Source organism: Hyperolius riggenbachi, chromosome 8 (assembly GCF_040937935.1).
Source record: "Hyperolius riggenbachi isolate aHypRig1 chromosome 8, aHypRig1.pri, whole genome shotgun sequence".
Classification (NCBI taxonomy): Eukaryota; Metazoa; Chordata; class Amphibia; order Anura; family Hyperoliidae; genus Hyperolius; species Hyperolius riggenbachi.
Genome location: NC_090653.1, coordinates 34676912 through 34879411, shown reverse-complemented (window position 1 = coordinate 34879411; position 202500 = coordinate 34676912). Strand labels below are relative to the sequence as shown.

The 202500-nt window shown below is 46.2% G+C and overlaps 3 protein-coding genes across 4 annotated transcripts in view; all 3 read right to left on the bottom strand.

Moving 5' to 3' along the window:
• Positions 1-24865, bottom strand: part of LOC137528714 (class I histocompatibility antigen, F10 alpha chain-like) — a 157411-nt gene extending 132546 nt beyond the window's left edge. Inside the window, exon 1 of the mRNA XM_068250224.1 lies at positions 24750-24865. Within this exon, the coding sequence (XP_068106325.1) occupies positions 24750-24819 (70 nt within the window). The 5' untranslated portion in view covers positions 24820-24865. The remainder of the gene's footprint in view (positions 1-24749) is intronic.
• A 22234-nt stretch (positions 24866-47099) lies between these two features.
• Positions 47100-155596, bottom strand: LOC137528715 (class I histocompatibility antigen, F10 alpha chain-like). 2 transcript variants are annotated; one of them, XM_068250225.1, is made up of 8 exons: positions 155492-155596; positions 124530-124790; positions 99424-99702; positions 85530-85805; positions 67292-67402; positions 65572-65619; positions 57414-57474; positions 47100-49666 (listed from the first exon to the last, which is right to left on the bottom strand). In XM_068250225.1, exons 1-7 carry the CDS (start codon positions 155574-155576, stop codon positions 57422-57424), a joined length of 1113 nt encoding a protein of 370 aa, XP_068106326.1. In that variant the 5' UTR covers positions 155577-155596; the 3' UTR covers positions 47100-49666; positions 57414-57421. The 2 variants fall into 2 exon arrangements, with proteins under 2 accessions (XP_068106326.1, XP_068106327.1); XM_068250226.1 differs by lacking the exon at positions 155492-155596 and adding an exon at positions 150408-150519.
• A 32535-nt stretch (positions 155597-188131) lies between these two features.
• The window catches only part of LOC137528717 (class II histocompatibility antigen, M beta 1 chain), a 59584-nt gene continuing 45215 nt past the window's right edge, over positions 188132-202500 (bottom strand). The window contains exons 5-6 of the mRNA XM_068250229.1: positions 193186-193234; positions 188132-189096 (exon numbers count right to left, since the gene is read on the bottom strand). Coding sequence (XP_068106330.1) covers positions 193197-193234 — 38 coding nt within the window. The 3' untranslated portion in view covers positions 188132-189096; positions 193186-193196. The remainder of the gene's footprint in view (positions 189097-193185; positions 193235-202500) is intronic.

Genomic DNA, 202500 nt, shown 5'->3' with positions numbered 1-202500 from the left:
AAGTCACGCTCAAGATCCAGGAGAAGATCTAGAGATCGCTCTGTTTCTTACTACAGTTATCGGTCATACTCACCTAGGACCTCAAGACGTGACCGTCAGCCATCTCATGAGCCAAGAACGTCCCAGCAGGAGAATCAAGTGCAGAAGCAGTGTTGGGCCTGTGATAGGCCAGCGTTGCCAGATAAGAAACTATGTCATCAATGTTTCAAAGATTCATCGAAAGAAAGGGAACAGGAGTCATCGGAGGCTCTAGATTTAATCAGACAGGCAGTCAGAGAGGAAATCGAAAAGGAGCGTCAGAGTAATTCTATGGAAGTATTGCAAACCCAGTCTGCAGGACAGATGCTAGAGGAGGAAGAAATAGCAGCTGGTTTCGATTTTGCACTAATTCCAAAGTTTATCACGGCAATAAAAGAGGCTATCGAGTGGGAAGATGAAACTGTGGAGACTCCAGCAGATGATAAACCTGGTAAATATTAACCACACTTGCAGAAGAAGGGGCCAACTTTTCCTTTCATGTCGGAAATTAGAAAGCTCATAAAGGAAGAATGGGAATCTCCTGAGAAGAAGCCGTCATTACTGAATAAGTGGGGGAAGATGTATCCGCTAGGCGGGAAAGATGCAGACTCTGAGATGTCAACACCGGCGGTGGACACATCAATTTCTGATTTAGCCAAGCACGTAACATTACCGATGGATGACTCGGTCTCTTTTAAAGATCCCCTAGGAAGACGAGTGGATGCAGATCTGAAGAAAATCTATATGAATTCAGGAGGTACCTGTCGATCTGGAGTCGCTTTAACGTCTTTAGCAAAGGCGATTAAAACATGGACTCAGAATATAGAAGAGGCTGTTAAAACTGATGTCGACAAGGATCAAATCCTCGCAGCTTTACAAGATTTCAAGGTCACAGCAGATTTCGTAGGGGAAGTTGGAATTGACTCAGTCAGAGCATCAGCAAGGTCAATGTTGTTCTCGACTACAGCTAAACGAGCGATGTGGCTGAGGCCCTGGTCGGCAGATCTGACATCGAAGCAGAACTGGGTTAAGAACCCCTATGATGGTAAGCTGTTGTTTGGGCCGAAGATGGATGCAGCTATCTCCAGGAAAACGGGCGGCCGGTCAGGCATGATTCAACAGGACAGGAAGTATAGAGCTAACAGGTTTAATCAAAAGTTTCAACAGCAAAATCGATTTAAAGATTCGAAATCTTACAGACCAGGAAGGCAATATAGCCGCAACTGGAAGAGTACCCAATCGTCTCTAGCGAAGACTGTGAAATCGACAACCAACAACCGACAACCACAGGAAAAATCTTTTTGAGGGTACGTCCATCCACGCTCAGCGTCCGATTAAAATTATTCAGGCGGGTGTGGATGGAAAATGTGCAAGATTCTTGGACTCTGAACACAATAGGCAAAGGGCATCGTTGGATATTCAAACGGGCACCAAAAACAAGATTTGTGAAGACACAGATGCCAAAAGTCCAAGGGAAAAGAGACTGCATGTTTCATTGTCTAACGTCCCTGATATCTCAGAATGCAGTGGAAGAAGTGCCGAAACACCAAAGATACAAAGGCCTGTATTCAAGAATTTTTCTAGTCCTCAAGAAGACAAAGGAGTGGAGACCAGTTATAGACCTCAGGGGTCTCAATCAGTATATAAAAGTCCAAAAATTCAAAATGGAATCGTTACAATCAATAATATCATTGGTACAGCCACAAGATTACATGATCGCCATAGATTTAAAGGACGCATATCTTTATATACCAGTCCACAATCACTTCAGAAATTCTTAAGGTTCCATTTCGCAAATCTCCACCTCCAATTCAGGGTGTTACCCTTTCGGACTGTCAACTTCCCCCAGGACATTCACAAAAGTTCTACAGGAGTCAATATCAATAATCAGATTAAGGGGAATAAGAATTTTCCACTACTTGGACGACATACTGCTGTTGGCCGCATCCGAAAATCAGTTGATAGAACACAGAGATACAACGTTGTCCATACTACAAGAGATGGGTTGGCTAATAAATTGGCAAAAGAGCCAACTTTTTCCAACAAGGAAAATGGTGTTCTTGGGAGCAGAGTTCAACACAGTAAAGAACAAAGTAAGTCTTACTATGGAAAAAGCAAACATACTGAGCCAGATGGCTATACAGCTGATGTCAGTGACTTCCCTAGAAGCGAGGGATTGCCTAAGAATTCTAGGACTCATGGCCTCAACTATCTCGACCGTGCAATGGAGTCATTGGCACATGAGATGTCTGCAATGTCATTTCCTTAACAACTGCGACAAGAAGCATCTGAATCAGAAAATCATTTTGACAGTACGAGTAAGGAACAGTCTGCTTTGGTGGTCCAAGTTGTAGAACCTTTTACAAGGCAGGACATTGCTCCGTCAGCATTGGATAACCATAACTACGGATGCAAGTGCGTGGGGTTGGGGAGCCCACTGCATGGATCATTCAATTCAATGGGCTCGATTCACAAAGCGGTGCTAACCCAGTTTGAGACTTTAGGCTTGATAACCATTTTTATCATGCCTAAACTCAGTTTAGGCATGATAAGTTTAGGCATGATAAGTTTAGATAAGTTTAGATCGCATGCAAAGTCCCGCACGCAAAGCAGCGCCATTAAACTCTATGCAAAGTGCGCCAGACTTTGCTAGCGCAAAACTTTTGATCAGCTGTGCACTGCGGTGCTAACCCAGTTGGTGCTTAAACTTATCATGCCTAAAAACTTATCACACCTAAACTTATCATGCCTAAACTTATCACACCTAAACTTATCATGCCTAAACAGAGTTTAGGAGTGATAAAGGGCTTTTCACCAGGGTGCTAACTGTTAGCACCGCTTTGTGAATCAGGCCCAATGTCAGTGGCCATCAACTAAGCACAAGTTGTCATCCAACTTGATGGAGTTGAGAGCGGTGAGGTTGGCTCTGCAACAGATGACTTCAGTACTGAGAGGCCAGTCAGTGATGGTCCGGTCAGACAACAAAACGACAGTTTCATATATAAAAAGACAGGGCGGAACTCGCAGTATTGACTCTTCTGCAGGAAGTGGAACCCATAATGCTGTGGGCGGAAGCAAATATACAGGATTTGACAGCCACTTACATTCCGGGAGTGGACAATGTGAAGGCGGACAAGCTATCCAGAGGTGCAGTGGACAACAACGAGTGGTCTCTCTATCAGGAAGAGTTCAGGAGAGTAGTGAGAAAATGGGGAGAGCCTCAATGGGACTTATTCACCTCGGAACACAATGCGAAAGCGAAGAGATTCTTCAGCAGAACATCATGCAGAGGAACAGCGGGAGTGGATGCCCTAACACAACCATGGAAACCAATCCTACTCTATGCGTTTCCCCCGGTTCCATTGATTCTGAAGTTCCTATTGAAGGTGAAGTCAGAGAAATCTATAGTGATTGCGATATTACCGAACTGGCCGAGAAGGATCTGGTATCCCTTACTTCTACAGTTGAACACTAGGCCTCCACTGAAATTGAAAGTCTCGAAGCTCCTGTTGTCGCAGCAGGGAACAGAGCATCCAAATCCGAGCAGGCTTCAACTCTCAGCATGGAGGCTGAGAGGATAAGGCTGAAGAACATGGAATATTCTGATGAGGTAATTGAAACCCTCTTGAAAGCTCGCAAAAAAACAACAAATACAACCTACTCTAGGGTTTGGGAGAAATTCCAAGATTTTGCAAAGAAAAATCAGTTTAACCCGGCAGAACCACAAGTACAACAAGTAATATCTTTTCTGCAGTCAGGCTTGGACCTGAATCTAGGATATAATACACTGAGGTCTCAAGTGTCGGCAATTTCAGCTGTTACAGGGGTGAAGTGGCCAATAATACAGCAATTTCTCAGGGCAGCATTAAAAATAAGACCCCCCAGAAGAAATTATTTTCCAAAATGGGATTTGTCTCTGGTACTGGACTTTCTTGCTAGGGATCCTTTTATACCGCTGGAGCAATGCTCGTTGGTAGACCTTACGCAGAAAGCAGTCTTCCTTACGGCAATGGCCTCTGCTTCTAGAGTATCAGAGATACAAGCTATGGGGTGTAAAGAACCTTTTCTAACTTTGTATCCAGATCGAATAGTATTGAGACCCATACAGCGGTTCTTACTGAAAGTAGTTTCTCCTTTTCACATGAATGCCGAATGGGTTTTTCCAAACTTGATGCACCAAGACCAAGATCTTACTGCCCATCCCCTGTGTATTCCTACGATACTAAGATCATATCTTGAGGCTACGGAGAGTTTCAGAGAATCAGAACAACTTTTTGTTGAGCCTACAGGACATAGAAAAGGAAAGCCTGCATCATCCAGGACAATTTCTTCCTGGCTGTCCAGATTAATTAAAAGAGCCTACAAATCTTCTAATAGAACACCGCTTTCTGAGATGTCAGCTCATTCAACCAGAGGTATTTCCTCTTCATGGGCTTGTTTAGCAGGAGTCTCGGCACAGGCAATCTGCAGATCGGCAAACTGGGCTTCTAAAAATACTTTTGTAAAAAATTACAAAATTGACTTGACGGCAGCTGCGTCTGCTCAGTATGGTAATGCAGTATTAAATATGGCTTTTGTTGGGAAATAAAATATGATTTTAGCATTAATTCTTGTCTCACCCTTATGTTGGTTGATAGTTAATACCCAACTGTCTGTGCTGACATGGAGGCTACAAGAATTAGGAAAATTGAATACTCAACGAATGGTAATTTTCCTTTCCTGTTGCCTCCATGGCAGCACAACAGACCCTCCCAGGTCCTTCGGGAGGAGTAGAGTTATAAGAATGGCTGCCGCAGTCAGCAGGGAATCTATTATAGAAAATCTGTCCTATTGGGGTTGAGGGGGCGGGATCAACCCAACTGTCTGTGCTGCCATGGAGGCAACAGGAATGGAAAATTACCGTTAGGTGAGTATTCAATTTTCCTAAATACTGCTGCCATTCTTACACTTTTATTGGCAGAGGCTTCAAACTTGCTAGGCGGTCATTGGGTGACTAGGGTTCAAATCCACGAAAGGGGCGGGGCCACAAACAGCCAATCAGATTTCCTTGCTGGATAAACTGCTTCCATTCACACATTTTTGATGCCAGGAACCCGAAAGCGCACAATTTTGATCATTGAGTGACTGTGTGTCCAGGTTACAAAAAGTGGGTGGAGCCAAAAATGTCCCTGGGGAAATATAAACTGCAGCCCTTCTTACACTGTTAATGGCAGGGTTCTCAAGAGTTGGTCACTGGGTGACTGGGATTAATATTCAAAAAAATAGGTGGAGCCTACAGCAGTCAATCAAAATTCACTTGTTGATTTTCAAGGGGAATATTTAAATTGCTGCTATTCTTACACTGTCAATAGCAGAAGCCACAAGCCACAAACCTGGTACAGTTGGTGATTGGGTCACTGGGGTTCAAATTCAGAAAAGGGGCGGAGCCACAAACAGCCAATCAGATTTGTTTCATTTCACTGGGAAAATACAAATGATTGATGCCAAGGACCACAAAGCTCACAATCTTGGTTACTGAGTGACCCTGTTAGAAAAAATGAGCCAACAACAACCAAATGCATACCTGGGCAATGCCGGGTCATCAGCTAGCATTGCAATATAAATAAAGAGATACATACTTGCTTTAGTGGCTGTATTCACATTTAAAAAACCCTTTTTCCTATAATAGTTTTATAATAGATTTTCTTAACTACAAGGTTTAAAAAAAAAATAAAAAAAAAATTGTTCCTACTATTCTCCCCAACAAACTGGTAACTAGAAAATTTACTTGAGGCTTTGCAATTAACCACAGATGTTGGCATGTAGCCGATACTATTACTCGGTTTAATGTGCAGCGCCACCAATGTACATAATAGCTGAACTCCAGCACCAATTGTCATCCCAGCTGCATGATAGCTGAAATTTGACAATATAATAGCCAAAATCCAGTGCAAAATTTAATTACTTGATATACAATAGCTGCAAATTTAAAGAGAAACCATAACCAAGAAATGAACTTCATCCCAATCAGTAGCTGATATCCCCTTTCCCATGAGAAATCTATTCCTTTTCACAAACTGATCATCAGGGGGCTCTGTATGGCTGATATTGTAGTGAAACCCCTCCCACAGAAAACTGTGAGGACCATGGTCCTGGCAGTTTCCTGTCTGTGAACCTCGTTGCATTGTGGGAGCTGTTTCCAACTGCCAAAAAGGCAAGCAGCAGCTACAGTACTTCCACTAACATCACCTGCAAGAAGTAAAAATGTCACCATGTGATAAATGTCAGAATGTAAATCAGGGAGAGGAAAGATTGTACAATGGGCAAACACTGACTAAATCATTTATACATAATTATTGTAAAAATGAAGTACTTTTTTATTACATTATTTTCACTGGAGTTCCTCTTTAACCACTTGCTGATCGCCCACAGCCGATGGGCGGTGGCAAGTACTGGGCCTACACGACCCCAATACGCCCATCGGCGGTGGCGTGCGTGGTTATGCGGCGATCGCGTCATTTGTGAAACGCCGGCGGGTTACTAGCACCCGGATTGCCGCATGTACTTAGTATAATAGGCCTTGTAATGTATACAAAGCCTATTATACAGGCTGCCTCCTGCCCTAGTGGTCCCAGTGTCCGAGGGACCACCAGGGCAGGCTGCAGCCACCCTAGTCTGCACCAAGCACACTGATCCTGCCCCCCCCTTCCCTCTGATCGCCCACAGCACCCCTCAGACCCCCCCTTCCCACCCCCCAGACCCCTGTTTGCACCCAATCACCCCCCTAATCACCCATCAATCACTCCCTGTCACTATCTGTCAACACTATTTTTTTTATTCCCTAAACTGCCCCCTGCTCCCTCCTGATCACTCCCCCACCCCTCAGATTCTCCCCAGACCCCCCCCCCCCCTGTGTACTGTATGCATCTATCCCCCCTGATCACCTGTCAATCACCCATCAATCACCCATCAATCAGCCCCTAACCTGCCCCTTGCGGGCAATCTGATCACCCACCCACACCATCAGATCGCACGCAGACCCGCTGTCAGATCACCTACCAAGTGCATTGTTTACATCTGTTCTCTCCTCTAAACACCCAGTAATTACCCATCAATCACCCATCAATCACCCCCTATCACCACCTGTCACTGTTACCCATCAGATTAGACCCTAATCTGCCCCTTGCGGGCACCCAATCACCCGCCCACACGCTCAGATTGCCCTCAGAACCCCCCTTATCAATTCGCCAGTGCATTATTTACATCACCTATCAATCACCCATCAATCACCCCCTGTCACTGCCATCCATCAATCACCCCCTGTCACTGCCACCCATCAATCAGCCCCTAACCTGCCCCTTGCGGGCAATCTGATCACCCACCCACACCATCAGATCGCCTAAAGACCCGCCGTCAGATCACCTCCCAAGTGCATTGTTTACATCTGTTCTCTCCTCTAAACACCCAGTAATTACCCATCAATCACCCCCTGTCACTGCTACCCATCAGATTAGACTCCTATCTGCCCCTAGGGCACCCAATCACCCGCCCACACCCTCAGACCCCAGCCCTGATCACCTCACCAGTGCATTGCTTGCATCTATTCCCCCCTCTAATCACACCTTGAGACACCCATCAATCACCTCCTGTCACCACCTGTCACCCCCTAGCACACCTACCCATCAGATCAGGCCCTAATTTCCCCCGTGTGGGCTCCTGATCACTCGGCCAAACCCTCAGATCCCCCTCAGACCCCCTTCCGATCACCTCCCCATTGCATTGATTGCATCTATTTTCCCCTCTAACCACCCCCTGAGACACCCATCAATCACCTCCTGTCACCCCCCCTAGCACTCCTATCCATCAGATCAGGCCCAATACAACCTGTCATCTAAGAGGCCACCCTGCTTATGACCGGTTCCACAAAATTCACCCCCTCATAGACCACCTGTCATCAAAATTTGCAGATGCTTATACCCCTGAACAGTCATTTTGAGACATCTGGTTTCCAGACTACTCACGGTTTTGGGCCCGTAAAATGCCAGGCAGTATAGGAACCCCACAAGTGACCCCATTTTAGAAAAAAGACACCCCAAGGTATTCTGTTAGGTGTATGACGAGTTCATAGAAGATTTTTTTTGTCAAGAGTTAGCGTAAATTGATTTTTATAGTTTTTTTTTCACAAAGTGTCATTTTTCACTAACTTGTGACAAAAAATAAAATCTTCTATGAACTCACCATACACCTAACGGAATACCTTGGGGTGTCTCCTTTCTAAAATGGGGTCACTTGTGGGGTTCCTATACTGCCCTGGCATTTTAGGGGCCCTAAACCGTAGGAGAAATATCTCTGTAAATGGACAATTGTGTGTAAAAAAAAAATAAAAAAATTGTCATTTACAGAGATATTTCTCCCCCCCAGCATGGGTATGTGTAAAAATACACCCCAAAACACATTATACTACTTCTCCTGAGTACGGCAATACCCCAATGCACTTTTTTGCAGCCTAACTGCGCTAAGGGGCCCAAAGTCCAATGAGCACCTTTAGGCTTTACGGGGTGTTTATAATTAGGTACCCCCCAAAATGCCAGGACAGTAAACACCCCACAAATGACCCCATTTTGGAAAGTAGACACTTCAAGGTATTCAGAGAGGAGCATAGTGAGTCCGTGGCAGATTTCATTTTTTTTGTCGCAAGTTAGAAGAAATGGAAACTTTTTTTTTTTTTTTTGTCACAAAGTGTCATTTTCCGCTAACTTGTGACAAAAAAAAAAATCTTCTATGAACTCACCATGCCTCTCAGTGAATACTTTGGGATGTCTTCTTTCCAAAATGGGGTCATTTGGGGGGTATTTATACTATCCTGGAATTTTAGCACCTCATGAAACCTGACAGGTGGTCAGAAAAGTCAGAGATGCTTCAAAATGGGAAAATTCACTTTTGGCACCATAGTTTGTAAATGCTATAACTTTTACCCAAACCAATAAATATACACTGAATGGATTTTTTTATCAAAGACATGTAGCAGAATAAATTTGGACAAAAATGTATACAGAGATTTTACTTTATTTGAAAAATGTCAGCACAGAAAGTAAAAAAAAACATTTTTTTTTGACAAAATTCATGTCTTTTTTGATGAATATAATAAAAACTAAAACTCGCAGCAGCAATCAAATAGCACCAAAAGAAAGCTGTATTAGTGACAAGAAAAGGAGGTAAAATTCATTTAGGTGGTAGGTTGTATGACCGAGCAATAAACCGTGAAAGCTGCAGTGGTCTGAATGGAGAAAAAGGCTCTGGTCCTTAAGGGACGAAAAGACTGTGGTCCTCAAGTGGTTAATTGGGGTCTATGGTGCCGCCTAATTTCCCAATTTGTGCTGGCGCCCAAATTACCTGTCTCACTCTGACTACAGGTTTTGTGCCATGGACAGTGATAGTGCATCTGCTGTCATACACGGCAAGAACACCTTGTAGTGGAAACTGAGCCTTATATTTAGAAGGAATGCATGAAGTAGTCCTGGACGGATATTGTTTTGCAAGGTTGAACTTGTACTATAACTGCGTGATTGTGATGTATTGGGGGGGGGGGGGGGGGGGGGGGAGGCAGTGGTTCGGTGATATAATTATGTAAATTATAACATACCTCCCAACCTTTGGAGCTAGCAAAACAGGACACCAAGACACACTCCTGCCACACCTTTACCCATTTCCTAATTTTGTATGTGGCACACACCCCTACACAGTTTCCTTGTGGCTAGTGGTCCTCCCTCCCACCCCTATTCAGTTCCCTGATGTCTAGTGGTCCCCCTCCCTACCCAATATAGCTTCCCTGGTGCCTAGTGCTTCCCCCATCTCCCCAATATACTTCCCTGGTGGTATTAAGTGGCCTCTCCAATATAGCTTCCCTGGTAGTGTTTAGTGACCTCTCTCCCTCCGCAAAATAGCTTCCCTGGTGCCTAGTGCTTACACCTTCTCCCCTATATACCTTCCCTGTAGAGGTTTAGTGTCTTCCCTCCCTCCCCAATATACCTACCCTGGTGATATTTAGTGCCCCCCCCCCCCCCCACCACCTCCTCTGGGCTCGATGTACGTCCATCCTCTCACTGCTCACTCTAGTGCCTGGTATCTTGATGCAGGAGATGCCAGGCACAGCAACAGGTGAGCGGTAAGAGGATGGATGTACATCACTGGAGCCCACAAGAGGTGCGAGAAGCACTGCTACCACTACACCTATACTCTGCTGCATATACTGGGCTGGGGGGAGCACAGAATGGGGGTTACACAGGGTGGCTGACATGGGAAATACCTTCCAATCTGAGACAGTTCTGGGAAAATCACGGAGGTTAAATAAGGATATGTATGATACTCCCTGCAAATCTATGTCATTTTTCTTTCCTTTGAGAATCTGACTTTGTCTTGGCATACAGTTTAGTGTTTCACTCGGGGAATAGTTGGCAATACAACGGTTTGAATGTTATTGACAATATTGGAATTGGAACACCTAATAAATGTTGGGCGGAGCCAAAGTAGGGAGGGTTAGAAAACATAAGGTTGTGTTTGTGGTTGGTTGGTTGCTGTATGGGGTGTGGAAATGTATGGGAGGGTGGCGAGTGTCGGGGTTGGTTATTGTCTAGGCATGTAAACAATGCTGGTAAGTAAACAGCACTCTGGGATTGTATCATGTGCATGGCTTTTTACTGTCTCAGGGTGTGTACAGTGTGGGTGTTGTAAGTCACTAGGGGTGTGGACAGTGGGGTGTTGTAAGTCACTACGTGGGAAGACAAGTGTGGGTGGTGTAAATCACTAGGGGTGTGGACAGTGGGGTGTTGTAAGTCCCTAGGTGGGATGACAAGTGTGGGTGGTGTAAGTCTCTAGGGGTGTGGACAGTGGGGTGGTGTAAGTCACTAGGTGGGAAGACAAGTGTGGGTGTTGTAAGGCTCTAAGGGTGTGGACAGTGGGGTGGTGTAAGTCACTAGGTGGGAAGACAAGTGTGGGTGGTGTAAGGCTCTAGGGGTGTGGACAGTGGGGTGGTGTAAGTCACTAGGTGGGAAGACAAGTGTGGGTGGTGTAAGGCTCTAGGGTTGTGGACAGTGGGGCAGGGGCGTAACTAGAAATCACTGGGCCCCCCTGCGAATATTTGGATGGGGCCCCCCCATAGGTGCCAAATAATCGTAATGGGGCAACGTTTCACTGTAAATTAATTGTAAAGTGGGCAGCATTTTACCAGACAATCGTAATGTGGGCCAGAAAATCGTAATGTGGGCAGAGTTCACCAGAAAATCGTAATGTGGGCCTTTAGAAAATCATAATGTGGGCAGAGTTCACCAGAAAATGGTAATGTGGGCAGAGTTCACCAAAAAAACGTAATGTGGGCACCAGTCACCAGAAAATCGTAACGTGAGCAGCAGTCACCAGAAAATTGTAACGTGGACAGCATTCACCAGACAAACGTAATGTGGGCAGCGTTCACCAGAATACCGTAATGTGGGACAGAAAATCATAATGTGGGCAGAGTTCACCAGAAAATCGTAATGTGGGCAGCGTTCACCAGAAAATTGTAACATGGACAGCATTCACCAGACAATCGTAACGTGGGCAGTGTTCACCAGACAATCGTAATGTGGGCCAGAAAATTGTAATGTGGGCAGAGTTCACCAGAAAATCGCAATGTGGGCAGCAGACACCAGAAAATCGTAATGTGGGCAGCAGACACCTGAAAATCGCAATGTGGGCAGCAGTGACCAGAAAATCGCAATGTGGGCAGCAGTGACCAGAAAATCTAATGTGGGCAGCAGACACCTGAAAATCGCAATGTGGGCAGCAGACACCAGAAAATCGCAATGTGGGCAGCAGACACCAGAAAATCCTAATGTGGGCAGCAGTCACCAGAAAATCTCAATGTGGGCAGCAGACACCTGAAAATCACAATGTGGGCAGCAGTGACCAGAAAATCGCAATGTGGGCAGCAGTCACCTGAAAATCATAATGTGGGCAGCAGTCACCTGAAAATCATAATGTGGGCAGCAGTCACCTGAAAATCATAATGTGGGCAGCAGACACCTGAAAATCATAATGTAGGCAGCAGACACTAGAAAAAAAATGCACCTGTGAAAAAAAAACAATTCACTTACCTGATAGAAGTCTTCTCCTCTCCCGGCATCTGGCTCGCAGCTCCCCGAGTCCTCCTGCAGCACATCTCCCGCGCTGACAGGCAGAGTGCAGGGCTACGGCAAGATGGCTGCCGAAGCCCTGTACTGGAGACACAAATAGAAGCCCTGTACTGGAGACACAAATAGTCTCCAGTGCAGGGCTTCTTCGGCGGCCATCTTGCCGTAGCCCTGCTCTGCCTGCCGGAGACTATGCAGGCTGCTGGAGCGGGGCTGCGGGGAATGAACTGGCGCAGCGTCTATTAGACGCTGCGGCCAGTTGAGCACCTTGCTGGGGGGTCCAGAGCAGCGCTCCCCCCACGCACAGTGAGCGGGCCCCAGAGCAGCCCCGGGCCCCCCTGCGGCTGAGGGGGTCGCATCCCCGGTAGGTACGCCGGTGCCAGGGGCGTAACTAGAAATCACTGGGCCCCCCTGCAAATATTTGGATGGGGCCACCCCCATAGGTGCCAAATAATCGTAATGGGGCAGCGTTTCACTGTAAATTAATTGTAAAGTGGGCAGCATTTTACCAGACAATCGTAATGTGGGCCAGAAAATCGTAATGTGGGCAGAGTTCACCAGAAAATCGTAATGTGGGCAGAGTTCACCAGAAAATCGTAATGTGGGCACCAGTCACCAGAAAATCGTAACGTGAGCAGCAGTCACCAGAAAATTGTAACGTGGACAGCATTCACCAGACAATCGTAATGTGGGCAGCGTTCACCAGAATATCGTAATGTGGGACAGAAAATCGTAATGTGGGCAGAGTTCACCAGAAAATCGTAATGTGGGCAGCGTTCACCAGAAAATTGTAACATGGACAGCATTCACCAGACAATCGTAACGTGGGCAGTGTTCACCAGAAAATCGTAATGTGGGCAGCAGTCACCAGAAAATCCTAATGTGGGCAGCAGTCAGTCACCAGAATATCGTAATGTGGGCAGCAGTCACCAGAAAATCGCAATGTGGGCAGCAGTCACCAGAAAATCGCAATGTGGGCAGCATACACCAGAAAATCCTAATGTGGGCAGCAGACACCAGAAAATCGCAATGTGGGCAGCAGACACCAGAAAATCGCAATGTGGGCAGCAGACACCTGAAAATCGCAATGTGGGCAGCAGACACCTGAAAATCGCAATGTGGGCAGCAGACACCAGAAAATCGCAATGTGGGCAGCAGACACCTGAAAATCGTAATGTGGGCAGCAGACACCAGAAAATCATAATATGGGCAGCAGACACCTGAAAATCGTAATGTGGGCAGCAGACACCAGAAAATCGCAATGTGGGCAGCAGTGACCAGAAAATCGCAATGTGGGCAGCAGTGACCAGAAAATCGTAATGTGGGCAGCAGACACCTGAAAATCGTAATGTGGGCAGCAGACACCAGAAAATCGCAATGTGGGCAGCAGACACCAGAAAATCGCAATGTGGGCAGCAGTGACCAGAAAATCGTAATGTGGGCAGCAGACACCAGAAAATCACAATGTGGGCAGCAGACACCAGAAAATCGCAATGTGGGCAGCAGTGACCAGAAAATCGTAATGTGGGCAGCAGTGACCAGAAAATCGTAATGTGGGCAGCAGACACCAGAAAATCGTAATGTGGGCAGCAGACACTAGAAAAAAAATGCACCTGTGAACAAAAAACAATTCACTTACCTGACAGAAGTCTTCTCCTCTCCCGGCATCTGGCTCGCAGCTCCCCGAGTCCTCCTGCAGCACATCTCCCGCGTTGACAGGCAGAGTGCAGGGCTACGGCAAGATGGCTGCCGAAGCCCTGTACTAGAGACACAAATAGTCTCCAGTGTAGGGCTTCTTCGGCGGCCATCTTGCCGTAGCCTCCTCTGCCTGCCGGAGACTATACAGGCTGCTGGAGCGGGGCTGCGGGGAATGAACTGGCGCAGCGTCTATTAGACGCTGCGGCCAGTTGAGCACCTTGCTGGGGGGTCCAGAGCAGCGCTCCCCCCACGCACAGTGAGCGGGCCCCAGAGCAGCCCCGGGCCCCCCTGCGGCTGAGGGGGTCGCATCCCCGGTAGGTACGCCGGTGCCTACAGCATTCACCATAAAGTACTCCAAAACGAACTTAACCCTTTCTGGGCCAGCACCCTCTGCCCCCTTACGGACCAGAGTACAATCCACAAGAGAAGTCGGCACACCATCTATCCATGTATGGGTGCTTGATGAAGTGACATGGGCAGTGTCACATTGACAGCCCAAGTAGTAGAAATCATTAGTGCACCAATTTCAAACGCACATACTATTTATTGTGCCAGTTTCCACACGATACACCAACAATTGGTGTGCTAATGATTTCTACTACTTAAGGACCAGATGGTGCTGGTCCAGAAAACCGCCGCTTCCCAACGAATCGCCGCAAGTTACCATCGCTCCCGCCGGACACGCCGCTCTGTCTCCGCCGCAGGCTGCTCTCTCTGCCGTCGGTATGACGGCAGAGCGCTGTACGCCGGTCAGGAGCCGCTTTCATTGGCTCCTGACTCTGTCATTCCATGTAAGCCAATGGGAACGGCTTACATGAATGACAGGGCCAGGAGCCAATGAAAACGGCTCCTGCCCGGCTCACAGTGCTCTGCCGTCATAGAGATAGCAGGGCAGCTAATTGCGGCGGGGGCAGAGCGGACCGAGCGACGGGGACGGGCGGGGGTGCCCGGTCAATGGGACGTAAAGTTTAGGTCCGGTCAGGACCGCAGCGCCCATTGCCTGCCGTAGATTCATACTCGCTCGGTCCGCAGGTAGTTAAAGTAAATCTGAAATAAAAATAAGCTGATGAGATGATTAGTTCTATGTGTAGTTCCAATGAAAAATAAAATAAAATAACAGAGAAATAACTCTCCTATTTTTATTTGCTGTTTAATGGCTCACTTTTTAAGATTGCATTAGACTGTCACAGTTGCTGTTTAGAATAAACACTCTGCCTTTTTAAGCTAAAAGAGAAAGAGAAGTGAGGTCTCTTTGAACTTTCCAGCATTTCAATTTTATTAGAAGTCTTGCTTCACTGTTTCTCAGCTGTTTTATCTTCTAACTACTTTTCAGAAAACCTACTGAATTCACAAGCTGTTTACAAGCTCTTTTGCATAATTAACAATTTAAGTGTTTTTTTTAACTCTTGCTGTATCATGGCCCGTACTCACGGGCTGCAGAAGTGGCCTGTCGCCAGCACACGTGAGCGTGTGGGCGACAGGCCGGCGACAGCTCCTCGCCAGGTCCCTCCGCGTACACACGCGGAAGAGGGACCAGCGGCGAGACGGAAGCTGTCGCCGACGTTGCTCCTCCCCCCGCCGGAAGCTCCATTTACCACAATGGAGGTTGCTGTCGCTAGTCCGCGTACTCACGCGGACTAGCGACAGTTGCGGGGGAGGTGCGGCGGCGACTGTCGCCATGCGATTGAAACTTTCAATCGCATGGCGACATGAGCGGCGGGCGACAGTTCGGGGTGTGCGCGCGTGCGGCGGCCCATACTCACGGGCGACCTGTCGCCGCTACACGCGCGCGCCGCGTGTTGAGGCGACAAAAGTCCCTCGTGAGTATGGGCCATTAGACAGGGGAGTTTCTAGGCTAAACTGCACCCAGGGCGAGGGTGTAAAAATGTTGCCCCCCCCCCCCCCCCCATGGGCTTGAGAACGGTATTTACAATGTGATATTTAGCCCCCCAGTATAGGCAGCCAGCCATAGGTGCCCCGATGTAAGTTAGCCAGCCATAGGTGCCCCGATGTAAGTTAGCCAGCCATAGGTGCCCCGATGTAAGTTAGCCAGCCATAGGTGCCCCGGTATAAGTTAGCCAGCCATAGGTGCCCCAATACAGGTTAGCCAGCCATAGGCTCTCCAGTATAGGTTATTCAGCAATAGGTGCCCCAGTATAGGTTATCCAGCCATAGGTGCCCCAGTATAGATTATCCAGCCATAGGTGCCCCAGTATAGATTATCCAGCCATAGGTGCCCCAGTATAGATTATCCAGCCATAGGTGCCCCAGCACAGGTGACCAAGATATATGTGCCCCAGTATAGTTTAGCCAGGTATAGGTGCAGACTGAAGATTACAGAGGAGGGGGAGCAGCAGCACAATGGGACTCAGCTGCAGGGAGGGTGGCCTGAGAGGGAGGGAGGAGTTGAACCCCCTCCCCGTGGCTGAGTCCCGGTGTGCTGCTGCTCCCCTCCTTCACTGCACCCCGGGTGGACACCCGCCTCACCCGCCACTAGAAATGGGGCTGGTAATGGAAAAAAGAAAGGAACTTCAGACAATGTCTTACTATGGCAAGTATTATATGTACCCAAGTTTATCTCAGCATGTCACTTTATGTATGCTCTATTAACAGTGGCACATTTTGGAAGCAGACCCATTCTTTATAGATGCCACCAATAATGGACTACAGCACAAGTATAAGTGAGCCAAATTCATTAAAAGTGAAGAGGCACCAAGAAAATCACCTACAGAACAGAGCTGACCAACAACCCAAGAAACTGACTTAAGCTGGCCATACACTTACAGATTTCCACTCAATGTTCCAAAACGATCGATTCCTTTCTGAAAATAATTAATTTAAAAGTAGGAATTCAAAATTCCTACCATGCACTGCACAATATATTTCAGCAGGGAATCTATGGAAAATCGATCGAGGTGCAGAGTTGTACTATCTGATGCAGTGGGAAACTAGAGATAGGGGTGTAGCAATAGGGGGTGCAGAGGTTGCGACCGCATCGGGGTCCTTGGGCCAAAGGGGCCCCGAAGGGCCCTCCCTCAACTATAGTAATAGCTCTCTATTGGTCCTGTGCTCATAATAATCACTTCTATAGATACTTTGAATAGTGGTAATCATTAACAAGCTGTTCCCCATTCCCTTCTTGCACCTCTGACACTGTAGTTGCCATTGGCAGGTTTTGGTGCGTCGTATCAATTGTTATGTGTAGAGTGATTGGAGGGCCCCAATGTAAAACTTGCATCGAGGCCCATAGCTCCTAAGCTACACCACTGGCTACAGGCCATCAATCTGCCAGTGTTCCTGACCTGCCCCCGTTTGGTTTAAATTTTCTCTCCTGTCAGGTCGATTCTTTCAATCGATTTATGGTTAAAATGTATCAAAAGTCTGTGGAGCTGACATTTTTGGGACTAGATTTCCAACAGATGAATCGAATCTGCAAGAAAATCGATGAGTGTATGGTCACTTTATAGCAATGCAGTAACAATTGTGCTGCAACTGCAAGCAAGAAAAAAAAATTGTTTTCAACAAACACCAAAGTAAAGGACTAAAGGTAGCCATACATCTATCAACTTGGTGGCCAATCAACCATCCGATTCAATAAATTATTATCAAAACAGATGAAAATCTGTGCCGCCAAAAGCATGCCCGATTGACGATGCCATGTATCGATCAGATATGCTGCAAGATGTCGGGCCATCGTGGTCAATCATGTGTGCAGCGGGAGTGGCGTGCGTTATTGGGACGAGCGACGAAACCCCCGGAACTGTCCCTCCTAATGTACTATGTCCCCTCCCCCAAGTGCACTATCCTTTACCTGTATGTGTCTGCTAGTGGCTCTGGGTGCCATACTCACTCCGCATACACACGCCCCACACGGACACGTGGGTGACTTCACACTCACTCCCATGCATACCCCAGACAGAGCCCGGGGCCAGCGGTGGACACAGACAGGTAAAATATAGAGCACTGGGCACCAGGAGGACAACTCGATCACGCAACAATGGCTGAACGGATTTGAATGACATTTGGCACTCACATAGTGCATTACCAGGAATAACATATAGGATTCTTTTCATTCCCATAACCAAAAAATGGGCGGAGACAAATACAAATATCACTGGGAAAATATATACTGCAGCCATTCTTACACTGTTAATGGCAGAGTTCTCATACTTTGCAAAGTTGGTCACTGGGTGACTGGGATTCATATTCAGAAAGGGGGGTGGAGCCTACAAATGCCAATCAAAATTCACCTATTGATTTTCAAGGGGACTATTTAATTGCTGCCATTCTTGCACTGTTAATGGCACAAGCCTCAAACCTGCTACAGTTCATCATACAAAGTACCCCCTGACCTGGTGTTAAATTCTTAAAATTAAAGTTAATTGTTTTAAAGTTTGTCTTAAAGTTAAAATTGTTTTATTGCTGGTGGCTGGTGCTGTGACTTTGTCACAGCACACAGGACAATCATCCCCCCTCCAGCGCCCCCTGTGACCCCGTTCTAGCAACAATTATGAGCGGGTAGGAATTGACCTTTCTTACTTCCCGGTGTGCGTCCTTAACTCTGCCCCCTCCACCTGCCGCTTTAGATCTGTATACGTTTTAATGCACACAACACGCAGGGGAGCTTCGCTGTGTGCAGACTTGAGGTAATTGAAGTCGGAAGGATATCTGACCTCAATTACCACAAGCCAACACACAACGCTGCTCCCCTGTGCGCTGTGTGCAATAAAACATATCCGGATCTAAAGCGGCAGGTGGAGGGGGCGGAGTTAAGGACGCACACCGGGGAGTAAGAAAGGTCAATTCCTACCCGCTTATAATTGTTGCTAGAACGGGGCTACAGGGGGCACTGGAGGGTGTGTGTGATCATCTGACCTCCCAGCACAGAATATAAGCTGCTGTAGCAAGTCAGTCCAGTGCTAGATCTTCGTCAGTTCCTAGTTCTGATCAGCGAGTTCTAGCCTTTCCTGCCTTGCATCTCTGCCTAGTATCTTGCCCTTGCCGTGTATTAACTTTTTGCTGTTGACTAATCTTTTGCCTAAGCGATTATATCTTGTATGATTCTCTGGTTTGACCTTGCATGTTTGACTTCCCATTGCCTGCCGATTCTGATTCAGTTGCTCTGTTCATGTATATATTGTATATAGTCAGGGCTGGCCCGCCCATGAGGCGGGGTGAGGCGGGTTCCTCAGGCGGCAGGAAGTGGAGGGGCGGCACCAGGCATTAAGAGGAAGTGCCTGCGCCTGGTTCTTGCCGCCCTCCGGAGAGACTGGAGTGTGTGCTACCTACCGCCGCCCGCCTGCCTGGCCGCCTCAAGTGCTGCAGACATGATTCCGGACCCTGCCTGGCAGTGGCAGCATGCCGAATCGGTGAGTGACCCACCCTGACCCTGGCCTGGCTGCCTGCTGTGTGCATAGTGACGCGGCGCCAGCCCTGCCACTTGCGTGACATGCCGCCCACGCCCACCCACCATGCCGGACTTCCGAGGCGAGCTCTGCCGCGGCCGCCTACTACTAGGCCTCTGACTCTGAGGCTGTCCTGGCTGCACCGCTGCGCTGCCTCCGCTCCGCCTGCAGAATCCGGGCGGGAACGGAAGTAACTGGAGGAGAGTCACGCTGCCTGCCCGCCATCATGATAGTCACGGGTCACTGAGTGCTGCCGCCCGGCCGTGACAATGATGAGCCCACTGCCCGCCGTTGCCCCCCGGCCTTGCCCGCCAGGCTCCAGCGAGAGATGGAGGAGCAAGCTCGCTGCCCTCTGGCCGCCGGCACAAGATGGATGCTGCTGGCTCGTGCCCGACGCCTGGCCTGCCCTCCGCCATCGTCGTCGCCGGACCCCACCATCCCCGGTGAGTCACTTTGCTGCGGCTGGCTCTGGCTGCTGCTCTTCACGGTGGGGTCGGGTCGGATTCCTCCTATTTTGTATTTTAATGTATTGTAATGCAGTCAGACTGACTGGTGGAGGAGACCGTGGTATATTTATTTGGAATGGGTGGGGAGGAGGGTAAGGGTGCCTGTGGGTGGGGAGGAGGATGAGGATGGCCGGGGAGGAGGATGAGGATGGCCGTGGCTGGGGAGGAGGATGAGGATGGCCGTGGCTGGGGAGGAGGATGAGGATGGCCGTGGCTGGGGAGGAGGATGAGGGTGCCCGTGGCTGGGGAGGAGGGTAAGGGTGCATGACTGTGCATGGACTTAATGCCGATTGTTTATGCATGCTGATTGCCTGGTTATTTGCATTTATTTCTGCATGAGCTTAATGTACATCATGTATGCCATTCATTTCATTTATGTCAATGTTTGCAATAAATCTCCATAATAATTCCTTTAATTCCGGTCTGAGTCTCAGTGTTTCTTGCATACTGACAAAACTACTTTCTTTGCGATTACTTTGCATTGCAAGTCCTTGCATAGGAATCCTGACACTGTCACTACCATGCTTAGAAAATGTGTTTATAATTCTTATTAATTTTTATCTGTACTCCCCTTATTTTTATACTTTTATACTTATGTTGCTAAAGTGTTTACCTAACAAACCATTTAAGTTTTGCAAATAACCACAAAAAAGCCTACAAGTTTTGGAAAAACAGAGAGAGAGAGAGAGAGAGAGAGAGAGAGAGAGAGAGAGAGAGAGAGAGAGAGAGAGAGAGAGAGAGAGAGAGAGAGAGTGTGCGTGCGTGCGTGTTAATCTCTGGTTTTATTACGCTGTTTTAAAAATTTTTGGTCAACAAGCCTTTTACCAACTAACATCCTTTGCTAATTCCCTGAGAAACATTTATCCCAATCAAGCTAATTCAATACAATTATAGTTTACCTACTATCCATTCATTATATACAAAAAAACAGAAGCTAGAAGTAATTTATTAAATGGCCACTAGATGGCAACAAATGAAACACAGTAATAAATAACCCGATTTTGCAATCTAAATATATCACTGGATATTTCTTAATAAAATAAGAGCCCCACACACAATTCAATCCTTTTTTAATCATTTAATCAAGTCCAAATTGTCTTTATAACATACAAGCGCTGCTCAGCGTACAGCGCTCCTTTTGCCCATAAACAAGATGACTACCGTGGCCGCCTAACCATCAATACGCATGCGTGCGGCAATGGCGGCCAGCAGTACGCTAATACGCGTGTGCGTGACATCATACGATGCGACGTAATGGTCGCATCACCTGGCTAAATTCCCCCACCGGCCGTTTGGCTAATTGATCCACTTCCTAATATTTAAAGCGCCTATCTACCGCACCAGATTACAGGGGTGCCTGGTGCTACTTTGGACATATTCTGGTAAGCGAAAATCTTTTTCATTCTCATTGCCTACCACTACCTATTGTTGCTAACTGTTTACTTAGTATTTAAAACTGTTTTTTTTTTTTTTTTTGCCACCCCCACTTTCCCTACTCACTTTTTACCCTATCTATATTATCTTGGTGACTAAACGTCAGGTACATATCTCCCCACTATCACTCACTTCTCAATACTCTTCGCCCATACATGTCCACACCTCATCTACCTATTTATGACATGTACATTACTACTGATTAATGCATAGAACTAATATAGTATAAACATGCACCACCAATTCTGTCCATATACCTAAAATCACAGCATTAATACATTTGTCCAGATTGATGTTCATTGTGATGTTACAACCAACAGTGTACAGTATATGTTTCTGATGTAGCCATTTTTGTCTCTGATTTACAATTTTATACCCCTGTTCATTGCCTGATGAAGCGGGTTATACCTGCGAAACGCGTTGCAACTAATATTGGGGGAATATATCAATACATTTGTGTCACTTTAAATTGACAGTCCTGTGTCTGCTTATAGAAGGTAAGTCCACCACTGCCTTCCAAGCAATTTTTAAACTTTTTAGTCATTTTTATTCTATTGGCGCCTGTTTTTTCTATACAAGTCTTGTGTCCACCCTTGGTGGAGGGGTGACCCACCCCCATTTTCTGATCTACACAGAGCGACTTCTTATTCCTGAGTGAGGACAGGTCTAATCTTCTCACCTGCCTACACAGTGGTTGCCTTGGAGGTGACCCTGGTTTGTGAGTATTCTTTTCTCACTATTCCATTATACCCAATTACCAGTACATACTACACTATATTAGGCTCTCTGTGTTTTCTTTTGTATGCCTAGAAATTAACTCTTTCAGGCAGCAAAATAAAACAAGTAAAACAGCCTGGTGATTATATGTTTTGTACTGTACATACACATGTTTATCTCATCATGTCACATATCACCTCGTGTACACTTTAAAGCATACCAGATGCCAAACAATGCTAATATGTAGTGGGTGGGGGAGTAAGAGGTTTTACCTACCACTCCTTCTGTTCTGCTGAGTCAGCCGCCGTCCTCATGTAATCCATCCCATTCTTCACGTAGCCGGCGTCATTATGCACAGCCCCGGGGAAGCAGAGAGGACATGTCCGGAAGACAAGTCAGGAGAGTCATGTGACTTGCGGTGACTTGCCGAAAAGCCCGGGAAGGATTACAGGAGAATGGCTGCTGACTCAGCAGAACAGAAGGAGCTGTAAATATTAGCTCTGACTCCCCCACCCACTACATATTAGCATTGTTTGACATCTGGTATCCTCCATTCCTCTCTGCATCCACTCATTCCACCACTTGGCCCCTTATTCCAGCCTCTGACTTTAAAGGGAAGGTTCACGCTAAAATAAAAATACAAATCCACTTACCTGGGGCTTCCTCCAGCCCGTGGCAGCCAGGACGTGCTCTCGGCGCCACTCTGGAGGCTCCCAGTTTTCTTTGGTGGCGCACTCGACCTGGCCGGGCCGGTTTCCAGGTCGGGCTCTTCTGCGCTCCAACGTGCGGACGTCATCGGACGTCCTCCGGGCTGTACTGCGCAGGCGCAGTAGTTATGCGCCTGCACAGTACAGCCCGGAGGACGTCCGATGACGTCAGCACGCCCCCGTGAGGCGCATTTTGGAGCGCAGAAGAGCCCGACCTGGAAACCGGCCCAGCCAGGTCGAGTGCGCCACCAAAGAAAACTGGGAGCCTCCAGAGTGGCGCCGAGAGCACGTCCTGGCTGCCACGGGCTGGAGGAAGCCCCAGGTAAGTGGATTTGTATTTTTATTTTTTTTTAAAGACAGTGCGGATCTTCCCTTTAAAGGCCACCCGAGGCAAAAATAAACTAATGAAATAAACGATTGTATCTATCTTTCTTCTCCTAAAAATGACTTTTTAAGATATTTCACAGTTTTATTTTATGTTTAAATCACGGCATAGTTATTTGTGTGCTAGGCACTGTACATACCTGTGTCTATCTCATCATGTCACATGTCACATGTCACCTTTAAAGTCGAAAAAGTACATTTGAAGATGAGCAGCTCCGCACTGTACATGCAGGAGTGCAGATTTGTGTGTGCGCAGTACGGAGCCGCTTGTGTTTGGAAATACTTAGAAATCTGAGTACTTCTGAGGAAACCCAAAGGTGCAGCCAGCAGGAGATTTAAACAGGGGCCCAGCGGTAGATTGAGGGGATGCACAGAGGAGGGCTCTAAGGGATCCAGAGTCTTCCCTCCTCTTAGGTGAATATCTAACTGTTTTGTTTTAAAGCAGTGGTCCTCCAACTACGGCCCGTGGCCCGAATGCGGCCCTCCGAGGCTTTTTCACTGGCCTCCAAACACAAAATGTATAACATAGATGTGGCTCACTGCAACTTTTAATGTCGGCGGTCCACATATAGAATAGCAGTGCTGGCACTGCCCATCCACATACTGTAGAAGCCAGAGAGCAGTCATTATCTGGCTCCCAATCCAATTCTGCATCAGGTGACACTGCTGTCCAACTGGACAGGACAAAAGGTTGTCACCTGGGTATGCTTCACTGCCTGGTGCACAAAGACATTCTCCAGGTGCCGCATGACTGAATGGCTGCTGCTGGGAGTTCTCCTCCAGGCATGATTGGGGGAAATCAATACCTAGACTCAATGTAATGTTTTTCAACATCATTGTATGTATGTTCTGGCCCCCCCAGCAGTCTGAGGTATGTTGACCCAGCCCTTGACCGAAAAAGTTTGGGGACCCCTGTTTTAAAGGGTTACACTTGTCCTTTAAGGCAGTTACTTGGGATTTATGCTCCGTCAATATCTTCCGCAAGAAAACAGGCTAGGAGGAGCTCACTGAGTGAGGCAGAGGATAGAGCTGCAGCATCAGAACAAATTTACATTGAACCAAATCCAACAAGTCATACTTGGCAATGCCGACTTAGCCTCCCTATCAGCTTAAAGTAAACCTGAGATGCCAGTAAATAAAGATTTGATACTTACCCGTGGTTTCTTACAGCACCATGTGCACCACTGAGTCCCACGACGGCCCCCGGAGTGCCTCCGTTCGGCCGCAATCAGTTCCGGTAACTGGCTCAGTTGTGTCAGTCAGACTCTTCTGCGCATTAACGAGATGTTTAGGGACTACTACAAAGGCCTCTTCTCACCTCTCAGAATTGAGGTTCAATAACTACCTTAATAAAATACATTTTCCACAGCTTTCATCAAGCAATGTGGATCTACTGGAGGATGAAATCCTCCAGTAGTGGCAGTAGCGGCACTCAGGCAATAATTTGGGCATCGTCAAAACAGCGTAATTTACCGCCAGCAATAGCAATTACATCTTACCCCAGAGTCCATGGTGGCCTGGAGGGGGAATAGTAATTAACACCGCCGGGACTTTTGCAGGAGCTGGTGAGACATTTTCTGGCTTTACCCTGCGCCCAAATTTCCCAGCTCCTCAATTGCATGTACACTTGTAATGAGATAAACTATCATTTACTTTACCTACTAGTGATGTTAATGTTGTGGCTGACCAGCATACATAGATATATATTATACAACAGAAAGCCCCTCTACTCACCAGCATGAAGGCCTGACACCCCCAGAATAAGCAGGATGAGGGGGGTCATCTCCATCCTCCAGAGACCCATATATCAGGGAGATCCAGAAATCACCACTATGAACTTCAGAACGGCTTCCCAGAAATGACTCAGTGAGTCAGTAACTCTGTGCTGATTGGATGATGCTCAGTGTTCAGCCAATAGAAAAATTAGTAGGCAGGTGATCAACAGTTGCCGGGCAGAGGGTGGCTGACTGGCTGTACAGGTTGCAAATACAGGTGAAGCTTGAAAAATTAGGACATTGTACGAAAGTCCATGTATTTCAGTAATTCAACTTAAAAGGTGAAACTAATAAATGAAATAGGAACCCTGTGTGGGTGTTTTGGATTAATTAGTTGATTAGAGTCTGTCACTGAACGTTTTTACAGTATTTTAATTTTCTGAGATTTAGATTTTTGGGGTTTTCATAAGCCGTCAGGGTCGGTGCTACAATATAGGCAAAGGGGGCAATTGCCCGGGGCCCCAGAGTCTGTAAGGGCCTCCCAGGCGTCCCCATTGCCTCTTTAAAAATGTGATTAGTCCTGCAGTCCTCCCTTTTGCCCCATTCAGACCTCCGATCAGCATGGTGACAGACAGACCTGCAGAGCAGCGCACTGTACCGCAGACTTCACATGTGGAAGTGATGTCACTTGTCACTTCCTGTATTTGAAGTGATGCGCAGGTTGCTGTGGCCGCTCTGCTCTTGGCTTCCACGCTGATCTGCAGGACTGTGGCTACTGCGCATGGTGAATGAATGTTTACAAACAAATCTTTGTAGGAACGATCTGAAATGATCCTTTGGGACCACTAATGGACATGTCCAGTCGTTCATATGAAGAATTGTTTTTAAATGATCACTAAGCAAATTGTATCGTTAGTGGCCATCTTTACTTCCGATCGTTTATTACATCATTTCTGCTGATTGTCTACAAAATGGGGTTGATTCACAAAACTGCGCTGCTTCAGCTATGACTACAGCGTTTGTTAATAATTCTTAGTGCGCGCTTTGCAGTCATAGCGTGTGCTGCAAATTACGCTCTTCATTCCTACTTTAATGAGCGGCTCGTTAAATTTAACGAACGCTCCACTCAACCTGGTGTGTCCAGTAGCTTCAAAGAACAGTATTCCTGCACTTTGACTAGCCCAGTAGGCTGCCTGTCGCTTGACAGGCAGCCTACTGGGCCAATACTGTTCTTTGAAGCTACTGGACCTGCAGGGCTCTGGGTGGGTTCAGTGAAGTGCTCGTTAAGTTTAATGAGCCGCTCATTAAAGTAGCAATGAAGAGCGTAATTTTGCAGCACACGCTATGACTGCAAAGCGCGCGCTGAGAGTTATTAACAAGCGCTGAAGCAGCGTCACTTTGTAATTCAACCCCATTATTTTCTTTCCAATCACAACCAATCGGCCTAATTTGATTGTTTTATTGAATGATCGTTTGACATTTTACAAAGTTAGTGGAGATAATCGATTCTTTCCCATCGTTAATTTCAGATCAGAAAAATCAGATCATAGCAAGGAAATGAGCAGCGCTACTTAAAAACAGACTAGTGCCTACCTGCAAAAGAGTGCAAGCCCCACTTGTGGGGTCAAATACACACCGAGCATACACATAACCTGTCTACCACTGGAGGATGTTGGTTTCCTGTAACAGCTTGCATGCAACCTATTAAGTACTCGTCCCTCCCACTGCGAAGAAGTAAATCCTCCATGGGAGGGGACCTAACACTAACTAAATCCTAACCTATGTATATGCATAGCCTGGGTGCGCTACCAAGTAAAATTGAAAAATCGAAAATTGCGCAAAAGGTGGATCAGCGCAACACCAGGCCGCCTCCGAATGGCCTCCAATCAGAGATGCGCTGAGCTCCCCCAGGAACTACAAACGCACCTTGAACCCAAACAGAAGCTCTGCATATACACCAGGTAGGCACTAGTCTGTTTTTAAGTAGCGCTGCTCATTTCCTAGCTATGTACTAATTTAATTCGTTTTTGGTCAGCTGCTCCCACTTAACAGCCATGCTTTTGGTGTATATGCAGAGCCTCTGTTTGGGTTCAAGGTGCGTTTGTAGTTCCTGGGGGGGCTCAGCGCATCTCTGATTGGTGGCCATTTGGAGGCGGCCTAGTGTTGCGCTGATCCACCTTTTGCGCAATTTTAGAAAAATCAGATCGTTTAGGGCTCTTTCACATCTAACAACGCGTGCAGGAGCCGTTCTCCGCGTTGAATAGCCTGCGGCGTGTCGTCTGGATGTTGCGGTGCGACGCAATCAGCGGCGGTAGCTAATAATTAACCTGATGGGAAAACGCCGGCTCCCGACGATTAAAAGCTCTCAGGTGCGTTGAACCGCAATGCACCGAAATGCAGCTTCGGGTGTGAAAGGTAAACTAGACTTTCATTTTACTTTGGTTAACGCAGAGTTTTGACTTTGCAATACACCGCAGAAAATGGGCTCTGGTGTGAAAGAGCCCTTAGGCCCTTTTCCTATTTTCATTGCGTTGTGTTACCCTATTCTGAAGCAGGGTAATGCTAAAGCAATGAAAGTCTATGGGACATTTCACACCTGGTGCAATGCGCCAGAAGTAGCCAATTTAACGATGGAGAATCAGCGCCTTATCTGTGAGCTTCCCCGGTGACATGCAGCGACTGGAATTCAGGTTAGTCTTTGGCGATGCAGGAATTTTAAACTTTTTGGCATTCGCGTTGTGGCACGCATGCACGGGAGGACATTTTTTCGGGACACTTCCCTGCAATATGTATTTCCACCACAGGAAGTGCCGGCCTTTGATCTGTGCGACCAGAGCGGTCGCTCAGGGCGCCTGCTTCTAAGGGGGTGCCTATAGCTGGCTACCTTTACTGAGGGCACCAACACATGGTTACCTACACTGGAGGCACCAATACCTGGCTACCTATGGGGGCGATGGAGACCTTCAGCTGACTTCCTATACTGGGGGCACCTATGCTTAGTAACCTATATTGAGGGCACTTACACATGAGATCCTACACTGGGGGCACCTATACTAAGTCTGAGGGCATTTTTTTTTTTGGGGGGGGGGGGGGGGGGCGGGGGGCGCGCACTGCGGCTATAATGTGTGGTGCAAATTATCGTTGCTGTGCTATCATTCTAAATGGGGGGGCTAACTGTCCCACTGATTGTTTTTATTAATATTCCTGAAAGGTTCTAGCCTTCATTTCTAAGTATATTCAGAATAATGAACTCTTTCCATCCATTCGTGGCTATTAATAGTATTTTTTCTATTATACATATGTGACGTGTCACGAAGATCGGAGCACCATTACATCACGCTCGCTGGTTTGACAACTCTATAAAGGAACTAAAGAAACAGGGACGCAGACTGGAACGAAGGTGGCGCAAACATCAGTCCCCTGATGACAAACTTTCCCTAATTGCTCACCTGAAAAATGATCAAACAATGATTAACAAAAAGAAGTCCTTATTCCTGTCTCGCGAAATTGCAAATGCAGCCAACAGACCTGCTCAACTCTTCCGCACGGTTGAAAGTCTCTGCAATCCATCTTGCAGGAAATCCAGCATCAGACCTTCACAGGAACTGTGCGAGAAATTTGCCCACTTCTTCTCAGACAAAGTCTCCTCCATACGATCTGCCATTCAATTCACAGCCCCAGAAACCCATGCAGAGCCACATAACAGTTGCAAAAATAGCCTACCACCATGGTCTGATTTTAAGGTAATCACTTAAAAAGACATCTTGGATATCCTCTTAAACCATCGCCAGACTACCTGCGATCTGGACCCTGGCCCCACTAAGTTCATGTTGAAATGCCCTGAACGATTTACACCGGCATTCCACAAAATAGTCAACGGTTCCTTACAAGAAGGGTGGTTTCCCTCTACTCTGAAAGAAGCAATCGTCAGGCCACTACTCAAGAAACCATCCTTAGACCCAGATGCTCTAAACAGCTACAGACCTGTCTCAAACCTACCCTTTCTGGGAAAAGTTATTGAAAAGGCTGTCTACCTCCAATTTGAAGCCAGGCTCTCCAGAAACAACATCCTTGACCCTCTTCAATCTGGCTTCAGGAAATATCACAGCTGTGAAACAGCCCTCACCCAGATTTGCAATGATCTGCTCATTGCAAGAGACAAGGGTCAATGTTCCAACCTGATTTTGCTCGACCTCTCAGCGGCTTTTGACACAGTCGATCATGAAATCTTGCTCAACAGGCTACAAGAGTACTGTGGCATAGATGGCATTGTTCTCCGGTGGTTCAACTCCTTCCTGGCTGGCAGAACACAAAGGGTAGCCTTAGGGCCCTTCCTCTCCAACCCTGTACCACTAAAATACGGTGTACCTCAGGGCGCAATATTATCCCCTTTACTTTTCACCATATACATGCTGCCACTTGGAGAAATCATACAAAAACATGGCCTGACATATCATTGCTATGCTGATGACACCCAGCTATATTTGTCATTCAAACCTGGCGTCACAGACCCTACTCCACAAATAAACGCATGCTTAGCTGAGCTTCAGGATTGGATGAATAACAATTGGCTAAAACTTAATGCTGACAAAACTGAGGTTCTTGTTATCGAGGGCCAGGGCTCAACAGCAAAGCAGCCCCAGTCTCAACCAACACCGCTAAGGATATGGAGCTCAGACCTGAACAACTCAGACTGTGTGCGCAGCCTGGGAGTACTGATTGATGGGAAATTAAGCTTCAGGAATCAAATCTCAGCTGTTGTGAAACATTCCTTCTTTCATCTAAGGAATATTGCAAGGATTAAACACCTAATTCCTTCAGAGGATTTTACAACCCTAGTTCATGCCTTCGTCACATCAAGGTTAGACTACTGCAACGTCCTCTACACAGGCCTGCATAAGAAAGACTTACGCCGCCTGCAATTAGTACAGAATGCCGCCGCAAGGCTGTTAACGAGCCAACCCCGCCATTGCCACATAACACCAACCCTGTGCTCACTCCACTGGCTACCGATAAAATGGAGAATTCTGTTTAAGATTGGCTTACTGACATTCAAATCCTTGCACAATCTGGGCCCTGGATACCTGAAGGACTTGTTGCAACTACATCACCCCCCCCCCCCACAATCTTAGATCAAAAGGACGTAACACCATGGTCACCCCCAGAGTCCACCTCAAAACCTTTGGAGACAGAGCCTTTTGTCATGCTGCCCCTACACTTTGGAACTCCCTGCCACACCCAATCAGGACAGCCCCATCCCTGGAAGCATTTAAGTCTAAACTGAAAACCTACCTTTTCAGTCTGGCATTCATGAACATCTGACTATCTCCTCTGTAACACAACCCAGCCTGAAACCCTGTATTAATCTGAGACACAGCTATGCGCTTTGAGTCCTATGGGAGAAACGCGCTTTACAAATGTTATTGTACTGTATTATTGTATTGTATGATTTGGCGTGATGTGTCACAACGTCAAAAAGGTTGGGAACCGCTGTCCTAGGAGATATCTCAGGAGAAAAGGTGAATTGCATATGGGCCTGTGTGTGTGTGCGTGAATATGGGAGGAGGATGAAGGGGGGGCACAAAAATCAGGTTTCGCTTAGGGCGCTGTGAAACCTAAGGCCGGCCCTGGCGCTAGCGAGACTCTTTTAAGCTCTCATTAGAATACATGAATCTCATTATTGCGCATTAGCGCAGGTATCTGTAAAGGCCTTTTTTGGCATTGCGGTGTGGTCAGTTTGATATTCTGATCCAGACCAATAAAGGTAAACCAAGAGTGCAAAAGACCTGAACTAAAGTCTTGATTACCTCTAAAGGTGGCCATACACGGTACAATTTTTTCATCCAATCTTACCAATTCTATGTAGTAGAAGGGAACTGCCTAAATTATCCTTTCAGTACATTCACTTAATTTACCCTTATACAACATAGAAATGGTAAGAATTGTATGAAAAAAATGTACCATGTATGGCCACCATAAGTGATATCAAGGGAGACAAGCAAAGATCTCGTGCCATTATTGCATTATTATTGCATTTTGCATGGGTCAGCTGAATAATTGGGTGAGGGGTGGTGATTATTAGTGGTGATTATTAATTCATTAATGCAAGATACTGTATATTACAGGAAAAAAGACATTTCTCATCCATGTAAGAGTGTTCCATCCTGACCCCCTGTTCTGCTCCTACTTCTGCCTGCCAGGCTTCCGGCATTTTGGATGTTAGGCTTATATAGGAGACATAGGCTATCATTCATAAAGCGTTCCCGCATGCGGAAATGCTAAAAACAGCCGACTTTACCGACCACCAAGCAAAATGTGTATTCATAAAGGCTGTTTCCGCATGCGAAGCGGACTTTTCCGAGCAGAGCGATAAATCACCGAATTCGGCGGTGATTCCATGCGGAAATGTAACAAAATATCAATTCATAAAAACTAACGCAGGCGGTATGTGGACGGGGATTACCGCACCCCTGGATGTAGCGATAGGCATGCGGAGTATATGTAAGTGAATGGGACAGACCTCCCAAGCAGCAGCAGAGAGAACACCGCATGGAGGGACTCGGCCAGCTTCTCCTGTTTCCGCATGCCTACCGACAGCCTACAGCGGGATATCTCCGCACTCCTACCGCAACAGGCAACATTTTTATGAATGACCACCCAGAAGGCTGAAATATCGTCAGCGGTGTTTCCCCGCACGGATTTCATTTACCGACAGCACTTCTATGAATGATAGCCATAGAGAGGCAGCAGAAATTGCAGGGGACATCCGCTTTAGGACAGACAATCAGCATTTCCTCTTTAGGTCATTGGTAGAGGATGATGCGTTCTGTTAATATGGCGGACATTCTGATCACCAGGTCAGCTCTCTACAGGGTGTAATGTGATTTTGCTCTGGCATACGTAATTATACGCCGCCAGTGATCTGGGTGCTCAGATCCCGGGTGGTGCTAAATACTGTTCCCCCTCCAAGTCTTTGCAGCTCGAAGGGAGGAGTAATTTGGGGAAACCACCTGCTTCACTGCTCTGAAGCTATACAGTATGATTACACTGCCTAGACTGACCTCCGTAAAGTTCTTATGTTATCTTAACAGATTGTAAACTAGTAACTTGTGCGCCTGAAGGTGTTTGTCCACCCAAAATTGGTATTCCAGTTATAGGTATGTGATGGTGGATTGGATCACCCATGAGCTAGGCAGTGAGACGTGAACATTTGTAGCCTGCTCACGTTCAGCTTTTACTGTCTACACATAGAGGTGGGGTAGGGGGGGTCTTCAGGACTTCCACACCAACACAGAAGCCACGCAAGCTGCGGGGGGCATATCAAACAGACAGATCTCAGTCAATTCATATCTGGACCTGCTCAGCTATGATGGAGCTAAAACAGAGTGGCAAACAAGTGTGTAATGTAAGAATCTGTGATGTTCCTGCAGTGTAAAAGCCTCATTCACTTAAAGGATACCCGAACTGACATGTGACATGAGATAGACATGTGTATGTACAGTGCCTAGCACACAAATAACTATGCTGTGTTCCTTTTTTCATTCTCTGCCTGAAAGAGTTAAATATCAGGTATGTAAGTGGCTGACTCAGTCCTGACTCAGACAGGAAGTGACTACAGTGTGACCCTCACTGATAAGAAATTCCCCTTGTTATTTGTTCCTTGCTCTCAGAAGCTATTTTCTGCTAGGAAAGTGTTTTATAGTTGGAATTTCTTATCAGTGAGGGTTACACTGTAGTCACTTCCTGTCTGAGTCAGGACCGAGTCAGCCACTTACATACCTGATATTTAACTCTTTCAGGCAGAGAAAGAAAAAAAGGAACACAGCATAGTTATTTGTGTGCTAGGCACTGTACATACACATGTCTATCTCATAATGTCACTTGTCAGTTCGGGTATCCTTTAAGAACCAATGTTTCAGCAGAAGACTCTATTCAGAGTTCTCCCATAAGACATATTCTAGCAAAACAGAATTCTAGAAAAGCATTATTGTGCTTTCTCGAAGGTCAGTTAGCTTCTTATTTAGCTGTTTGTCCAGATCAAGAGGCCCCAGAAGGTATAAACATTTGCACAGCATGTAAGAATAAGAACGGTTCCATGAAAACAGGGAAAAGTCTGGAAGAACTTCAACTATAGCTTGGATTTCCCATTCTACGCAGAGTATGTGTTGCCAATCCTTCAATCATGGAAGCCAATAGAAAGCTCCTAATGTGATTGGCAACCATAATACACCCATGGCCCACCTACAGTGGGGTGTGACTAAACACTTAGTCAGCTGAAGAGCTTTCTCTATATAAGATCGGTCCCTACTTTTATGGGTACTTCACTTTACTTTTCACTTTTACTTTCTTGCACTGTTGCCTAGTTTAGCTTACTTCTGATGCCAAGCTTAGTTCAGTTTAGTAGTGCTGACTGCTGACTTCTGATTGCACAACTGCTATATCAAGATAGCAGTTATATTCACATTCTTGCTTTGCTGCTGTAACTAAGAAGACTGATAACATCAACACCTTGGCCAACATGCAATTCGCTTTTCCTCCTGAGATTTCTCCTAGGAGAGACTTCTTTATCTTCTTTTTCAAATAACTTTTCAGCACTTTGCAATTGAAAAAGTACCAAAAAGTAGATAAAGTACTATCAAAATTATTTTTAGTATTTTCTTGCTTTCTGGTGGCTTTGAAGGCATTTTATTGACAAATTTAAAAATAACACCTAGGAGAAAACTCAGGAGAAAAATTGAATTGCATATGGGCCACTGTGTTTCTGATTGAAGCCAATAAATTCCTTAACCGCTTGAGCGTTTATGGTCTAAATAAATATGCTAAAGCTGTGTGAATGTCCGAGCTGATACGAGGGTAAGTGTGATGAGTTGTCACTGGTGCCAACAGTAACCTTGAGTGCCCACCAAAAATCACATGTAATACTGCAAATGTAGTCATAGACGTGGCTGTCACTTTTCCTTCTACACTGTAGTGAAATATGTCAGGTGCAGCTTCTGTGTAGGTTCTATGTAAAGTGTACAGTCACTGTGCTCTGTTGTATTACCTAATATATACACAGAACACTGATAAACGGTCATTCCTATCCTTACAACAACCCTCAAGTGAGAAAAAAAAGCAGATACTCACCTAAGAAGAGTCAGGCCCTTTAGGCGTTTTGATTGTGTTGCATTATTCTAGGGGATCCGTTCATTGGCAGCCGGCTTTTGCAGCAACGTGTGGCCGACTTGTAGTCATGTAAATCAATGGCAATGTGTATATTTCTTTAAATTTGCACGGTAGCATTGTGTTGCGCATGCGCGGAAGCCTATTTTATCAATACACTTCCGCACAATTCATTTCTTTGGCCACAGGAAGTGAACGCTAGAGGGCCTCACTTCCTGTTTGGCCTGCTGCCAGATGAGGATTACCGCGTATTACCATGGAAACACCTGAGGGCTTTTTTTGGCTTTGCGGTGCAATGTGATCCTCACATCGCACCGCAAAGGAAACGCAGGTTGGCAGTGTGAAAGGGGCCTCAAGGCTCTGGATCCCATAGAGCTTCCTGGTCACCTCTCCATGTCCTTGTTACAGTCAGGGATGGTTCTAGCTATAATGGGGCCCCAGGGCAAAAGTAACCTTGCCCCCCCCCCTGAACTCGGACAAGGTAAGTGTGTGCCTGTCCTCACTGCTTCCATAATGCTGAGGGGGAGGAGTGAACACGTGAAGGGGGCTTGGCCACATAAGTAAGTGGGGTGATGAGGACAGTTTGGGGCCCCAATGGATGCCCTGGCCCTGAAGCACTTGCCCCCTTTGCCCCTATGGTAGCACTGGCCCTGGTTCCAGTCCTCTGTGTTCTCCTTCCAGTTTTCCTGCAGCTCTAATACATGTTTGGCCCTCTGGTGACCTTCAGAGGTACATGTATCCACGAGTAGGGATGGTCAAAGAGATGCAAATCATTTTAAGTTGATGCAGCACTATGCAAATTTTGTATGCAAAAGTATGCAGCTTGAACATGAACCAATTAAATCCTGCTGAGATAAAATTTGCTAAGTCTACTTCCAAGCTGCATACACAATTTGCATAAGCCTGTATCAACTCAAACTTATTTGCATCTCATTGACCATCTCTATCCCCGAGGACTTCCAAAGATGAGGAGATGCACTCAAAAGCACTCATGTTGGGCTGCACCTATGCTGGGCTCAAATGTGAGAGAACAACGATCTGGTGTCTGTTCCCAGATGCCACTGTGATTCCACCCAGCTTCTCTCTCATAGATGGACAAAACACACACTGCAATGTATCCCAGATGCAACATTCCCAACAGTTCGGTGACGGTCAGAAACAATTTTTGCAGACAATCCACCTCCACTGTAATAAGCTCCGTGCATAGACCCCCCCCCCCCCCCCCTTCCCAATGCGTCAGCACTCGGCCAGAAGGCCTCCAATACGTCCGGAGGTAGAATTCAAAAGCATAAGGGGGCAGACGAGATCTCACCGATCTAACGGACACTACAACTAAAACAGCTCCATATAGCACAGCTCCCAACTGTCCCCCTTTTGGAGGGACAGTCCCTCTTTGGGAGTCATGTCCCTCTTTCAGGTCTTTTTCCCTCTTTCTATGCAAATATATATATTTCTCTACTGAAAATATGTGTTTAATTGCCTCTAAACTTTATTCCCATCTTTTAAATTGATATATTACTTATTTTCTAATGTTAATATGAAGGAAAATGAACCAGGATAGAAAGGACCAGTGTGGTTTAAATTATAACTACTTGGCAACCGGGTCACGCCAATGGGCGTGGACGTGGCGCCAGCCGAGGACAGCCTAACGCCGATCGGTGTAAAGTCCTGGGAGAGCCATGTTTCCACATCATTACCTCATGTATAACAAACCGTGCTGGCCGAGCCCCCCCCATTGTGAGTAATATCATCTTAGGTTCCCCTTCATGTATATTGTTAGTAATACTCCATAACTGTCTATAGATACATTTCAAATATTTATTTTTGTTTTAATGATCTAAAAGTACTTAAAGTATTCCAGTTTGTTCTTATGATTACTTCTCACTCAAGTTTTTTTTTTTTTTTTTTAAACTATAAAGTAATGACTATGACAAGATCAGGTACCCTTGTGGATAACATAAGTGATCCCCAGTGTAGGTGTACCACACACCAAGATCCCCCAGCGCTGGATTGGTGGAGGTGAGGGGGGCGTGGAAGCCCCCTAGAGTGACCAGAGACTTTCCTCTACTGAGGTAAGTACCCGTTTGGGGCACTTTTTCCCTTCTGGCTCATTTGATAACACAATATCACAATATCATATTACATACGATGACATGCAGCTCCCCTTACTAGCCGTGCACATCACAGATCCATGTGATGACCTTTATGATGCAGCCTATCCCAGGTTATTTATTAAGCTGCAAGGTCTTGTGGGATCATGGAGATAGTATTGCATATTCCAGCTGTGGAAACTGTAACAGTACTAATGATGCTTCTCCCAAGATCTCTATATTTCTGTAGGAGACTGCCAGTGAGAATACCCGAAAGCATTAAAGGAAAGGCATTCATTTGGAGTACTCTAAAACCATGTGCTAGTAATCATGCATTATATGATCGCGTCAGACTGGGGAGATTATCACACAGCACAGGTGGCTCCCCTGGCAGAATTCCAGGAGATGTATAGCCCACGTACATGCAAAAAGGGCATCGGGAAAAAAAGGGCGCGTGGTGTATTATGTGAATAATAATGTTTTACAAACAGTAAGGGATAACATTTTAAATAACATTTTAGTTAAATATGATAGATATGTTTAGTATTTTTGTAAACGTTATTTGTCACGGGCGCGTTTTTTCAAATTAAATCATCACAAGCGCAGTTTGAAAACGTTAAAATCTCCGCGCGCCGTTTTAAACTGTTAATAATCTCCGAGCACCCTTTCTTTACTGTTCGGCGCCCATCAAATGATATGTATTATGAGAGTGAATGGTGGCACCCTTTTTGTCCACTTGCCTCATTTCCTGTCAACGTATAGCACCCCCCTTATGGGTCAGTGTAGAAGATACAGAAAGCATTCCAATAACAGCAAGAAACATGCTGCGGGTCTCATCAGAGCAGCGTCATCATCACACAAATCCAATCATTCTGCAAACCCTCAGGCGAACTACCTGCAATGTCCCCACACATACCACTGACCTTATTCCTGGCCATACTGAGCTTATACAAGGCCTACACTGCCCTTATAGCATGAACTGGTGCTTCCTGTATAGTATGCATATATTGTTTAAAACCTTTTAACTGCTTGCCGACCGCATCACGCCGACGGGCGTGGCCGCGGCGGCAGGCCCGCCTAACGCGATTGGTGTAAAGTCCTGGCCAGTTTGCAGGAGACTATGAACGCATCTCCTGTTGGTAAGCGGAGCGATAGCCGCTCGGGAGACTGTTAGACGGCGAAATTACATAGTACAGCGCTGCGATCTGCAGCAGCACTGTAATGGGGACAGCCGTGTGACACGGGACACAGGAGCGATCGGCAGTGATAGGCTGAAACCTATCACAGCCGATCGCTATGATTGGCTGACTGAGGGAGGGAGGGAGTGGGAGATAAAAAAATAAGAAAAAAATAGTCAAAAATATTTAAAAAAAATAAACAAATATTTATAAAAAAAAGCAAACATCTGGGGGATGATCAGACCCCCACCAACAGAGAGCTCTGTTAGTTGGGGGGGGGGGGAATCACTTGTGTGCTGTGTTGTGCGGCCCTGCAGCTTGGCCTTAAAGTTGCAGTGGCCATTTTAGTAAAAATTGGCCTGGACTTTAGGGGGGTTTACCACTGTGGTCCTCAAGTGGTTAAACTCCCAGGAATTCAAGAAATATTCAGCAATGAGAACTATTTTGGATCCAAGTAAAGCACTTTGTACTACAGTATCTAAAATAAGAACTATTACCTCCCCACTCTCAGTGGCTCCCTCTGAAGACCACGGCTTAGAAAGAACCCATCACCAAGACTGATCTCCCTTATTTACTGATTTCTACTAGTAACACAGAATGCTTGAAAAACAAAAAATGAAACCGAGAGCCCAATCTAGCGTAGTATTTTCAGTAGGTCTGGATATACTGTGTAAATGAAATTATACTCACAAGTGTGGGTCACCACACAGGCGACCACTGGATAGGCAGGTGGGGAGAATTATAACCTGACCCCACTCAGGTTTAAAAAGTCGCTCTCTGTAGACAGGAAAGGTAGGGGATACACCCCTCCAACAAGGGTGGACTAGATCAGTAGTAAAACGAAAATAGCAGAGGCGCCAACAGAGGATAAAATAACTAAAAACTGTTTAAAAGGAAGGAAGTAGGTGGACTCGCCTCCCTCGGGTATATAAATGACCTGGCAGAATAAACCGTTATTCAGCTTATTCTGCCTGGACATTTATATACCTGAGGAAGGCGAGTCCACCTACTTCTTTCCTTTTAAACAGTTTTTAGTTATCTTATCCTCTGTTGGCGCCTCTGTTATTCTTGTTTTACTACAGTAACACAGAATGGGCCATATGCAATTCCTTTTTTCTCCTACGTTTTCTTCTAGTTGATATTTTCACACCTTGTTATAAATTGCATTTTAAACCTCCAGCTAGCAAGAAAATTCTCAAAATTATATTGATAGTACTTTTTCACCAACATGTGGGTACTTTTTCATTTGTAAAATACTGAAAAAGTTATTTTAAAGAGAAGATGAAAATTATCTCTGATGAGAACTCAGGAGAAAAAGTTAATTGCATATAGGCAAATGTAGATAAACCATGTCCTCAAGTGATGGAAACCAAGTTTTATATAAAGTAGAATTGACCACAATGATGAAATCCATCCCACGCTGCTCTATGAATTTAGGTGCTATTGAGACCAGCTACAAAGTCCTACTGAGATGGTCTCTGACCCCTGAGGTGAACTTCAGATTAAAAACCACATACTTACCTAGGGAGAAGGATGCCCCTGGATGCTGTAGAGGCTTTTCACAGCCCCTAAAGAAATCTTACAAGGATTTGTTGAATTGAAGAACGGGGCAGCTCTCCTTTTCTGGAAGGAGTGTGGCCGTACTGTGCAGTAAGCCGGATCCGCTTGTGCAGAACCGACTCCATGCTACTGTGTAGGCATATACTGTAGGTACGCTCATGTTTGAAGAGTATCCACCAGAGGGTCCTGGTGAGCTGTGGCAGTGGCGAGGAGGACATGGGAAGCCTCAACAAGAGCAGAATATTGAAAGAAAGTAATAGAGGTGAGGGTTTGTTGGTTCAAGAGTAGCATAATCTGTGTGCCGATTATTCCATACGAGCCATATGATTTACTATATCCAATCCAGTGATCACACTGGATGATTTTTTTATACCTATATTACTATGTATGAAGTGGATATATAAAGTACTTATAGGGACTCTGAAACGTGCATGCTCAAAACTATTACGCCTGCCTGGCATGACGCGTAGCGTCTGGCGTAATGACGCAGAGCGTTCCCATCCAGGAGGAGAACTGCTGACCCTCAGCCTGAAAGTCACTGGTAACGGAGCCACCAGCGGATCTGGGAGAGGAGCCAGGAGGACACCGGGGGACCTCGTGGCCTACGGTGGGCTCAAGGAAGCCCCAGGTAAGTACCAATTTCATTTTTATTAACTGCTCAAGGTCCCTTTAATATTTAGATCCATACTTATGATCTACAGTATATGATGATGTTTTTAATCACTCCTTGTCATGATCTTTGAACCGCAACTGTTTGCCTCTGAAGAAGTGGCTATTGTTAAGGAGAGGAGTAACTGTGGTATGTGCGCTCCTCTCAAATATTATAACACAACTGGAATGAATAAATATATATAAGATGCACTCCTACACAAAACAGCTTAATACCGAGCATCAAAGTCTAGATACACTTTTTAGACAATTGCAAAATCTGATGATTAAAGAATCAAATGCTTGGTGGGATCTGGCAAGCCTAAATAAACATGCAAAGGAGGGAATTATACCGAGACGTTTCAGGTGGGATATATTACCCACTGATGGAGAGGAAAGTGAAGAAAATTATAGGGAGCTGGGGGAGTTCCTCAATCAATGTGGAATAAACCTCCTTAAGATTCTGGGGAGGAGGAAACAGGATAGACTGGAAAGATTGGGGAAAAAGATTGACGAGATAAAAAATAAGATGGAAGAGTATAAGGATCAGGAAGAATTTACAGACAATGCAACTGTTTTAACGAAATTTGTCCCAAAAAATGAGAAAGAGATGAGTGAAATAAAAATCAGACGCTTCCAAAATGAGTGGCAGGAATATAAAGGTAAAGTGGCATATAAATGGCAGGTAGAACAGAGTAAGAGGAAAAAAATAGAGGAGTTGGCTAGTCAGGCAGGTGCGAGTGGAGGACAGGTTAACAACCAAGATCAGGTACCATCTGGGGACAATATCCAGGTACAGTCCACCCAAGGGGGGAAGAATGTAGTTAGAGCTGAGGAGGGGAGGCAGAGACAGGAGATTAGACCGTATGTGGGTGATTACTATCAAGCCCAACAGCCACCAAGAGGTACGTATTATCCCAATAGGAAACCACAGGAGGAGGGTTGGCAACAACCTAGATATAATAAGAACAGGAATCTGCAAAGGAAAAATGGTGATGGGGGTTATGCCCCAGTACCCCATACTCGCTATGAACCAAGGAAATATAATGAGAATTTTGGCCAACAACATCCAATGAGAGATCCTAGACAGGACTCTCTGCCTACGTTGAATCGCTATGAACCCCTGGACAGACAAGCGGCTGAGACCATTCACCATCATTTTTTGGGGGGAGGGTCACCCAGGGTAGACTGGGAAGAAATGGAGCACAATCACAGGTTCTTCAGGAAAAGAGGACTAGACGAGGACGAAGAGGAGGGAGAAGTAGTAAAAAGAAGGAGATAGAGAAGGGTAAGGGGATTTTTAATATTAGTGGGGTTCCGTTGTCCCAAAATGAATTGCACATTCTGGATAAAGGGTTGAAATATGCCCCGAAGCAGGGCATGGATAAATTTGGAGTATATATTGATGTGAATAAATATGTTAGGAAGTTGAATATCAAAAAATACTTCCTGTCAAAAGAAGGACCTACAACTAAGGCCAATAGCTTTGATAGCACAAAGGGGTTTGTACACACTAATTTGAGGAACAGGTCCACGTTTAACCCACCTGATTTATCTAAAGAAAGCACGGTGCAGGTATTTAAATCGATGGTCCTCAAAGACCTTGAGAAAATAAATACAGACAAAAATGGGGGGGAGATGAAGACGATTGGGGAGCTGAGTCGGAGGAAAGAAGTATTGATTAGGCCAGCTGATAAAGGGGGGGGAGTGGTAGTCATGCATGTAGACCAGTATCGGAGAGAAATGGAGCGGATTCTGGCGGACACACAAACGTACAAAAAATTGAGAGGTGACCCAACAAGGCAATATATGAGTGAATTGAGGATCCTTCTAAAGGAAGGCCTTGATAGGGGAATTCTCAATGATGCAGAGTTTAAATACCTGCTACTAGATGCACCAAGGATCCCTGTAATGTATATAAACCCTAAAATACACAAAGATTTGGATAACCCTCCTGGTAGACCCATTATCAGTGGCATTGAATCCCTCAATCAGAGGATTGGGGAGTACATAGATACATTCCTACAACCTGTAGTTAAGAAATTAACGCTGCTATTAAAAGACACCAAACAACTCTTGCAAGAATTGGGTGATGTGGAGATAGATGATAGACATTTTCTAGTAACGGCCGATGTGAGTGCCCTATACACCATCATACCACATGATGAAGCAATTCGAACGGTGAGACAGGGCCTAAATATTTACACTGACCTGGATGCTGAACAGATTGGGTTCATTTTACAGTTACTTCAATTCTCATTAACACATAATTATTTCTGGTACGGAGACCAGTTTTACCTGCAAATATTAGGATGTGCCATGGGTGCAAAATATGCACCAAGTGTGGCGAATATATTTATGGATGATTGGGAAATGCAGGTTCTGGCACAGTCCGAAAGTAATAATGTAACCTCCTGGAAAAGATATATTGACGACCTAGTATGGGTCTGGAAGGGTACAGAGGAAGAATTGAAAATATATGTAGAATGGCTGAATTCCAACAGCAAAGGGATCCAATTGACAGCTGTTTGGAGTCAGGAAGCCATCGAGTTTCTAGATGTGGTCATCTTTAAAAGTGGGCAAGGGGTAGGTACAAGGACTTTTATCAAAAAAACTGATCGGAATGCATACATACCCATCAAGAGTTGTCATCACCGAAACTGGCCTAACAGTATTCCTAGGAGCCAGTTCACAAGACTCAGAAGGAACTGTTCTGAGTTGAAAGATTATGATGAACAGGCCGAAATGCTGTTGAGCAGATTTTTGGAAAAGGGATATCAGGAGACTCCTTTAAGGAAGGAAATGGCAGCCATTAAGCACTGGGATAGGAATGAGATGCTTAGAGACAAAATCAAACCAACACAGAATGGAAAGTTTGACTATGCTATCATGTTGGACTACAACTCCCAGCACAAAGAGATTGAACGGATAATAAAGAGATACTGGGGCCTACTGTTGAATGACCCAGTGTTAAAGGCTCAATTACCTAGGTGCCCTAAATTCATTTACAGAAGGGCTAGAAATTTACAGAGATCATTGGTGAAAACATGCATTGACGAACCGAGAGTTAACAATAAAACTGACATATGTGGCCTAAAGGGATTCTTTCCCTGCAAGAAATGCAATCCTTGCATCGAGGCCAAAGCCTGCAAAATGTTGTCAAATACATCTTACAGCACTGGGGAGCAATTCCCTATAAGGGAGTTCATCACTTGTGCTAGCACACACGTGATATATCAGATTTGGTGCCCGTGTGGCCTTCAATATATCGGACGCACGAAAAGGATGCTGAAATCGAGGATAAACGGACACGTTAATAATATAAAAAAGGGTTTTCAAAATCATAGTTTGTCAAAACATTTCAAGGAGAAGCACAATTGTGATGCTTCACTGATGCAATTCTCGGCGTTGCAAAAGTTGACCACCAAATGGAGGGGTTGCAATAAAATAAGGGAGATTTCAAAATTGGAAACAAAGTGGATATACCAGATGGGAACAATGAAACCAAGGGGGTTAAATGTGGACCTAGACCTCAACTGCTTTATCTCGGATGATTAGGGAATGGTAGATGGAGTTATCATCGGAATGGTACTGTTTCATTAATGAGGAGGGCCCTGGGTGTAATGGGCATTGTTGGGGGGAAGATTTAACATGGTAATGCAATTTGACAATCTAACATATACATAATGGTCGATGTAAGAGGTGAAGGGAGGGATGGTTAATGAATGGATCATTCACTAATAAGGATTAACATTAAGGTGGGACACATAAGGAGGTTCACAGATACCCAATTTCTGTCACACACAGGGATCTGTATCTAAATTGAGGGGTCACTAATTAAAGGGGGTTGAGGACCCTGGCTGTCACAGAAGTGGGTGGATGTATGGGGACTGGGGATAAATGATGTAGATGATCATGGGGTGTGATGGGTATTGGCCCACATACATATTTGGAATAGGTTGTGTGTGTGTGGGGGGGGGGGGGGGGAGGGGGGGAGGAAAGGTCACATTATGGCGGTTGATGTAATTATACTATATGTACACTTGTTCACAGAGGCACCACTTGTTAGGTGCCACTATGGTTTAAAAGATTACTGAAGGGAAGTTGGCCAGGACTTTATGGTTCTGGGAATGAATATTATATGCACTATGCACTATGGGGATGAGGACCATTAGAGGGAGTCATACTGGATTTCTATTAATATCGAGGATGCTGCGTCTCTCGATGTGGATTATGAAATGTATCAATGTTGCAAGTAGGTGCAAGATTTCGAGTGGTTTGTACCAATAGTACTGTTGAAAATGTTGTTTTAATTTTATTTATTTTATTATGTTATGTTTAATATGTGCAGCCATGAGGATGTGGGGAGATGCGCATAGAGCTATGCCTGTATTGTCAGATCAGGCTGTGCGTATCAATCTGAGCTGCCCAAAGAATGGCCGCCGCCACCAGTAGATACTTTACATATGCGGAAGTATGACACAAGCGTTAGCTTAAAAGCGTCTCCATGCAGCCACGTAGGCGAGCCCCTGATGAGTCATATGACGAAACCGGTAGGGCGTGGCCTCGTGGCAAGAGCGGAGACGCGTGAACGGCGGTGGTGAGGACGTCCTGAAGTTTCACTTTTATATTTACATGCGCATGTTCTTAATACTTATTGTGAGTGTGCTACTATTCTTTTTAATGTTTTAAATAAAACGGAGTTACGCTATGTTACTTCTCCTCTGAGTCTCATTAAGGGAGAAGGTTGCTGAACTAACTACTGAAAGACTGGATGAGATGCGCGTTTGCTGAACTGTAGTGGTCAGCCATTCCCTTTGGTAAGCCTTCAATCTTACTGTGTGTGGATACACGGAGTGGTGGTGACTCTGTAAATTCATAGCACGGATTGGGGCTGTCATTTCTTGGTGGAGGACATTCCTACTATGGTCCTAACAGTATTATGCTATTTGCTGCTTTGTTTTATCTGAGCATAATTAGGAGGAAGAAACTGGGTACGTGGGCCACATCCACTGCATAATGCGAACTTGCTGACTGTAACTAATCAGCCTAAGGATCTGGTGAGAGTGATACCTACTAATGTGTTGATTGCCTGTCACTGCTGAAGTGGAGCGGACAATTTTGAAAAATTCCATTATGATTTATGGACATTTGTGCATACTGGGACTTATGTTTTAGCTATTAGTGTCTCATTGACACTCTCAACTGACAGGTGTAGAGCGCTGTACTTAATATTTCTGTGTATTGTTAAGGAGAACCCGAGGTGCGTTCTAAGAATTCTAATTGAACACAGAGACTGGGTCTGCATATGATGCACAGCCTCTGTTGCCATACAGTCCCCCCACGTGTAGCTTAGCACGGCTGATAATTTATGGGGGCAAGCAGAGCGCAGGGGGGGCCTGGAGGGAAACAGTATAGTAATAGAGGCTGGGCATTATATGCAGACCCAGCCTCTGTGTGCAATTAGGATTCTTAGAACCCACCTCGGGTTCTCTTTAAAAGCCACAAAACGTGAGTTAGAGCAATCATTTATGTGACACTTGGATTTTATGCGATGTTTGTCCTACTTGTCTATTAGTGCAATCGTAATTAAAAGCTACCTACCTTTTATAAGCACTGTATTTGTTACTCTTGGACCTACAAACCCTCACCTCTATTACTTTCTTTCAATATTCTGCTGCTGATTAAAGCGGTGGCCAACCTACTACTGTAAAATGAATATAAAGCCTCTACAGGATCAGAGGTTTCCCTTCCCTCTTCTTCAGTATTTTCTTACCTGAGGTTTGTCTCGGGTTCTCTTTAACCTGTTGAGGACCAGAAGCTTACACCCCCTTAGTGACCAGGTCATTTTTTACAATTCAGCACACTGCAGCTTTAACAGTTTTCTGCACGGCCATGCAAATGAATCTTGCCTCCTGTTTGCTGCTGCAATTGTCTTTTTTTCAGTTAAATTCATCCTTTCTTCCCCCCGAAATCTAATCAGTTTGATTGGCTCTCATAAGCATTAGGCATCAGCCTATGAGAGAGATCAGTTTGTGAGCAACTCGAAGGGACAGCTCAATGACAGAGCTGTCCCCAGGACAGAGCTGCGCTAAATCGCATCGCTGTACAAAGTAAATAACAGCTCTTCCTTTTTCCTAACAGCAATTGTGGCTGGCAGGCTGATCACAAAGCTCCCTCAGTGTCTCGGCAGGGAACGATCACGCATGCGCGCACAAGTTTCCTTGTTATTCCTTATAGCCTCAGAAGCCTTATCAAAGCCAGTTCCCCCATAGGAGAAACAAGTGAATTCTCCTTAAAGGTAACCTATAGGGCGGTCTCTGCCCGCTTCAGGACCAGAGACCACTGATACCAGAAACCAGCTCCCTGCGATGAATCTCCACACACACCCGCCGCTACCGATGTCCTCGCCGCACAACTGTTGCCTCAGGCCACCCAGTCTGCTGTCTCTATGACAGCAGAGCTCTGTGAGCCGGTTGCTTACATTGATGACAGAGTCAGGAGCCAATGGAGTTGGCACCTGACCGGCTCACAGAGCTCTGCCGCCATAGAGACAGCAAGGCGAGTGAGCTGTGGTGGGGCGAGATCGGTGGGAGCGACGAAAGCAGCTAAAATGCACCGTAGTGGTGATATGAAATCTACGCCCTGACAGGAATAACAGCATCAAAACAAGGCATAGATTTCAATCACCGCCGTTCAGAAGTGGTTAAACTATACCTTCCTGCTGAGGGGTGTCCTCCTCTTTCCCTCCTGTAGGGGGAAGTAAGAACTACCTCTCGCTAAGGCCACAAGTGTTGTACAAGCTACATTTACTCTACACATAATTCAACTTCTTCAGGTCCTGCAGAGCCAGGAAACACCAGATGAAAAGCATTTATGTGAAGAGCCTAAAGGAGCCAATAAGCCCCCCAGTGAAAAAAAGCTTTGCTCAGTATACTTGGCCTTCCTATAACAGAAGCTATTTGCCATCACTGATCATGTGACACCGAATACTTGCAGATACTTCTGTATTAGGAAGACAGACCTGTACCTGGTAAAGCTTTCTCAGTATGAGGCTTTGGGTTTCCATTGGCCCAGAGGCATCACTAGGACTAGGGTTGGAGTCACCCGGTGTGGAAACTCCTGGTGTCACCCTCTCTTACCCATGAACCTCCAACCTCATGAGGCTAAACAAAGCCAATAACAAAACCAATATTACTTTTTTGTAGTAACATTACTTGTTACTGACATTTGATAAGAATGGGGTTAAGAATGAGTTATACTGGACCCATTTGCTATAGAGAGAGAGGGGAGTTGGGGATAGGGATTATGGCCACACCTTGCTATAGGGAGTTGGGTTTCCTGCTGGACACACTTGCTATTGGACGGGGAGTTGATGCGCTTTGCTAAGGGGTAAATAGGGGTATCCAATGGTGATCACCATGCGGCCCTGGTGACCTCTGAACTCCATTATCAGCTGAGCATGAAGCAGCCAGGAGGGAGAAGAGCAGGAGGTAGAAGTACATCAGGCACTAGCCTGGTCTGTATTTACATAGCCTTACTCCACTCTTCCTTAGCCTGGAGTTTGGTGTCCCCCCCCCCTTTGCTAGTGACGCCTGGAGCGGTCCACACCTACTGCACCCCCCTAGTGACATTACTGCATTGGCCTGTACAGAAATCCTGCAGGTTGTGGTTCTCCATGTCCCATAGCAGTATGACTGCCCATCTCACAAATACCACCAACTGCAGAAATGGGTTTATTCAATTTTTATTAACAAATTCAATGCAGAAAATTATTTCATTTCTCCAAATGTAAATTTAAAGTGGAACTGTGAGCAGCCATGTTTCCCTATAATCCCCTCCATAACATTCCTAACGTTCTTTATAGCAGGTGAAGACGGAACTGCCAATACCTTAGATCAGGATTTTGTTTTTATATCAGGCTGTGACACTTTTCTTTCCACTTTGGGAATTTTTTCTACTTTTCATTGTTGAAAACAAAAACATATTCGTAAAGTACAAAAAATAAGACAAGAAAAGTTAAGTTAATTTAAAACAAATGAGTTTGAGAGACTTTTTGCTTGGAAATGTGATGTTATAGATAAGATGAGAAGGAGGAATTATTCCTGAGATAAGATTTGTGAATCAGTCCCAAGGAGAGGAAATAACAAGGTAAGGAAAGTGGATTCTGCTTCAGTAAAAGCAATATTACAGGAGAGCTATAGCGACTAGTCTCCATTATATTCCAGTGTTTCCTCCATCCTATAGATAAAAGTGAGGCTGATGTGGGAGAATCCATCATGCCGGAGATGTCAGCACTAAGGACTCGTTCATACTAGAGGTGTTTTTTGGATTTTTTAAGCGCAGGCTATTTGTACAAATTTCCCTAAAAGCACTTACACTATGCTTTCCAATGAGATAGTTCTCATTGGGGCGTTCCATTTGCTTGCCGCTGACTAAAGCGCTGTATGGACCATTTTCAGGGCGGTGTGCCCTGAATGGAAGGTATAGGAAAGACGCAAAACGTTCACAAAATCGCTTTATGCAGCAATTGTGTTCGTGTTTTTAAGAATAAATACATTGTATTTATTCTTTTCTGGATCACAGTATTCACTTCCTGACTTGCGTCAGGGAGTGAATTGAAAAACCTCTCTGGAAAACCGCTTACAAAAACGCCCAGCGCACAGAAATCGCCGGGGAATCTAGAAAAAAACCTGTGTCAAAAAGCGCCCAGCGTGACCGGACATGCTATTGGAACGCAATGGGAATGAAGCCTGAGTGAGCAGGTCTATGGAGCAGCACAGCTCAGCAGCTGGGACAATGGCTGGACTTAATATGGCCGGAGATCCTGTGTGATCAGCAACCTGGGCTGGATTCTCTACATTAAAAATTAACTGTTTATTTCCCAACACCAAAAAATTACCCAAATAAAATTTTTAATGAAAAAAAAAAGACAATTAAAAAACAAAAACATAAATAGTTACCTAAGGGTCTGAAATGTTTAAATATGCATGTGAAGGGGGTATACTACGAACACATTTTAAATTATAAGCTTGTAAATAGTGATGGACGCAAAACTGAAAAAATGCACCTTTATTTCCAAATAAAATATTGGCGCCATACATTGTGATTGGGACATAATTTAAATGGTGTAATAACCGGGACAAATGGGCAAATAAAATACATGGGTTTTAATCATGGTAGCATGTATTATTTTAAAGCTATAATGGCTGAAAACTGAGAAATAATGATTTTTTTTCCCATTTTTTCTTAATATTCCTGTTAAAATGCATTTATAAAAAAATAATTCTTAGCAAAATGTACCACCCAAAGAAAGCCTAATTAGTTGCGGAAAAAACAAGATATAGATCAATCAATTGTGATAAGTAGTGATAGAATATTTAAGAAGGGTATGTCCAGCTTGCCTGTAATACCACAGGGGCGTGGCTTCAGGCTGCAGTAAATCAGTGGGCGGGGTTTAAGGTGTTAGTGGGTATTTTGCGGCTGTGGGTTCCCAAGATGTAAATTCTTCCCTATAGTATGTAGAAAATGCATTTCCAGCTATTGATTAAAAAAGGGTGTTACCCTGATGAATTGTATTCATTTAATGGCTGATATGTTATTAATTGAATCATTTCTCTACCCCTCCCCCCTTGGCTGTGGGAGGAGTCAGGGAGGATCTGTGTCTCCTCATCACACTATCAGCAGGCACAGGAGTGACATTATTATACATAATAACACAGGACAATAAGCAAAACACATCTAACTAATCCCTCCTGCACTACTTTATGTGGGTCCGCAAAAAGAAAAAAGCTAAGCTTTAATTATTTTTAATTTTTAAAGTAGCAGCATCATCTATGGGAATCTATTAATTCTCCCAATCTTGGGAAGTGATAATATAAATTTGATGCTGAGAGAGACTGAGATGGAGAAACATCCACATCAATTCCAAGGTAAACAGAGGATGAGATCAGCAGTTACACAATGATCAGCAGTTACACAATGATCAGCAGTAACACAATGATCAGCAGTAACACTAAAGTAAAATATGTCCTTTGAAGACAACCCTGTTCTCCAGACACACACTGCATACTATATAATGCAGCCCAGACCCAGAATGAAGTTATATAAAGAGGAAATTATTCAGCTGTAGAAAAATCACACAAAAATGGAAAAATTCCCCAAGCAAAGCGCTAGTTATCATATTAACGAGGAACGGCTGAATTGTATAGTTGTGAATTAGAAGTAAATGCTGCAGAAGAGGCTGAATGGGATCCAGTTTCCTTCTTGTCTGATCTTCACACATCATCATCTTCAGGCTGGAGAGAGAGAGAGAGAATTGTCACCATTTATGGCTGTGTTGTCATTCCATTATTTTATACACAGGCTATAAATCTCATCACTTCTCTCTGGCTTCAGGAATTACATATTAATGGAAACCTGAGACTATTAAGGTTCAAGAATTCATACTTACCTGGTACTTCCCCAAGCCCCATGTAAGCTGTAGGTTCCCCCGCCGTCCTCCCAGGCCGCTTCATTCCTTCACCGGCCGGCCGTACATTTTGCCAGTCCCCAGTTGCACTCTATTTCTGGCAGCATGCACAGTACAGTGTGACTGGCAAATGTACCGGGCCGGAAAATGGAGGAACAGTGCAGCCCGGAAGGATGGCGTCTGAACTCACGGCATGCATGGGGCTTGGGGAAGCCCCAGTTGAGTATGAATTCTTGATCCTTAAATGTCTTAGGTGCACTTTAAGGATGATAAAGGACACAACAAATCACTCCATATCAGCTTCTCAGAAATGTCATCCAGGTTGTTTTTATGTTTAGAAACGTTTTTTTATTAAGAAGATTGATGAAAGGACAGTAACTACCAACGGTGATTACATGTCTTGCATGAAATATGGAGCAGGACCATACAAAAAAAGATTGATAATTAAACAGTAAACATGATTAGCAAAATAACAGAAAAGGTCCCTCAGAGCGGAATATTGCACAGAGCTATAATCAATCCAAAACATAGTTACACAAACAGCAAAGTAACGACCAGCATCTTATAAGATCTTGAATTCCAACTCAATAAGCTTTCCGTGTGGCATATCAGCTGGTGATGTTCCCCTCCTGAGTCCTAAATGTAAGGAGTCTCACAATATCCTACAAGGGAAGGGAATCTTGTTTTTTAATGCACCAAACAAGTGCCCAACCTCAATATGGGATTAGTGGGTTATTTGTTATTTAAATTAAACACATTTTATTTAAACTGTACCTAAGACAAACCTCGGATACAAAAATAAATACTTACCTAAGAAGAAGGAAGCCTCTGGATCCTGTAGAAGCTTCCCATGCCGTCTTCTGGCCCCCCCCCCCCCCCCCCCCCATTGCTGAGCCCCCCCCAAGATTACCGACAAGGGCTTGTTGCTAGGAACATCAGGATCACTCGCCTCTTCAGGCACAAGCGTGGCCGTACTGCGCCTGGTTCTGTGCTCTGTGCAGGTGTGGCCACGCAGGTGCAGCACGGAAACTCTTCTGCCAGAAGAGGAGCACGCCAATGTTAAAGAGGGACCCGGGCAGTTGCAGAGGACTGGAGGAAAGCATGGAAAGCCTAAGTCCAGCACAGAGTCCTTTGTAGCCATTTCAGTTGGATGGATGCTTGTTAGAATTTTCCAACTGAGATGTATCAGTTGCTCATTTACAGCATCACAGGCACCACCTAAAGACTCCCTAAGATCAAAATGACAGAGCATGTCAATGGCAGGCTCTATCTAAATGAGAATGTATGGTGGGGTCGCAGGGATAAATACTTACCTGTCCACATGTCTTTGGGTCACAGAAGACGCTTCACCACCCCTCCTTGGCTGTGCAGTCATGACCATGTTTCTGAAGACTGTCAAAGCTCTTTAGAAACCTCCACCATCTTTGCTGCAGCCCACCCCCAGCTTGGTAGTCACAAATTAGGCCGTGGCTGCTGTGCTAGGGCTAAGCCTTGGCAACGCAGATGGACATGGCGCTACTCTAAGGGGAGGCAGAGTAATCCCCTTCCAGGAGGGATGACGCCAGGACAGGTAAGTATTTAATCTTCCCCAACCCCCCCCCCCCCCCCCCCCCAATCCTTTATCCTTTAGACCTTAGGTACCCTTTAATCAGTGAGTAAGCCACTTGTTCGGATGAGATGCCAGATCAGCGATAAAAGGGCAGCGCTACTAGACCAGGGTAGGAAATTATCAGCCAGTGAGAAAGTTTATGTGATGTGTGGATGCTGCATAGTCCCTGGTTTGGGCACTATCTGCCGAACACGTGGATTACAGCGCAGGAGATTTGGGCGCAGCCAGCACCACCATAGACTGTAATAGTTACGGCTATAGCAGCGCACAGTGAATAACTTCGGGACCGTCAATAGACGGAGCTGCAGTTGCTTTTAAAGCACTGTATTTTGGCCGCCAGCAATAGCTGGAAGCCGAATTATATCACTTCCCACCATCCATGTGGACCTGGAGGGGGAATAGTAATTAACGCCCCCGGGGCTTGTGCAGGAGCAGGGTAAGCTGTATATCGGCTGTATCCTGCGCCCAAGTCTCCCGGCGGCAATTTCATTCGTACACCGATCTGCACAGAGATTGTTTTTGTACCCTTTTCATGTATTTTCTCCGGCGCTCCAGTTTTCACACAAAAGCATACAGCTAACTGTCTTTTCCCTTCCGGCCCTATACTAAGTTGGACATAAGACTATGGTCAGGATTAGATTGTGGGCTCCTCTGAGGGACTGTTAGTGACAAGACTTTATACTGTACAGCACTGAGGAAGATTACATCACTATATAACCATTAATAATAATAACCCCAGCTACAGGAGCACAAAAACATGCTGGGTCCAATCAGGAGGACAGCCTGGGGAGCTGCGCATATCAATCAGGAGCAAGCCCCGCCCACCACATAACAGGAATAAGCCATGCAAGCCAGGAGCTATGCAACAATCAGCACAAGTGTGTGACTGTGCCCTCTGATGTCAGCTAATGAATGCTGCAACAATGCAGATGCGTGACCAGCCTGTAGATCACTGATGGGACAAGTACATGAGAAGCTGTGTGTGATGGATCAGAGCAGAACACACATCCTGTTTGGTGATGAGGATGAAGACTTTCTGTTTCTACCAGCTTAGTCTTTATTTTTACCCACTTACTACAAGTGTTCTTGTCCAGCTTTGGTATTTGTCCTTTTTAAAATCCAAACTCTGGTATTTCTGGACAGCGATGACTAAATTCCTGTATAAAAATTAGGATATGGGGAAGTCCACTCAGCAATAATGCAGAAATATAGTCAGCACTGATCCCAGTAAAGAAGATATCTAGAAACAGAGGTTCTTCTATAAAAAATGATTTAAAAAGGCCTGACACAAAGCAGAACAGCCATATTAGTTACTATGTACAGTTTCTTCACTGTTTAGTTTTTTACTTGTACATTTTTACGAGTGTAGAGGCACACTAGCACCCATCTTTGTACTAATGACATAATGCTAGCCGCCATTTTGTGGACCTTTTGCTTGTATGAATCTGTTCATTTAGTTCTGAGGACCTCTTTAAGACTTGTTTATGAGCTGGCCTGATGACCAGCTAAGTGTATGAATATTAGATAGTCTAGATAAGTTAGGACATGTATGCCTGAGATTAATTTAATAGATTAGATAAGGATTGTTCCAATATATGAATACTTAATGGTGGGTACACACGATGGGTTTTTTCGGTCAATTTCCCGCTCAATCGATTTTCGATTTGTTTTTCAGCTCGAATCTCTTATCTTTTCTTATTAATTTCCATTCACGTCTATGAGAAATCGAGCGGTAAATTGATTAAAAGTTAATATCGGACATGATGGAAATGATCAATCGAATGCATCTATCGAACGAAGAAACGTAACGTGTGTACCCAGCATAATTGTCCAGATAGGATGTGAGACCCAGCTTGGATGAGCATGGCTCCAATGTATGAATTCCTAATTGTCTAAGAGTGGATATTTGACCAAAGGCACAGTGCTAAATCTGCCAATTTTAAATCGAGTAACGGGATATTGTCTGGTTGTATTCCAACCATTATGTTCAAAAACATCTGGTTATAATCAGTTTGGTTGCCATAGTCCTCCATGGATTATGAAGTGTTTAACGATTGAGGAAATCAGTACCAATGTCAGACTTCATGTTGGAAGTAGATGTGCTCCGACACTGATACCGATCATATTGGCCTCAGTTCTGGTAACAATGTGCGGTAAATATTTATTTGTTGGTAAAATATCTCATGCGGTATTTTCCTCTTTTTTTAACCAATGCTGAAAGAATTTTTACGCATTTTGGTATGCGGTAAAACGTGCGGTTAAACATGCGGTAAAAACGTGCAGTAAATGCATATATTGCGGTAAAAAGTGTGGAATTTCAGCGGTAAGCATGAGGTAAATAAATAGTAATAGTCTTTAAATGCCTCCCATAAGTTAGGATAGTCTTTGGAAGATTTTTTTTTCGAGGGGAAAAAGGTGTATTTGATTATGTAGCAACCTATGAAAAGTATACAGGGAGTGCAGAATTATTAGGCAAATGAGTATTTTGACCACATCATCCTCTTTATGCATGTTGTCTTACTCCAAGCTGTGTAGGCTTGAAAGCCTACTACCAATTAAGCATATTAGGTGATGTGCATCTCTGTAATGAGAAGGGGTGTGGTCTAATGACATCAACACCCTATATCAGGTGTGCATAATTATTAGGCAACTTCCTTTCCTTTGGCAAAATGGGTAAAAAGAAGGACTTGGCAGGCTCAGAAAAGTCAAAAATAGTGAGTTATCTTGCAGAGGGATGCAGCACTCTTAAAACTGTAAAGCTTCTGAAGCGTGATCATCGAACAATAAAGCGTTTCATTCAAAATAGTCAACAGGGTCGCAAGAAGCGTGTGGAAAAACCAAGGCGCAAAATAATTGTCCATGAACTGAGAAAAGTCAAGCGTGCAGCTGCCAAGATGCCACTTGCCACCAGTTTGGCCATATTTCAGAGCTGCAACATCACTGGAGTGCCCAAAAGCACAAGGTGTGCAATACTCCATGGCCAAGGTAAGAAAGGCTGAAAGACGACCACCACTGAACAAGACACACAAGCTGAAACGTCAAGACTGGGCCAAGAAATATCTCAAGACTGATTTTTCTAAGGATTTATGGACTGATGAAATGAGAGTGAGTCTTGATGGGCCAGATGGATGGGCCCGTGGCTGGATTGGTAAAGGGCAGAGAGCTCCAGTCCGACTCAGACGCCAGCAAGGTGGAGGTGGAGTACTGGTTTGGGCTGGTATCATCAAAGATGAGCTTGTGGGGCCTTTTCGGGTTGACGATGGAGTCAAGCTCAACTCCCAGTCCTACTGCCAGTTTCAGGAAGACACCTTCTTCAAGCAATAGGAAGAAGTCTGCATTCTTCAAGAAAAACATGATTTTCATGCAGGACAATGCTCCATCACACGCGTCCAAGTACTCCACAGCGTGGCTGGCAAGAAAGGGTATAAAAGAAGAAAAACTAATGACATGGCCTCCTTGTTCACCTGATCTGAACGCCATTGAGAACCTGTGGTCCATCATAAAATGTGAGATTTACAAAGAGGAAAAACAGTACACCTCTCTGAACAGTGTCTGGGAGGCTGTTGTTGCTGCTGCACGCAATGTTGATGGTGAACAGATCAAAACACTGACAGAATCCATGGATGGCAGGCTTTTGAGTGTCCTTGCAAATAAAGGTGGCTATATTGGTCACTGATTTGTTTTTGTTTTGTTTTTGAATGTCAAAAATGTATATTTGTGAATGTTGCGATTGGTTTCACTGGTAAAAATAAATAATTGAAATGGGTATATATTTGTTTTTTGTTAAGTTGCCTAATAATTATGCACAGTAATAGTCACCTGCACACACAGATATCCCCCTAAAATAGCTAACACTAAAAACAAACTAAAAACTACTTTCAAAAATATTCAGCTTTGATATTAATGCGTTTTTTGGGTTCATTGAGAACATGGTGGTTGTTCAAAAATAAAATTATTCCTCAAAAATATAACTTGCCTAATAATTCTGCACTCCCTGTATTTATATAAAAAAAAAATAGTAAATAAGAGTTTTATTTCTACTATTCTTTTCTATTACACAGCCTGAATAGGAACTCCACTATAAAAACTGCAATAAGAACTCCACTAAAAAATGTACAAAATGCATACAAATTGACTTTACTGGCAGGTCTTGAATTGATCGGTAAATTATGGTGTCAGTTCATCAAAGACTGTTCGATAGAAAAGAAAACAAGTCGGGAAAATACAGCATTCAGCATTTTAGACTTTTTTTTGCTAATTCATCAATATTTTCACAGGTGTGATGGAAGTTCAGTAATTTACCGAAGCCCATTGACAAAAAAATGTTCAGTAACAGCAAGAGTGTGAGTTGTCTGTGTTTGCTGTGCAGTGAGGGTATTACAATAGTAAGAGGCATCCCGACATCTCTTTAGAACGTACATGTTTGTTATACTGCCTCTGCTCCCTCTAAATCTGTCTATTAGTCTTTCTTAACATTTTATTTAAATTGCCACAACTGAACTCCAGGAGACATTACACATGCCATGCTTTGGTGATTTCCCCACTAGTTCCTCCACATCTTAAAACAGGAACTTAAAAGGTTAAACATCTGAAGGGAGGAAGGGGAAACCACTTGTTCCTGATCCCTCTCCTCTGCTGCCTGGGGTGTAGAAAAGCTTGTTCCTCCCGAGAAGCCTGCACAACCTATCAATATCTCATCAGTGGGACTTGCAGGAGACAGGGCTGTTTCTATTGGCTCTGCTCCTGTCAGTCATACAGTAGCTTATCCCTCTCTGCTTCTGTGAATTCTGTGAGTCCTGCACTGTTTCTGACAGAGGAGAGCTGCCAGTAATGATAAAACATGTTACTGTGTTTTACCGCCTGCTGTAACCTTTATGAATTGACATTTACTGACATGTGGTGAGGTATTTACTGTCAAGTCAATAATTGACCTCACTGGCTGCTCTGTAATTTCAGCTTTTCACAGCCATGATGAATTGACAATTTTCCGAAGTGCTCGGTAAAGTCAGCTGTTTTCAGCATTCCTGAATGCGGTAGTGCTTGATGAATTGACTATGAATGTGCTAACATGCCCCATCATTTCCATGAGAATAGCGATTTTTAGTAAAATGAATGCAAATTAAGGCACAAACTATAGCATAATGTATGGCATGCGGTAAAACATGACTAAAATCTACCAGAATTGCTAAATGTCATTGCCGTACATGCGGTAATTTGCTCAAAAAACAACCAGAATGGCGGCCATTGCACTGCTCGAGGTCTCTCTCTATACTTGAGAAGAAATCATGTAACAGCTGAGGATAGGTGCAGACTGCAGCCCAAACAGAAGATACAACACAAGGGGATGTGCTATCATCTGACTGATTGATGTAAATGTGGATTGTACTCTTTCTTGATCTTTATATAACTTTGTATCTGTATCAATAAACTTGCTCTCCTATTTTAAAGGGAACCTGAAGCGAGTAAAATTATTAAAAATAAACACATGATGTAGCTGCAAATGAATGTTACATACTAACCTCACCGTCAGTTCCTATCAAAAGATCACCATTTTCTTCTTACAGTGATTCCTTCCAGCTCTGACAAGATTTTGTCAGAACTGAAATGTACTAGATGCTGTCAGTTATATATCAGCAGCTGTCAGTTACAACTGAATGTGTAAGGTAATGTCCATGTTTCGCTATGGTTTACCAGTGTGCTGACCAGAAAGCTGTTGTGGGGTAACGGCCATTTTTAAAATGGAGGACGGAGAAATCCATTGATCAAAGTGGACAAACAGGATGCAGGAGAGGAGAAAGAGATTGGGGAGTAGACAACACAGGAGATAAGTATGACCTGTGTATGGTTATTCTGACTTTTTATTTTCAGTTCAGGTTCTCTTTAAGTTATCATACATGGTGTTTGAGCAGGAATAGAGGAGCAGAGAGCAGGCAGACGGGGGATGAGATGGGATTCCGGCACTTACATTACAGCTCATGCTGAGCTCTGCTGAGAATCTGAGGAGGTGGAGGGACTCTCTTCTTTGTCTGTAAAGAGATAATTGCAGCCATATTAGTGCATTTGTAGCACTGTATATACTGTAGTATCAGTCTATAGTGCTGTGACAGCGCTCCTCTTCTTTTCTACAATTTAAACATAGAAAAAACAATCGCACATAGTGCATTACTGTGAATCGCAAAGTACAGTTCCCCACACGTGCATAAGTGCTCAATTGTGCATCACTCGTGGTCTCTACAGCCCCTCCACACTAGCAGCTCACCAGATTGACACCACCTCACAGTCCAGGTTGGTCTAGCGCTTAGCCTATAGAGCGGCCAACTCCAATGACACTTCCACGATAGTTTAGTTCACAATTGGATGATCCGTATTTAATGACAAGTTCCACATGAAAAACATATAAGAACACACATAGCATAAAACCGTTGGGCTAAAAGTTATGGCCTGCGCAATAGGGGCCCTGATGAGTCCATTGGACGAAACGCGTCGGGCGTGACCAGGAGCGTTGACGTCACTGGGATCTGGAAGGTCAGGAGACAGGCTGCCACGAGGAGCGGGGAAGTTCGGGACGCCGACACCGCCAGCAGAGAAGCTTTATTGCTAGGCTGCAATGCCTGAAATGCCTGTTATCTTACTACACAAGTGAGTGCGCTGATATTGCGCAGGCCATAACTTTTAGCCCAACGGTTTTATGCTATGTGTGTTCTTATATGTTTTTCATGTGGAACTTGTCATTAAATACGGATCATCCAATTGTGAACTAAACTATCGTGGAAGTGTCATTGGAGTTGGCCGCTCTATAGGCTAAGCGCTAGACCCACCTGGACTGTGAGGTGGTGTCAATCTGGTGAGCTGCTAGTGTGGAGGGGCTGTAGAGACCACGAGTGATGCACAATTGAGCACTTATGCACGTGTGGGGAACTGTACTTTGCGATTCACAGTAATGCACTATGTGCGATTGTTTTTTCTATGTTTAAATTGTAGAAAAGAAGAGGAGCGCTGTCACAGCACTATAGACTGATATTCAAGGACTTGTGATAGCGAACACTCGATTGAAGCATATGCTATTGCACCCGTTTGTACTCTGGCAGGCGCAGTTTGTGTTTATTATATACTGTAGTATAAACCTATCCAAATATAAGACATGGCAACTATTTTTACATGAAAAATTGTTATCAGCTGACTTTACAGGTGTGTGTACCAGCCTATAGTATAGTAGCAGCTATATCCTTGCCTGTGGGGCCCTTTTTACACATTGATGACTGCACATTTTTCCTTGCAGGTAACCATGGTTAGCAGAGGAAGAACAATGATTTCAAACATCATCCTCTGTGTAAAGCATCCAGGCTATTCTAACTCCATCAGCATTCTAACTCCAGCCATGTGCTCCACAACACTCTCACCTGTGTTATTAGAAGATTACTGAAATGATCTCAGCAGCTCCTTTTGTGGCGGGTCTGAAGTGCAAGGGAAATGTTTCTTGGGGAATTAGTTCATATTCATGACAAAGAAGGACTTTATAACTAAGGGCTGCTTCACATGGACATCCGCCTCGCTTTTAACGCCGATGTTTGAATTGCTCCCATTCAAGTGACTGGGAGCGTTTGTATGGGTTTTTACCGGCGTTCGGCGATCACGATTTTCCCTGTCGTTTGAGGCGACTCTGAGTCTGGACACTACATGTAGCATCCAGGGTCGATTAACCGCTGTGTCTAGTGTCCCCCTATAACAGTGATGGCTAACCTTAGCACTCCAGCTGTGACAAAACTACAATTCCCATCATGCCTCTGCCTCAGAGTTATGCTTAGAGCTGTCAGAGTATCGCAATGCCTCATGGGACTTGTAGTTCCACCACAGCTGGAGTGCCAAGGTTAGCCATCACTGCCCTATGGTGATGAAAAACAGCGAACGCAATGAGAAGCTGCTGAAAGCCGCCGAAAGCCTGAACGAGAAACCACCGGAAGCGGCCTTAAAGAGAACCTGTACTGAGTAAAATTATTTAAAATAAACACATGAGGTAACTTGAAATGAACATTACATAGTTACCTTGCCACCAGTTCATCTCAGAAGCTCACCATTTTCTTCTGACAATGATCCCTTCCAGTTCTGACAACATTTTGTCAGAACTGAAATATATTAGTTGCTCTCAGTTATATATCAGTTGCTGTCAGTTACAGCTGAGAGGAGAACTGATGTGTCCATGTTTCTCTATGGCTCAAGTGGGCGATGTTACAGTGTAATAGTGTGCTGACCAGAAAGCTGTTATGGGTAATGGCTATTTTCCAAATGGAGGACAGAGAATTCCATTGATCACAGGGGACAAACAGGACACAGGAGAGGAGAAAGAGATTGAGGAGTAGACTACACGGGAGGTAAGTATGACTTGTGTATGTTTATTTTGACTTTTTATTTTCAGTTCAGGTTTTCTTTAAGGACTCATCTGATCATTCTTCATAACATTATGGAGTATATATCAATTGCAACCATAAAAACTGAAGCTGCAAACTTTGTGAAAAATAATATTTCTCCAAACTTTTGGCCCTGACTGTATATATTCTATTGGTTTAATCATGTTCTACAATACAAGATTGTCACTGCCATTGTTTACATTAAAAAAAATGAATCCTGTCTAGTCAGCAGAATGTCTTCAGTCAGTGCTTGTATGTGTCATCAGCTCTTTATTAGAGGGATGACAGTGACTGTACACAAGTTATTAGCAGCTCCCTCTAATGTCTCACACGATTCTTTGTCCACTTCGATTCAATTTGATTTGATTCATTGATTTGATTCAATATGACCTGTCCAATTCATTATTCGATTCAATTCGATTTAAATTGAATCGAATCATGAATCGGACATGTCAGATTGAATCAAATCGAACCAATGAATCAAATCAGACAAAGAATCGTATGGTGTAGATAGGGCTGATTCTGGCTCATTCTCCCAGCAGCTGATAACAGATGAGATGACTCTCTGCACAGACCGACTCTCTGCACAAACCGGGAGTCTGGTTGCCAGGCAACAATGTAAACACATACGGAGCCGTTATTATAACAGCTGTAACGGCAATTCCTGCCAGCAATGGATTATACCAATGAGAACTAGGTAGGCAGGAGTTATATTTGTGAAAAATTTAGTTAAAAAAAAAAACACCCCTAACAAATGGATCAGCCTCACAGTCCGTCATTCGTCACTGTTTACATTACAGGTTGTAGGATGAAACCATTCTTTTTTTTTTTTACTTTTTACACTATTTTAGAAGGATGTTTAATAGTTTATGCATAAACCACATTTTTTTTTCTCATTCGCGAAAGCGGTCCTTTACCTATTTGACATTCCTGGACGTGAAACTCACGTCCAGGAAGCCATGTGCGCTCCTGCGCGTCCACGCGGCCGATCGCGCGTGCGCACGCGCTCTCCCGGCCGGCGGCTTGTTAGCCAGTGAATCAGTGAATCGGGCAACGGTGCCCGATCACTGATTCCTCTCCCCCGCAGAAAAAGCGACAGCTTCTCTCGGAAGCTACGCTTTTTCTGCTTCCTATGTCGCTCTAAGCGTACGTGGTACGCTTAGAGTGACGTCACTGTAAACAACTCATGGCTGCCATCTTGTGGCCAAAAAGTAAACTACATCTAAATGTTAAATAAAAATAAAAATACACATATATTTACAAAAAAAAATACAATTTCAATCCCACCCTCCCAAAAATACCCACATAAAATGTTTAACTAAAAAAAACAAAAAAAACATTACAATTAAAAAAAAAAAAAACACAAATATTTACCTAAGGGTCTAAACTTTTTAAATATCTATGTAAAGATGAAATATTTTTTTTTTTTTTATTATAAGCTTGTAAATAGTGATGAATGCAAAACGGAAAAAATGCACCTTTATTTCCAAATAAAATATTGTCGCCATACATTGTGATAGGGACATATTTTAAATGGTGTAATAACCGGGACAAATGGGCATATACAATACGTGGGTTTTAATTATGGAGGCATGTATTATTTTAAAACTATAATTGCCGAAAAGTGAGAAATAATGATTTGTTTCCGTTTTTTTCTTATTCTTCCTTTTAAAATGCATTTACAGTAAAGTGGCTCTTAGTAAAATGTACCCCCCAAAGAAAGCCTAATTGGTGGCGGAAAAAACAAGATATAGATCAGTTCATTGTGATAAGTAGTAATAAAGTTATAGGCTAATGAATGGGAGGTGAACATTGTTCGGATGCATGAAGCGAAAAACAACTGAATGCGAACTGGTTAAAGGAAAACTTAAGTCAGAAAAAAAAATGACATTTACTCACCCGGGGCATCCCTCAGCCCCCCGAAGCTGGATGGTGCCCTCGCAGCCCAGCTCCGATTGTCCTGTCCCCGCCGGTGGCTACTTCTGGGTTCGGCTACATCCGCCGACAGGCTGGGAACGCGGCTGATTTTCCGCGTTCCCAGCCGCTATATCACCCCTCTATGCTGCTATAGCGTATATATATACGCTATAGCAGCATAGAGGGTGATATAGCGGCTGGGAACGCAGAAAATCAGCCGCGTTCCCAGCCTCTCTGCGGATGTCGCCGAACCCGGAAGTAGCCGCCGGCGGGGACAGGACGATCGGAGCTGGGCTGCGAGGGCACCATCCAGCTTCGGGGGCTGAGGGATGCCCCGAGTGAGTAAATGTCATTTTTTTTTTCTGACTTAAGTTTTCCTTTAGGCTTCTTGCACACCAAGACGTTGTGTTAGGTGGCACGTTAAGGTCGCATAACGTGCACCTAACACAACGTATGGTGCTGCAAAAGCCGACGGTAGAGTGAGCCGCGTTAGGCTGCTCGATGCCCATAATATCTCCCAGAGTGGCGCTGATTGGCCAGCGGGACCACGTGATGCGGAGCGAGACACTCCGCATCACGTGGTCCCGCCGGCCAATCAGCGCCCGCCAGTGCAGTGAATATTAAGTAGCCATGTGCGCGGCTACTGTAGCTGGCTCTCCCCGCCTCCTCCGCCCCCCACTGCGCATGTGCAAACAGTCTAACGCGGCTATAGCCGCTCCAACGCCGTAGCATGCTGCACTTTGCACAGGACGTGCAGCGTTACATGTAACGCAACGTGGGCTGTGTGAACAGCCCACTTGTGTTACATTGCTGTGCGTTGGGGGAGCGTTACAGGCGCACTAACGTGCGCCTGTAACGTCTTGGTGTGCAAGCAGCCTTAAACCAGGAAATCTGTGTCCCTATGAGAAATACTGTACATGGTAAACTGCCACCACATCTCAAGACAGTGACAGGAACTGCTAAGGTTTAACTAGGTCATGTTAAGGTGGCCACTAAGGGTTAAATTTCCAGCAAAAAATTGTTAGAGCGATCAGAAATTCTGATCAGATTGGTTGTAAGTAGTCTCAGTTGATGGGAACAATCAATTAGAACAATTATAAAAACAGTCATCCGATTGGATTTTCGGCTAACCAAAATTTGGATTTTCTTGTTGCTTGTGATAGATAGAAGCAAAGATTGGTTCATTGATGGTGTAGTGAACGATTTCACTTCCGATCAGAATTTTTGATTGCTCTAACGATTTTTCGTTAGAAATTGGATCATTAGTGGTCACCTTAAAGAGACACTGAAGCGAAAAAAAAATGATGATATTATGATTTGTATGTGTGGTACAGCTAAGAAAAAAATCATTAAGATCAGATACATCAGTCTAATTGTTTCCAGTACAGGAAGAGTTGAGAAACTCCAATTATCTCTATGCAAAAAAAGCTATTAAGCTCTCCGACTAAGTTAGTCGTGGAGAGGGCTGTTATCTGACTTTTATTATCTCAACTGTAATTGAACTGTTTACTTTTCCTCTGCTAGAGGAGAGTTCATTACTTCACAGACTGCTCTGAAAGACTCATTTTGAATGCTGAGTGTTGTGTAATCTGCACATATTATAGAATAATGCAATGTTAGAAAAAACACTATATCCCTGAAAATAAAAATATGAGAATATTTTCTTTGCTGCTAATCTTCTAGTAATTATTCATAGTACACAACCAATTCATTATATCATATATTTTTTTTTCGCTTCAGTGTCACTTTAAGGCAATAGTTATTTGAGAACAACCTAGCTCTATGCAGAAATGTAATGTCTATATGGAAACTTTTTTTTCAGAAGGAAGGTTCGGTTCTGTGTTTACTTCAGGAACAGGTAGATTAGCCTAATGGTGCCCATACATGGTACAATTTTTTTCATCCAATATTACCATTTCTATGTAATATAAGGGAGCTGCCTAAATTATCCTTTCAGTATATTCACTTCGGACATGTTGGAAAAATCTTTATATTCAATCTAGAGGAACAATTGAATGAAATGATCTTATCGAAATAAATGAAAAAATTGTACCATGTATGGGCACCATTATGGTGGCCATACACGGTACAATAAAAACGTTCGATTTTTCCGTTTATTCGATCTAAATGATCGAATTGAATGAAAGTTGAAAATATTTTTTTTTTCGATCAAGAAATTCGAACAATTATCCCGTTTTTTCTGGAAAAATTATCAGACATGCTGGAAAAATCGTTATATTCGATCTAATGGAATAATTGAACTAAATTATCTAATTGAAAAATTGTACCATGTATGGCCACCTATAGAATGATTTTATTGAACACACTCACACCCGACTGGAAGCTAAATTTGCATTGCAGGGTGCCCCGGCAGGTGGGTGATGGGTGGCCAAACAGCTAACAGCTCTTTCACTTACAAAGAATGCTTGCTTGCAGCTTTTGGAGGTATGGCCATAAAGGGAAAAAATGCCGTGCTTTCAGATGCCTGCCGGAAAAATGTGCCAACTGTACACCTGTCCCCTATATGACCAATCACAATGGGAAGGTGCATTCATGCATGTGCATAAGGCAGGAAATTACCAGTGCATACAGTGCATTTTCTGTGGCCTGCCATCACCATGGAAACTGCTTACATCATACACATTGAAATCTCCTAAGGACCACAGGGAATGGTATGGCTGTCTGCATTCAGCCCAGGAGTCTGGAAATTGACCTTCTGGCCCATATGCAATTAACTTTTTCCCCTGAGTTATCTCCTAGGAGATAATTGTCATGTTCTTTTTAAAATAATTTTTAAGTATTTTACAACTGAAAAAGTACTTAAAGAGGAACTCCAGTGAACATTTTGGTGTTGGCAGGTGATGTAGCTGCTGCATGGTTTTTGGCAGTTGGAAACAGCTGTAAGGGCCTGTACACACTGCTGCGCTTGCGCTGCGTTTTTAAAAACGCATGCGTTTTTAAAATCGCATGGTCTTTTGAAAAATAATGAAAATCGTGATAACTTGTACACACTGGTGCGATGCGTTTTTAGAAAAACGCAATCGCAGTGCCTGCTGCGCTTTAAGCGCAGCGCTTGAAAAACGCATTAAAAACGCATGCGCTTGCGTTTTTTGCCTGCGTTTTTCAGAAGTCCGTATCCCAGAAGACTGCAATTTTCTGATTCCTGTTGAAATGTAAACTAGAAAAAAACCAAAGGATTTAGCCAATCAGCAATTACAAGAAAAACGCAAACGCATCAAAAACGCAGGCAAAAGCGCATGCGTTTTTTAAAACATGCACTTGTGATTTTAAAAACGCATGCGCTTGCGATTTTGCTTGCGTTTTTAAGTGTGTACAGGCCCTAACAGCTATTTTCCACAATGCAACAAGGTTCACAGACAGGAAACTGCCCAAAAAAAAGTACGTACTTTTCTTGTGGGAGGGGTTTCTTGTGGGAGGGGTTTCACCACAATATCAGTCATACAGCGCCACCTGATGATCTGTTTGTGAAAAGGAATAGATTTCTCATATAAAGGGGGGTATCAGCTACTGATTGGGATAAATTGGAATCAAAATTGGAATCAATTTTTGGTCGGAGTTTCTCTTTAAAAGTTGGTGAAAAGTACTATCAAAATTATTTTGAGTATTTTCTTGCTTGCTGGGGGCATAAAAGGCAAAGGCCCATATGCAATTCCCATTTTCACCTGAGTTTTCTCCTAGGTAATATTTTTGCCACTTGTAAATAAAATAAGAGGCACAGAGTTACATGTTAATACAACACAGGTAATAGTGACACTGCATACATTTTATAACATGACTTACTGGGAGCTGCAGTATAGTTATTACCAGTCCCGGGAGCAGCACGCTTGCCTGAAACACACAGAGAGAAGAGATGAGCATCAGGAAATCATTTTCTCTGTCACATTCTTCATACAGGAGATGAGTTAAACCTCCTAAAGCCCTGGTTTGCGCACACAAAGCATTAGGGCGCACTAACCGGCTTAGCGCCGGTTAGTGAATCAAGCTCATGATGTCCTAATGAATAGCTGTTGAATACACTAAACCCCACACGGTAAGAGCTTATAAGACCATCGATAATGTGGGGACTGATTTCATTTGGAGAATTGTATTCATGCAAAATGTAATTATACTCTTCTGAACATTCAATAATGCAATCATTTTTCCAGTGAAATGCAATTAAATTGTTACTAAGGAAACCCTGACATTCGTGTAAAGGTGGCCACTAAGGATGCTCATCACGGAATAATCACTAGTAACCACGGAGGTTACGCGTGATTCAAATTAGCTCCTAAGGGCCGGTTCACACGGACGGCAGGTGGCGTTGGGGCGGCCAGGAAGTTGCGTCGTCCTGTGACGTCCCGTTCAGTGGCGGCAGTACGGAGATCGTCGCGATCGGCGTTTATTGTCCCCGCAGGGGGACATGAAGCCGCGTCGGCTAGCCGTCCCTGGACGTCGCATGCGGCTTCTAGGGACGGCCGAAACGATGCGTTAAATCGGGATTGGAACGACGCGTTTATGCTATCGGCGGTAATCGACGGTAACCGCGCAATGCTAAACGCTCCCATTCACTTGAATGGGAGCGTTTAGCCGATGGGTCCCGAACGCTTGGCGGTAGATGCCGCCAAGCGTCCGTGTGAACCGGCCCTAATTGCCCCAGCTGAGTGGGTAGATGCAGCGGGGTTAATTCGATTAGACGCGTTGCAAGCCTCGCTATGAAGCACTTCCTCCTTCAAGCCGGAAGTGCTCCATAGCGAAGCTTGCAACGCGTCCATTAGGACGCTTGAAAGCTCATTTAAAGCGGTGAGCGGAGAGCGGCATTATGGGTACTTAACCCTGCCACATCTACCCGCTCAGCAGCGTGCAACCAACCAGTGCTGAACAGTAGGGGTATGTGGCCACCATCAGGGTATATAAAACCACTCTGTTAGAATACCACCGGAGGAAGGTAAACAATGCTACATTATTTACTTTCCTGTTTTGTTCATTCTCCTAATCCCCCGAAGAAGGCAGAAAGACGAAACCTGGTCGGGAAAGGAGAATGAAGAATCTCTTAAAGTAACAGTAGCGGTTTTTACTGGCATAAGGTGCACTTTACATTGGAAATTGTGCAATACCTTATAAGGGCATTTATGCAACAGGGTCCAGTGTGCATGGACCCTCAATGTAAGTTATGTTTTTATTCTGTTTAATTTGTTTTAATAAAGTGTACCCCCTGTGTGAAGCAATAAGCCTGATTGTGGTTCTATATAGCCTGGTGCTGGTCACATGTCCCTACTGCTGACCACTCGGTGATTGTCGGCTGCACAAAGGATGGGTCCTTAAAGAGACAGTACTGAGGATTACAAGCAATTTGTGCATTATGTTATTTATTCCATTGGCATACTGTCCATTCATTCTATGGCAATGTAAGCCAACACTTTTTTCTTTTTTCTTATTGGAGCACCTCCTTCAGCTGCTCTGATCATCATCACAACATGGCACCACAGATAATACAGCTGTGATTTGTATTCATCAGACTTACCTGAGCGTTTCCTCCATACAATGACTCCAATACCAGCAGCAATAACTATGGCAAGAGCGACAACCACAGCAATCACTATGTACGTCTTGTCCTTAAACTCTGCATTGGGATCTGAGAGGGGAACATAAAGAAAATGTTACATGAGATGTGCTGAGAGACTACTGTATGTAATGCCAGGGTCAGCTGGTGACAGAAGCACAAGGGGCCAGATTTATCAAGAGTATCTGAGACAAAATATTAGTAGGTTTTTAGAAATCCATGCAGAACTGTCTCAGGCATCTTAAAGGACTTCCGAGGCCAAAACGAAGAAAATTACACTTTACCTTTTTCTTAACAGAATCCACGGAGGACGCCCGCAGGGCGTCCTCTGTGGATTCTGCTAAGAAAAAGGTAAAGTGTAATTTTCTTCGTTTTGGCCTCGGAAGTCCTTTAAGAAATCATTAGATAGTGCAGATTCCTTCTAAAACTGTTGTAAAATAGGAGGAGCTAGGGAGGTCTCTCAGACAGTGCAGCGTGTGAGGGGAATTGGTGTTGCTGAGGTAACCAACACACCTGCTGTATTGATAGCAGCAGGCTCTGAGGAGGAATTCAGCAGGTGGGAGGGGCACATCACAAATCTTGTCTAGCCTGCACTCTGCAATCATGTCTAGCCTGCAGTTCTACATCTGTAGAACTGCTATCAAGCACTTCTTAATCTGCGTCAGTTTAGGGATGGATTTGCACTTCTCTTAACTGTAGTGCAGCTCTAGAAATCCACGCTAAACTGTCACTATTACTAGGATTTAAGAAGGTTCTTATTATCATGCAGAACTGTTCTCCCTGCTGGTTAGAACAGATTAAGAAGAAAAACTGTTGGTAATGCGTTGATAAGTCTCCCCCAAGGTTCCTGCATTGTGTGACATCATATAGTGTCTGCAGGGAATGTGCCATAGTGAGAGGACAATGCCAGGATCAGCTGGTCACATAGAAGCACAGGTCCAAGTATCAGCACATATATGGGGCTGCAGTCACACTACTGCTATCTGTGGTGAGGCAGTCAGTGAACTGGCCCCAGTGTCAGCACATATATGGGACTGCAGTCACACTACTGCTATCTGTGGTGAGGCAGTCAGTAAACTGGTCCCAGTGTCAGCACATACAGTATATGGGGCTGCAGTCACACAGCTGCTATTTGTGGTGAGGCAGTCAGTGAACTGGCCCCAGTGTCAGCACATATATGGGACTGCAGTCACACTACTGCTATCTGTGGTGAGGCAGTCAGTGATCTGGCCCCAGTGTCAGCACATATATGGGGCTGCAGTCACACAGCTGCTATCTGTGGTGAGGCAGTCAGTGAACTAGACCCAGTGTCAGCACATATATGGGGCTGCAGTCACACTACTGCTATCTGTGGTGAGGCAGTCAGTAAACTGGTCCCAGTGTCAGCACATACAGTATATGGGGCTGCAGTCACACAGCTGCTATTTGTGGTGAGGCAGTCAGTGAACTGGCCCCAGTGTCAGCACATATATGGGGCTGCAGACACACAGCTGCTGTCTGTGGTGAGGCAGTCAGTGAACTGGCCCCAGTGTCAGCACATATATGGGACTGCAGTCACACAGCTGCTGTCTGTGGTGAGGCAGTCAGTGAACTGGCCCCAGTGTCAGCACATATATGGGACTGCAGTCACACTACTGCTATCTGTGGTGAGGCAGTCAGTGATCTGGCCCCAGTGTCAGCACATATATAAGGCTGCAGTCACACAGCTGCTATCTGTGGTAAGGCAGTCAGTGAACTGGCCCCAGTGTCAGCACATATATGGGGCTGCAGTCACACAACTGCTATCTGTGGTGAGGCAGTCAGTGAACTGGCCCCAGTGTCAGCACATATATGGGGCTGCAGTCACACTACTGCTATCGGTGGTGAGGCAGTCAGTGAACTGGCCCCAGTGTCAGCACACCTATGGGGCTGCAGTCACACAGCTGCTTTCTGTGGTGAGGCAGTCAGGGAACTGGCCCCAGTGTCAGCACACATATGGGGCTGCAGTCACACTACTGCTATCTGTGGTGAGGCAGTCAGTGAACTGGCCCCAGTGTCAGCACACATATGGGACTGCAGTCACACTACTGCTATCTGTGGTGAGGCAGTCAGTGAACTGGCCCCAGTGTTAGCACACATATGGGGCTACAGTCACACTTCTGCTATCTGTGGTTAGGCAGTCAGTGAACTGGCCCCAGTGTCAGCACATATATGGGGCTGCAGTCACACTGCTGTTATCTGTGGTGAGGCAGTCAGTGAACTGGCCCCAGTGTCAGCACATATGTGGGACTGCAGTCAAACTACTACTATCTGTGGTGAGGCAGTCAGTGAACTGGCCCCAGTGTCAGCACATATATGGACTGCATACAAACCACTGCTATCTGTGGTGAGGCAGTCAGTGAACTGGTCCCAGTGTCAGCACATATATGAGGCTGCAGTCACACTACTGCTATCTGTGGTAAGGCAGTCAGTGAACTGGCCCCAGTGTCAGCACATGTATGGGGCTGCAGTCACACAGCTGCTATCTGTGGTGAGGCAGTCAGTGAACTGGCCCCAGTGGCAGCACATATATGGGGCTGCAGTCACACAGCTGCTCTCTGTGGTGAGGCAGTCAGTGAACTGGCCCCAGTGTCAGCACATATATGGGGCTGCAGTCACACTACTACTATCTGTGGTGAGGCAGTCAGTGAACTGGCCCCAGTGTCAGCACATATATGGACTGCATACAAACCACTGCTATCTGTGGTGAGGCAGTCAGTGAACTGGTCCCAGTGTCAGCACATATATGGACTGCATACAAACCACTGCTATCTGTGGTGAGGCAGTCAGTGAACTGGTCCCAGTGTCAGCACATATATGGGGCTGCAGTCACACTACTGCTATCTGTGGTGAGGCAGTCAGCGAACTGGCCCCAGTGTCAGCACATATATGGGGCTGCAGTCACACTACTGCTATCGGTGGTGAGGCAGTCAGTGAGCTGGCCCCAGTGTCAGCACATATATGGGGCTGCATTCACACTACTGCTATCAATGGTCAAGCAGTCAGTGAACTGGCCCCAGTGTCAGCACATATATGGGGCTGCAGTCACACAGCTGCTATCTGTGGTGAGGCAGTCAGTGAACTGGCCCCAGTGTCAGCACATATATGGGACTGCAGTCACACTACTACTATCTGTGGTGAGGCAGTCAGTGAACTGGCCCCAGTGTCAGCACATATATGGACTGCATCCAAACCACTGCTATCTGTGGTGAGGCAGTCAGTGAACTGGTCCCAGTGTCAGCACATATATGGGGCTGCAGTCACACTACTGCTATCTGTGGTGAGGCAGTCAGCGAACTGGCCCCAGTGTCAGCACATATATGGGGCTGCAGTCACACTACTGCTATCGGTGGTGAGGCAGTCAGCGAACTGGCCCCAGTGTCAGCACATATAGGGGGCTGCAGTCACACAGCTGCTATCTGTGGTGAGGAAATCAGTGAACTAGACCCAGTGTCAGCACATATATGGGGCTGTAGTCACACTACTACTATCTGTGGTGAGGCAGTCAGTGAACTGGCCCCAGTGTTAGCACTTATATGGGGCTGCAGTCACACTACTGCTATCTGTGGTGAGGCAGTCAGTGAACTGGCCCCAGTGTCAGCACATATATGGGGCTGCAGTCACACAGCTGCTATCAATGGTGAGGCAGTCAGTGAAATGGCCCCAGTGTCAGCACATATAGGGGGCTGCAGTCACACAGCTGCTATCTGTGGTGAGGCAATCAGTGAACTAGACCCAGTGTCAGCACATATATGGGGCTGCAGTCACACTACTGCTATCGGTGGTGAGGCAGTCAGTGAACTGGCCCCAGTGTCAGCACATATATGGGGCTGCATTCACACTACTGCTATCAATGGTGAAGCAGTCAGTGAACTGGCCCCAGTGTCAGCACATATATGGGGCTGCAGTCACACAGCTGCTATCTGTGGTGAGGCAGTCAGTGAACTGGCCCCAGTGTCAGCACATATATGGGGCTGCAGTCACACATTCTACTATCTGTGGTGAGGCAGTCAGTGAACTGGTCTCAGTGTCAGCACATATATGGGGCTGCAGTCACACAGCTGCTATCTGTGGTGAGGCAATCAGTGAACTGGCCCCAGTGGCAGCACATATATGGGGCTGCAGTCACACAACTGCTATCAATGGTGAGGCAGTCAGTGAACTGGCCCCAGTGGCAGCACATATATGGGGCTGCAGTCACACAACTGCTATCAATGGTGAGGCAGTCAGTGAACTGGCCCCAGTGGCAGCACATATATGGGGTTGCAGTCACACTGCTGCTATCGGTGGTGAGAAAGTCAGTGAACTGGTCCCAGTGTCAGCACGTATATGGGGCTGCAGTCAAACTACTGCTATCGGTGGTGGGGCAGTCAGTGAACTGGCCCCAGTGTCAGCACATATAGGGGGCTGCAGTCACACAGCTGCTATCTGTGGTGAGGCAGTCAGTGAACTGGCCCCAGTGTCAGCACGTATATGGGGCTACAGTCACACAGCTGCTGTCTGTGGTGAGGCAGTCAGTGAACTGGTCCCAGTGTCAGCACATATATAGGGCTGTAGTCACACAGCTGCTGTCTGTGGTGAGGTAGTCAGTGAACTGGTCCCAGTGTCAGCACATATATGGGGCTGCAGTCACACAACTGCTATCTGTGGTGAGGCAGTCAGTGAACTGGCCCCAGTGTCAGCACACATATGGGACTGCAGTCACACTACTGCTATCTGTGGTGAGGCAGTCAGTGAACTGGCCCCAGTGTCAGCACATATATGGGGCTGCAGTCACACTACTGCTATCTGTGGTGAGGCAGTCAGTGAACTGGCCCCAGTGTCAGCACATATATGGGGCTGCAGTCACACAGCTGCTATGGTGAGGCAGTCAGTGATCTGGTCCCAGTGTCAGCACATATATGGGGCTGCAGTCGCACTACTGCTGTCTGTGGTAAGGCAGTCAGTGAACTGGCCCCAGTGGCAGCACATGTATGGGGCTGCAGTCACACTACTGCTATCTGTGGTGAGGCAGTCAGTGAACTGGCCCCAGTGTCAGCACATATAGGGGGCTGCAGTCACACAGCTGCTATCTGTGGTGAGGCAGTCAGTGAACTGGTCCCAGTGGCAGCACATATATGGGGCTGCAGTCACACAGCTGCTATCTGTGGTGAGGCAGTCAGAGAATAACGATGTCACAAACATCAAATTTTATCTTCCGCAAACATTCGTGAACGCGCAAACTGTCATAGACTTCAATGGCCTGGCAAATTCTAAAACCTATAGGGGCTGTTTCTGGCCACAAAAAGGATAGAAAAATTATTTAAAAGGTCCTAACACCTGGACAGTGGCAGGTCGGAGCGGGATGCATGGCGAAAGTTCCACAAAAAAAATTGTAGTTTATGCAGAGTTGTGTTTTAATCTGTAAAGGGCAGAAATCACGTTATATCCCTAAATTCCTACATTCCTAAATGCCACTGAGGAATTGATTGTCACTTCACTCAGGTGATAGCAGACAACGTTCTGCTGTATGCTACAATAAAGACAATATAGAGGGGCCCTGATTGTGGCTCTAAGACCCTAACGAATCATTATTTTGGGCCTCTTGTTTTTTTTCATTTTTGAACAATACAATGTGAATTATTAGGTGCATTTATGTATGAGCACTACCTTTGTTTTTCCACTAGATGGAGTGTTTCCTCTTTATTTTCCATTTTGCATTTACATGCATGTATTGCTTGGTGTAATTTGCCTTCTTAAAACAGAAGGAAATTTGCAATAATTCAGTTATAAGTGAACATATGTGGTTACTCACAATGCTCTACTGAATATGCAAATTATCCCTTTTCGCCCTTTTAAGCCAAGCAAGCATCCAGAACCGCTGGTGCTTGCTTGGCTTACAAGGGCGAAAAGGGATAATTTGCATATTCAGTAGAACATTGTGGGTAACCACATATGTTCACTTATAACTGAATTATTGCAAATTTCCTTCTGTTTTAAGAAGGCAAATTACACCAGGCTTTGCTTTTTTAGTAGGAGGGCTTTTTGGTTCCTTTTATCCCCCTATACATTCCTAGTAGTTTGGGTCACCCTGAGCTGCTTGGTTACTCTGATGCATGTATTGCATATACCTATGGCAAAATAATATTATGTATTTTTTTGTCATGCATGTTTAACGTTATTGCTACATACAGTAATTTGTTAGGGTCTGAGATTTTGCATAGGTTGACCATTGTATTTGTATCACATTTTGCGCCCCTTTTATATTTCTAGCCGGGTTCTTCCGTCATTAATTAGTAGTTAGCTTGTAGAGGGGACATTCTATTGCAGTGTGCGCAGCGCAGTGGGCGTCCCCTGGTGTGCATGGCCACACACAACTTCTAGATTAGGTTCCACCTGACAATCGCGCTGCTCTCTTGGACTATTTTTCACAGTGCGCCGATACCCTGTGATATGCCCGGAAGAAGCCGCCAGGCGGCGTATCGCGACGGCTCCTTTGCAGCGGTCACCTGTACTCAGTCACCGCCCTTATCCTACCCGGTAAGCACTCTCACGTTTCTATTCACTTTCTGCGTGGTCTGTGACAGTGTTTCCAGCGGTCTCCTGCCATCATGTAGTTGCATCCACCTGACCTGTAATTCTATGCTGATCTCTTATCACATGGTGTGATTCACTTTCCACTAGCAACTTTCACACTAATCCTCCCTGACTGATCTATTACTTACCATAGCTGGGTTCACACTTTACATACACTATAATTCATTTCTCTTCATTTACCAGGTTAAATAGGATTCAACACTATTTGCACATTCTGATGATCATTTATAGGGGAATGTGCATTATTATTCCTCGCCATATGGCATATATTTATAACGGTATTTCTATGTGTGCCCCTGCTCAGACTGAATGTTCTTTGTGTTTTTATTGTTTTGCATTATGGTTAACTAGCCGACCCGCGTCGTAGCATACGCCGCATCTTCTATCTATCTAATAGAGTACGTGCCTCAACCTTGAAGCAAGAAGAATAAAGGTGGGTACACACATCAGATAAAAGTCTTTGGAAAATGAAAGATCACAGACCAATCTTACCACCCTTCATGTAGTATGAGAGCCATACCTACACAGTCTATTCTATGGAGCTGAACTCCCCATCAGAAAAAAATCTTTGCAAGATGCTGCACACACAGATGCTGTACAGACACAAAAGATCAGTATCTGCAAAAGATCAGTTCCTGCAAAAGATCAGTACCTACAAAATACATTCATAGTCTATATCTGCAGATCTCATACACACCGTGTTTAACGGACAATCATCTGCAGATCAGATCAACCAGGATGGATCTTTGGATCTGCAGGTGATTGTCTGATCTGCAGATGAATGTCCGTCAAACAAGGTGTGTATTATGCTGGGCATACATGGTACATTTTCTACCGTGTAATCGAGCGCTTTCTTATTTTTCACTCGTTTCTTCTTTTGTCCTGCCCGCCGGTATCGAGCGCAGAATCGATCCAGCGGGGTATCGGACACGTCGGAAATTATCAATCGAGCCATCAGCGGCTCGATTACATGGTAGAAAACATACCGTGTATGCCCAGCATGAGATCTGCAGATATCATAGACTATAAATGCATTTTGCAGAAACTGATTTTTTGCAGGAACAGATCTTTTGCAGATACTGATCTGTTGCATGTGTACAGCATCTTTGTGTGCAGCATCTTGCAAAAAATTTTATCTGATGGGGAGTTCAGCTCAATAGAATAGACTGTGTAGGTATGGCTCTCATACTACATGGAAGGGGGTAACATTGGTCTGTGATCTTTCATTTTCCAAAGACTTTTATCTGATGTGTGTACCCACCTTTAGGCTTTCCATTAGAAAATGTATGCATGCTCAAACACCAAGTTTAACCCTAACAAGTCTGGCTTTCCAAATCTGGCCTAATTGGCTATTAATGAGGCAATGCTCATGCAAATATGCATTTGCTTTCGCATGCCAAACTATGCAGGGTCAAAAAACCAATACTGCAAAGCGGTCGCCCTGCGGGAATAAGTTCATGCTACATTAGCACTATCCAGGAGCGCCACGGGGAGGATTCCCAATGCCCCCCTTTTTATACAACCGGGGGGACCGCAGGGTCCCAGGCTCTCTCACTGCCTGGGAACCACAGTGGCACCCCGGAGGGGGAGGCTGGGTGGCGCAGCCGACCCCCCCCCCCCCCCCCCAAGTGTGGCCAGCGCCAGGGAGAGCTGTCCGCACCCACCTCCCAATATTAAAAACAGGCACTTACCTTAACGTCCATTGCGTTCTGCTACATGCGCATTAATTTTCTCATGGAAAGCATTTTGTGCAGTTTGTATCCTTTGGAGGCAGGTGGTGGATGGCTTGCTCTGGTGGTGTGAGCCCTGGAGTGAGTAGTCTGCGCCTGTCCTCCTCCCCCCCCCTCTGGAGTGTTGTATGTGAGCCAGCCCTGAGCTCTAAAGCTTGGGGTGACCCATGCTTCACTCCTTTCTCATGTGGTGCCCCCAAGTTAATGCGCATGTAGCAGAACGCAATGGACGTTAAGGTAAGTGCCTGTTTCTAATATTGGGAGGTGGGTGCAAACGGCTCTCCCGGCACTGGCCACGCTTGGGGGGGTCGCCTGCACCACCTAGCCTCCCCCTCCGGGATGCCACTGTGGTTCCCAGGCAGTGAGAGAGCCTGCGACCCGCGGTCCCCCCGGTTGTATAAAAAGGGGGCATTGGGAATCCTCCCTGTGGCGCTCCTGGATAGTGCTAATGTAGCATGTAGCAGTTTCGCATCGAAAATCCCGTTTTCGTTTTTGGCGAATTTTCACGAAAATCTTCAGAAATATTTGCGTTTTCGACCAGCATCGAAAATTCATTGTATGCGGATGCTTATGCCCTTATGCGGAAAAATGTCCACAATAATCCGCATGGAAATTCAGTCTATGCGGAAGTTTATACGGAAAAATGTCCGCAATGATGCGCAAGAAACTTCTCTGAATGCGGACGCTAATGCCCTTATGCGGAAAATGTCAGCAATAATACGCAAGTAACGCGAAAATGACTGGCATTAGGCGAAAATTAACGCGAAAAAATTAGATGGAAAATTTGCTTGTCAAAACGAAATTAGGCGAAAATTCAGTAAAAATTTGTCGAAACAAATTTTTGCATTTTCACTCATCACTGGCATGTAGCAGGGCGACCGCTTTGCGGTATTGGTTTTTTGACCCTGCATAGTTTGGCATGCAAAAGCAAATTTGCATTAGCATTGCCTCATGAATAGCCAATTAGGCCAGATTTGCAAAGCCAGACTTGCTAGGGTAAGGCCTCTTTACCACGGACAGTTGATAGGCAGTAAAATGCCTCACAAACTCTTACAACTGCTCACTGCTGCCTGTTAACAGCTTGCTGCTGCCTGGTAACAGCTTGCTGCTGCCTGGTAACTGCTTGCTGCTGCCTGGTAACTGCTTGCTGCTGCCTGGTAACTGCTTGCTGCTGCCTGGTAACTGCTTGCTGCTGCCTGGTAACTGCTTGCTGCTGCCTGGTAACTGCTTGCTGCTGCCTGGTAACTGCTTGCTGCTGCCTGGTAACTGCTCGCTGCTGCCTGGTAACTGCTCGCTGCTGCCTGGTAACTGCTTGCTGAGCACACAGCTCAACAGTCCCTGGAAAAGAGGCCTTAAACTTGGTAATTGAGCACGCATAAATTTTCTCATGCAAAGTACTTCTTCTTCTTGCTCCAAGGTTGAGGCACTTAGTCTATTATATATATAGATAAAGCTGATTATATTTTCATACATGCCTAGTGGTGCAGTTTCCATAGAATCTATTTTTCTCTAATATATGGACTGCTCATGGTTTTGATCCTTTCTGCATACTATACATTAGTTATTGTTTATCTAGTGAGATACAGGTTTTCATATCATATGTTTATGGATGTGCTTACCCATTTTGTGTGTGTTTTGCTGTTATTCACCAGGAACTGTCCGCCGGCGAACAGTTATGGCCATAACTGTTCGTCGGCGGACAGTTCGCCGGCGGACCCCATGAGCCGGGGTGAAACTTTTGCCTCAGGCGGCACTTCTAGCGGCGGAGAGGGGAGTCGGACCCCCCCCCCCCTCCCTCGCCTGGGTCCCCTGTCCTCCGCTCCCCTCCAGCTTTAATAAGTTAGGTCGCTGGCTGCAGCTATAAGAGGCAACGAGCGGGGATCACTCACCTCTTCCTCGTTCCAGTCTAGCCTGCGCTCCACAGATTCACTTCCTGCTACGCCGCAGGAAGTGACGTCAGTGGAGCGCACGCTGGAACGAGGAAGAGGTGAGTGATCCCCGCCCGTTGCCTCTTATAGCTGCAGCCAGCGACCTAACTTTTTAAAGCTGGAGGGGAGCGGAGGACGGGGGACCCAGGCGAGGGAGGGGGGGGGGGGGGGTCTGACCCCCCTCCCCGCCGCTAGGCCCAATACCCCCCTTCCTGGCCGCTATCCCCTTCAGCTCGGGCGGCCCCCCACACCCACGGCTTGGGGGGGTGTGGCGATTTCTTTAAAGCTTGACTCAGGCGGCAAAAAGTCTAGGGCCGGGCCTGTCCCTATCAGTGAATTGGCCCCAGTGTCGGAGTCCCACAGAGACATAAGAAGACAGAGGGTGATGCCCCCACCAGTCTCCACTTCCACCTGAAATATCAGCATTACACACACTAACCAGTTAGTTACAGGAGCTGCTCAGGAGAAATGAACAGATGCTGCCACTGGAGGCATAAGGGGAGAGAACCATATTTAAAGGTTACCTGAACTGACCCTAAAAATTCTGAACCACACATGGGAATGAATGCACTGTAGGGTCTCAATACTTATAGGCCCCTTGTTTCAATGGACTTCCCTTTATTGCACCACCTCCCCCCCCCCCCCCCCTTCCCTTTATGGCTCCAACAGAAGCCAGTGGAACAGAAGCCACAGGAGCAGTGCTTGCCCTGTCCCACCCTGTGCTCTCTATATAACCGCAATCCAGAAAAGGATTTAGATGAAATGGGGCCCTGGGTAGAGAGCAGTTTTTGCCCATCGCTGAAAGTCACCTGGCTTTTTTTTAGTAAGATTTGGGGGGCTAGCATCCACCAAGCCCCTATACTACTTCCAGGCCCCAGACAACTGCCTAAGATTGCCTTGTGGATGATCCGGCTCTGCCGCACTCCCTGTATGTCTGTGCTCCTGCCTGTCTGTACAGCAGCCGCAGCCAAGAGTATTCGGCACATGCACACTTCAGGAGAGCCTGATTAAACAATAGGTCATGTGTTTTGTTAAAGTGAACCTCCGGACTAAAAATCTACTCAGCAGAACTGAAAAGGCTTGGTGTTTCTTTAACAGTTTCACACCATCAGATCTTTGTTTTTCTTACCAAAGTGTGAGAATCCGCGGAAGAGCCGCCGCCATGACCCAGCGGCAGGCGGCTCTTTCCGCGCATGGACGCGCCGTGCATGGAGAGGCAGCCGCCTCCCCTCAGCATGAGGCGGCTGTCTCCGTGCAGGCATCCGGAGAGGTCGGTGCCCATGCCCCCGCTGCGGAGATACCGCAGAGCGGGGCTGCTGTGGCTGGGACTCGTAGTCCCTCAGTGTGCAGAGTGACGCGCGCGCGCACTCAGGCGAAATTTACTACATCCTGAAGGAAGTCAGCTGACCAGGTTGGTCAGCTGACTCTAGCTCCACTCCCCATTGGTCCAGCACTTAGGGAGGTGCTGGGGGGACACCTGTGTATATATACTGCTAGCTGGTCATTCCCCTGGTGTCTGGCGTTGGGATCACATATGTGGGAGCACCCAGATCCGTAGTCAGATCCGCAAGTGTGCCGGGACCAGCTGGAGCTGTAATCCTACACTTAGCTAGATTCTGTTGATAGCTAAAGTACTAGTTTGATTGTGATTATCTGTTATGACCTTTTGCCTGCTCGACCATTCTCCTGAATTCTGATCTGTACCTCGATATTTCTGATACTCTGTTGCCGAACCCCGGCTCGTCCTTAGACTCTGTTTCTGCCTCCTGATTTTGTACCCCGATATAGCTGATACCCCATTGCCGAACCCTGCCTGTACTTTGACTCCGCCTCTGCCTCCTGATCTAGTACTTTTTCTGTCTGTGTGTGTACGACCTGGCTTGTCCGACCTCGAGAACCGACCTCACTGTTGGAGGCGGTTCCTCGTTCTGTTAGTGACCCTTCCGCCTGAGGGTTACTTTCAGAAGATCCTTCCTGCTGGCAGCCTGACTCCTCCCGTCTTGGAGAGCTCAGGTTTGCGGAAGGAATCTGTACAGTACGTCTTGCTGTACTGAGGCCTAGTCCTCTAAGTGTTACTGTTACACCAAAACACTACACTCTACCCAGGTGAACAGAGGTTAGCGAGTATATTGGATTATCGGTGATACTGCAGATCACTTATAATCTGATATACATCTGTATTCCCCGTGATACTGCAGATCACCGGTAATCAGATCCTCTCTGTGCTTCACCGATCGTTACAGAACGCCATACCACAAAACGATGGAATCACGCTCTGATCCTCTGACTGTGCTTGCCACTTCGGTGGATAACATCCATCAAGCACTGGGCCAGCACAAAGCCCTAATTGATGCCCTATCAGGCTCTGTGAAAACCCTCCAGACGTCAGTTGATTCAGTGCGATCCCCTCCTAGTGATGACATACGTATGCCTGTACCTGACAAATTTTCCGGCCACAAGTCTGACTTCCGGAATTTCAGGAGTAGAGTGTTATCGTATTTTGAGTTAAGACCCCGATCCTCGGGGACTGAGACCCAACGGGTCATCTTTATTAAGACTTTGCTGACTGGCGACTCCCAGTCCTGGGCATATAACCTACCCCCTACTGATATAGCTCTGACCTCAGTAGAGGAATTCTTTAAGGCTATGGCCGTAATTTACGACGACCCTGACCTTGCTGCGTCCTCTGAGCGGAAGCTCAAACTTTTGCGGCAAGGCAGAGGTTCGGTTGAGGATTATGCGGCAGAGTTCCGTAGGTGGTCAGTCACTGCTAGATTTGACAACTTTGCCCTAATGGATTACTTCTTGTCTGGGTTGTCGGAGGAGGTCTCCGACTTAATGTTAACCGTACCCGAGCCCAAGACAGTTGATGAGGCCATATCATCGGCCATTCGAGTGGATCGCAGGTTGCGCCATCAGAGGCAGGCTAGGGGCAGTCACCGTGTCAGGGTGACATCGTACGCGGCACCATCCGCTACACCCCTAGTAACACCTTCTCCGCCTGTCTCACCCTCCCCGGCCTTGCCGCCGCCCGAACCAATGCAGATTGGTCGGTCGAGACTGACCCAGGTGGAGCGAAGGCGGAGAATGACAGAACAGCTGTGCCTGTATTGTGCAGCAGCAGGGCATAGAGTGCGAAACTGCCCTAACAGGTAGGGAAACGAGTTTGCCTAGGAGTAGTGGGGGGGTGACACCCTGGGCACACAAATTTCACCCCTTAAAGAGAAGAAATTACTTCTCCCTTGTACGGTTACATGGGAGGATAAATCTGTATCCACTGAAGCCTTTATTGATTCTGGCTCAGCGGCTAATTTTATGAACTTCGAATTTGCTCAGGAGTTGGGCCTTCCACTCACTCCTGTGAGACCCCCCATTCAGGTTACGGCAGTGGACGATTCCCCTCTGCAACGGAATCGTGCCCTGTCACAGACTCCGATGGTGAAACTCACCATAGGGGTTTTGCATGGGGAAGAGTTACAATTTTTTGTGTTGCACATGTCAACCTCCACTATTATCTTAGGCATGCCGTGGTTGCAAGTCCATTCACCGCACATAGACTGGGCCACAGGTCAGTTAACCTCCTGGTCTCCCCATTGTTTTCATCAGTGTTTGGGGAGGTTAACATTGGGGCAAACCAGAATTCAGGTGGAAGGGGTACCAGACCAGTATGCTGAATATTCTGATGTTTTCTGCCCTAAAGCTGCCGATAAATTGCCTCCACATCGCCCTTTCGACTGTCCCATTGATCTCCGTTCTGGTTGTGTACCCCCCCGGGGTCGTTTGTACAATTTGTAGGGGGGCCCGAAAAATTGGCTATGCAGGAGTACATTAGGGAGAATCTGGCCAAAGGCTTTATTCGGCCGTCCCGGTCGCCTGCTGGGGCAGGCTTCTTTTTTGTAAAAAAGAAAGACGGAGGTCTGCGGCCTTGCATCGACTACCGCGGTCTTAACAAGATTACAGTAAAAAATCGCTATCCGCTACCCCTGATAGACGATTTATTCACTCAGATCACTGGCGCCCAGATCTTTTCTAAGCTGGATTTGCGGGGTGCGTACAACCTGGTACGCATAAGAAAGGGCGATGAATGGAAGACGGCCTTTAATACACCAGACGGGCATTATGAGTACCTGGTAATGCCCTTCGGGTTATGTAATGCCCCGGCCGTCTTCCAGGAACTCATCAACGAGGTCTTCAGAGAGGTGTTGGGAAGATTTGTTCTAGTTTATCTAGACGATATTCTTATCTTCTCCAACAATCTCTCTGAACATAGGACCCATGTGAGGTTCGTTTTGAACAGACTAAGCTAGAACCTATTGTACGCAAAATTAGAAAAGTGTATCTTTGAGGTAACATCTGTCGCTTTCCTGGGGTACATAATTTCTACCACAGGCCTGTCAATGGATCCGGCCAAGGTCTCCGCTGTGCTAGAATGGCCTCAGCCGGTAGGCTTGAAATCGCTTCAGCGGTTTCTTGGCTTTGCCAACTATTATAGGAGGTTCATAAAGGGGTACTCTACGGTGATTTCTCCACTTACCAGTCTCACCAAGAAGGGTGCAGATACCACTCACTGGTCTCCTGAGGCGTTACAGGCTTTTGCCACCCTGAAGGGCTTATTTTGTTCTGCACCCATCCTCAGACATGTGGATACGTCTTTTCCTTTTATTGTTGAGGTGGATGCCTCGGAGGTCGGGGTGGGGGCTGTGCTGTCTCAGCGATCTGGCTTGCAGGGTAGATTGCAGCCGTGTGCCTACTTCTCCCGTAGGTTCTCCCCTGCGGAAAGGAACTACGACATTGGCAACAGAGAGCTCTTAGCCATTAAGTTAGCCTTCGAGGAATGGCGACATTGGTTAGAGGGAGCGGAGCATACGGTCACGGTTTACACTGACCACAAAAATCTAGAATACATCGAGGGAGCTAAGAGGTTGAGCCCTCGCCAGGCTCGTTGGTCATTATTTTTTTCTCGATTCTCTTTCATTATTACGTATACACCGGGTAGCAAAAACGTTAAGGCGGATGCCTTGTCCAGGTGCTTTGAGTCAGAGACAGCACAGCCCTCCATTCCAGAGACTATTATTCCCCAGAGGTTGGTACTGGCCGCAACAGAGACTTGGGAGGATTGGAAGGGGACTTTAATTCCCTTCCAACAAGACATCCCGGAAGGAAAACCCGCAGGGGTGCTGTTCATTCCGCTACCGTTCCGTCTCCAGGTTCTAGAGATGTTCCATGCGCATAAAAATGCTGGGCATCCTGGAGCATCTAGAACACAGGATCTGGTAGCCAGATGTGCCTGGTGGCCTTCCTTGGCAGCTGATTGCAAGGAATTCGTAAGGGAATGTGCGGTTTGTGCCAAGAGTAAACCCTCCCGGCTGGCACCTGTGGGTACCTTGCAGCCTCTACCCACCCCGAGTGAGCCATGGACTCATTTGTCCATGGATTTTGTAGGTGAACTTCCCAAGTCAGAAGGTATGTCGGTCATTTGGGTGGTAGTCGACCGCTTCAGTAAAGTGGCCCATTTCGTGCCCTTGAAAGGACTCCCCTCGGCCCAGGAATTGGCTGACCTGTTTATTACACATGTGTTCCGGCTGCACGGCATTCCGGAAAACATAGTGTCGGATCGGGGAGTCCAGTTCATTTCTAAATTCTGGAGGGCATTCTGCCAACAAATGGGCATGAAGCTGTCATTTTCATCGGGCTACCACCCACAGACCAATGGGCAAACGGATTTTTGAGGTGGTATGTTGCGGAGACACAGAACGACTGGGTCAAATTTCTGCCTTTCGCGGAGTTCGCACAAAACAATTTGAAAAGCTCCTCCACCGGATTCTCTCCGTTCCAGGTGGTGTCTGGAAGATTGCCCAAGTTCTCACCATTGCCAATGGCCTCCTCCCCGTTTCCAGCTCTGGAGGCCTGGCAGAGATCTTTTAAAGATATTTGGCGCACGGTGAGAGATAATTTACAAAAAGCGTTTGTTAATCAAAAGGGTCAAGCTGATAAAAGATGTTCAGTAGAGTGGAGCTTCCAACCTGGAGACTTGGTTTGGGTGTCTACACGTCATTTGGCCCTGAAACAGCCTTCAGAGAAATTGGGCCCCAGGTTTGTGGGTCCATTTCCGGTAGCAAAAAAGATTAATAATGTTACGTATACCATTGACCTTCCCACCAGCATGCGGGGGGTAAGGTCCTTCCATGTGTCCCTTCTTAAACCAGCAGTCCAGGTGGGTCCCACTCCTCCTCCTCCCGTGTTGGTAGATGCCCAACCCGAATATGAAGTGGAAAAAATATTAGATTCACGCATGGTACAAAAGTCGATACAGTATCTTGTACACTGGAAGGGGTACGGCATTGAGGAGAGGCAATGGGTACCTGGGAACCGCATGCATGCGGATGAGTTAGTGAGGGAGTTTCATGCTTTACATCCAGAAAAACCTGGAAGGAGCTGTCCGGAGTCCACTCCTCGGGGGGGGGGGGGGGGTACTGTGAGAATCCGCGGAAGAGCCGCCGCCATGACCCAGCGGAGATACCGCAGAGCGGGGCTGCTGTGGCTGGGACTCGTAGTCCCTCAGTGTGCAGAGTGACGCGCGCGCGCGCACTCAGGCGAAATTTACTACATCCTGAAGGAAGTCAGCTGACCAGGTTGGTCAGCTGACTCTAGCTCCACTCCCCATTGGTCCAGCACTTAGGGAGGTGCTGGGGGGACACCTGTGTATATATACTGCTAGCTGGTCATTCCCCTGGTGTCTGGCGTTGGGATCACATATGTGGGAGCACCCAGATCCGTAGTCAGATCCGCAAGTGTGCCGGGACCAGCTGGAGCTGTAATCCTACACTTAGCTAGATTCTGTTGATAGCTAAAGTACTAGTTTGATTGTGATTATCTGTTATGACCTTTTGCCTGCTCGACCATTCTCCTGAATTCTGATCTGTACCTCGATATTTCTGATACTCTGTTGCCGAACCCTGGCTCGTCCTTAGACTCTGTTTCTGCCTCCTGATTTTGTACCCCGATATAGCTGATACCCTGTTGCCGAACCCTGCCTGTACTTTGACTCCGCCTCTGCCTCTTGATCTTGTACTTTTTCTGTCTGTGTGTGTACGACCTGGCTTGTCCGACCTCGAGAACCGACCTCACTGTTGGAGGCGGTTCCTCGTTCTGTTAGTGACCCTTCTGCCTGAGGGTTACTTTCAGAAGATCCTTCCTGCTGGCAGCCTGACTCCTCCCGTCTTGGAGAGCTCAGGTTTGCGGAAGGAATCTGTACAGTACGTCTTGCTGTACTGAGGCCTAGTCCTCTAAGTGTTACTGTTACACCAAAACACTACACTCTACCCAGGTGAACAGAGGTTAGCGAGTATATTGGATTATCGGTGATACTGCAGATCACTTATAATCTGATATACATCTGTATTCCCCGTGATACTGCAGATCACCGGTAATCAGATCCTCTCTGTGCTTCACCGATCGTTACACAAAGCATAATTTTTAGCTGCATTTTTAGCTAAGCTCCACCCATCAAAGAAAACTGCCCGGGCTTTTTTCCCCGATGCTGTGCAAAGCATGATGGGATTTCCTATGTTGTTGTTCACGTTGCCTAGCAACTGGGAGGGGTGATCAGCACACAGGACAGTTAGAACTGTGTCTCATGCTCCCTGTCACCTCCTTTCAACCAAAAAGATGGCTGCCCTCATGAAATCAAACATTTGCCTGTTCTTTTAAAACAGGGTGGGTAAGAGATTATATTACCTATCTATTTTAATTAACATAACTAATTTAACTTAATGACAGTATGTTTGTTTAGGCTGAAGTTCCTCTTTTGGGATCAGTTCAGCTGTCCTTTAAACAATGACTATATAATGTGTCTGGAGCAGGAACAATATATCTTCCAGGTATTACCAGATAGAACAGATTTCAGTGAATGATTCAGTTATTTTCCATAGTCCTCCATACACTCACCCCATGGGACAGTGAGGATCTCCTCCAGGCTGCTGTGATCCACATGGCAGGAGTAAGTGTCGCCCTCCCTTGTTGGCACTTCCAGGCTGACTCTGGTCTGATAGGTGCCGTCAGGATGGGGGAGGATGGGACTGGCTTCATCTGAAGGAATATGGTCCTCTCCATTCCTCACCCACTTCACATCCACAGCTCGGGGGTGAAACCCGTACGCCAGACACTGAAGTCTTGTCACCCCGTCTGTCTGCTGACGGCCCCACACCTTCACCTCTGGACGCACTGACAGGAGAGAGAACACAGTGAGGAACTGCTGGGGGCACAGAAGGGGGTGCTGTGTGTGCTCTGCACTGACAGGAGAGAGAACACAGTGAGGGGCTGCTGGGGCCACAGAAGGGGGCGCTGTGTGTGCTCTGCACTGACAGGAGAAGGAACACAGTGAGGGTCTGCTGGGGGCACAGAAGGGGCGCTGTGTGTGCTCTGCACTGACAGGAGAGAGAACACAGTGAGGATCTGCTGGGGGAACAGAAGGGGGCGCTGTGTGTGCTCTGCACTGACAGGAGAGAGAACACAGTGAGGGGCTGCTGGGGCCACAGAAGGGGGCGCTGTGTGTGCTCTGCACTGACAGGAGAGAGAACACAGTGAGGGGCTGTTGGGGCCACAGAAGGGGGCGCTGTGTGTGCTCTGCACTGACAGGAGAGGGAACACAGTGAGGGGCTGCTGGGGCCACAGAAGGGGGCGCTGTGTGTGCTCTGCACTGACAGGAGAGAGAACACAGTGAGGGGCTGTTGGGGCCACAGAAGGGGGCGCTGTGTGTGCTCTGCACTGACAGGAGAGGGAACACAGTGAGGGGCTGCTGGGGCCACAGAAGGGGGCGCTGTGTGTGCTCTGCACTGACAGGAGAGAGTACACAGTGAAGGGCTGCTGGGGGCACAGAAGGGGGCGCTGTGTGTGCTCTGCACTGACAGGAGAGGGAACACAGTGAGGGGCTGCTGGGGGCACAGAAGGGGGCGCTGTGTGTGCTCTGCACTGACAGGAGAGAGAACACAGTGAGGGGCTGCTGGGGGAACAGAAGGGGGCGCTGTGTGTGTTCTGCACTGACAGGAGAGAGAACACAGTGAGGGGCTGCTGGGGACACAGAAGGGGGCGCTGTGTGTGCTCTGCACTGACAGGAGAGAGAACACAGTGAGGGGCTGCTGGGGGCACAGAAGGAAGTGCTGTGTGTGCTCTGCACTGACAGGAGAGAGAACACAGTGAGGGGCTGCTGGGGGTACAGAAAGGGGTGCTGTGTGTGCTCTGCACTGACAGGAGAGAGAACACAGTGAGGGGCTGCTGGGGACACAGAAGGGGGCGCTGTGTGTGCTCTGCACTGACAGGAGAGAGAACACAGTGAGGGGCTGCTGGGGACACAGAAGGGGGCGCTGTGTGTGCTCTGCACTGACAGGAGAGGGAACACAGTGAGGGGCTGCTGGGGCCACAGAAGGGGGCGCTGTGTGTGCTCTGCACTGACAGGAGAGAGAACACAGTGAGGGGCTGTTGGGGCCACAGAAGGGGGCGCTGTGTGTGCTCTGCACTGACAGGAGAGGGAACACAGTGAGGGGCTGCTGGGGCCACAGAAGGGGGCGCTGTGTGTGCTCTGCACTGACAGGAGAGAGTACACAGTGAAGGGCTGCTGGGGGCACAGAAGGGGGCGCTGTGTGTGCTCTGCACTGACAGGAGAGGGAACACAGTGAGGGGCTGCTGGGGGCACAGAAGGGGGCGCTGTGTGTGCTCTGCACTGACAGGAGAGAGAACACAGTGAGGGGCTGCTGGGGGAACAGAAGGGGGCGCTGTGTGTGTTCTGCACTGACAGGAGAGAGAACACAGTGAGGGGCTGCTGGGGACACAGAAGGGGGCGCTGTGTGTGCTCTGCACTGAGTACAATATGTGTCTATAACTCATGGGATCAGGGCCGGTTTACCATAAAACACTGTATGCATGTGCCAATAGGCACCTGATGTTGAAAATGCAGCTCACTCCCGTACCCGAGTGCTCCATTCCCTCCTTGCATATGCAGAGTCCTGATGAGAGAGTAAATGAGATGTTACTCCCCCCGCTCTTGGCATTCCACTTAGGAAATCTCCCTTCAGGCACCTCTAGCTACTTAACACTGAGGGTAGTTCTAGCTACCTAATACTAAGGGACTCCTGTAGCTACCCATGATGGACAGGGGAAAGAAGGGAAATGTGATGGGGGGGCAACCAGAAAACTTGCGGTGAGGTTTGGTGGGGTTTATAGGTTCCTGGGGGGCGAAGTCTAAAGTGCCAGGACATCTGTGCCTATAGGTTCTTCTGAGGTAAATCCGGGCCTGCATGGGATCAAAGTGACAAGAACACTCCTAGACTTCAAGTAGAGAGGGGGACAGTAGAGAAGTGCTAGAAAACGGAACAATGAAACATTAGTTACATGACAAATTGTTACATAGTTAGTTTGGTTTAAAAAAAACATTCATCAATCGGGTCCAACCAGAATTATAATAATAATAATAATAATAATAATAAGTAACTACCATGTTTCCCGTAAAGTAAGACATCCCCTGAGAATAAGCCCTAGCAGGAATTCCTAACTTGCTTGAAATATAAGACCTCCCCCAAATGTAAGCCCTAGCAGCAGCCCACATGACACCAGCAAGTCACGCTCAATACAAAGCCTGGATACAGGAGAGCAGCAGTATAATGTGAGTTCTACAGTCCTGTATATGCATGTCAGGCAATTTGTGTTTTTGTTGGAGCCAGCCCTCCTGACCTGTCGTGATAAGCATCAGCAGCACTTCACCTCTTCACCTTTTCACCTTTTCCCAGGACACACAGAGTATCCTATCATAGCTCTGGGGAGTCTGACAGAGCTCTCTGGCTGCAAGAAATAGACTCTTCCCCACATGATCAGCAGAATGTATTTCTTGTAAGCGAGAGCCAATATCTGCAAACCACATGCTCTGTGTATGCTGCTTGTGTTTCAGCATGGCATACAGTAATATACATTTTGTATAGGAAAACTACAAGTGTTTCCCCCAAAATAAGACATCCTCTGAAAATAAGCCCTAGCACATCTTTTGGAGCAAAAATTAATATAAGACAGTGTCTTATTTTCGGGGAAACACGGTAGTAATTATAACCGTAGATATGCATCAATGCAGGGAAGGCATCCAAACCACTTTTAAAGTGACTACTGAAGGGAAAAAAAATATATAATGAATTGGTTGTGTAGTACAAATAACTACTGGAACATTAGTGGCAAAGAAAATATTCTCATTTTTATTTTCAGTTATATAGTATTTTTTATAACATTGCATCATGTTCTAATATTTGCAGCTTACACACTACACTCAGCATTCTAAATGATTTCACAGAGCAGGCTAGTGAACTTTTCTTTGCAGAAAAAAAAGCAAAACACAGTGACAGACAATTGAGATAAGCTTCAGAAGACAGAGCTCTCTGACTTTGAAAGTCGAAGAGATCAGTGGCTTTTTTGCATAGATAACGATAACAACTGGAGTTTCTTAACTCCTCCTGTACTGGAAACAATATTAGACTCATATCTCTGCTGCTAATGTTTTATTTATTAGCTGTACTACACATATAAATCATTATATCATAAGTTTATTTTCACTTCAGATTCCCTTTAAATGCAGAAATAACTTTTTTGTCATAACTACTGTGGTACAATATTCCACATTTTAACAGCTCTTACTGTAAATAGCCCCTTCCTATACACAGATCATGTCCCCTTGTCCTTTGTACAAGCCTAGGGATGAAAAACTCATCTGCCAAGCATTTGTATTACCCTTTGGCATGTTCAAGGTGCATGATCTTACATTTATCTACATAAAATGTAATCTGCCAGCTGTCTGCCTGTATAGCCATGCTGTTGAGATCCTGCTTAGAGTTTATAGTTCTGCATAATTTTGTATCATTTGCAAAGTTGACAATATTACTCTGTGTTCCATCTGCTAGGTCATTAATAAATAGACTGAAAAGGATTGGATCTAGTACTGACCCTTGAGGGACGACCACACTGCTAACTCTTTGCCTTCTGTCCTTTAACTAGTTCTCTATCCACATACACACATTTTCTCCTAGCCCCTGTATCCTCAGCTTCTGCACCCGGCTATCTGTGGGGAACAGTGTCAAAAGCATTTGCAAAGTCCAAGTACACTACATCTATAGCTTTCCCAATATCTAAATGTTCAGTCACCACTTCATAAAAGCGGAGTATGTTGGTAACACAAGGCCTGGCTTTAGTAAACCCATGTTGATGAGTTGAAATTAGATTATTCTGTGCTATAAAATCTTGTATAGCTTTTACAATACCTTCAAACAATTTATACACAACTGATGTTAAGCTTACAGATCTGTAGTTTCCAGGTTCTGATCTTTTCCCTTCTTAAATAAGGGAAAAAACAGACTTTAAACCAGTCATAGGGAGCTGGCCCACTTGAAAAAGAATTGTAGAAAATAAGGTAAAGTGGCCTATCGATAATTAAACTCAGCTCCCTTAAAGGGAATCTGAAGTGAAAATAAACTTATGATATAATGATTTGTATGTGTAGTACAGCTAAAGGGGCCCATACATCTAACAATTTTCCCGCCGATATACGGCCGATTCAATCACAGTGATCTAATCGGCTGTGAAATCGCCGCGCACACCGCTGACAGAACAAACGATTTCCACCCGAAATCGATCGTTCCCATCGATTCCCGTCGATCCGTCTGTGCGGAAGATTTTTCTCGATCGCCGGCGGGTCGGGAGTGCGTCGATAGCGGCTTTCGAATGCCCGACGACCGACGCAATACAGCGGGTATACATTACCTGTTCTGGCCGGCACAAGTCCCCTGGTCCCCGCTGTCTTCTTTCCGCGCTGGGTTCCGGACCGGCTGCAGCTACACAGAACTTCCTTTCCCGGCAGGAAGTCTAAACAGTAGAGCGCCCTCTACTGTTTAAACTTCTCCTGGACAGGAAGTTCAGTAGCTGCAGGAACGGTCTGGAGCCCGGAGCGGAGAAGACCAGGGGACTCGCGCCGGCCGGAACAGGTAATGTATGCGGGGGGGTTGTCGGCAGCAGCTCCACAGATTGTGATCGGTTTCAGGCTGAAATCGATTCACAATCTGTTTGCAGTAAAGGTGGCCATACGATCCCTCTCTGATCAGATTCGATCAGAGATGGATCTATCTGTTCGAATCTGGTGGCAAATCGACCAGTATATGGCTACCTTAAGAAATGCAACATTAGCAGCAGAGATATTGTTTCCAGTACAGGAAGAGTTAAGAAACTTCAGTTGTTATCTGTGCAAAAAAAAATTTCTGAGCTCCAGGACCAATTTGCCCATTGCATTCTAGAGCATTTATACATCAAAGAAACAGTCAGGGGCAGATTTGGACAACATTTTACTCCTGGCAAGTTCAAAGGGTCATTAGCTCTGCTTGTGTTATAGTTTAAAATACAGAGTGTGACTTGTAATTGCAAATATTAGAGAATTATGCAATGTTATAAAAAAAAACTATATATCTAAACATTAAAATGTGATACCATTTTCTTTGCTACTAACGAGCGCAGGAGATTTGGGCACAGCCGGCGCCACCATAGGCTGTAATAGGAATTACGGCTATAGCAGTGCACACAGAGTAACTTTGTCGCCATCAGAAGACGGAGCTGAAATTACATTTAAAACACTGTAATTCGGCCTCCAGCAATAGCTGGAAAACGAGTTACATCATTCCTCGCTATCCACATCGACCTGGAGGGGGAAGAGTAATTAACACAGCCGGGAACCTGTGCAGCAGCAGGATAAACCGTATCGGCTGTATCCTGCACCCAAGTCTCCCGGCGCCGATTTTATATGTATCCACTACTAATGTTCTATTAATTATCAGTACTATACATACAGATCATTGCATCAAAAGTTTTTTTTTCACTTCAGTGTCACTTTAATACTTGGGGATGGATGACATCTGTGCTAAGTGTTTTGTCTAGTTTTAATCTAAGTGCATGTGTCAGGGCCGATTCACACTGGCAATGCGCGGGTGATTTTATGGCAATTAGTGTGGTAAAATCACTGTACACTCTCATGATTCCCGAGCGATTGCGATCAGTGCTTTTAAGCACTGTATCATGATCACTCCAGAATCGTAGTAAAATGCTACATGCAACGCGTTACGCGTTTGCCGCGAATCGCCCGCAATCGGCAAAATCATGGCAGGGATCTCACTGACACAAGTTAGTATTGCGCTAGCGCTTCGGCGATTAGCAGGAATCACCCGCTAATCCCTCCAGTGTGAACGGCCCTGGAGGCTCGTACACATGTCCAACAAATCCGCCCGATTGTTGTCTGATTTTGGTCTGTTGGTTGTCAGGCATGTGTACACGTGGCAAATGACTAGATGAGCCCAATCCATCCAGCGGGTCATCTCACACGACTGCTAGGCTGATATCATGCAGCTAGCCACGTGTGTACAAAGTCATTTGAATGATGTGCTTTTGTTTTGAAAGAGGCAAAGTCGCGCAATCCGTCATTCCACTTATGCATGCGATATGCCAAAGAGTTGGTCATTTAGTGGTTTGGCCCATGGAAAATACAAATCGTGTAACCTGTTTGTCGTGGGGTTAGTCATGTTGTGGAGCTGGTTGTGCACTTTGTTGGATGTGTGTATGAGCCTTTAGGCAAATCACACTAAGGGCTCTATTCACAAAGGGCAGGTCGGTAAAATAATTGTCTTAAGTAAAATACCTCATCTGGTATTTTACACTTTTTTTTTTCCAAATTCACTAAAGTTTTCCCTCATGAGGCAGAAGTTTGGTAATGTACTGAACAAACATGCCTCAATTCACTAAGCCCTGCTCAGTAAGTGTGACTTACCAGCATGTAGCAGGTCAGCGGGCAGGCAGGGGAGCTGTGTGAGGTCAGTGGGCAGGCAGGGGAGCTGTGTGAGGTCACTGGGCAGGCAGGGGAGCTGTGTGTGTGACTCTGAGGTTTTTCCTACAGTGCAACCCTGTTATCCCTTTAGATGTGCTGCAGCCAGCAGGGGGAGCTCTTCTGTATGCTACAATACAAATAAGCACATCTAAAAGGAAGCAGGGATGCTTTTTGAAAATTTCCCTCCTCTGCTTTGCTACATTGAAAGTCCCACCCGATTGCCCTTTGCTTCAAATCAGAGTGAGAAGCAGTACTGTGTGGCTCTCCCTATTGGCTGCCTGGCTCTCCCCAAAGGCTGTCTGTCAAATCCACCGCACAGAGACAGCATGGGGAGGGCAAGTTATCGGCTGCTGTGAGCTGGAGAAAAAAACAAACACTTTTGGCCGGTAGACTAAGGGCCTGAGCCCAGTAATGCAGTTGTGTCCGCTTCTGTCCACTTTTCAGTATCTGTAACATGGATGTGTAACTGAAAAGTGGACACAACTGCAGCAGTGGGTTCAGGCCCTGAATGCGGAAATCTTTGTGAATTGACATTTTTTTTTTACATTTCTTGAGGCAATTACCTCACAAGTCAGTAATTTACCTCACTAGTCGGTAATGTTTATTTTCTGCGCTGTGTTAAGTTTAGTCAGTGGCGTAGCTAAGGAGCTGTGGGCCCCGGTGCAAGTTTTACAATAGGGCCCCCGCAAGCACTCTATACATAACAATTGATACGGCGCACCAAAACCTGCCAATGGCAACTACAGTGTCAGAGGTGTAAGAAGGGGGTGGGGAACAGCTTTTTAATAATTACCACTATTCAAAGTATCTATAGAAGTGATTATTATGAGCACAGGACCAATAGAGAGCTAATACTGCAGTTGAGGGAGGGCCCTATGGGGCCCCTCTGGCCCAAGGGCCCGATGCTGTCACAGCCTCTGCAACCCCTATTGCTATGCCCCCAAGGGCATAACTAGAAATCTCTGGGCCCCCCTGCAAAACTTTTGGATGGGGCCCCCTCCGAAAGCAGGAAATTTGACCGCCACCATAGCCACCCATAGTAATATTGTAAATGGAAATTTGGTTACCTGCTACACTCAAAATTTTAATGTATAACCAATGAAGGCGACCAAAATTTAGCGGGGTTAAGCATCGGCCGGGGGAGGGGGGGCGTGGGGCTGGGGTTAGCTATCTGACGGGGGAGGAGGAGGGGGGGGGGTGGCGTGGGGCTGGGGTTAGCTATCAGCCAGGGGAGGAGGAGGGGGGGTGGCGTGGGGCTGGGGTTAGCTATCAGCCGGGGGAGGAGGAGGGGTGGTGGCGTGGGGCTGGGGTTAGCTATCAGCCGGGGGAGGAAGAGGGGGGGTGGCGTGGGGCTGGGGTTAGCTATCAGCCGGGGGAGGAGGAGGGGTGGTGGCGTGGGGCTGGGGTTAGCTATCAGCCGGGGGAGGAGGAGGGAGGGTGGCGTGGGGCTGGGGTTAGCTATCAGCCGGGGGAGGAAGAGGGGGGGTGGCGTGGGACTGGGGTTAGCTATCTGCCGGGGGAGGAGGAGGGGGGGTGGTGTGGGGCTGGGGTTAGCTATCACCCGGGGGAGGAGGAGGGAGGGGGGTGGCGTGGGGCTGGGGTTAGCTATCAGCCGGGGGAGGAAGAGGGGGGGTGGCGTGGGGCTGGGGTTAGCTATCAGCCGGGGGAGGAGGAGGGAGGGTGGCGTGGGGCTGGGGTTAGGTATCAGAGCAGCGAGAGTTCTCTGTGAGAGTTAGGGTTAGCTGTAGTAAAATATCGGCAATGTTACCGACCACCTCAGCTGAGTTTCTTCTAGTGTGTGTACAGGGCTAAAACCAGCCACTTGATGGAGGAGAAGGATGGATGGATTGACAGAGGTGGTGTAGTGATACAGAGAGGGATAGAAAGCCACATAAGGGACAGGAGCTGACAGAGAGGGAGAGACAGTGACATTGTGGGTGGCGAATAAGGATGAATGTTCAAATTTGGAACAGCATTCCAAATGCTCTGGATCAGAATATGAATCATTACATATTCGGACTGCAGCAGGGGTTGTGAACTCCCCCTTATTGCTGCCTCTGCGCTCCACATTGCGTTCCTGCTCTGACACTTCCTCCTTTTGGCTAGGATGGAGAAAGAAGCGGGGGGCTGTCTGGAACTCATTGTGGAGTGCAGTGGGCACAGGCAGCAAAAAGGGTGAGTTAAATCACCCCCACCTCCGTCCAAATACAGTGTTCTCCCCAGGCTCTTTTAGCCGGGTGCTCCACCCGGCTAGTTTTGATGGGCACCCGGCTGCCATCAGCTCACCTCCTCCTATACGACAAGCAGGCAGTGTTGCAAACCGTCAGTAAATTTAGGGCCTGTTTCCACTACACCCAGATTCTGCATGCAGAAAACTGACTCCAATGAATGCCTATGGGAAATCTGCATCAGAAAAATCGCGTTCAGTGGAAACAGGCCCATAGACATTCATTGTAGTCAGGTTTCTGCATGCAGAATCTGCGTGTAGTGGAAACAGGCCCTCACTGACAGTGAGGGCCCATTTCCACTATCGCGAATTTGCATGCGTTTTTCCGCATGCAAATTCGCATAGCAATACAAGTGAATGGGACTGTTTCCACTTGTCAGGATTCCTTTGCGTTTTTCTGTGTAGAAAACATTTGCATAGCAGAGCCATCAAAATTTGCATACCGCATACTGCTATGCGAATCGCATACAATGTATTTAATAGGAAATTTGGATGCGGTTTGGGTATGCAAATTTTAATGCGAATTCGCATAGAAACAATGGAAAAGCACACCAGCACTGCCATGGTAAAATTCGCATACATCGTCATCCATGCAAATTTGCGTGAATATTCGCATAGACCCGCATACAAAATTCGCATCCGCATGCAAATTTTTCCCGCAACGATTCCCACCTCAGGCCGGGTTTCCACTGCTGCGATTCCCCGCCCACGAATTCGGATGGATTACAGCAGCCTACAGAAGTCTATGAGAGCCATCCGAATTCGTGGCCGAGGAAAAATCTGAGGCCCTGCAGCAAAATTTCGTCCGTAGCTGTCCGAATCCCATAGCCGTGCATAGCGCGGCTAGAGGGATTCGGCTGCGAGAGGCAGCAGCTGTGCCGGCATCGCGTCTCGCAAGACGCATGCCGCCGCACAAATGGAAACGTAGCCTCACAAGTGGAATTCGCATACCCAAACTGCATGCGAATTTCCTATTAAATGCGATTCGCATAGAGGTATGCGGTATGCAAATTCTGATGGCTCTGCCATGCGAATTTTTTCTGCAGGGGTGCCTCTAGTCATTTTGTCACTCCAGGCGAGAAAACCTGTGGCGCCCCCCCCCCCCCCCCCCCCCGGAAAACAATCATAATGCGGCAGTGTTTCATCAGAAAATAATAGTAATTATCGGAATTCAGAATCGTAATTCACCAGAAAATAATCGTAATGTGGCAGTGTTTCACCAGAAAATACACTTATTGCAGCAGCATTTCACCAGAAATTAATCATAGGGCAGCAGCGTTTCACCAGAAAATAATCGTAACGGGGCAGCGTTGTCAGAAAATAATCGTAATGTGGAAGCGTTTCACCAGAAAATACACGTAATCCGAGCAGAGGGAAAGAGTAGAGAGGGAGAGGCAGCATAAGATGTAGGAGGGGGGTAGAGGAACAGAGAGGGGGAGGGATAGACAGCATAAGATGTAAGAGAGTGCAGAGGAACAGAGAGGGGTAGAGACAGCATAAGATGGAAGAGGGGGCAGAGGAACAGAGAGGGGAGAGGGAGAGACAGCACAGCACTAAAGCACAGGTTTACAGCTTTACCAGCCTACAGCCTAACCAGCTTTCAAAGAAAACTCTAGTATCAAAAGAGCAGGGCACATTCTAGCAGTTATAACAGTACTGGGAGTCTGCACACAGGACAGAAAGTGTTCTTAGCAGCCTGCCTGCATACCTTCTCTTCTGCCTGTGCATGCAGCTTATCATCTCTGGAGTAGTGATGGGTCGTTCGCGAACGAGCCGGCTCTAAGAGCTGGCTCTTTGCTGCGAACGACAAGAGCCGGTTCTCAGTTTTGAAAGAGCCGATGCCTCAGCCGCCCCACAGAGCTCTGCTTTGCTCGGCAATAAAGGGCGCTGAGGCATGTTGGGAGATGTAGTCCTCCTCTTGCAGCTTGTAGGAGTGTATGGGGCGGAGCAGAGCAGTAGCAGGAGGGATTGCCCCAGTCAGAGAAGAAGTCTGGAATTGTCATGGAGACGGGGGCGGGGCTTTTACTCCGATTCTGAGTGGTGTTTATTGATATTTAATGAAGAGCCGATTCAGAGCCGTAAGAGCCGGCTCTTTAATGGGAGCCGATTCAGAAGAGCCGATTCTCTGAAAAGAGCCGGAATTCCCATCACTACTCTGGAGCAGAAACGTCCCTTCTCCTGGGCTGTGTTGCTGTCTTGTGCAGGGGCGGGGCTCCAACACGGACACATCACATTCTTCTCTCTGTGACTGCATCTGTCCCCTGGCTGTCTCGCTCCAGTGTCTGTGTGCAGCCAGTGACACAGGTGGGGGGTCAGACTGTCGGGGGCATAAGCTGGCTGGCCGCTGGCTCCTGGTTTGACTGGCGTGGGGCGGAGTTAAAGGCTGGGCCACATGAGGTAAACACTTTACCTGTGTGGCTACTGAGAACAAGGGGCACGGCTTTAAAGAAAGAGCCTGGCAGAGAAGAGCAGTATTGATTGCTCTATTGGCTGGGAAGAAGTGGAGGTGGAGGCACTGCTGAGCACATGGTAGCGTGCCGAGCACCGGGGACTGAGTCGGGAGGTAATATAATATTAAAAAAATACTTGCCTGGTGGGTGAGACGCCCCTGCACATATCACTCTGGAATGTACACTGCTCTAGCTAAAGGCGGCCATACATCTGTAGACTTGGCAGTCGATCAACCATCAGATAAGACAATTATTATTGATATTATAAAAATCAGTGCCATCAAGAGAATGCCTAGTTGACAATCAAACCAATTTAGGGCCGAAATTCGGTTGCATGTATCGATCGCGTGTAACAATCGGACATGCTGGAAAATCGCAGGTTGGCATGCTCTATAAATTGTGCAGCAGCAAGGGCTGCGATAATCGAGAACAAATGTGACGGAAACCCCTGGTCACATCCCCCAAAAGTAAATGTATCAAAGTCTCCCCCCACAGATGCCATGCATTAATACTTCACCTGTCCGGTGTCCGCCACTGCACTCTTCTTCCTCATTCGCGCCCCACGTGGTTGCCAGTGTATTGCACGTAAGGGCGCATGTGTGATATCTTTCATTTAATTTCAATAATATTAGATGTCAGTAAAAAAAGTGTTCTGTCAGTAAATGTTTTGTGCTTTGTCAGTAAAAATGTATTTCCGAGGTTGGCAACACTGCAAGCAGGGTTGTACACAGAAGCATCGGCCCTGCATTTCTCCCCACCCGGCTACTTTGTCATGCCACCCGGCTGGAAAAAAATTCTAGGGAGAACACTGAAATATGTTAAGATTCAGATTCTAAGCATTTGGAATGCTGTTGCAAATTCAAACACTTATTCCCTAGTAGTAAGAGTGACAGAAAAAGGGAGACAGGCATGGGAATGTACTAAACTAATAGAGAAACTCATGGGGAGGGAGAAAGGCAGACACAAACACACAGAGACATGTAAAGGCAGTGAGAGATACACATACATGAGAAAAACATGCAGACAGTCATCAGCTTTGTGAAAGGGGAGACAGAGAACTCATAAGCAAGTTGCTGGAATCCATCAAAATAAGCACAGCTACGAGAGTTAACTTTACTCAAAGATTCCCTTTGCAGCTGGTGGGGGGAGGAGAGGGCACCCACTCTGGCCGGTATAATTACCTGCTTCCTGGGAAAGAAGTGTGAAGCATACAGCGGCAGTGCAGAAGATATGGCCAAGAGAAAGGTCACTCCATTTGCATACTCGCTGCACACAGCTCTCCCGGGGCTTCTCTCTCTCTCTGCCAGCTGCCGAAGAATTCAATATAATAATGGCAGTATTTGTATAGCGCCTTTCTCCTGTCGGACTCAAAGCGCTTGTGAGGCAGCCACTAGAGCGCACTCAGTAGGCAGTAGCAGTGTTAGGGAGTCTTATATGTGCAGCTCATGCTGAGTCCAGAGCCCAGCCGTAATCTTTCCTGCACTCCCCGTACATGCTGAGCAGCAGGAATTCCCCATGTCGGCACTTCAGCTCTGACGCCAGAGTCACCAATCACACTTTCCAGCTTCTGCTGTCCAGCAGCCAGGCACTAGTCCTACTAGACTAGCAGGCAGCCAGCATAGAGGGCCCCCCATGAACTCCGGAACCCACTGCAGTTGCAGATGCAGCAGGGGCTATAGTTACGCCCCTGCCAGTAACCGCAGATTTGTTGTTGTTGTTCTTGTAATATTTTACTGTAATGCAAGTGATAATTGGGAATAGTGAATGAGATGCAGATTATGCACATTTTGTATCCCACCTCGCTGGTATTCAGTTCCACTTTTCAAGCTGCTACATTTGCATCATCCTCCTTGGAACAATCTGCATCTCATTGACCATCCCCAGTGATAATGCTTTGCAGTCTATAATGTATATATACAGTATATATGGTATATGTGGTGTATAACTGTACAGTGTAGTGTGCATCTATGCAGTGTGTATATGAGGTGTATATTGTATATACAGTATATATGGTGTATGTGGTGTATAACTGTACAGTGTAGTGTGCATCTATGCAGTGTGTATATGGGGTGTATATTGTATATACAGTATATATGGTATATGGGGTGTATAACTGTACAGTGTAGTGTGCATCTATGCAGTGTATATATGGGGTGTATATTGTATATACAGTATATATGGTGTATGTGGTGTATAACTGTACAGTGTAGTGTGCATCTATGCAGTGTATATATGGGGTGTATATTGTATATACAGTATATGGTGCGCAGTCACCTCTCCTCTCCAGATCTTCTCTCCCATTGCTGATGTGTTTCTTCAGGAAATCAGTACAGATATTCTGCAGATAGTTCTTCTGTCTCTCCCCCACTCTCTCCTCTGGGCTGTTCCATCTCTGTGTGGTGAGCTGAGCCTCATGCATGGCCGGGATGTACAGCCCGCTCTGTGTGTCCAGATACAGGAAATCTCTGCCGTCATATCCAAACTGCTCATACCCCGCAGTGCTGCCGTCATCTCTCAGCTCACAGCCGTACATCCTCTGCACAGTGTGGATCCCTGCAGACAGCACAGAACATGTTACATGGGAGCAGAGTGTGTGCTGTCATGTGTGTGACATGTGCTGGGAAAGGGGGAATTTATGATATGGTGAGAAGGGAATATATACATTATGTGTATACAGAGCATGTACACAGCACACTCTATATATAATGACTCAGAATCTCCACAGATATACAGCTATCCCAATCCCCTCTAATGGTCCCCAGGACACCCCCAACATGTGACAATAACATGGCTGCTCAGCTCCTGGTAATAATAATCATTTGTATAGCGCTTTTCTCCTGTCGGACTCAAAGCGCTCCAGAGCTGCAGTCACTGGGATGTGCTCAGGAGGCCCCCCTGCAGTGTTAGGGAGTCTTGCCTAAGGACTCTTTACTGAATAGGTACTGACCCTAGCCAGGATTCAAACCCTGGACTCCCATGTTAAAGGCGGTGCCCTTAGGCCATATTTACACTTAAGGCTCATTCACATTAGAAGCGCTTTTTGGATTTTTTAAGTGCAGGCGATTTGTACAAATTGCCCTAAAAGCGCTTACACTATGCTTTCCAATGAGATGATTCTCATTGGGGTATTCCGTTTGCTTGCCGCTTACTAAAGCGCTGCATGGACCATTTTCAGGGCGGTGTGCCCTGAATGGAAGGTTTAGGAAAAATGCAAAACGCTCACAAAATCACTTTGTGCAGCGATTGCATTCACGTTTTTAAGAATAAATACATTGAATTGATTATTTTCCAGATCAAAGAGTTTACTTCCTGACTTGCGTCAGGGGTTGAATTAAAAAAACGCTCTGTAAGCACTTACAAAATCGCTTAGCAGAAATGTTCAGCGCACAGAAATCGCCAGGAATCGCAAAAAAAAGAAATGTGTAAAAAACGGCCAATGCGAACACTAACGTGATTGGAAGGCAATGTGAATGAGCCCTTAATCAGTTGCTCTCAGTTATAACTCAAAGGACAACTGATTTTCATAGTAATCCCCATGTTTCCCTTTAGCTCAGCTCACACTATACACGTTTTAACTGAAAGATTTTTCATAATGCACTGCTATGGAGAAGAAGATAAAAAGGAATACCAACTGATTACAGTGCTGCCCATAATTATTCATACCCCTGGCAAATTTTGACTTAAAGGACTTCCGAGGCCAAATTCTGTGCCCAAAACCTAAAAAAAGTTAACTACCTGCATGAGTTTGTATGGCACGGAGGACGCCGTCCGCGCCCTCCGTGCCGTTCCGCCTGGTCCCCTCTGCGCAATAGCCCCCCGAAAGGCTGCGACCCCACGGTCCGGGTCGGGATCTGCAGCCTGCAGAAAGATGACCGCCGGAGCTGGCCACAGCTGCGCAGTCCGCATAGCCGCTACTGCGGCTGCGCAGCTCTAGGGCCAACCCCCCGATCCACGTAAAAGGCAGCGTGGATCGGAGGGTTGGCCCTAGAGGGGACCAGGCGGAACGGCACGGAGGGCGCGGACGGCGTCCTCCGTGCCATACAAACTCATGCAGGTAGTTAACTTTTTTTAGGTTTTGGGCACAGAATTTGGCCTCGGAAGTCCTTTAAAGAGGAACTCCAGTGAAAATAATGTAATAAAAAAGTGCTTCATTTTTACAATAATTATGTATAAATGATTTAGTCAGTGTTCGCCCATTGTAAAATCTTTTCAACCCCTGATTTACATTCTGACATTTATTACATGGTGACATTTTTACTGTGGGCAGGTGATGTAGCTGCTGCATGCTTTTTTGGCAGTTGGAAACAGCTGTAAACAGCTATTTCCCACAATGCAGCAAGGTTCACAGACAGGAAACTGCCAAGAGTATGTACTCAGAATTTCTTTGTGGGAGGGGTTTCACCACAATATCAGTCATACAGAGCCCCCTGATGGTCTGTTTGTGAAAAGAAATAGATTTCTCATGTAAAAGGGGGTATCAGCTACTGATTGGGATAAAGTTCAATTCTTGGTCGGAAGTTTCTCTTTAAAGGGCTTCTGTGGGGGTTTGCTATAAAAACTGCCACTTACCTGGGGCTTCTATCAGCCCCCTGTAGCAGTAATGTCCCACGCCGTCCTCCTCCGATCCGCCGTTCCCCGCCGCTGGTCCTAATCTAGCGCGGCACGCTGTCCAACTGCAGCCGCGCGGCTGTGAACAGCAGCGCGCATTATTTGGCTGTGACAGACGAATAATGCCCGGGTGCCAGCGGCGGGGAACAGCAGATCGGAGGACGTTGTGGGACATTACTGCTACATGGAGCAGATAGAAGCCCCAGGTAAGTGGCGGTTTCTATGCTTAGCAAACCCCCACAGAACCCCTTTAAAGTTACTTTTATTCAACCAGCAAGTCATTTTTTGATGGGAAATTACATAGATAGAATAGAATTACAAGATAATGAGACGATGTACAAGAGGCATTATTGTGGGGGAAAAAAATTCTCAGCTTTTATTTATATTTGAGCAAAAAGTGTCCAGTCCAAAATGATTTATACCCTTCTCAATAATCAATAGAAAAGCCTTTTTTTGTCTATTACAGCAATCAAACACTTCCTATAATTGCAGACCAGCTTTGTGCATGTCTCCACTGGTATTTTTGCCCATTCATATTTAGCAATGAGCTCCAAATCTTTCAGGTTGGAGGATCTTCTTGCCATCACTCTGATCTTAAGTTCCCTCCACAGATTCTCCATTGGATTCAAGTCAGGACTCTGGATACTAAACACATGCTGTAGAAAATTGAGACAATAAGACCAACGAAGGATGCAATTCTGTTTACTGCAGATGTGTCATCTCTTTATACCAATATTCCTCACCATCTGGCCTTGAGGCAATGGAACACTATTTTTTAAAGGATGATGGAATGCCAAGAAAACAAATTCTGTTTATTTTGAGGTTACTTAATTTTGCACTTAGGAGAAACTATTTTTGGCACCAGGGTGATTCTTTTTTACAGAGGATGTGCGATGGGAGCAGGGTTCGCTCCCTGTTTGGCCAATGTATTCATGTCATGGAGAAAATTATATGAGAGGAAACTACACTGCCTTTCACGCACTGGTTAAGGTACATAGACGACCTGTGCAAAATAGTCTCTGCACTCAGCAATGAGTGTGTGCTCAGGCCTAGAAAAATATTCACAACACAACCTGAACAACTACATGGCCTATAAATAGCACCACATGTATTTATATGAATGGATATCAAATTTTATTATCAATAATTACAAATAACACTATTCATATTAAAAACCACTTAAAAACAGGACCAATCCACTGGACATAATAACCTCATATATAATGTGTAACATATTATAATTAGGTCAGGTAGAATGTGAATAATTATAATATTCATCAGAGGTGCTCACATGGAGCTAACCTCTAATGTTGAACCCGGGTTCCATAGTATAAAGCCTGTTTTGGATGTGGGAAAACAGTGGAGAATCACTGCATTCACTTATTTTGAGATTGAACACAAATACTCTGACTATTGAACTTAAAGAGAACCCGAGGTGGGGATATTAGAATTCAATCTATACACAGAGGCTGGGTCTGGCTATAGTGCCCAGCCTCTGTTGCTAGGTGAATCCCCCCTAAGTCCCCCCTGCGCTCCGTTCAAGCCCATAAATGACAGCTGCCCTGTCGGGCAATGTTTACCTAGCCTAATGTCACTCACGCTGCTCCTCCCGCCTCCTGCAGAGCGCCGGTCCCCGCCCGCGTCCCTTCCCTCCAATTAGCGGGAAGGGACGGGGCGGGGACCGGTGCTCTGCAGGAGGCGGGGGAGCAGCGTGAGTGACATTAGCTAGGTAAACATAGCCCGCTGCGACACGCTGCGTGTCAACAGCACGGCTATAATTTATGGTGGGAGAGCAGAGCGCAGGGGGGACTTTGGGGCGATTCACCTAGCAACAGAGGCTGGGCACTATAGCCAGACCCAGCCTCTGTGTATAGATTGAATTCTAATATCCCCACCTCGGGTTCTCTTTAATTTTGATTATCACGAGGAAGAAATCACCTTTTTGGATCTAAATATTATAAAAGAAGATGACAAATTGATCACCAAGGGTCACTTTAACCTCCTGAGCGTTATGCTGCACAGGAGGTTTTGCAGCTAGAGTCACCCACAAAGATTCTAAAAGATTTAATGCGCCCACAAGCTTTAGTTTGCACTAGGCTAGCCAGCATAAGTAGCCGGCACCCTCCGATCGCCGCCGATCCCCCCCGATTATATTTTACCCAGCCTGGATCCAGCGACCAGTGCAGCCTCCCCGCGCAGCTCCGGTCTCTCTCAATGGGGAGGATCGTACATGACGTCATGCGCAGACCCGATCCTCCCCATAGAGAGACCGGAGCTGTGTGGGGAGGCTGCGCCGATCACTGGAGCCAGGTCAGGTAATGTATTAAGTGGCTGGATCGGGGTGCCGGGCTGGCTACTTATACTAGCTAGCCTGGTGCTAGCTAAAGCTTACGGGGACATTAAATCTTTTAGAATCTTTGTGGGGGACTTGTAATTCTAGCGAGCGGTATGCCCGACACAGTGTCAGGCATACCGCTCAGGAGGTTAAAGAGACTGACAGGAATTAATACATTCCAGTCAGTAGTAATCATCCCCTTAGGTAGATTTGTGAGATACTGAGTGGCCAGATGGTGAGGATGAGGCAAAACTGCAGTAATTTGCATGGATACACGGAACAATCACAGACTTTGATAGATCGTTTCTGTAATAAGGGATATGATGAGGTGGAATTACAGAGGTCAATGATGGAGGTTGGGAGAAGGGATAGGAATTGCTTGTTGGGAAATGGAAAAAGAGTGGCTAAAGATGAGAATTATCAAAAAGCATTTATCACTGAATTTAATGGTCAATATAGAATGTTGGAAAGGATCATTGCCAGACATTGGGGAATTCTGTTAGAGGATGATATATTGAAAAAACTGCTCCCAGTGAGGCCAAATATGATTTACAGGAAAGCTGATAACCTTAAAAATATTTTGGCCCCTAGTTGTGTGGACCCCCCTCAGCCCCCAGACTAACACCCTGGCAGAGAAAAGGTTTCTTTCTGTGTGGTGGATGTTTCTCCTGTAGGGAGGCCAGAAGAATCAAAACCAACAGTTTTGTGTCATATCACAATAGGTCGTTCAAGATCCAACAATCTGTTACATGTCACACCAGGGGGGTGGTGTATCTGCTCTGGTAGAACAAGGAGGTCACTAACTGAAAGAATTGGGGAGCATGTGAGAAACATTAGGAAGGGAGTAAGAGGGCACAGTGTTTCTGATCAAGTCAGAAAGGTGCACAGCTGTGAACCTGGCTCCCTATGTTTCTGTGCAATTGATAAGGTAAACATCCCTTGGAGGGAGGGTAATAAAATCAGACTCATATCTAGAAAGGAAACACAGTGGATTTTTAACATGGAAACTCTATACCCCAAAGGTTTGAACGTAGAGGTGGACCAGAATTGCTTTATTGATGATAGCTGAGTTATTTTGTTCTTTGCCATCTGTTAGGAGGAGCATTGTGTGGATGAATATAAGGACAAACGGTTGCTGCTGAGGAGACACGAGTGGAGATTATCGCTTGTGGGGAGCCTGCTAATGCCCCTAAGGCGTAGGAAAGGTCACTGTAACCCTGACCTACCGCTATTGGTGCGTGTGCACAATCTGGGCCATGGATACATGAAGGACTTGCTGAAGCTGCACCACACCTCTCACAACCTCAGATCAGCAAGTTCTATAAACTTGGTCACTCCCAGAGTGCACCTCAAAAAATCTGGAGATAGAGCCTTCTGTCTTGCTGCCCCTACTCTTTGGAACTCCCTACCACACCCAGTAAAGACAGCACCATCCCTGGAGCTATTCAAATCCAGACTGAAAAGCCACCTGTTTAGCCTGGCATTTCCAGATTTATAAAATTCTTCCTCTGTACCACGATGGTCAGAGCCATGCTTATGCGCTTTGAGTCCCACGGGAGAAAAGCGCTTTACAAATGTTATTTGTTGTTGTTGTTGTGTGGACTTCACAGGGTGATGCTGGTGGAGGTGTTAATGACAGTCTGACTCCATAAGGAAGCGCTATCTGATGGTGGATATGTATACATTTGGAGAAGTAACTCAGTCTTAAAGCAGAGGTGCACCTGGCAAAAGACACTTCCGTTTTACATTGTTAGCTTCACTGGACTGCAAACATCAGTGTAATATATACAGTGGGGTGCAAATGTTTGAGCAACCTTGGTAATTGTCATGATTTTCCTGTATAAATAATTGGTTGTTACGATAAAATGTCAGTTAAATCCTACTAATATAATAAATGGGAAAGTTCGGATGTTTGGATGTTCAGATGTTTGGATGTTTGTTACTCGATCACGCAAAAACGGCTGAACGGATTTGAATGAAATTTGGCACACACATAGTACACTACCTGGAATAAAGTATAGGATACTTTTTATTCCTATAACCAAAAAGGGGGCGGAGACAAATACAAATTTCACTGAGAAAATGTAAACTGCAGCCATTCTTACACTGTTAATGGTAGGGTTCTCAAACTTTGCACAGTTGGTCACTGGGTGACTGGAATTAATATTCAGAAAGGTGGGAGGAGCCTACAAAAGCCAATCATAATTCACCTATTGATTTTCAAGGGGAATATTTACATTGCTGCCATTCTTGCACTGTTAATGGCACACGCCTCAAACCTGGTACAGTTGATCATTGGGTGACTGGGGTTCAATTTGAGAAAGGGGGGTGGAGCCACAAACAGCCAATTAGATTTGTTTCATTCCAATGCAAATTATTGATGCCAAACACCGCAAAGCTCACAAACTTGGCAATTGAGTAATTGATTAATTGTGTGTGAGGGTTAGAAAAGTGGGCACAGCCAACACCAGCCAAATACATAAGCGGGCAACACGGGGTCATAAGTGGGCGGAGACAAATACAAATTTTAATGGGAAAATGTAAACTGCAGCCATTCTTACACTATTAATTGTAGGGTTCTCAAACTTTGCACAGTTAATTACTGGGTGACTGGGATTAATATTCTGAAAAGTGGGTGGAGCCTACAAAAGCCAATCAAAAATTACCTATTGATTTTTCAGGGGAATATTTCATTGCTGCCATTCTTGCACTGTTAATGGCATAAGCCTCAAACCTGGTACAGTTGATCATTGGGTGACTGGGGTTTAAATTTATAAAAGGGGGTGGAGCCACAAACAGACAATCTTATTTGTTTCATTTTAATGCAGGTTATGGATGCCAAAAACCGCAAAGCTCACAAACGTGGTCATTGAGTAATTGAGTAATTGTGTGTTAAGGTTAGGAAAAGTGGGCGCAGCCAACACCAGCCAAATACATAATCGGGCAATACCGGGTCATCAGTGGGCGGAGACAAATACACATTTCACTGAGAAAATGTAAACTGCAGCCATTCTTAAACGGTTAATGGTAGGGTTCTCAAACTTTGCACAATTGGTCACTGGGTGACTGGGATTAATATTCGGAAAAGTGGGTGGAGCCTACAAAAGAAAATCAAAATTCATCTATTGATTTTCAAGGGGAATATGTAATTGCTGCCATTCTTGCACTGTTATTGGCACAAGCCTTAAACCTGGTACAGTTGGTCATTTGGGTGACTGGGGTTCAAATTTAGACAAAGGGGTGGAGCCACAAACAGCCAATCAGATTTGTTTAATCTCAATGCAAATTATTGATGCCAAGACCGCAAAGCGCACAAACTTGGTCATTGAGTAATTGTGTGTTAGGATTAGAAAAAGTAGGCGGAGCCAACACCAGCCTAATACATACCCGAACAATGTCAGGAAATCAGTGGGTGAAGAAAAATACAAATTTCATTGGGAAAATGTAAACTGCAGCCATTCTTACACTGTTAATGGCAGGGTTCTCAAACTTTGCACAGTTGGTCACTGGGTGACTGGGATTAATATTCAGAAAGGTGGGTGGAGCGTACAAAAGCCAATCAAAATCCACCTATTGATTTTTAAGGGGAATATTTAATTGCTGCCATTCTTGCACTGTTAATGGCACAAGCCTCTTGCACTGTTAATCACCTGTACCTGGTACACTTGGCCATTGGGTGATTTGGGTTCAAATTCAGAAAAGGGGTGAAGCCACAGCCAATCAGATTTATTTTATTTCAATGCAAATTATTGATGCCAAAGACCGCAAAGCTCACAAACTTGGTCATTAGGTATTTAAGTAATTGTGTGTTAGGGTTAGGAAAAGGGGGTGGGGCCAACACCAGCCAAATAAATACCCGGGCAACGCCGGGCGTCCAGCTAGTATATCATATAGGAGACACACATAGTGATATTTGAGAAGTGAAATGTAGTTTATTGGATTTACAGAAAGTGTGCAATAATTGTTTAAACACAATTCCGCATGTGCATAAATTTGGGCACCACAAAAAAGAAATGAAATCAATATTTAGTAGATCCTCCTTTTGCAGAAATTACAAACTCTAAACGCTTCCAGTAGGTTCCAATGAGAGTCTGAATTCTGGTTAAAGGTATTTTGGACCATTCCTCTTTACAAAACATCTCTAGTTCATTCAGGTTTGATGGCTTCTGAGCATGGACAGCTCTCTTTAACTCACACCACAGATTTTCAATTATATTCAGGTCTGGGGACTGAGATGGCCATTCCAGAACGTTGTACTTGTTCCTCTGCATGAATGCCTTAGCAGATTTTGAGCAGTGTTTAGGGTCATTGTCTTTTTGAAAGGTCCAGCCCCAGCACAGCTTTAGCTTTGTCACAATTCCTGGACATCGGTCTCCAGAATCTGCTGATACTGAGTGGAATCCATGCGATTCCCAGTCCCTGCACTGGCCACACAGCCCCACAGCATGATGGAACCATCACCATATTTTACTGTAGGTAGCAGGTGTTTTTCTTGGAATGATGTGTTGTTTTTCCTCCATGCATAACGCCCCTTATGCCCAAATAACTCAATTTTAGTTTCATCAGTTCACAGCACCTTATTCTAAAATTAAGCTGGCTTGTCCAAATGTGCTTTAGCATACCTCAAGCGGCTCTGTTTGTGCTGTGGGTGGAGAAAAGGCTTCCTCTGCATCACTCTAGCATACAGCATTTCCTTGTATAAAGTGTGCCGAATGGTTGAACGATGCACAGTAACTCCATCTGCAGAAAGATGATGTTGTAGGTCTTTGGTGCTGGCCTGTGGGGTGACTCTGACTCTTCTCACCATCCGCCGCTCCTGTTTATCTGAGATTTTTCTTGGTCTGCCACTTCGAGCCTTAACTTGAACTGAGCCTGTGGTGTTCCATTTTCTCAATATGTTCCTAGCTGTGGAAAAAGACAGCTGAAATCTATGAGACAGCTTTCCGTATCATTTGACAGTTGTTTTGAGACCCCCCCCCGCCCATGTTGCTTCTCTTCAGAGAAAATTAAAAGAGGAGGGAAACTTACAATTGACCCCCTTAAATACTCTTTCTCATAATTGGATTCACCTGTGTATGTAGGTCAGGGGTCACTGAGCTTACCAAGCCAATTTGAGTTCCAATAATTAGTTCTAAAGGTTTTGGAATCAATAAAATGACAGCAGTGCCCACATTTATGCACCTGTCTAATTTTATTTGAACAATTATTGTGCACTTTCTGTAAATCCAATAAACTTCATTTCACTTCTCAAATATCACTGTGTGTGTCTCCTATATGATGTATTTCACAAACATTTTTATCGTAACAACCAATGATTTATACCAGAAAAAAAAATCATGAAAATTAACAAGGTTGCCCAAACTTTTGCATCCCACTGTAGATCATATTGATATTGGACTTGTTTATGGATATCATATTGATATAATTAATTTGTTGAGTTCAAGCACTGTATATCCTAGGAAAGGTTTTTTTTTTATGAATAATTTTGAACAAGAAACTTTTTGCTCAAATGTAAATGAAAGCTGAAAAACTTTTTTTTTTTCCCCTCTCAATAATGCCTCTTGTACATCGACTTATCTTTTGGGAGACACCTCTAGTCATTATCCGTCAAAAAATTACTTTCTGGTTGAATAAAAGTAACTTTAAGTCGAAATTTGCCAGGGGTAAGAATAGTTATGGGTAGCACTATAAGTGTAAATGGGGCCTGAACCAGTACACCATCCAGCCACTCCACTGCTGACACCCCAGAATGTTCTGCTGAGGGGTGACTGGAGGGAGCTGCTCATCACTGATTGGCTGTCCTCTCCTGGCAACAAACACAGTCAAGCAGCTCATTGGCTGCTGTTTCCCTCTATTAACAGCCAATCACATGCTGGGCAGGATTATCCCAGTCAATGGCTCCTCCCCAGTGATGGTCACATGGCTGCTGCAGTTTATGAAATCACCTTGCTGACAACAAACACAACTATTTTAAAGTGAACCTAAAGGCAGAAAAAAAAAATGAGATGAACTCACCTGGGGCTTCCCTCAGCCCCCTGCAGACGATCGGTGCCCTCGCAGCTCCGCTCCGATGCCTCTGCACCCGCCGGCGAACACTTCCGGTTTGGCCGTCACCGGCCGACAGGCATGGGAACGCGAGTGATTGTTCGCGTTCCCAGCCTGTATATCGCCCCCTATGCTGCTATTGCGGCCAGGAGGTCGCAATAGCAGCATAGGGGGCGATATACAGGCTGGGAACGCGAACAATCACTCGCGTTCCCATGCCTGTCGGCCGGTGACGGCCAAACCGGAAGTGTTCGCCGGCGGGTGCAGAGGCATCGGAGCGGAGCTGCGAGGGCACCGATCGTCTGCAGGGGGCTGAGGGAAGCCCCAGGTGAGTTCATCTAATTTTTTTTTTCTGCCTTTAGGGTCACTTTAAGAAGATATCATAAACTGATTTTCTATACATTCATTAACATCAATCATTTGCAAAACAATGCAAACAATTATTTTAGGAGATGATCTTTCTTAAAGTGGACCCAAATTAAAAATACAAGATTTCAGAAATAAAATCTATTTTCTAAATTATAATGATAAATAGCAGCTTTTTTCAGCTGCATGATGACAAATCTAAAATATTTTACATTTATTTGAGGAACTCCTCCCTTCCTTACAAATTCCCGAGACAGAATCCGGCAAACTGATGGAGTAGGTGGTGTCCAGCAAAGGCAGAATTGCTAATGGCTGCCACCTGTTTAACCCTAGTTGTGAAAAGAAAAGGCTGAAAAGCATGCACTGAAATGCTCATAGGCTTGACGGAGTGTTTATTTATCTTTGTATGTGTCAGAGCGGTGCAACTAAATATTTTGAATTAAAAAAAAATGTTTGGTTTGGGTCCGCTTTAAGATCCGTCTGAAATAAATTTACAAACTAACAAATCTTTAAAATGAGTTTACAGTAATGTTGAATGTTTCTTATATGCATAGAGGAAAATAATCAATTCTCTGCTGATGCAATAACTTTACATCTAAAAATAAGGTCTGTCAGCCAAACATATTGTTCTGTGTGGGGCAACAACATTACATTATCTGCCCGGAGAAAGCCTGGACAGAGCGATCATGTGACCAGCAATCTATACAGAGCGAGAATCACTTCAATAAGAGCGGCCTGCTGTCACCTGAGAGGATATTACTGGCTGCTCTGTGGCTTCTATATGCATCTTACAGCATTAAAGGGGCACTATGGCGAAAAATTATAAAATTTAAAATATGTGCAAACATAGACAAGTAAGAAGTACGTTTTTTTCCAGAGTAAAATGAGCCATAAATTACTTTTCTCCTATGTTGCTGTCACTTCCAGTGGGTAGTAGAAATCTGACAGAAGCAAAAGGTTTTGGACTAGTCCATCTCTTCATAGGTGATTCTCAGCAAGGCTTTTATTATCTAGATATATAAAATCGGGTGTGTGTGTGTGTGTGTGTGTGTGTGTGTGTGTGTGTGTGTGTGTGTGTGTGTGTGTGTGTGTGTGTGTGTGTGTGTGTGTGTGTGTGTGTGTGTGTGTGTGTGTGTGTGTGTGTGTGTGTGTGTGTGTGTGTGTGTGTGTGTGTGTGTGTGTGTGTGTGTGTGTGTGTGTGTGTGTGTGTGTGTGTGTGTGTGTTTGACCGATGTGAAAAAAACTTGGTACACAGATCCCTTACTACCTGGGATGATATGTTCTGGGGGTCTCGCGGCCCCCCTGCATACCTGGGCGGAGCTACAAACAGCAAATCAGATTCCACCCATTCAAGTCAATGGAAAAAATGTAAAAGGCTGCCGTTCTCACAGTAATCAAGCCAGAGTCCCCACACATGGCACAGTTGGTCACTTGGTGACCGAGGTTACAAATCCAGGAAAAGTGGGCGGAACATAAAACAGGGAAACAAAAGAGGAAAAGGAGGAGCGCTCCATGGTCCGCTGTCAGATACACCTTTATTTTTTCCACATTTTTATTATTTTCATTATTTTCACCTTTATCTTTTTATTTTTCTTCATATTTTCCTTTTATTTCTATTATTGATTCTTATATATTTTGTTCATCTCTTTTTTCATTTTCCATCATTTGTATATGTATTGTTTGGTCATATGAGTTATACGGGGCTTTCAGATGGATATACTGTCTCAGCCTGCCATGTGTATCAAGAGATGAGCACAGTGTATTACATACGATCCCCTCTATAGGGCTTTTTCATCTCAGTACACCACGGAGGTTTATCCCACCCTCCCCATCAGGTTGTCATGTGTTGCCATGGGTCCATGGCAACCTGGCGCTTGTTAGTTCTATTAACTCCTGGCCAGCACGTCCAGGCAGAGGGGACGTGAAGTGACGTCATCCCGCCCAGTCAGTGGATTCTTCCAGTGACGAGAGTTAGGTTACTATAGTAACCTCCCAAACAGCAGCCCATAATTAGATCATGCGGCGTCCGGCTGTCTAAACCACGCCCACTCCTCCTCCCACTCACTGTTCGGAACAGGCACCCCGTACAGCCAATGACAGCGGACCACCTGATGATATCACGCTTGTCATTGGTTTCTGTCTTGCGACACACAGGCCGCACCTTCCCCCTTCTGAAGCGGAAGTCTTTGGGGAAAGTATCACACTCCGAGCCGGCCCCCCGCCCGACGTCATTCTCACAGCGGCGATGTGCGATTTAGCCTTCCTTTCTTTCACTGTTATGCTAGGTACACACCATACAATTTTCTGTTAGATTTTCTCTTAGATTTACCTGCCAGATAGCTTTTTTCCATGTTGTAGGTAAATCTAACTGAAGAATCTAACAGAAAATTGTATGGTGTGTACCTAGCATTAGAGGTGTCAGCAAGATGCTTGGGTCTAGCCTTGCCCCTACGTCCTGCATCAGCAGGTTTACCATAAGCACTATTACCCTAAAGGTAAGATTGTTCCAGCTAAGTACATTGTTTATAATTTATATATTGTTGATTGACAGGGTCTTTAACCTATTCCTTTTCCCTTATTTAAAACGTCCACCCCGGGTCATAGCACACAGGAGAATGACACATCCTTCTACCTATTGATACACTTCTCCTAACACCACCCCCAAAAAAGGGGAGGACAGGCTAAACCCGGCCCCCATCCCTCATTCTCCCTCCAAATAGAGAGTATAAAAACACATCGTGTGCGAGCTGGCGGCGTTATCTGACGAAGGCGTGGAACGCCGAAACGCGTAATAACGCCACCAGCACACGTTTGCCCCTTGGGGGAGCATTAAGGGTCGCTTTCCATCTGATCCACTCGACTTTGATGGCCACGGTAGCTTGAAGTGCCCCCACCAAGGAAGGATTCTCAGGCTGTAAAACTTGACTACATGCTTGCATTCATCTTAAATCTAGTAAGTGAATTTTTATTTGCGCAATTTGTTTTAATAAAGTATTGTTACACTATGGAGCGCTCCTCCTTTTCCTCTTTTCTTTCCTTGTTTAAGCCTTTTCTGACAGCCGGGCTTTAGAGGAGCAGCTAAAGTGTGACTTCACTCAGCCACCCTTGATTACCGCCTCAGTAGCGCAAGATTTCACATCCTTTTCGGAGTATAAAACAGCCAATCAAATTTCAGCCGTTCATTTTAAATGGGAAAATGTAAACTGCAGCCATTCTTAGACTGTTAATCGCAGGGTTCTCAAACTTGCCACACTTGGTCACTGGGTGACTGGAATTAATATTCAGGTAAGTGGGTGGTGCCTACAACAGCCAATCAAAATTCACCTATTGATTTTCAAGGGGAATATTTAAACTGCTGCTATTCTTACACTTTTAATGGCAGAGGCTTCAAACTTCCTACAACCGGTCATTGGGTGACTGGGATCCAAATTCACTAAAGGGGCGGGGCCACATACAGCCAATCAGATTTCCTTGGTGGATAAACTTCTTCCATTCACACATTTTTGATGCCAGGAACCTCACAGCTCACAAACTTGGTCATTGAGTGACTGTGTGTCAAGGTAACAAAAAGTGGGCGGAGCCAAAACAACTTTTACTGGGAAAATATAAACTGCAGCCATTCTTACACCGTTAATGGCAGGGTTCTCAAACTTTGCACAGTTGGTCATTGGGTGACATATTAAGATTTTGGAAGGTGGGTGGAGCCTACAACAGCCAATAAAAATTCACCTTTTGATTTTCAAAGGGAATATTTCATCTGCTACCATTCTTTTATACTGGTAAAAGCAGATGCCTCAAACCTGGTACAGTTGGTGACTGGGGTACAAATTCAGGAAGGGGGCGGAGCCACAAACAGCCAGATTTGTTTATTTTTCAATGGGAATATACAAAGTATTGATACCAAGGACCCCAAAGCTGATAAACTTGATAATTGAGTGACTGTATGTCAAGGTTAGAAAAAGTGGGCGGTGCCAACAACTTCATTTTTTACATTGCAGGGTTCCCAAACTTTACACAATTGGCCGCTGGGTGAATGGGATGACTATTCAGAAATGTGGGTGGAGCCTACAACAGCCAATAAAAATGTACCTATTGATTTTCAAGGGGAATATTCACATCGCTACCATTCTTACACTGTTAGTGGCAGAGGTCTCAAACCTGATACAGTCAGTCATTGGGTGACTGGGGTCCAAATTCACTAAAGGGGTGGAGCCACAAACAGCCAATCAGATTTGTTAGATTGATTTCAGCCATTCTGTTATTGGCAGGGTTCTCAAACGTGACAGCGTTGGCCACTGAGTGACTGGGGTCAATATTCAGAAAAGTGGGTGGATCCTACAGCAGCCAATCAAAATTCACCTATTGATTTTCAAGGGGAATATTTACATTGCTGCCATTCATGCACTCTTAATGGCAGAGGCCTAACATCTGCTACAGTCAGTCACTGGGAGACTGGGGTTTAAATTCTGAAGGGAGCGGGCCAAAAACAGCCAATCAGATTTGTTTAATTTCAATGGTAAAATGCAATTTATTGATGCCAAAGACCCCAAAGCTCATAAACTTGGTCATTAAGTGACTGTATGTCAAGATTAGAAATAGTGGGCGGAGCCAAACACAACTAACTTTTTACATGGAGAAATGTAAACTGCAGCTTACACTGTTAATGGCAGGGTTCTCAAACTTCACACAGTTGGTCACTGGGTGACTAGGATTAATATTTGGAAAAGTAGGTGGAGCCTACAAGAGCTCAAATTCACCTATTGATTTTCAAGGGGAATATTGAAACTGCAGCCATTCTCACACTGTTAATAGCAGAGGCTTCAAACCTGCTACAGTCGGTCGTTAAGTGTTTGGGGTTCAAATTCAGTAAAGGAGCGGAGCCAAAAACAGCCAGATTTCTTTGCTGGATTAACTGCTTCCATTAGCACAATTTTGATGCTAGGAACCCAAAAGCTCACAAACTTGGTCATTGAGTAGTGACTGTGTGTCAAGGTTACAAAAAGTGGGTGGAGTTAAAAACAGATTTTTCTGGGAAATTGTAAACTGCAGCCCTTCTTCACTGTTAATGGCAGGGTTCTCAAACTTAACATAGCTGGTTACTGGGTGACTGGGATTAATATTCAGAAAATTGCTGCCATTCTTGCACTGTTAATGGCACAAGCCTCAAACCTGGTACAGTTGGTCATTGGGTCACTGAGGTTCAAATTCAGAAAAGGAGACAGAGCCACAAACAGTGAATCAGATTTGTTTCATTTCATGGGAAAATACAAATTATTGCCAAGGACCCCAACTCACAAACTTGGGTATTGAGTAGTGACTTTGTGTCCAGGTTACAAAAAGTGGGCGGAGCCAAAAACAAATTTCACTGGGAAAGTGTAAACTGCAGCCCTTCCTACACTGTTTATTTCAGGGTTCCCAATCTTTGCCCAGATGGTCACTGAGTGACTGAGATTAATATTCAGGAAAGTGGGTGGAGCCTATAATAGCCAATCAAAATTCAGCTGTTGATTTTCAAGTGGAAATTTAAATTGCTGCCATTTTTACACTGTTAATAGCAGATGCCTCAAATCTGCTACAGTTGGTCATTGGGTGACTGGGGTTCAAATGCTGGAGAGGGGTGGAGCCACAAACAGCCTATCTGATTTGTTTAATTTCTATGGGAATATACAAATTATTGATGCCAAGGACCCCAAAGCTCACAAACTTGGTTATTGAGTGTTTGTGTGTTAGAGTTAGAAAGTGGGTGGAGCCAACACCAGCCAAATACATACCTGGCCAACGCCGGGTCATCAGTGTGTGGAGACAAATACAAATTTCACTGGGAAAATGTAAACTGCAGCAATTCTGTTAATGGCAGGGTTTTTAAACTTTGCACAGTTGGTCACTGGGTGACTGGGATTAATATTCAGAAAAGTGGGTGGAGCCTACAAAAGTGAATCAGACTTCACCTGTTGCTTTTCAAGGGGAATATTTAATTGCTACCATTCTTGAACTGTTAATGGCACAGGCCTGAAACCTGGTACAGTTGGTTATTGGGTGACTGGGGTTCAAATTCAGAAAAGGGGGTGGAGCTACACACAGCCAATCAGATTTGTTTCATTTTAATGCAGATTATTGATACCAAAGACCGCAAAGCTCACAAACTTGGTCAGTGAGTAATTGTGTGTTAGGGTTAGAAAAAGTAGGCGGAGCCAACACCAGCCAAATACATACACGGGCAACGCCGGGCAATCAGCTAGTTCTTTATAAAAATATTCCCTAAAAAGGATTTAAACAATGATGCTGGCCAGCTTCCCTGCTTGCTACACAGTTGGCTGTTGAAAAGAGCAACTACCATTCACTAAGTGCTTTTGAAAATAAATAAATCCCTTAGAATCCCCCATGAAGAGATGGACTAGTCCAAAACCTGTCGGTTCTGTCAGATTTCTACAACCTACTGTAAGTAACAGTAACATAAGAGAAAAGTCGTTTATGGCTCATTTTACTCTGGAAAAAAACGTACTTATCTTTCTATGTTTGCACATACTTTTAAAACTTATCGCCATAGTGCGCCTTTAATAAGTCATAGGAATACACATTACATTGAAAGCTGCTGGTAACACAAGTCAGACACGCAGCCACACCGGCTCAGTAATGACACACAGCCACACCGGCTCAGTAATGACACGCAGCCACACCGGCTCAGTAATGACACGCAGCCACACCGGCTCAGTAATGACACGCAGCCACACCGGCTCAGTAATGACACACAGCCACACCGGCTCAGTAATGACACGCAGCCACGCCAGCTCAGTGATGACACGCAGCCACACCGGCTCAGTAATGACACACAGCCACGCCGGCTCAGTAATGACACGCAGCCACACCGGCTCAGTAATGACATGCAGCCACACCGGCTCAGTAATGACACGCAGCCACACCTGCTCAGTAATGACACGCAGCCACACCGGCTCAGTAATGACACACAGCCACACCGGCTCAGTAATGACACACAGCCACGCCGGCTCAGTAATGACACGCAGCCACACCGGCTCAGTAATGACATGCAGCCACACCGGCTCAGTAATGACACGCAGCCACACCGGCTCAGTAATGACATGCAGCCACACCGGCTCAGTAATGACACACAGCCACACCGGCTCAGTAATGACATGCAGCCACACCGGCTCAGTAATGACACACAGCCACACCGGCTCAGTAATGACATGCAGCCACACCGGCTCAGTAATGACACGCAGCCACACCGGCTCAGTAATGACATGCAGCCACACCGGCTCAGTAATGACACACAGCCACACCGGCTCAGTAATGACACGCACCCATGCCGGCTCAGTAATGACACGCAGCCACACCTGCTCAGTAATGACACGCAGCCACACCGGCTCAGTAATGACACGCAGCCACACCGGCTCAGTAATGACACACAGCCACACCGGCTCAGTAATGACACACAGCCACACCGGCTCAGTAATGACATGCAGCCACACCGGCTCAGTAATGACACACAGCCACACCGGCTCAGTAATGACATGCAGCCACACCAGCTCAGTAATGACATGCAGCCACACCGGCTCAGTAATGACACACAGCCACACCGGCTCAGTAATGACATGCAGCCACACCGGCTCAGTAATGACACGCAGCCACACCTGCTCAGTAATGACACACAGCCACACCGGCTCAGTAATGACATGCAGCCACACCGGCTCAGTAATGACATGCAGCCACACCGGCTCAGTAATGACACACAGCCACACCGGCTCAGTAATGACACGCACCCATGCCGGCTCAGTAATGACATGCAGCCACACCGGCTCAGTAATGACATGCAGCCACACCGGCTCAGTAATGACACACAGCCACACCTGCTCAGTAATGACACGCAGCCATGCCGGCTCAGTAATGACACGCAGCCACACCTGCTCAGTAATGACACGCAGCCACACCGGCTCAGTAATGACACACAGCCACACCGGCTCAGTAATGACACGCAGCCACACCTGCTCAGTAATGACACGCAGCCATGCCGGCTCAGTAATGACATGCAGCCACACCGGCTCAGTAATGACACGCAGCCATGCCGGCTCAGTAATGACACACAGCCACACCGGCTCAGTAATGTCACACAGCCACACATGATCAGTAATGACACGCAGCCACACCTGCTCAGTAATGACACGCAGCCACACCAGCTCAGTAATGACACGCAGCCATGCCGGCTCAGTAATGACACACAGCCACACCGGCTCAGTAATGTCACACAGCCACACATGATCAGTAATGACACGCAGCCATGCCGGCTCAGTAATGACACGCAGCCATGTGGCTCAGTAATGACACGCAGCCACACCGGCTCAGTAATGACACCAGGACCTTTTGGCCTGGAGGGAAAACACACACTAGAGGCCCGTTTTCATGGCAGCCCAAGCCCAAATGACATCATACTCGTGCTCCACGTGCTATATGCCAGTAGTCACATGGGAAATACAGTAAGAACACTTGAGGGACAGCATGACAAGTAAAGTACATTGCACTGGCACCGGGGGGCACATAATACATTTTGAGTTACAACGGCCGGGGATTCCGTCGTGTTCAGAATTTATCATCAGAATTCACCTGCAAGCAGCCCTTCTGGAGTCTAGGGACATTCTGCAAGCAGGCCTTTTGTAGTCTAGGGACTGTCTGCAAGCAGCCCTTCTGAAGTCTAGTGACTGTTGAAAACTTTTCAACCTAGACAGTACCTTATGTAGCTGTGCACATGCAGTCATTTTAACAATGGTGTGAGACTAGACAGATTTTTTTTTCCCATGTACCCTGCAGGTCAGCCTCTGCTCTGCATCATTCTGTGTATATTTCCCAGCTTGCCCGCCCTCTAATTGCTCTGTAATTGGATGTTTATTTCCCTCAGCCAGCCTAGTGGTTCACATTGCCTTATACAAAAACATGAAAGCACCAGGCACTGTACCAGCCCTATATCATGAAATGAGAGGCAGCCTCGGGGAAATCTCCCCCCTCCCCCCCGGTCAGTCCTCCCATGAATGACACGCAGCCACACCTGCTCAGTAATGACACGCAGCCATGCCAGCTCAGTAATGACACGCAGCCATGCAGGCTCAGTAATGACATGCAGCCACACCAGCTCATTAATGACACACGGCCACACCGGCTCAGTAATGACATGTGGCCACACCGGCTCAGTAATGACACGCGGCCACACCAGCTCAGAAATGACACGCAGTCACACCGGCTCAGAAATGACACGCAGCCACGCCGGCTCAGTAATGACACACAGCCACGCCGGCTCAGTAATGACATGCAGCCACGCCGGCTCAGTAATGACGTAATGACACGCAGCCACGCCGGCTCAGTAATGACATGCAGCCACGCCGGCTCAGTAATGACGTAATGACACGCAGCCACGCTGGCTCAGTAATGACACGCAGCCACACCGGCTCAGTAATGACACACAGCCAAACCGGCTCAGTTATGACACGCGGCTACACCGGCTCAGTAATGACACGCAGCGACGCCGGCTCAGTAATGACACGCAGCCACACCGGCTCAGTAATGACACACGGCCAAACCGGCTCAGTTATGACACGCAGCCACGCAGGCTCAGTAAAGACACGCAGCCACACCGGCTCAGTAATGACATGCAGCCATGCAGGTTCAGTAATGACACGCAGCCACACCGGCTCAGTAATGACACGCAGCCACACCGGCTCAGTAATGACACGCAGCCACATCGGCTCAGTAATGACACGCTGCCACACCGGCTCAGTAATGGCACGCAGCCACATCGGCTCAGTAATAACACGCAGCCACGCAGGCTCAGTAATGACATGCAGCCACGCTGGCTCAGTAATGACACGCGGCCACAACGGCTCAGTAATGACATGTGGCCACACCGGCTCAGTAATTACACGTGGCCACACCAGCTCAGTAATGACACACAGCCACACCGGCTTAGTAATGACACGCAGCCATGCAGGCTCAGTAATGACACGCAGCCATGCAGGTTCAGTAATGACACGCAGCCACACCGGCTCAGTAATGACACGCAGCCACACCGGCTCAGTAATGACACGCAGCCACATCGGCTCAGTAATGACACGCTGCCACACCGGCTCAGTAATGGCACGCAGCCACATCGGCTCAGTAATGACACGCAGCCACGCAGGCTCAGTAATGACATCCACGCCGGCTCAGTAATGACATGCAGCCACGCCGGCTCAGTAATGACATGCAGCCACGCTGGCTCAGTAATGACACACAGCCACACCGGCTCAGTAATGACATGCGGCCACAACGGCTCAGTAATGACATGTGGCCACACCGGCTCAGTAATTACACGCAGTCACACCGGCTCAGTAATGACACACAGCCACACCGGCTCAGTAATGACACACAGCCACACCGGCTTAGTAATGACACGCAGCCATGCAGGCTCAGTAATGACACGCTGCCACACCGGCTCAGTAATGGCACGCAGCCACATCGGCTCAGTAATGACACGCAGCCACGCAGGCTCAGTAATGACATCCACGCCGGCTCAGTAATGACATGCAGCCACGCCGGCTCAGTAATGACATGCAGCCACGCCGGCTCAGTAATGACATGCAGCCACGCTGGCTCAGTAATGACACACAGCCACACCGGCTCAGTAATGACATGCGGCCACAACGGCTCAGTAATGACACACAGCCACACCGGCTCAGTAATGACACGCAGCCACACCGGCTCAGTAATGACACACAGCCAAACCGGCTCAGTTATGACACGCGGCTACACCGGCTCAGTAATGACACGCAGCGACGCCGGCTCAGTAATGACACGCAGCCACACCGGCTCAGTAATGACACACGGCCAAACCGGCTCAGTTATGACACGCAGCCACGCAGGCTCAGTAAAGACACGCAGCCACACCGGCTCAGTAATGACATGCAGCCATGCAGGTTCAGTAATGACACGCAGCCACACCGGCTCAGTAATGACACGCAGCCATGCAGGCTCAGTAATGACACGCAGCCACACCGGCTCAGTAATGACACGCAGCCACGCCGGCTCAGTAATGACATGCAGCCACGCCGGCTCAGTAATGACACGCGGCCACACCGGCTCAGTAATGACATGCGGCCACACTGGCACAGTAATTACACGTGGCCACACCAGCTCAGTAATGACACGCAGCCACACCGGCTCAGTAATGACACACAGCCACTCTGGCTCAGTAATGACACGCAGCCACATTGGCTCAGTAATGACACGCGGCCACACCTGCTCAGTAATGAAATGCGGCCACACTGGCTCAGTAATGACATGAGGCCACACCGGCTCAGTAATGACATGCAGCCACACCTGCTCAGTAATGACATGCAGTCACACCGGCTCAGTAATGACACGCAGCCACACCTGCTCAGTAATGACATGCAGCCACACCTGCTCAGTAATGACATGCAGCCACTCCGGCTCAGTAATGACACGCAGCCACACCGGCTCAGTAATGACATGCAGCCACACCTGCTCAGTAATGACACACAGCCACACCGGCTCAGTAATGACATGCAGCCACTCCGGCTCAGTAATGACACGCAGCCACACCGGCTCAGTAATGACATGCAGCCACACCTGCTCAGTAATGACATGCAGCCACACCTGCTCAGTAATGACATGCAGCCACACCTGCTCAGTAATGACATGCAGTCACACCGGCTCAGTAATGACATGCAGTCACACCGGCTCAGTAATGACACGCAGCCACACCGGCTCAGTAATGACACGCAGCCACACCGGCTCAGTAATGACACGCAGCCACACCGGCTCAGTAATGACATGCAGCCACACCTGCTCAGTAATGACACGCAGCCACACCGGCTCAGTAATGACATGCAGCCACACCGGCTCAGTAATGACACACAGCCACACCGGCTCAGTAATGACATGCAGCCACACCGGCTCAGTAATGACATGCAGTCACACCGGCTCAGTAATGACATGCAGTCACACCGGCTCAGTAATGACACGCAGCCACACCGGCTCAGTAATGACATGCAGCCACACCGGCTCAGTAATGACACGCAGCCACTCCTGCTCAGTAATGACATGCAGCCACACCGGCTCAGTAATGACACACAGCCACACCGGCTCAGTAATGACACACAGCCACACCGGCTCAGTAATGACATGCAGCCACACCTGCTCAGTAATGACACGCAGCCACACCGGCTCAGTAATGACACGCAGCCACACCGGCTCAGTAATGACACACAGCCACACCGGCTCAGTAATGACACACAGCCACACCGGCTCAGTAATGACACACAGCCACACCGGCTCAGTAATGACATGCAGTCACACCGGCTCAGTAATGACATGCAGTCACACCGGCTCAGTAATGACACGCAGCCACACCGGCTCAGTAATGACACGCAGCCACACCGGCTCAGTAATGACACACAGCCACACCGGCTCAGTAATGACATGCAGCCACTCCTGCTCAGTAATGACATGCAGCCACTCCTGCTCAGTAATGACACACAGCCACACCGGCTCAGTAATGACATGCAGCCACTCCTGCTCAGTAATGACATGCAGCCACACCGGCTCAGTAATGACACACAGCCACACCGGCTCAGTAATGACATGCAGCCACACCGGCTCAGTAATGACATGCAGCCACACCGGCTCAGTAATGACACACAGCCACGCCGGCTCAGTAATGACATGCAGCCACACCTGCTCAGTAATGACACGCAGCCACACCTGCTCAGTAATGACACACAGCCACGCCGGCTCAGTAATGACACGCAGCCACGCCGGCTCAGTAATGACATGCAGCCACACCGGCTCAGTAATGACACACAGCCACGCCGGCTCAGTAATGACATGCAGCCACACCTGCTCAGTAATGACACGCAGCCACACCTGCTCAGTAATGACACGCAGCCACACCGGCTCAGTAATGACATGCAGCCACACCGGCTCAGTAATGACATGCAGCCACACCGGCTCAGTAATGACACACAGCCACGCCGGCTCAGTAATGACACGCAGCCACGCCGGCTCAGTAATGACACGCAGCCACACCGGCTCAGTAATGACACACAGCCACGCCGGCTCAGTAATGACACACAGCCACGCCGGCTCAGTAATGACATGCAGCCACACCTGCTTAGTAATGACATGCAGTCACACCGGCTCAGTAATGACTGTACATTGCTGACATTTTTTATTGTAACAATCAACGATTTATACAGGAAAATCGTGACAATTAACAAGGTTGCCCAAACTTTCGCATCCCACTGTATGTGTGGGGACTGCAGCTTCTACACTGATGGCAGCTGAGCTGAAGCTCCTCTTTATTGGTTTTTCGTGCTACTGATTGATCCCTTCCCCCATTGTGCTCCACCCACACAAGTCATAGGTTGCTGTGAGCAGATTGCTTTATCAGATACTATCAGAAAGTGAGGCTCAGTGTAGATAGCAGTTCAGTCCCCGAGGTGCATATATTCCAGTGTGGTGACAGATATTGAGACTTATAAGATTTTGCAACTTGCCATGCAGTGTGCACTGTGCATAACTGCGCATGCGCGCCATCTTTCACTTATCCCACTTGTTAGAATTTGCAATCACCGGTGTTCATTTCCCTCCAGGGGGGATTATTAGTTGCCTGCCAGAAGAGGGTTCTGTATTACAATAAGGTTAGGTTGGGTTGCATTTTCTGACACTAATACATTTAAGTCAATGGTTGGGCTGCACTTTCTGATACAAATACCTATAACTTACTGCAGCCGGTTGTAAATCTTATTAAGTTAAAAAAAAAAATTCACCACACCGGCCAGCAGGATCACAAGAGACCCGGTAACATTTCATCACATTTACCTCACACTTGTTATATAATATTGCTCTAGTAGTGATGTCATTATGTATAACCATTCCTTACAGACATTACATCCAGCATGTCTCCATGTAACACAGTATGGAGTGTGCTGAACATCCTGCATATAATGTGTAGGAATTGTCTCACCTCCAGTCTGGTTGAATCGCTGCATCGCTACCTGCACATTGTGCTTGTTAACAGGCTCAGCGCCTTGACCTATTTGTGTGTTCCTCTCCCAGTATTCCGGCTCCAGTTTCTTCATCCACTCAGTCTTGGGAACATAGCGGCGGGTGTCACTGTTATAATTTGATATCTCTCGATCATCCACATATCCCACTGAGGAGAACACAGGCAGCCCGGATCCTGGAGCTGAGACTGCTGTTCTGTAATATCGCATAGAGTGACTGTCTGAGGAGAGAGACATTGTTACATATAAGCACATTCACATCACCCCCTGTATAATAATGAGTGGCACACACAGGCTGGGGGTCTCTGGGGATGATTCTCTGCTATGACCCCTCTCCCAGCTGATGTGTGGATGAGAAGCATGCAGTGTGGGGAACCTCCCCTCCTCTACAGAGAATAACAGGTCAGATGTCTCACTAGGCAGTGTGGGCATGTGCCTAGAGGAGACTGATGGGTGGAGGCTGATGATCACCCCCCCCCCCCCCCCAGGTATAACAAATGTTGCTTGCCCCTCCCATATAACAAGTCCTGCCCCCACAGCCTCTGAGGTTAATGAGTTAATGGAAATGTTATGTTAACTTCATGGAAACGTATACAGCCTGGGAATGGGCAAATCTGCCGACTGTGATTGATACAATTTCAAGCTGTGCAAACTGACATAAAGTTTCCTCAACAAAAAGTAATTAGGATCTCATCTCCCCATCTCTGATAATTATCTTTGGTATTCCGTGTGCTGAGTGCCAGCCATGTGTGTACATAGCTCCCAACAGTCCTGATTCCTGGGATCCACCCCCATGTCCCTCCTCCCTACTTGGCTCTCCCATCTCCTCTTTATCCCTCCCCCTCTTGCAGACTACAGCACTGTGAAAGTAATTGTTTCTGGCACTCCTCATCCTCCTGCTGCTGACCACTCCCCAGTTTTGCCCCATGTTGCCCTGTGTCTGGTGGTAAAGCATCTTCTCTTGTGCTCAGCTGCTGCCTGTGTGATCAGCAGAGGAGGAGAGAGCTGCCCGCAGCCACTCAGTGCTGCTTGTGCCTCCTGTGTGCCAATCAGTGTAGTGCCACATGCTGTCTGGCAGCGAGTTACAAGCCTCTTGCACACTACATGCCAGGGCTGTGGAGTCGGAGTCGTGGAGTCGGGCAATTTTGGGTGCCTGGAGTCGGAGTCGGGAAAAAATGCACCGACTCTGACTCCGACTCCTAATGAATTTGTAACTGTAATTAAACTGTAATTAAAATAGAAAATATGATAAAATGTTCTATTTCTCAGATAATAGTCATTAAAAATAATGTATATATACAGTATATATACAGTAATAGCTGTGCTTAGTCCACAAAAATGAAATAAACCAATCAAAATTAGTTACTTGTGCTGCTTCAGTAAAGCAGTCCCCGTATTTTTAAGGTCAGATATACATATCTGATTGTGACTGTATATATGATGTGTACACAGGAATCTCTTATATATACTAAATAACATCTATGCTGTAAGAATAAAGCCTGATGTGTAGCCGTGTCACTAATAGAGATGGTCAATGAGATGGAAATAATTCTGCATTGATGCTGATTTATGCAAATGTATGCACTCCCTTTGCTGATGAAATCAAATAATTTGATATGTTGTTAAAATTTGGTTTGGTGACTACAAATTAAAGGGTACCTGAGACGGATGAAAAGTAAAGTTTTATACATACCTGGGGCTTCCTCCAGCCCCCTTCAGGCCAATCAGTCCCTCGCTGTCCTCCACCACCTGGATCTTCTGCTATGAGTCCTGGTAATTCAGCCAGTCAGCGCAGTCCGGCCACATGCCGCTCCCACAGCCAGGAACATTCTGCACCTGCGCAATAGTGCTGCACAGGTGTAGTATGCTCCTGGCGGCGGAGTGTGTGCATGCGCACTACGCCCGACTGGCTCAAGTACCTGGACTCATAGCAGAAGATCCAGGTGGTGGAGGAGGACAATGAGGGACTGATTATCCTGAAGGCGGCTGGAGGAAGCCCCAGGTATGTATAAAACTTTAATTTCATCTGTCTCGGGTTTACTTTGTTACACAGTAGTAATATACATATGCACTCCCCACAGAGCTGCGGGGAATCCACTGAGAATGCTGTGCACATTGAACACAGAGGGGTTGTTTGTCACCCATAAACCTTGTTCAGATTGTGCATGAAGAATGTGTAATAGAGGAAGAATCTCCTCATTCCCCTGCAGAGTACCTGCCCATCATTCTTACATGCACCCACACTTACATTGCCTAGGGCCTGATAGATGTTCTTTGTTCCGGTTTGTACCTTTTACAAGTACTCTTACCAAGGACTAGTTTTAGTCTAAAGGGAATAAATATAGTAGTCTACATATCCTTCTCACTTCAGTTGTCTTGTAAAATTCCTAAGCGTTAGCAGTTAAGAGACGAATTTCATGTTACATACTTTTAATCAACAAAATTGTAATATGCAAATTAGAGGAGTCGGAGTCGAGGAGTCGGAGGAATCCTAAACTGAGGAGTCGGAGTCGGTGGATTTTTGGACCGACTCCACAGCCCTGCTACATGCTAATCCGATTTTTATACGATCTGATTTTTGATTCTGATTTAAAAAACCATAGCAGCATGCAGTACTTTTTTTTAATCGGAATCAAAAAGTTGGATCATATAAAAAATTTGGGATGGCATGTAGTGTGCAAGAGGCCACAGGCTGCACAGCTCTGCACTGTACAGCACAGAAAGCTACAGTGACTGCAGGCAGCTCCCCTTCACTCCTGCCATCCACACACACAGCTGTGTGTCTCTTGCCGAGCACTGTAATCACAGCGCAGGAGATGTGGGCACAGCCGGCGCCACCATAGGCCATAATAGGAATTACAGCTATAGCGGCGCACACAGAGTAACTTCGGCGCCATCACAAGACGGAGCAGAAATTACATTTTAAGAGAAAATCATTTGCCTTCCAGCAATAGCTGGAAGCCGAATTACATCATTCCCCACTATCCACGTGGACCTGGAGGGGGAATAGTAATAAATGTCGCCAGGAGCCATACCGGCTTTATCCTGCGCCCAAGTCTCCTGGCGGCGATTACATAGCTATGGGTCTCCTGCACATGTGTGGGGAGAGAGAGGAGGACCATTAGCTGAAATGGAAGGTGCAAGGACAGTGTGCCTTGGAAGGGATACATACCTCCCAACTTTTTGAAATAAGAAGGAGGGACACTTAAGCCACACCCCTAATCATACCCCCGGCAAACCTCTACTCACGCCTACCATAAAAATTTCATAAATATGTTGTATCAAAAATATGTTGTTTTAAAATTTAAACCGCACTGGTCCTTTTCATCCTGGTTCATTTTCCTTCATATTAGTACTTGAAAATAAGTAATATATCCATTTAAAGAATGGGAATAAAGTTTAGAGTCTATTAAACACATTTTTCAGTAAAGAAAAAAAAAACATACATTTACATTTCTGTACATCAGTCCTGAAAGAGGGACACATGAGGAAGAAAGAGGGACACGAGGAAGAAAGAGGGACAGAGGGATTTGGTTCCCAAAGAGGGACTGTCCCTCTGAGAAAGGGACAGTTGGGAGCTATGGGCAGGGCCGTGCAGAGGGTCCTTAAGTGGGGGGTGCTCAAACTTAAAAAAGGGGCCTGGCAATGCCTTCCCCCGCATGTGCCCCCCCCCCCCCCCCCCCCGCCTCGTTTCTGGCTAGGGGGTATTGATTGTCATGCTGCTGAATGCAGATGATGGGTGCCATGTGGGTTCTGGGTGTGAGTACTGAGTGTCATGTGGGTTCTGGCTATGGTTGGGTATCGAGCGTCATGCAGGTTGTTGATTGCAAATACTTAGTGCCATGTAAGATCTGGGTGCAGGTACTGGATGTGACATGGGTGCGAATACTTGGCGCCATGCCTGTACTGGGTGCTGGCTATGGGTGGGCTTTGGGCATCACATGGGTTTTGAATGTGGGTACTTTGGGTGCGGTACGGGTTAAGTGGGTGCTTGGTGCAGATAGTGGGTGCCATGTGGAAGCTGTGTGCAGGTGTGAGTACTGGGTGCAATGTCTGGCATGGGTGCAGATACTTGGTGTCATGTGAGTGTAAATACTGGGTGCCAGCTATGAGGGGAAGGGGTGGATGCTGGGAAAAGTAGAGGTCAGTGTGGGTGCTGCAGGAAGGGGCAGGGCCATGCAGAGGATCCTCAAGGGTCTGGTGCTCAAATTTGAAAATCGATAAATCGTGCTAAATTGTGTATGTAATACCCCCCTCTCCAGAAAGCATAAGACACACACACACACACACACACACACACACACACACACACACACACACACACACCTTTATAGCAGTATTAGGCAGACTTTGTGTCTCCTTCCAACCAACTCAAATCAGCAGTGATAGGTGCCCACTGTTAGAGTGGGTTAGAGTGGGCACAGTGGAGGCACAGACTCACCTTTCATTACTGGGACCTCTGTCCCTCTTGATCAGCACCCAAGCCTCTTTTCAGGCAAATGCGTGGTTACCAATATGCAGTGGTTGCTAAGCATTAGTAGATGCAAAACTGCAGTAAGTGTCAAGGTGCAGTGGGTGCCCAGATGCAGTAGATGGTAAGACGCAAAGGTTCACTTTGTGCTAAGTTGCAGTGGGTGCCAAGATGCCAAAGAAAAGTCTGTGTCAAGCTGCTGTGGGTACCAAGGTCCAGTGTTTGGGTGTTTATTTGCAGTGGGTGCTATGCAGTATTGGGTGCTGAATGAGTAGCAGATGGTGATAAACAATAGTGGGTGCCATGTGAGTGCTAATTGGTACAAGGAGCCATGTGAGTGTTGGACATGAGTGAGTAGGGAGTGCCATGTGTGGTCTGGGTGTGTGCCATGGGAGAGTACTGAGTCTCATATGGGTTCGACCAAGGATGGGTACTGGGTGCTATTTGGGTGCTGGCCATGGACGAGTACTAGGTGCATATAATGGCTTTGGAACTTGGTGACGTGCGAGTACTGTGCCATGTGGGTGTATGTGGGTCTTAGGTGCAAATACTAAGTGCCAAGTGGGTACTGGGAGTGAGTAATAATTCCTTTTTTTGTACATGGTGACATATGGGTGATGGGTGCTGGCCAGTGGGGTATTTGTTGTCATGTGGGTGCTAAAGGCAGATGCTGGGTGCAATGTGGTTTCTGGGTGCTGGCACAGGGTGTCATGTGGCTTCTGGCTGTATGGGTTTGTATCAACCATCATGTAGGTGTTGATTGCAGGTACTCAGTCCCTTGTGAGTTCTGGGTGCAAGTACTGGATGTCATATGTGAGTGCTTGGTGTGGGTGCTGGGCACCAAGTGGAGGCTTAGTGCAACTGTAACTACCGCAGAGGAAACATGTGGGTGTTGGGTGCAGGTACTGGGTACCACATAGGTGCAAATACTTGGTACCATGCCTGCACTGGGTGCTAGCTCTGGGTGGGCATTGTGTGTTATGTGGGTTCTGAGTGCAGGTACTTTGGGTGCTAGTACTAGTTATGTGAGTGCAGATAGTGGGTGCCATGTGAAGGCGGTGTGCAGGTTTAAGTAGTGAGTGCCATGTTGGGGCTGGGTGCAAGTACTGTGCCATGTAGGTGTGAGTGCTGGGTGCCAGCTATAGGGTGAAGGGGTGCAGGTATTGGGTGTCATGTGGCTGTTTGATGCAAGTACTAAGTGCCATATTGAGGCCGGATGTGAGTATTGGATGCAGGGTGCTTGGTGCAAGTACTGGGTGCTTGCTATAGTGGGGGAAACTGGTTGAGTGTAATGTGGGTGCTGAATATTGGTGGGATTGCTGTGGGTGCAGGGGGTGGGAGATCACTGTGGGTTCTGCTATGAATGGCATAGTTGCTGCTAGGGGAGGTAGAGATCAGTGTGGTTGATGGGGGAAGGGTAGGTCACTGTGGGTGCTGGGGGGAGAAGTAACTGTGGGTGCTGTGGAAGGTAGAGGTCAGTGTGGGTGCTGGAGGAAAGGGAGGTCGCTGTGGGTCCCTTGGGGGAGATCACTGTGGGTCTCGGGAGGTAGAGGTCATTGTGGGTGCAGGGGGTGGGAGGTCACTATGGGTGCTGCTATGAATGGCATAGTTGCTGCTAAGGGAGGTAGGGGTCAGTGTGGGTGCTGAGGGAAGGGGAAGTCACTGTGGGTGCTGGGAGAAATCAGTGTGGTTACTGGAGGAGGAAGTGGATGCCGGATGTTGGGAGAGGACACTGTGGGTGCTGGCCATGGGAGAGGTCACTGTAGGTGCTGCTTTTGGGATGGGAGGTCCCTGTGGGTGCTTCAGGGGACAGGAGGGTAGCCACTGGGGGAGGGAAAATCACTGTGGGTGCTGGGGGAGGGAGAGGTCACTGTTAGTGCTGGGGGAGGGAGAGGTCACTGTGGGCACTAGGTGGAGGGAGAGGTCACTATGAGTGCTAGATGAAGGGAGATGTCACTGTGGGTACTGGGTAGGGAGAGGTCAGTATGGGTCCTAGGTGGAGGGAGAGGTCACTGTGAGTGCTAGGGGAGGGAGTGGTCACTGGGTACTAGGTGGAGGGAGAGGTCACTATGGGTGCTGGGGGGGTAGAGGTCAGTATGGGTCCTAGGTGGAGGGAGAGGTCAGTATGCCACACTAGGATTCCTGTCTGGGCCTCTTCACTTGAATTTGTCCCCGGCGGGGGCGAAGCTTCCCACGGGTGGGCGGGGCTTATCACGGTCGGGGCGGGGCTTATTTTCCACGGCGAGAGGGCATTTTTTTGAAGATTTTAAAAAGGGGGGTGCCTGGGCACCCAGAGCATCCCCCTGTGCACGTGCCTGGCTATGGGGTTATGCAGTGTGGGTATGGGGGTCAGGGGATTAGAATACATAACAAGAGTGGGTGTTGTGGGGGAGGGGTGCAGGTTGTACAGTATGACAAGCTATTGGGAGAGAGGAGGATAGTAGGAGCTAGCACCTGCTACCCACTGCTGCTTGTCCTCCATGTAGGGCACACTCCACTGCAACTCAGCACCCCCAGTGACTGACCACCCTCTACAACCTGTGACTGCAAACTTCAATTCCATCCACTAAACTCATCTGCTGCCTATTTTAATTTGAATTACAAAAATGTCTCTTGCAGCATTTTGACACCACAGGTGATTCCGCAGCGTTTGCACGGCAATTGCCGATCGCTGGCAATCAGCAAATCACTAGTGCAGTAGCTCCCTATCGGAGGATTCATATTGCAGTGTTTGCAATTGCATGCAGCTGCTTGGAAGCAATCATAAAAAACTGCAGCAAAATCTGTGTGAAACAGCGCTTGAACTCTTTCCATGTTTTAGTTTGCGATGGGGGCATGGTTAGGGATGTCACAGGGGGTGTGTCTTAAGTGTCTCTCTCTCTTATTTCAAAACGTTGGGAGATATGCTTGTGCATGAGATCCCCTTTCTACCAGGGCCGGAATTCTGGAAAGGCCACACCGCCCTTGGCCTTGGGCACCTGCAGCCTGAGGGGCAGCTGGACATGAGAGAGGCTGCTACATATGAAAGAGGAGGCTGAAAGTGGGAAGCAACACATGACAAAGTGAAATAGAAGCTCAAGTAAGCTGTTCATGAGAGAGGCTGCTGTACATGGATGTTACACATGGAAGAGGGGGCTGCACATGGAATGGGAGGGGCTGCTGTACATGGATAATACACATGGAAGAGGGGGCTGCACATGGAATGGGAGGGGCTGCAGTACATGGATGATACACATGGAAGAGGAGGCTGCACATGGAATGGGAGGGGCTGCTGTACATAGATGATACACATGGAAAAGGGGGCTGCACATGGAATGGGAGGGGCTGCTGTACATGGATGATACACATGTAAGAGGGGGCTGCACATGGAATGGGAGGGGCTGCTGCATATGGAATGGGAGGGGGCTGCTGTACATGGATGATACACATGGAAGAGGAGGCTGCACTTGGAATAGGAGGGGCTGCTGTACATGGATGATACACATGTAAGAGGGGGCTGCACATGGAATGGGAGGGGCTGCTGCACATGGATGCTGCACATGGAATGGGAGGGGGCTGCTGTACATGGATGATACACATGGAAGAGGAGGCTGCACTTGGAATGGGAGGGGCTGCTGTACATGGATGCTGCACATGGAATGGGAGGGGGCTGCTGTACATGGATGATACACATGGAAGAGGACTTGTAAAAACAAAACAGAGGACACCGAGAGCCCAGTAGTGCAATATTGTCTGGTAAGCTCAATATATAAAATAATGTCAAAGGTTCTTATACTCACAAAGGTGGGTTACCATCAGGCAACCACTTGACAGGCAGGTGGGGAGTATTAGTACCTGACCCCACTCAGGTATAAAAGTCGCTCTCTGTAGATAGGAAAATGGGGAAAGAACCCCTCCACCAGGGGTGGACTTAATAGTGCTGTAATATGTACGAACAGAGGCGCCAAGCAGAGTAAAACAATGTTCTAAAAATGATAAAAAGAGGGAAGTCGAGGTGGACTTACCTCCCTCTGGTAGTGGACATATACTCAAATGCAGAGTAAAAATATATATACAATTTATTCACAACTCCATAAAATCGCAACGCGTTTCGCGGTCAACAGTCCCGCTTCATCAGGCAGTATAGGAGCATAAAAAACTGGTTCAGGTCCATGGACGTCGCGTTGCGATTTTATGGAGTTGTGAATAAATCTATATATATAATAGACTAAGTGCCTCAACCTTCAAACAAGAAGAAGAAGAAGTACTTTGCATGAGAAAATTTATGCGTGATCAAACACCAAGTTTAAGGCCTCTTTTCCACGGACTGTTGAGCTGTGTGCTCAGCAAGCAGTTACCAGGCAGCAGCGAGCAGATACCAGGCACAGTGTTCTCCCTAGAGCCCTTTAAGTGGGCGGGCCGCCCGGGTAAATGCATTTACCGCCCGGACGTTATTTACAGCCTCCTTCCACGGCTGGCTGAAGGTCTTTGATCTTCTTCACTTCTCTATTTAGTTCAACAGGCAGTCAGCGGCTGCGTCAACACAGAGCAGACAGCCCACTGCTGTCAGTCAGAGACGATCTCCCCCTCCTTCTCAGATCCTTCCTATCAGCAGCGTGGGAGAGGGGCGGGGAAAGCTAGGAACAGCACAGAGCAGAGGAGTCTGACCGCGGGAGCTTTGAAGGAGCTGGAGGGCGGGGCGTACACCGAGGGAGCAGAGACTGACTTGCATGGCTCTATTCCGAATAGTGAGTACTGAGTTAGTAGGTTATCTCCCGGGCCACTGCAGTGGAAGACGCTCTTCTCCTCCTTCTCCCTCTTGTCAGTGCAGAAGCACAAAGCCCCTTCCTCTCCTCCCCCTCCCTTCCCTTCATCAGATAAACTTTATTGTGTCTGTGGGTGAGTTCATTAACAAATCAAAACGGTTAAGCATTGAGAGTTTACAACAGTTAAAATATACCCCATTTAAACACTGCCAGGGATGTGTCATGAGAGATATAAGGAGCAGTTTACAGCCAGCTGCGAGAGAAGTCTGGTACATGGCATTCACTCAGTCTCCTATCTCACTACACAAACCTTTGTAATCTAACACCAAATGTCTTTCCCTAGTTTAAATTAACCCCTGATTCTCCAGCTTTCAGAATCTGCACATGGATGGCTAAATGTTCAGTTAGCCTGCCTGGTCTCAGCTGTTATGCTTATTTCACAACAATGCAATTTTCTCTGACGGTCCAATCTATTTCCGACAAGTCTGATCTTATTCCCAATCGCTTTTCTAATCACGTCTATACAAAATGAATCAAAAAAACGATCGAGAATCAGATCAGACCTGTCATAAATAATTGATTCGACTGTCAATTCTGACAGAAAATTGCATTGTCTTTATAATGCTTAGTACACACAATCTAACTTGTATGCTCACAAATCACTGTGTTTAAAATTAGCCTATTTTTTACTAAGTCCCTACTGGGGTTCTCACCACTGCTGGTGCTGCCTGTGTGATTAGTTAGTCAGCACTCTTCTCTGACTCCTAGTGTATGTCCAGCAGCAGGAGTCATGCACATAGCATGCACGGTGAATGTTATCTGGTCTTTGTCAGTCATACATGTTTTGATAGGGCTATGGCATTCACACCGGAATGCTTTTCAGGGGGGTTTTCAGCGCTTTGCTGATCATCAGTAATCAGCAAAGTGCTAGGACAATGTTACTTTATGGTAGCAATAATTCTGCAGTTATGATTTGTTTAAAATCGCTAATGTGCTGCCTGCTGCATTGTCGGAGCGTTCACAATGTGACTCTCTTTCCAAAAGAGATGTCCCCCTCTCCACGCAGCTTGGTGCCAACCTCTTCCGACCCAGCGTAACTCTCCCTCTGCCCTCAGTATTCGTTTACTTCCTCACCCAGTAGCAAACAGTGTGACCTAACTTCACCACCCGGCTACTTTTCCATGCCACCCGGCTGGAAAATATTTCTGGGGAGAACACTGCGGCAGCAGCAAGCAGTTATCAGTCAGCAGTGAGCAGATACCAGGCAGCAGCAAGCAGTTACCAGGCAGCAGCAAGCAGTTACCAGGCAGCAGCAAGCAGTTACCAGGCAGCAGCAAGCAGTTACCAGGCAGCAGCAAGCAGTTACCAGGCAGCAGCAAGCAGTTACCAGGCAGCAGCAAGCAGTTACCAGGCAGCAGCAAGCAGTTACCAGGCAGCAAAAGACAAAAAGACAAACACTTATATAGCGCTTTTCTCCTGGCGGACTCAAAGCGCCAGAGCTGCAGCCACTAGGACGCGCTCTATAGGCAGTAGCAGTGTTAGGGAGACTTGCCTAAGGTCTCCTGCTGAATAGGTGCTGGTTTACTGAACAGGCAGAGCCAAGATTCGAACCCTGGTCTCCTGTGTCAGAGGCAGAGCCCTTAACCATTACACTATCCAGCCACAGGCAGCAGCAAGCAGTTACCAGGCAGCAGCAAGCAGTTACCAGGCAGCAGCAAGCAGTTACCAGGCAGCAGCAAGCAGTTACCAGGCAGCAGCAAGCAGTTACCAGGCAGCAGCAAGCAGTTACCAGGCAGCAGCAAGCAGTTACCAGGCAGCAGCAAGCAGTTACCAGGCAGCAGCAAGCAGTTACCAGGCAGCAGCAAGCAGTTACCAGGCAGCAGTGAGCAGTTGTGAGAGTTTGAGAGCCATTTCACTGCCTATTCACAGTCCATGGAAAAGAGGCCTTACCCTAGCAAGTCTGACATTGCAAATCTGGCCTAATTGGATATTCATGAGGCAATGCTCATGCAAATGCATGCACAAACCAATACCACAAAGCAGTCACCCTGCTACATGCTACATTAGCACTATCCGGCTTAGTGCACACCAGAGCGGTTCGGCAGCGTTTTGCGATCCACTTGCGGCTGCGGATACGCTTGGGTAATGTATTTCAATGGGCTGGTGCACACCAGAGCGGGAGGCGTTTTGCTGAAACGCATACTCCCGAGGTGAGGCATTTTTTTGGATTTCGGATGCGTTTCTGCCTCAATGTTAAGTATACGAAAAACGCAAACCGCTCTGAAAAACGGCAGTTCAGAGCGGTTTTGCAGGCGTTTTTGTTACAGAAGCTGTTCAGTAACAGCTTTACTGTAACAATATATGAAATCTACTACACCAAAAACGCTTTACAAAACCGCAAAATGCTAGGTGAAATGCTACAGAAAAATAAGAAAAAGCGTTTCAAAATCTGCTAGCATTTTGCGGATCTGCTAGCAGTTTTTGGTGTGCTCCAGGCCTCCAGAGCGCAACGGGGAGGATTCCCAATGCCCCCTTTTTATACAACTGGGGGGACCGCAGGGTCCCAGGCTCTCTCACTGCCTGGAAACCACAGCGGCACCCCGGAGGGGGAGGCTGGGTGGCGTGGACGACCCCCCCCCAAGTTTGGCCAGCGCCGGGGAGAGCCGTCTGCACCCACCTCCCAATATTAAAAACAGGCACTTACCTTAACATCCATTGCGTTCTGCTACATGCGCATTAATTTGGGGGCACCACATGAGAAAGGAGAGAAGCATGGGTCACCCCAAGCTTTAGAGCTCAGGGCTGGCTCACATACAGCACTCCAGAGGGGGGGGGGGGGGGGGGAGGCGCACTCACTCCAGGGTTCACACCACCGGAGCAAGCCATCCACCACCTGCCTCCAAAGGATACAAACTGCACACAATGCTTTCCATGAGAAAATTAATGCGCATGTAGCAGAACCCAATGGACGTTAAGGTAAGTGGCTGTTTTTAATATTAGGAGGTGGGTGCGGACGGCTCTCCCCAGCGCTGGCCACGCTGGGGGGGGAGGGGGGGGGCAGCTGCGCCACCCAGCCTCCCACTCCGGGGTGCCGCTGTGGTTCCCAGGCAGCGAGAGAGCACTTTGCAGTATTGGTTTTTTGACCCTGCATAGTTTGGCATGCGAAAGCAAATGCATATTTGCATGAGCATTGCCTCATAAATAGCCAATTAGGCCGGATTTGCAAAGCCAGACTTGCTACAGGTAAACTTGGTGTTTGAGCACGCATACATTTTCTCATGGAAAGCCTACTTCTTCTTGCTTCAAGGTTGAGGCACGTACTCTATTAGATAGATAGATGCGGCGTATGCTACGACGCGGGTTGGCTAGTTGTATATATATTTTTACTCTGCATTTGAGTATATGTCCACTACCAGAGGGAGGTAAGTCCACCTCGACTTCCCTCTTTTTATCATTTTTAGAACATTGTTTTACTCTGCTTGGCGCCTCTGTTCGTACATATTACAGCACATGGAAGAGGAGGCTGCACTTGGAATGGGAGGGGCTGCTGTACATGGATGATACACATGGAAGAGGGGGCTGCACATGGAATGGGAGGGGCTGCTGTACATGGATGTTACACATGGAAGAGGGGGCTGCACATGGAATGGGAGGGGCTGCAGTACATGGATGATACACTTGGAAGAGGGGGCTGCACATGGAATGAGATGGGCGGCAGTACATGGATGATACACATGGAAGAGGGGGCTGCACATGGAATGGGAGGGGCTGCAGTACATGGATGATACACATGGAAGAGGGGGCTGCACATGGAATGGGAGGGGCTGCAGTACATGGATGATACACATGGAAGAGGGGGCTGCACATGGAATGGGAGGGGCTGCAGTACATGGATGATACACATGGAAGAGGGGGCTGCACATGGAATGGGAGGGGCTGCTGTACATGGATGATACACATGGAAGAGGGGGCTGCACATGGAATGGGAGGGGCTGCTGTACATGAATGATACACATGTAAGAGGGGGCTGCACATGGAATGGGAGGGGCTGCTGTACATGGATGACACACTTGGAAGAGGGGGCTGCACATGGAATGAGAGGGGCGGCAGTACATGGATTATACACATGGAAGAGGGGGCTGCACATGGAATGGGAGGGGCTGCTGTACATGGATGTTACACATGGAAATAGGGGCTGCACATGGAATGGGAGGGGCTGCTGTACATGGATGATACACATGGAAGAGGGGGCTGCACATGGAATGGGAGGGGCTGCAGTACATGGATGATACACATGGAAGAGGGGGCTGCACATGGAATAGGAGGGGGGCTGCTGTACATGGATGTTACACATGGAAGAGGGGGCTGCACATGGAATGGGAGGGGCTGCTGTACACAGATGATACACATGGAAGAGGGGGCTGCACATGGAATGGGAGGGGCTGCTGTACACAGATGATACACATGGAAGAGGGGCTGCACATGGAATGGGAGGGGCACTGCTGTACATGGATGATACACATGGAAGAGGGGGCTGCTGTACATGGATGATACACATGGAAGAGGGGGCTGCACATGGAATGGGCTGCTGTACATGGATGATACACATGGAAGAGGGGGCTGCACATGGAATGGGAGGGGTGCTGCTGCACATATGGTATGACTCATAGGGCCTGATGCACAAAGTTGCGGTAATACTACCATGCACAGACAGCGCACAGCAATATTACCCTTACTTCTGGCATCGTGTACCGCAAATCACACTATTAGCGTGACCCGTGGTGCTCGAGTAGCGGAATAGTTGCCAAGGTAATGAGTATTACTAAAAAGAGTTACCATTAGTAACGCTCATTAATGTAGCTACTAGAGTACCGCAGGTCACACTTATAGCATCACTCGTCGTATTGCCTTGTGATGTACACTGCAGTATTACCATGAATTTGTGCCTCAGGCCCATAGAGGTCATCCTGCTGTCTGGTTAGGAACACATATAGGATCTGTGCTCAATCTTGGTACTAGCACTAGCTCTTTATTACTCTCAGTTATTGAAAAATAGTGCTATGAATTCAGAACCTTATCATCTTTATGATTTTGCCACAATCAGCACTGTGGTCACTTTAGCACTTATAAACATTATCTGTATTTTATAGGAGAACATATGTACAGTAGAAACCCGTTATAGTAAACTCCAAGGGACCAGGATAAGTGGTTTACTATATCACACGTTTACTATATCAGAAATTGTAATTTTCATGCACATAAAGTATATTATAGTGCTGTACTTCAATTTTTGGGCATTTTATTTAAAATGCAAGCTAAAACAACTGTTTTACAAACTTTTTTTTCAATGGCAAAAATGCACCACCAGCGATCGGCACCACAGAGTTAGTCTGACCACACACACAGACATGCAGGCGGTACCTCTGTGGGCGGGATTTAGCACGGGTTGGAATGCATGATGGTTGGCTGTATTTTGGAGAGAGGCTGCATGATTGGCCCAAGTGTGAGCAGGAAGTTTTGTCTTACCCAGTTGCTGCGATTTGTACAGCCTGGGATTCGTGCAGCCTGGTTATGCAGCCCTAAGGTATTCTAGACCTTGTAGTCCACCAAATGTGCACCCTTGCTAAAGAGTAACAGCAGCGCTATTCATTGCACCACATTCAGGCATCAGCTCACCTGCCAGTGTGAAGAGAGCAGCTGAGATCACTGGTTTCACACTGACACATGCGCCACCCGCTTTCCACTATATCCAGAGTCAGCCTCATGTAGAGGCCAAAAAACTAGTTTAGTATACCCGAATGTTTATTATATCAGAGTTTACTTTACCAAGCGTTGTTCCCATAGAATTATAATGGGGATTGGCTGGGACCTGAAGAGGTGGTTTACTATCCCCAAACGTTTACTATACCCGAGATTATTACTGTATAAGCGAGATTTAAGTGTATTTTCGTCATTCATTATTTGATCATACTTACATTCTGATATAAGAATCCTGCACATTATCTTGATTTAGAATAGAGATGTTGGTGGGGCACCACCTGCTTGTTTTTAACCACTTCCCCTCCCCTGGGACTAGTGACTACATCCCTGCATTTCCCCATAACTGCTTGCAGGGACGTAGCTACTATGTCCCTCCCCTCTGCTCGCTCCCTGCACGTTCCCGCTCTTGTTACCACCGCCAATCTTTAGCCGGGAGATCAATGAATGGGAACACAGTTTCCATTCATTGATCTATGTCCCCATGTGAATGAACGCCGCTGTCCATGAGACAGCGCCTTCATTCACAAAAAATGGTAGTTACATGTACTTTATGCAAGTAATACTACGCATAGAGAAGTTTTGCGCGAGGACATCTTGTGGCCAAATAGTAAACTTACATCTAAAATCATTTTTCTAAATAAAAAGACCTATTTTTACATTTTAGATTAACCCCTTACTTCTCACACTACCCAATAGTACCCCCCCCCCCCCCCAAAAAAAAATTGTAAAATAAATAAATATATTTACAATTAAAAAAAATACATAAATAGTTACCTTAGGGACTGAAATTTTAAAATATCTATGTCAAGAGGGTATATTACTGTTAATGTTGAAACTGTGGGCTTGATAATAGTGACAGACGCAAAACTGATAAAATGCTCCTTTATTTCCAAATAAAATATTGGCGCCATACATTGTGCTAGGGAACTATTTTAACCTCTTGAGGACCGCGGTGTTAAACCCCCCTAGTGATCAGGCCATTTTTTACAATATAGACCACTGCAGCTTTAAGGACTTGCTGCAGGGCCACACAACTCAGCACACAAGTGATTCTCCCCCCCCCCCCTTTTCTGCCCACCAACAGAGCTCTCTGTTGGTGGGCAATGATCGCTCCTGGGATGTTTTTAGGTGAATTAATGCAAGGCGTGCTGACAGGTGAAAATTGCTATTTTTTTAAGGGGAAAAACCCTTGGAGGTGAAGTGGTTAAATTGTTATCCATTTCTGCCACGGGGTGCACCTTTAATAAAATATACTTGTTCTTGATATTCCTGATGCAGTTTTCCCTTTCTGTACATTTATGTTAATCCATAATGTGCAATGGTGCTTTTTGTTATCTCATAGCCAATAATTACTGGATGTAGATGACAATATTTGTAACCACAAACCATGGAGGCTAAAATATTCTGTTGAAAATATTGACAAATCGAAAAATTGCTCTGAAACAGTAACTTCTGGTTACCAGGCAAAGATTGTAGAGAGAAAATTCAAAGAGAAGGAAATCCAAATAATCTAATTACAGGAACTACACAAAAAGTGAGAAAACTAAAAACAAAGGACCCCATTACCAAAGTACAAATGATAAAAAAGGATGAGACAACATTCACTGCAGCATATAGTATTCACCATCTAGCACTCCCAAACATCAAGTGAACATGAAGTGACAAAAAACTGAAGAGATCATTCTATGTGTGGTACCAGTGGCAAATAAAACATAGCATAACATAGAAATAAGTCTCATGTTTCTATTTTTAGTTTAATTACTCAATATTTAAGATTGCATCAGACAGGGGCGTAACTAAGAGCCCCCGGGCCCCCCTGCAGAAATTGTGAGCGGGCCCCCCTCCCCCTAGGGCCCACTCGTGGCCGATTTGGGGGGCTGGAGGGGTCGCACATTGAGGGGAAAGCTATGGCCGCAGTCGGCGGGGAGGGGGGGAAGGTCCCCCCCCCTCCCTCACCTCGGACTTTCCCCTCTGTGCTTCCCCTCCAGCTTCTAGCTATATAAGTGCAGAGGATTGAGCGGAGCGGCGGGCAGCGGCAGGCAAACATACCTTCCGTGCGTCCGGACGCTTCTCGCTCTAGTGACTGACGTGACTTCCTGTTTTATACAGGAAGTCGCGTCAGTCACTAGAGCGAGAAGTGTCGGCGCTGGAACGCACGGAAGGTATGTTTGCCTGCCGCTGCCCGCCGCTCCGCTCAGTCCTCTGCACTTATATAGCTAGAAGCTGGAGGGGAAGCACAGAGGGGAAAGTCCGAGGTGAGGGAGGGGGGGGGACCTTCCCCCCTCCCCGCCGACTGCGGCCATAGCTTTCCCCTCAATGTGCGACCCCTCCAGCGCCCCAAATCGGCCACGAGCGGGCCCTAGGGGGGGGGGCCCGGGCCCCCCCCGGGCGCATGGGCTGCATCCCCTATTGTTACGCGCCTGGCATCAGACTGTCACAGTTGCTGTTTAGAATCCACACTCTGAGTAATGGTGGGAATACACAGGTCATTTTTTCTGTTCTATTCTCCGCTCAATTGATTTTGCCGCTCGATTCTGCAGCTGATTCTCTTATCTTCCGCTCGTTTTTCTTATATTTTGCCATTCACTTCTATCAGGAATGGAGCGCCAAAACGATTGAACGGGAGATCGGACATGTCGGAAATGATCTATCTAACCATCTGTCTGCCTTTAAAACGGCCCGTGTATTCCCAGCATTATTAAGCTGAAAGAGATGAGAAGTAATGACTGAACTTTTCAGAAACCTTATTTCACTGTTTCTACGCTTTTTTAGTTTCTATTTACTTTTCAGGAAACCTACTGAATTTGACTTATCTCTTTTGCATAAATAACACCTGAAGTGTTTTTAACTCTTGCTGTAACGGAAAACAGAAAGTAATTTCAGACAATTTCTTACCAGGGTTAGTATTATATGTACCTATGTTTATGTCATGTCACTTCAGGTACTCTTTAATAAACACTGGCAACATTTGGAAGCAGACCCATACTTAAAAGAAGTCACCAATAATGGCCTAAAGTCAGACCGGGATTTACCTCACAGGAGCCTATAGGCACAGATGTCCTGGAACCTTAGACTTCACTCTCCATGGACCTACAAACCCCACTGAAGCACACCACAAGTGTGCTGGCTGTCCCAGCTGTCACTTCTCCCTTATCTCCCTTGCCTTTTATAGGTTCCCCTTAGCATTAGATAGCCAGAAGTACCCTCAGTATTAAATAGCTAGAGGTGTCCCCAACTGAAGGGAGATCTCATCAGTGGAATGCTGACCCAGGTGAGTGACCTCTCATTTAGTCGCTACTCGGTACTCTGCATAGGGAATGAGGGAGTGAGGCACTCAGGAAGGGGAATGAGCCGCCTTTCCATCATCAGGCGCCTATAGGCATTTGCCTACAGTGCCTTATGGTTAATCCGGCCCTGCCTACAGTGCTTGTATAGGAGAGACAAATTAATAAAAAAGTGATGTGGCACCAAGAAAACTCCACCTACAGAACAGAGTAGACAAACAACCCGAGAAACTGCTTAATCGGAAGTCAAGCCGCGACCCAAGAAGTACTCCTGGGTCGCGGCTTGGCTTACGATTGGAGGAAGCTAGCAGAGGCGGGGAGCGGTGGGAGGAGCCTGTAATGAAGGCAGCAATGCGGAGGAGGCTGATTGACAATCCTCAGGTAAACAGAACGGCTAGCGACAAGCATATTGTCGCTAGCCTGGCGATACTTTCAGGGGGGGACAGCAGAGCCATGGGGGTACTTGCAGCAGCGATAGAAAGACACAGAGGCATATCATTGTGCCCATGACATGCCTCTGGGTCCTATTAAGATTTAAAAATTCCGCCTCGAGTTCTCTTTAAAATTGCTGTTGGGAAAAGGCACCATTCCAATAAAAGAGACCTGGAGCAGTTTGCAAAGGAAAACTGGTCCAAAATTTCGGGTGAGGTGTAAGAAGCTCATTGATGGTTATAGAAAGTGAGTGATTTGATAATTTTTTTCCAAAGGGTGTCCAACCTAATGTTAAGCAAAGGGTGTGTAATGATCTGCTCTGCTGTCTGCACAGGCAGACAGCTTTTTGACCATTTTTTAGGTCTGAGTGCTGCAGGTCTCTGGAAAAGAGACCTGTCTTCACTCTGCAAATTTCAGAGTTGCTGTTCTGGTGAGGAATTTGCATCCACTTGTCATGCAAATTGCTTAGCTGCTTCCTTTGATGGCTTGCAGTATAAATACCATTTCCTCCCAGAGTTCCCTGCTAATCATGAAGGTTTGTTCCTGCTTACTTACCTGGAGTCTCAGCCCTTTGCTCATTGTTGGCTATTATTGATAGCTTAGAGTAGTTATCCTGTGGGAGAGCTCCTTGCATTCCTATTTAGTGCAGTCAGGTTTGTGTTATAATTTGTACTGCCTATTCTGTCTTGTCTTGTCCTTGCGATTGCACTGTCGCCAGCGGTTGGCGGTAGTGAATCGTTCTGTCCTGTACATAGATCGCATCTGCCCTAGCGTTAGAGGCGGTGGATCTTTCTAGTCTGAATCCTGGAGTTTAACCTCGGCTGCGGTTGCTGCTGGTTACTCCTTCTGTCGGTCTTGTTGTGCGGATCGCACTCGCTCTTGCGGAAGAGCAGTGGATTCTTTCAGTCCTGTTCCTGTGTACGGATCGCACTTGCTCTTGCAGAAGAGCAGTGGATCCTATCTGTCTTGTTTCTGTTGTCTGTTTGTCCGGAGCAAACGCTTGCTGTTGCCTGAGGTAAGGCAACCGATTAGCAAGCGTTTCTGTTATTTGTTTGTTTGCGTTTCTAGGTTCATTTGTTAGTCAGGGTTGGCGCGTTTTGTCTCTGTTGTGTTTCTCGTGCGGTGACCGCGCCATTAACGTGTTTTGTCGCTGTTGCGCTTCTCGTGCGGCGACCGCGTTCAGCTAGTGCGTTTGTTATTTTCCTTGGCGTTCTGATCATTATTGTTTGCTGTGTCTTTCTTACTAAGCCTATGCTCTGTCTTTACTCAGTCTTGTGTCGCTATTAGCAATCACCATTCTTGCGATTGCTTTCCCACTTGGTCCTCGCTGTTGTGTGTTCACCGTCGCCAGGTGGCGACTAGATTGGTGGACATACATACATTCTGTCTCTGTGCTCACTCTCTCTCACTAGGGGCTATCTTGCCCTGTATGCTTCTCCTCGTACAATTCCTATCTGGCTTCTGTGGCAGTGCAGAGGGTTTATTCCTCTGCACGCCACAGCTCCATCAGCCGGTGGGAATTCCCCTCTACAGGTGCATTGCACCACAGCTGGGTTCTGTTATTCAGACGCTTGTGGAGGATTTCCGCAGTGTCGGTGCACATCTTGTGCGCTGACCACGGAGATAATTCCACAATCGTTACAGCGTGCCAATAATTTTGTCCAGGCCATTTTGGGAGTTTTGTACGACATTATGTCCAATTTGCTTTTTTTCCTCCCTTTTTTTGTTTTCTTCCAATGAACACAAAGGGAATAAACATGTACAGCAAAACGTGCTACTGCAATACTTTTCTTTGAGATATACTTGATTTTCTGGAAACATTTTTGGGGTGTCAACAATTTCGGCCATTACTGTATAAGCCTTTCCATAGAATTTATAGAATTTCCGCTATGCTTTTTAGTCAGGGCCGGGGCGGGGGGGCGGCGAGCTGGAGGGTTAGCGGCCAGGAAGGGGGTATTGGGCCTAGCGGTGGGGAGGGGGTCAGACCCCCCCTCCCTCACCTGGGTCCCCGATCCGAGCTCCCCCTCCAGCTTTAAAAAGTGAAGTACCAGCGTGTGATTAAGAGGCAACGGGCGGGGATCACTCACCTCTTCTGCGTGTAGCGTGCGCTCCACTGACGTCACTTCCTGCAACGCCGTCCACTTACAATACAGTGGGCGGCATTGCAAGAAGTGACGTCAGTGAAGCGCACGCTGGAACGCGGAAGAGGTGAGTGATCCCCGCCCGTTGCCTCTTAATCAAACGCTGGTACTTAACTTTTTAAAGCTGGAGGGGAGCACAGATCGGGGGACTCAGGCGAGGGAGGGGGTCTGTCCCCCCTCCCCACCGCTAGGCCCAATACCCCCTTTCTGCCCGCTACCCCTCCAGCTCGGCGGGCGGCCCCCCACCCATGGACAGGCGGGTGCCGCCCCCCCTCCCCCCAGATGTGCCGCCTGAGGCAAATGTTTCACCTCATGAGCGGGCCGGCCCTGTTTTTAGTGTTTCACAGCTATGATACTATTGGTAGAATTTTGTTGGAGCTGCATTTCCTAATTGAATTATTAGAACATTTTATCATTATTTGTGCTTGTTCATGATATTTATTTTTATACATTTTTTATTCTTATTTATTGATGTTTATTTTTTGTAGTATTTTTAAATAAGGTGAATACTACAGAGGTTCTTATTGGAGTAATACTGTATATAGGACTAATATTTACAGTTACTTTTTTTTTTTACATTCTCATAATTTGAGTGCTATATCTATATTACCTATCTACCACTACAGGGAACTCTACTGCCCATAGAAAAACCCCCATGTACACGTGAGCGTGCAGTTTATGCAAAACTATACAAGAATATGTTATACATATCTTTTTATTTATTTATTTTGCATGGTTGATTCATATACATTGTCTTTCATGGTTATATTATATACATGTATGTAAATGATGTTGCTGTTGTGTTTAGAATGTATCAAGTGCAATCCCTGTGGAAGTCTGTTCATCCCATGACACATCTAAAGTGCCACAAAATTCCTAAACTTTATTATGACTCCTGTTCTTAAAGCGTTATAAAACTCTGACATAATATTCAATAAAAACGTTTTCCTACTGTTTATATGCCATACGGTTGTCATATTTGCTTTTGTGCATAAGTATTATTATTCATTTAGAAATTACAAGATTCCAAAGTACACTTTTTTTTCTTTGAGAGCTGACTTTGCATTTTATTCATAACTGCTTTTTTCATGCTGAAATATAAGCAGGAATACTTCCTGACTTTCTGTCTTTGTTCAGGAGAGCTTGTGTGTCAGAAGTGTTCGTTTACATTTCTCACTTAATTAATTAAACACAAGATAACACTATCTCTAGTTTGGATTCATCCAGCTTTCCCGGCATTGAGCTTTTCTGTCCTGTCTAAATAAGCCCCATCTACACTATACGATTCTTTGTCCGATTCAATTCGATTCATTAATTCGATTCGAACCAATTCGACATGTCCGATTCATGATTTGATTCAATTCGATTCAATTTGCCATTGTTTTGAATTGGAAATTTAATCAAATCATGAATCGGACATGTCGGATTGAATCGAATAGAATCAATGAATTGAATCGATTCGGACAAAGAATCATATGGTGTAGATGGGGCTTAAACCTTTGAATGCTGTTCTAGTAAAAAAAAATGCTGGTAGTATATAATATACTGTAAATAATGTTTTAGAGAAAAGAAGAATTGCTGGGTTTCATTCTGCTTTAAGGAGGTAAATAATATAAAGGACTGTAGTGAGAAGTATATGGAGCTGCCATATTTATTTCCTTTTAAGCAATACCAGTTGCCTGGCAGCCCTGCTGATCCTCTGCCTCTAATACTTTTAGCCATAGACCCTGAACAAGCATGCAGCAGAGCAGGTGTTTCTGACATTATTGTCAGATCTGACGAGATTAGCTGCATGCTTGTTTCTGGTGTTATTCAGACATTACTGCAGCCAAATAGATCAGCCTGGCTGCCAGGCAACTGGTATTGTTTAAAAGGAAATAAATATTGCAGCCTCCATATCCCTTTGGTTACAGTTGTTTTTTAACTTCATTTTTTTGGTAAATTTTTAACTGTTTAGCTCCCTCCGGGCACCTCTGTAATCCCTGCTCCAGTGGTTATACTGTACTACACTAATGCTATAGTTAGTCCTACCCCACCTACAGCATACCTCCCAACTTTTTGAGATGAGAAAGAGGGGCACTTAAGCCACACCCCTAATCATGCCTCTGGCACACCTCTGATCACGCCCCCATCACACCCCTAGTCACACATACCATAAAGATTTCATAAGAAGAATATGTTGTTTTATAATTCAAACCACACTGGTCCTTTCTTTCCTGGTTCATTTTCCTTCATATTAACCGATAAAGATAAAAAATAGATCATTTTTTAGTAGAGAAATATATACAGTGCTGCGCATAATTATTCATACCCCTGGCAAATTTTGACTAAGGGCCTGTTTCTAGTGTTGCTCGGATAGTGCTTTTTAAAATCCGAATTGATCCGGATACTTAGATGTCCGGATCCGGTTCGGATATCCGAATCCAGCCTTTTAGATATCCGCGTGAACGCGGATATTCGATTGCATTATCCGCGGATATCCGGGCTATTCGGATATCTGGATAGAAAAACCGGAAGTGCCCTTTAAATAGCTTTAAAAGGTGTTTTTAGGGTAAATGAGGCATGTATCATCATTATTTTGCAAAGGGAAACACTAATTGATGATGTGGGGACTTAAAAAAAATGGCTGTCAATTAACATCAGGCCTAGGTTCCAGTCAGCGGTCGTGCAGCCCACATTGTGTCCAAAGTCCAAACGCACAACTGGGACATGACAGTTTTCAGCCAAGACACCTCCAAAAAATTATGCAGCAATTGCGTTTTGGATTAAATATAGGTGGTATCAGTGGCCTGTGGCACCCTGGCCTGGCGGTGGGAGCTGCACAGGCAGCAGGAGCAGTGCAATGCAGCAGCAGCAGGTGTAACGTATGCCAGGAGTCTTGGCATGTGTCACGTGGCACTTGGCACGTGCCATGTGACACGTGCCAAGTGCCACGAGACACGTGCCAAGTGACAGTCAGACAGCAGAGGAGAAGACACTAGTGCACACTAATACATTAATGGATTAACAATAGTGGAGTGATAGTGAAGGGGTTAATCACTGAGCTTATCACTGTGTAAAGCCCTTGCCCCAGCAACAGCACTGCAGCTGTGCAGCACACACTCTGTCACACTATGAGATAATCAATCAAGCTAAATAACGATTACTATAGAGTAGTGAGGGGGTTAATCAATGAACAGCTTTAGGTTTATAACTGTATACAGGCAGCCCTCGCTAGGCCACCAGCACTGCAGCATGTCTCTCAGTGTGCATTCAGCAAGCCAGAACGATCTGTCTCATCATGGCAGCCCTCCTTATTATACAGTGGGGCTGGCCAGTGTTCCTTTCTGTGATTGGTTGCTAGGGCTTCTGCTGGGAGCCCTCTGATTGGCTGTAGAATGTCATCACCTTAGTTACAATATTTCGGATTCGGATATCCGCGGATATCCGGGTCATGCATCAAACTATCCACAGATAGCTATGCGGATTTCTATAGCGATCCGGAATCTGATCCGGATAGCGTAAAAATGGTCGGATATCCGGGTCATGCATCAAACTATCCACAGATAGCTATGCGGATTTCTATAGCTATCCGGGATCCGGAATCTGATCCGGATAGCGTAAAAATGGTCGGATATCCGGGTCATGCATCAAACTATCCACAGATAGCTATGCGGATTTCTATAGCTATCCGGGATCCGGAATCTGATCCGGATAGCGTAAAAATGGTTGGATATCCGGGTTAACCCGGATATCCGGATGAGTATCACTGCCTGTTTCCACTACACGCAGATCGGACGCAGATTGGATGCAGAAAAACTGACTCCATGAATGCCTATGGGAAAATCTGCATCAGAAAAATCGCGTTTAGTGGAAACAGGCCCATAGACATTCATTGCAGTTTTTCTGCATCCATTCTGCATCCAATCTGCGTGTAGTGGAAACAGGCCCTTAAAGTAATTACAGCAATCAAACGCTCCCTATAATTGCAGACCAGCTTTTTGCATGCCTCCACAGGTATTTTTGCCCACTCATCTTTAACAATGAGCTCCAAATCTTTCAGGTTGGAGGGTCTTCTTGCCATCCCCCTGATCTTTAGCTTCCTCCACAGATTCTGAACTGGATTCAAGTCAGGACTCTGGCTGGGCCACTCCAAAACATTAATGTTGTTGTCTGCTAACCATTTCTTCACTACTTTTGCTGTGTGTTTTGGGTCATTGTCATGCTGAAATGTCCACTGGTGCCGGAGGCCAAGTTGAGAGCTGCTGTTTTCCACATGTTGAGCTGATTAAAACTGCTGTTCCCAATTAATCAGGGTAATTAGGATGCTGTAGAACAGCTTGGACTATTTGGAATGGTATAGAACTTTGGATTTTCCAACAGACTTTGACAGTTTGTGAAAGGTATGAATAATTTTGGACTGGACACTTTTTCTCAAATGTAAATAAAAACAAATGTTTTTATGTGAAATGTGTTGTTGTTTTCCACAATAATGCCTCTTGTATATCATATTATTATCTTTTGGGAGACACTTATGTCATTTCCCATCAAAAAAATGACTTGCTGGTTGAATAAAAGTAGCTTTAAGTCAAAATTTGCCAGGGGTATGAACAATTATGGGCAGCACTGTATATATTTACATAGAAAGAGGGACAAAGTCTTGAAAGAGGGACAGTGGAACAGGGCTCCCAAAGAGAGACTGTCCCTCCAAAAGAGGGACAGTTGGGAGCTATGTTAGAGTTTGGAGAGAGACCAGCCGGGAACAGTAACAGGTATCCCCCACAGATCAATTCTGGGTTGCAGCCTGCTATGTGCGTAGAAGTCTTTCTAGACCAAATACTGCACTTATTAGGCTGCTGTCTCCCTTGTGTTCACCTTCCCTCTCTGAGCCTATACACTAATTTTCAAAAAATGACTTCTTTTGCTGCCTAATACATCCCACTGCTTACCAGGTGACATCTCGACAAAATAATTATTGCAATTCTTTTTACCTACCAGAGTTTTAGCATAAACCCTCTCTACTCACCAGCATGCAGGCCTGATACCCCCAGAATAAGCAGGATGAGGGGAATCATCTCCATCCTGCAGAGCCCCAAATATCAGGGAGATCCAGAAATCACCACCATGAACTTCAGAACGCTTCCCAGAAATGACACAGCGAGTCAGTAACTCTGTGCTGATTGGATGATGCTCAAAGCTCAGCCAATAGGAAAATGAGTAAGCAGGTGATCAGCAGTTGCCGGGCAGAGGGTGGCTTCAGAGGTTGCAAATATAGTGTATGGAGGCAGACGGAGGGGAAAGTGAAACTAAAATTCTGAGTTGTTTCACAGAATCTAATAACTTGGGGGGGGATGTCAGCCTGACCAGAGCTGGGCTGCAGCTACATGTCACCTCATGTCAGGCTGGGGCTAATAGTGCACCACTGGATAATACATACAGACTTTGGCAGTGCCATAGTAGACATGGATACATTTTTATCTGTGCGTATCTGTGGCGTAACTAAGGAGATGTGGGCCCCGATGCAAGTTTTACAATGGGGCCCCCCAAGCACTCTACATAACAATTGTTAGGTGCACCAAAACCTGCCGATGGCAACCACAGTGTCAGAGGTGCAAGAAGGGGATGGGGAACTGTTTGTTAATGATTACCACTTTTCAAAATATCTATAGAAGTGATTATTATGAGCACAGGACCAATAGAGAGCTAACACTGTAGTTGAGGCAGGGCCCTGCGGGGCCCCAATGCGGTAGAAACCTCTGCAACCCCTATTGCTACGCCCCTGGTGTGTATCATGATGTCGGCATAAACGTTTATCATTGCAACCCAGCCAATCGGTGTAGCGGAACATCCTTTCTCAACTGCGACATAGATATATATTTGGTGCTCGTCACAAAGTACTCAGGAGACTCTAGAGGTCTGCTTGCCATAAACTGATGACTGAACATTTACAAATAAAAAATGGCAGTGAGAATGAACAATGGACAGCCCACAGTTCCAGGTCAGGAAATCACTGAGTTGTGGCCATCAGAGATACATGTATGCAGGGATGTGTGTGATACGTGTTTTGTCTGACATTTATTGTCAGGGAAAGGCTTATAAAACATTCCCGCATTTTTTATTATTTTTTTGCTTGCAAAAAGAAATGTCACTTTTTATTAAAAAAAAAAGCACCCTCCTTCCCCACCCCCTTCCCTAAGGCTTACCAAGGTTGTCGGCCCATTAGTAAATTATTGGCACTATAACACTGACTCAGCATCGATTCCTTTGACTTGGGATGCCTTCAAACTGAATCTGAAGCCTTGTTAAAAAACAAAACAAAAACCAAAACCAAACAACCTAAGAAGAGGGAAGGCTCATCCTCTTGTTCTCCCACAGGCTCCTCCAATTAAATCTACCACTGCTGGAGCCTTTTGGAAGTCTTTGGGAGCCCGAGGGGTCCTAAAGACAGGCGGCTCTGTGCTGCGCAGTATGGAGCGCCCAGTCTTCGAAGCCCACCCAAAGCAGAAGAATCTCCAACTGATCAGTCAAGAGTAGACTGCTAATGGGGGAGCCAGCGCAGGAACAATGGGACCAGGAGAGGGACGAGAAGGCTCTATAGGACCCGGTGCCTAGAGAGCCCAAGGTGGGCTCATGAAATTAAGATAAAACTTGGCTACCTGATCCGAGGGACTGAGCGGATCAGGTAGCCTCCTACACCATCGCTCCCCACCATTCCTGTGGGCCGCAATGGCCCATTTTCACTTTTGTTACCTCTGGGTCATGACGCTGGAATGAGAGATTCATTCTCTCATTTATAGTATGCAGGGCGGCAGGGGGCGCGGCCAGGGAGCGAGAGCTGCCCAATGAAAGCTCTGGAAACTGCAGGAACGCCCTAGGTGGGCGTTTTGAACAGGGAATCCCTCTCCCATGTTTACCTCAGAGATAGCGACAAACATTGTCGCTAATCTAGGGGGGGTATAGCGAGGCAGTGGGGGTACACAGAGGCATGTCAGGAGGCAGAGAACATGCCTCTGTGTCCCATCTGCCCCCCCAAAAAAACACCTCGGGTTCTTTTTAAGTAAGCATCTGTTTTTGTTTTTTCATCTTCGCTTTAGACTCCCTTTAAGGCAGTTGCTTGAGGGATTTATGCTTCGGCAAAATCTTTTGCACGAACATCAGATAAAGCAAATTTTGAAAAACAAATAAGAGCGCTTGAACAGGGTAAAAAGATCCCAAAAATGTATTGGTTCATATTATAGTCAATGATTATAGTCCCCTGTATATAGCAGCATTGAAGGATAGTAGTGGTGGCTTGATTCTGTGCCCCTCTAGAATTATCAAGACATTTAGCGACTACCACAAAGGCCTCTACTCCAGTGCGTATTGTTCCGCTGCCCGGTCAGTTGGGCACAGGGTGAGCTGAATGACTGCTCGCCCTGCTGCCACTGAAATACCTGGCGGCATTAAATACTATTCCCCCTACAAGTCATAACAACTCGGAGGGAAAAATAACTTGGGGTCCAGCGATCACCAGCACCCAAATTACACTGAGAATCCTGCTGTGCCACTATAGACGTAATAACATTGTCTATTATTATTATTATTATTTATTGTATTTATAAAGCACCAACATATTACACAGTGCTGGACAATAAATATATACAATGATACAAGGATGACAGACATTACAAGGTTATACAACAAAGGACAAAGCTATACAGGGCAAACCGGGTACAAGATACATGATCATGTGATTTCGGCTGGTTAGGTAGGCCCAGAAATACAAGTATGAGGCTGTCATAGGAAAGGAGCACACCATCATGTAGACTACACTAGGGAAGGGAGGACCCTGCCAGAGGCTTACAATCTATAGGGAAGGGTCTATGGTGACACCCAGGTCAGGGTGGTGAGTGCGCGCCTATATGACCTTCTTCACTCTACTCACCTCCCAGAAGTGGGGTTAAATACATTTTCCACAGCTTTTATCAAACGATGTGGGTCTACTGTAGGCTGAAATCACTGAGGAGGAATTGGGTTCCACCACTGAGAATCCCCCACAAGTTAAGCGCCAGGGCCGGAAGGGCTTTCAACAGACTTTTACAAGATGCACAGGCCCTTTCTGGTCCCCCACTTGTGTATGGTGTTTCATGGAGTACATTTGAAATCGGCGCCGGTAGACTTGGGCGCAGGATTCAGTGGTATATGGCTGATCCTGCTTCTGCACAAGTCCGGGCCGTGTTAATTACTATTCCCCCTCCAGGCCGACATGGATAGTGGGGGAATGAAATAATTCGGCTTCCAGCGATTGCTGGAGGCCGAATTATTATGTTTTTAAGCAACTTCGGCTCCGTCTTCTGACTCACTGAGCGCTTCAATAGGAGTGATTCCTATTGAAGTCTATGGAGGCGCCGGCTGCGCCCAAATCTAGCAGCGCTGAAAAGCACTGCTCCGGTTTCATGACACTCTCATCACAGGGGCTTTACCCGACTCTATGTCGGAGACCTCATGTATCATTCTACCAAATAAGGACCATGTACACTCTCTGTACATTCTACAGTCCTGTTTCATATGGAACCAGGACTGTAAGCTGCTTCACTACTAGATTTAACTGAGTTTTCGATTAAGTAAGAAAATGTGTACTCAATTTCACCATTTATAAACAGAAAGCAGATGTTTATTGACTTGCATTGTATGTGCAGCAAACACATTTTTGCAAATTCCAAAATTGCATGTCAGTTTCAATGGGTATCATTCATAAAGCATTTCCGCATGCGGAAATGCTTAAATCAGCTGACTTTACCGAGCACTGAGCAAAATCGTCATTCACAAAGGCTCTTTCCGCATGAAAAGCTGACATTACCGAGCAGAGCGATAAATCACCGCCTTGTGCGGTGACTATCGTTAAAAATGTAACAAAATGTTAATTCATAAAGATTAGAGCAAGCGGTATGAGGTCGGGAAGTACCGCTCCCTCTGATGTGGTGATAACAATGTTAAGTTAATGGAGACACAGACCTCCCAGGCAGCTGCAGCAGAGCGGAACACGGAGAACTTGGCTGCTTACTGTGCTTCCGCAAGCCTACCGCCTGCCTAGTTCGGGGAATCTCCGCACTGCTACCGCAACTGGATACATTTTTATGAATGAGCAGCCAGAAGTCTAAAATACCGACGGCTGTGTTTTCCCGCACTGATTCTCTTTACCGACAACAGGTTTATGAATGATACCCAATGTGTCTGATCCCCACCTACCTCTTCTGTGGAGTGGACAAGACGGGCAGCCTTCCCTCCCCTCACATATCATTCAGCCTCCACATTCCTGTCACCCCTTCACCTGTTGTCCCTCCTTGGTCAACTTTTGACCTGTATTGACTGCTGCATACAGGGACATCCCACCAGACCTGCCAGTATGGAGATGCTCTGACCCAGTCATCTGCCCACCACAATCTGGCCATTATCACAGTTACAAAAAAGATTAAAACAAAACTTTTATTCTGACCACTAAAAACCATTAGCCTGTAAAAATACTGTTTCCATATACAGACTGGGGAAGGGAGAAAGGCGTACACAGAGCCCTGTGAATGAAGCCAATGAGTTTAGCTTACTGCATAGGTTCTCCCTATTACCCAGATACAGTTGCTAATCAAACCCACAACACCCAACCTATAAACCGACATGTTTCACTCCATAATTAGGGGCTTCATCAGGGGTACTATCTAGCAGATACTCAGTTGCTCAGATCCTAAAGGTGGCCATTAACAGTACAATCTCCTGAAGGATCAGATAGCATTAGTGGTGCCGACCGATTATGATTTTTCAATGTATTTATTGCTACTCTGATCCATTTTCTGGAACAATCCCGCTGGTTGCATTGATTGGCATGAAAGTTTTTTCTCCCAGTTTATGGACCTGAACCATTGTTTCGAATCGGATCTGCTGATCGATCATTCAGTAGATTGTACCATCTTTACATCTGCCCGTTGTCTAGCTTTCCAACATATGACCTGCACTGACTGCACACTGACTGCCTGACCTACCCCAGCCATATCATTCACTTTACCTACCGCTGGTTTTAAAGTTATGGCTGATCAGTGTGTGTATATTTATATTACAGCAGAAAGCCCCTCTACTCACCAGCATGCAGGCCTGACACCCCCAGAATAAGCAGGATGAGGAGGGTCATCTCCATCTTCCAGGAGAGATCCAGAAACACCACCATGAACTTCAGAACGGCTTCCCAGAAATGACACAGCGAGTCAGTAACTCTGTGATCAGCCAATAGAAAAATGAGTAAGCAGGTGATCAGCAGTTGCCAGGCAGAGGGTGGCTGTAGAAGTTGCTATACACTGACACAAGCTGAGGAGTACATGAAATTAACATTTTGAGGCATTTCACACAAACATAAACTAATAAGAGAGGTAAATGAGAACTTCAACACACTGCACAACCAGGACATCCAGCAACACAAATACAAACATTTGATATGTAGTTTGAAAACATCACCAATACTGGTACATATTCATTTGGTAGCATACACAGAAACAGGAAACACCATGGGGCGATAAATGCCCTAGTGAGCTTACAATCTAGAGCAGGGGTGTCAAACTCAAATACAAAGTAGGCCAAAATTGAGCTCTGGGACCAAGTCGCGGGCCAACCTTAATGTCTAGTGGCCACCTCTCTCCCCTATACAGTTCCCTGGTGTCTAGTGCCCCCTTCCTCATCTATACAGTTCACTGGTGTTTAGTGGTTCTGCCTACCTCCCCTATACAATTCTCTGATGTTTAATGGTCCTCCCTCCCCTATACCGTTCCCTGGTTTTTAGTAGGCTCCTCCTTCCCCTATACAGTTCCCTGGTGTTTAGTAGGCCCCTACTTCCCCTATACACTTCCTTGGTGTCTAGTGGCCTCCCTCCCTCTCCTATACAGTTCCCTGGTACCTAGTGCTTTTCCCCTCCCCATATGACTTCCCTGGTGATCTAGGGCTTACTCTCCAATATACCTTCTCTGGTGGTCCTAAGTGGGCCAAACATAATGCAAACTGGGGAAACCACCTGAGGGCCAAATATAATGGCTCAGAGGGCCAGATTTGGCCCACGGGCTGGAGTTTGACATGTATGATCTAGACCAGGGGTGGGCAAACTACTTTTTTTTAAGTTAATCCGCCCCCGCAGCGTGTTGCTTGCACTCCACCCAATCAGACAGCAGGGGGGCTGAGGCGGCGGCCGTGGCGTGCCCTGGTGCGTGGCTCCGTTATGCTGCTTGACTCCGCCCCCCGCCTGGAGCCATTGCCGCAACTGCGTACTGCCCGCGTGTCTGAGCGAGCGAGGGAGCGAGCGAGCGGAGAGCCGAGCTGAGCCGAGCGACCGTTCTGTGCTGGGGCCGGGAGGACCTGTCTGGGGCAGCGGCTGTGTGGGCTGCATCTGGCTGGCTGCATCTGGCTGGCTCGGAGACATCACGCCACGTGCCTGGCTGCTGCTGCTGCTGCGGAGGAGGAGGAGGTCGGGTCGGAGAGAAGGTGATCTTATTTTGCAAAATGTGCTGCTGCCACTCTCATAGCATGTGTGGGGGAATGTGCCAACAAGATGTGTGGGGAAATGTGCCATCAATCTCATAGCATGTGTGGGGAAATGTGCCATCAATCTCATAGCATGTGTGGGGAAATGTGCCATCAATCTCATAGCATGTGTGGGGAAATGTGCCATCAATCTCATAGCATGTGTGGGGAAATGTGCCATCAATCTCATAGCATTTGTGGGGAAATGTGCCATCAATCTCATAGCATGTGTGGGGAAATGAGCCATCAATCTCATAGCATGTGTGGGGAAATGTGCCATCAATCTCATAGCATGTGTGGGGAAATGTGCCATCAATCTCATAGCATGTGTGGGGAAATGTGCCATCAATCTCATAGCATGTGTGGGGAAATGTGCCATCAATCTCATAGCATGTGTGGGGAAATGTGCCATCAATCTCATAGCATGTGTGGGGAAATGTGCCATCAATCTCATAGCATGTGTGGGGAAATGTGCCATCAATCTCATAGCATGTGTGGGGAAATGTGCCATCAATCTCATAGCATGTGTGGGGAAATGTGCCAATCTCATAGCATGTGTGGGGAAATGTGCCATCAATCTCATAGCATGTGTGGGGAAATGTGCCATCAATCTCATAGCATGTGTGGGGAAATGTGCCATCAATCTCATAGCATGTGTGGAGAAATGTGCCATCAATCTCATAGCATGTGTGGGGAAATGTGCCATCAATCTCATAGCATGTGTGGGGAAATGTGCCAATCTCATAGCATTTGTGGGGAAAATTGCCATCAATCTCATAGCATGTGTGGGGAAATGTGCCAATCTCATAGCATTTGTGGGGAAATGTGCCATCAATCTCATAGCATGTGTGGGGAAATGTGCCATCAATCTCATAGCATTTGTGGGGAAATGAGCCATCAATCTCATAGCATGTGTGGGGAAATGTGCCATCAATCTCATAGCATGTGTGGGGAAATGTACCATCAATCTCATAGCATTTGTGGGGAAATGTGCCATCAATCTCATAGCATTTGTGGGGAAATGTGCCATCAATCTCATAGCATGTTTGGGGAAATGTGCCATCAATCTCATAGCATGTTTGGGGAAATGTGCCATCAATCTCATAGCATGTGTGGGGAAATGTGCCATCAATCTCATAGCATTTGTGGGGAAATGTGCCATCAATCTCATAGCATGTGTGGGGAAATGTGCCAATCTCATAGCATGTGTGGGGAAATGTGCCATCAATCTCATAGCATGTGTGGGGAAATGTGCCATCAATCTCATAGCATGTGTGGGGAAATGTGCCATCAATCTCATAGCATTTGTGGGGAAATGTGCCATCAATCTCATAGCATGTGTGGGGAAATGTGCCATCAATCTCATAGCATGTGTGGGGAAATGTGCCATCAATCTCATAGCATTTGTGGGGAAATGTGCCATCAATCTCATAGCATGTGTGGGGAAATGAGCCATCAATCTCATAGCATGTGTGGGGAAATGTGCCATCAATCTCATAGCATGTGTGGGGAAATGTGCCATCAATCTCATAGCATGTGTGGGGAAATGTGCCATCAATCTCATAGCATGTGTGGGGAAATGTGCCATCAATCTCATAGCATGTGTGGGGAAATGTGCCATCAATCTCATAGCATGTGTGGGGAAATGTGCCATCAATCTCATAGCATTTGTGGGGAAATGTGCCATCAATCTCATAGCATGTGTGGGGAAATGAGCCATCAATCTCATAGCATGTGTGGGGAAATGTGCCATCAATCTCATAGCATGTGTGGGGAAATGTGCCATCAATCTCATAGCATGTGTGGGGAAATGTGCCATCAATCTCATAGCATGTGTGGGGAAATGTGCCATCAATCTCATAGCATGTGTGGGGAAATGTGCCATCAATCTCATAGCATGTGTGGGGAAATGTGCCATCAATCTCATAGCATGTGTGGGGAAATGTGCCATCAATCTCATAGCATGTGTGGGGAAATGTGCCATCAATCTCATAGCATGTGTGGGGAAATGTGCCAATCTCATAGCATGTGTGGGGAAATGTGCCATCAATCTCATAGCATGTGTGGGGAAATGTGCCATCAATCTCATAGCATGTGTGGGGAAATGTGCCATCAATCTCATAGCATGTGTGGAGAAATGTGCCATCAATCTCATAGCATGTGTGGGGAAATGTGCCATCAATCTCATAGCATGTGTGGGGAAATGTGCCAATCTCATAGCATTTGTGGGGAAAATTGCCATCAATCTCATAGCATGTGTGGGGAAATGTGCCAATCTCATAGCATTTGTGGGGAAATGTGCCATCAATCTCATAGCATGTGTGGGGAAATGTGCCATCAATCTCATAGCATTTGTGGGGAAATGAGCCATCAATCTCATAGCATGTGTGGGGAAATGTGCCATCAATCTCATAGCATGTGTGGAGAAATGTGCCATCAATCTCATAGCATGTGTGGGGAAATGTGCCATCAATCTCATAGCATGTGTGGGGAAATGTGCCAATCTCATAGCATTTGTGGGGAAAATTGCCATCAATCTCATAGCATGTGTGGGGAAATGTGCCAATCTCATAGCATTTGTGGGGAAATGTGCCATCAATCTCATAGCATGTGTGGGGAAATGTGCCATCAATCTCATAGCATTTGTGGGGAAATGAGCCATCAATCTCATAGCATGTGTGGGGAAATGTGCCATCAATCTCATAGCATGTGTGGGGAAATGTACCATCAATCTCATAGCATTTGTGGGGAAATGTGCCATCAATCTCATAGCATTTGTGGGGAAATGTGCCATCAATCTCATAGCATGTTTGGGGAAATGTGCCATCAATCTCATAGCATGTTTGGGGAAATGTGCCATCAATCTCATAGCATGTGTGGGGAAATGTGCCATCAATCTCATAGCATTTGTGGGGAAATGTGCCATCAATCTCATAGCATGTGTGGGGAAATGTGCCAATCTCATAGCATGTGTGGGGAAATGTGCCATCAATCTCATAGCATGTGTGGGGAAATGTGCCATCAATCTCATAGCATGTGTGGGGAAATGTGCCATCAATCTCATAGCATTTGTGGGGAAATGTGCCATCAATCTCATAGCATGTGTGGGGAAATGTGCCATCAATCTCATAGCATGTGTGGGGAAATGTGCCATCAATCTCATAGCATTTGTGGGGAAATGTGCCATCAATCTCATAGCATGTGTGGGGAAATGAGCCATCAATCTCATAGCATGTGTGGGGAAATGTGCCATCAATCTCATAGCATGTGTGGGGAAATGTGCCATCAATCTCATAGCATGTGTGGGGAAATGTGCCATCAATCTCATAGCATGTGTGGGGAAATGTGCCATCAATCTCATAGCATGTGTGGGGAAATGTGCCATCAATCTCATAGCATGTGTGGGGAAATGTGCCATCAATCTCATAGCATGTGTGGGGAAATGTGCCATCAATCTCATAGCATGTGTGGGGAAATGAGCCATCAATCTCATAGCATGTGTGGGGAAATGTGCCATCAATCTCATAGCATGTGTGGGGAAATGTGCCATCAATCTCATAGCATGTGTGGGGAAATGTGCCATCAATCTCATAGCATGTGTGGGGAAATGTGCCATCAATCTCATAGCATGTGTGGGGAAATGTGCCATCAATCTCATAGCATGTGTGGGGAAATGTGCCATCAATCTCATAGCATGTGTGGGGAAATGTGCCATCAATCTCATAGCATGTGTGGGGAAATGTGCCATCAATCTCATAGCATGTGTGGGGAAATGTGCCAATCTCATAGCATGTGTGGGGAAATGTGCCATCAATCTCATAGCATGTGTGGGGAAATGTGCCATCAATCTCATAGCATGTGTGGGGAAATGTGCCATCAATCTCATAGCATGTGTGGAGAAATGTGCCATCAATCTCATAGCATGTGTGGGGAAATGTGCCATCAATCTCATAGCATGTGTGGGGAAATGTGCCAATCTCATAGCATTTGTGGGGAAAATTGCCATCAATCTCATAGCATGTGTGGGGAAATGTGCCAATCTCATAGCATTTGTGGGGAAATGTGCCATCAATCTCATAGCATGTGTGGGGAAATGTGCCATCAATCTCATAGCATTTGTGGGGAAATGAGCCATCAATCTCATAGCATGTGTGGGGAAATGTGCCATCAATCTCATAGCATGTGTGGGGAAATGTACCATCAATCTCATAGCATTTGTGGGGAAATGTGCCATCAATCTCATAGCATTTGTGGGGAAATGTGCCATCAATCTCATAGCATGTTTGGGGAAATGTGCCATCAATCTCATAGCATGTTTGGGGAAATGTGCCATCAATCTCATAGCATGTGTGGGGAAATGTGCCATCAATCTCATAGCATTTGTGGGGAAATGTGCCATCAATCTCATAGCATGTGTGGGGAAATGTGCCAATCTCATAGCATGTGTGGGGAAATGTGCCATCAATCTCATAGCATGTGTGGGGAAATGTGCCATCAATCTCATAGCATGTGTGGGGAAATGTGCCATCAATCTCATAGCATTTGTGGGGAAATGTGCCATCAATCTCATAGCATGTGTGGGGAAATGTGCCATCAATCTCATAGCATGTGTGGGGAAATGTGCCATCAATCTCATAGCATTTGTGGGGAAATGTGCCATCAATCTCATAGCATGTGTGGGGAAATGAGCCATCAATCTCATAGCATGTGTGGGGAAATGTGCCATCAATCTCATAGCATGTGTGGGGAAATGTGCCATCAATCTCATAGCATGTGTGGGGAAATGTGCCATCAATCTCATAGCATGTGTGGGGAAATGTGCCATCAATCTCATAGCATGTGTGGGGAAATGTGCCATCAATCTCATAGCATGTGTGGGGAAATGTGCCATCAATCTCATAGCATGTGTGGGGAAATGTGCCATCAATCTCATAGCATGTGTGGGGAAATGTGCCAATCTCATAGCATGTGTGGGGAAATGTGCCATCAATCTCATAGCATGTGTGGGGAAATGTGCCATCAATCTCATAGCATGTGTGGGGAAATGTGCCAATCTCATAGCATTTGTGGGGAAATGTGCCATCAATCTCATAGCATGTGTGGGGAAATGTGCCATCAATCTCATAGCATTTGTGGGGAAATGTGCCATCAATCTCATAGCATTTGTGGGGAAATGTGCCATCAATCTCATAGCATGTGTGGGGAAATGAGCCATCAATCTCATAGCATTTGTGGGGAAATGTGCCATCAATCTCATAGCATTTGTGGGGAAATGTGCCATCAATCTCATAGCATGTTTGGGGAAATGTGCCATCAATCTCATAGCATGTTTGGGGAAATGTGCCATCAATCTCATAGCATGTGTGGGGAAATGTGCCATCAATCTCATAGCATTTGTGGGGAAATGTGCCATCAATCTCATAGCATGTGTGGGGAAATGTGCCAATCTCATAGCATGTGTGGGGAAATGTGCCATCAATCTCATAGCATGTGTGGGGAAATGTGCCATCAATCTCATAGCATGTGTGGGGAAATGTGCCATCAATCTCATAGCATGTGTGGGGAAATGTGCCATCAATCTCATAGCATGTGTGGGGAAATGTGCCAATCTCATAGCATTTGTGGGGAAAATTGCCATCAATCTCATAGCATGTGTGGGGAAATGTGCCAATCTCATAGCATTTGTGGGGAAATGTGCCATCAATCTCATAGCATGTGTGGGGAAATGTGCCATCAATCTCATAGCATTTGTGGGGAAATGAGCCATCAATCTCATAGCATGTGTGGGGAAATGTGCCATCAATCTCATAGCATGTGTGGGGAAATGTACCATCAATCTCATAGCATTTGTGGGGAAATGTGCCATCAATCTCATAGCATTTGTGGGGAAATGTGCCATCAATCTCATAGCATGTTTGGGGAAATGTGCCATCAATCTCATAGCATGTTTGGGGAAATGTGCCATCAATCTCATAGCATGTGTGGGGAAATGTGCCATCAATCTCATAGCATTTGTGGGGAAATGTGCCATCAATCTCATAGCATGTGTGGGGAAATGTGCCAATCTCATAGCATGTGTGGGGAAATGTGCCATCAATCTCATAGCATGTGTGGGGAAATGTGCCATCAATCTCATAGCATGTGTGGGGAAATGTGCCATCAATCTCATAGCATTTGTGGGGAAATGTGCCATCAATCTCATAGCATGTGTGGGGAAATGTGCCATCAATCTCATAGCATGTGTGGGGAAATGTGCCATCAATCTCATAGCATTTGTGGGGAAATGTGCCATCAATCTCATAGCATGTGTGGGGAAATGAGCCATCAATCTCATAGCATGTGTGGGGAAATGTGCCATCAATCTCATAGCATGTGTGGGGAAATGTGCCATCAATCTCATAGCATGTGTGGGGAAATGTGCCATCAATCTCATAGCATGTGTGGGGAAATGTGCCATCAATCTCATAGCATGTGTGGGGAAATGTGCCATCAATCTCATAGCATGTGTGGGGAAATGTGCCATCAATCTCATAGCATGTGTGGGGAAATGTGCCATCAATCTCATAGCATGTGTGGGGAAATGTGCCAATCTCATAGCATGTGTGGGGAAATGTGCCATCAATCTCATAGCATGTGTGGGGAAATGTGCCATCAATCTCATAGCATGTGTGGGGAAATGTGCCAATCTCATAGCATTTGTGGGGAAATGTGCCATCAATCTCATAGCATGTGTGGGGAAATGTGCCATCAATCTCATAGCATTTGTGGGGAAATGTGCCATCAATCTCATAGCATTTGTGGGGAAATGTGCCATCAATCTCATAGCATGTGTGGGGAAATGAGCCATCAATCTCATAGCATTTGTGGGGAAATGTGCCATCAATCTCATAGCATTTGTGGGGAAATGTGCCATCAATCTCATAGCATGTTTGGGGAAATGTGCCATCAATCTCATAGCATGTTTGGGGAAATGTGCCATCAATCTCATAGCATGTGTGGGGAAATGTGCCATCAATCTCATAGCATTTGTGGGGAAATGTGCCATCAATCTCATAGCATGTGTGGGGAAATGTGCCAATCTCATAGCATGTGTGGGGAAATGTGCCATCAATCTCATAGCATGTGTGGGGAAATGTGCCATCAATCTCATAGCATGTGTGGGGAAATGTGCCATCAATCTCATAGCATGTGTGGGGAAATGTGCCATCAATCTCATAGCATGTGTGGGGAAATGTGACATTCTCATAGCATTTGTGGGGAAATGTGTCCGTAACAGTATGTAGGCGGACTGATGGAGCTAATGTAGCTCAAAACTGCACACATCCTGTCATGGAGACACCTTTTCCTGTTACCACCCACATCCTGTCATGGCCACACCCTTTCCTGCTATGTCACCGCCCACATCCGGACATGACCACGCCCATTTTTTTCGGCCCCCCGGCCCGTTTTCAAAACTCAATGTGGCCCTTGACTTAAAAAAAGTTTGCCCACCCCTGATCTAGAGGGTAGTGGGGTGGAGATACTAAGGGAGTAGATGAAGGGGTTAATCCTTCAATTAAGCCATCAATCTCATAGCATGTGTGGGGAAATGTGCCAATCTCATAGCATGTGTGGGGAAATGTGCCATCAATCTCATAGCATGTGTGGGGAAATGTGCCATCAATCTCATAGCATGTGTGGGGAAATGTGCCATCAATCTCATAGCATGTGTGGGGAAATGTGCCATCAATCTCATAGCATGTGTGGGGAAATGTGCCATCAATCTCATAGCATTTGTGGGGAAATGTGCCATCAATCTCATAGCATGTGTGGGGAAATGAGCCATCAATCTCATAGCATGTGTGGGGAAATGTGCCATCAATCTCATAGCATGTGTGGGGAAATGTGCCATCAATCTCATAGCATGTGTGGGGAAATGTGCCATCAATCTCATAGCATGTGTGGGGAAATGTGCCATCAATCTCATAGCATGTGTGGGGAAATGTGCCATCAATCTCATAGCATGTGTGGGGAAATGTGCCATCAATCTCATAGCATGTGTGGGGAAATGTGCCAATCTCATAGCATGTGTGGGGAAATGTGCCATCAATCTCATAGCATGTGTGGGGAAATGTGCCATCAATCTCATAGCATGTGTGGGGAAATGTGCCAATCTCATAGCATTTGTGGGGAAATGTGCCATCAATCTCATAGCATGTGTGGGGAAATGTGCCATCAATCTCATAGCATTTGTGGGGAAATGTGCCATCAATCTCATAGCATTTGTGGGGAAATGTGCCATCAATCTCATAGCATGTGTGGGGAAATGAGCCATCAATCTCATAGCATGTGTGGGGAAATGTACCATCAATCTCATAGCATTTGTGGGGAAATGTGCCATCAATCTCATAGCATTTGTGGGGAAATGTGCCATCAATCTCATAGCATGTTTGGGGAAATGTGCCATCAATCTCATAGCATGTTTGGGGAAATGTGCCATCAATCTCATAGCATGTGTGGGGAAATGTGCCATCAATCTCATAGCATTTGTGGGGAAATGTGCCATCAATCTCATAGCATGTGTGGGGAAATGTGCCAATCTCATAGCATGTGTGGGGAAATGTGCCATCAATCTCATAGCATGTGTGGGGAAATGTGCCATCAATCTCATAGCATGTGTGGGGAAATGTGCCATCAATCTCATAGCATGTGTGGGGAAATGTGCCATCAATCTCATAGCATGTGTGGGGAAATGTGCCATCAATCTCATAGCATGTGTGGGGAAATGTGCCATCAATCTCATAGCATGTGTGGGGAAATGTGCCATCAATCTCATAGCATGTGTGGGGAAATGTGACATTCTCATAGCATTTGTGGGGAAATGTGTCCGTAACAGTATGTAGGCGGACTGATGGAGCTAATGTAGCTCAAAACTGCACACATCCTGTCATGGAGACACCTTTTCCTGTTACCACCCACATCCTGTCATGGCCACACCCTTTCCTGCTATGTCACCGCCCACATCCGGACATGACCACGCCCATTTTTTTCGGCCCCCCGGCCCGTTTTCAAAACTCAATGTGGCCCTTGACTTAAAAAAAGTTTGCCCACCCCTGATCTAGAGGGTAGTGGGGTGGAGATACTAAGGGAGTAGATGAAGGGGTTAGCGGATGAGGCAGTGAACAATTTATAGGCATGTCTGTAGAGGTGTGCCTCCAAGTGTACAAGAGATGGTACACTGGCCATTATTCTTACCTGGGGCTTCCTCCAGCCCCATGAGCACTGTGGCTTCCCTCGCCATCCTCTTCAGCCCCTCCATTCTTGTGCTACAACTGCCGGTAATCCGGTCAGTTGCCGCCAATTGTTGGCTTCTGTGCATGCGCGGCTCAGCCGCATGCAGGCCCCACCGCACTCCGGTGCAGGAGGTTTGAGGGTGGATTTTGCTGCCATCAGGTCGCCTGTATGTTCGGGTGTAGAACCCGGTTCAGCGCCGCGCCGCACTGTGGGAGTGGAGAGGAAGCTTTGGGCGGCGGTAGAAGAGCTGCGAGGGGCCAGCGCTCAGGGCCTAAGCGGCCATCTTGGTGTAGCCGCGCATGCGTCCTTTCCGCTGCTAAAGTCTGACTGTAACGCGCTGTTGACTTTGTGGCGGGTCAGCGGCCAGTTGTAACTTCTTCCTCAAGTGTTGCGTTACCCTGAGTGCAGAGGAAAGGGGCCCTTAAAGCTTCTGAGCCCCCCTGCGATGGCATGGGTTGTGGGGGTGATTGTTACGCCCATGGATGGACGCACATCGTTGGAGCGCCTTGAACAGATGAGAGAAGCATGGCTTCTTCTGCTGCGCATATACTCTCATATACTAGGCTGGGGGAGAACAGGATGGAGGCTATATGGGAAGGGAAAGGATACCCAATAGACACCGGGGAAGGTATATGAGGTATTGGGGACCACTAGACCACGAGGGAAGCCATATGTGGGAGGGAGAGGGAAACCACTAGACACCAGGCAAGCCATATGGAAGCCATATGGTAGAGGGTGGAGGGAACCATGAGAAAGATGGATGGAAAAAATGTAACTTTCACTTTATTTCCATCCTTATGTTTTAAAAAAGCATAGCTCAGCCACCATCTTTTTCTTTTGTTGTACATGGAAATGACATTTCTACTAAAGTCATCAAATTTTAACCTGTCTTTATAATGGATGACTAGATAGCTGGTAGATGAGGGGACAAATGAAAAGGACTTAGTATAGTATGATGAACAATTACAAAGTACAGTGGGTTGCAAAAGTATTCGGCCCCCTTGAAGTTTTCCACATTTTGTCACATTACTGCCACAAACATGAATCAATTTGATTGGAATTCCACGTGACAGACCAATACAAAGTGGTGTACATGTGAGAAGTGGAATGAAAATCATACATGATTCCAAACATTTTTTACAAATCAATAACTGCAAAGTGGGGTGTGCGTAATTATTCAGCCCCCTTTGATCTGAGTGCAGTCAGTTGCCTATAGACATTGTGTAACGATTGGTGTCAGCAAGAGGCACAAATATCTGATTAAGTGGTGATATACAGAATCACCACCAATGCAGATATGTTAGAGTGAAATAGTCAGTATCTTCCTGATGGTAAATCAGCGGAAGGCTCACTAACACGGTAAGTGCCTGAAATGATCTACTCAGACCAGTGTCACACCCCAAACCTTGATTATTGGGGATCCGCAGTATCGCCAATAATACAAGGATAGACCCGATTATATAGCAATCTGCGGAATTACTAATAATGCGGGTAGAAGTAAAGCAGTGGACACACGAACAACATGGAAATAAACAAAGCAGTAAATATTCACAAGGTTGTGGAAATATCCACCACACGGCAATTCCTCAGAGGTGTGGTTACCTCTGAATGGGAACCCCGTGTGTGAGATCCCCCAAAGTGGCAGTGGAGGAATCTCGGCCTCTGGCAGTAACGGTCTGCTAGGGCTGGCGTCTCAGGGAGGCAAGCCTCAGATAATAACCCAACAGTGGGAGACGTTCCACTGAAGGGAGCAAGGTCAGACAGAAAGAGGTTCGGCAACAGTACAGGCGGCAACAGTACAGAGACGTGAGACGAGAGAATAGTCAGGAACCAAGCCAATAGTCGTTAACGGTACGGGCTGGCAGAGTACAGAATCAGGAAGCAGAAGAGAAGTCAAGACAGGCACAGAATCATACACAGAGAATCAATAACAATAATAATCTCCTAGTCTAGGTGTGAAGTCCTTGGTTTCAACACCTGGGATCTAGTCTAAGGTCTGAGTGCTGACACAGGGTATCGCAAACACAGACGAAGTGTGACTGAAAAGCACTTCCTTATATACTGCCTGGGAGAGAAGTCTCCACCCCAGGCAGCAACCAATCAGAGCAGGCTAAAATGTCAGCTGACCTCCAGGTCAGCTGACACGCTTTCTAAGAGTATAAAGGCGTGTCTGTCGTGCGGCCGCACCCCCTAGAGGCAAGATGGCAGAACCCTGGTGAACAGCATGTTGGTGAGTTTGGAGCAGAGTGCTCGGACGGGTGTGCGCAGCGGATGCGGACGAATTTCCGCATCCCGCGTTGGAAGGTCCGCTTGCCGGACTGGATGCGACCATATTTCCGCAATCCATCCGGCGTTGCAGATTTTTCGTTACAGTACCCCTCCCTCTAGGCGTGGACTCCGGACACGTCCTACCTGGCCTGTCAGGATGGAGCTCATGGAACCGTCTCCTAAGATTATCAGCATGTAAATCACCTGCTTTGACCCAGGATCTTTCCTCTAGACCGTACCCTCTCCAATGCACCAAATACTGCACTGAACCCTGAACTCGTCTGGAGTCCAAGATCTCCTCAACCTCCCATTCAGGCTCACCATCAACCATGACAGGGTGAGGCGGGAGGGAGTCCACCTGAACAGCTGGTTTCAGGAGTGACACATGAAAGGCTTTCCCCACCTTTAGAGAATGCGGTAACCTGACTCTGTAAGTAACACGATTAACCCTTTCGGAAATTGGATATGGTCCAATATACCTGGGCCCCAGTTTCGCGGATGGCTGCCTCAGAGCTATATGACGAGTTGATACCCAAACCTTGTCTCCTGGTTTAAACTCCCACTCCGCAGACCGTCTCTTATCTGCCTGCCTCTTCTGTATGATGAAAGCCTTTTTTAAATTTTCTCCGACATTAGCCCAAATCCTCTTGAAAGATTCCTGCCACTCCTCCAGGACAGGGAACGGAGAGGTCGACACTGGCAAAGGAGAAAATTTGGGAGATTTCCCATTGACAATTTGAAAAGGCGCATAACCAGAGGACTCATTCCTGAGATTGTTATGTGCGAACTCAGCAAATGGTAGAAACTCCGCCCACTGGTGTTGGGCGTCCGCCACATAACATCTCAGGAACTGTTCCAAAGATTGATTGGTCCTCTCTGTCTGGCCGTTGGTCTGTGGATGGTAACCTGATGAAAAGGACAACGACATACCCATCCCCTTACAGAAGGCCCGCCAGAACCTAGAGACAAACTGGACCCCTCTGTCTGAGACAACATTCTCTGGAATGCCGTGTAATTTAAAGATATTTTGAATGAAAAGATCTGCTAGTTTTTGAGCAGTAGGGAAACCACTCAAAGGCACAAAGTGGGCCATCTTACTGAATCTGTCTGTGACCACCCATATGACAGTCTTTCCATTGGAATCTGGAAGTTCTCCCACGAAGTCCATGGAAATATGTGTCCATGGCTCCTGAGGGGAGGGCAGAGACTGCAAAGTTCCAACTGGAGCCAGTCGGGAGGGTTTGCTCCTGGCACAGACGGTACAGGTCTTAACAAATTCCTTGCAATCTTGTTGTAGAGATGGCCACCAGACAGATCTACACAACAATTCTTGGGTTCGGGTAATGCCAGGGTGTCCAGCATTCTTGTGTCCATGAAACAACTGCAGCACTTTGGGACGTAAAGTACAAGGGACATAAAGAACCCCTCTTGGTTTCCCTTCTGGGACTTCTAATTGAAAAGGACTTAAGAGGCTAGGAAGGTCTTCAACTATCTCAGTGGCTGCCAGGATGATCTCTTTCGACAGAATACTTTCTGAGGAAGGAGATGGAGCAGTTTCAGGTTCAAAACAACGAGAAAGGGCGTCCGCTTTAACGTTCTTACTCCCTGGTGTGAATGTAATTATAAAATTAAAACGGCAGAAAAAGAGAGCCCATCTAGCCTGTCTGGGGGTGAGTCTTTTAGCTTTTTCAATGTACTGTAAATTTTTATGATCCGTGTACACAGTAATTACATGCTCCGCCCCCTCTAACCAGTGGCGCCACTCCTCAAAAGCAAGCTTGATGGCTAATAATTCCCTGTTTCCAACATCATAATTTTTCTGGGCAGGGGAGAATTTTCTGGAAAAAAAAGCACAGGGATGAAGCTTGCCCTGAAGTCCTGAACGTTGAGACAATACTGCTCCTACTCCAACCTCTGAGGCATCCACCTCCACTATAAATGGGTAAGCAACATCTACATGACGTAATATGGGAGCAGAACAGAATGCCTCTTTCAGAGAGGAAAATGCCACAACTGCTTCTTCTGACCAATGAGTGGCATCAGCCCCTTTTTTTGTCAAATTAGTAAGCGGAGACACCACCGAAGAGAAACCCTTGATAAATTTTCTATAATAGTTTGCGAATCCCAAGAATCTCTGTAGTGCTTTAAGCCCAGATGGTTGTGGCCAATCCCTTACAGCAGAGACCTTCTTGGGATCCATGGACAACCCTGATGTAGAGATAATGTAACCAAGAAAGGCAATCTCCTTTACCTCGAAAACACATTTCTCTAATTTCGCAAACAATTGATTCTCCCTGAGTCTTTGTAACACATACTTCACATGTTGGCGGTGTTCCGTGATATTTTTAGAAAATATCAAGATATCATCTAAGTAGACGATTACAAAGCGACCCAGTACCTCTCTAAAAATCTCATTGACGAACTCCTGAAAAACTGCAGGAGCGTTACACAACCCAAAGGGCATCACCAAGTATTCGTAATGCCCCTTGGGAGTGTTGAATGCCGTCTTCCATTCATCTTCCTCCCTGATACGGATCAAATTGTAGGCCCCCCTTAGATCCAACTTAGTGAAAACAGAAGCCCCGGGAACCTGTGTAAATAAATCGTCGATTAGCGGTAGTGGATACCGATTCTTAATCGTGATCTTATTTAGACCCCTGTAGTCAATACAGGGGCGCAAACCACCATCTTTTTTCTGAACGAAAAAGAATCCCGCTCCTGCAGGAGATCTTGAGGGGCGGATGAAACCCTTCTGCAAATTTTCCTGAATGTACTCGTCCATGGCCAATTTTTCCGGGGACGAGAGGTTGTATAGGTGGCCCCTGGGTGGCATGGTTCCTGGTTTCAAATCTATTGGGCAATCAAAAGGTCTATGGGGGGGTAATTGATCTGCTGCCCTAGGACAAAAGACATCAGCATATTCCTGATATTGTGGAGGTACTCCTTCCACTTGAATCTTAGTAGAACACAAAACTACATTCTGTAAACAATGTTGTGTACAATAAGGTGACCAAGTAGTCAACTGCCCATTCCCCCAATCAAACTGAGGAGAATGTAATCGTAACCAGGGCAACCCTAGTATCACCGTAGAGGTAGACATCTTTAAAACGAAAAACTGTATGACCTCCCTGTGCAGAGCTCCCACTTGCAGCGAGAGGGGAGGTGTCTGACACAGTGGGGACTTTCCTTGCAAAGGAGTGTCATCAATCGCTGTAACATATAAGTGTCTTCCTACCGGAAGTACAGGGATATTTAAACTTAAAGCAAAGCTTAAATCTAAAAAGTTAGCTGTTGACCCGGAATCTACAAATGCTGTGGTAGGAAAGTTCTGCCCTTCCCAATTTAGGGAACAGGGCAATAAAATTTTTTCTTGTTTTGGAGGTAAAACAATTCCGCTTAGGGTGGTACCCCCTACCACACCTAAGCCAAGGAGTTTCCCGACTTCCTACCACAGTTTTGTGCAATGTGGCCCTTTTCCCCGCAGTACATGCAAAGACCCTCTCTGCGTCTTCTTGACCTTTCCGCCTCTGTGAGGCGCCCGTGGCCTAACTGCATCGGCTCCTCAGTCTCAACTGCTGCCGAGCTACTGGCCCCAGAAGTCCTAGAGTACATGGGGTACCTGCCCTTCTTGTTGTACCTCAGACGCCTATCTATTTTAATAGACAGCGTAATAGCCTCATCTAGATCTTTGGGTTCCGGATGACTAACCATCACGTCAGTTACTGCTTCCGACAACCCATCTAGGTATCTATCCAAGAGTGCATATCGCTCCCATCTAGAGGACACAGCCCACTTCCTAAACTCTGACGCATACTCCTCAGCAGTACTGCGTCCTTGTCTAAGGTTTTTGAGCTTACGCTCGGCCGTGGCGGCACTATCTGGATCATCGTAGATGACCGCCATGGCCTTAAAAAACTCCTGGACAGAAGACAGAGCAGGATGCTCATCAGGTAAGCCATAAGCCCACGTCTGGGAATCTGCATGCAATAGAGTCTTGATAAGAGTGACCTTCTGAGCCTCGGTTCCCGAGGACACAGGTTTCATCTCAAAGTAAGACAGCACTCTGTGACGGAAATTCTGGAAATCTGACCTTGTGCCTGAAAATTTCTCAGGAATGTTCATTTTAGGCTCGCTAAGAGCCGGGGGAGGTAGAACGTTAAGTGGTGATTGCAACCTTTGGACAGTCTCATTTAACTGTGTAATCTGAGCCTGCTGTGCAGTTACAGTAATCTTCAGCTGTTCTAACTCTGCCCTTACAGTCTGAAGCTGGTTTATCACCCCCTCCATCTTACTTCTTTATGGTCTGTGTTTCTGTAACGATTGGTGTCAGCAAGAGGCACAAATATCTGATTAAGTGGTGATATACAGAATCACCACCAATGCAGATATGTTAGAGTGAAATAGTCAGTATCTTCCTGATGGTAAATCAGCGGAAGGCTCACTAACACGGTAAGTGCCTGAAATGATCTACTCAGACCAGTGTCACACCCCAAACCTTGATTATTGGGGATCCGCAGTATCGCCAATAATACAAGGATAGACCCGATTATATAGCAATCTGCGGAATTACTAATAATGCGGGTAGAAGTAAAGCAGTGGACACACGAACAACATGGAAATAAACAAAGCAGTAAATATTCACAAGGTTGTGGAAATATCCACCACACGGCAATTCCTCAGAGGTGTGGTTACCTCTGAATGGGAACCCCGTGTGTGAGATCCCCCAAAGTGGCAGTGGAGGAATCTCGGCCTCTGGCAGTAACGGTCTGCTAGGGCTGGCGTCTCAGGGAGGCAAGCCTCAGATAATAACCCAACAGTGGGAGACGTTCCACTGAAGGGAGCAAGGTCAGACAGAAAGAGGTTCGGCAACAGTACAGGCGGCAACAGTACAGAGACGTGAGACGAGAGAATAGTCAGGAACCAAGCCAATAGTCGTTAACGGTACGGGCTGGCAGAGTACAGAATCAGGAAGCAGAAGAGAAGTCAAGACAGGCACAGAATCATACACAGAGAATCAATAACAATAATAATCTCCTAGTCTAGGTGTGAAGTCCTTGGTTTCAACACCTGGGATCTAGTCTAAGGTCTGAGTGCTGACACAGGGTATCGCAAACACAGACGAAGTGTGACTGAAAAGCACTTCCTTATATACTGCCTGGGAGAGAAGTCTCCACCCCAGGCAGCAACCAATCAGAGCAGGCTAAAATGTCAGCTGACCTCCAGGTCAGCTGACACGCTTTCTAAGAGTATAAAGGCGTGTCTGTCGTGCGGCCGCACCCCCTAGAGGCAAGATGGCAGAACCCTGGTGAACAGCATGTTGGTGAGTTTGGAGCAGAGTGCTCGGACGGGTGTGCGCAGCGGATGCGGACGAATTTCCGCATCCCGCGTTGGAAGGTCCGCTTGCCGGACTGGATGCGACCATATTTCCGCAATCCATCCGGCGTTGCAGATTTTTCGTTACACATTGCCTGATGAGTGCTAATGACTAAATAGAGTGCACCTGTGTGTAATCTAATGTCAGTACAAATACAGCTGCTCTGTGATGGCCTCAGAGATTGTTTAAGAGAATATTGGGAGCAACAACACCGTGAAGTCCAAAAAACACACCAGACAGGTCAGGGATAAAGTTATTGAGAAATTTAAAGCAAGCTTAGGCTACAAAAAGATTCCCAAAGCCTTGAACATCCCACGGAGCACTGTTCAAGGGATCATTCAGAAATGGAAGGAGTATGGCACAACTGTACACCTACCAAGACAAGGCCATCCATCTAAACTCACAGGCCGAACAAGGAGAGCGCTGATCAGAAATGCAGTCAAGAGGCCCATGGTGACTCTGGACGAGCTGCAGAGATCTACAGCTCAGGTGGGAGACTCTGTCCATAGGACAACTATAGTCATGCACTGTACAAAGTTGGCCTTTATGGAAAAGTGGCAAGAAGAAAGGCATTGTTAACAGAAAGCATAAGAAGTCCCATTTGCAGTTTGCCACAAGCCATGTGGGGGACACAGCAACCATGTGGAAGAAGGTGCTCTGCTCAGATGAGACCAAAATGGAACTTTTTGGCTAAAATGCAAAACGCTATGTGTGGCAGAAAACTAACTCTGCACATCACTCTGAACACACCATCCCCACTGTCAAATATGGTGGTGGCAGCATCATGCTCGGGGGGTGCATCTCTTCAGCAGGGACAGGGAAGCTGGTCAGAGTTGATGGGAAGATGGATGGAGCCAAATACAGAGCAAACTTGGAAGAAAACCTCTTGTAGACTGCAAAAGACTTGAGACTGGGGCGGAGGTTCACCTTCCAGCAGGACAACGACCCTAAACATAAAGCCAGGGCAACAATGGAATGGTTTAAAACAAAACATATCTATGTGTTAGAATGGCTCAGTCAAAGTCCAGATCTAAATCCAATCGAGAATCTGTGGCAAGATCTGAAAACTGCTGTTCACAAACGCTGTCCATCTAATCTGAGTGAGTTGGAGCTGTTTTGCAAATAAGAATGGGCAAGGATTTCAGTCTCTAGATGTGCAAAGCTGGTAGAGACATACCCTAAAAGACTGGCAGCTGTAATTGCAGCAAAAGGTGGTTCTACAAACGTATTGACTCAGGGGGCCGAATAATTACGCACACCCCACTTTGCAGTTTTTTATTTGTAAAAAATGTGTAACGCCTGAAACATGTCAGCATGTGGTGATGAATTTTAGCCTGTTATGTACGTGATTCAATAAAGCAAATTTGATTCTACCAACATCGTGCGGAATCCACTTTCTACATCACTGGACTTGGGGTCTGAGCAGCCCGTTTTTCCTGCACTGTTGGTGGACGGAGTCTGTGAGCGGAGAATCATGCCTAGCCTGCACTGCTGCACTATATGTAGAACTACTACTAAGCACTTCTTACTCTGCGGCAGTTTAGAGATGGATTTGCACCTTTCATAACTGTAGTGCAGTTCTAGAAATTCACACTAAACTGTTGCTATTAAGTAGAATGTAGGAATGTTCTTATTATCATGGAGAACAGTTCCCCTGCTGGTTAGAACTGTATAAGAAGAAAAAACAGTCAGTAATGCGTTGATAAATCTGGCCCACAGTTCTAGATAAGGTCGGCACAACTAAGGGCCTGTTTCCACTATGCCGTAATTTGGCCTGAATCGTCAGCATTTCCCCACAGGCGATTCAGGCGGGGGAAATGCTGCCTATATCTACGTTGGGCTGCTGTCTGAATCGTACTGCGGTGCGAGTCTAAACTTGCTACAACTGGTCACTTGGTGACTGAGATTAAAATCTCAGGAAAAGTGGGAAGAGCCTACAGCAGCCAATCAGAATTCACCTATTGGTTTTGAAGGGACACTGAAGTATCTAGAGTAATAATTTTTCATACATTGGCAGTTACTAGTAGACATACAATATGCTCATATTGGAGAAATGAAGATGCCCCTTCCTTGTCCTATATCACAAACCTAACCAAGCAGAATTTAAAATTGGAAAAATTACTGTGGTCTAGAAATAAACCTTTAAAATATAGATTTCAATGGAATTATAGATTTCAATGGAAATTATGAATCATTAAACAGGTTACAGAAAAGATGTTTAGCCCTAGATAAACAAAAAGCCTTCTTTCTTATTAATGTAAACTTTGAGACTTCCTAAAGTAGCAGAATATAAGAGTTGTATTAATTAGATAGAAAGAACTGTTATGCACTATTTGAGTGTCTCACGACCGGTTCATTGTAAAGTAAACGCAGTTTGGCTCTGCCAAAAGGAAGATCTTTACTCACTTAAAGTGAACCTCCAGACTAAAAATCTACTCAGCAGCACTGAAAAGGCTTGGTGTTTCTTTAACAGTTTCACAGCATCAGAACTTTGTTATTCTTACCCAAGCCTCATTTTTGGCTGCATAGAAGAAAACTGCCCGGGCATTTTTCCCCTCATGCTGTGCAAAGCATGATGGGATTTCTGATGTTGTTTTTCTCGTTCTGCTGTTTTGGTGCAATTTTGTTTTGTTTTTTAAAATATTGAATTTGAGATTTGAAGCCTAGCGCACACAGATGGGAGGGGTGATCAGGACACAGGACAGTTGGAATTGTGTCTCATGCTCCCTGTCACCTCCTTTCAACCAAAAAGATGGCTGCCCCCATGAAATCAGAAACATTTGCCTGTTCTTTTAAAACAGGGTGGGTAAGAGATTATATTACCCATCTATTTTAATTAACATAACTAATGTAGCATGATGACAGTATGTTTGTTTAGGCTGAAGCTCCCCTTTAAGTTGTCATTGAGATCTCATTGTCAAATAGAACTGTACATCATTGTTATCTCTAATCATATGTTTCCTAATTCATTGTTTTTATGTATTCATTGTAAAACGTTTTATTCTTCAATACAAATTGAAAGTGAAAAAAAGTGACGCTGAAGCGAAAAAAAACCCCTCATGATATAATGAATTGGTTGTGTAATACAGATAATTAATACACCATTAGTAGCAAAGAAAATAGTGTCATATTTTTATTTTCAGGTATTTTTTTTTTTTTTTTATAACTGCATCATTCTCTAATAATTGCAGTTTCCACAATACACTCAGCATTTTAAATGATTTCACAGAGCAGGCTGTTGACCCTTTAAACTTTTCTCTGCAGATTAGAGATGGCTTGAACCTCTGATTTTAGGTTCACGAACATCGAACGCGAACTTCTGCAAAAGTTTGCGTTCGCGCGAACCGCAATAGACTTCAATGGGCAGACGAACTTTCAAAACTACAAATACTAATTCTGGCTAGAAAAGTGATGGAAAAGAAGTTTCAAGGGGTCTAACACCTGGAGGGGGGCATGGCGGAGTGGGATACATGCCAAAAGTCCCGGGGAAAATTACGGATTTGATGCATAGCAGCGTTTTAAGGGCAGAAATCACATTGAATGCTAAATTGGAGGCATAAAGTGCTTTATAACATCTTGCATGTGTATACATCAATCAGGGAGTGTAATTAGTGTACTGCTTCACTGCTGGGAGGGGGAAGTCTATGGATCCTAATGAAGCTTCCCTCTCCCTCCTCTGCAGCCCTAATCGTCACTCCCCGAAAGTACGCCAACAAAAGTATGTCAGCATCTTGTGCAGACGCAGTGGTCAACCGCCATCCACAACCAAAACAATGGTGTGAAACATCTCGTGCAGGCGCACTAGTGGCTTGCCACTAGGGCTCCAGCGGAAATAGCAGAGTCTGATCAGCCCGTTCTACTGCACAGGTGCAGACGGCCTGCACAAGGCGTGTCATAGCATTGTTTTGGTTGTGGTTGGCTTGGGGGGTATCTGCACTGGATTGCGCTGGAGGCGGAGATAAATTAAAGAGAACCTGTAAAGGGAAAAAGTGCCCCTGGGGGTACTTACCTTGGGAGAGGGAAGCCTCTGGATCCTAATGAGGCCTCCCCTTCCCAAGGTAAGTACCCCCAGGGGCACATTTTTCCATTACAGGTTCCCTTTAAATTTTCATAAAGGACAGTCATTAGGCTTATACCAGACCAGGAAGCTGCATACAGGGAAGAAGTTAGGAACCTGACTGAATGGTGTGGCATTAACAGGATGAACAGTTGCGATAGCAAAGTGAGTGGAGGTGCCACACTTGCTTTGCTATTGCAGCAGATGCTCCTGTTTTGCTGCCTGGGGTGTGGGGGTTGGTGTCCTGTGTCCCGCGAGGCGCATCACATATTTTGCAGTGTACTTTTGAAGAGTTTTTGATGCTAGGTTGGTTTTGAATCTTCTGTGGGGAGGTGAGTACTACTTCCCCTATTTTTATTCATTTTAACATTGTTTTATCCTGATTGACACCTCTGTTTCATCGTTATAATATACATTGAGTCCACCCGAGGTGGAGGGGTCGGTCCCCATTTTTCCTGTCTACAGAGTGCGGTTTGCCTGCCCTTGGTAGCTGATCGGGCTTATTAGCACTGCATATATTTTTGATATCATTCACCAGCACAGGATTTAAAGGGGTCTTGCTGTCTTGTTGACATTGGCCAAGGTGTGTGTGGAGTGATTGCGTGGAAGCATGTGGTTGTCTCTGGCCAGAGATAATTCAGTTATAACTGGTTTTCGCTAAGCACTTTAACCAATTGGTTGCAGCCAGTGTTATCCTATATAATAAACCCTGTGTCCCTGCGTCCTCTCCTGTCCATGCGTTTGTGCTACTGCGCATGTGTGGCACGCGAGCAGACTTTGGAGAACAGGAGGACGGGTGCACGTGCATGCAGTGGTGAGGAGCAGGGGAGTGCTCACGTGTCTGGGAGCACGGCTTGCATGCCGGGCAAGGTGGTGCTGAGGAGGGTCGCGGCTGAGCCATTGCACCCGTTTTAAATGGGCAGGCTTAATAATGCCTAGTGGCAATATATTCTGCCATTGTCACTTGTTTTTAACATGATTGAGGAATTGCAGTGTGTCTATTATCTTTTATATAATTGTGGGGGATGGTGATTAGATGTATTTTGTATCTTTAATAAAGTCAAAGTATTGATATACTAGTGGAGGCCTTGTAACCTGTAATTTTTATTTATTAGTTATAGTTATACTAAGTTCCCATACTGCCTAAAAAGTTGTTGCCTATAGGTAGCCCACAAAACTTGCACAGACACTCATCTCTTGCTATCTAGTAAACTGGGCATATACCTTGAGATATTCACTGTGGTGTGATGCACTGACTATATCTGGGACTATTATGGTGTATGCTCCATATACTATGAGTACCCATGCTACCTGGTTGTCACTACCTGGTATCCGGCTACCTGGTTCACACCCAGGGCTGGATTTCTGGAAAGGCCAGAAAGGCCACGGCCTAGGGCGATAAAATTAGATAAGATAAGAAGGGCGGCATGACTTGAAGAGAGAAGAGGTCATATGTCAAAGTAAATCATCTCTTCTGGTCCCGCAGCGTAGCCAGGCAGCGACCTGCTCTGCACTAATAGCTGAATTCCAGAGTTCCCCAATCCCTGCATCTCTCTCTCACTTCCTGATGTGTTAAAACAATCAGGATCAATCATAACGGTCACCTGATAATCCATTCCTTTCTTTGTATGATAGACTTACAGATCGATGTGAGAAATACCAGAGAGTTACATTACAAAGCAGATAGAACTAAGTTCCGCTGAGTTTTAATGCAGGCATTCCCAAACATCAGAGAACTCTGTAGTTTCTTCACCGCTTTTACAGCTTTGACACTGACCTCAGCAGTTGTTAATTTATCTAATCCTAATTTATGACTGTTTTAGCAGTGGTCGCTTCTCTTCCTTAGTTAACTCTTTCCTGACTCATTTTCTGCCTTCCAGCTCCTACCATCTATGAGACTGCAGGATAAAAAATGCTGTTTTCTTCCCTTTCATCGCTAAACTGTCATTTTAAATACACCTGAGCAGTGGTGCTCATCCAATATTTGGTATCCGAACTACCCAGATAATCTGAACTTTTTCCACTATTCGAACTTTGAATAGCAATTCGGATATTTTTTTAAATCTGAATGGCACTATCCGAGCAAACTCGGATTTCCCATCTGAGAGAGAGAGGGATTTTAAGTCCCCACATCATTAAAAAAACATGATGCTACATGCCTCATTTACCCTAAAAAAAAACGTTTTAAAGGCAATTTAAATAAGCCTTCTTCAGAATTTGTTCCTGTATACTGTCAATATGTTAGAGCACACCACCATATGTACATTCAGCATTCAAAAGAGATGCATAGATTTTTCAGCAAATATAAATACATGTCATTCAGATGCTTTAAAGTGGAGCTGAACTCTTGCACAGGACAGAGGGAAAACAGAGAAATGTACCATGTATGTATTTCGAGAACCTGTCTAATTCCCCCTCCTCTGTGTCACAAATTGTAATTTGATCTCTACACTGTGTCACCTGACTGCCACAACAGCTAAGCTCATTTGAAAGCACAGGATGTTAAAAATATGTCTGCTTCCATAAAAGCAGGAAGTAGACACACTGCAGATTTATTGCAGGATTTGTATCAGCTGTAACAAAGAAATGTTTTTATCTAAAGGTTATGTTGTTGCGTATCTTTTAGAGCAGAGAGGAAGTTCTGAGTTCAGGTCCACTGTAATTACAATAGAACATCCAAAGTGGGTCCTGACAGGATGTTTGCTACTTACCTGTTCTCCGTTTTGGATGGGCTTCTCTCCATTGCACTGCCCTGCCAGCTGTTTGTGGCTCCGACTGCAGCCAGTCGCACAGAGGACAAAGAAGCAGCGCATGCTCTGGCCACTCGCGCTCCCTGTAATTTCTCGCTCCTGCCCAGATGTGCACAGCAACCGAGGCCAGTACAGTGTAATGCATTCTTGACAAGTACCGGTCATACATCAGCGTCATTTCTCAAGTATACATGCCCAGAACACTATCGGCTGCTGTGCACATTCCGCCAGGAGCGCAAATTACAGGAATTATTTGTTGAATGGGAGACAGAGCAGCACAACTGAGATGAGCCCATTCAAACCAATGATCGCTAGTCAAGAGTGTTGGACAATTATTTTTTTTGGGGGGGGGGGCGCTTGGTGACAGCAGGCCTAGGGCACTGGAAAGTACAAATCCGGCCCTGTTCACACCTGTTACTCATGTTACTTGTTACCTGGTTCACATCCTTTTTTTTTATTATGGTGCCGTATACATTTTTGCCCTATACATTTTTGCTGTTCTTCCTTTGTCTCAGAGCTGGGAAGCGTGGTGTTGACTCATATTATATCTTTGACTCACATTTGGACTAGTGGTTTATATTTTGTGGTACTATGTACACTATACATTTCCTCTATGTAGGGCGATGGGATTCTATCACGGCTATGCTGGTTTCTGAGGGGTTTTGTGTTTAGGTGCATTTTATCTTTGGATTTTGACTAATTGTGTCACACACATATATATATATATATATATATTTACAGACATCTGAATGAGGGTAGATGTATTGATCTATGTTTGTGTGTAATATTTTTGCACAGATATCTACACAACTATGTGCCTCTGAGGAAGTGGCCTTTGGCCATGAAACGTGTCAGATTTTGTTCTGTATAGTGGATCTTTGCATGAACTGTCTACATTTCACGACTACAATCGAGAAGTCCTAAAAAAAAACCCTATAATCTTGGGACTGTTTTGTATATTCTAATTGCATAAGTGTTGGGGTGGAACTATACTAGAGTATTTTACCCTCATGTCTCCTGCATGCTGTGACACAGTGAGGTATATTTGTGAATTGTACCATATAGAAAAGAAAGTCCGGCACTGCAATGAGCAAAATTGCAATTTAATCCGTTGTGGTCGAGCCTCAGAAGAAGCACTGCCGTGTGACACGGCCTTTAGGCTGCCCAAATTACACCCTGTACCCACTGCCATCCATCCCACCTAATGGTAGGACTGTATTACTTCTGATTTGTCTGCTGACTGCACGCATGTGAACACAGTTTGGAACGGATTACATTGCAATTTTGCTCATTGCAGTGCTGGACTTTCTTTTCTATTTGGTACAATTGACATGCTATTGATGTCCTGAGCATGCTGTGTAGCACCATTGGTGAGTTTAAGGCTTCTTGCACACAGGGACGCACGTTAGTGCAGCCTGTAACCCTCCCCCAACGCACAGCAATGTAACACAAGTGTGCTGTTCACACTGCCCACGTTGCGTTACATTGTAACGCAGCAAAGTGCTGCATGCTGTGCGTTCTACGCGGCTAAGCCGCGTTAGACTGTTTGCACATGTTCAGTCATGTTGGGGAGGAGGGGAGAGCGGCCGGGCACATGGCTAATTAATATTCACTGCACTCAGTGACGTGCAGTGTTTACTTACTAGAGCGGCCGCTCTGTGCGCCGATTGGTTGGGCTGGACCTCGTGATGCCGCATGCGCCAAGAGTACGCATCACGGATGCCAGAGTGAGCTGCACAACGCGGCTCACTCCGATGTCCACACCAGGGAGCACCAGCCGTTGCGTTAGGGGCACGTTATGTGCCCTATAACGTCCCCTAAACGCAACGTCCTGGTGTGTAACTAGCCTTAGAGTTGACATCCCTCTCAGATCCTGCAAGGGCTGTTTACACCATGTAGTGCCGACCACTTGTTTCCCTCTTTCTTGCTGGACTAAGTATATTTGTGAGCTGTGTGATGAATGAAGGAAGATTTTTAAGCAGGGAGAGAGGGAGATAGAACTGGGTGATTAAATAAAGTGCCCCTAGCACTAGTGGTAATGTGTACCCTAATATAGAGTATTAAAAAAAAGTTGTTTTTATTGATAATGTTCCTTTAAGCTCCATGATTTCCCAATACCTTTATCCAAGCCAGCATGCATCTCAGTTACCAGGTTGAAATCTCCGTTTATTGCAGTTATTCATCCAGATATGGGTCAAGAGCGCCATGTAGGCCCCGGGATTATCTGAGGCCACTGATACGGCATCTGTTACCAGCAGTGGCGTAGCTAAGGCGCTCCAGGCCCTGGTGCAAGTTTTATATGGGGCTCCCCAAGCACTCTATACATAACAATTGATACGGTGCACCAAAACCTGCCAAAGACAAATACAGTGTGAGAGGTGCAAGAAGTGGATGGGGAACAGTTTCATAGCTCCCAACTGTCCCTTTTTCAGAGGGACAGTCCCTCTTTGGGAGCCCTGTCCCTTTGTCCCTCTTTCAGGACTTTGTCCCTCTTTTTTTGTAAATATCTATATTTCTCTACTAAACAATGGGCCTGATTCACAAAGCGGTGCAAACTTTTTCGCGGACTTTTGCGCGCGCAAAGTGCCGCGATTCGCGCGACCGCTGACTTTTGCGCGCGCAATTTGCGGCAAATTGCGCGCGCAAAAGTCCGCGATCGCGCGAATCGCGGCACTTTGCGTGCGCAAAAGTCCGCGAAAAAGTTTGCACCGCTTTGTGAATCAGGCCCAATGTGTTTAATTGACTCTAAACTTTATTCCCATCCTTTAAATTGATATATTACTAATTTTAAAATGTTACTATGAAGAAAAACGAACCAGGATAGAAAGGACCAGTGTGGTTTGAATTATAAAAAAACATATTTTTCTTAGGAAATCTTTATGGTATGCGTGACTAGGGCTGTGATGGGGGCGTGATCAGGGGTGTGGCTTAAGTGTCCCTCTTTCTGATCTCAAAATGTTGGGAGATATGTTGTCAGGGGCGTAACAATAGACCCTGCAAGGGATGCAGCGGCAGGGGGGCCCAGAAGCCACAGGGGGCCCCTTTCTGTGAGACTTTATGCTCTCTACACAATTGTTCTAATGACTGCGTCTGCTCAGCCACTGATAAGGAATCATACAAAGTTTTGCAGACAAATATTTGTAGACAGTCCCTATTCAGTGTTCAGCGGGCTTTTGTGTGCAGCCTGTTCTACCCCAGCCTTTATACCCCTCACCAAGTGCCATGTCATGTAGTGATGTTTGAAAAGTCTGGGCACGGAGAGAAGGTGGGAGGGGGCCCCATCCAAAGTTTTGCAGGGCGGCCCCATGATTTCTAGTTACGCCCCTGCCTATTGCCATTCTGCCGAGATATTGCAGTAGGATGTGTTATAATGTATGGCACTGCCTTGTGAAATGTGGAAAATAGCATTGAGCTGGTGAATACAGCCATTTAGAATAATGTTAGGTAGCATCTGTACACTGTCAGCCAGCGCAGGCAGTTTAATCTGGGTGATGACACTCGGTTATCGGTTACAGGACCAGAATTGGGTACCAACACTCAGCTTCAACCAAGATCTGTAATTGGTAACTGGTGCTCATCTGTACTATATGAAGACTGAGGAAGGTGAATAAGGATTAGGGTTAGCAATCAGGGGTAGCTGATAGGTTAGAAGGAGTTAAAGGACAGAATGGCGAGAGGTTAGGCTGGATAATTAGAGTTAATGGGTTAATGTTAGCCATCAGGAATAGCAGCACATGGGAGGAAGGGTAGGCGTTAGGAAGGGCTGAAAAGGTGCAAGTTAGGTGTTAGGAGGGAGCTACATTGTTGTTTGTTAAATCATTACTACTATTTAAAGCATACATGTCAAACTCCGGCCCCCGGGCCAAATCTGGCCCTCGGAACCATCAGAGTTGGCCCTCAGAGTTGTTTCCCCACTTTACATTATGTTTAGCGCACTAGAGAAGCTGTATTGGAGGGTAAGCCCTAGAGATCACCAGGGAAGCCATATGGGAGGGGGAAAGCACTAGAACTGTACTGGAGAGGGGGTGGCCACTAGACACCAGGGAACTGTATAGGGGAAGGAGGGACCACTAAACATCAGGGAACTGTATAGGGGAAGGTGCTATTAGACACCTAAGAAATTTATAAGGGAGAGAGGTGGCCACTAGACATTGAGGTCGGCCCGCAACATGGTCCCAGAGCTCAATTTCGGCCCACTTTGTAATTGAGTTTGACACCCCTGATTTAAAGGGACTCCGAGCTCATCTAAAAAAAGAAAATTGTACTCACCCGGGGCTTTCTCCAGCCCAGTGCTGGTCAGGAGGTCCCACGCCGGCGTCCTGGCTCCTCTCCTTCTCCCCGCTCCGGAATGGCTGACAGGCCGCAGCCCGGGCGACACTCGGCCGAGTGTCGGGCTGCTCCTTCCGCGTATGACGCGGCTGATGTCACACGCCGGCCGCCTCGCGTCATCACGGCGGCCGGCGTGGCAGTACGGCGCATGCGTGCTTTAATCGCGCATGCGCAGTACTTTCACGCCGGCCGTGATTGGTCCATTTTCAAGCTGCATACATTTGCATAAAAATTTGCATAATTTCAGAAACATTTGCATCTCATTGATTATCCCTAAAGCCCAGTGAGTTGGCAGCTATACAGGGTACAGTTATGTGTTGGAAACAAAGGAAGAACTTCATCAAAACAAGTGCAAGGAATCTGAATGCAAAACTGGAGCAGCTGCTTCTCAAACCACCAATCAGAGTCTCTGATCTCGGCACCTGCTCCAATTATGCTTCAGTTTTACTCGCACTTCCTTCAGTAAATCTGCCCCTTTGTTTCATGAATCCTGGCTGTAGTGAAAGTGTTAGAAATAAGTTGTTGCTGCAAATGACTGCACAGCTAGTGAGTGTATAGTCACATTATATGCGCACTGACAGCGACTTACCTCAGTCTGCTGCTATCCTTATCTTTATGTGCTGCTGTGTGCTATTGTGTGTGTTCAGGTGGAAATACAACAACAATAAAAACCTTTGCAAAGCACTTTTCTTCTATAGGAACCAAAGTGCATGAGCTTGTCTCAGATCAGTATATAGTGATGTGTACAGGGGAAAAAGTGATGTGATTATAAATGCCAGACTAAACAGATGACTTTTCAGTTTTGATTTAAATGTATCCAGGGTAGGAGCTGTCCTGATTGGGTGTAGCAAGGCGTTCCAAAGGGTAGGGGCAGCATGACAGAAAGCTATGGCAACAAAGATTTTTAGTTAGACTTGGGTGTGGCTAAGTTATTAATAGCATAACTACTCTCCTCTACTAGCCTCTATAATAAAATACCTGTGTCCTCCCTCTGACATGCTTCTGTGCCTCCGTGTCAGGAGCAGGTGTCAGTGGGTCCACCACGTCAGCCAGTCAGCGGGAATATGCAGTTACTGCCCCTAGCCCAGCACTTCCATAGTGTGACTGGCATCTGATCCCACAGGACAATGGAAATTGGTATCTGATTACACAGCTCTGAGCCAGACCTGGAAGTCTTAAAGAAAACTGTAATGGTGAAAAATTCCTCTGGGGGGTACTCACCTCAGGAGGGGGAAGCCCCTGAATCCCAACGAGGCTTCCCCCGTCCTCCTCTGTCTCTACACATGATACAATTTTCCTATCAGATCGACAGGTCAATCAAAAATTCCCAGCTTGCTCCTAATGGAGAAAAGGATTGATTTTCAGATCAGTACTGCATAAAATCTATCCCTTTCTTGACCGGGACTAGATCAAACATGCTGGAAATTATCAATCAACCAGCCAATGTGACAGGAACTAGTCATTAAATAGCCCAACTCTTCCCCAGCAGCCAACAAACAATACTGACTTGTGTAGATTGAGCTGTACATGACCCCTGTCTGAAGATACGACTAATAACTGTTCATCTTTGCACAATATCATCATATTACCGTTTAGCTTGTCATTATCACATACAATGGCCAGCTTAGTGGAGAAGACATTCATGGATAATCATATAACATAAATATGATTAATCAATACCAAACACACAGATATGTTAAATCCTGCGCTCTGCTGCACTGTGCTGGCTGGCTGTGCGGTATTTTGCTCTTAGGTGCTGCTCCAAAGACTGGGCAAAACAGGAAGAAGAATAGGAGTGCTCCAATAGTGCATTACCTTTTTTATACATAAATTGTCACGTCACCTGAAGAAGGTGTGGTTAACGCCGAAACATGTAGTGACGTCAGACGGCTCGCGCATGACCAGGCTCCTCACATCGCTTGTCTCTCCAGATGCACATCACTCCCGCAGCTCTGGCCAAGCTGTGGAGCAGAGAGAGGACTCGCTGGCAGCTTGACACGCGCTATTAACTACTTTAACACTGTAAGTGCATACTAATGAGGACAATTTATGTATTAAAAAGGTAATGCACCATTGGAGCGCACCTGTTCTTCTTCTCTTCTAATCAATACCAAAGCCTGCTAGAATCTGTTTGTTACATTTACCTATGGAGGAAAAATCCCAGTACAGATATACAGAAGAAGCAGCAGACTGGATGGAGGACACAGAAGGCAATGAAGCTCTGAAAGCACTGAGAGACTAAAAGACAAGGCAAAGAACATTGATATTGTGCTTTTCTCCTGATGGACTCAAAAGCACTTCAGGGCTGCGGCCACTAGGGCGCGCTCCAAGAGTGACCTGGAACATTAGGGAGGATTGCCTAAAGATTCCTTATACTAAATACAAATGACATTTCCCATTTTTATTGGCGGAATTCAGACAATTATGTCTGATCTGCTCCCGTTCAATAGCGAGATCGATTTTGCAAACTTGTCGTGGGAAAATCGAGCCCATTATCAATCGGGAGCAGTTTGGACATGTACACATGACACAACTTCCTGTCAAATTGAATTGTGTGTACCCAGCATTACTGGTTTGCACACTGGCTAAAGCCAAGATTTGAACTCTGGTGGTCAAAGGCTCAAATCAAGTCAAAAGCAATAGCCTTATCAGCACGCTATCCAGCTTTGTTATTATTCGTCTAACTAGATGAATGCAACTGCGCCAGCGTGGCCTTGTTCCCACTCGCATCTCCGGTATCTTCCTGTGCAGGTGCACTACAAAGTTTCCTCGTACTGTGCCTCCGCATGAAGCTCCGGGAGACGCGAGAGGGGAGCGAAAACACATCCACAATTACATTTGTCTAGTTAGACTAAAAATTGAATGGTGACCGGCGGTGGGAGAACGGAGGATGCTTCAGTGTCGGAGCAGGACAGGTTACCTGCAGGGGGGCCAGTAGAAGCCCCAGGTAAGTATCAGTTTTTGGGTTTTAAAATAGCAAACAGAACCCCTTTAGAAACCCACTCCCACTGACTTGCATTACAATCGTGGCAAAATCGCTGCAATCGCGTAAAATCAATTTTATCACAATTTTAATGCAAGCGCAGCACGGGCGGGATTTCAAATCGCTCTGCAATGTGGCTCTGGCTCAGCCCTAAGTAAACCCATGAAATAAAAGAGGAATCTGATTGGCTGGGGAAGGATAAGCAATTTTACAACACAAAAATATAACACCAATGTCATCTTACTCATAACAGTGACGGCTGAAGTGTTGTTTTTTCCCTTCTTGGCACTTTGAAACACAATGAGGATTAACTAAAGAACATTGTCTACATTTACAAACAGATGAAAATGGTGCTTTCTTCAAAAGATTAGAGAACATAACACTCTAAAAGTGAAGAAAAGCTTTTCAGCCATTTTTGTTGTTTTTCACTATTTTGACATAATTCAGTCTGAGGGGTATTTTTTTGGCTGTCACATACAATAATTACATATTATTTGTTCTCCAGGTTTTTCAGTTTGTTAAAACAAACAAACAAAAAAAATACAAATTTTCTATTTTATAAATATGGTGAGAAATTAACCAGTTAATTTTTTTAAAAAAGTGGACAAAACATAAGTTGACAAAAACCCTTTTTTTTAACTACGATAAAGTGTTGCTGTTCTAAATTCACATATAAATACCTAAATGGACTGATTTATCAAGACAGAGAAAACTGAAAACCTGTTTATTTCAAAATGAAAATTTGATTGTTGTTTTGGTCAACTACCAAAATTTGCTCTACCTTTCTGAGCTCCGCCTTGATAAATCAAGCCCCAATATTAAAAATATTATGAGCAACAAATAACGAACTCTAAGGTGATGAAGATCATCAAAGAACAAGGAGAAGCATGTCCATCAGTTTCCGAAGGTTGTCCATAAGGGTGGCCGAATGTTGTCCATAAGGGTGGCCGAAGGTTGTAATGCCCTCATATAGCAATGTTTTTCCACAATGACCAGGCAGATGACGTGTTGTTTGTAGAATGCTTCCTTTGGAGAGTCTCATATGGTCGTTTTCTTTGGAGACACAGAAAAGCCTCCATCACACCTGGAATCAGGAGAGTCCAGAGCGGAGTTCTCCCTCAGCGACAAGAGGAACATCTTTACAAAGACCTGCAGGAATTAAAGACACTGAGAACTGAAACCTATCTACACAATAAGCCTAAATTACTGAGACACCTCTATGAGCTGGAGCTCTGCAGAGATCAAATAATCCATCAAACCATTTATTAAAACTCATCTGCTATTATTGGGGGAGGGGAGGAGAGGAGGGTGCCACTCGGGAGAAGGAGAGAGGAGGGTGGCACTGGGTGGGTAGTGGGTGCCACTGGGTGGGGAGGAAGGCTGAGGAGGGTATGACCCAATGGGAGGAGGGTGACACTGGGTGGAGAGGAGGGAAGAGGAGGGTGCCACTGAGTGGGGAGGAGGGTGCCACTGGGGGGGAGGAGGGAAAAGGAGGGTGCCACTGGGTGGGGAGGAGGGAAGAGGAGGGTGCCACTGGGTGGGAAGAGGAGGGTGCCACTGGGTGGGGAGGAGGAGGTGCCACTATGTGGGTACTGAATTGCCTTCCTCTTGTGCCCCTTGCAGTTCAGTGAGTAATCTGGGGATGCTGGGAGGGGGCTGACATCATTCCTCCCTCTCTCTCCATGGGCCCTTCTCCTGTGTCCCCCCCTCCAGAGCTCAGGCGCAGCGGTGCATGTATCTATCACCTGCTGCATGTGTCCCAGCCATCAGCTCTTCTCTACTTCCTGTTGGGAAACAGTAAACAGAGAGGTGCCATTAGCAGGGACGCATGCAGCAGGTGACAGATAAACGCACCGCTGGATCTGAACTCTGGAGGGGGACACGGGCAGTATCAGACTGGAAGCTGGGAGAGCTGAGGAAATCTACTTGCTGGCCAAGCAGCAGTAATCACGTATTGCTGCTCTCAGTGAGGACTTGCTACAGAATTCTATAGGGATTGATAATACATGGCTTCTGCTGCTTGGCCAGCAGGTGGTTTTCCTCAGGTTTTCCACCTCCCAGTCTTACACTGACCAAGGGGGGAGGGGAGGGGAAGGGCCTGGAGAGGGAGGAATGATGTCAGCACTCCTTCCTGCAACAAACAAGGCGCTGGAGCCTGCATTTACACACACACACACACACACACACTGGCACTGTTGCCATGGCAACTGAACACGGAAGCCGAGCCACTGTTCTACATGCAGCGGCTGTGTGATGATCCGCTCAGCTGGCTGCACAGGCAGACAGCTGTTTGTCCATTCCTCTAGTCTGTGGGCTGCAGGTCTCTGGAACAGAGACCTGTCTTTCCATTGCAAGTTTCTGGTCTGTTCTCTTGCTGGGGAATTTGCATACATTCGTTATGCAAATCCCCTACCTGCCTTCTTTGATGACTGGCACTATAAGAGCTTTATGTTTCCCAGAAGGCTTTGCTGGTCATTTCCTTTCCATGGTCTGTTCCTGATGGACACTGCTGGAGTGTCAGCCATTGCTATCTAGTATAGTTAATTCCTGGGGGTTGCTTTAGGCTCCCCTTCTAGCCCAGTCAGGTTGTATTATCTGTATTGCCTGTTCTGTCTTGTCTTGCCTGTTGCCATTGTCCTGTCCCACGGTGGTCGACAGGAAATGGTTCTGATCTCTGTTCTTGGAGTATAGCTGGTGCAGCGGTTGCTACCAGCTATCTCTTCTGTTCTATCTCCTGGGATCGCGCTAGCTACTTTTCGCTAGCGCAGGGGATCCTTCTGTTCTGTCTTCTGGGATCGCGCTAGCCACTTTTCACTAGCGCTGGGGATCCTTCTGTTCTGCTACTTTGTACCTGGATCGCGCTAGCCACTTTTCGCTAGTGCTGTGGATCCTATCTCTCGCTTGTCCCTGTTTTCGTGTGTCTGTCTTGTCTGCTACACTTGCTGGAGGCTCGGTGAGGTAACCGTTAAGCAAGCGCTCGCGTCCTCTGTTTCATGTTTGTCTGTCGATGGTTAGTTAGGCGTGCTTGTCTCTATTTTGCTTATCACGTGGAGACCGCGCATAACCGCGTGCACTGTTGAGAATGAGGGCGGTGTTCGCGGTTAGCTAGCGTTTGTTATTTTCCGCATCTTCTCATTGTATTATTTGCTGTGCCTTTGCTACCCTCGTATTCTATTCTGATCTGCCTTGTGTCACGTCTGGCGATCGCACCTCTGGCGATCGCGTTCCTATTTCATATCTGCTGTTGTGTGTGCGCGGTCGCAGGGTGGCGACTGGATTGGCGCACACACATACAACCTGTCCCTTTGCTCGCTCTCATTCGCAATCGCCTCTCTTGCGATTGCGTTCTGCACTTCGTACAATTCCTGTCTGGCACTTGTGGAGGTACAGAGGATTGGTTCCTCTGCACTCCCCAGCGCCATCTGCCGACAGGAATTTCCCTCTACAGGTGCGTAGCACCTTTTGCTGGGTGCCTGCAAATATACGCTTGTGGAGGATTTCCGCCGTGTCAGCGCACGCGTTGTGCGCTGATCACGGAGAAAGTTTCACAATCGTTACAGGCTGCATGTAGAGCAGTGGCCCAGCTTCTGCGTTCAGTTGCCATGGCAACGGTGATGCTTGGCGGTTCCCAAAACTGCTTTTTAGGTTTTAGGGCCCTTTCACACTATTTCTGTTGTGTTGTGTTCCATTGGAGTGATACAAATGTTATGGTTGTCCTATGGCGTTATCACATTGATCCTGGTGTGATGTGGCGGACACCAACACAGTAACGCACGCATGCAGTGCATAAGCAGGATGACATGCACGCTTACACTGGCAGTGAGGCTTACTTGAATGGTAGTGCATGGGTACAATGGGCGCACTGCATCGTCAGGTGTGATACAATCTTTCTGCAACTTTGTGGTGTGAATGAAAAGTAAGTGTGCATTTACAATTACATATAATTATGATTTCCATACTGAATTGATTTTGTGTAACTCATTCGTAGATGTTGCATGTTACTCAAAATTTTAAACATAGCAGTCATAATTTACAAACCTTTTCACGAACCAGAATGGCAGCGGGGGAAGGGTGGGAAAAAGTAAAAAACTAGTAAATGACAAGTAAAATGACATTTTGCTCTAGTAATATATACAGTACCAAGTTCCGTATACCCATTTTATATGGGGAACCAGAGTTGGGGAAGAGACCTTTGCCCATGGATTGGACAAGGGTTTTGGGGAGAGGGAGAGGCCCCTCTCTTCCAGAGTCCCTTCCATACCATGGACTAGACAGGGTGATATAGCTCAGGGTACGAAGCTCAACATGGCCCAGGCTTTTGTCTTTACCAGCCTGCATGGATGACAAGGGGTTAAAGAGGCTGTGCAGAGGCGTAGCCATGGGGGAGCAAGGGAGGACACATCCCCGGGTGCGGCACTGTGAGGGTGCTCAGCACAGCTGCTGCACCCCGAAGTGCATAAGAGGCGGCTTGCTAGCTGCCTGAAGTGCCCCTGCTTCTCTCCCTCTACAGGGGAGTGCAGACGAGTTAACAGCAGCAGAAAAAGTGGGGCACATCTGGCTATCTAAAGGGGGGAAATCTGGCTATATAAACAGGGGGAAGGGGGGAACATCTGGCTATCTGAAGGGGTGCACATTTGGATATTTAAAGGGGGACACATCTGGCTATCTTAATGGGGCAAGTGGGTACATATGGCTATCTAAACAGGAGGAAGGGGGCCACATATGGTTATCTTTATTGGGGGGAAGTGGTTACATCTGGCTGTCTAAACAACATTTGACTCCACCCATGACCACATTCTGATGTTTGGCCACACCTATTATGTCCCCATGCGCTGAAAACCCTAGCTACGCCTCTGAGGCTGGTGGGAGGGGTTGGAGGGTGATACTTCACACATTCCGTTTTCTTAGAATGTATAAAATATATATGCAAATCTCAGAACTCCGTATATATTAAAGTGTACCTAAGCAAAATGTCATGTTACTGATTTTTATTAAAAAAAAAACTATTTTTATTTGAATTCTTGCTAAATTGATTTCTACAAAATTACAAGTTTTTTTAGAAACATTTTTTTTTACTTGTTCTCAAATAATATTTCACATTTTGTGTAATTATGTCTAATTGTGATATTATGGAACATAATGACATAATTATAGACACATTTGCCGGAATTTTTCATCATAATTACGAATTTATGATTATGTAAAATTTGAGCTCAACATTACTAATCATTTATATACCTGATGGAGTCTCAGTTAATATCCCTGTATTCAGGAATGAGGCTGTAACCTGCAAAGGAAAAATAAAAAGACTATCAATTAAATATTCATTATTATTGTATTTGACTTTTTCAAATAGCTTTTTTATTTCATCACAACAATCCCAGGCGGAGTTGTGCGTCTGACGTCGCACGGAAGTAAGCGCACGGACCGGCCGGTCAATACAGAAGCGCACTGATCTACACCCTGCGACCGAGAAAGGAGGCGAGACAGGAGAGCGTGCATCTACCCAGGCGCACCCAGACATCAGACGGATGGGCACTGGCAGAGGCCTATTGTTTGACATGCGCAGAACGCACCTGGAGGCGTAAGTGACACTGAGTTTGTGCGCATAGAAGCAATTGTAAAACTGTATTACGCTATGTTGGTTCTTTTATGTTTTTATTGAGTGATTTTAAAAAAGATTGGAATAAACAGCAAGTCCTTGAAAAGGCCTGTCTAAAGGATCCAGCAGTGTGAAACTTGTTTGCCTACACACAGCGCAAATTCCACCTGGATATAGAGGTGGGCTGCATCTGAATCCAGAGAAGTGATCTATAACTATACTGCCTATGATCCACCTGACAACTGAGGTGGCCAGAATCTGGTGAGCATTTAGTGAGAGGGGACGAGGGACACGGAGTTGATTGATATTTGGGAGAGCACTTCACAGTTGACACGTGGAATAAGTGGAGGGATGATCTACTTAGACTGAACGATATTGCCCTATGTGGAGGTTTATCTCTTTCAGGTCTGGAGAGCGCAGCAGCAACTTTGAACTATGGAAGCATTGGCCGTCTCTGCATCCCCCGAGGGTTAGCGTTTTCATGTTTGAATGTCATACATACATCATGTCTGTCCCCAGCTTCACAGGTTTTAGTAGAACAAGGTTATGTTTTGTTTCAGGTAATTCACACTGAGTGACACACACAAACCGCACAATAAAACAAAGATACAAGACAGTCAGATAGGATATATTTATCAAAACAAAGGTGACACGTTTATGGGTGGAAGGAAAACAATAAACAAATGCATAAAATCAAAAAAGACACAATATCACAATACACATGCAATACAAAAAGACAAAATAATAACATCACAATACACATGCAATACAGAAAGAAAACAATAACATCACAATACACGTGCAATACAAAAAGACAAAACATTTCCACAGTCTTGTTAGACAAACAGGTTAGAGCAGGGGTCTCAAACTCGCGGCCCGCGGGCCATTTGCGGCCCTCGATACAATATTTTGTGGCCCCAGGGCCCCAGAGCTTGTAGGGGCCCCCAGTGGCTACAAGAGGAAAAAAAAATTTTTCAAATCGGCCTTATAGTTTTTGAGAAAATCGATTTTAAAGTTGCAAAGGAAAAAAATACACATTTAAAAACCCGCCGACTTTAATGGTTAATAGCAAATCCACCTTAAATGCTAGAAACCCTAAATTTGCAGGATATGCTAAGGAGATCAATAGGAATAAGAGGAAAAAACAATTTTTCAAAAAGACCTTATAGTTTTTGAGAAAATCGATTTTAAAGTTTTGAAGGAAAATAGTATACTTTTAAATGCGGTAAATGTCACTTTTAGTAGCAAGCCTAACGGTAGTGTAATTTTACATGTATCAAAAGAAAGAGCAATACATTTCCTGACAGGGTTTCCAGGGAGTCCATACGCAGCCGCAGCGCTTTGGCCAGGGATCGCTATACAGCCGCAATATGGCTGTATGAAGATTCCTGGCATTTTGTCCTATTTTCCCAATTTTTTTTTTATGTTTAGAGTGTGGGAATTTTTTTTTGAAAAATTATGTGGGGTCCCCCCTCCTGAAACTTTTTAACCCCTTGTCCCCCATGCAGGCTGGGGTAGCCAGAATGTGGAGTTCCGACCGATTGGAGCTTCACACCCTGACTATACCAGCTGCAAAAAAGCTCCCTTAGTGCCGATTTTTGTTCCAGGGTATCTGATGGGGGGGGGGGGGAGGGCAGGTTTATTTTGCTCTGGGGCCCCATTGTTGCTTAAACCGGCCCTGCCTGCCGGCAAAAGCAAAAGAGACACGGAAGTGAACTATATTTGCCCATTTTACCTTATAGTTCGCTTCAGTGTTTCCAAGTAATCCGCCGCATCCCCGCCGCTAAACAAGGGCTGCAGACCCCCAAATCCCCCGTGCAAACATCCACGACTGCGCTGAGGGGCAGAGCTTCCAGCTGTAGCTCTGCCCCTCCTGACGTCAATCGCCGAATGGATCGCTGCCTCTCCCCCGCCCCTCTCTGTGAAGGAAGAGTGAGAGGGTCGGGCAGAGGCGGCGATCCGCCGCGATTGACGTCAGGAGGGGCAGAGCTGAAGCTGAAAGCTCTGCCCCTTCCAGGAAATGCCGGCGGATTGCCCCCCGGGGTGATTTGGGGGCTCTGCAGCCCTCGTTTTGCGGCGGGGGACACGTGAACTCCCTTATGCGGCCCAGCCTCATCCTGACTTTGCCTCCTGCGGCCCCCGAGTAAATTGAGTTTGAGACCCCTGGGTTAGAGGAACAGACACAATACAGAATGAATCAATGGAGATAGCCAATCAGATGCCAATCATTTCAGCTTACAGATCTGATGCAAATTGTATGCAGCTTAAGGTGCGTACACACATGCGACTATAGTCGTTTGAAACGATCGTTCCCCGATCATTTCAAACGACGATCGTTTGAAAAAAAGCAGCCAACGACCATGAAGTCGAACGACGGACGAGCTAGATCGTTCAAAACGAACGATCTAGCTTGGCGGATTTTTCCCAACGCCGATCGTTTGCAAAAGTAGTACATCGTTGGAAACGATCGTTCGTACTAGGCTTGACATGCGCATTTCACTATTTCTCCATGAAACTTTTCATTTTTATGCGCAGGCGCAATAGGTGCTTTTACGTGGTGTAACGTTCGTTCTAACGATGTGATCGTTACACACATTTTACAACTAACTTTACTTTAGGTCGTTCTTTCGTCAATTAAAAGTTCGTTCGTCGTTGACAACGAACGATCGTTGTCGCATGTGTGTACGTAGCATTACACTTGGTCCAATCAAATGACCCAAGGATATCCAAGCTTTTGTTGGATTAGAATTACTTACCTGGGGCTACTTCCAGCCCTTGGCAGTCTATCTGGTCGTGGCTGTAGTTCTGAAGTCTTCCAGTGTGCTACTAGCCCCTCCGAAAGATCTCTGACCACACTCATGGTAACAGACAACTGCGCATGCACAGGTGCGCCTGCATGCCTCTCTCAATAGCGTTCCCACATCTGGGAGTGTCCTGTGCTTGCACAATTCACAAAGACTTAAACTGTGCAAGCCCAGGACCCTCCCAGCCACAACTGAGAGAGTCACACGGATGTGCATGCGCCGTAGCCTACTACCACAGCCGTGGTCAGAGATCTTTCAGAGGGCTAGGGGTTGGAAGAAGCCCCAGGTTAGTAAATCTACCCCCCACCCCACTTCAGTTATCCTTTAAAGAGAAACCGTAACCAAGAATTGAACTTCATCCCAATCAGTAGCTGATAGGAATCAGAATCAGCTTTATTCGCCAAGTGCGACAGATGCCGCACCCGGAATTATTTGTGGACACATGGCAGACATGGATGGTAGTGCGTGTTAACAGCATCAGTAGTAGCTACATAGGAATGCAACAGTATGGCAACAACAGTATAGGAATACAACATAGTAATACAACAGTTAACAGCGACAATATAACAACATTGATAGTAACAGTAACAAAGCATAGTGTGGCTGAACAGCCCCATTGTGCCAGAGTAGCGTGATACGATTGTAACACGTGGAATAGTGGAACAGTGTGGACTACAGGCATGCACGCATGCTCTCATTCGTTGAGTATGAGAACTGCCTGGGGGAAGAAGGTGTTCCTGATACCCCCTTTCCCATAAGAAATATTTTCCTTTTCACAAACGGATCATCAGGGGGCTCTGTATGGCTAATATTCTGGTTAGACCCCTCCCACAGTGTGATGTCAGGACTATGGTCCTGACAGTTTCCTGTCTGTGAACCTCATTGCATTGTGGGAAATAGCTGTTTCCAACTGCCAAAAAAGCATCTCCTTCCACCGACATCACCTGCCAGCAGTAAAAATGTCACCATGTGGTAAATGTCTGAATGTAAATCAGGGAGAGGAAAGATTGTACAATGTACAAACATTGACTAAATCATTTATACAGAATTATTGTAAAAATGAAGCACTTTTTTATTACATTATTTTCACTGGAGTTCCTCTTTAAGGTGTGTGCACACGCACAATTGTGCTGCAGAAAGCAATGGTGATTTGATCCCTCCAGTGAAAGTTTGGATGCCAAGCACTGTACAGATGCTTTACTCTGCTATAGCAAAATTACACATCTGTTGCGATGAAGTGGGGAGGAGGGGTGACAGCCCGATGTACAATGGAGCGGCTCCCACCCACAGGGGTAAGGAGGAGAACAATGGGCTTAGGGGCCGCTGTCATTTTAATACATATCATTCCAGATCTTTAAACAAGCATCGGGGGACATGTGTACAAACATCTGATTCCTGACCAAGGCGTCCAGAAACGTCCATAAACTGCTTCCATCTAGCGTGTATACGCACCTCTTCTATCAGTTTTGATTCGCCGAATTCCAAGGTTGATACAATTTGCATTAAAATTGGATGCAAGCTAGAATTTTAGGTATTTCATTGACAATCTCTATGGAACAAGTACAGTAAATGAATACACAAGCATAGACAGAGGACATGATGTATCCAGGGCCGGGCCGAGGCAGAGGCTGGAGAGGCTCCAGCCTCAGGGCGCAGTGTAGGAGGGGGCGCACAATTCATTCAGCTGTCATTCCCAATTGTGTTTGAAGCAGAAAGAAATAAGAAAAGGGGATATATGACAGTGACTACAAGCCAGATAACTAGATATTAAGGTGTTGGGGAGGTTGGGGGCCCTGGGGCACCTATTAGTCTAATAGCAATCAGTGTGTGACGGCAGCTTGGGTGGGAGGGATGGGGGGGGGTGCACTTTGGTGTCTCAGCCTTGGGTGCTGAAGGACCTTGTCCCGCCTCTGGATGTATCACCTGACCTGACTCTTCATAGAAACAGTGCAAGCTGTGAATTCAAGCAATTTTCTGGCCTCTAGGCCAGGTTATTTAAACCTTCTTTGTGTTCTGTCCTGCTGTATTAAGATTTGTACTAGAGGATTATGGGGACTGAGGTTTGCTTCCTTTTACAAGAAAAAAAAAAAAAAAAAAGGACCAGTTCTCTGGCTGATCATTTTGCTTTGTGGCCAGTGGCTGGATAGTGTCCTGGTTAACCTCTGCCTCTGACAAGGGAGACCAGGGTTCACATCTTGGCTCTTCCTGTTCAGTAAGCCAGGCGGCACCTATTCAGTAGGAGACCTTGGGCTGCAGCTCTGGCGCTTTGAGCCTGCCAGGTAAAAAATGCAATATAAATGTTATTTGTCTTGTCTTAGTTAGGCCTCTTGCACACTACATGCGATTCCGATGTTTTATACGTTCGATTTTGGATTCCGATTAAAAATCTTAGCAGCTTGCGGTACGGTTTTTAATCGGAATCCAAAATCGGATCAGATAAAAAAATCGGAATCGCATGTAGTGTGCAAGAGGCCTTAGTGTGAGTCAGATACTTGAAACAATCATGCAGTCGGTACAGTCAGATCTGGACCAGAGATTCAGAGGGAACAAGAGTGAATAAGCAATGACACACTTCTCAGTCCAGGTTTCCTTTATAAATCAGCTATAGCGTGTGTGTGTGTGTGTACTGTATATATGTGGTGTGTGTGTGTACTGTATATATGTGGTGTGTGTGTGTGTATATGTGTATGTGTGTGTGTGTGTGTGTGTGTGTGTGTGTGTGTGTGTGTGTGTGTGTGTGTGTGTGTGTGTATATATATATATGTGGTGTGTGTGTGTGTGTGTGTGTGTGTGTGTGTGTGTGTGTGTGTGTGTGTGTATGTGGTGTGTGTGTGTATGTGGTGTGTGTGTGTGTGTGTGTATATACAGTGGTGTGAAAAACTATTTGCCCCCTTCCTGATTTCTTATTCTTTTGCATGTTTGTCACACTTAAATGTTTCTGCTCATCAAAAACCATTAACTATTAGTCAAAGATAACATAACTGAACACAAAATGCAGTTTTAAATGATGGTTTTTATTATTTAGTGAGAAAAAAAACTCCAAATCTACATGGCCCTGTGTGAAAAAGTGATTGCCCCCCTTGTTAAAAAATAACTCAACTGTGGTTTATCACACCTGAGTTCAATTTCTGTAGTCACCCCCAGGCCTGATTACTGCCACACCTGTTTCAATCAAGAAATCACTTAAATAGGAGCTATCTGACACAGAGAAGTAGACCAAAAGCACCTCAAAAGCTAGACATCATGCCAAGAGCCAAAGAAATTCAGGAACAAATGAGAACTAAAGTACTGTAATTGAGATCTATCAGTCTGGTAAAGGTTATAAAGCCATTTCTAAAGCTTTGGGACTCCAGCGAACCACAGTGAGAGCCATTATCCACAAATGGCAAAAACATGGAACAGTGATGAACCTTCCCAGGAGTGGCCGGCCGACCAATATTACCCCAAGAGCGCAGAGAAAACTCATCCGAGAGGCTACAAAAGACCCCAGGACAACATCTAAAGAACTGCCGGCCTCACTTGCCTCAATTAAGGTCAGTGTTCATGACTCCACCATAAGAAAGAGACTGGGCAAAAACGGCCTGCATTACAGATATCCAAGGCGCAAATCACTTTTAAGCAAAAAGAACATTAAGGCTCGTCTCAATTTTGCTAAAAAACATCTCAATGATTGCCAAGACTTTTGGGAAAATACCTTATGGACCGACGAGACATAAGTTGAACTTTTTGGAAGGTGCGTGTCCCGTTACATCTGGCGTAGAAGTAACACAGCATTTCAGCAAAAGAACATCATACCAACAGTAAAATATGGTGGTGGTAGTGTGATGGTCTGGGGTTGTTTTGCTGCTTCAGGACCTGGAAGGCTTGCTGTGATAGATGGAACCATGAATTCTACTGTCTACCAAAAAATCCTGAAGGAGAATGTCCAACCATCTGTTCGTCAACTCAAGCTGAAGCGATCTTGGGTGCTGCAGCAGGACAATGACCCAAAACACACCAGCAAATCCACCTCTGAATGGCTGAAGAAAAACAAAATGAAGACTTTGGAGTGGCCTAGTCAAAGTCCTGACTTGAATCCTATTGAGATGTTGTCAGAGGCGTAGCTAGGGCTTTCAGCGCCCGGGGACATAGACAGTTTATGTGCCCCCTCCCCACGGTGGCAAAGCGTGAAAAGGGGGCATGGCCCCAGTTTAGAATGTGAGTGTGGTCATCGGTGCTGCTATACAAATACATAATAATATGATAGGACATTAGACTATGACTATGGCAGGATTAGATTCTGAGCTCCTCTGAGGACAGTCAGTGACAGGACTATGTGCTCTGTGTAATGTACTGCAGAAGATGTCAGTGCTATATAAATACATAATAATAATATAGTAGGACATTAGACTATGACTATGGTAGGATTAGAGTGTTAGCTCCTCTGAGGACAGTCTGTGACATGACTATGTACTCTGTGTAATGTGCTGCAGAAGATGTCAGTGCTATATAAATACATAATAATAATAGGGCAGGACATTACACTATGACTGTGGTAGGGATTACATTGTGAGCTCCTCTAAGGACAGTCAGTGATATGACTATGTACTCTGCAATGTGCTGCAGAAGATGTCAGTGCTCTATAAATACATAATAATAATATAGTAGGACATAAGGCTATGACTATGGTAGGGATTAGATTGTGAGCTCCTCCAAGGACAGTCAGCGACATGACTATAGTCTGGTGGGTCGGGTCTGGCGGCTGGAGGCCACTGGCTCAGGCATGGTGGTTTTGTGTACTGGGCTCCGGCCTAGTGGGGTCTATGGCTAGAGGCTTCAGGCTCAGGCCTGCCTGGCGGTGTGGTGGGCACCACCAGGCAGGCCTGTAGTGGGCTGGATCCTAGTGGGTTGGAGACCATGGTCAGCAGTGAATGGGGGTGGGTGCCTGGGGAGGCTGGTATGTTTGGGAGTGAGGGGTTGCAGCAGCCAGTAGGCAGGCAGAAAACATCCAGAAAACAGCCAGCCAGGTTGCAGCCTACTGCTACATGTGTGCTGCCTGAAACTCTATAGTACTGCCTGGATCTGGGTGGGCTGGCAGAAGCTTGGCTTCTATCCTTTCTTCCCCCCAGATACTGTGATAATGGCTGGCTGAATGTGTGATAAAATGCTAAAAGCTTTAAGCCTGAAGGGTCAGGGACAGGGTCAGTCAGTCAGTGAAAGGGAATGTATGTACAGTATGTATGTATGACATACATAGATTCTGTGATTCCATCCTTGACTGTCTGACCCCTGTCCCTGTCCCCTGCAGGCTTCTTCAAGCATTTAGCATTTTATCACACAAGTAGGGTTGCCAGGTGTCCGGTTTTACACCGGACAGTCCGGTTTTTGGCCCCTGTGTCCGGTGTAAAAAGGCAGGTTAAACCGGACAATTAAGATGTCCGGTTTTCTGCCTTTTCCGGCGGCTGTCAGTATTGACAGCCGCCTGTAGCAGGAGGAGAGCAGCGCAGTGGAGGGAAAGCGGTGGGCAGCGGCGGAGAAGGGGGCAATCTCCCCCCCTTCTCTCACCTTAGATGCTTTCCGTCCCTCGCTGTCTCCTCCGATCTGTGTGGCTCTGGCGCTTGGCAGCGGGCGGGACTTACCTTCCGTGTCGCTCCAAGCGCCGGCCGGAAGTTCTGGTCCGCAGCCGCTGCTCTGGTCTGGATCAGACCAGAGTAGTGGCAACTCATCCTGCGCCGGCGACGAGACGGAGAAGACACGGAAGGTAAGTTCCGCCCCTCTGCCAGCCACCGCACACCGATCGGAGGAGAGACAGCGAGGGAGGGAGAGGACCCTAAGGTGAGCGAAGGGGGGGAGATGGCCCCCTTCTTCACCGCTCTCCCTCTTCTCTGCTCCCCTCCTGGGGGGGGGGGGACGACACCTGGCTAACTATTCTGGGGACATATACACCCTGGCTACATATACTGGGCAAATATACACCCTGGCTACATATATTGGGGACATATACTGGGCAAATATACACCCTGGCTACATATATTGGGGACATATACACCCTGGCTACATATACTGGGGACATATACACCCTGGCTACATATACTGGGCCCATATACACCCTGGCTACATATACTGGGCCCATATACACCCTGGCTACATATACTGGGCCCATATACA

What these genes read in the sequence shown, in the direction of transcription:
- LOC137528715 (XM_068250225.1), bottom strand. Translation starts at nt 155,576, where the DNA reads ATGGTGGTGTTTCTGGATCTCTCCTGGAAGATGGAGATGACCCTCCTC. An exon ending in GGTGTCAGGCCTGCATGCTG is followed by an intron (nt 124,791 to 155,491) that starts GTGAGTAGAGGG and finishes CTCTCTCCTCAG; the next exon opens with ACAGTCACTCTATGCGATAT. An exon ending in GATCCTCACTGTCCCATGGG is followed by an intron (nt 67,403 to 85,529) that starts GTGAGTGTATGG and finishes TTCCCCTCTCAG; the next exon opens with ATCCCAATGCAGAGTTTAAG.